The sequence below is a fragment of the Rhea pennata genome, chromosome 2 (assembly GCF_028389875.1).
Source record: "Rhea pennata isolate bPtePen1 chromosome 2, bPtePen1.pri, whole genome shotgun sequence".
Classification (NCBI taxonomy): Eukaryota; Metazoa; Chordata; class Aves; order Rheiformes; family Rheidae; genus Rhea; species Rhea pennata.
The window spans coordinates 67,807,012-68,095,369 of NC_084664.1; the positions used below are offsets into that span (position 1 = coordinate 67,807,012).

Sequence of the window (288,358 nt, forward strand, 5' to 3'; positions counted from 1 at the left end):
ATTTTACTCATGCTGTGCTTAAGCTACTCCTTATGTAGAGCAGTGCAAGGGAGATGAAAACATGGGTCGACATTGTCAGCGACTCATTGCCCACCATAAGATAAAGAAGGTGGCTGTAACTTGCCCTCTCATTGCCTCCCTACCTCCCTCCCCCACTGGGCAGAAAAGCTTAACTATGCAAGTGCTACAATAGAGCACCAAGCTCCTTGGAAGACATCCTGCCTGCTGGGTCTACTCCAGCCTGGGGGAAATAGCCTGCAGCCAATGAAGTAGAGGTTTGTATGACCTACTCCTTTGAGACTAGAAACATAGGCTAAAAATAATTTCCTCAGGGTCTTGCCATTGATTCTTAATTGGAGATGGCATAAAAATATAATCCAAGAAATATAAATATCCATGCAACACTCATGGATCCAATTCCGCATAATGCAAAGGAGAGAGAAAACAAAAGTGCTCAATAAGTGGACGCATGGATGATTACACAGATATCCAAAGTACCAATATTAAAAAAAATACAGAAGGAAGAATCTAAACTTGATTAATGTTCAGCTGCAATGCATAGTGACCACAATATATTTTTTCATACAAATCTGTGAAGAAATAAATCCTCTCAAATTCCCTAGCTGGTACATTGTTAGAGGCCACTGCTTCCTTCACTGCTTATTCAGCCTAGGAGTCAATAACATCATCATTTTTCTCAGCAGTTATGCACATACATTTCCAAAAGTTGAAAAGATATCCTGGATGCTCTGGGACACTCTGACCTTGAAAGAGAAGGCCAATGTGCACCTATTTATCAGTGATGGGCATCTTTTAAATAGAGTGAAAGAAAAACCTGCTATGTTACAACAGGGAGTTCAGATGTTGATTACCCCTCTCTGCCATGAAGTAAGACAGAGGCAAGAGGTCAGCTTGCATAAGGGCATATTGCAAGGCTGTGTGAAAGATCTGGTCCTATAGCACAGCTCCATCTAAGATCTGGCAGAAGGAGTTAGCATGACATTTACTAGTCCAATTAAGGAACTGAAAGATGGAGGAGATAGATTCCATCACTCTGTGTCAGCCTAAAGAGATAAAATAAGTATGTGAAGACAACATGAAATGAGATGCAACAGCGAACAAGGGTTGATTATCTATGAACCTTCCAGAAGGCTACATTGTGCCATGGCCTCAGGGAGAGAGGAGAGACTCCTTAGGCCATCGTGTACACTGGGTCATGTCTGCTGTGTCTTTGCTCATAAACAGAGCCAATAAGCCATTTTTTTTCCTTCAGCAGTCAAACTAGAGGAAAAATCAGGAAAGTCTGCTGGCTCAGATCAAGCTAGATTATGTTATTATAGCTTCTTTGTCAAAATGGGGAGGAAAAAAAGCTGTTCTGGACAAGACAAGACTTCAGTCATGTTCATGGATACATTTAAATATTAATGGATATGTTTACGGATGGCCAAAATGGTATTTTCATGCATTTTACATATTAACATATAAGGACATAGCATGTTCTCCTTTTCATTGTCAGTCAACTCTCTGACTGAGAGATTCATCCATTTCTCCTGCTGCTTTGGGGGACTCTTGATGTCTGAGGACAGACAAAGTGCTCGGAGGTGTATGGTGACCTTATGAGGCAGAAATCAGGAAAGCAGGTTGCTTGATTCCCTGACTTGAATAGATATGCAAGAACCAGGTACCAACCAGTTCATTATCCAGGGCATATTGTCACCATGGAAGTGAAAGGTTGGAAGCTCAACAGGAGCAGGCACTGCTAGGGATGTGAGTGTGCAGCGTGGCGTGGCAGCAGCAGGAAGCCAATCAAAGAGGCTTCACATCAGAGAAGCAAGAGGTAAGGACTCTGGCAAGGTGACTCAGATGAGATGTGATCAGCAAAACTGAGCAAGATCTGGACATCTCCCTGTTTATTAGAAAGCAAATTTCGAGTCAAACCACGCCCTCAACGACCTTGAAAATTGATGGAGCTTAGGTAAACCAGGGAATCCCTAGGACAACAGTATTTGAAGGGTGAAAACGTTAAAAAAGGGCATCACTTAGGGCAGAACAAGCAGTGTGAGTTGGATCATTACGCATATATACAACACTTAAAGTTTGCTCAGACATTTTATAGAACAAATAAAATCCCTAGTCTAAGACCCTTACAGTCTAGTCAGAAGCATGACAGAGCAAGCAACCTACTGAAACAAGGAATGAGGAAAAAGAGAAAAGAGGTTGAGGGATGTAATAGTAAGTCGTGGGTTGAAACTAAGACAGGACAAACTTAAACTGAACATTAAAATTCATATGGATCATTAGGGCTATAGAAAAGTCTGACAGGATAACTGATGAAAAATTCCATTTCCTGCACCTCAGCAAAATGCTCTCTACATCATCACCTGGGAAATGAATGAGGTGCTCTCTCCCTGGAGCTGCTCACAAACTGTTTCATGTAGGCAAAGAGACCTAGCCTGTGTCTCACCAAGGGCCGCATAGAAAAGAGGCAAACAGCACAAGACTGTACACAAACATCAGCTTTTACATCACTTCCTCCTTCCACAGAAAATTCAGATGACAACTACTATGATGTATGACTCCATTACACAGAGATATACTGATAAAACGGGGTTTCCAGGAATATGAGGAGTACTTTTTGAAGCTCCATTTCGGTTGCATGAAGAGTAGGGCTGGGAATGTATTCTGGTTTCGAGACCGAGAGAAGGGTTTGATTCATTGCTATCTTGCTTCTCATTGAATAGTTTAATACCATGAGATCTGTAAAACAGTTCTGCCTGACCACAGTATCACCACGCTGGCTTTACAGCAGTTTAAAAGACCAAACAAGACACAAAATATCAGGTCTTTATCATTCTTATTTAAGATGTATATGTGGGAAGCACCTAAAGACCAGACATTTTACAGCTCTTTTATGCCGGGAACTTCCCCTGGAGTCATTACTAATTACAGAGGAGTCAGATCACAATCAGGTCTCAGGGCAATTTTACTGATTTCTTCATTCTATTTCAGATTCCCTACATTTGCTCCTAACTGACTCAGCAACTGTGAAAATAATGACTGGAATTAATACCAAGAAAAGTTAGGTGAGAGCGAGAGAGGAAGGGAGGGAGGGAGAGAGACACTTCCCTCACATTCAACAAAGCAAAGCACCTCTGGAAGTGAAGGAACAACATTTTCACCGTTAGGTGCAGAAAGGAGATTTGCAAAAAATATTGTCTTTCAAACAGAACTTCATTATCATACTTTACAAATCATATTCCACCAATAGACACATTTCTTGAGGACTTGATGCATCATCTGCAATTTTCTTCTCTCTAGAAACTTGCACAGGATTCCAGAAACTTACATGCCAGAGCTGCCCAAGTGGTCCCTCCAGTGTAGGATGTTTTTTCCAGTGTGGCTGAGCCTGAACATACTTGCTTTGAACAGATAAGATTAACTGAACAGACAAAGTTTGCCATCTAGAGGCACAGTACAGAAATCCACTTTTTTTTCTTACTGAACCTGGTCTGGCAGTTATGCATGTGAGTGTGAGTGTGCATAAGCACACCAAGAAAGGCAAGCAAAACATTTTGGCGTTGATTGTAACTAGCTGACTTATTTAAAGTACTGAAGGGCAACACACAACACAGACCGAACCAAGAAGACTGGCAGATCTGACTTAAACTCATTCTTTTTGCCATTCAGTTTCTCTCTTCCTTTCTCATCCTGTAAATGGACTCCTGCTCCATGTCCTTCCCACCTCCCAAATATTTGACTGTGAAGACATCCTTCACCTTTTTGTGCAAAGCAAGAATGGACAGCAGAGGGATGAATAAATGGTTCCCCAGGTGTGTCTCTGCCTGTCTGGTATCTGGAGGCTGGACGAGATGCCTGTCTGAGGCCCCTTCCACTCTGACTTATCCCATCGCTCCATGGAGCCCAGTGGTTGTGTCCTCCATTCCCTATGCAGGACCTAGGGCTGGAGGAAAGCAAGGCCAGTCTGAAAACTGTGCCCCCAAAACAGCAGGGATACAGAACAAAATGTGGCAGAAAGACCAACAGTTGTACTAGACTATGTGATGGCAGGAAGCTGAGGCCTGCAATGGGTCTTGCCAGAGAGACTCGGGACTATAGAGGGGTACTGCCATCCATTTAAAATCTATAGTTACAAACTTTCTCCTGAAGGGAAATCTTACTCTCCCCACTAACAAACTAGCTCTTTTCTTTTAAAGAGAAAGAGAGATCAGCAGCTCCTCTTCTGCAGACCTTGCCAGTCCAAATGCTGACCTGGGATGTGAAAGCTTGAGGTTCAATTCCCTCACCTGCTTCGAGGGACTGAAATATCAACTTCTCCCTTTTCCAGGACATCGTCCTCCCTCTCTACAGAGAGACAGATTCTTCAGACCATGGAAAAGAGCACAGATGCCTTGTCTCATTCACTTGTAGATAAATGGTGATAATAAATTCCCACCATATGTGTATGTTTTTAAGCTCAAACAGCACAGAAAGAAAACACATAAGCTGTCCCTAGAACAGGATGAGTCCTAGACCACAGGGAGTTTATAAATCTTATCCAAGCTCTTTAACTACTAAGACCCGAAGTTGAGTAACCTATCCTCCAAAACAGGTTACTCAGTGGAAAACAGTGCTGTGATATGCTCTACTACAGCCCCAGTGCACTTCCCATGGGGTTTGCTGCTGTCTCTCATCACCACTGACATCCTGCTTGCCCTCGATGAAGAGCTGCAAGCAGGCTGAGCTGCAGGAATCAACCTTGGTGACTCCACACTTGGGTTGAAAGGGCAGAGACCAGCAAAAAAGCGCTATAGACAAAAAAACCAAAACAAAACATAACAAAAAGGTTATGCGGTTATTGTTTCAACTTGGAACATAGGAGTAGAGAGGCCTGCGCACCACAGGGTACTGGAGCTGCCCGATAAGCACAGTTGATAAAGCAGAGGTAAGATGGTGCAACTCAGCTTTGGTAAAATCCCACACTCTTTTTGCAGTTCCTGGGCAGGACGTGCAGTCACGTCAGGAGTGACAGATCAGCCATACACGGCACACTTGCTTTGTAAAGCTGATGGTTCACCCAGGGTGGAGCAGTGCACCTGGGACAGAGTGGAAGGAAGGAGTCCGTGCTGAGGAGGCACGAATGTGCTCTGCAAGCAATGCCATGGAGAATCAGGCTTCCTGACCTTCACCAAAAGCAAGCTGCCCTGTCTGTATGCAATCCAGTTGAGGCTGCTGTGCCACTCACACTTGTCAAACATGCAAAGCACCTCCCAGTTGCTTTCTCTTGCATAAGAGTGCATTAAATGACAGGACACGGGGTGGTGTTGCAATTATTCGCCTATGTGCAATGCTAGGCACAAGGTCATCATCAACACTGTTTGTCAACAGTTAGGTTCTGCCTGAAGCACAGATGCTTCAAAGAGATGAGGAGAAGAGTAAGCACCATTCTCGTTTCTCTGGGTGGAAAGTAATATCATCTTCCAGCTTTACACTGCAGGGTAAAACAGTAAATAGAGCTGCACATTAATTTCCACTACATCTGGTGGGGAGGACATGGTATAGTTAAGCAAATACCTCTGTCCTGCTTCTTTTGAAATCAAAAGGAGTTTTGCCATTTATGAAAATGAAAAATAGGAAAATATTCTCTGTGCTTTTGCCTCTTCACAGGCACATTACTATCACAGAAGTCACATCTCTGAGGAAGTCAACGAATGAGATTTTACCTCCTCACAGCAACCCATCCTGAACTGTCATCTGTCAGGCTAATTATGAACTCATCAGTTCAAAAATTCTTCTGAGTTCACTTCTAGGGATCAGTGTGGTTAATTCTCCAAAGTGTAATTTTCAGCATTGTGATAGCATACCGCAGGAACGATGTTTAACTTCTGAATTACCACTCCTTTGGGCTGGGAAGCTGGCGGCAATTAGATGAGTCCTCCCCAGTTCAGTGCTGGCCTGATATGTTACTGAGTACCTTGTTTAATCATACCTTACTTCTCTTAATGAGACTCATTTATCTTTCTTTCAAGTTTTGTACTATTTCCTGCTTTAATGAAATTTATGATGAAAGAAAGAGAAATGCTTCTAATTGATCTGCTTCAGGTGACATTATTGCTTGCAAGAGCATCAATCTGTGGTGATAAACACCTATTTGATATGAATTTTCCTTTTTATATTCCACTTTAGAAAGGTTAAGAATAGCTAAAGCTCTGCTGATACAAGATGAGCACTACAAAGCCCTCATTTGAGAAGTAACAAGTACAGGGGATCCAGCAACAGAAATTTCTCAGATTAGAGAGAAGCCCTTAGAGCTTGGTGGTGATTATAAGATTTAGTTGACCAGATGATTGGGAAAAGATTTTCATCAAGATCTGCATTTGGACATTAACCTATGTTTGTTTAAGTTGCTGAACACACTGAGATTCAGGTAGTCTGTAATAGCCTATGTGTAAAGTTGTGTCGGTTTGTGTCAGCCTATAAAAGACAAAGTTCAGCTGTTTAATGAAACAGCAAGAAAGAAGCAATTGCTTTGGTCACTTGGTTACTTGGTTAACTGAAAAGACAGGGGAAAAAAAACAGTGAAAATCATTGAATTTGCACTAAAAATGATGTGTATGGATGTTCCACTCCTTAAAAAAAAAAAAAAAAAAAAAAAAAAAAAAAAAAAAAAAAAAAGGACCATTTAGGTCCCAATCAAAGCAGTTGTTATTGCTTTTTGGCCTAGATGGAAATCAGTGACAGTCACTACGCAAAGGAAAGTGTACTTTTAGAGAACAGTTTGTGCTAGGTTGGGTCCCTGAGGACACTAACAGGCCTGAGTGGCTCTAAAAAGCCTCAGCAGGACCCTCTATGAGCTGGGCTTGCCCCCCCCCCCCATCCTGCCCTGCCCTGCCCTGCCCTGCCCTGCCCTGTGCATCAGCGGCCATGGCCTGGCATCATCTCCTGGGTGGACCCCTTGACACTGCCATAGCTGCACTGGGGTCACTGCAGCTCCCCCTTGCCCCCCACGGGGCAGCCCTGCTCCCGTTGCACCCTGGCACACTAAACTGAAAAACAGAAGACAGGTGGACCTACTGCTTCAAAGCCTGAATCATGCTATGACGAGGGATCCTTTCCGATCTCTTCATCAGTCAGGCAAGCATGTGTCAGGAGTTACGTGGTTCTCCTTGGCACTGACCTAGGACTGAGGGATTGATTTGATAAGATCTCAAGCACTCTTCTACTTCCATTTTGCTATAATTCTCTAATATATTGGGCTCAGATTCATCCTGAAATCAACTACATTTCATTGCAAATAATGGATTCTTGGGAGCCTTCCAAGTCATCTGCTGGAGGAGCCCAGATTTGTGCAGCTCTTCTATAGTTCAGCTAGCTAATATGCATGTAAGAATATCACAGTAAAGGGAAGAAAAACTCATGAATGCCTGAAATGTTGACTGACTCCTTATCCTCTATCTGGTTGTAAAACACTTGGCTGCAAGAATATCCTATCCTATTTTCAAATTCACACACTTCAGCTGCTATGCCAGGAACATTATCCTATCCCTTGTAATACTGGAAAAAAAAATGGAAATGATTTCCAGCTTTGCAGTTTCAGCAAAGATGTTTGGCTATACAGCTTCTTTCAGATAAAACCGTCTTATTGATTCTGAGTCTTCCATCACCTTGAAATTCATGTAGGTTATTTATATCTAAGCACAAAGATTTCAGAGCTAGGACTCACTACTCCCACGATAATTTGTCATGGGGACAAATAAGTATGCCAGGTGCAAAAAAGAGAAAATTAGTCTGCTCAACTGTTTAACCCTTATTTTGTTCCCAGGATTACCTGAAAACTTCTTCGATCTATTCTGCCTGATTCCCACTTTTTGCATTATGTTTGCTAAAGGGATAAACACAAAGATACAGTTGTCAACTACTGTCAACTTCATTTTACCTGCTGGCTAATGAAAAAAGCTGACTAAGTCCTTTTGGATGGAGTTACTTTACTAAATCAGGAAATAGTGGGCTGCACTGTTTTTTGGTTTTTTAACTGTTCCATTACAGAATCACAGAATGGCTGAGGTTGGAAGGGACCTCTGGAGATCATCTAGTCCAACCTCCCTGCTCAAGCAGGGTCACCCAGAGCATGTTGCACAGGATCGCGTCCAGGTGGGTTTTGAAGATCTCCAGAGAAGGAGACTCCTCAACATCTCTGGGCAACCTGGTCCAGTACTCTGTCACTCTCACAGGGAAGAAATTCCTCCTCCTATTCAGGCAGAACTTCCTGTGTTTCAGTTTGTGCCCATTCCCACTTGTCCTGTCACATGGCACTCCTGAAAAGAGTTTGTCCCCATCCCCTTGACACCCTCCCTTCAGGTACTTATTCACATTGATAAGATCCCCCCTCAGTCTTCTCTTCTCCAGGCTGAAGAGGCCCAGCTCTCGCAGCCGTTCCTCAGAGGGCAGATGCTCCAGCCCTCTGATCATCTTTGTAGCCCTGTGCTGGTCTCTCTCCAGCAGCTCCATGTACTGGGGAGACCAGAACTGGACACAGCACTCCGAGTGAGGCCTCCCCAGGGCTCAGGAGAGGGGCAGGGTCACCTCCCTCCACCTGCTGGCAACACTCTTCCTAAGGCACCCCAGGAGACCATTGGCCTTCTTGGCCACAAGGACACATTGCTGGCTCTTGGTCAATTTGTCATCCACCAGCACTCTCAGGTTCTTCTCTGCAGAGCTGCTTTCCAGCAGGTCGGTCCCCAGCCTGTACTGGTGCCTAGGGTTATTCCTCCCTAGGTGCAGGACCCTGCGCTTGCCCTTGTTGAACCTCATGAGGTTCCTCTCCTCCCAGCTCTCTGGTCTGCACAGGTCTCTCTGAATGGCAGCACAGCCCTCAGGTGTGTCAGCCACTCCTCCCAGCTTGGTGTCATCAGCAAACTTGCTGAGGAGGCACTCTGTCCCCTCATCCAGGTCATTGATGAATATGCTGAACAAGACTTGCTCCAGTACTGAGCCCTAGGGAACTCCACTAGCCACAGGCCTCCAGTTAGACTCCTCACCACTGATGATGACCCTCTGAGCTCTGCCTTTCAGCCAGTTCTCAATCCACCTCACTGTCCACTCGTCTAACCCACACTTCCTGACCTTATCTAGGATGATGTTATGGGAGACAGTGCCAAAAGCCTTCCACTGCTCTCCCCTCATCTACCCAGCCAGTCATCCCATCACAGAAGGCTATCAGATTGGTTAAGTAGGATTTCCCCTGGGTGTGGGTTCCCACGCTGACTCCTCCTGATCACCTTCTTTTCCTCTATATGCTTGGAGATGACATACAGAATGAGCTCTTCCATCACCTTTATGGAGGTGAGGCTGACTGGTCTGTAGTTTCCTGGGTCATCCTTCTAGCCCTTTCTGAAGACTGGAGCAACATTGGCTTTCTTCCAGTCCTCAGGCACCCTTCTAGTTCTCCAGGACCTTTCAAGATGATGGAGAGTGGCCTAGCAACAAAAACCACCAGCTCCCTCAGTACCCGTGGGTGCATCCCATCAGGGCCCATGAATTTGTGGACGTCAAGTGTGGTTAGAAGATCTCTAACCCTATCCTCCTCAACCAAAGGAAGTCTTCCTTTCTTCGGACTTTCTCTTTTGTCTCCAGGCTCTGGGATTCTTGAGGGCTGCCTTTAGCAGTAAAGACTGAAACAAAGAAGGCATTCAGTAACTCTGCCTTCTCTGTATCCTTCAGCACTAGGGCTCCCACCCCACTCAGCAGCGGGCACAGATTTTCCCCAGTCTTCCTCTTGCTACTGATGTATTTGAAGAAGCTCTTCTTGTTGTCCTTGGCATCCCTTGCCAGATTTAATTCTAAATGGGCTTTAGCCTTCCTCATCGCATCTCTGCATACTCTGACAACATTCTTAAAATCCTCCCAAGCAGCCTGTCCCCTCTTCCACATTCTTTGGACTTTCTTCTTCTCTTTGAGTTTGGCCACGAGCTCCTTTCTCATCCATGCTGGTCTCCTACCCCCTTTGCTGGACTTCCTTCTCCTTGGGATGCACCACTCTTGAGCTTGGAGGAAGTGATACTTGAATACTATTCAGCTCTCCTGGACCCCCCTTAACCCATGGGATTCCTCCAAGAAGGTCCCTGAAGAGGCCAAAGTCCACTCTCCTGAAGTCCAGGGTTGCAATCCAACCTGTTATCCCAATGGAGAATGCTTGAGTCAACTAATAGCCTTTTGAATATGGTGAAGATTCACCTAGACCTTCCTGAGGGAAGCAAACATGATTAACTCCAACCTTTGGAAGGACAGGAAAGGAGTTTACCCAACAGAGATCAGATTAATTCTATTACTGACTTCATTAGGCCCAAGATTTCAACCAGATTCCATCTTTACAAATAATGTATTTAACAAAACAAAACCAGAAAAACAGACTTAGCCTGGACAGGGTCAAAAAGGGAAACTGACAGCAAGTCAGTTGTAACAGGCTGCTATCCTCAATTCAGTGTAACATTTTATTTAAAACAAAGTAACTTCTAGGCTGGTTTTCAAGGAGGTTAAGTGGACATATCATAGAGATGGATCCATTCTTACAGTAAAACAGCCTTGTGATCCAGCTTGCTAGAGAAAGGGTACCTGCAGGAAATGTTCAGCCCTTCTCACTCACTCTCCACAAAGAATAATGGAGAACACTATTCAGTTATGTTGTTCAGGAGATAATTTTGTTGGGTACTCTCGTTTAGACCTTCCAGTATTCAGCAAATGAAATCTGAATTCACTCATCGTTCTTTCACTGAAAAGGAAGGTTTGAGGACTGGAGCACATGACACATGAGGAGAGACTGAGGGAGCCAGGTTTGTTCAGCTTAGAGAAGAGAAAGCTGATGGGGAATGTAGGTAAGACTGAGTCAGAGTCTTCTCAAAGGCACATAGTGAAAGGGTAAGAGGTAACAATCACAAGTCAAATTTCTGAGAGGATATAAGGAAAAATTTCTTCACTGTGAGGGTGGTCAAACACTGCTACAGGTTGTCCAGAGAGGCTGTGGAACTGCCATCCTTGGAGATCCTCAAAACTCAACAGGAGACAGCCTTGAGCAAACCTGAGGCCTGTACTAGCACACTGACCTAGGCGATCTTCAGAGGTCTTTTCAAACCTAAATTACTCTCTGATACTGACAATCTGATAACCAAGAAATTCACTAACCAGTAACTCATGAACATTAATATCACTGAAAAGTTCAAGTTCAACATGAATGGATTCATTCAAAGCCTATCATACTCATTTTTAAATCATATTAATTTGTTATTTCATTACAATGTAATTTCTGGCTGATGTCCTGAGAAAGCTACACATTTATAACCGAAAGGGAATCCCAGAGAAGTCTCCACGAGTGTAGTAGGACCGTACCTGTCTTCAATTTTATTTTTAGAGGGGAAAAAGAAGTAACTGAAAATTGGAGGGGAGATTTCACTCTTTAAGGCAGAACTTCCCATTTCCCAAGTGTGTTCATCAATTTGTAGCCCCATTTGCAGCTGTACATCTGGGCTCACAGCTAATAATCTAAGACTTATTGCTCTAAGGGCACCAGAGAGTTACAAATTCTTGTTCTACTGATGACCTCTTAAGAAAGTTCATCTCCCCCACCATTCATGATAACACATTATCTTTCTGACAGCTGCAGTTATTACTTCCAGAGGAAAATCCAGATTAAGAAAGGCTGAGTGTATATCAAAATAATGACTCAAGAGGTCAAAAATCATGGTATTTCTCAAACAGTAAGTCTTGCTACAACTGAAAAGCTTTGCAGCTTTTCTTTGCAAGATTAAAAGCCAGAAGTTTCCTCTTTCCAAGGAAAATTTTTCCCTCTTTTGGGCTCTCCCCCTCTCAATCTTGCATCCAGATATTTTTAGTCCACGATTTTAAGATCTAGCTTGTGATGTAACTATTTTAATTAGCAACTTGATGACCGTGTCCATATCCAAAACGAGTGTCTTCCTTAACGATTAGCTGACAATAACTAATATGAGTTCAGAGACTTTAAGTTAGTGCACTGCAATAACAAAAATCAGTAGGATGAAGTGTGAAATGGAGCTTCATAAGCCTAGAAATTGCTTTATTTATATTAAAGCATTTTATAAAGGCTTACACTGTTTTCCTTAGTTTCGTTATTCACTTCTTTTAACATTCTTTCAAAGCCAATTTTGATGCTCTTTGTCTATCAAGAATGCTGTAGATAGCAAAAAAGTTCCATTATTTCACTGTGTTCTGGTACTTGCTATCTGATATTGCTTTGCCTCTCAATCCCTACCTGTTCCCTGTGGCATAAAGCTCATCATCAGAGACTTCAGAAAAATAACAAGACACATATAAGAACACTTTCTAATATGGGCAGTTTCTGAGAGATATGTGTGCATATGCTAAGGGAACTGTTTTCCTGCAAGCATTCCTCTCCATTGACAACATGACTGACTGTATACAACCCCTCTAACTGCTGAATCACTCTTAATTTTCTTCTCTTTGACAAATGTCATGGTCGTTTTTCCAAATGACTGCATGTGTAATATCACTATACGGCTAACTGCCAGACTTGTAGTCTTTCAGCTCAGAAATGCTGCATATTGGTTTGGCCTTTTCAAATCTAAATTCCTCTTACAAAATGGGAATTTTAAAAAATATTTTGCCCATCAGTATTGTGGGGTTGGTGACAGGAAGAAAGTAGAAGAAATACAACAGAGGATAGAAAGGCCTTCCCAAATCAAATGTTCTTATTTGAATCAGAGTATTTTTTTAATACACTACTGATAAATATGCCAATTACAATACCCAGTGATCACATTTAAATCATGTTTGCTTTCTTAAAGACATGATTGCTGGCTTGTATTATTTCTCCACTTCAAATAAAGGAATCCACTTGCATTTTTCTTCACATTTCAGGCAAGTCTGCGATATACACAACTCTCAATCTTGTTCAACTAATTTAACCAATTGTTTCAGGTTATCTGCTCAATGAAATGTCAGAGTCTCTGTTCCTCAACACATTCTTCACTTTACACATAAATAGTTTCAAATTACCATGCAGTACCAGTGGGAAAGGCATATGAGATTGAACGAATACCAAATGAATTCATCATGCCAGTACAAAACAACAGCAAATAGCATGAGAACTTGGCGAAACATTTCCCAAATATAAAACCACACACAACTAACTAAACATGCCCTAAGCTTAGCAAGTCAAATTAGCAGTGTCTATTGGCTTTTAATCGTGTCCTGGCTGGCAGCTTCTTGCCTCTTTGTGCGTGCCCCGGGGTCCCACCAGCATATCTAACCCCTAATTTGGGGAGGCAGGATGCAGCATGGCATGCCGTGCAAGAGAGCTCGCCAGCCTATGCCTTGTGTCATATCAGTGCAATTAGAGCAAACAATTCCTAATCCAAACCCTAAAGTGGGAGGTCCCTGGTTTTTCTAGAAAAGCCAAGCTCCTATCTATTGTAGCCAACCTATCTATTGTAAATTGCTCTTTAGTTTCGGAAGGAAGAGAGAGGGTAGAGAGAGTAGAACCTTATTCTGCACTTGCATAGCTCTGAGGGCTCGCTCTGTTTGCAGAAACAGCAGCCACTTGGTTGTCAGCGTCCCCGCTGCCCATCTCATACAGAAGATGGGGCACCACATCCTGTGCTCCTCAGAAAAACTATGCATGCTCCTTTCTGAGGTGATTTGCCGAGACTAAAAATAAAATGGTTAAGACAATTTAGATTGAAACTCTCCCAAACTATGAGTGTTAGCAAGCTGTGCCCTCCTCCTCTAGCGTAGGTCTTTTTCCTAATTCACTAGACAGTTGTGGTGAATTACCGAGAAACACTGTAGCTTTTTAAAAGTGCTCACTGACAGATAAACCACCTCAGACAAGAACCTTTTCTTTTCAAGTGTTACAAATCACTGCATGGAGCTCCAAGTATTAAGCCAAACACATGAATTGTGCATTCTCGTTTCTTAAAACAGAAGAAAGAAAAACCTGTGACACAAAGCAAATTCAATTTCATTTCAGCATTGAAGGGTTTGCTAAATCAAACATTTTGAATATGGCACTAAATACAATGATTCTGAGAATAAGCCACATTCCAAAGACTTTAGCTAAATCTGTGAAATAACAAATTCCTAGTACACATCCCACTGGGAATTACATCCATTAAGGCAACCATGGGCACCTTGGGAAAAGCTGTCTTTTCCAGAACAGCCTGACTCTTCTTCATTTATAGAAACGAACACAGGGGTTCAGCAGTGCAAGGCCTTCTATTCTAGTATTTCTTTTTGTTTGTAGTTTTGCTTCGGGAAAATATAACTCACAAACTTTCAACAGCTTTATCTAATCCATCCGTTACAAGTACCAGAAAACAACAGACTTGACATTAGGTCGTAGCTAGCTTTTCAAACACAGTCTTATGAAAAACACAGCCCTATGAGAAACTAAAAGCTGATTTCACTTCTGGATTGAGGTACCAACTCTGCATTACAAACCCCAGACAAAGTACTTCAATCTTGATGGGACACTTACCTCTGAAAAACAGCAAAAAACAGGAGACAGGCTCCAAGATGAAATATACTGGTTATCTGGAATAAGCAGATGTTGACATCCAGGAAGATTTGCACTGTGCCGACAAGTTTGGGTTCTAAATCTGGAATAGACTGGCTCATAGCAGAAACTAGGATTAACATAAAAATGCACCTAATTATAGGCTATGCACGTGCCATGCAAGGCAAGTGGCTGATTGAGAACAATGTCATTTCACATTTGCCATGCTGCTGCACTAAGATCATTCCAGCAACCACCATCAACATTTTCAGCAGACTACAAAGTACTTAGCCAACATTAAGTCAAATGAGACACATCAATTACTAAGTAACTGCAAATGTGGCACAAACCTCTTCTTCTGGGTCTTCTAAATGATCTTCAAGGATGCACTGTGTCTATTCTCCCTAAGCTCCCTCCCGTCCCTGCAGAGAATCCACAATCCCAAGTGAGCCACTGACCCTTTAGGCAGAGCACCTGCATACTTCTTCTTCCACCAAAAGGGACGTAACAGACATTATGTGGAGTGAGAAGCAAAGTAAACTAGTCAACATGAAATGGGTGGAGGAGGGATGTGTATCACTACATTTCTAAAAATGTGACTGTAGGAGGTTCTGCTCTTCTTTCTCTCCCCTGTTGTCTTTTTCTTTTCACTCTGGCTTCGAGGCTGCTGTGCTTGTGCAGAATGTCAGAAACGTGGGTTCATTTTCTTTTTCTAAGCAGATTCAAATGCACATTTCCTCTAATGGCTTATTCCAAAACACAGCTAGGGTGCTCTCAACTATTCTTGTTGGAGAAGTTCCACTTTGCTTAGTGTACTGAAGCACCGAGGGCCTGAGGAAGGAAACAAGCCTCTGTAATCCCCTGGCTCCCACATTCAATGCACAAGACGAGTGCGCTGAGCTCTCATCCCTTCTCCAAGACCATGTCTGTATTTTGTCTAAGCGACTGCTTCATGATAGCTGTATAGATAATCACAGGAAAAGGGAGGTACCCACATGTTTCACCTCCACAGGATTGATCTACCTACTAGGTAATAACGTAATTTTCTTTTCCCATCCCCAGTGAATCCAAAAGGCAGCCTGAATGAGCAGCTCACAGAGCCATGCTTGGACACTGTCTCACTGTGTCTATGTCTCTCTCTGGCCCAATGAATCACAGAAAAGCACGAGAAGGGAGTGACAAGCCTTCATCTATGATTCCCATACACACCCAGTACTCCTAAGCTCCCAGTCTCACCTATTGTCTGGTGGTTTAAGCAGCGAGGTAGATGGGGTTGAATCCCTCCAGGCAAATGAGGGAAATGAACCTACTTTTCTCTGACACCCTTGGTGAGGGCTCCAACCACTAACTGTGTGGGGTAGCAGAGATGGGCCCAACATGACTACCTCTGGACATATTTTAAAGGAAACCAGTGGTTATGAGCTGACTGGCATGCTGACTAGATGGAGGCTGTCAGTGCAGTGGCTGGAAGAACACCTCACCTGTGAACCTCGACAGTGATGAGACATCCAGGCAGTACTGAGCCGCATACTCGCCACCTGAGTCCGCCAATGCCCAGAAACAGAACTTTAAGGCAGCTCATGAATTCAAGGGTCAAGAAAATAAACACCACCAGTAGACACGTCAAGCACAATATAAATTTTATTGGTCTCATTCCTAAGAGAAGTAAAAACTAGACTGAAGAAAAAATGCAGAGCATAATCTTAATAGTTTATGAACAGCAATCAAGTTCCTTATACAGTCCTTCCTATGAATTTTGACTGAAGGGTGACCTACTATTTTGCCATATTTAGAAGGATGCCATTGAAAGTAAATAAAACAAACTATGTCTGAAATATATTAGTCATATTAGAGAACACAGAGTTCTGAGGCTTCTCCTGAAAATGCTGATTTCTGCCTTTTGGCTATTATTAGAGCTTGTAATAATCATCACTTTTGCCTTGAGATTTGAGAAGGAGTTAAGTCCCATAGAAAATGGAATGTGCCTGAATAATTTATTGTAAGGAAATATAAACTTCGTTTTCAAATATCTAGAGGACTTTCTATGTATAGTATTGTGGAAATACTGTATTAAGTACTTTTCTTACCCATAGAAGGTAAACATATATATATCTGCCATTAATCCAAAGATTTAATTTTGCAGCAACAGAAAAGAGTTTGCATTCTTTTTAGAAAAAAGACAGAGACTGTCTTTTTTCTATATACTCTAAACATAGAGAATTGACTCACTTAAAGAACATTTAATCTCTCTAGGTAATATATACAGTGTCTTGAAGTGTTTATGCTCTTTTCATTCCTCCAATACCTGGGTTTGTATTATGCTAAGCTTCTCCTTTGGATTTTTTCACATTATGGAAGTGATGATCTTTCTGCAAAACCACATCATTTAAAAGTTAGTCTTCTTCCTGCAAGGTTTTCCACAGAGCATTGGTACTCCGAAGAATTTGTTGTTACCGATGGGAAGACAACATCTCAGTACTAGTGAGGACACTCCATGTACTAGAAAGGAAATACTGTCTTTTGTTGAGATGAAAGATTCTTTATGTCTTTTCCATCAATTTGAAGCATTGTGACACTTCATATCACTGTAATGCAAGAATGTTCCTTCTGGGAAATGCACAGAATATACTAATGAAAATATTCATGCATCAAGAGATTCTTTCCCTCTGTAAAATGACAAAATTATTCATGTCCTAATATTACTAGGCCACAGGAGAGAGAAAGAGTAATTGCCTGTAAGTAGCAGGTCAAAATGACCAAGCATGACATTTTTAAAGTTCAAATCCTCTCATCCTTAGTGATCGCACATTGCATTAAGGCTACTCAAAAACAGTATTTGTCAAGTCCCTGTGTACCAAAGAGACTTATTTTGTACTATAACAAGTGAAACAAAGCTTGCTGAGGTTTGATCTCAATTTCCTCTTCTAACTCCTGTGCCATTTTAAACAAATGACATACTGGTGAGGTGAAGAGGACAGAATAAAGTACCAGAGATCACCTGAAGGTCAGCATACAGCAGGTTTCTTCAAATTGGATGTGCCAGAGCTACGCTAGCTTTCTATCCAAAAAAACCAGTATCCTGCATACCAGAAAGGCAAAGACCGAAACAGTTAAGAGATTTAGATACCAGGAAACTGCTTTTCAAGGTTGCAAAAAGCCTGCTTATTATAACATCAGATAATTGACTATTAGACAGATAAAACCCATGGTTTTCAAAGCAAACATCAAGGAGCAGCACTTGGGTTCAGAAACTGAATAAACAGCTCTTAAAACTGATTCTCAGTTTACATACACATAAAACATGTCTCTCTTTCTCTCTTTCTACATGTTTTATGGCACATGGTAAGAAACAGATAATGTCTCTCCTCATTTCCATTACAAAGCTCTGTTGAGAGACTCCTAGTCTGTTGCAGCTGAAGTGAAAAACCAGTTCAAAAAAACCCCAAAAAACAAAAAAAAACAAAAAACAAAAAAAAACAAAAAAAAAAAAAAAAAAAAAGGAGAGAAAAGGAGAGAGAAAAGAAAAAAGAAAAGAATATTTTCTGAAATCTGATTCACATGCCGGGTGATGCACTTTCCCATTGCACATTACTCTGCGGCAATCGCTTTCTTTTCAGAATGACTGCCTGTTCGTCTTCAGGGTTCTACTCAAAATTCAAACAACTTGAAGACTGCTTCAGCCAGAAGCACTTTCACACAATTTGAGCCAAAATTGCCCCAAGGAAGACTTAAATCATGCTGGATGAGAGTTCTGACAGTGCTTTTAATGGGCCAAAATTTCACTTGCCAAGTGGCAGGAGAGCAACCAGCTAGATCAACAGGAGGACTTCCTGAAAGCACAGAACTGCCTTGGACCTGGCTGGATAAATGTTGGGGGTCAGAAAACACCTGGCCTCAGTGTGTTCAGTCTTGCATTACACTGACTTTCCATATGTTTTTTGCTGTGGGGTGGTTTCATTTATTTATTTATTTTCTGGAGAACTGATTTTCCAGGCTAAGTCTTGGACTTCAGACATTTGCTCTCAGATATCAGAAAGCATGGGTCTTGTTTAGGGGAGAAGAGAAATCAAAGGCCTTGTAAAAATGAAAATATCAAATGCTCAAAAACTATCAAGAAGAGCAGGGAAAAAAAAATAAAAAAGAGCGCATTTTGACCTGTTTGAGGGGGAGAAGTATCTGAACTTCTAGAGTCGAGGGGCTGTCTCAGTATTTTGGCCACTAGAGACTACTGAGGATAAACAAAGTTTTTACTGAAATGAGGTTGTATTAGTTCATAAATTACTAACTAGGAAAAAATTGCATTAATATCTACAAATAACCAAGTAAACAAGTCTGTGATTTGTTTTAAACAACCAACCCAAAACAGATGGGAATGTGGGAAACGGTATAAAAGCAGCAGCAGAGGAAGAAAAAAAAGGCCAGAACAAATGGACAAAATTACTTTACAGACAATGTGTTTTGCAAATGGCATATTGATTCTTCATTGATCTTTGCACCTTTTTGGCATCCTCACACACACCCCTTCCTAGGAAGGCGATACTGATTTCCCATTACCAGTTCTCTCTTTTCCTGTGCTTTCAGATTGTCTCTACTCCACCTTCAATTTAATTTTTGAAACACTGAAAGAACTGCTAGCCTCATGTCCTCATGTCATCCATCCTCCTTCTCCCACCCACACTGTTTCTAAAGCAAGTCCTGCATCCTCTCTCCCTTAAGTGTTTTTAACAAAACAATCTTAGTAGTGTATTGTTTTGTTTACTTTCCATCATTGAGATGTGGGTTTCTGATATCAGTGCTGGGCTTGATTTGGGAGACATCCACCCTCCAGTAAAACTTGATCAAACCTGTTGCATCCTAAAGCAATTGAGCAAAAAAGAGTTATGGTTGCTCTAACTTAATCATAAGAACAAACATGTAGACAAGGTGTAATTATCAAGGGTACTGGCATCTGGTATCATTTACAACAAACAGAAAATTAAAAGACTCAAGCCAGAAGTAAATCAGTGGAAGATTTTTCTTTCTTTCTTTTTTTTTTAATAACTGACTACTTATTTTTTCCCTAGTATTGCACGTAAGGCTCATCTCTGCTAGATAATCTATCCTGAACATTTTTCTTCACTGGATGGTGGGGGTTGAATTTCAGGATTCTCCTTCAACACTGGAAGTACGTGAGATCCGACAGATAAAATATCTGGAAAGGATGAGCACAAGGGCTGGTTCATCAGGTATATACCAAAGTTTGTCTGAAAAAAGCAAAATATTCACTGAGATGCAACTCATGCTAAAGTAATTAGATCTACAGAGGATCTCACAACCCAGATATGTTCAGAAAAAACAATATTGCTCTAAGGAAAAGGATATATGCTCAGTCTCCATGTAATTAAGAACACTTTAACTGATTAGTGCTAATAGACTGGTAAACAAGAGCCAATCCCATGCTATTCAAGAAGAATACCTTCAGAAACAGTTTTCACAAATAAAGGCTAGGCAGTGTGAGAAAGCATGTATGTTCAGATAGCGAGGAAAAGTCTTGCATCTCTAGCATAAATTATTCACTTCGTTAATAGAACTTTGCGTTGTCTAGCCTTTGTGAATTTTTAAAGATTTTTTTTCCCTTCATGTGATCTTAATTTTAAAGAACATGAGACACTCCATTTACAGCTGTGAACAGTTGGGTGGTATGTGGAAATGTCGTATTAGGAGACTGAGAACATATTTCACCCATGAGATTTTGTTTTTTCAACAGAGGGAAACTTCAGGAAGGTGGAGGAAGAAACAGCCCTGCAATCGCAGGATAGTATTTCCCCAACAATTAGAAAGCAGTTAATTAAAGAAATATGTCAAATAAGAAATAAAGGAATGCTTAACGCTATGTAGGTAATTCATTGTAGACTTCAGAACATCTTGTTTCTCAAATTGAGGAACTTGGAACCCAATGCTAATTTTCTCATCAATTTTTAAAGGTTTCAGTAAAAAAGTATTTGTTTTTGGCAGACCATATCCGAAGTGTTTGGTTACCAGTCACTCCAAGCGTAAAATAAATAAAAAAGCAAATGAAACTGATATGGTATGTCTATAAAAATCTCACTTTTAAACAAAACTCTATTCTCTTTCTCTATTTCCTGATGATATTTACTACTGTTGTTCAGACAGATGTTCTTGAAATAGAGGAGACTGCCACTACAGAAGGTTTAGAAAAATATACTAAAGGGAGCTGCAGTAAATAATAATAGCCCCCCTCCACCATTTACTAGCTGAATTTAAGGGAATATATCCGATAGTCTTAATATGAAGGTAGTACGTTTCTTTCATTCTTGCATTAATGAAATAAAAATACAGTAATGTGGTAACATAGAACATCTTTAAGTCTTTGATGGAATAGCAAGACTGAAGGCTGAGATCTACTCTCAAGCAAGAGAGACGCTGTAGAGCAGGGATCTAACAATACATTGCCCCAGCATGACTTGGGATTCTGTTCTCTTTCACTTGTAATCCTGAACACTAAAAAAAGCCAGCTCCCAAGTAGAGGTTTCTTTGCTATTTCAGCTATTTATTCATCTCACTGGCATTTCACATATATTGGGCACGTTTTGGCCTTCATCAAGCCTATCTTATTAATGACACTTTTTGGATATCTGTGATCACAATGGTGTCAACACTGGTAGACATAAGGTAGATTTTTATGGTCAATGTCCTGGTATTTAATGCTAAAGGAATGACTCCAGGATAGCACAATCCAAAATCACTAGCACAGTGACTTTGTTGGATCAACCATGATTGCAAAATGGAAAAGTTAGTAACTACTTCATTTTAAAGTATATATTATTATTATCTTGATTTTATTTTTCCTATATTTGGTGACAAACTGTGGTTTCTTTCTTTGTAGAAATGATGTGGTTATCAGCCTTGTAGTTAACGTCCTGGATTTACTTCCCATACTCTAACGCATAGATGACACTTGCCTTAATTCTATTGCTTTAAAAAATGAGGCAATTCAAAACTAACTACTGTAAAATGAATAAAATATTAGTCCATGTTATGCCATACTTCACACAGGAAGGAAATTTATTTTATAACTCATCAGTGGAAATGAACTTTTTTTATATGTGAAAAATTTTTATATATATTTGTTAGTCCATTGAGAGCTTGATTTATTTTAAAACAAGGTTAAAACAAATCTGTGCACACTGTTCACAGTGAACAATTTAATTTATTTGCTTTCTGTTGGTCTGGATAATTTAAACAGGTTTTGATTTTTAAAATATTTTAAATCATTCAAAGTTATTTAAGAAAAGGCATATGGGAATATATCTTATCTGAGCAGTCCTCAAATACTGTTTTAATACTTGCCATCAATATTTTCCTACTTTGACTGTGTATCTAAAGTCTCATAATATTATTTGGTGCTCTGAGACTGGATGACGCCTAAGGAATTTTCAAAGTGATGGTATACATACAGAAGTATTAATACCTATTTGGATGAGTCTTTTCCTGTAAGAACATTCTAATTTCTAACATCTTTCTTTTTGTGAATGTTCTTAGGATCAAACTTCCACTCATGAATAGAAGTGGATTTAAGTAAATTTCCTTTTTTTTTTTTTTTTTAATAATTACAAATACTGGCTCAGCAAATATAGATAATTACAAGAAAAGCAAAAGTTGTCCATTCCACCATGCCAATTCTGTTTCAAGAGAAAGAAAAAAAGTAGAAATTGGCCCTTCTCACATTTCACTGATAAAAAAAGATGCTTTTCAGCCACAAAGCCTGTAAAGTTATTACAATGAACTGCATAATCTCTCTCTGCTGTTACTATCCTTTTCTGACTTCAAGAGCATTTTATTCTGCATACAACCTCCTCAGAACAAATCAGGAAGTGAGCAGAGGGAGCAGGACTGTGACTTCTGTGGCTTTATCCCCTCAGTCTTCGTATCGCTTCGAAACTTCACAGGCACAAACCCAGAAAGCTTTTTGATTGTAAAAACACAAAAAGTAATTCCTGACATAACTAAGTAAAATAAACTTATTCTTGCCCAACAATGAATCACAGAATAGTCATCATGCTCACTTAAAGGAGGAGCTGTAATATGCCATCACTCTTGTATGTTGTTTCAAGCACATTTACTGAATCAATACTAATATATGACACTTGGATATCCACTGACAGGTAAGTTTCTTGGGTACAATATATCTTTTTGCAAGATAGAAACCTGAGGTGTTACATCTGACAAAGGCTGAGATGAGATGCCTTTGAGACAGACCTGCTGAACAACCTGTTAATTGCAATTGGTATGGCAAATGGCTTGCTAGAATGTGTTTGAATGATTGTGCATGCTAAAACTTACCTTTGACTAATGGGTTCTGGATTTTGCTTCTGGATGCAGCTTGCAGCTGCCTTCTATCAACAGATGAATTGGCCTGTTCTCGTCTGCTTGTTTTATTCATATAGTAATATACCCTCCCTGCCATACAAATGTTTTGGGAGATGCAGTTATTAAAGCTGAAAGATTTTTTTTTTTTTATGTAAGGATTTTCTATTAGCTCTGGATTGACCAGAACCTATTTACAAAGTGTTAAAAAATAGGAAAGTTAAAGCATTCATTTTTCACACGCTGATTTTTCATATCGAAAAGAAAGGAAACTTCTAACTTGCTGTCATAGAAAATATCTTGTTTTGTTGAAAACAGCTGAACAGAAAGGTGTTTTGTAAAGAACTGATTTTCCTTTCCCATCTACCTTGAACAAATGTATTTCCCAATTCAGTCACAAAGCATGTGATTTTATGTTATTCATAGAGCTCTATTAATTACATCAATCACTGCATGCAAGTGTTTCAGATTACTGGATGAAAAGCACTGCATAGTGTAAAACCTTGCATTACTACGAAAATGATGATGATAATGAATCAGATAAAAGAATTAATTTGCTATCCTTAATGTTTTGGTAAGCAGTCCAAAAGCATGGTATCTAATTCTGTAGGAAGAGGAGCTCTCCCAAGGTACAATGAGACCCATAAAGGAGGACCAACAGCTCTCAGGAAAAAATATAAGCCCTTTAGTGCATGAGGGCATATGCAGACATAGTGGATTTCCCTTAATGTAGTGCAATCCATGCATTTATACTGGGGCAGGCTACTAATGCAATTGCCTTTGCCATCACGATAGGAAGTCTCAGCTCATACAGGGCTTCAAATATACCTACAGCATTCCTGGAAATACGGTTATACTGCATTTGCAAAGCACAGAAGATGGGCAAAAATTCAGTGTTCTGCGCAAGTGTGTTTTGCATCAGATGGTGACGCAGGTGAATCATTGTGTGGGAAGATTTATGTTATTTGCTTAATGTAGTTACCTAGTCTTTCCTAGTCCACTGCAGTAACACAGAGAGCTCTGTCACAGAAGGAGAGCTCATTTTTCCTTCTCAGTCAAAAATTACAGAAGGAATTCTTAATGAGTGCTTCTTCTGAAAAATTCAAAGCAGGTGGTAAACAGTTTTCATAAAATATAGTTGGCTGGCTTCATTATCTTGCTTTACATTTATCCGGAAACATGCAAATTGCTTGTGTGACTAATTACAGTAGCTGGTTCTGACTTTCAGCAGCGATCCATGTATGCAAGGTCTCAGTCTTTCCACTTGGAACACCAGGTTCTCACAGCCTCCAAGGAATGCAGGAAAATATAATTTCAGAAATGAGTATCAAGCCACATTTTATACACCTTATGTTATCTAGCTCAGTACTGAAGTTCACTGGCAGTGCTTTGCTTTGGGCTACCATTTGATCAAGTTTGATACATTCCTCTTGATTGGTAGTCTTCTTGGAAAAAACAAACAAAATAGTAAATATTGACATCCATCTGTCATATTAAGCATTCAAGATTTGCTATCCAATCACATGTACAGTGTCTTTAAAGGTCTGGAAATCAAGCAACTACAGTAGCCTTTCAAAAGTATCAGTTCCCCTTGTACCTGGAAATTAGCTTAAACCTTGTTTGCTGAATTTGTTTGTTGGTTGTTATAACTGCCTTATTGATACCTGTGAATAAACATTGCTGAATTTCTTCACTGAATCAGTACCTCATAAAAAATAAAATGATGTCTAGTAGGTGACTTTTCAGCAGAAAAGCACATGCTACAGGCGTGAGTTGCCAAAGGACAAGCTCTGCAACTGAGCAGAGCCACATGAACTCAATGTTGTTTCTCTCTCCCACTATGAATTGTGAAAGGTTGGGATCGGTGTCCTCTGCCAGGCCTGCTTAACACACTGAAGACACCATAGTCCTCAGATGCTACTCACTGATAACCAGTTGGAGACCATCAACCTAGAGATGACTCGCAGAAAGGCTGGGCGATGAGGTCTTCTTAGGTTCAGGCAAAGTCAATTTGAACTCTCTTTTTTGGCCATCAGGCTAACGCAGAGCACTCGGCCTTGTAGAGAACAGAGCATGGTCACAAGATCTCTTCTGCCAGCAGTGCTGAGAGGGGAGTAATCTTTAGCTGAAGGTTGGGAAAAATCACAAAGTTGAAGGTCCAGTTCTCAGCAGCACAAACATGGTTGCACAGCCAAGGGAAAAAGAGCACTCCCCTACTCCGAATAGCAGCACTGTACTCTGCAGCGCCCTGCCTTGCCACACGTCTTATATCTGATGCCAGGTTCTCAAGAGGCTGAATTGCTCTCTTTGCCTTAATTCTGTGTGAATGAGTTGGTTCTAGGAGTGTTTGTACCAAGAAAATTTCTGCATTCCAGAGTTAATCAGAATCAAAGAAAAGCTCATCTCTGCTGCGGAAAACATGCAGAAGATGTCTTGACTCTCCTGAAAATCTGTATCCCAAGAAAGGTTTCATTGCCACTTGAGAAGGTCCCTGAATATAGACTGCTTGCCCTCTACAGAGGCTTATAAATCCAATATATCCAATGTGGGTAGAGAGAAAGCCCTCCACACACTGCACAGCATTTGGCAGCAGGGCAGCATCCCTGCCCAGAGTGCCAGAAAGCACTGCGAAGTGACCCGATGTGCCAATTGTGGCCCAGCATTATCTTAACAGTGCTCTTGTCCTCCGGATACTCAGGGTAGCCTGGAGCTCCTCTCACAAAGGCACATGGGCCGCAAACCTCTGCACGCCAGAGCCTATACGGCAACTCTGGATCACCTCAGGTCAGCAAGAAGCTGTGCCTAGACAGCTGACCCCTGCCTGCTGGCCTCTCGTAGTTGTCCTACTCTGTACCAGGCAACTGGCTCTGAATCGGAGCTGGCAGAGCCATTCACCAAGGATAACATGCACTGAAAATGTAGCTCTTTGTTTGCTTAATGAGTCACTGAGACTAATCACTTTTTTAAACAAAGAATGCATTATTTGTAACTTGTCTGTGCATTGTTTGGGTGAAAAATATCAACCTGCTTGTTATTGCTTTGCCTCTGTGTTGTGCCTAATCTTGGGTGTTATTTGGCTGCCAACCTACAAGTGAGGCTTCCAAGCTCTGACTGGAGAACTAAGTTTTACAACAGAAGCTTAATGAGCAGTAAACAATGAACTTAGAATAAGGATTTTCAACTGAATAAATACTTATAAGAAGATTTGTAAAGCTCTTGGGATGCTGAAGTGTCTAACCATCATCTGAACACTCTCAGTTCCAAGAAATAATGCAACCTTAAGAAGCAGAATGACTCCTAACAAACATCTGTATTTCAAACATATTTCCCAGTCAGTACTTTTCCTAATGGATTAGTTTCCTCTTTGACTATATTCATATCAGCTCCATGTTTCCTGCTGAGTAGTTTCTCAAGAGACCAAAACTTTCAGTAAAGTTTAATCAAGCTAACTATGCAGTTAACTACAAGCTAACTATAGTTGCAAACACTTTCTGATTTTCTGCAGATATCTCTCTGTGAATGACATCAGCACATCAGCCTGCGTTTTTCAAGACCAAGAGGTACACCTTGTAAAGTAGTAGGTACCGAATAAAAGCAAACATAATGAAAAAAAAAAAAAAGTGTTGAGCATCATATAGAAAGAAATTGTATCATATCTGGGTTGTAAGTGTATCCTCTTTTAACTGAAAGAACAAATGGCAATGATTACCACAACAACTTAATAGTGAATATTTTATCAACAGATATTTCCACAAGTGTGCAGTGAAGTCACTATATCTTTCCATAAAACTGCTCTGGAGTACCGTACTGACCTTTCTACCTCTGGCCGCAGACAGAGACTGCAGAAATTCTTTGTTTCGTTCTCCAGACTGCTGGTCAATGCAGATTATTTGACATCTGCTACATGGACCCACAACCTGAAATTTCAGTTAAAGAAAATTTACAAGTATATATCAGAACAGGACAATACAGAATAGTACAAGCTTCTGACTGCCATAATATTTGAAAAACATATCCTTCAAGTACTTTTTCAGTGTTACTTAATGCTTTAATTATGTAAGAGGACATACCTGTTGACCTAATGTAGGTAATGTTTTCAAAGGTTCCACCTGGGAAGTTCTCACTGAGTTTTTAATTCTTCCTTTTTTTCCCTTTCCTTTCCCTGAAAATCTTCCCACAAATAGAATCTGAGAAATAATAAACATTTACGTATCTATATTTGCTGCTGGCTTTACTTCATCTACTGACTGGCAGGGACACTTGCCCAAAGGAGAACTAGATGGAAAATTAAGCCAGGACTTCAGGAGGATTCTCTTGGAGTTAAACTAACAGAGTTTGGTTTACACTGCTTCAGTGCAGTTGAAATATACATAACATCCCACATTCTTGCTTATTTTCATGGCACTTCAAAAATGATCAGAATATAAAATCTGAATTTTTACAACTTTATAAGGTCAGAAGGAATAATGTTATCTTCTAGCCTATGTGCAATACAGAGCATGGTTCCCTAAAATTAATTCTTGCTTGAATTAGGGTGGTTTTTTAGGAATAAGAATTGCAATGAGTTTTTTTCTTACCTTTTACAGTATTAAAAGGAAGAAGGAAGACACATTCCCATTTCACTTAATACTGCATTCCTAACTTTTACAAAGCTCTACATTATCAAAACTAACTGTTTTTACAGTATCTCAGCTTACACGTTCTACTTTTGTAAAAATTTGTCATAAAATTCAAGGGGGAAAATAATTAAAACTTACACTGCAAATATTTTTATACGCAGACCTGAAGTGCCATTTCAGTTCTTTAAGGTACATTTAGAACTGCATATAAACTCTTCAGTGTAATCATCAAAACCACACAATTGGTTCTGCTTTTTCAGAAGATGATTTCCCAAAGCTTTAATATTTTATTAAAAGAACACAAGGTAGAGAAGGCAAAAATTTTCCCTGCTTTGCTTTGCCACAGTTCAACAGCTTCTTCTACCATTTTACTAGCATCAAGTACCACTAACATCATTTGTACTGTTACCATATCAGTATCAGAATAAGGACCTAGCAGAGCCTTGAAAAGACAAATCAAATTGCATAAGCTTTTCTGTTTTAGATTTGCATTCCTCAAATATTTCAAGGCCAGCAGCAGGAATGCGGTTTTATACTGTACTTTTACGGTACCTTCCACAAGAGGTGCCTGAGCTGAGTTCCCTAGTGTGACTCCAGCCTTCAAGAAGCTATATATCAAGGACATTATCCTTTGTGTTCCTCACCTCCTCCCTAAAGACATTTCTCCTCAATTCTCTGTCTCATAATACAGTTTATTTATCAAAGTACATGTAAAAAAAACAAAGGACAAGTCATATTTTCTATCCTTACTGAAAAAAATAGCCTTGATATTTCTTATAGTATGCTGACCTGAAAGAAGTGAGAAGGATTTCTACCACAGCTTCTTGATCTGACCTTAGCACTTGTGTTATTCATACTTTTACTATTATCCCTAAGCAAACAATGAATAAGTTACTTCTACATCCCAGGCAATGCACTTTCAAGTACATATTTCACATCAAAGGACCAGGGAAACCAGCTATAACATGTAATACACACGTGCATCACTTCCTTAGGTTTCATGCACAGCTTCTTCATGGACAATTTTGTGAAGGTTTTCCTCAAAAGAATTACTTTGTCGACAAAGGCTAACTCTATAAACATTTTGCTGAGAGCATAAAGCAGATTATAGTGTTTGAAATGATATGCAGCATAACATACAAATGAGCTCTATGAAGCTAGACCAAGGCTAGGTTGACCTAGAAACACATCTGGGATGGAGATTAAGAGAAAATGCATGTAACAGAGGGCAATATACAGTGTTGATTCACTTGTATTCATTTCCCAGCTCCTGGCAACCTGAGCAGCAATCTGAGATTGCATTTGGACTACTGTGCTTAGCAGAACTGGTATTTTCTCATGACTTATGCTGACTAAATGTTTGCTACAAACTCTGGCCCAAAACAACGATGATTCTACCCCTATCTCAATGACACTGGGAAATGCTATCAATTGTGAAATTTTTAAAAAAATAAAAGGTGGGGGAGGAGAATGCCAAAATCTCTCAATTACATTAAAGCCTGTTTGGTCACAATACTTTCTTTAAAAACATTTCATAAATTTAACCTTCATAACTGTGCCGTCTATGTAATAGATAAAGCCTTGCAAAACTGTTTTGTTTCCAGGGGTCAGAATGCTTTGTGATAGAAAAGGACAAGGAAGATGAGACCTTACCTGAAAGCGCAGAGAACCTATTGAAATCTCAGCCCATTCTTCTTCTTCAAAGGATTCTGGAGCACTGATGACAAGGTTAGCACGAAAGCGTCGGATTAGTTCCTCTATTTCCAACGGTTCTTCCAGTCTGTGTCACAGATTTCACAAAAAAAAAAGACGATAAGCTTTATTAACTAGTTTTCCAGTAAATATTTGTGCTGTTAGAATATAGTGGCTGATACGATTCAGCAAATACTTCTCCAGAATACCGGGGACCAAATTTTTATACAAAAGCTATGAAAAAGGCACAAGATATCTGAATATAGCTCGTAATACTGTAGGTAGCTTCTTCAGAGACATAACCTAGGACTGTAAAGTAGATATGAAAGCATATGGAGTTGTAATTATAAACAATGAGAAAATTTCCCTATTAGCTATCATATGTAAGGCTACTGGTAACAAACAGAAAACAAATCAAAACACATTCTGTACTTGCTGCAGTAGCAAAATGGACAACTGCAGATACTGAAGGTGAAAAAGGCCAGTAAAGACATTTTGTAAGAGAATGTATTCCTCTTATTATTATTTGCCCTTGGTATGAAGGAGATTGCATCAAATGACAGGTGTTTTGAAAAAATTTAATCTCTGTGTGGAGACATCTACATCTCCTTACAAGCACTTGAACTGCCAGGGTGTAGATTTGTGTGAGTACTGAGAACATAGATGAGGGAGCTGGAAAGGCAGACTGCATACAAATATCAGAAAGTTAGTTGAACCTTTGAATTGTTATTCTTTACTCTTCTTCTAAGGGACAATCTTTACCAGTATCACAAAAAGGACAGCCCTAAAATTTGCAAAGGAGATTCTCTCAGCATCTTTGTTAGTGAGGAAGAACATTTCATTTTGCATTTTATATTGGCTAACATGGACATGAGTAACTTTCAAGGTTCCTTCAGTTGCAGTTTAACAACTTTTATGGATGACACTACAGCAGAGAAAGAAACTCAGCTATATAGTGAAAAGAAAAGTTTCCATTCCAGGAAATATATATATATATTTTCATAAAGTAAGGACAAACAGTTTAAAATTGTTTGTGTTTTAATTAAAATGAGGGAAAGCATGCAAAATCAAAGCACAAGGAAACCTGTCCACATCAAGCAGTCTTGGCAGAAGAGATCTGTTATGTGAAGAGCTTTGTTTTGTTTAAAACAGTCTGCAGGATCTTTAGAAGACAAATGTGCACAGGGATAAACTGTGTGTGCAGATTTTCAAGCAAACCATGCAACTCTGGTTCCATCAAAGCCTTCGCTGATGACAGGAGCCTGGGGGTAGAAAGTGGAGCAGGAAGCTCCAGTGATACAAGTTTTCCCTAGAGATGCCACAGGCAATCCCATGACTGAGAAAAAATTTCTAATCATTGTAGGAGATGGGAGCCAACAGGAGAAGCTGGCTATACCAATTCTCATAAAAATGGGAGAAAAATAGCACAGTTTTAGTCATAACCAAGTTCAGTTATGCTGCTTTGCATCCTAGTTTTGCTGTGGACCATGTTGAGTCCTGACAGAACAGGTTTTGGTGCTGGGGAGAGAGCTTTGAATGCATTTTGTGATAGAAGAGTGCCTGCCACCACTGCCAGTACTAATGGGAACATCAAAAGCCCCAGTAACATCAGAACTGTGCTGGCAGTGTCCCGAATCAGCTGTTAAAAGCTGTTAAAAAAAAAAAAAAAAAAAAAAAAAAAAAAAAAAAACCTCCCAGGAATTGCATTCCTTGCCATTGCTCCTGCAGGACAGCACTGCCCACGCTCCTACTCTCTCTGCCTTCAATCTGCTCAAGCAATTTTGTAATACTGCAGAAGGATGTTGTATATTTACGCTGGATTCATTTTCTCCAGCATCCTGAGAAAGCTCTGTATTGCGAAGTAGGGGAGAGTCTTCCAACCTGTGCTGCAGAGTGGGAAGCAAGATGCTTCTCAGGCATCCTGGTAGCTGCAGTCATGTCTGGAATTTCCCTTGGGAGAAAGGAGATTACTAGCCTAGATGTATCCGAGGTGAACACTGGAAGAGCTGAGCAGCACAAGCGGGGATCATCTGCCTTTGTGTGTTTTCCCAAGTTCCCTGTCCTCTTCCATCTTCATTTGTTGTTCCCTCTGGTACATTTTTTTTTCTTTGCATTATCCCCTCAAATTCCATGTCTGAGAAGCTTCCCCACTGGGTCTCGCCACAGGAAAGCCTAGTCTGAGGAAGGGACACCTGCAACATTGTTCTCTCAAGGAGATGTAAACCAGCCTGTCAAGCCTCAAAAGAAAGCACTGTCACCAAGAAAGGTGCTGAAAACAGCTGAGAGGTGGGCTGATTTAAACCTTTTTCATCCAGGCATTTTTCTCTGGGTGGCACTGCCATGATATGTTGCAGCTGCCCGACTGTCTCCTGCTAAAGAAAGAAAACCCTCAGGCAGTGAAAGCTCTGATGCTCCGTAGTGATGCTTCATGCATTAGTGGTTTTAAAACTTGAACATCCTCCTACAGCTATATGCATATATTCCTCCTCAAAACAGCAATTTCAATGCAGAGGGAATGCCTCAAGGGTGACCAAGAAGATAACAAGAAGAGGTAGGATAGTTTGGTGAGACCAGAAAAGGGGGGATGACATCAGATCAGAGACATGCACAGGGGCTCACTGGGGTGAGCAGAGCTATGAAGGAGGCCTTAAGGAAGGATTTGCTATGGAATTTGAGTGAAGGAAGCTGGCCTCAGCTATATGCAAGAAGCAACAACTCTCCATGGTCAGTTTACGAAAATATGGTCAGTACTAGGTTCCGCATCTTTGAATTCAATGTTTTCTTTGCAGCCTGTCTTCCACTTTTGTACAAATACTGTCACATTCTATACAGAATCAACCAAAAAAAGAAAATAAACAGCAACAAAATAAATATAATTCTGAAAATAGTTTTAAAATGTATCTGCTGTGAATGCTTACCCTACATCTTAAGCTTTCTCACAGGACAGGAATCTTTCAGTAATTACTAAGATGTTATATTTTCATCTAATAGATGATTTATGCTGAGGAAACGTAATTATCCCTGTTCCTTTTATAAACAGAAGTTGGCTTACTCCTAACAGTCTCCTACCAATGGATCATTTGACAAGAATTACATTGATGTCTTCCTAAAGATGACTGCCACACAGGTTATGTTCAAGCACTTACCCTAAATTTTCAGAAGTAATATAGGCATAAGTAATTACAGCAGTTTGGTACCTATGTATTTGTTGCAGAGTGAAAAGTAAGTATCTTTAAACTTTGAAATAAAACAATTATATTGGTATTTTATGACAGGATTCTGGAACCCAAGACTGCTGAGAGACATTTGAAGACAGCAGGATCTTACCTTGCAGAAATATGGTCCTTCAAGTGCAAAATGCTTGCTACATTTATCAGGAGGTATTGTGCTTCATTCACAAGAGAGAGCGAGAGACTTGTAGCAGATGCCAGGCCTAAAAAAAATCAATCCACCATTATAAAAGTGATGGTTAAAAATGAGGAAGATAACAGTAGCAATTTCACCCCATCTTTCCTATGACCTCTTACTCATTTTCATTATAAAAGCTATTCGTTGGGCTCTAGATGCAAAGGAAAGATTCCAAGAATCCTCTCAAACTTGTAAATCATAATGACGCAATACATTTAGAAACTGTGATAGAGATGAGATTTTACCAATTTTGTAAAATAATTTACAAGAGCAATATCTATGGACTTTTCATTCTCTTTCAATTTGTTCCCTTCTATAATGAATTTCAGTATAAGAATAAATCCACTGTTAATGGATTTTTCATGATCATTTTTCAAAATGATCATTGAATTTCCAGTCAGTACCACGGTAGTGATAATAAAAAAAGCCCAGATTGGTGTATCTATATATTTTTGCCAAGTCTAACAAATGGAAGGGCAGCATAAGAACAGTTTGGGTATCTTTTGAATGTACCCATTGAAGCCTACTAGATCAGTATTACATGTCTCTTTCACCCTTTATCACTGAATTTTGCACTCAGAATGAAGTCCAAGAGCCAACGTGGTATTTTGTATTCAGTGAGGAATCACATACATTTTTAAGAACGCCAACATACCTTTTGTATTTTTCTGATGCCCATTGTTTTTTATGTCCAAACTTTGCCTTATCAAGCGACATGAACGACCAAGAAATGTAGATAACCAGCCAGCAATTTGCTCCCCGCAGTCATATGTTTTTACCCTACCACAAGAAAGGAGGGAATTAACAAAATTTGATTGCCAAAACATTAATCAGCAAAACTGAAGGCAAGTAATGAAGATGTTTATTCTGCTTCTTTCAATATGAAATATAGAATGCCTAGCATGTGATGAGTGACAAAACAGAGATGCGAAGTTGTGCAAAATTTTATTTCCCGGATGTCCTCAACTTTAGAGTACTTTTGGTCTTGAATTTAATAATTATGGGATTGAGTTTAACTTTATACATAAAATTATTAGGGAATAATGAATTATTCATCTATAATGCTTAAGACTGACTGCAATGTATAGTAATTGGTAATTCATATTATGGTATTACAATACAGTTATTCTTTGGTCTGTGTTTTTTAGAAAGATAAAGAGAAATAATCTGAGTTGAATTTATGACTTCCCCACTGTCCCACACTGCATATAATTTGTAATGAACCCATCAGGTACAATGATGTTCATTCCCTAATCTAATTCATGTTAGTACAAGCATTCCCCATTAACTCTGAAGACCCACCATGTTAGCTCTGCTAACAGAGCACAAGCAGTAGTTTTTCCTTATCTAAGCATGGTTTCCTTTACTAGCAATTTGTCTTCTAGTAGATTATGCAAGGCCAGCAATAGCTCTTTCTCCTTTACCTGGATGTAATCCCTCCTAGAAAGATCTTCAGACGACCTCGCAGTTCAGGAAGGCTATGGATCAGGTTATGGGAAATCATCGTATTTCCCATTAGATCCTCAGCCCACAATCATCGTAACTTCCATAGTCTAAAAATTAGACATTTAGTCCAAGCTAGTTTTCTGGGTTCTCCTCACAAATAATGGAAAAAGGTAAGTACTTCCCATCAGTATTAGACCTTAGGATGGGATGTCTCTCACTCAGGAAGTGTTTAACTCTCTATTGACTACTAAAGGAGACTTGACTAACATCTGCTTTGTGAAACAAGGAAACAGTTCCTCACAGCAAGGAACAGAGCCCTAACATGATGAGAGGAAGCTGCTAGGCTTTACAAAATGTTCTGTAGATTTAACTGAGTTACACAGGTGGAAAGTCAGACAAAGTGAAATCAAAGGGATTTTCTAATCCTGATGTGGGTAAGATCCTTCTTCAGCTGCTGTTCTGAATTCTGACTGTGGTGCAACTGTGCAAGTCTCTATTCAGTCTGAGATTGGACAGATGCCAGCCAGCCAGCTGCATCTGGTCAACAATGTCCTTCAGCTGAAATGAAATACGGATATCATGAGATACTGGGTCTGTGGAAAGAATCAGGGCCCAAAAAGGTGAGTTTCCATATGAGACTTTACTGTCTCAACTGAACAGTTCTTATGTCCTTGCTGTCACAGAAATAGGCAGAAGGCTGATGAGAACATGTAAATCTTCCACAGTGATAGTACAGGTGAAACAAGGTCTTTGAATTTTTTTCTCACCCAGACAGAGGTGCTAGGGGTATTTTAGTCTTCTCCTGAACCATTTATCTCTGACAGCCAGCCAGGGCTTGATACTGTATAAATCAGAATCAAAATTTGGCCCTCATTTTTTATCTGCTTACTATTTTCAGTTACAATAGCTGAGCTACAAACACACAGCATTCTTAGCATTTCATCAAAGGTCACTATGTGGTTTCTGTATTCCAAGACTCCTGAGTTTTCAAATTGCTTTTCCTTATTGTCTGAACATTTCCAAGTGAGGAACATTGTCTCTTCAAGCTCTTTTTCAAAGTCCTTCTGTTGTAGCTCAATTCTATTCATTTTATTGCTGCATTTGTTTTTGTTGAGCATTGCTTTACATCTGTCAGCATTATATTTCATTTGGCACACGTCAGGCAATATATAAAGGAGAGCTAGTTCTCTCCGATTCTACTGGCTGTCCTCTTTGAGTACCTCGCTCATCTTGCTATTATGTCAAGCTTCAGGGCTTTACGGCTGGTACTTCTAGTTAGGTAATTTACAGAATAAGAAATAAGGACAGCTAAAGGATGAATATTGATCCCAAGGAATATAATATAATACACTTACCCACAACAGACTCAGTTCACCTTGTTTTTAAATATTACTTTGCCTACTTCTACCACTGATATCCTTTCCTTCCTCTTTTTGATACTGTGGCCCATCATGGAACAGGTTGTATGCCTGCCTTTATTAGTACAGCGCTAGCCCTGAGCATTTGGTGTCTTCTACAAAATCAATAGCCATAACAACACTAGCTTCTACTTTCATCTGCCACTGGTAGATATTATATTGGAGATCCATGTCCCTCCAGTGTGAGCAGCACCTGCTGACAGACAGCCCCTGAAAAGATGAATACTAACACAAGCTGTGTCACACAGAGGACGCTTGGGGTCATTTAACTTTGTGACTGCTGTCAAATTAAACATCCTCACATAAGACCTTAAGCAAAAACTTTTGGTCCCACTGTTTATCTCAGACACTCTGCAGAAGAAATCCCAGGCCACAGACCATCTCCTGTCCCTGCTACAGTAAGGCACTTTTATGTCCCTGTTTTCTGTTTCTTGGCCTGGAGGTTCCCCTGCTGAAAATGAGGGAACCTGGCATCAGGGCTATTGGATCTTTGAGCTCCTTTGGAACCTCATCAATTTTGTCCACTCCTTCTGCCTTATTTCCTGCCTTGTTTATTTGCTAATCACAATTCACCCCATGTGGCTTGTCCCGTGTTTCCCCTTTCTTTGCCATTTCCCTCTCTTTTTCATCTTCTCAGAACTCTGAGCAGTCTCCCATGAAAGTTTCCCATTTCGTACATTAAAAATGACAGAGATAATGTCATGAAAGGTAAGTGACAATAAACAGCATAGCAACAAACTATATGCACAAAGACAAAAAAAGATAACACAGGCTATTTTACAGCAAGTCCTGTAAGAGACAGGCTAACTGTGGGGAGCCTAAGGATGAGTCAACATTACAGGAAGCAGGACAGATGGTTAAAAGAAATGACTCCTGCGTGATTTCCACTACCTGGAGAAAATACACTTCCACGGAAAAGATCCTCTTTATTATCTGAATACATGAGGGTAATATCCTAAGGTAGAAGGTTAAAACAAACAACCAACAGCAAAAAATCAAGAAGCATAAGTCTGCCCTCGTGGTGAGAATATTGTATAAATTACAGTCATAGTCTACAAATCACATTCACCAAAGCACTGAACATGTTTCAGGTAGGAAAAAAACAGAAATCACTGGTCATAAATGAAACTGTTTCAGAAACCAAGAGAAAAATCCTCCATGTTGAACAAGAACACAAGAAGAATAATTGTCCTTGGTGAATGTGATGGAGGTTTAGCTCAGCTGGTTAGAGCATGGTGCTAATAATGCCAAGGTCATGGCAAGGTCATTCCCATATGGGCCACTTGTTTCCTGGCTGAGCAGAGGGGTTGGACTAGATGATCTCCAGAGGTCCCTTCCAACCTTACTGATTCTATGATTTTCAGAGTGTATTTTAGGCAAAGAGGTCACTTGTTCATTCTTGCAACAGTGGAATAACATTTCTGCGTAGTATGCAAAACTGTCAAAAGAAGGAGAAGCTAACTCCTCCATGGCTCCATGGGAGAACGTCCAGATCTACTGCTGGTTTTTATGCTGCTGCTCTCAGGGAATCAAGTGTAGAGTTACAAGGAATTAGTGTATATAGGTTAAAAAATAAATAAATCTGTAAATGGCTCTTGTTGTTGGACTTAACAAGAGACTTGTTTGTGGAAGGAAACATTGCAGATAATGTGAAGATACTTCAGGAAAGTACTTCATACACAGACACTTAGAAAACTTAATGTGACTGGGAAGTACTTAGAAAAATTGATAAATGTTTAAGTTCAATGATAAGAATTAATTTATTTGTAATTTTCTATTTCACTGAAGCGATACATCTCCATTTGAAATTAAAATCATTTCACATACTCTGCTTCAGTCTTCCTGAGATGGTGAAGGACACTGATGAACAGTCAAAATAAAACTGAAACGGGTTGTAAATGTGGAAAGGTGTTTATAACGTCAGTAAGTTTTAAAAAATTTGAATCAGTGCAACGCAAAATGGACAAAGCTGTCAGCACCACTACTGTCAAATAAATTAACTGAAATCTAGTGTTCTGCTGAGGCCCTCACTCGGCATTTGGAAGTACTGGGGCATCTGTCCCTTTTCTCATCCTTAGAGCAAGCAAAACAAAGATCTCTCTTATCCTCCTAAATGCCAAATCACCACAGTCCCCTGTACCTCTCCCCTCACTTTAAAAAAAATCTTACTATTATTTACTGTTTTCTACCAAAGTTGTAGGCCTGCCAAATTACCTACCTAAATCTGTCTTTTCCTGGTCCACTAAACTGTGAGACATTTGTTGTTTTACACTCTCTTCCCTTTTTTTAAGGACTTCTGCCTGTGCACTTTCATCCAGTCATGTCCTGAGCAGCAGTGCAGTGATTTTCATCTTAGATTCCTCTCTGTTCTTACTCACCTGTGTGAACAGACTTTACTCTCACAGATCACAGCCTTTTTTCCAGTATTTTCTTCTAGCGATATTGATATCGGGTCCATGCCTGGATGGGCAGAGAGTAAGCCGTATGAAGAAAACCATTTACCTAGAACCACAAGGTTATGAATAAAGTGCCTAAACTTACAGCTATTCACAATCACTGCAGTCTCACAAATAGCATACGGAAGAAATGTCCTTCTTTTTTTCTCTATATATACTCTATGCCTGCAGGTGGCTCCAAATGATAATGCAAAGAGCAAAGGCTGCTGATGACCCAAACCACATTAACAAATATACAATTTCAGCTTTGAGTAACTTTATTCTTTGTGTATCTCAGGATTGGCACAAAATTACTGTCTCCGTCATGGCTGTTGCAGAAAGAATGACCTTATCGCTGTTGTGCCACTCCTGGCAAGTCAGGATACAAGCTTAATCATTGCTGAGGGGTCTTTTTTGGGAGGGGAGGAATGGTGCAAACAGAAAGATGGCCGGGGGAGGGGGGGGAGAGAAAAAATAAACACAAGCTGCTCAAGGAAAGAAATATAATGTTTCAGAAAACTACATAAGTTAAGACAAAAAGAATGAAAATCCATTAATGAGATAATTATTCCCATCTATCCATCTTAGAGTTTAGAACAAATGATGATTTCCTGATAGTTATCTATGCTATCAGTCTCCTCTATAGTTTTCTTAGCTTGAACAGAATGAGCCAAAGGGATAAAAAGGTTATTGTGGTTTACTAGAAGGAAAAAGAAAAGCTGCATAGTATTGTTTCTGTTAATTGAAAGCAATAATCTTAAATGACAAACCAAACTTCATGATGTGGCTGCAGTGAATCTCACTCTTTTTCATTATACTACTACACAAACCAGCAAAGACTATCTCCACTACTGTAGCTTTGTATCAACACATTTTGTTTTCACTTACTACTTTTTGTTTATACTATTGTAACACAAACATGAATCAAGCTCTGCTAGCTCTATGGTATGGTGAAACAGAATTGTTTTCTTCTCTTCTGAAGAGTAAGGAAATGTAGTTCAGATTCACTATATTTCAACTTTCAGCTCTTGTGCATGTAAGCTTTCAAAACACAAAGGCTTCTACTCCTTTGCAGCTAATGTTAGTGTACTGCAAAAGTGTAGATGGAGGAGGAGCAGCAGCTAGATTCACTTAGGAAAATGAAACATGTAAATAATAAATGCACTGAACTCACTTGCAACAACCTGAAAAAGAAGCCAATGCAATCATCCTACAGATTGTAACTGCTCCTACACTTGTGAGTATTTTGAAACAGGTAAACACTAGCAATATTCTTTTTGGAAAAGAGAAATGTTTCTACTCTGTGTGGGTCCTTAGCTGCTACAGCTTTTAAAAATAATTTCTAAACACAGGATGCCCACAAAATTTTTTAAGATAGAGTCTCAGGGCTTTAAAAATCCTTGATTTTACGCATGAGCAAGGGTACCACATTTTTATTGAACAGTACACATTTTACAGTGATGTTTAGGTCAGTTTAACATTGTTAATTACAATTTTATTCTATCTTAAGGCAAAAAAAAAAAAAAAAAAAAGAAGAAGAAGAATATTGCCAGTTACTAAAATGTAAAAGCTGTTATTCTCCATGGTCATTTGCTTGATAATAAAATCCACAGATGTGCTCACAGTATTAATATAAAAAAAATTCTTGTCTTTATAGCTCCTATTTTCAGTCAATGAAAAAAATTAGAGGTCTGTTATTTCAATAGACTGAAATATAAACTATTCATGTATATTCTTTCATCAGTGTATGCACATAATTCCCATTAATTTTATTGGCAGTAACACATGAATATGGAAGGGAGAATAAACTCCATAAAGTGTAATTAGTTGCTCAGTTCTGTTAGTATCTTTCAACTCCAATATTTTACAGGGACTTCACCACACTCAAAATTTTTCCCTCTGTGTAGTGACAAACTAATTCACAGCTTGCCAGACTAACACTGATTGTTAGCTAAAATGGAAATAGAGAAATTAGTCTTTTATAGGAATGCATTCTGAGCAAAATTCTGTTTGGATTATTTTTGTGTAAATCAAGAACAAGCCCAGTGGGCTGTGTGGTGGGGAGCAGAGCATGCCCCTGGATGGAGCAAGACAGTAAGATTTCTCTTGATTCTTGGTCAAGCAGTACAGCCTCGGGAAATGACGCCACTTGCCCCTGCCCTCTTTTAAATCCCTGAGAGTCTCATGACCGACTTCAGTGGAAACAAGATTGAGTCAAGATATAAGAAGTTATTTTTCTCCATAGACACTTATTTAAAATTACCCTAGTTTTCTCTAAGGAAGTTCTGCTATAGCGAGGGATCATTGTAATCTTCATATCAAAAAGAATAAGGGATGCCTGTTAATAACCACATAGCCTAAGCAAATAAAATTTGATAAAATACAGAAATGCAGTTTCTCAAAATTAAGGATCCACTTCCTCCACTAAAGTAAAAAACACACTGAGAAAACAAGCACAAGCCCTTCCTCTCCCTTTCTGATCTCTTACCCCTTTCCTCAGAAATCAGGGGGATAGCTGGAACTTCCAGGCTGCCATGCAAAGCAACTAATATTGTTGGCATGTCAGAAAATGTACCCAAGCCTTTAAGCATCTTTGGTCTTGCCTAGAGCCCTGGTTTGACTGCCCTTGCTAACCACAGGGATGGCAGGATCACACAGCTAGATCAGTCACAGGCAGTGGGACTGCCTGTCTAAGAGTTAGGCTAGGGAGATGCCCTACAAACAGAGACTAAAAGAAGAACCTGATGAGTTTGTCAATGTGGAGAGGATTCAGCAAAAGCTACTGAAGTAGTTACAGTCAAACTAAATCATACTGACAAATCCACTTAATACATATTGAAATAAAATCACTATAAACTATTTTCAGTAATGAAAAGTTTTATAGGAAGAAGAAACCTGGAGGGGGAGAGAGAACAGATTCATTAGTTTTAAAAATGGTATAAATAGAGACTCCTATAAATAGAGTCTTCTAACAGTACTGACAGCAAGATGTTCTTTAAAAATGCTGCATAATTCAGCAATGTGGAATTTGCCCCATTCAGCTTTAGGCACTTACCAGAGGCATCTAATCCAGGAGCAGGATTGCCTTAGGCTCTCTCTGTTGGGGAGAGACACCTTCAGATGGCAAAAGTGTGGTTTAGATGGGGATCATTGCCACAGTCTGCTCTCACATTGCCAAAAGTACAGCTGATTGCAGAGAAACCAGCAGAGGAAGTAGAATGGTTACAGTGTCCTCATGGGGGAGTAGAAATAAGGTGGCTTCTTGGACCGTTGCTGTCATCTGACCAGCTGGGAGCTACTGGGATTTCACATCAAGCAGAGCAAGAGGTGCAGTAAAGGTATAGCTAAAACCTTCTTCCATTTTTCCCCCACTGCTGCCTCCTTCACTCATTTCTCAAAGCCAGAAATGTCCACATCACCATGCCCAGGCCTAGGTCCACACTGGGTAAGGCCAAATGTGGTTCTGCTTGGGTCAAAGAAACAGGGCTGAAATAAACGAGATGGCAGAGAATTGAGAGTTAGATAGCTGAGTATTTTCTGCCTACCAAAGCCTTCACAACCTTTGCCTCTTCATTAATGCAATAAAATGTGCAATAAAGGCCAAGACAATGAAAACTGTTCATGGTTATAATCGCAGTGAAATCACATGCTGAAGAAAACAAAGTAACTCTACAAGGGGAGTGTGGGGGCAGGGGGGAAGGAGAGGAGGAGTTGAAGGAAACAAAATTCTCATCTGAGAAAGATGCATGCTAACATAGCTGAGGAAAACCAGTTCAGATGGGAGGCATCAAGTGGGACAGAGAAACCCGCAAAGAATAATGCTGGAAGAGCCCTGGAAGTGACCAGAGGCAGCAGGCTAAGCGCTACAAATCTGAAATACAATTAGCCAGCGACATAGGCCAGCAAAGGCTTCGAGCTGCAGGCACAGCCCTTCTGGCCCACCAAAGGGCTACTGCTCCTTGCTCTACTGCTCTCTGCTCTAGCTACAGGCACCGCATTCAGCTGCAGACACTAAATTAGCAACAAGCTATTGGCAGTCTGAAGAGAGCTGTGACAAAAGCAAGAATGATTAACATGAGACTTCCAAGGAAAGAGTCAACTAGCTGAATTAAATTGGTCTGTCATAGAATGATTTAAGTGGGAGGTATAACAACAGCTCATATATCTGAAGGGATAAAAGAAAGAATAAAAATTTAATACAAACAAATAAATCATGAGTTTAGACTGCAGGTGAGAGGAAAAAGCTCAGAATAAATGTTAGAACCACTTCCTATTGATTTATCTGTTGAGTCTTACCTACCAGTTCACATATACTCCCACCACTGTGCTATCCTATGAGCAGTATCCTTCAGAACAGTCTCTCCAAGCAAATGGGAGCCATTACCACACTCTTAAACTTTACAAAATAACACAGATTGCAAATACACTATAAAGTGAAAAATAGCAGTGCTGTTATAAAAAGAGGGCCCAGATCACCGTATTGGCTAGAATGATTGGTATACAGGTTCATCATACAAAGAATAAAATGACTTTCCACTCTTACATACTGGCAGTATCAAGACAAGCTGTAAACGCCAACCACGCTTCTGTTAGAACACGAGAGATCCGATCAATCACTTTCAGATGGGAAAAGCGATCTACAGACTCGTTCAACCACTTTTGGGTGGAAATAGTTCTTACTCTCATATGAGAGAAGTTAAGTGACTGTAAAATCTCCAATAATGACATGAAGTAAAATGTAGGATTTAAAGGTAAATTTCACCCTGGCACCAACTATGACAAGAGACTGAACTGCCACTAAATCTCAGTGACAAATGGGTGCTTTGACTGTTGTTTATGTCTGTGAAAACTTCTTCCCGACTCTCTGAAGTACGTCAGTGTGGACTTTATTGCCAGGCAAATGTACAAACGGATATGCACTTGAACAATGTGACACTAGCCAGGAAAAAAAATGACGAAAATATGCAGAAGAGTAGAATGAAACAATCCAAAGGCTCAACAGAGGTGAAGTTCTGAAAATGTGAAGGATAAACGCAGTAAGTTTAGACAAGACTTCACAATGTATCCACAAGTAAGAGGTATGAGGATAAAGGAAGTCAGATGGAAAGAAATTTAATTTCTAGGAATAATGAGTTCTGAGGCACTTCATAATTTAAATGTTTTCAGAGAAGGCTGGCTATGAAATGGTACTACAAAAATCTGGGTTGAAACGCACTCCACATTTAATTGAAATTGATCAACAATAACTTTTTAAAGAAAGAATATAGACAGAAGAGCGCGAAATGGCAGAGTTTGTGACAAATGAGCCAATACGGAAACCGTATTGTGTTTGGGATCTGAAACAAACACAAACGTGCAAGAGACTAGAGGAAGTACCTGCATGTATGTTTGACAGACCTATTCCAATTCACCAGGCAAAAGAAACCAACTGGTCAGACTTAATTTTATGAAAAATGAACAGTGCTCAGACAGCTAGAGGGGACAATAAATTTAATGTACAGAAAGGAAACTGTAGTTACAGATCCACTAGGAATACATCCATACTGGAGTTCTAATAAGGGATGAAAAATCCAACTGTAAGTTCCCATGTTGTGCTCTAGCTGCTGAAATTATGGGCATATATATTATTAATGGTTAAGACATACAGGCTGAGTAAATGTTAGACTCCAGGGAAATGATAAATACCATTCAGCCACACATAAAGTAAGCATTAGTAATGACTTTTGTGGAACACAAACCTGCTCCACTGTTCAGTGCTAACAGCACTGTTAGAAAAATAAACTGTATGTACCCTCAAGCATCAAGGGGCTTTCTGTAATGCTTTCCATAGGGACTTTTTTCTCCCAGGAGAGAATAAAGAGTTTTGATGAATCCAGAAAACCTCAAATATGAAATATTTGCATGCATATTGTACACAATACTGTAAGTATTTATCTGAGCTAGATAACATTTGGTACTTATTTTAATGAAATTAATTCCTGTTGAAGACTCTTCACTATAGTCCCACAGCTCCTGAAAAGAGATGTATCAAATAAGAAGGTCTCTGACCAGGACATACGACGTCAGCAGTAATACTCCATTATGGCTGTGGACTTCCTCCGTGATGTCAGCAGTAGAATAGTCAGTAGATTTCCACATCTATCAATCCATCATCCCTTCCTTGAGCATCCACTTTATGACTGCACATGGAGAGTTACTGTCTTCTCTCCACCTGCCTCTATAAAACATTAGGGAACTACTCAGTACTATACAGCCTAAGCTTCCTTACATGAAGTAGCAGAATTTGTCCCCTATGTTAGCAGGGATACACAATATCCCGTATTTTGGCAGGTGCACACAGCTCTACGTTTATAAAGCTGATGCCAATAATGGAGGAGAAGAAAAGGATATTATTTACTAACCTTCTGCCTGAATGACCATAATATTCTGCTTCAGATCAATGGAGGGATTTACAAGACACAACCTTGGCTCCTGCTTTTGAGTAATACAAACTCCATTCTGATTTACAACCATCCAGTTACGGTCATACAGCAAACCTTGGTTTCCTACTGGCCATTCTGCAACCTAGAAAAACATCAGGAGGAAACAGAGAATGTTAGTTACCTTAATAGGTTCATGCTAAAAAGAAAAGAGAAGGGAAAAAAACTGGTAATGTAATACTTTGAAATCAGGAAAACTTGTGCAAGCCACTGTCAGGTTTTATAATAGAAACCTTAATTGCAAATCAAAGATAAAGCTATGACTGCAAGAAGCTGATTAAACAAAATGGAGTTACCATAATTTGTTATATATTATCCTACACTTAAACATTACATTTAACAGAGTATACAAATAGAGTAAACAATCTAAGAAATACTCTGAAAATTGTTTTCAGTTTTATTCTCAGTCTTTTTTAGGGCCTCTCTCCCTAGCAATTTAGTTTTAATTTACAAAGCCTAGTACTGCAAGATACATGTATGAGTAAAGCCAAGCAAACAAATAAAAACCAAAGAATTCTTCTTCATAAAACTGGAACCACTTTACCAATACATCAACTTGAGAAAACTTCCACCATTAAGCTTTCCAGCTTAACTAGGAACATAATAGTTTTTAGACTCCCTTACAACAAAAAGTTTTGTCTTCTTTGCTACTTGTTTTTCTGTTAGTTCTAAAATGCTCTTTACATCCAGTAGCCTATACAACCACACTGTCATTGTTTTCATGTACATTTTTCTGGTGAAAAGAACATCTTTTACTGATGCTACACAGATGGTAATCTTGAAATCCAAAAAAGAAAGCAATTCTAGTAACACCTTTGGATGATATTAATAACTGCTTTCTTCTTTAGAATGATAAAATATTAACACGATTCTTTTAACAGAAACATTTTAACATACTGCTTCAACACATGTAAACTTTTTAGTCACAGTTGAATATGGAGAAAAGTTAACTACAGCTGAACTTCGATGAATCCTTGCAGAAGTTTATTAAGAAGCTTAATGCAGCTCATAAATTAACTAGGAAAAGACTTCTAGAAAAAATACTGAGAAAAAGAATGTCAAGCACTGCCTGACACTCTGAAGAAAGAGATGGCTTGAAGCACTGTAGTGATCCTAACTAGGAGACTATTTTACATTAACAAGTCAGTGACTGCAGTAGGCCCAGGCCTGTGTTGTGCTGCACATATTCCTCGGCCGCAGGATAAACTTTGCCATCTAATTGTAACAGACTGTAATCGCCCCGGCACTGGCGATTATGCCACTCATGTCCTCGTCTTTGTTTGAAAATGAAGCATCATATTCTCATGCAAACATGCTTTTTTGACATACAAATGATGAATAGACTTGTTTTCTTCTAAGAAATACCTGTAAGAGCTCTAATACCAAAAGGCTGGTGAGTCTCACCACAGATGATATCTGTGCAGCGTGCCATGCCCTGACTGAGAGGTCTGTCTGGTGCTGCATCACCTCTGGGTTTCCAGCATCAAATGGATGCTTTTGGATGCCAAAGGATGCCAAAAAGATCCTGGCAGATAATGTTGCTTAGCTCTCAGTTATAACATTCAATTCTTTGGGTTCCATTTAGGACAGCAATCTTACTCAGGAAAACATTTAAGTGTGTGCTTACCCTTCGTTGAAAGCAACTGGTTAATCAATAAAACAATCTCTCTTTAATTTGAGCTTCAGATAGTTGTTACATTGTGATAAGCATTACGGGGAAAACGCAGCTGACTAGGTAATACATATTTGGAAATAAACAATCCCTTCCATTCAAAATATCCGAATAGGTCCAAAATAAAGGCAAGTAACTCCATGCTCCACTCTGAGATGCAGCACAGAACTATAGGTCCTCAACCCAATTTTTTCCTTCCTCTGGGTATTTGCCTTTGTAACAAGAACAAAACATAAACATGTCCAGCAATGAGTCTTATTCCTTTCATGGCCTGGTACCCTGTCAAGTATCCTATTTCCTCTCCATATTTGAATCTGCAGTATCTCTTATATTGTTAGGACCTCAATAAATAAAATTTGAACAACAAAATGCCTGTGTACTCTGCCCTGGACAGAGAGTCACGATCATGCAAGAGGCTGAGTTGTTTTGATACGAAAATGATACCTGGAGATGAGCATGGAACATAGGAATTTCTGTTCTCTTTAGTACTTAGGCTTGTGATCTAAGTCCTTATCCTTATTTCTAAAAGGCTGAAGAGATTGTTGAATGATTGCAAACTGCTAAATTAAACCACTTCAAATGAATTCTGCCTGCTCTGCTGGAAGTCATTGCCTTTCACCTGAGGCATGAGTGCTTCAATTTAGCTGTCTTGGATTACATCTGTGGTGTCTGCCCAGGGCTGGCAGATATGGCACAGGCTGACCCACATCTTGACGGACCAGCAGCAGCAGGAAAGGCAGGGCACACCACGGCATCTCAAATGGCAGTAGACATCTGTGTTCAGGCAACTGAGGCAACTGATTAACTGAAGTAACCCAACTAGTGAAGCCTACTACAAATTAAAATAAAACAGGTTAGCTTACATCACTGTTAGTAACACCAACAACACAGCTTCTAACTTGATTCTCTGCAGATGTCTGACCATCTCTTACTACTGAGACAAATTAAAAGTGGGAGAACAGAAAGAAAGCAGACATACCACAATTTTATCAACAGATGCTACCACACACCTTCAATTCCTAGCATGGCAGGCAAGCTAATTGTACATGTAATTCTCGGCCTGTTGTGAGCAAGGACCACTGCACATCACAACCTGTTCATGGTATTGTCCCTTCTTCTTTAATTCACTTCTTTTTCTTGTAATGTAAAAAAAAAAAAAAAAAAAAAAAAAAAAAAAAAAAAATCCATTGCAAAAATATCTTGTTATTTCAGAATTTTACTTAAAACATTTTTGTTGCATTTTTCCATACTTCACAGTAATATCACCATGAAGGCTAATACAGTTTTGGAAAAAAATCATTGCATAGGTTTTAAATTACTCAAGTTTAAAAATGTTAGTGGTCTTATATATCATTTATCCACTGATTACTAAAAATTTGCATTGTATTTCCAAGTGAAAGGTAATTTGTCTTATATGTCAAGATGGAATTTTTATACTTTGAAGTCTACTGCAAGAATAATAAAGTTATGAATGTTTAAAGTCCTAACCTTTTTTACTGGGCTCACTGCATTATGTAATTATGCAATTATGCAAAATTCATGGACATGAGAGATGGTCATGTTTAAAAATGCATGTTTAAAACAAGTATTTATGTTGCAAAAGAAGAAAAAAGTGGTCAAGGATAAAGGTTACTCCTCTTTGCTGCTCTCTCTCTTAAGTAAATGTAGGGAAATCAAAGAAGAGCATCCAAGAAACTTCAGTTAGAATACTGAGCCCTTTTCTTCCTTTAACAAATTTATGGAGCACGGCTGAACAGGAGACGGTCGCACTGCCAGGAACACTTTATAAAGCATGCATGCTGTAGAAGCTAACCAACCTGCAGCAAGCTGAAGATCTTCATGCAAAGCTTCATCCACCCAGCTGCCAAAGCACTCTGCACTCTCTTTTTCTCTGGAGGTCAAGCACCTCCCATACTAAAGCACTTAGAAGAGTAGAGAAATCAGAGGCGCTTAGACGAGGAGGAGATTATGTGACTCTAAAGAGGAGATCAAACAGCTGTGAGTTTGTGTTCACATCCTCATCAAGTTTATCCTTCTGCTGGTAATCAAGTTATCTATCCTGCGACCCACAAGTCAGCGGGCAGACTTTGCTGGCAGAACAGCTGGGTCCTACACACATAGTTAGATGGATTTTTCCACTGCATACACTCTTTCAGACAAACACAAGTCTAGAGTCTAGAGAGGATGGGATGATCAGGATTTTAAAAGGCAAAACGATTTTCAGGATTTGAGACCATTTAATTGTGGAAAGGTTTCTCTAGTATGCTTTGCTTCAAACTTCAGGGAGGGTGGCATTGGATATTTTACCCTTTCAAAATGATGCAGTAATGACGTACACTGTGTCATGGATGGTGATTCACTCTGGCATTAGTGATGATGTAGCTTCTGGCAGTCATGGCTTTCAACTCTACTTTTAATCATCAGGAAGAGATCAAGCAACTGCATGATTTAGAATGAGATTAACTGACTTCTAAGAGACTAGGGATTGCCAAAAATATCTTTTCTGATTTCTTCCGATTTGAAAAGTAAAGAGATACAGTACTTACAAATTTCATCCTGTGCTAGAAACAAATGTGGAAAACTAATTTTAATGCTCATTACAAATGATGAGCTAGGAGTTGTCATTTTTACATCTATAGTCAGACAATGAGATTGACTGATCTTCCAAAGGCTGGTTATAAATATATGGCAGGTCTAGAACTGCCACTCAAGACTTTTGGGAACAGAAAACTGAAGAATGCCTGGTCAATCTTTGGGGATTTACTTCAATATTGAAAATCATGCAACATTCCAATATTGCTTTATCAATCCTCTTCCTACTTTCATTCGCAACAGCATCACTACCATGTCTATTGGTGTCTCATCTCTTCTGCCGATCCCGATTTCTCATCCTGGTCTCTCCCCTTTATTGGCTCCTCAGAACCCCTCCTGCAGAGGTTCGCTAAACAACTGGACAGATAAACATTGAAATCCCAGTCTTTTCTTTTGTATCTTCTTCTTTCTCCTACCACTGTCAATAATGTCACACTTTTTGAGCCACTGAAGCACAAGAGTCTGAAGATCATCTTGACCTCCTGCTTAGCTCCTGACTTCATCTCCTAGCCCATTTTCCTACACTGCACTCCTTACACATGAAAGCCCTCCTTCATCATGTTTATTACACCAGCTCCTACTGTTCCTTCATATGTAGTCATGTATCTTCTATGAATTAAGTGTAAATGCAAGAAAAACGCTGTTTCAGAAGAGGAGGAAAACCAAATGCTATTTATAATGAATTTGCAGTCCTGCCCATGCCACATACAAAATCTAATATGTATTTAATTGCATATTGCTCTTTGGCAGCAGACACTCTGACAGTGCTTAGCTTATTGAATTCTGCCGCTGCCTCACTATCAAAAAATATTGAAGCAGATTACACTAGATTTCAAAAATGATTCTAAACATGTAAAACTAAGTTTCACAATATGGTTGTGATTTTAGCATTCACATTTTTAAAGTACTTATATCACCTAATGTTAGCTGTCTAATTCAACTTGCTTAAGACCCTTCTTAATGGGAAGAGACAGAAAAAGCCAGGAATAATTCATCTTGCCTATTGTAGATGCCTATTTTACAGTAAGATGAACTAGCAGGTATCCCAGGTATCCATCACTCTCTGCTTACTAATATCTCACTTTAGAGGGATACATCTAGGTAAGTTGAACCCTGCTTTCAAGATCATTAACGTATGCTTGGCACAAGAAGTATGCATGAGAAATGGAGATTTTCCCTCCCTGTATACAATCACAGTTCTGTCTATCAGGGAGTACCAGGCCTGTGTGAATTTATCACCTAGAGTAGTTTCCTCTCCCAGAGCCTGAAGAGAAGAAATCTGGCTCAGCTTGTGGGGAAACATAAGCTGTCTCTTTCATGCTGAGGTACTTCTTACCTACTCCTGGGCACCATCACTTCAAAGACTTCCTAGCACTGACTGTTGTGGTACATATCTCATAACACCAGTCTGCATGTTAAAAATAGAACTTAACCCCAAAGTTACTGCTACAGCAGATTTCAGCAGCTTCTGTAGTGGTTTTCCATAATACAGCTGAAAATCTGCAACACTTAAATGAAGATTAAAACATTCTCACATGAAATGTGGGATTACTTTGCATTTCTAAACAATTTAATAAGGGGTGGAAGTTGTTTGTTCAGATCTCATTTGATGCTGAAGATTGTGCTTCTGAATGAAAGAACTCATAAGCAAAATCAAATTTAAATATACAGACAGTTTGTTGGACATTCAGTATTCTTTGCTTTAATTCCCCCAGTCTCTTTTTTTTCATTAAGAAAAAAGAAATCATGATCAAATTAATTGAGAAGCCATATTTTAAATGCAGGTGATTTGTCACTGGATTTGACTCCAATTTTCATATAGAGTCAAGACACTGACCTACACCAGCAAGTTTTCATAGGAAAAGTTATACCATTATTAACATTCATTAAATCACATCCCAGCAGGGTACTAACTAGAGTCACAGTCCAGTTCAATGTGTGGACCATACACCTATTTCATCATGCAATATTTGAAAAAAAAAAAAACTCATCGCTAAGGTGATGATATTATTAACTTGGCAGAAAAGCAATTTAAAATCTTCAAAGAGTGAACTTTCAAATAGTGCAGCTACACTTAAATATCATATTTCTGTTGCAAATGCATTTTTAATGATAACATTTCTTTGTAATGTAAATCAGCCTCCTCTCAATTATAACACGTTAATCAAGTTATTTCTCAATTGCTCCCTACCCATCAATGCCTACATGTCCACCACATCATTTTGTAAAAGCATACTAATTACTTGATTATATTTTAGTCAAATTTTGCAAATTCAACTATTTTTTTTTACAAGACTGCATATTACGTGCAGATTTTTCTGTTTGGGGGAGAAGAGAGACAATGTAGCACATGTACTTCCTGTAACTTTGAAAATGCTAGTTGAAAATCCTTCAAAGTCCCTTAGTATGCAGAAACTTATGTTAGAAATTTGAGGAAAGGAGCATGTCTCATCAGGAAAAATGGGTACACCCATACTGTTTCCTTATAGCTCCTGCACGTGCTATTCCTGGTTGCCAGGTCTGACGGGGGCAAGTTAAAATCAGAGTTTGCGATGAATATTTAAGAACAGTTTAAAGAGTATACCTCAAATGCAGAGCATGATTTGATTGGATACAGGTAAATGTTGGTGACAGCAATGGGTTTGCCACCTCTTCTACATATCGGTACTGCAGTTTCAGAAACAGCTGCCCTTATGCTTTCCGACTCGGTCTCAGGTGGCTGCCAACTGACAGTCTTCATTGTTGCAGATGAATTATCCCAGCGGTCTCTGTCTAAGATAGGCATTATTGGAGCCAGTTTATTTGCATTATTACAGGAAGGGTAGTCATCCTGAACTGGGGATCTAATAGACTCTGTTGACAGCTTTGTAAAGGAAGAGTGGAACGGAATCTCAGTGTCTGACTTGGAGAATCTGGTGGCTATGATGAACTTCAGAAAAGTCTGTGCATCTTCAAAAGTAGACATGTAGCCAAATGATATTCTCACAGAACCAGTGGGATGTCCATCAATCAGGTCTATATCATCTCCGCATACGTGGCCAGCCTAATTTGAAACGGAAAGAAAAACAAGAAGCTATTAGGAGAGACTTTGCTCTATTTCCCCCTTATTTTACATAGTTATCACCAGCCTGTTAGTTTTAACCTGAAGAACTGCTTTCAAAAATATACAGTAAGCTCCTGAATATAAAGAGACAATGGAGGATATACAGTAAACTTCTGAATGTAAAGACAATGGAGAGAAAATTCCCAACTGCCTTACTCAAGCTGGGAAGAAGATTGTTTTGAGATGCTTGCCCTACTCTACTCTGAGGCAAAAGAGACTGCTCAAAAACTTATGTGAAGATTCAGAAAAAGCCTCTATGCCTCCAAATGGCCTAGCAGCAGGGTCAGTCTCCAGGTACTGTTCTGCACAGTTCACTAAGATTTAAACTGGGATATTATGTTCAGACATGTGAGCAAACCACTAGACTGCTAATTTTGGGGAGGCAAGTCTCTTGATCTTCCCTGTTGGAACTGCTCCAGACTCTCTTCAGTGGTGCCAAGTGACAGGACAAGAGGCAATGCACACAATCAGAAACACAGGAAATTCCACCTGAATATGAGGAAAAACTTCTTTATTGTGAGAGTGACAGAGCACAGGACCAGTTGCCCAGGGAGGTTGTGGAGTCTCCTTCTCTGGACACAAGACTGTGCAACGGACTCTAAGTGATTCTGCTAGAGCTTTTTATTTTTCCATGTCCAGAACAACCAACCTCCATATAGATACCTCTCTATTTGACACGTGCCTTTCACTCAGCATTCTCAATAAAGTTCTCAGAGCACAAGTTTCTTCTTCACTAAGTGAGTTAGTGAATGCTACTACTCACCTGCAATGAGATAAGCTACTGACTCTCTTTGATCATCCACCTAACATTAGCTCACCAATGAACACAAGACCTAGTCCTAAGTCAGCATCCTTATTCATGTAAGTACAGCAGCTGTTTTTTCCTTAGAATTTCATTTATTTACACATTTGTGCTACATAAAACCAGAAGTGTGAATAGATTATTTACACAATGGCTTTTTTAAGCATGAAATGTCACAGTTCAGTGAACACTGCTCCCATTTATGCAAGGAGAAATAAAAAACTAAAAACTGCATCAAAGCATGAAATACAGCATTAAATATTTTGATGTAGTATATTGTAATTTTTAACCTATACAACAGAGCAGAATCAACATTTATCAAATTAGGCTGCGTTTCTTAATATACATATAACTTTTCTGTCAGGTATTGATTGACTGACCAAGAAGAGAGGTTCTTGCTGTTTAAGTAAGTAAATGAGTTTCTGCCCAATATCCTAAGGAAACTAACTCTATTTCTCCACAGACCCTTGAGGACAGAAAGTCCTCACTCACAAGCAGTTTGAAACTGCTTACAAAACATGAAAGTCTTCATTATGGAAGGAAGAATACAGTCAGCAACGTGGAAAGATGCAAAAACAAAATATATGTGCAAATAATGGGGAAAAAGATGCATTGCCTATGTAATAATGTTGTCAATAACTCATTCAGATCCTTCTCAAAGTACTAGTGAGAATGTCCCAAAACGACAACTGCTTGCCTGCACTACCTCATCAGACCCCCTTTGGCAGATAAAGTGTCTCTTAAAAGATTTAGGTTTAGGGTTTGGCCTGTTAAATGCTTAGCTTTATTCCATGTAGGGTAGATACAGACCTATAAAAACCCACCCAGTCCTTTGTAAAATCCTCTTTATATGAGAAGATCCAAAACAGTGGTGAAGCTGTTCATTTGGAATTTTTCTCCTTATCAGAAGGGAAGAGCTTTTTTCTTTTCTCTGACTATCCTGGAGAAGCTGCTCCCCCTCAAAAAGTCAAGTATCACTCATCTGTTCTTAAATGGATTATGCAAGAGTAAGCTATGGACACGGAGCTTTCCATGGCAAATGAAACCACAATTTTGCCAAGGGAGGTAATAAAGAGCTCTCTCCCTTTAAAAACTTGAGCTATCAGTCTTGCATATAAATGAATTTGCAAACTTATCCAAATGTCTCTATGAAATTGTAAGAATTATAATATCAATACAGCCGCTATCATTTTGCATCTTTTGAAGAATAGTGTTAATACAGTTTTGTTCTGTATTCATTTACTGTAATTCCTAACTCTGACAAATACACAGATATGAGGCCTCTCCCACTTCATTGTAATACATCCTGCTACACATCTTTTAATGACAATTCATGGAAAATATTAATTATCAGGATGCAGCTAGGAAACAGTCTTTAGGTTCATGTTCTAACAATCTAACCAGTAATCTTGGTAGACAAGTCATCTATGGGTATAATTTCCTACATTTACTTTGCTGTCAGTGATTCACAGCTTGTTCTTATATATTGTTTCTTGTCCAGCTTTTTAGACTATAACGCCCAACAGGACATCTATGCTACTTGAATATTATTGAGTACAATGAAGGATCCTTAAGGAACAACGTGAGTTGAACTGTCCAGGAATATCTGTTCTGTAGGAAGTCTTAATTTCATGTAATTCCAAATCAGATCAAGAAGCTCTAACTTCATATTCTTCCAATAAAATAAAAAGAAACAATATATATTGCTTTTGGACCATCAACTGATTTTTTTCAACACCTCATTTCAATGAATTGCAGTTCATTTATTTCTTTGACATGGTAAATGAATTGAAAGATCCGAGAAAACAAATCAAACTTGCCTTCATCCTGTAAGTTACAGAGACTCAAATGAACAGGCTGTAATATATCTCCTTCATCTTTTAACTATGTAGGTTTTTTTTGATACAAGGCCAGATTTTCTCTTCTCCTTCAACCCTTCCATCCACAAGCAAATTCAGAGTCTCCTGGGTCACTGAGTATAGATCTTCTCCATGGGAAACACACCATATAATCTCATTCAAAAACTAACCTGCAGGTTTCTTCGGATGTCCTCATTGCTTATACCTACATGCATCTGGCAGGCTCCCGTGTTACAGAAGCAACCTGTGCGGACATGTATGTTGTAGAGACTGGCCATCTTGTCCACCTTCACAATTCAGCAGAAGACAAAGACATAGGAGAAGAATGAAAGAGATGCATTTTAAAATTGTTCTAAAAACCACAGAATGTCTTAAAGGTACAAACCAATTTGAGGTAAGTTACATCTCTAAATTATTAACAGACTGGTTGTAGCTGTTAGCATTCCAATGAACAGTGAGGACTTTTCAGCTTTGTTATTTCAGCTAAAAGAAAAGAACAATGGAAGCAGGAATAACTGCTCTGACACGAAAGAGTGCCCTCCACCATACATACATGCACACACACATGCACAACATATAGAGGGAGAAGAGAGGACTGCAGTATCTCTTTCATTAGCTGAAGGAAACTCTGTTCACCAAGGATCTGAAACTCTATGTCTTCACTATAGAAACAAATAATAATAGAGGGTTTGGGCACATAACTGCTCAAAGAGTCAGCTCCCTGGTAAGCAATAATGCCTGACAGGGTAGGCACTAAGCTGAAATACCTCTCTGAATGTCCCACGTACAACCACCAGATTCACCAGCCACTGACCCACACTTTCACGGTGCTGTGCTTTTCTGATTATATCATTTCTTTATCTTCCATGAAATAATGCAGGGGCGTAAATGTAATAAGGGATGACTAATTAATGAATAAATTATATGAGGGTATGAAAAGTAAGTGCAGGGAGAGCAGAAGCACACATGTAGATGTGCTCCTCAGAAGGGGAAATATGTATGCACGCACTGGGAGGCTGGCACTGTAGAGAAGAGATGTGGACTGTCAGGGTTCCACAGCGCAGCTAAAAAACATGGAAGCACACTGAGGGGATCTAAAAACTTTTTATGATGATTTCAAAAAGTAACAGCAATTGAGTAGATTAACTGAGTAGGTCCAGTTTTTGCATTATTTCTTTGACAATACATCACTGAGTCTCAGTCAGGACTGGCAAAAAGGATGGTCACATGATGAGAAAGGTAGCATGAAGCTCGAAACATCCTCAGTCTGCCACAGACTTCCAGAATAACCTCACGTAAGTTTCATTAATCGCTGTGTGCTTTAGCTCCTCTGCTGCAAAATGGAGAAATTGGAGCTCTAAGGGCAAACATATTACAGACCGAGAGGACTCAGGTATTCCAACACCCTGGCCTCATAAGAGCTCGGGTTCAGCTTGACACAGAGTGACAGAATGACTCTCAGAAGGTGAATCAGGTGATACATGTTTGATAGAAATCTCAGTTTAAAGATGAAGGAACAGAAGTGTTGATCACTTCAAACCAATCACTTTCCTAACTACGTTAGGAAACTATGTAAGCATGCTTTACCTGTCAAAAGTTTCAATGTAAACACACAATCTAGTTTTTCTAGCTGGCTTAATTACTTTTGCCTTTTTTTTTAAAAAAAAAAAAAAAAAAAAAAAAAAAAACATTAAATCTCTTTGTATGGGGTACTACAGCCCAAAACAAGTAGCAAAGACTTTCTGAATAATCTCGCCTATATAATTTAGTCTATCTTCTGTCTCCTCACTTTCAAGCTTTACTGTGCAAGCCGCCATCCAGAATGAAATAATTCAACCTCAGTAGTGTTTAACTCTGCCACAAGCAGTTCAAACAACATTTAGATTTTTTTTTCATGTGTGGGCCACAAGGCATTCCACCCAAACATGTGTTACACATATAGAAAAAAAATCCTACATCATTAAAGCACACAGTTATGTCATGCTTAAATAACTGCTGCCCCATTAGTGCAGTTTTCAAAGGGAAACACAACCAAAATAATTTCACATAGCCAGAAAGATTGTTGGGGTGTTATTAACTTTGTTTTGTCAAAAGACTTCAATCTGAGAACAGTGACATTTTCTTGACTTCTTTATTTTGATGAAAAAAGTTGTCATCCTGATATAACAGTTTGTCACGGTGCTAGTGACTTGTGGGTGGAACTATCACTCTGCTAATGATGACAAGCAAAGCAAAAATCATGACAGTTATTTCACTGCTGAATTTGTTCAGTGTTTGGCTTCCTTTGCTCAATATACAAAAAGCTTTAAAATATATAATATTTTCAATATTATTTTTCAAAGAAATATTGCTGAGGCAGCTTTAATTTTCAAAGTGCATGTCGTGTAAAGACGTTTCCATGACCCAGCTTTAAAGAATTGTTAACAGTCAAATTTTTATTTTCATTTTGTCAAATATATCGTTACTGTTCTTTAATGAAGGTTCTGGACTTTCATTCTAGCCTTTCACTTCAGAAGTGAAACAAGTGACAGGACCTAGTAACCTTCTCCAGTAGTGTTTTTAATTGAGTGGTATATATTAGCTTGTACAGCAGAAAAAGATTATTGATATATATGTTAGGGGTAAGTATGAGGGTATGCACAAGTATATATACTCTTTTTATATATATATAAAAATATATGCACAGATACACACATACTCCTAAAGATTACTGATGTATAAGAATGTATGAATATTGAGGGAATAGAAAGAATCATTGTTCGAGAGAATAAAAATAATTTTGATACAAGGTTTAGTATAAACTGAGCTCTGTTATAACCAATGTGAAGCTTAAACACATATAGGTATTCTGCAGATCTTGGCACACTTTTCATTGTCAACAATGAAACTATGTAAAGAACTAGTAAACACAGTGCTGCCACTCTGTCTGTCCTTTGAATACGTATTTGACTTTCAATTGGACTTATGCTTCTAGGTCTTATTTAGTTTCGACCTGGAAATATGCCACTTTGGGAGTTAATTATCTCTCTCTGCAGAATTACCACATAGCAAAACAAATGAAACAAAACATCTGTTACAGTTATTTTGATGAAGAAAAACTTTCTTAAATAAAATATATCTTTAAAATTGCCATAAGGAGCAGTAACAGGACTTCTGGGAGACAGGAACAGGTTCATCAATGAATACACAGAAGCATGAATGGGACTAATGGTAAGGACACAGTTTTGTGTACTCAGATCATGAGCTTTGGCAGTTTCCCAGGTCTGATATTTAGAACATTGTAACTTGGCCTTTCTGAGCTTGAACATTAAACTGTAAAACACATGTAGAAATCTTACAGCATTTTTATGGATTCAGTCAGTGAGAACATGGTAGATAAGCCATCAAGACATCTTGGAGTCCCTTCTCTCCCTTAGAGTCCCTTGGCATTCGCCCCTTTTTCTGAAGCTGTTCACTGTGTAACGTGATTCTCACGTGTTCCGATTCGCTGGCCTTTGTCACCCAGCTGCACTGGCAACCTTCCTGCCTTTGCTAAGTGACTGACACTCCCAGACCTTTGCGGTGGTCAAAGTGTAAGTATTCCTCTGGCTTCTGGGTGCGCTGAAATAAGTCTGAGAAGGATGCGGTTACTGTAGGTAGATATATCCTACACGATAGTAAAAATTTACAAATAGTACATGGTTTTGCATTATTTCTAATAAGCTAAGTTTACTAAACTAAGTTTACTACCAATTAACTAAGTGAAAACTTCACTGAGAATGACAGATTCTTCATGAATCTCCACTTAAGTCATTGCCACATGATCCAATTCTCTAACTCTTATTCAAGCAAGTACTGCTTAATCGCGTAGGTTATTTCACCGAACATCACAAGAATTATTCACATGAGCAAAGGCTTCCATTTTTATGACAGATCATGAAGTGTCCTGAAAAAACAAAATCACATTAGTCAGTACTGATAGGTGCTGTCTACAAGGAACTGGAATTTGGATTTTTGATTCTACTTTCTACAATGCCCAAATTTCAAAGCAATTTGTCTGTCTGATAGATTTGTTCATTACAAGAATTTCACTGCAGACCACTGATGGCTGGTTATAAGACAGGTTCCACGACACTGCTCTCCACATCAGCTGCTAAATTAATTCACTGATTCATGGCATGGAATTGGAGAAAAAGTTAGCTAGCTCTTTTTGTCATCCAACATTTGATTGTGAAACATTGTTGCTGATGCAAATGCCTACTTAATCTTGTTTAATACAGTTAAAAAGAAAGTCAGAAGAAAAAGAATATCAGCACTTTTTTCCAAATCATTTAGAGGGGGGGGAAATGCATGTTGGCTGTGTTACTACATCATTAAACTGGTTTAACAGCATGGTTTCCTGCAAAAGAGGCATTTCTTCCCATTCCAAAGAAAGAAATTCTATATGAGCAGGTTCCCACAGCACTGATGGAGCTGACCCTCTACTGCCTATTTTGTCTCCAGATGTTTACAATGGTTCAAACGAATTGCAGAATGAATGTAAATATCTCTTTCAGTATATATCTGCTCATCACTCACTTTGACCAAAAATCCTTCGATAAGTAATGAAACATTCAATAGAGATACTGAAATTACCAAATTGAGTGTCCTGATAGTGGAAATGTTAACTTATTTGACACTTTGTATTTGATGTGGTAATTTTCTCTGCTGGTTTCAAAGACAGTCAAATAGCAATAAGATTGCATGGGAGCGAAGCAGGCAGAAAAACTCTGCATAAATCAAGATATGAGGATTGTCATTCTGCAGGAATTCTCGCTTACAAGATGCCATATAAATAACAAACTGTAAGGCCTCCACATGCAAAGGAATAACAAGAATTTTATATTTCTGAGATTCAAAACCTAATAGATACTTTGGGAACAAGGTGGTTATAAGGAAGAAATCAAACGCAGTCTTGATTCTAAATGTATGACTTTTACATTTTTTCAATTGCCTTTTACTTCTCTGTACCTGCATTGAATTCAGGTATGGGCTGACTTGGAATGTATGTAAACCTCATGAGTCCAAGATCCAACTACTGGAAAATGAACAGGCTGATGTGATGAGTAGGCTAAACACCTTGGTTTTCTCTGATTTGGCTTCTCCATGGTCACAGGTCCCTTCTACCACTGGCATTTTCTCTCATCTCTCTCTCTCTCTCTTTTTTTTTTTCTTTTTTTTTTTTTTAAAAAATGCATTCAGTGCCAGTGTAAATCTGAGTTGGTAAAAATGCATCAAGCAAAGGATAGATTCCAGGAAGAAATCAAAGTAACACAAGCTCTTTGCAGGTGCCTAACTCTGACTTAAACACAGTGTTGCCTTGTGAGCAGTAGTAAAAGGTCTGTATCTTTATATCGCATTGTGCACTCCTAGCTATTATGCAGGTGAAACGCTTTGGGTCAGATTATGACTAGGCAAACAACTGTAGGCCAGTGGTAAACAACACAGAAGATTAAGCTACAACTAATATGAAGAAGGCATACAGCATATAAAATTATTCTGCAGCTTAAAGAACATAGCACACTACTACAAGTGGAAATAATGGATAGGAAAATGAATGTGTGATAGTGGAACTCTAGAAACATAGATTTAATTCACGGCTCAGCCAAAACCTTTTCCACCTTTTCTTCTTTCTCTTAAGTGACAATTCCTTTTGCTCACATTTCATAGAATCACAGAATCAGTAAGGTTGGAAGGGACCTCTGGAGATCATCTAGTCCAACCTCCCTGCTCAAGCAGGGTCACCTAGAGCACGTTAGACAGGGTTGCATTCAGGCGGGCCTTGAAGATCTCCACAGAAGGAGACTCCACAACATCTCTGGGCAACCTGGTCCAGTGCTCCATCACTCTCACAGGGAAGAAATTCCTCCTCCTATTCAGACAGAACTTCCTGTGTTTCAATTTCTGCCCATTACCTCTTGTCCTGTCACATGGGACAACTGAAAAGAGTTTGTCCCCGTCCCCTTGACAACCTCCCTTCAGGTACTTATCCACGTTGATAAGATCCACCCCCCCTCCGCCTTCTCTTCCCCAGGCTAAACAGGCCCAGCTCTCACAGCCGTTCCTCATAGGGCAGATGCTCCAGCCCTCTGATCATCGTCGTAGCCCTATGCTGGTCTCTCTCCAGCAGCTCCATGTACTGGGGAGACCAGAACTGGACACAGCACTCCAAGTGAGGCCTCACCAGGGCTGAGTAGAGGGGCAGGATCACCTCCCTCCACCTGCTGGCAACACTCTTCCTAAGGCACTCCAGGAGACCATTGGCCTTCCTGGCCACAAGGGCACATTGCTGGCTCATGGTCAACTTGTCATCCACCAGCACTCCCAGGTCCTTCTCTGCAGAGCTGCTCTCCACAAGGTCAGCACCCAGCTTGTACTGGTGCATAGGGGTATTCCTCCCTAGGTGCAGGACCCTGCACTTGCCCTTGTTGAACCTCATGAGGTTCCTCTCTGCCCAGCTCTCCAGCCTGCCCAGGTCTCTCTGAAAGGCAGCACAGCCCTCAGGTGTGTCAGCCACTCCTCCCACCTTGGTATCATCAGCAAACTTGCTGAGGAGGCACTCTGTCCCCTCATCCAGGTCACTGATGAAGAAGTTGAACAGGATGGGACCCAGTATTGAGCCCTGGGTGACCCCACTAGCCACAGGCCTCCAACTAGACTCCTCACCACTGATGACAGCCCTCTGAGCTCGGCCTTTCAACCGGTTCTCAATCCACCTCACTGTCCACTCGTCTAACCCACACTTCCTGACTTTATCTAGGAGGATGTTATGGGAGACAGTGTCAAAAGCCTTGCTGAAGTCAAGGTACACAACGTCCACTGCTCTCCCCTCATCTACCCAGCCAGTCATTCCATCACAGAAAGCTATCAGATTGGTTAAGCCCCCTTGGTGAATCCATATTTATCCCCTGAAAATATGGATAATAAATCTTCCTTAAATATTCCCATAGGAATATTTTTGGATTAAAGTCCCAAGATGGGCTTTGAAGTTTTGAAATATTACTTCAAGTACGGGCCATACAGATTCCTATATATAATTTCTCTATGTGGCAGGCAGACGCAAGCAAGATAATAAAGAAGGTGGAGCCAAGGTCTCCTCATCTTCAAAGGATTTAGATGGTGGACTGAAACTGGACACTGCAGTCATTTGAAGACACCTGTTACACTTTTACCATGACCCAGAAAAAGAAAATCCAGCAGAGCCTGTCAAAAGTGCAGTCATCTTGCTGATACCATAGGGTTTCTTTTCACATTTCTCCCCTGTGTAATGGAGTCTGTAGTTTCGAGACACAGTCGTGCCCTGTTTCTAAAGAAAAAATATTTAGCCTCTCTCATTCATCTTAGATTCTTTCATCTGAACAACTACGAGCATCTTTTATCTCCCTTTGCAATTTCATTAGCAACACGCAAGGACGCTCCAGAGAAGCAGTCTAAGGCAACATCATTCTAGGCTTTCATGGAGTTTTCTAACCTTGACCAGCTCTGATGAGCAGTTTAATAGTAGACAATTTCAAGTGTGTGTTCTCACATGCATCTTGGTCCCCCAGCAATGAGGTATTACAAAAAGCAATTCGACCCGAACTCTGCCACTACTTCCTCTGCAAAAATAGAGCTTCATTATCTACTAACGAGGTTTGCAGTCATCACACTAAAACTCTCAAGTACAGCATCTCCTTACCAACAATCAGCAGCTTCCTACCTAGATTAATTAAATTGCCTCCTGCATTGTGAGTCCTTTGTTGTAAGGGCTGCCTTTGAATGCTCAATACCATGTAACTAATATCACATAACTAAACATAAGCAAAGATCCAAGTTGTAATGCTATTTCTTGCCAGTCTGAAGTAATAAGGTGTCTTTTTATTGGCAAGTCAGTCTGGTTTGCTGCATCATAGCTATCTCCCCACACAACAGAAGATAATACGAGTCACTGCTGTTGCTAAGGATGCCTATGAGACATCCACAGTACAACCGGAAACTAATTAGAAGCAAGGAAATTAGCAGAAGTTCAACAGGAATCTTCACAACAATCTTTTCCTCCTTGTAATTCTGTTTGCTTTCTATCCCACCGGTCCATCTACTGTCTCTGGCTTCCTGAAATCAATGGCTGAATCTACAGCTAAAATCAATAGTGAGCAATCACCCCAGTAATTTTTAGGTAGCTATTGGGAAGATGGCCAACAATCCCATTAGGCATGTTATGAACATTTTGCTTTCCCTGAGTCATCATAATTAATATAATGAGTGGGTATACTTCCAAAAGCATTAGTGTAACTAAATCAGTCTTTTGACCATCTCTGCACACACACTCTTTGCTGGTATTAGAAAGTGCTGGCTTTCTGCTTTTTCTGGCCTAGATGCAAAAAAGCTGCACAACTTCTCCAGTTGCAAAACTGAATGATCATAAAAGTAAAAAGTTAGAAGGGAACAGCTGGAAAGCAATATAAATGGACTAACGCTTGAACAACAACAACAAAGTAGATCTCTTGCTTAGTATCTTTCTAGAAACATTTATTTCACATAAATAATGTTGAAAGTACCCTTCTTCATTGTTTAGCATCAATCTACTTTCTCCCATAGGGACACAGGTATGGGTTTCTTGGCAAGTACAGATAGCTACTACCAGAATCTTTTCAGTAGTTTGACCAAACTGACCTGGTAACACCCTTCCATTTGTGTAAAACGCTGTAATTGCTTTTTTCATTGCTTTAATTAGCATGTTCTCATTGCTTTAATTGTAGATCTATATAACAGATACACAGTGCACTGGAGTTAGTCTACCACTGAAACACAGGGTACCACCTAAGATACAAACAGCAATCTTTCCAGAAATCTACCCACTCAAGATTATTACATGGTCCCTTTTATCATGTAACAATAAAAAGCAATATGAGTATCTACCTCTCTAGTTGTGTGTATACATCTCTCTCACTTTACTTCTGAGGCTCTGCCAATATTTAAATATTGCTTCTCTATTCCTCTGAGGCTAGAAAGTGGGAAAGATAGGCACTGACTCCCATAAGGTGACACAGAAAGACTGCAGCAGCAGATTTCACCAGACCATTGCCAGGCTTTGCTGGCTACTGCTCTAGGTGCAGTTAAGCAACTTATTAAAACATCACTGAGGAAAAAGAAAGCTCATGAAAGAGAACACTGTGAAACTAAAACCAAGAAGGTGTATTCAGAATTTGAAGGTGCTTCCAGGACTGGCTATACCTGTTTTATTTAGCATGAGCAATTACTTTTATGTGCATTTCCCACCCTGCCTCACACAACTTTGTACACTGTTATTTCTGTTTGCGGACCTGTTTAAATGCAAGCAAGCAGAATAATCTCTCTTTCTATTCCCTCAGTTACAGCTGTCCTATACAAAACTATTCCTAACTGCTTGTCTGACTCTTTCGTCTGCTCCTGATGGCTAGAATCTCCTTTATACTGCTTTCCTGCCAAGACTGGTCTCTCCTTCTTTGCCCAACCCATGTAATGATGGGCTTAGGAAGGGAGTGAGATCTACACTGCAGGAAATCTAAGAGAGTTGTTAGGAAACACTTTGCAGTACTGAATATAGCTATATTCTGGAATGAATTGCCTCAGGAGGCTCTGTAAAGGTTCAAATTGAGATGACCCTATCTTGGCATGCAAGAATGATGGGTAGCCTCTCAAAGTCCCTAGAGTCCTAAGATCTGTTTTTCTGCCTCTACTTTTTCTCAAGTTTAGTTTAGCTGCTAAGCTACTTAATAGAAGAATTCATTGCTACAGGATGCTTGAGATGCAGATGCATAACTGGGTTTAAAAATAAAATAAAATAAAGATTCTAACAAATTAAAGACAAGAAAATATAAAACCTCTATTTAAGAAAGCTGAGAGAAAAAAAAGGGAGGAGTCTCATTCTGGTTTTGCTCTCTTCCTATACTTTAAGCATGTGAACATAGGCAGCAAGAGGATACCACATTAGGAACGATGCCATGGTAAAAACCCTTGTAGATACTGTTTAGATACTCTGACAGAGTGATTTGGGACCACATGTTCCAGTGGAAGATCCTGATCTACACTTCAGAATGATAGAAAATAAAGACAGAAAATGAAAAAAAAAAAGTGGGTTTTCAAGTCTGTCCTCACTAACTCAAGGAAGGTGGTGAAAGTAGGAAGATGGGTAGACAGCAAGCAGATGCCATAATAAGAGCCATCATGAAACTGCATTATGGATTCATGCTGAAGGGATACATATTGGAAGTTATCTGTTGAGAAGTGTTGATAGATTTTTCTTGGGAAATGGATGAAGAGACATAGCCTAGCCTCCCCCCTCCCTTCCCTCTGTGCTGATGAGAGTGAGGCAGGACATGCTAATGTCGGTGGCTCAGAGACAAAGCCAATCATAATCCATCTGAGCAGTGTTCCCAATCTTGAGAAGCAGGGAGGCAAAACTCATCCATATGCAACATCACAGGAGAGGAGCCTTCCTTAGGCAAACCAAAACGTTTATATTCTCTATCTTTGGCAGCTCATTCCTGTTATAGCAGTTTGTCTATCACACACAAGTGTGAAATAGCAGGGCTACAGGCAAGAAGTCTAGGATTGCTACTGGACTGATGCTCACTCCCTTCCTGATACAATTAGTAGGAGGTATGGCAAGCATATACAGATACTTCATTTGCAGGTGACACAATCGTGGCACACCACCTTTGTTTAGCTTCAAACTCCAGGCAAAGGAGATAAATGTCGAGTAAAAAAGAAGAATGGGAAAGGAAGGTTCTCATACAGGGCTAAAATGTTGGTCATTTTTCAAAAGTTAGCTATGATGGTTGGTTGCTTTAAGCCAACGGCACACAGCCAAAAACATGAGGGAAAATAAAACTGTCTCAAAAGTCTAGAGAGAAAAAAAGCAAATGTCTGTTTGGAGAAGTACTGTTTTTCAGTAGGGGAAGAGGATCCTGGACGGAAAGGGGTACCTGAGTAAGAGCTCTCCACAGCATAAAATTGAACAAATGCTTCAGGTAAAATGCCCTCTGCCCATCTCTGCCTCTCATCCGTTTCCCCTCTTGCAGCTCCTAAACCAACTTTGCAAACTGAAAAGCGAGAGGATGTTAAGATGATTCAGTAACTATCTCCTATACAAAGGATGTTTAACAGGTTTCTTCTCCATTTTAGAACAAAGAGAAATACTTAAAATATTATTAACACAAAAAGCTCCTCACCACAGAGCTGGTGATTTTTTTTTCAAATCTGCAAATAGGAGAGAACAGACAACTTTACACTTCGACCTGATGTGTAAGAAATCCACTTTTTTATGTTTTTATATGTTTATGACTGTTATTACAAATCAAGATCGTTCCCTTATATATGTGACAATCAAAATAGTCTAAGACCTCTCAAGATGCACAATTCATGGAATTATATGCAAAGTTTTGATAAAATGATGGCTAAGATGTAAAATGAAGCCCAGTCATTGCTGTCAAACAGTGTTTCAGTTTTGAAGGGCTTGGGGACCTACATATTTACGACATATCCATATATACTGAAGATTGCAAATATTCACTATTAATAAAAAGCCAGTGGTGCTTCTCTGCATGAAGAATCTACATTTTCATATATTTCAGAAGCACCGGCATGCCACCTGTCCACATTTTATTAATAGCAAGAGCTGGAATGCCTTAGAATTATCCATTTAAAAAGCATATAAAGCAGCTAGCTAGCATAAAGGCCTTCTTTATGTCCTGGACCTGTCAAGTACTCATTATAGTTTCATCCCTGTTCATAACTGGGGCTTTTTGGTGCTGCAATGCAAATCAGCATATCACATAAAATGGCAGCCATGCTACTGCACAGAGCAGGCAATGTGCATGAAAAGAGAACAGGTATCTTCATAACTCATTTCAAGAAGAAATTACTACCAGTAATAGCCTAAAAGACAGTTTTACTGGAGGACATCATTTTCATCTATGGGAAGTGTTGGGAGCAGCTCAAAGAAGAAAGGTTTACAGTTCTAGTGCCCAAAGACCAGAGGTTTACTGAGATTTCAAAATTGTAGTAGCTTGATCCTAGATAAAGAAAAACATTTCATAAAAAAAACAAAGAAAAAGCCTCAGCTGGTGTTTGGAGCCTGAATGTCCCTCTTCCTTAACTATTTCATCTCCCATTTAGAGTGAAATAACTAAATCTAGTAACTAAACTGTCAGTTAAACCAATGATACATACAGTATTCAAAGCAAGTTTCTTCCATATATAACACTCTAAACCAGTGATAAATTTCAGCAGTCTCCAAGAAATGTTTAAATGAAAAAGCAGTAAAAATTCAACTTCCATAATTATTTTACTCCCACCTTATCACTTCTCAACATCCAAGTGCTCCGTATCATAGATATTGAGACAGGAGGCTGTCAAAAATGATGTCATCACTGAGAATGTAATCACAGTATAGTCTCGTTTGCATCTCTTACTATAATGAAATGCTTTCATTTGATCCTGGGTGCCACAATGAAGCGTTTACCATGGGCTGGGCCTGAGACTCTTGCAATCCTTCCTGGCACAACTGACTGATGTACGTAATGCAAGCACGCTTCTGTTTAGTGGCACAAGCTTGTTAATTCTGGTCAATTGTATTCTAATAACATCAAAAAATGGGGAATTCAGTAACAGTAGCAGCTAAGAACAATTTCCCTCCCAAATGCTACACAGATGAAAGACACGAATTTTTCCCCGCTTTCATTTTTCATTAGCAGTTTTAAGTACCATGTATTTCGCTGCATGCCTTCACATCCTAAATATCTTGGACTTAGTTCACAGTTTTGAATATCATGTAAATTATGTAAATCTTAAGGCTTAAATATAAGCTTGGTATCCTCTGAAGACACTGTCATTCCTACTTTTGAAGTTTTTCTTGCTGATTTCGTATGTTCCAAATAAACTGCTCCAAACCTCATCAAAATATTTATTCAGATTGGCCTTTTCAGGCTACTGATCACTAATGGCCAGCCACGCCGTGCTCGCCAGTGGCAATGGGTACACAACATTTGCCTGTCAGAAGGACAAACAGAACTGGCTGGATGCCTGGTTGTAAGTAATTATAGGTGGGATATCATGCATAAAAGAATAGAATATTCTGTCATTTCTCTCATTTAACATACCAGCTGAAATAAAATCATTGTTAACTGGCAGCTACGTATCCAGTAGTAAGTATGTCATCCAGAAATGTCATCCAATTTTCCCTAAGTTAAAAATTGCCCAGAATGTTTTCTTACCCAAAAGCCTTCTGAAACCGTGTTCTCTTAACTCCACTAGATTACGTTTGGAGACTAACCACTGAATGTACGTGAATGTGCAGATCATGGACATGAGCAGATTAAACCACTTCACTTCCAAATCAGTAATAGAAATATTGGATTCAGCTTTGCTTTGAATAAACCTACTTATTGTTAGACATGTACACAGTGTCTCAGATATTAAGAAGATGAGATTATACTGTCAGTATGCTGGAGCTTGCTCTATACTGTATGTATTTTCTTTGTCATCATCAAGAGGGAAGAAATATTTTTCTCCCTCATAACTACTATAGGATGTCTATGAAGGCATTTTATTCCATAAAGAAGCTAATTATATATTTCACACATATTATAGCCTTGGAAAGAATAGTGCTGCCGCTTGTTAATTTCTAGAAGTCATTAAACTGTACATTATTTTAATTAAACAGAGTACTCTAACAGGCCTTGCAGATGTGACTGGTGTACATTTTGAAAACTTTATTAGTTCTTCATTCTCAATATACTTTTGCCAGAAATGATCAGAATCTAGCGACTAGCACAGTACAGATGATACAGATCAATAAAGAAGCTTTTATATGAGCAGTCATGGCAAGAAACAACAACAATGGAGCTATAAGATTATAAAATAATTTTTTGAGGGTACAGTTGAGTTTAAAACAGTGAAATAGGCAGGAGCCATTTTTGCTGAAAAATGGTGCAAATCAGAGGTATAAACAATGGCTTTGGTTTTAATCAAAGGTCAGTCAGAAAATCAGAATGTTTTTACAGTATTTTGCCAACCCAATTGTGTGACTATCACAGCTCTTTTCAGAGCATCACAACAAATTCTCAAGACTGTTTTAAGTGGCTAATTTACTCCTATAACATGGAAGTCTTTGAAAGGCCATATGGTGAATCTTTAAGACTGTTTGGTAATACAGCACTATAGTTTTTAGGAGTCATATAGGTAGAAGAGCTTCCCCTGTTCTATACATCTACCCTTCCCATGTTTATCAGCCTGACAGATGTCTTAAAAAATTTACAAAACTCCATATGGATAGACTACTAAGAAACTGCTGCACTTCTCTCCTCACTCATGTATATACATATCTCACCCCTGTATTCTCACAAGCATTTCCCCACATTCCCCGCTGATCATCTCAGCTCTTATCTTCTCTGACACAGGAGTCCACGGCACAAGTCCGGGGAAGGCCTCTTGCAACACTACCTCCCTCCTAAATTGTGCAGAATTTCAGCTTCCACGAAGAACATAACTGTGTAACTACTGCTGACAGAGGAAGGTAGTTGCTGAGGCAGCTGCTGCCAGGTTCCTGACAGCTTTGAAAAATCAAGATCATAGAATCATAAGGTTGGAAGGGACCTCTGGAGGTCATCTAGTCCAACCCTCAGCATAGCCCATACGGGGACTGAACCCACAACCTTAGCATTACCATGCTCCAACCAACTGAGCTAAACCTGCCTTAACCTGATCATACACTTGAACTTGTCTTGAGGACTTCCTCAATAGGCACTCAATGAAAAATTAAAGAGTAAGCAAAACTAGAGCACTGTGCTTTTCTCATATCTGATAAGCAAGCGAGTAACTTTACGCTCTGTTATCTGGAATTCTGTTCGCCATGTGCATTGCCTATAGGCTGCAAAGTCAGGCATGACTATGGTCAGCTTTTCATCACACAAATTAGATACTGCAAGGTGAACTAAGTTTCCTCTTACACCTGATGGATGAAGGCGAGAGCAAGCTAGGGAGAAAGACTGGGTTTAAGGGATTTCTGAGCATGAACCTGACTTGTAGCCCTTATGCAATGCTCATGCAATAAAAATACTCCTCTGTTCGCTCAGTGCTTCCTCGGAAATATTACAAGAATGTAATCATTAGAACTGAAGAGAGAAGAAAAGTCCTCTTTCATGGATGATAGCAATTTTTTTGAGATCTGTTTTCCTTTGTATGTCAAAGCTCTAAGGCAGTCTCTCATGAGACCTGCCCTTGATTTCCCAATTTTGAATAGTCTAGAGAAGCAAGTCAACAAGATACCGAACTGCCAAGTCAATAAACTCTGTTAAAACAGTCCACTTCTAAAACATGTACGGTACTAAATCTGCAAGATACTGGGCTTTGGCTATTACTTATGCACTGCAGGCACTATTTATTGAATTCTCTTTCCACTACTTTAAAAATGGTTTATACATACATACATATATGTATACACACACACACACGAGTGCTGATGAAAAAACAAAATCAAAACATCAGAAGGGACTATTATGGACAAAATATGTCATTATAAACATGCTTAAGGCAAAAACTGAACACTCATTGAGGCAAGAGAAAAGCATACCTGAGAAAAGCCGATCACCTCTCCATTTTCATCCAGCATGTTAAAATTAATGATTGGACCCTGGACATCAGGACAGCTGAAATCTGTATCACTGTAAATACGTACTACAGGTGCCCCATTGGCATATGTTAAGGTAGACAGCACAGTGTAAGTATAGTGAGCTAATGCAAATGTATGTTGTCTTATGTTCTCCATTCCACCTACAAAAACAAAAAGGAAAAAGCAATATATGTCAGATAACTTAAAAAAAAGGAAGATTTGAGGATGTAATCAGCACAAAAATAGCAGATTTGGGTTCCTTTAAATGAATATACGCTTTGCACATGTTTCTTTGTACAAAAAGCTTCAGCAGTACTGTAACATGAGGGATTTATCTACAAATTCATCTACTAGAGAAATCTGAAGTTATGCTGAAATGGATTCACGCACACTACAACACTGATAGTTCCAGTCTATACACCTCACTAAGATGTTCTGGAGCAATTAATTTGAAAAGCAGATCTTGCTTCAAATCTGGCTCTGCAGATCCTGAGAATGAGGCATCAATCATAGCATAGCACAGAAAGCAAATTGCTGTGTCTAGGATAAAATAAAAATAATAAATTCTAAATAAAAAGATAAAATACAAGTCTCAGCCTACACAGAAATTATTAGAATATTAAAGTAATATTCTTTTAAGCCTGCTTTATTTCCTTTTTTAAAAGAAAAGGAAAGAGGATATTATGAACATCTCACTGATTACACCCATACAATCTATTTGCTCCAGAGAAGCTTTGCAAAGAAGTTTTCACAGAACTGGGTCTGGAAAAGCATAACAAAGAAATGTTATCCTTCCTTATTTTTTGCTATGCTGAATAGTTTGGAAAAGAGGACCGCACAGATTTCCTGACAGATGGAGACCTCTGCTACATCTCTGCTTTCTCAGAGGAGGCTGTGTCTCTGAGCGAGATGTGACTATCAGAATGGCTTCTCACCCTCGCACTCAGATGTATGCCACAGCATGATACATCACGGTACTGGTGAACTCGACGGTATTTTGATTCTCTGCAGGAAGCTCAAACAAAAGCTTTAGGTACAAAACCAGCCATTTCCATCACAGGAGAATGTGTCCAAGCCGAGAGGAAGAAGTAAGTTGTGATATTTACTGGACAAACTGACAGGAGGCAGTTACTGGGTATGATAATATATACAGCATGCAAATGGGAATAACATGAATTATCATAAAGTACAGTATTCTGATAAACAAGAAAAATACAAATAATCTTCAAAGTATGAACGGAAACACAGTAAAATCTCATCTTTACAGAGAATAATTAGAAGATAGCAATGTGACTGAAAAGTATTTTAAGCAACCTGGGCCTGCTTAGAGCAGATATTTGAAGGCTAAGAACATGTTTAAACTCAACCAAATCTCTACTGAAGACAGCTGGAGCTTTGGTTGAAAAACAGACTGGTTTCTGTTATGCATACTATGAGTTGCAGTATGATGAACATATATCACACAAAAAAAAAAGAATAATAATATCCTCAAAAGGCTTTTTAAGTAGAGCAGTATTATTCTGCTTGAGTTTTGACTCAATATATTCTGTAACGTCAAGTATCTTATTTGAATTACATGAACATTTTGTAACTAAAAAGATGGTTGGCATTTTCTTTTACTTTTTTTTTTTTTAAACTGTGTAACTATGAATCTTACCACACTTATTTCTGTGCGTACAGCTTTTATATCTGAATATCTCAAAATTCTTGTAGTCTGCTATAATCTCCTAGGGGCAGAAATCTTGTAATCTGCTTGTGGACATTTGTGCTTTTACTTTTGAAAGGACTGTCTTGTTTATGAATGTATAAAAAGGAAAATAATATAGCTTGCTGATGACATACAGAAGAATTACAAAACCTGTTGTTATTTCTCATTTTATATTATTTCATACTATCATTATTTCATACTTTATATTTTGTTATTTTAATTCAGTTTCTAAAATACGTGCTATCTCCTTTAGATATGCTAGGAGAGCAGACAGTACAATCATAGAAATAGGCTAGATAAAAGCTGGACATTCACATTTTTGGTGCTAAATAATAACAGCAGAGGAATAAGTTATTGAATGAAATACTAACACACACAGGACTTACGAGGAATGTCACCAGAAAATAATCAGTACAATTTCTAGAATATAGCTACAGTAAACTTGGTGAGCAACTCTAGAACATTTTGGTCTGAAAGACGATTTGTATTTTCAGAATCTTAGAGAAGAAAAGAATCACCTAGTCAGAGATGTCCTGTTCAGCAGAAGTTAGGAGGGTTGAAAAATTTTACTTCTCAGCAGTTGTCAGAGCAGCTACCTCTGCAGAACTGACTGCCTATCAGTCACTGAGATGTCTTTAATCTCCTGATTCAGAGCTCTTCCAAACTGGCAGGAACCTTTTAATAGAAGATTAAACCACTCTCCGTCTATCTTGTTGAAGAAATCTCTTACTCAAGAAATTCAGTCTCTCATTCACAGCAATCATCCTGCTATCATTTTCTACATTGTCTTTCACCATTCTTTTTTAAAGTTGCTTAATCACATTTCCTTGTTCATTAGTTACAGCTGATGACCCTTTTGATTATTTATTCTGACAAATACAAATGCAATTGCCTGCAGTTGCTCTCCCTCCCAGTGACTGAAGAGAGGAAATGGTGTTGCCAGGGTCCGTATTTTTAAATAGCAAAATAGGTTGTGATTAGGTCTGATGTCACAGAAAACTCTGTGAAACAAATACCAACAATCTGAAGTTTGTTCTGATAGGAAAAAGAAAGCATATATCCAGAAAATATTTTTGATTTGTTTTTATTTTTCTAAACTGTGTCCTGCATAAATTCTGTTCTTACCTCATCTCTCTTCCCACTAGGGAAAAGAATATAAAGAAGAAAAAATAAAAAACAACAAATCTTCAGCCTCTGACTGAATCTAAGAACAAGCATTATTGCAGATAGTCTCATATTAGGGGTGACAAGAACTAAACTTCCTGCTCGACCTAACCCACCTGAGGTAATTGAGAAGGCAATTTCTACATTGTCATCAGCTTGGTATTTGTTAGCATATTACATTTCTGCATTTTGTCTTTTGTCTATCCAGAACTCTGTTCGTATGTCCAGTTCCTTAAATGAATATTTGAAGACTCTTCCCCAGTTGCCTCCTTGGGGCTAAAGCCTTAAGCCTTTTGAAAGATGTACCTCTTGGAAAAACCTTTAGAACTTCAGCTTGAGAAGTGCTGGGAAGGACTCACGTGCCCTAATTCCCCACTATTTCATGGACATTACTGCCTATCATTGCACTGTTTCATTACAGAGAAGTACATCAAGTTCCTCCTAAAAGTTATTTTTAAAGGAAAAGTAATTTGTGTGCTCTGCATTTTGGACCACAGTGAATCTGACATGGCCGAAATGACACCTGAAAAAGTCTGCCCACAACCACTAACTGTATCTGTGTGTGTAGGAACACATCCAATGTAAAAGATGAGCATAGTACACAATTTGCACTCCTAAATTGCTTTTTTCTTCAGTGGCGCAAATGAAAGGACTTCCCTAACAAAGGGAAAAATCCCATGTTTCTGTGGATGAATATGTAACTTATTACTTTGCCCCTGTGTGTACATTCTGAGTTTATGCCAAGTCAGGTATAATTATCGCATTATTTCTTAGATGTCTCCTCCTGGGTCTCTAGCCCCTCGCAACTGCTGTCTTTTCTTAAATTTGTCCAAGTAGTGGTGGCCTGCGCTCTTTGAAGTGGCTGTGGTTTGGGTCCATGGAGGGGCTATTTTCATCTGTTTTGGAGCTGGCTGGAAAGGGTCGCAACCAGCCCAGGGCAATTTATGGCCTCTTCCCACACAGGGCATCCCTGCGGCCCCCTGCTATCAAAATTCTGCCAACCAATCCAGTTACGCCCAGCACAACACTACAGCATCCTGATGGGTTAGCACAGGCTCAGAACTACCATCTTATACTTTCTTTTGGATTCTGTTGCCGATATTGATATGGCTTCACTAAAGAAAATTCAGAGTGCTAGTGATGCTCTTCTGCATGACTCCAGAGCAGCCACCCAAAGGTGTGTTGCTGCTAGGTAGCAAAGCCAGATCAGTTCCTTCAAACTCAAAACAGATGGAAGAGAGACTCAAGACTCATGCTGTTCTTTACTTTCTTAAGTATGTACACAAAAGCAATCTATTGCTGGGTAACCCACAGATAGATTTATAACATCAGCTTTTCCACAGAAGTTGCATCTATGCCTTGTCCCATCCATAGGGAATGCATAACAGTTTAACCGCCTGGCTGAGAAGAGCAGCTTATATTACATTTATTGTGGGGCAGTAATAGTGCATTCAGAGTGTGAAAGACGTGGTTGTCACCAAGGTACTATGAATCCACAGCCTGGATTACCTAACTTCTTCTATTTGTATTTTGTGGCTTATTCTATACGCAAAACAGAGTAACATTTTATTTTACTTGTGGAGTTTTATCTAATTAGAGAAATATGAGGTATCTAAACATCTAGTAAGTCTTTACAGAAGAATGCTTTGAGTTAGTATAGTAGTTTTGCATTACATAAATGGGAAACAATTTCCTGTCCAAAACAACCACGATTTCAGTAGCTAGTTGTTTCAAGTGTTACTTTTCCCTAACAGAACCACAGACAGACAGGCATATGCCAAAATCTGTAAAAGATTTTGAATAAATAAAGATAAAACAGAGACTGAAATTGATCCTCTAGAACAAAAGCTCTAGTGCTTAAGGTTTCCAGGCTGCACTCAGGAAGCTCTGTGATCTGCATTCAAATACAGTTCTTATCTCTCTGATTATAAGGAATTAAATAGCAGAGATAAGGAAGAAGAGAGCCATAAATCAAATACACTGTTATTTTTTCTAACTTGCTGTCAAAAAACACAGGGATCGAGGTTTAAGCGGACAAATTCCCTGGTACTCCAGTCAATTCAGACCGACCTAGAACTCTGGATAGGAAAAAGATCAACATGATTTGTTATTCCTCATCATTATCTGACAGCAATGAGGCAGGGAAATGAAAAGCTGAAATCTGAGCAAACCAACAAGGATGGAGTGAAAATAAAATGTAGCCACCTTCTAATAAATCCCACTCAGAACAGGCAGCCACAGGGCCCTCTGTGTCAATGTACTAATGAAGCCCTGGAAACCATAACTCTTGTCAAAAATTCTGCCTGTTTCCTTTGCTTGCTACAAAAAGCCTATTTTAAGACTCATTTCTCAGATTGGTTCACTTTGCATTCTTTTATGTACGGAATTGAATATTTCTGATTGAATTCTGTCACTTAGTTAGGGTGATCTTCCTAGAAAATATATTTTGATGTTTAACTTTGCAATAATAACTTCATATTTCTCCTTTGCAGATCTGACAATATACTCATATTGTCAATTGACAATACATTGAACAACATATTCCAGTCGATGCTATTTTCAGCAAGTCCACTCCAAACAGACCACCATAAATACAAAAAAGAAATATTTCTATGAAGATCCGACCTCCCCCTCACCCCTAAAGAGCAATCTTTAAATGGGATAAATACAGTGTTAGAGAAGTAAATAATCAGAAGAAAATATAATCAAATTAATAAGAAATCTTGATGGTTTGTTCTGTAGTACGGGTTCTAGGCCTCAGTATTTTTCTACAACCATCAGTAAAACTATTAATTACATACATTCTTAGTGAAGTTTTTTTGAATTATGAGAACCGCTATCCTACATCAGACTAAAAGTCCATTTAGCAACCGCCTGTCTTCCACAGTAGCAAACAGCAGATGCCTAGGGAAAAAATACATGAAAAATACTACGTAACATCTAAAAAACCACAATCGATAGTTTAAAGATTAAACAAATTGAATATAAATAAAAATACATGAAATGAGCTTATGGATTGGCTAACATTGGCAACTAAACATGACTTTTGAAAAAGTACTGAGAATGTTAAGAGCTCCTAATGGAACTTAACATTAAAGCTGATTCACTGATACTTCCTTGGACTCAACAGAAAGGAGCTAATCTAATGTAACATCATTGCAATATTGTTCAAAACAGTTAACAAATCTGGTTTATTTAAGCTCAACATAAAAAAATATAACTAGCCTACCAGCAAACTCATAAAACCACCCATCACTGACACTCACAGAAAACATCTAATATGTAAATAGATCGCAAAGCCCTTAGTCACACCGACTTGCATGAACAGCCCAATCAGTTTGAACTATAAAACACAAACAACAAAAAAATCGACCTGGGGAACAAGACGTGGGACCAGTGATGACTGTTTCTGCAACCTCAGGGACTACACTTTTATACAAGAAGGGAAAATTTGTACCCTTGGATGCCTTTTAAAACATAGTATCACTTCATGCATAGATTATAGTAGGCTTTCTCCTGAAGTTATGAGGTAGTAAAAAGACTACATAGAAAGGGAAAATTTAGTCATGAGACTATGATCTTTCCTCACAAGACCAAGTGTCCAAGCCTGAAACTTTGGATGGACTCTTGCAACTTAACCAAATACTTAGGTACTTACTCTGCAAGGAAAATGGAGAGTCACTTCATATTTTCAATACCTCTAATTCCATGCAAAATTCAATGTGTAATAGAGGGACCTTATACTCCCTCAGGGCTAATTCTTTGCATAATAGCTTAAATCCTTTTATTCTCCTCCCTCTCTCACACCATCTCAATATTAGACTGTGGAAAGCATTGCTTAATCCTCTATTCAGAGTGTTATACTGAAACCAAACATGAAACACGTATTCGGTGTTTATCTTAATGAACAGAAGGCTCTTTGATGCCCCATCTCTCACTTCTTCAGAGTAGCTAATTCATGCTCTATTTTTATGCAGCGAGGGAAGTTAGAAGTCTTTGTTCTGAATAAAACGACCAGAACATTCTAAAAGAAGCAGCTCCCGATTTTCAAATATCGTAATGAGGAGTACTTTCCCTTCCTCTTAATTTCTTGGGAGTATTAAGAAAACGGATGTAGCACATGTCAGCTGGCTGGCTTACACTAGTATAACTGTTTTAATAACAGGTACAATTCCATTTCGGTTAGCCACTTGTTAGACTGAAAGCTATCTAATAATACAAATCAGCTCCAGATAAGAGAATGAAATTTACTCTTTGCTATTTTTATTGGATTTCTTCTTTGGGTGGGAGTGGTATCCTCCTTTTCTTTCATGAACCTAAGCCATGTTCTTAGCAGAGCCAATCATTTCAGATGACTTTTCAAACTATAAAATAAGCATCACAAAAGATGAGAGGAATGAAGAGACTTTCTTAAAAAGGTAGAGTGCTTTGCACACCTCATGGAAGCAGCATTCAAACCAGATCTCAAAAGTGTGGGATGACAGGACCACAAACAGGTTCCTGCAATGTAACAACAGTATCATCCCTGAAAGTGCTCATTCATGTGATAACACTTTCAGAGGAAAAATATGGCTATTTTGTCTCAGTCCAGCAGAACAACTTCTGCTTATGATTCTGTCAACCTAAGGACTAAATGCAAGGGAAGCTTGTATGTAAAGGCACATGAATTCTCTCAGGAGACATTACAAACCAAAACCAAAGTGTAATACCCAAGCCTGTTTTCTGCTCTGTTATAAAAGCGGCTTTGCTGCCTAATGGGGCCTGTTATGCACAATTCATTGAAGTCAGCATGTAAAAGCTTCACTAGAGCTTGTTTCTTGGTCTTTCCAACTCTCAACATCTAGACTGCTAATACAAGGCAAAGCATAAAACACTTTCCAGTGCTGGAGATTGAAAAAACATAAGACGGGCAACAACTCTATCATAAGACTAATTTAGCACCAACTTTTCAAGAAATCGTATTTATTTATATATTTTCATCAGCAAGAGGAAAAGCTCTCATCTCTGGCCCAGCCAGAAGCTACGATACCACCAGGTATGCAGTTAAATAAAATTATTCCCTCAGACAACTTTTCTACAAGGCCCAACTCATAGTACTGATTGAAGGTCTCATAACTTTCTAATGGCTCAGCAGTTTTTTTAGTCCTGAGCAGAGCTGCAGACCAAAGGAGATGAACAGCTTGCAGCAATATAAACTGAATATAAAGAAAAACCCAAGTGTAATTTTCATAGGAAGAATCCTCTCCCTCAACATCAAAAGAAACTTTAACAATATTCTGAAAACCCATCTGGCTTTTGTCTTTTTCTCACTAATATTACAGAATTCAATCAAAATCCTTGCTGAGATGTAAATCAATTCCATATCAAAGCTCACCAACCTCTGTATTATGTTTACATAGGAAAATACAAAGAAGACCAGTAATCATGTGCTCAAACTAAGCGCTTGATCCTTCATTCATACAGGTTTTATATTAGCAATCCCTTTAGCCTAACATTTCTGGAAATTCTGTTGGGGAGACACTTTGGTGCCCAAGGAAGCATATCAATTTACATTCCAAGTTTTCTCTGCTTGATTATATCATTTAGACACCTTGCCTCTTTTTCTCTGACAACACACTGTGGCTGCCAATGCATTAAGTAGCAGGATTTTTGCTCTTGTGCAGTCTTCTCATCTCGTTCTTTGTAAGGCTCCAAAGAGTCCATTATAGCAATACAACAAAAATCTCTAAGCTGATTACTAATTAGACCGAGAAATAATGTATATATATATAAAAAATTCCCGTAGAACTATTGCAAAGCATGAAAGGAAAAATACATTCAAATTTTCCATTCTGTGTCTGTGGACCTCAGAAATACTCAAAATTTTGTAAAATAAGCATGTAGTCTTTGTGGTCAATATAACAAGCTTTTACCTACTGAAAATTTGGATTTCCTGATGTCCTTCACTTTCTAATGGCTTGCCTGCCTTCTATTTTGCATTGTCAGACCACACCTCTGCTGGGTAATGTTATCAGAATAACAGCTAACATGGAGGAACCAAACAGTTTTCATTAAATAGAAGTAACAAAATAGTGACAACAAATTCCAAAAACAGCTTTGAAATTTCCTTGATTTGATGCCTTAATCATTAAGAAGCACATATTAATATTGCAAAGCACCAATATTCTTGGGCCTCATCCTAAACTGAACCTGTCCCAGACTTATTAAGCAGGTAAATGTTGTTTTAATAAATATCTGGGACTGACACTACAAGACAATCCTTTAGCTTAGCAACTTAAAACCTCTACAATTTTTAATCTCTTACTGTCACTTTTATTGATCCAGCCCCAAGGTCACAGCATTAACTCTGCTTTGTATCATTCATTGTTCTTTTGAGGAGCAGAAGAGTGACCCATTAACGTACTTTCCTTCATATAGCCATTTTTTCTGCTGGGATCTGTCAGGCTCAGACCTCCTGAAGTTCATTGGCTAGGTATCTGTGAAAGTGAAATGTGTGAACACTCTTAACATAGATTCTAAAAGTAAAAATTAAGAGCAAAATTGTCTACCTTGCCATAATGTTCCACATCCTCAAAAAACATTATTTAGACTATAATATCGTAGTCCCAGTCTCACTTCTCAAGAGTTCCTTTAATACAAGTGACACGCCAGTACTTATCAAAGTATGGGCATTTCTGTGGGACACTGAGCAACAACCTACGTAAGCTTGCACCAGTGCTCCTGTGAGCAGAATGTCCTGCAGCGTTGGCTGGTATAAATACACTGTTGGCAGGTTGTCATCATATTGCTCATTCCTACAAGCTTCTGAAATCCACAGCACCTAAAATACTGTGTGCTCTCCAAGTTATGGGGGTGACAACTGACAATATAGTGTGGTGGATAAAGAAATAACTGGAAAATGAGAATATTATGAACTTAGTAATTCTAGTTTTTACTTCCTTCTAAATATTGTAAATAGTGCTTTAGAAAGAATTAAACAGTCTTGGTATTATATCAGCTTCAGTGAGCTATAAATCAGTCAGAATCTGTGCTTCAGTTCAGAAGAGCTGTGTTTCAAGGCACGAGCAATTCTATGTGTACCACTTGCTGTCTCATGTTGTAAATCCGTTATCTGCAGCAACCTAAAGAACAGCCTCTTAAACAGACTTACTATGGAGTTAGAAGAAAACACTGATCCAAGCAAGGTAGCAGTAAAGGACAAACACTATTATCTGAGAGATGAGCCACTGTCAAGGAAGAGAAACAAACATAAAGCCTAGCCTTTTCCCATGGTGACCTGTTAAACCTGAGCTCAGTAGAAGTGATGGAAAAAAAGCTTGGGCTGCTGGTGTGTCAGGTGACAGACTTTGAGGTTAAGATTAAAAATAGCTTAAATAAAACCCTCTTTCCCCATTATTTCAAAATCAAAAATTTTTAACATCACCAAAGCTCTGGAAAAGATAAGTCAGATTAAGGTATCATCACAAACTTCTCTCTTCAGGTGAAAAAGAGCAGACAGGCAGAAGAAGGTCTCTCTTTTTCAGAGAGACCTGGACAGGTTGGAGAGCTGGGCGGAGAGGAACCTCATGAGGTTCAACAAGGGCAAGCGCAGGGTCCTGCACCTAGGGAGGAATAACCCTAGGCACCAGGACAAGCTGGGGGCAGACCTGCTGGAGAGCAGCTCTGCAGAGAAAGACCTGGGAGTGCTGGTGGATGACAAGTTGACCATGAGCCAGCAATGTGCCCTTGTGGTCAGGAAGGCCAATGGTCTCCTGGGGTGCCTTAGGAAGAGTGTTGCCAGCAGGTGGAGGGAGGTGATCCTGCCCCTCTCCTCAGCCCTGGGGAGGCCTCATCTCGAGTACTGCGTCCAGTTCTGGTCTCCCCAGTACAAGAGAGACATAGAGCTGCTGGAGAGAGTCCAGCGTAGGGCTACGAGGATGGTCGGGGGCTGGAGCATCTGCTCTATGAGGAACAGCTGTGAGAGCTGGGCCTCTTCAGCCTGGAGGAGAGAAGACTGAGGGGGGATCTTATCAACGTGGATAAGTACCTGAAGGGAGGTTGTCAAGGGGACGGGGACAAACTCTTCTCAGGAGTGCCATGTGACAGGACAAGTGGGAACAGGCACAAACTGAAGCACAGGAAGTTCTGCCTGACCGTGAGGGAGAATTTCTTCCCTGTGAGAGTGACGGAGCACTGGACCAGGTTGCCCAGAGAGGCTGTGGAGTCTCCTTCTGTGGAGATCTTCAAGGCCTGCCTGGATGCACCCCTATCTAACACGCTCTAGGTGACCCTGCTGAGCAGGGAGGTTGGACTAGATGATCTCCAGAGGTCCCTTCCAACCTTACTGATTCTATGATTCTAAGTTCTCTTCTCATCAATTAGGGATGAAGCTACAGCATTCTTGCGGTATCTGGGACTCCTAGATTCACTTAGCTCTTCCCTTGAGAAGCTTCAAACTTTAGTCTGTCACCATGAATTACAATAAAACAATACATTTCACTTTCCCAGTTCACTTACAGCTCTCAATTTTTGTAATGCTTTTCTTTACATCTCAGCACAATCTTACTATAGTGGTAATATGGGCTACTTCCATTCAGGCTGTCCTATGAGATCCATATGTTAAGATGATAAAGAATACTCTTAGGGTAACAAAGGGGGAAAATGGAAAATACAGTTCTTTGTGTTTTCTGGCTATTTACTATTATCTACCAAACCTTTGTTTATTTTTTGATTTGTCATCTTTCCAAACACATCTAGAATGCAGAAACAGGCCCCTGCTATTACTTGATAGATACGAATATGTAAGTAATAGACAGGGCTTTGCCAGGGAACAAAGAAATTTGTTCTTCTTGCCCCATCAAAAGTACAGTTTTGCAACTATAAATGGAAAGTCTGACTATGAAATGAGCTTTATAGTTAGAGCATTACAGAAGAATAATCTTTAAAAATGAACTGTAGCTACTACAACGAACAGACACCAAGTATTATCACTGTCAGCAAAGAAAGTTGACACAGGCTTAGCTGTATAAGCGTTAGCTACACAGAGCTGCTAAACATGAGATAGCTGCACAACATGAGATATGTAAATTCCATTATATGAAGTAAGGAATCTGGTTTATTAACTCAGCCTCTATGCAAACTCAGAACTCTCTGAAATACAAAATCTTCTTGTTAAAATGTTTTTAAAATTTTGACTTACCAAACAGGCTAATAATACAAGATCCAAATTAATAATAGCATTTATATATGGATATTTATAACTAGCGAAGACACTCCCTTAGGCAGCCTGTAATATTAACAACAGGTACTATTACTGACAGCATAGGCTGGAATACTGACACTATTAACGTTACTAGGTTATAAGTCTACGAACTTTTAGCACACTGCAGGACCTTATAATCATTCACAAAATGTGAACACAACACCTCACTGCGGTATACATGACTTTCTTTCTTTTATATTTACAAAGAAGCAAACTGACTCTTTCTCATGCAAAAAGTTATGTTTACCCCGTATATCTTCCTAAAACAAGGTATACCATGTAGTTACAAAATATTTCTGTAAGAAACATATGTTCTTCTAATGCTCTTTGTTTTTCCAACATGATGGATGCCTAACTCACTATAGGAAACACTTTGAACCTCTTCCATTCTACACAGTGAGAGAATCTTAGACAACCTTGACTAGGCTCAGTCTCTCTATCCAAGCAGTTGGGAGCCCTGTTCTGCAGACTAAACAACTCCTAAACAATCCTTTTAAAAATTATTTAGCCTATTTCGTTCATTAGGTGACTTCCCGGAATAGATTCCCTCTTCTGAATTGAACTAACCTAGAAGTGCTTTCTCAAGTTGTCCAAGCTTCTAGTGTTTTTAGAATAGCTCCTTCTGGTCTAACTAGGCCTCCAGTAGCCTACAGAAGTGGCATATAGAAGGTGAACCTACAGGAATTACACCATCGTACTGTGTTGTTCTTGAGAGATGCAAACCCCTTAATTCAAAACAGCAGCTAAAATCAGACCAATTATGACTGCAGTGATTAATCAAACTCTTCAAATATTTGACTGCAAACTCAAGAGGTAAAAGAAAAAACCTTTGATAATTAAGTGTGAATTTAAAGGCTGCATGTATGAAATGTTCACGTGTATGCATTGCATGCAGACCTACTGCATTCATTTACCTCCTTGAACACCTTCTGTCTTCTTGCATATATCAGATATGTGGGAAAGTAGTATGTAAAGGGTCTATACTGTTTCTTTTTATGAGAACACTAATAGCCTGAATTAAAACTGTAAAAGAGTAAAAATTTTACTGGGATTCAGTGGCAATCTTCCAAGGACCTCTCAAAACATTTTTAAGAGCTCAAGAACACCTTCAACATTTATTATTACGGATAGAGGTCTTGGAGGTTTTTTTACACTGGCCAACAACTTCGCCTTGTCTTTTCATCTATTTGTGAAGACCACACTGTCCAGAACATGAGGAGAGTATGTGACATAGCTGGCTACCCCTCTCTATTCTTTCCAACAGTGTTGTGTTATGTCCTGATTTTCTTCTTCTTCTTCTTCTTCTTCCTAACTATTCTCATTTCACAACCTCTACAACGTGTGAACAGTTATAGAAAACCTACATCTTTCTCTCAGTAGAGACTCTCCAGCAGCCGTATGAGTTTTCCTCTCATACGCAAACTCAAGAGAGAGGTCTCACAGGAATAGGATACCCCTCCTAAAGTTGGAGAATAAAAAACAAATATTCGTTCAAGCACTTCTTTCCTTCTCAGCCTCTGAATATACAAGAAATAAATTAATGTCCAGTTATGGTGAACCACACCATTTTTGTAAGATTAGGAGAAATGGTGGAGTTGGAACACCTCAGCCGCCTTGAACACACAACAGCAAAGGAAAAAGGCAGATGTTATAACTGGAAAGGTCAGACACGTAACAAGCTCTGACAGCCAAACCAAGGAGATATGGATATGGTACGGCTCAGTGAAGCCCGAATCAATCAATGAAAAAGAGAGAGAGAGAGAGAGAGAGAGAGAACTAAAATGATGAAGGGGGTCTTCTAGGACATCCCTCTATAAGAAAAGATAACCTTCACCCACTGTCACATGTGACAAATATTTGTCAATTTTGTCCTTAAGAACCTCCAGTAATACACAACTTCTTCAGTTTATTTCACTGCTTCCTTGTCCTCTATCCCAGAAAGTTCTTTCTAGTGAGGAACCTTGGTCCTGAAGCAATTGAAGACCACTTCTTCTGGTCCTACTGACCATGGCCACAGAAAGTAGATCATTCCCTGCCCAGGTTTTGCTGCAACATTTGATATCAGCCTTGGACTCTCATGTGTTCTCTTCTTCCTCAGGTTAAACATCAGTCATTCATTCAACATTTTCTTGCAAGTCACCCAAATCTGGTCAGAATTTTCCTTTTTAGGCCTTGACAATGTAAGTCTTCCCAAATATTACAGCACTTGCTTTTTTCTTTCTTTAACAGAGTGATGCTGTTAAGTTCAATTGGTGATCTACTGAAAAACTCTAGATCCTCCTCTAACAGAGCAGATAAGGTATGTGCTGGTAGCAATTATTTCTGATTATGATACGATTATTTCTGACTAAAGAGTGTACTTCGAAAGTTCACTTTGTTCAATGGCCAGAGACAGCAATCACAATTTCTATTCTCCTCTGCAACCTACCAAACTTTCCCTCCCAACATATTATGGACTTATACTCCCAACATATTATGGACTCTAATGTGGGGAAGTACTTCGTTTCCCACATCTTACTCAGCACTTCCCTCAATTCCACAGCTTTTACCCAAGTTCAGTGAATATCATTTATAAAGAGGTGCTTATTATTTTATCTGAAGATGTCCTGCAAGACAAGTTAAACACATCATTATACTGCTCTGCTATTTTTGCTTTTGAACTATGCTGATATTCATCTTCTCCACTGATTTTGCCTCTTGATCTACATGTGGAAGAGACAAATGCATGTGTCAAGGTGACCAAACAGTTGAACGTCAGTAGCTTGTTAGTCAGGGTAGTCAGTAACATACTCCGAGTTTGCTAAAGCAGATTCAGTTCCCCGCAGCTGTAAAGGTCTCCTGCCGCAATCAGTAAGAACATCTTCCCACATGTGCTGCTGAGACACAGATCCACCTTTTCAAAATGTTCTGAAATTGTGCCATGCTATCCGAATTTACTTTTAGTTCTTTATTTTTGTGCTTCATTTTGCAGTGGAGACAGTATTTGACTCAAAGACAGAGGCCAGATCTGCCTGTTTCTCAGAGCTGCTTGTTGAGCAGACATTTATTTAAAACTCTTCCTGTCAGAACAGAAAGATCTATTAGTATCAAAAAATGGCAAGATGCCCAGAGATAGATTTTGAGAACTTCTGCTTTCATGAACAGGAAAGACATTTTCAAAACTAATTTATGAAACAGAGCAAAATATATCTTATAGACTCTTAACACAGCCATAAAAATATATCGCTTTCGAACATCTATGATGTTATTCAATTAATGGATTGATACTGCTACTTGCAATTTATAAATTTCAATTTATAATACTTTGACCCTCTTTCCTCTACCCTTAGTCTACTCTTCTTGTTCTCATGCTTTCCCTAAGAGGAAACTATTGCTCTTAGAGATTATTAAAGAAAATCCAGAATGCTCTCTGTCAGTTAAACTGAATTATATTTTAAATAATGCACTAACTTTTACCCTTAGAGCTGAGTTGCAACTTTTCAGAATTTGGAACAACCTAAAGGCTTGTCCATTTTGTAAAATCAATGAAATTAAATATACTACAATTATAACATAAGTCATTAATTAGTCTCAGTCAGACATACATTCATGATTATTATACAGGATTCTCACTTTCACTTAATAGTAGTTAGAACAACATTCTACTTAGCAGATGCTCCAGCCCCCTGATCATCCTTTTAGCCCTACGCTGGACTCTCTCCAGCAGCTCCATGTACTGCAGAGCCCAGAACTGGACGCAGTACTTGAGATGAGGCCTCCCCAGGGCTGAGGAGATGGGCAGGATCACCTCCCTCCACCTGCTGGCAACACTCTTCCTAAGGCACCCCAGGAGACCATTGGCCTTCTTGGCCACAAGGACACATTTCTGGCTCATGGTCAACTTGTCATCCACCAGCACTCCCAGGTCCTTCTCTGCAGAGCTGCTCTCCACAAGGTCAGCACCCAGCTTGTACTGGTGCATAGGGGTATTCCTCCCTAGGTGCAGGACCCTGCGCTTGCCCTTGTTGAACCTCATGAGGTTCCTCTCCTCCCAGCTCTCCAGCCTGCCCAGGTCTCTCTGAAAGGCAGCACAGCCCTCAGGTGTGTCAGCCACCCCTCCCAGCTGAGGAGGCACTCCATCCCCTCATCCAGGTCAGTGATGAATAAGCTGAACATGACAGGACCCAGTACTGAGCCCTGGGGGATTCCACTAGCCACATGCCTCCAACTATACTCCATGCCACTGATGACACCCCTCTGAGCTCTGCCTTTCAGCCAGAATTCCTTAAAAAAAAAAAAAAAAAAAAAAAAAAAAAAAAAAGTTCTCTTAAAAAGTTTCTCTACAATAGTTAGCTAGAAAACAAAACTTTTTCAAAAATATCTGATAGTCTCAATTAGTCACAGGACTAGAAAATGGAGTTTAAGGATAATGTTAATTATCCCAAGACTTTTAAAAAAATCAGAACTACTGAGATCACTGAACCTGCACTGGTATTGAAAGCATTGGTAAAGTGTTGGTCCAACACCTCAAATTATAAATATATTTACTATAAATGTCTATCTTATGCTCTGTTAATCCAATAAACTAAGCTGAAACAAAGCAGCAAAAAAATATTCCCTATAACCATATCAACACAACTAGTATTTCAAACTACCCTCTTTTGCACCAGCTGAGAAATCAAACAGGCCTTGTTAAGCACTTAGGGAATTAGCAAACCAAATCTCTGAGATATCAAAAGAAAGAGAAAAGGCACAGACACCCCCTGCAAAATGCACAAACTTCCTACTTGTACCTAGAGGTTCTACAGTGAATGGTCTGAAATGGGCAGCTGGAGCGAGATGCATCCCCAGCACTGAGCTGGCACAGCTCGCCTAGCTGCCTGAGCACCGCCATCCCCGCTTGCCTGGAAGGAGGACCTCAGATGGTGCAGACACGGGGCTTGGGCGCTTGCTCTGCTTTGGCTTTATTCTGAGCAGCGAGTTTCTCCTCTCCCCTGCCCGGGGAGTCCACAGGCTGAAGCTATAGCTAGGTCCCTGCCTAACAGCATATTGTCTATCAAACCAGGCTTCTTAGATGTTACAGAGTGGCAAATGCAAGTTTTAAAAGCAAGACTTGGGGGGGGGGACGGGGAGGGGCGGATAGATTTTTAGTCATTTCTTATTTTCAATTAAGGAGGAAGGTGTGTGACAAAGATTAATATCTAAATGTAAGCATCAAACCTCTGTAGATTCCTTTATGAACGTCACCTAACATACAAACATCAACAAAACTTTTAAAACTTGAGAAACAGCACTGAGATCATAGAAAGGCATATTCATATTTCTCATAACATACAAAGCATTATACTTTACAAAGCAGTTTCCTATTCCCACCTCTAAACAATACAGCTTTCAAGTTGAGAATATTTGAACAGAATCTCCTCTTAATCTCACTAAGACAACTGCAGTGAATTAAATTACAGAGAATCACTACATCTTTGTACATAGGCACAAAACTCCCACTGAATGCCATGGGAATTGGACATGCTCAGAGAATAGGCCATACTCAGCTTTTTCCGCTTGACTCTGACTACAGTTACACCGCACACTTTCGACAAGCATGCAAATCTCAATGAGAACATGGCTGCTTTGCATGGTCTCTCATTTCTATCACTCACAGGTAAATCAGCTTCCCTCTTCTTCACAGAGCGCGAGCTCTGGATCTTCCTATCTCATCCACTCATTTGTGTGTGACTACATACCTGTTAAACTGTTTCTTTCAAGGGCCTTCAGTGATAAAAGAGAATTTTTTTATATGATGAATAAACATAAAAATGGAGATTTCCATTACAAAAAAAAATCCTTTTATAAGATGCTCAAAATAAAGGTGCTAAAAATTCTGCATAAAGTAAGTCAGATCGTGACAGCTCAATCTCTCAGCAGGCAAGTAGCAGAAGTGCTGTACTCCGCTGCACAACCTCATCCTGCTCATTATTGGTCATAAGAAACACCTCACCGGAAGAACAACACTGACCACCATAAAGGTGTATCCTTCTTTTTGAGAAGTCACTAGATGTTTCTCAGATAATACAACACTTTGCATGTGTAAAAGCAGTGTGCAGCATGGCATCTCTCATTCTATGAGAATGACAAATAACGAACTTTGGTGCATTTGCTGGGTCATGGGCTGGAAACTACTGTTTTTTTCCCCCAATTTAAAAAAAGACCAAAAGAAAGAATTCTATAAAAAGGAGGTCTGCAAACATACCCAATTCCAATAGACCAGAGCTGAAGGAATGCTTTTCTCATGTTGGCTAGCAGACAAAGAAATTGAGAAGCAATGATGAAAACAGAAATTAAAATATTCAAGAGGAAAAGATGAATGAGCTTTGAAACGAATATAGTAAAGCTGTCCCATTTGCCAGGGTTTTTAAAAACTCCTGAAAGCATGAGAGCTTAGTGGCTTTGAATATCCGGTTATATAGGGACCCCCCCCTTTTTTTTTAATTGGTGAGGCAGTTTGTATTTTGCAGCTAACTTTCTTCAGACAGTTTTTTTAATCCTAGGCTTTGTTCTTCTGCCTAGAAAGATTTTATTCAAATGCTGTTTTAGATGGTCTCAATTTTCCTCATCTACAAGAAAAAGAGCCTCCCCCAAATTATGCAAAAAAGATCAGATTTCGTTCACATTTTTACCACAAATATTTTGCCAATGTCTTATATTTTTCCTACACTAGATCAAGCCATTTAGCCCAATTAACTGAATAGTCTCAATAATGAAAAGTGGATTCAAGTGAAAAAAGTTTGAGGTTACCTAAACCAAAGTAAAGTACAATTTTAAATTCCAGAGAATATTTTTGTTATCTTTCAGCAGGTGACAGCTATTGCCAGGTATAAGAACTATCTTTCTTCCTCCACTCCAGCCTTCACTCTTCTTTAACTTCTTTAAGCTTTGAAATGAAGATATTCTTAATACCACAGAAAGAGGCTTTGCATATGAAACGAACGATTAAACTCACATGAGATGCATCCATTTTGGAGATGAGAAACTGCATGAAAGAAAGATATGCTATGATCTTTTCCTTCCTATTACTTTCATATTAAAACAGATGTTGTATCATTATCGGAAACAGTTTGTCTAAGGTTACTCAATTGCTCAGCACTTAGGAGCTGGCAGCCCGGCAGCGCAGGCGGGAACAGCGCATGTAATCATTACTGATGCTGGCAGCACCCACCCTTGCTAATGCAACTCGTCCTGTCCGCCAGGCCCCAGCTTGCCACAGGCAAACTTGGAGCAGTGTCTCGGGTCTGCATTTGAAGGGAGCTGTTTGATGCTAGACCGCCACTAAGTACCAAACGGTGTCATGCCTATTATACGAACGCAAGTCAACAACCACAGTTTAATTAGGCTAAAATCCTCCCAATCCAAGGCACAACATGAACGCCAAGCCGGGACTGCTGGGCAACTCTGAAGGAAAGTACCTCTCCTCATCCCACATATGAAGAGGCTGAAGAGCTGAAGTTCTGGTGCTATCATAGCCCCTAGAGAGGACTCCCCCTGTGACCACGTTGATCTTGTCTCCAGGGTACGGATGAATTACTCAGTTTCTACAACTATCATGAGGTAGCACCTCCTAAGCTCCCCTGAAAACTTGGGAGGTGCAGGGGATGTGCAAGCTCCAGAGCCTCACAGAAAACACTCTCTGCCCTGCAAACTTTTGCTTGAACTTTCTGGGGCAGCAGAAAACAATTCTGGTTAATAGAGAATCATAATATGATACTGTCTATCATTTTAAGCTAATGTGTCAAAATGTGTTTCTTTCCAATCATGTAGGTTTCATCAAAGATCTAAGAGTTTTACTGAGTCTGAGCAAAAACTTTTGACCCACAGACTAGCTCCTTTTTTCCCTTCGTGTGATCTATATAACAAAATTTTCAGTTTGAATTGTATAAACAGCTGTATTTTCTAGAAAGGCACTTAACAAATGTGCTCTGAAATGAAGATATTCTGCTTACAAAATTACTGCATCAGCACCACCCCCTTAAATTCCTTGAAAGTACAGACTTTAATAAGAGCTCATTTCTGGAAATAATTTATTAATTTTCATTAATAGTTATATTCTTGCAAGTGACTCTTTACAGAAAAATCAAATCCATTGGCCTGACTAGCAATTACTGTGAAACTCTGGCAGTTTAACAGAGATTTCTTTTTCTTTTTTTTCTTGTTTTCATATGCAGTTCTATACATCCAGGTTATAACTCTCTTCTAACTGCTAGTATATGGTTAAAAATGTAATGGAAAAGCTTTTATTTTCAATTAAATCCTTGATAGCTTTTTCAGGAAGAGCTGAACTCTAAATATTTAAGATTAGTTTCAATAACTATTTTTTACTATGCCCATAAAAAGCTTTCAGTCTCCATTTTCTTCCCCTGCTACTATTCACATATGTGCAGCACAGACAGATTCTTCTCCCAAATGGTGAGCTATTTTCATGAACCACAGAAATAATCCACTCCCAAAAATGTTTTGAAGTATTATTTTTATATTTGATGGTGAGAAGGGTGAGATCTTCATTCCAGCTGAAACTACTAGCAAAACAATTTTGGCCAAAAGAAAAAAAAAATCCAGCTCTATCACACTTTCAGAGCAGCTAGAAATGTGTAGAGGGTTTGCCAAAAGCCAGTTGTGATCTGGGTCAGCTCTTTATTCTCATCACATTTAGCAAAACATGTAGTCCCTCTGGGTTTCTATAAAAAAAAAGTCACAGACTCATTTACTGATAAAAGCAAAAGGCAAAAAGGCCTGTCTATTTATGCTACTAATTTAATTAATACTAATGTATCTGTTTCAGAAGAATAGATATATTATGAAAAACATTATTCAAAACCAAGGAAAATGAATTTATAGATCTAAGAATAGCTGAGTTAAGGTCTTCAGTAGTCTTTCTTGGGAACGTATTTTACCACAAACCACAACTGGTGCTGCTTGAAAGAGAAGCAAGACAGTTGCAAAGTTTTCCTTAGCAATTAACGTGGAATTCACCACCTGAGTACATAAGGACTTCTTAAGGACACACTAAAAGAAGGAAATAATCCGAGTAGAAGAAAACATCCCGTAACAAATCACGTGGTCCTTACAGATCTCTCACATTTCCTGGAAGAGCAACTCCAGTGCAGAGAGGTTACTTGGGCACCTTGGATCACTGTTGTTCATTCAAAGGGGAAAAAGGGGTGGGGGTTGTAGGAAAACAATTATAGCTCAGTTAAAACCAAGAAAACAAAAATCTTGTGTAGACCAAGCCTAATAAAGTTGCTTCCTTCATGGAGGAAATCCTCCTCTATAGTAGACAGAGTAACACACCTATTTGCTAGTAAAAACCCATCTCACAAAGATCTGCAGTCATAACTGGGCATAAACTACTTGAGCTCCTAGGCTATTAGCTGTAGCAAATCCTGAATAGCTACAAAATCATCATGCAGATGACTACTGTCATTTTACCTCTCTTCTTTTAGTTTCCTACACTCTAAGCTTAGTACTAAGCATAGGTCATCCAGACCTGGGATTCACCCTCACCAGCTCACCAAAACTATCCTAAGGTTTGTTATTTATATATTCATTTACTGAAATAAATAAATACTACAATATTCAAAGCACTGTGACATCTGGTATTGACAAGGCTCAATAAAGTTGTGAATATTGGACTGGACTGCCACATTACTTTGGAACAGGGCATTACATAACTGACCTGCAACACAACAATATGGTATGGAAAAATCCAGAGATTTCTGCCACTGCTGCAGTCAAGCTACACTTAAATACTAAAAAATAAAAATGATCAGAAAAAAATGCAGTAATTACAGCCACAACAAATTCTCCATATGGATAGTCTCTGGGGTCCTGGCAAGGGGGAGTTGAAGTTCAGCACTTCTCATTGCTTAAAAACACTGCCAGCCACTTCCATCCGATACCACTAATTAATCCTGGTATTCCATTCAGCAGACACTGCTTGGTGATGCCCTCCAAGGCCCTTACCAAATTTACATTTTTAATATATCACCATTAGCTGATGCACAGCCTCCACACAAAAAACTAACAACCCCTTCCAGAAAAAATCTACTGATGACAGACTGTTCATGCAGGTCTCCACAAAATTCCATACCCTTACCACAGGCAATGCAGTTGCTGTCCAATATGCATGCCCACAAACCAGTACAGACCTCTCAAATATGTCACATTTGACATTTGCTCCCATTCTTTTTCCCTAACATGCACCCTTCAGCCCCCAAAATATGCAGGATCCACACAATTAATAAAACCTGCCTATTTATATGTTTTACATCACTCTTCTCTCACCTCTCACAAAAAACTAGAGATGCCACCAAGACAGCTCAGATTAAATCCATTCCTTTAAGGATTGAGAGAAAGTAAATGAGAAAGAGCCAGAAGCTATCACTGCTCAACCAGCTCTTTCAGGGGCAAGTAAGACCAGCATCATCTTACAGAACAGTTCTGGCACATCAGCAGAGCTGACAACTTTGGATAAGGAATATACAGCAGCACTCATGCCAGAGACAGGCTCTCCTACTCCTGGGCTTTCACTGTAGAAGTATGTAGTATTATACTGCCTTTGGGGTACAAGGAAAGCAGAGATTACATTGCTCCTCTTTCATTTCCTCCTCTTGGCTTCCCAGGCTTCAGTTCCCCTTTGAAACAAATACGTAAACATGAGCTGAGGAGAAGTTTGTAAATATTGTGCCTGATTCTCTTCTCACACAAACGGAAGTCACAAACAGTAGAAAGGTAGTGAGCACTTGTCAACAGCAGGAGAATGGAAAATAGTCCCTAGGTATCTCCTTCCACCCTATTCTGAAAGGAGATACGGATGTTTTCTTTAAATCTCAAGGCATTAACACTGCTTCATAGCAATTCTGCCAGTTTCATTAATTGCACTTCTATTCCAATCATTTCATAAGCAGACTGTGCTTATAATCTGGCTATTTATCCTAATGTTTGATGTTTCTGACTCATAAATACATTACGTTTGAATGCAGAAAAGTACTTTGCATGACAAATTTGAGATTTCTGCCGGAAACATTTGACTGAAATTTATTTTTGCTATCCATAGGGAATAAGCCTCTACATTATTTGATTGTTATTCACATTTTGGTAATCGCATTATGAAGCTCTACTAAGAAACGAAATGGCAGTGTGCCTTTTTTCCTCTAAGAGCAAACTTCTCTCTTCCTCCTCCTCCCAAAAGCACAGTCCTTGAGAGAGCATTTGAAAATTAAAAAGCTAACAAAAATAAAATGATGCATCTGTTTGAATATTCATTACAACATGACATTGCTTAGTCAATGCTTGCCATTTGGATGATGTATGGTGCTTAGACAAGCTTAATGCAACAACAGGAATTTAGTCTTGTTTTCTATGGGATGGACATAGCTTTTAGTGGCAGATTCCTAACGACATTCAGCTGTCCTAACTGCATTAGTACTGTTAGGCCTTAAACCACTTTGTATCTGCTGATGTTGTAGATAAGGCCAAAGAGAAATAGTAACAGATTTTATTTCTGCATTTTATTCAGACCTATGCTGATATTCTTCATTCTCTCCAGCAGCTGCTCCACCCACAGCACTCTGCACTAGACAACACATGCCCCAGTTGTCTGCTGGCACTATCTACCCCAGTACTGTTTGCGGCCCATTGTGCGGATGTCGATATACCATTCTCTCCCAGAGACTTCCTCCTGCGGTCTCCTTGTTGGCAGAAAATTTACCACACTTCTCTTCATTTTATACAGCTATTATCAAACATCACAAGCACAAAAAAAGATGAAAATAACATTTTTTTTCAGCTACTAAATCTCAGCAATGAAATTAACCTTGTTTCATCTCACAAGTTTCAGCAATCTGTTAATTGTGTCCTCCACTTCCTTCAGATTTTATGAGCATCATATCATGGCAGATTTCCTTCTGACGTTTGCTAAAAAATCAACAGAACTGTAACTAAACAAAGCAAGCCACCTCTCCTCTTACCCTTTTTAACATCACTTTTCTAATCTGAAAACGTGAGGTACTTGCTGCCCTCTGACCACTTGGCAGTACTGCGGTATGTCCTTTGCTTTGTTATACTGGCCCCAAACTCCTGCTGATGGAATTTCTGCCAAGTAAGTGGCAGGAAGTGCTCACTCTCAGTGCTTGGAAAAAACACGAACAAAGCCACAGTGGGAATGGAAACCCAAGGGATCACACTGCCTCACACACCAAATACAGCAGCTCTGTTGAACCAGTCGGGCTTGCGCTCAGAGAGGGGAGAAGAGGCCATCAAACTGCACAAAACAGACCAGGCAAATCCAACTCACTGAGCATGAGACCTGCGCAACCAAATCCCACATAATGCTAGGCTGCACTTGGGCCTTCTTCAGCAGATCATCTCTTTTTTGCTATTCCATAACCCTCTATGCTAGGTGCAGCCTTTGGTCTGACGCTTTCATCATCTAGCTGGTGGGAGAGGTTGCTCTCCAGCCCCCTCCGATCACAACTCAAGCAGCCAGCTACCCACACTTTCTACAACTCGATACATTATACGCATGCTCAAAGCATGACTTGAGATCTTTCACATTATAATGCATAATCTTCATAGCTGTGGTTTTGACAGACCTCTCAACTGTTTTACTCTACAACATGAATGATTTCAGCTTGTTGCATTATCCGTGCACGATGGATGCACACAGCTATGTAGTTTGCTCAGCTGGTATCTCTTCAAAAGAGTAAAAAATCCCCTTAGATTTGTTTTCTATGGGATGTCCACTAGTCACATGGTGTGCGGTAATGATGGATAAGTGGCCTAATAATTTAATGACTATGATTAATAGAAACATGTCAACCTATTTAACTGGATAACTGGATAATTATTATCTTTGCATTACATTTCTCACAACTAAAATAGTGCAATCCAAACATCCACAACTACACACATCAGGAAAATGATATTTTGGAGTGTGAACTTCATTCTTTTGCTTAATAAGTGGCTGTTCCCAGCAATTTGATTGCTCAGCCCAAAAGAGCATGTCAGCTAGCTGAAGACCAGCTCATTGATCTTTTACCTGCACTGCACATTAGCCAGTTTGGTAACAGCTTGCAGCCCCCCAAATCTCTTTAATGTTCTTGTTCTTATTGAATCACGTGGCCAAGAAACAATTGGATTGTCCTTACAGTTTCTTTTCCTGCTTTTTTTCCCCCCTTTCCTTCAACAGTGGTTTAATTCCCCTTATGGTGACTTACACACTTGCTTCTAAGAATAGCAATGGCCACGTGGAACAGTAGTAACAGGAAGCAACAGATGAACATTTTATACATGGTGAATATTTCAAAATAAAACATCTGTGGAAAAACACATTATGTTTTTCCGAACAGGGTTTTAAATCTACCCAAGCACCCGCTGTTTTGATAAGCAGAGACACCATTATAAAAAAAAAAATAGGAAAAAAAAATTAAAAATACAAGACAAAATCATGGATCATGCAATATTTATTTTAAGGTTGGTTTTAGGCTGCTACACAATGCAAAATGTAACCTTAATAAATCACTGTAACCTTTGTATATCTGTAGGGCTCAAAGTAATTTATACTTCTCTTTCTACATGAGTGAGGAAAGGAGTAAAGAATCATAAACTTCAATAGCTTCCTCAAGATAATGCACCAAAGTAAGAGCTAAAGCTAGGAATACAGATTCTCCTGTTCTTAATCCGGTTTCTACTCACTGGACAAGGCACATCCTATTGTAACATCAGAGCGACAAAGCACGGTAACCCTTAGTATAACTTATTCCTATTTGAGTCTGAAATAAAAGACAACCAATTTTCTGTCATCAGTTACTGTTATGGCAGAAGCAGGATGAGGCCCCGCATGTTTGTTGATGTGTCCTTCCCTCTCTTTTGCGAGACCTCTCCCTTTGCTGCAGAAGAGCAGACCCACAGAAGCGTGATGTGTCCCCTGCCTTCTCACGGGCCTGAGGAGGTACTGAGAGGCTGCTCCGCAGCTTACTCCACTTGTGTAAAGCAGAAGGAATCTTTAATTATGCCCTACAATCAGAAGAAAGAGGGCTACAGTTTCCTAAACCTATCTCTGTCCTTTTCAGTCTAAAGCTTAGAAAAGCTTCAGTGGCAAGTGGTAACAACCACCAACTCCTCCTCCGCTTCTTCACAGGACAGGAACCCCAGCCTGTTTCCCTACGCATAACAGGGAAACTATTACAAGAACGACACAGAGTCCTGGCTTTGGCAGCAGCCATCTCCACAGCGGGAAAACGGAGAGTAGTGTGAGCTAACTCTAACTGTACCAGATTGGCCTAAATGGAAATTCACTGTTTCTTCCTTTCTTCATCTCGTTGCCCTAAACTGAAATTTTGGGCGCAATACTACCATGAGGCCAAGAGTTTCACAGTTCACTCATGCAAGTAAATACCAGTCTTGCTTTAGCCCCCTTTTAACCGAGTGTGCCCTTCTAGCCCAACTAATACACAGGGAAACCAAAAGCTCCTGACCTCACTGTGTTTCCTCTTCCCGTGTCGCTGACGCACGCAATCGGTAGCTTCGGTCTCTGCTCACAAGAGCACTTTTTTGTGCCTCTGACCATTATTGCCACTCATCTCTGAGCACCCTCCAGCTGTACCAAATTACTTTTACAAGGTAGTCAGGACTGCATTAAATATTTTGGATTATAAGAAACAATTCATTTACAGGATGACACTTGAGTTCTAGCTATACAATTCTCCAAGACAGTCCATGCAGCTTCTGTTCTCTATCCTTATCATCTTAATCTAGAATTGCAGGGGATTTTATGTCGCTGAAATATCTTTGGGTCTGACTCTTTATTCATGCCTTTTAGAAGATACTGATACGAAATTCAAGCCTCTGCTTAGCAGCTCCTGTCAGAAGCATACAGCACACTGGCAGAAGAGGCTGTAAGATGGAGGTGGTAAGCTCTTGTTGCCACCTATGACTGTAACAAGGATTATGAATCACAGCTTTCAACCACAGCATTTCATGATTTTTTTTTTCCAAATGGATGCTGAGGTTGGTGAAGTTTATGTTAGTAGTTTGGGTTGCCAACAGCCAGAACTCAGGAGCTGGTACACCAACTACAGAGTCATTAGGCATCAACTCCAGGCAAGATCTAGGGTGGATGTCTGGAAACAGAAATCACTCAGTCACTTACTCAACCATGACAAATTTGCAGACATTGGGAAATAGAGCCTAAGTGAAATCCAACTCAGTTTTGCGACTCTCTAGAAGGATATCATCTTTCCTATCTTTAGAGAAAAAGAAGAAATCCTCATCACACCAAATCAACAAAGACAGTAGTAAACAAAGAAATTACAACAACAAAGGTGATATTTGTTCTAAATGAGATCAAGTTTAAAAAACAGCTGAAATACGTCCAAAAAGATGATCACAGCTTCCAAAAACAAGATAAAAACAGAACTGACATTAATGAGAAAAAGAGGAGAATGGGAAAAATAAATGTAAGAAAGCGAGAACAGGTGCCTTGAAGTATCCTGAAAAGGCAGTAGCCTGTAGTTTTCAGTTGCCATTTGCCAACAACGTGAATGAAGTCTTTAGACATTGTGCATCGTGATGGTAAGTAGAGCTTTCATACAACGTAACTTTTGATATATTTTCAGAAAACAACTTATTCATACTTGGGCCCAAGCTCTCTGCTAATTAGGAGCTGGGTTTCATTGCTTATCATCCAGTCACAAGAAGGAAAATAAACTATTTCTGTGATTATGGAATCTGTACTGAAAACAAATCTTTCAAAACAAACATCCTCCTCTGTCCAAAACACGCTTAAACACAACATACCTGTGAGTATCCAGTCTACTATCATCTCCTCACTCATCTAGAATCAGTTTGCGCTAATTCTTCTTTATAACATATGGAAAGAAAATTATAACACTCTAGAGTATAGCTAGAATTTACAAAAAAGTTTGTATAAAAACAATAATTCTGATCCCCAGCTTGCCTTTTAATTTCTAGGACAAAGTTCTTTCATGATATGAACTCCTAGTGATGTCCATGGAGATAAAAACTAGCTGGGATGTTAGGTTTTTAGATTTAAGAAACATCATCTAAGTACTACCTATAAATGATAGCTTTTCCAAATCACAGAATGGTTGAGGTTGGAAGGGATCTCTGAAGATCATCTAGTCCAACCCAGAAGGTGTCAACTATCATAGACATACTAGTATCAGGAAACTCGTGACAGTTTATACCAGGCAAGGAGTCCCCATAGGCTTGCGCTATCCTGTAATTATTTAGGTGTAGCATGCTGCCATCTCAGAAATGTGGCATTTTCACATTAATTTTGCACTGACGCAGAATATCATGCCTGAAACATGGAATTGTGTTGCCAGATTCTCAGGAACAACTAGCTTCTAACTACTTAAAAGTTTTGGCAGTGCACCTATGTTACCAAACCCTTCAGTATAGACATGCTTACACCAGCTTTTGCCCCTCTATCTCAGTCTTGTTTTCTTAGTGAGATAACTACATATAACCAAATACATGTTCTGCCAACATTTTTCTAGCATAAACGATGTCTAACTGACACAGTCAAACTGAGAAAATTTATCTGTGGAGATCCGATCTCCCTAAATCCCTCTGACTGTGATGCTACTGATAAAATTCATTGAAATTAGGAATCTGCTCATTCAGTCCATATTTTTCAAGAGAATATCTAATTTGTTTCATGGACTGGATAACCTCAGAAGTTTTTATTACTTCTCTACAACCTTATTTATAGAGCTTAATGCAGCTTTTACTCAAATACTGTCTTATGGCAGAATTTTCCCTGCTCAGCATCATTTTTTTGTTGATACTTGTGAGAATATCATTGACATTGGCCTGTACAAAATACATTCATTTTTATGACTGCCTTAAAATCTTATGAAGCATGTAGTAGGAAGGTAGCTCAAGTTCCATCTGCTTTGGAAACTTATGTTTTAAAGGAGAAACCAGGCAGAAATTTTAGTGTCCTAGAGTTTCAATTAATAATGGCTACAAAAATAGTAATTGTTGGTTAAAAAAAATAATGAAACTGAATTTTTAGCATCAACCTGAGACAACACAGTGGTGCTCGAAGAGCATATGCAACTGTCAAGTCAAACAAGTCAATTTCAAGGTTGTATGTTGAATTCAGCATAGTGCAGCGTAACTTGTAAGCTGCTTGAATAAAATATTTACAAGTTATTTAAGTAAAAAAAGAAAAGGTGGGGGGAGAAAGGAGAGAAAGAAAAGGAAAAGAAAGGAAAGAGAAAAAGTTACAACAATATTTATCGAGCTGTCATAGAAATGCAGTATTTAGCATTAAAGCTGCACACAAGTGGAGATCCTTTGCCCAGTGACATTTTATTTCCATGGAAATTCAAATGTGAATGAAAATGGGTGCGAATTGGAAGTAACAGGGGAGAGTAGATGCCTGGGTCCTGAATTTGGTGAGGGTAGGCACATAGAGAGCAAAGTATAACAGACCTGAAAGTGCCACTACAAATGGAAATACACCTAGAGTAGAAACTCCTCTAAACTAAACTGAGAAAGTTCAGCTAAGCTGAAATTGCCCCGGGATTTGATAGCAAAGAAACAAGCCTCTTTCCCCTTCTAGGTGCACACAACAGACCAGTATGTTAAGGAATATGGCACACCAACTGCATCGCAGAAAGCTCAGTGAACATTTACTTCAGCAAACAGTGACATATTACTTGAATAAAGCTGATTTGAAAAATTCCACTGCTACAGTAGGCCTCCTATAAAAAAAGACTCATCTTTTTTTTAAAAAATGATTCAACTGTCACTTGAAAAACAAACCTTAAAAGACAGGCAGTTTTTGAGATGTACTTTACCAGTTGAAATCATGAGGAAATATGCCTAGTCCAACCAGATGGATGAGCTGCTGCTTAGTGTCTTGAATCCACAGGTGACTCAAAATCCACAGAGTGATTTTTAAACATTTTATAACCTTCTGTTGTGGTGAGGTAACAATCTGGGTTTCTTAGTTCAGCTTTACCGCTTCTATAAGCCTATATTCATCCCAAAGTATATGGATGCCTCTTAGGAGAGTATCAAAGTTTCAATCAGTGCAGGAAGAGGCAGTGCTATTTGAAGACTGATGAGGGCTTCTGCTGGCAGCTGCACCACCCCGGCATCAATGCTCAAAATGGCCTTGCTGCTTTCTCTTACTGTACTCATGCAAGACTCCACGACTGTTCACTCCATCACTGCACCTCTGTATTTAAACCACAGCTAGGACAACTACATCACAGCTGTTTAAATCATATCTAGAACAACTCTACTGAGAGCCACTAAAAACCCCAAAGGTGACAGCTGGAGCAGATGTTTATCAAAAAAGACGAACTGCAAGAATGGAGTGAACATCAGGCAAGAAACTAGTCCATGTTGGTGCTGCAACCCTTCTCATCAAACCTCCTAATTTCTTTCCATTCTGTATTGACAGAATCAAAATAAGTGCAGATAACTAGGATTATTATGGGCTTTGCAGTTAGTTCTGCTCATCTGCAATGGATTGTGAACTTCAATCCATTCTATCATTCAATCCAAACTATCCTCTTCTTCCCCTATACATACTTCCCCACTAAAAGTAGTGGAACAATTCAATAAGAAGTAACCTTAAGAACACAACAGGAAGGTTTTTTTGCCTTTATTATTTTTGCATCTGTTGATATAATACTTAAAAAATTCTTCTCAAAGAGTAGATTTAATGCTCCATTACTTCTAAGACACAAACTACTCATTTTTGTCTTGGAAGATCTTCTTTCACAAGTGAAAGAAATGCCATTGTAGATCTTGAGGAGAAGAATGCTAGTTAAAATTTTGCCAGTAGATGTCTCTGCAAAACACACTGCAAGACACTGAAGATGTTACAGACTTCAGCAAAATACAAGTGGCAGTTTACATCTTTAAACTTAAGAGTAGAGGTAAAATCAGCTGAGTCACTAGCAATTTCTGAAGACTGTTCTTACATAGTCACAATAAAAATGGGTTTTACTTAAAACTCATTGACTCCCAAGTTAATTATTCATTTTTTTCAACTGATATTATCTAAAAGAATAAGAAGAATTCATGAAAGGCTAAACTTACTCTCAAGAGTTTTAGTTTGTAAGTTAAATAAAACGTAGAGGCTTGGGGGAAAAGGTATTTTTATCATTTAAATTCTGTCTTTTGTGAAAAAAAATGTCCATTTCTACTTCAGCAGAGAATTTTCTTTACTTAATATTTTCCCTCAAATTAAAAATCAGTATGTGAAAGAATAAGCTTTAGTTTTAGGCTAAAATAGCACAGCATAATTATGCCCCTGATGGATAGCATTCAGAGATTCCAACATTTTCTTCATATCTATGTTATTTGGCAGTGGTCTTATTTGCAAAAACACAGCTTCTAAGCAGAGAAACTAATATTATTTTCTTATAATTGGCACTTGCCATTAACATACAGCATGATTTTCTGATTAATAATGAAGAAAAGATCTCAAAAGGCACAGATCAGCTGGAAAAGCATCTGCTTAAAATATACACATGTAATTAGGAGAGGACGTCAAACAGACTTGATTACATATTTCATGGGTATGTGTCAAAGAGTGTAAAGCAGTTGACTTAACCCCAGGGTGACTTCAAGAGGATTTACTTTATCTAGTGTTTGTGATTAGCACCATATAATCTGGATCTGCTGAACAAGTCGAGTTTTACACAATATGCAAATTTTCTTTTGCTTTAATTTAGCCCCTTTGGATTTAGCATAAAAATCTGTGTTGCACGAAGGGCTGAAACAGCTGGATCCAGTTAGTCAGGAAATTAAACCTGTAATAAATGAAATAAAGTAATCCTTGCTGTGGCACCCAGCATGCTTTAGAATGGAACTATGGCAACTGCTGAAGGATGTCTGAAGCACATGCACCCCGCTCCAGTGAGACTGCCTTCTGCAAATGCCAAAACACCGATTCATTCTGCAATCACGGAATGCTTCTATTTTTCCAATAAGTACATTTATTTCATCACTCTGTCAAGATTAATTTTACAGGTGTGAAATGTGTCATGTCCTTGTTAGTAACATCAAGACATAATAAAAATCAATTAGCAATACAATACAGTGTTTAAAATTTAATGTAATTAAATTAGGTACAATTTAGTTTTCCATTTCCCTCTCATTTCCAATCTGTAGCTGGTACTTTTAAAGTATCTACACAGAAACAATATTTGAGCATTTCTAATACAGGTTTTAAGAATAAAACTGCACCTAATTTTTATACTTTCCCATTTTAAAAGGCATTCCAAGAATAACAGGGACTCTGATTCTTCGCTAGATTTAGGCAGCAAAAAGTCTTTGGAAGGTCTGCACTCAAGATACACAGTCTGATTCTAAAATCTTCACTCCTGTTCTCCTTTTAAAAATATGGTCTCACAGACATTTATCCTTCAGCTGTCTGCCTTAACATAATGACAACTTTGTAGTGAACCTGGCAATTCCTTCATATGCTAACTCTATCTAACACAGAAAACAATCTTCTAGCAAGAAAGATATTAAAGACAGAAACTAGTTCTTCTCCAACAAATCCTTTTGCCACATATAGGCAATGCTGGATCAGCCTAGGAACCAGAGTATGAGTTTCACCTCTTTGTCTGCTGTTAATATTTCTATAACTGTCATTTTAGAGCAAGATCTCATACTTTCTCGATGTACGCTACGGTATTTTCTCCCACTTTATTTAAAGTGACAGATTTTGCAATGCTACCTCAGACAGAATTGGGAATAAATTCTCAATCTAGAGCAAAAAGCTAGGCCCAGTCATTCATTCAAATGTGCCTTCCAAGTATATTGCATATGCTTGGCTGCATTTTCAAACAGTTGCATGCAAATGTTTCACCTCCTTCCTCATTTTGTAATACTGATTCTTTAAATCATTTTAATCCCGTCTACAGCCATTAGCAAATACGTGCTCTGCTGAGCATGTCTTTCCTAATAAATTAACAACAGGCCCAACAACAGCTTCTTTTGATGCAGAAGAACTTACTGAGCTTTCCTTCTTATCAGCTTTAACCAGTAATTTGAAAATGAAAATGATCACAAACTTTTGAAGTCAGATGTACATATCCGCTCTTCATGTAAGTGTGCTTCCATAAAAGGGGCATTCTCACCCTGGAGGTGGTCTTTTTTTTTTTTTTTCTTTGCAAGATGGTTTTTGTGCTGGGAGAAGGTGATCCTTTTGCTCGCAGAGAAAGCTAAATCTACCTGAATAAGCTTGGATCTAAAGCATGAAATATATACTGCAAATCAGATATCACTGATGGAGTAATAAACAGATGAGACAAAATAGAAAATCCCTTGCTGAGCCTTCCAACTCCTCAGGATACTTCCAACGCACTCCCTGTTCTGCTTTATTAGCTTATTTCAACCAAGAAAACCGTACAACCTGCTCTGCACAACACAAACCCCAGATTCTAAGGAAAGGTACCGAAAAAAACCCAATACTCTCATCTCAGCTAATCTGACAGATTTCTAGTCCTAAAAGGATCACTTGCAGGAGATTCACCTAGAAGTCCAGAAATTCCCTGTCCTGCACTAAGCTAATCTCTTAACAGGCAATAAGAAGAGTCATTGCTATGCTGTAACTCATCTTGTCCTAAATTTCCAAAATAGGCAAGATGTGATCATGCTGGTGAAGTATTCTCTTTTTCTACTCATTACAATGAGAGTTTGATGGTCAAGTCAGATACAGGTGCTGCTTGCAGAAAATCAGTCCCACACAGAGACTAAACCCTAATCTGGAAACATGCTTTGTTACTAGCTCCCTGCTCCCCTAAAAATTAGTATCTCTGTGATTTACTGGAACCTAGGTAAAACTCCATGGCTGATCAGTAGATCCGGAGTTAGTCTTGAGGCAGCCATCTGATGTAAGGCAGAAAAACCATACACCTTTCTTGTATTACCCTATGTATTACCCATAAAAATGGTTTCAGTGATTCCAGCACCCTTTTCTGTGGAAATACATGGAGGCCCCCAACACAAAAATGCCTCATGCTTTGCCTGTAGTCTTTGATTTTTAAAAACCTGCAATGTATATACCCTTGTCAAAGGAGAAGTTCTCAGTAGCAGCAGACATCAAGAGCTCTGTATCTCTGGGTGAGGTAAAACCTGCCAGTGTTGTACGCTCCCACTCCCTGCCATTTCTTGCCTTGGCATGGCATAGCCAGTGCAAGAGCACAGGCAGTGCACCCCTAGTTATTAGTGGTCCTGGCTTCTTCTTTCTAGAAATATCCCAAGTATGAAAAGGCTCTGCCACAAATCTCTGGCCTGTAATTACACTACAAGCCAGAGGTCATCACTGCAGAATGTCTTGCTAACTTTCTTCTGTCTGAACACAGAACAATTAGTCCTTACCATGAGTATCTTCTGTCAGCTGCGCTGCATTTTATTTTCATCAGCTCAGCTTATAACAAAGATATTTTTCCCTCCTCTTAGTTCCTAAGAAGCATATTTTTCTCTCTAGAATTATGCCAAAAAAAAAAAAAAAAAAAAAAATTCAAGACATTTTGTGCTGTAGTACTTCTTCCAGTGTTATCTTAACAGATCTGGGGAAAGACCCTGAATTTTTTGGTCCTGCCCTAGGCCTCTTTATAATTAAGGGGATGCAATCTGTATCAATGCCAACAAATTCATATTAAAACAAAACAAAGAATACAAGCAGTTTTTATTTCCAGAAATAAATCTTATAAATAGTTTAAACTACAAAAGCAGCCCCGGCTGCTAACTCTTCGGTGAACTCACTTTTTTGTAGCTTCTGAAATCACGCTCTTGCTGCTCTGCTGTATTTTCAAGTCTATAAATGATGTCTTGTTTGCATTAGTCAAGTCACAAAGAGAAAGCTAAGCAAACCTTGACTGAAATGTAACATGCTAGCAGTAAGTAAATAGCTTCCTTTTCAGCTTGTTTTCTAAACCAAATTCATCTTGGGACTGAAATCAAAAAATCAAATCAGTCACTTGATGAGCCGTAAAAAAAAAAAAGAAAAGAAAAAGAAAAGAAAAAAGAAAAAAGAAATCTCTTCTTCCCCCCCCCCTTTTTTAAATGTCTTTAAACATGCCAGTAGTATCACTATCGAGGAATCAGAATACTTTTCAGATTTAAGCTCTTTTGCACTCACTTCATATTCAGAAGTCTACCTTTCCTTCCTGATGCCAAAATTTAAAATGCCCTCTCCTGTCTTCAGTGTATCCATAATTCCAGAAGCACAAATGTGGATGGAGTATCTTCTCCCTACTGTCAATTTGTCATTTTTTTTTTTTAATTAGAAATTCCGCCCAACAACCCATGATCACCATTCACATGCAGGTACAGAAGGGGTTAATTGTGAGCTGTGAATTAAGGGTCTAGTGCAGATAGCCCAGGTTTCTTTACACTAAGGTTCATCCTATGGCAAATGACTAGCACAGAGAAAGTAAGGCTGAAGTTTAATCAATAATTCATTCCCCTTTAAACCAATGGAAGAGTTTCTCAAAAATCTGAAGGATTTCAGAAAACTCAGTCAGTATGGAGCATTCCCTTGCTAAAAAAAAAAAAAAAAAAAAAAAAAAAAAAAAAAAAAGAAAGAAAACACATATATTACAAGCTGGAGAACATGTTTTAAAGGTCATAAGATTGAAGGAGGACATTAAGACAACAACCCCAAATCCATAAAAGTTACGGATAAAAGCAGCACAACAAGGATGAAAGCAGTAAAATGCAGAGGCATTACTAATGTTCCAAGCTTAGGTGAAATGCTCAGATGATGGCAGGAAGCAGACACAACTTTCACACTATACTGGTGAGCACAGACAAAAATCCCAGTAATACCTTCAATCTGACCAAAAAGAAAATTCTTTCCTGGCCCTAAAACAGATGATTAGTAAAATCCTAAGGGTTCAAACAAAACAGAGGAGAAACTGTACCACTAAAAGCAGGTTGCCTGAGGTCCCATCAGTAGCTGCAACCAGTCCTTGCTATCTCAGAGAAAAGTAAAAATTAAAATTGAAATAAAAAAATAACTTAAAAGTCACAAATCCCGAAGGTCAGTTAAAAATCAATATCAGCTTCACCACTTAGCATCAGCGCTGTGTTTTGCTTGGGCAGCTGTGTGGTATAATTGCCTTTATGAGAGCCAGCACCACCTCTACTCTCCAACAACAAATCAAGTATTCAGTCACTTTAAAAAGGACTTTTAATTCATCATCCTTAGGAGAGCTAGTTTGCATTTTACAATTTCTTCCAATATATATTATATTTTGCTGTAGAAGTAATTCATGTTTCCTGAATAGACACCATAATTAAACTATTCCTCCTAATAAAATTGCAAACAGTGTACCTTGGGTTCATTTGTAAAATTGACAAATACTTACTATTAAAAGTATGTACCAGCAAAGCCCAAGTTTATCTTAAAAATTATAACACACAAGACCCTTGAAAAGGGAAATTACACACACACGTCATGATGCAACTCTAGCATGAAATATGCCTTGTTATTAAATCAAAGTTGAGATAGGTCAAGGACTTCATCAGGATGACATCAGACTCAGAAACAAATCTGTTTTTTATAACAGAGCCTGACGATCAAATTGTGATTTATCTTCCATTAGCAGTCTCCTTCCCCATCTTAAAGAATTACACGGATATAACACAGCTCCAATACATCCTAAAAGAACTTGAGCAGTGCTTTTATTACACTGAACAGCAAAATTAATAACAATAACATTTTGTTTATCTTGCTTGTTTCCACTCCAAGCTATTCAAACTCTGAATGAGAACCACTTGCTGCACTGGCTGAATGCAAAGGAAGTACTCCAGGATCCGCTGAAAAGTGATACTCAAAAGCAATTCGCATCTGACAGTGCATTTTGCCACTGAAAATTCTGTGACAGTTGGAATGGAAGAAATATGAATGAAGGGGCTTAAAATAAATCTGCAGTCATTCTGGATTATGAATTGTTTCCCCAGTATGCTTTGTGGTATACATACAAATGCCAATGCTCTCTGTTTAAAAGCAATAGCATACTTTCAACAGAAACCAAGAAAGTTGCAAAACTCTGGTAGTCTCAAGGTTGTCCATGGAGAAAAGGATGGTGAGGGGAAAACGGCAATTCCAAAGCACTAAATCAGTTATTGCATTTGTCATGCTGGACACAGATACATTCACTGCCTGTAAAAATTAAAACACTAAATGTTTATGACACTACGACACTAAAGCCCTAATTGAAAAGTATAGCACAGAGATATTTATGTATGTCCACACATTGCCCATATCATAATCGGGTAAGTTTTTGTGTAGGACCAACTTGAATTTGGGGCAAAATTCAAGAATCAGATAGGAATTTAAAACTTTTGCACAATTCAGTTTCCTGTTCTACTGTGACTTGCTGAAAGTTACTCTGTTCTCTTGCAGATATAGAGAGGCAGTAATGGCATTTTGGCTTTTCAGGATGGCACTGCAGTCTCTGAAATCTTCATAGAATTAGAGACCACCAAAGCACCTGAGTTGCATCAGCAGTGCAGAAGTTTCTGAATTCAAACATATGTCAAAAACATTTCTGCAAATATTTAGTCTCTCCAGCTCAGAACAGATTTATTCTGATTTACTCTTTCAATCTATATTTTTTGCTCAATTCTCTATCTACCTTTCTATATTATAATATTATGCAAAAAATACATTTTTATAATTAAAATAATCCTTAATTTATTTTTCATTAAAAAAAGAAATTAAAATGTTGAAGTAACCTCCACATTTTTTTCTCTTAACAATTTTCAGCTTCAAAAGGCTTGCTTTCTAGCAAAAACCAAGCCTCTGAAGTAAGAGATATTAAGAAAAAGAGAGGTTATCATTACAGTTAAAACACCCTAATCAAAACACTCCACAGAAAAGCACTATAAATTTCTCTGTAAAACTAATTCAATGTAGGTGTTGTTAGGTATCAGATAACACACATTATTGCTTTGCAAACTTACTAAACTATCTACAACATCTACAGAAGTGTTTTAGCCTCCAAAAGACAGCAGTCCACAGCTCTTTTGAATGCAATAAAGTGCCATAAAAAGCCTTGTAATGATTTTATTCAAGTGCACTGGTAAGAAATATGGTGCTAATACAGTCAGATGTAGTTTTATTAATGAACAAATACAATAATTCACCACATTCCCTTCAGAGTAGCATAAATAAATCTACTTCCCTATCTGCACCAGTTAGGCCTGGGTATTGATGAATGCTAGAGAAAATAAAATTTGATGTATTTCAGATACTGAAGAAAGAAAGTTAACACCTCAAGCCTGATTTGGAACAATTAAAAAAAAATACTCTAAAAAAATAATTCACTCAAGCCCAGAATTAAAGGCAACTTTTCCACCTTTGTAACAGTTCTGTGGAGGACCCTTTCAATAGAGAGATTATTTGAAGTCACTTCAACCACCTCAGATTTCATAAAGGCTATAGACCAGAAGGCAATTTTAAAGCAATAGTAAAGACTGAAAGGTCTTAACAGACTATTTATGTTTCTTTTCTACCCTTTTATCTACTGCTATCCACTTTATTCAGGTCCAGGGCTAAGTATTCCCCTCAGTCTAGTATTAAGATATTTGTCAATTGTTTGGCTGAAATAGCTACCACAAGAAGTGGTAAGATGAGAAAACGGATGAGATGTGCAATAGAAAGGATGTTACCATAAACTGTCTCTTTATGTCAAGTACCCGCCAGTGCTCCTACGGCTTCAATCAAAGCAGTAAGCTCTCGTTATCACGGAAATCATTTGTTTAAGATTGCACATTCCTTGGAAGCATTTATATTGCAAGAATGTATACTAAAGGCTCGTTTCCTATCCATGAGGCAGAGCATCATAAAGCAAAACATCGTTAAATTTGTTTGTACTCGGACTCTTGTCAAAGTCAATGAAAACTCTGCTATTGATTTCTACACAGCAAGGCCTCAAGTGGCACAGAATCACGCAGAATGGGTGAGGCTGGAAGGGACCTCTGGAGATCATCTAGTCCAACCTCCCTGCTCAAGCAGGGTCACCTAGAGCATGTTAGACAGGGTAGCATCCAGGCAGGCCTTGAAGATCTCCAGAGAAGGAGACTCCACAACCTCTCTGGGCAACTCGGTCCAGTGCTCCGTCACTCTCACAGGGAAGCAATTCCCCCTCACGGTCAGGCATAACTTCCTGTGCTTCAATTTCTGCCCATTGCCTCTTGTCCTGTCACATGGGACAACTGAAAAGAGTTTGTCCCCTTGACACCCTCCCCTTAAGGTGTTTATAGACAGATCCTCTCTGTCTTCTCTAGGCTACAGTCCCAGCTCTCGCAGCCATTCCTCATAGGGCAGATGCTCCAGCCCTCTGATCATCTTCGTAGCCCTGTGCTGGACTCTCTCCAGTAGCTCCATGTCTCTCTTGTATTGGGGAGCCCAGAACTGGACACAGCACTCCAAGTGAGGCCTCCTCAGGGCTGAGGAGAGGGGCAGGATCACCTCCCTCCACCTGCTGGCAACACTCTTCCTAATGCACCCCAGGAGACCATTGGCCTTCTTGGCCACAAGGACACATTGCTGGCTTATGGTCAACTTGTATGTACAAAACATATGCATGTGAGTCAACGCTAACAGAATTCTCCCCACAACGTTCTTATTCTGAGAGGAAGAAGAAACTAGAGTTCTTGAAACAAATCTAACAATAAACCAGAAATTATACCAGCCTGAAAGGGACACACAGACAGCGTCTCTTTTGACTCAGACCACTTTCAGATCATGAGGCACTTTATGCCTAAATATAGGAAACTGGAGTCAATTGAAGAACCGAGGTTCAGACCTTAAATATTAACTGTGCATACACCTGACCCTGAAACCAGTAGTCCAAGCACTCTGCCAGGACACTGAGCCTCCTGAATACCCCATGGTGCGAGGGTTACCTAGCTGGTGGAATCCCTTGTCCCTTTCGTGGATATTCCTGACTCACTGCAGCCATTACCAGCAGCACGGGGGTTTGGGATGTTGAGCCAGACAACTTGCAGGGTACCCTAGAGTTAACAAGGCACATTAGTGTCACCCTTCACACACAGCTTTTGGCTTGAAGACTATGATCCAGCCCACAGTTATACTGGGAACTTCAGCACCTTTAGCTCCTTGCTAGGGGCTTCAAATATACCTGGGAGGTAGCCCCCGAAAAGAGCTCCTAAGTCAGGAGACTCCCTCTCAGTTTAACAAGTATGGGTCGCCTCTCCCAGGCTACTTGTCCTTGCCTTGGGGATGTGAAGTCACAACAGTAAATGTGTCAGGAAAATCATCTTCCTAGGGAAGTCTACTACAAAAGAGGCCTTCTCCTGGTTTGCACTGATTTCCTAAAGTTAGTGTGACTGGGGAATTTCAATTCCATAAACCACAGTCATATTTTTATATGTTCCATAGAGCTGAACAAGTGTAACAGAAATACATTATTAATACAATAATCAGAATATATCTCACAATAATCAGAATATCTCTCAATTATTAGTAAAAGCTGAAACTATTGTCTGGGGTACGTGCTGGTGCTCTACCACTTCCTAGGACACAGGAGTGGAGGGCAGAAATTCAGAAATTGCTTTCGTGGAAGACAGGACTATCATTTTGTTGTAGTCAATATGTCTCTCAATGAACAAGCAAGGTTTTTTTCCAAACACAGCTGGTTTAGGCAGCTGCAACAGTGAAGCCAACTGTCATTATAAAGCAAATGTCATATAAATATGAAGAGATATTTGGCTCATGTAAGTATTCACAAAAAAAAATCTAAATAAGACAATGCACGAATTCATTCCTTGGATTAGTTCTAAATCATGTCAGTGAAGGAAATGACCTACTGAAATGAATTCTTTACCCAGGTGATTAGGTAAAAGAGATGACCTGAGGTCATGCTCTTGGATTACTGACTAACTTCTAAACTTCTTTTTGTGACTCCTCTCTAAATCCATGCTAAAGAAGAGCTTTCCTGCAGGAGGTCAAGGATGTCCTCATGAACTCTTACTGCTTCAAGCCTCAATGGGATGTAGCTCAGCTACTTACTACTATTATTTTCCTACTGCATCTTTGTGAATGTGAAACAAACTGTAAGTGCTTGACATACGCAAGCCTTGCATGCATATTCGGGGAGAGCAGTCTGGATTTTTGTTTTTTCCAAAGCAGCTTAGAATAATCCAATACACAAGACTCAAATAAACCAGTTACACTGAAGACTCTGATCTTCACTCTGGGACAGAAAGTTAAAACTATAGCCATAAGAAATAAGATTAGACTTGTGCCTTGAGTACAAATCTGGAATATCACTGTTTAGTATTAAAGTTAGATTAACTGACCTGTGAGTCTTTCCAGAACATCAAATCCATGTTTCAGAGCAATGATATCAAGAAAAGAGACTGTGCCGTCTTCAAACCTGAAGAATGGAACAAATGAGCACAGTAAACAAATCATGCAGCTACGGTACAGACAATAAATCTATTTTTAGAGTAACTATTTTAAATTTGGTGAAACTAACTTGCAGAGCAGAAACTCTTACCTTAGGGATCCATCTTCCAGTCTTATAGTGTCCTCTGAAGTAAAAATATATACATCAAAGCTAGATATTCATATGAACCCTAGCTTGCATACAGAAAGTTACATCTTCCCCTGCACAGGCTACTTGCGAGTTTTTGGATTTGGGTAACAGTTATGTCTTGTGCCTGTATGCCATAAGATCCCAAGTAACCTGCTGCCTGTGTCAGAAGTTGTCAGGATAGGTGAGGAGACAGGTGGGAAGATTTTACACTTGCCCCACTCCATAGTGATTACAGCTAGTACAGACAAGCTAGATGACACAGACTCCCTCCAAAGGTGGTGAGGGTGATCACTAACAAGTCTCTCTCTGTGTGTTCCTGCTGGAAATAACTGACCTATAACAATATGACTACGCAAGAACAGGACAAATGTGTATCCACTAGCAGTACCTGTTTGACGAAACACCAAATAGGGCCTAAGAGAATTTCAAGGGGGCAGAAAAGTGAAGGAAAGCCATATCAGCCATCAAAACATGTTTTTCTTAGGCTCTATGTGCACCATAGTCCACCATATGCACCACCACATGCACCACCTTATGTGCAGGCATTTTAAGGAATGGCCACTCAACTTGCTTGTCAACCCAGGAAAATGCAGAATAATGCTGAGAGCTGATGAAGCCCAAACTCACAGAGGAAACAAATACAATGTGCAAACATACTGAACTCACTGCCACAGAGGGCTGAAATGGAGAGCAGAGCAAGTCCCTAAGAAGGAGCAAACTGTCTCCAAAGCTGTAACAGTTAATGACAAGTACAAACTCACCTGAAATGACCTGAAATCTAACAGCTCAAGTTTTAAATCAAATTCTGAACATACAGATGGTATTCCTTGAATCTTCCTCAGAAAGAATTGATGATTTCCACATTGACAGAGAGCTTGACAACATAGAGCACAGAGGCACTCTTGGGCAAAAGTGTTTTACATGCACACATAATAACATGAGAAAATAGAGGAGCTTTTTTGCTGGATGTATTTTTCTTAATGCATATAAAAAAGCTTCTGATGTTGCAATTAAGCATGCATTGTAAAATGGCTCAAAGGTTAAAAAATGTCAGGCTTCAAATACTTTTTCTTTAATAACATAAATCCTAACAGATTTTTATAATAACTCTCACACTTCAACAGTGATTTTTCTCACTATTTCATTTTTCTATAGTTATCAACTAATTTAAACAATACACAAGTGATACTGATCGGGAATCAGGTGAATAACATAAAAATTTAAAAAAATATTCAGTAAGGCCCACATAAAAGAATAATATAAGAGTATTGTATATACGGTTATACATTCAGCTCAGATAAAACAAGACAGAAAGAAGTAGTAAATTACTACAAACCAAAGAGGAAGAGAAAAGCAGTGGACTGCTACAAGGAAGAATGGTCCAAAAAGAGATATTTAGGTTTGCATAGTCCAACACAACACAGGCCAAAAAATCCTCATCAGGTTTTTCTGCATCTTGTCTAACCATATTGAAAGGCCAAGGCCATTTACCCTGAACCTCAGAGAGGAAAACTCCCCGGTTTTCAGTGGTAAAATTTAAAGCGGACACTAGTGATTTGAGAGAGATCTAATACCAGGAACATTTTCATATGATGTGAAATGGCAACACAGACCTGTGGACCAGCACCTGAGGGAGTAATATTGGATTCAAATACCCAGGAAAACTGGGGCTAGAGAGGACAGGGAGAAGAGAAGGCAAAAGCTTGCAGTGCTTTTGAATTAATTGTAGAAAAGCATTAAAGATTCGCATAGACTGCAAGAAATGTCACAGTAGCCCCACACAGCTGCTGAGGAGAGATTACAGAAAGGAACCACGAAGGCGAATTGATCTACCCTGGCCATTTACTGGCAACAGCTAGGAAAGCAAATAAAATACTGGGAATTAAAGACCAGAGCAGAGACACTGGCACTGAGCCCATCAAGAAGACTGCACAACCCTCAACAACCTTATCATTATTAGAATAGAAAAGCACTTACAAGAGGAACAAAGGTGGCAGCAGAGATGTTCAAAGGCAGAATCTTACCTACAGTAAAAGTGGAAATTAAAATTGGATTTTTGCTCATTAGATGTGATTATCAACTAAGCAGACAACTACAATACATCTATGGCTAAGCAATACAAGAGAAGCATGAACAATGATGCTGTTCAAAGATCTGAAAGATTTTCACTGAAATAGTCCAGAACTTAGGAATTTCTTCCTTTTCAGAAGAAAAAAAAAGGGGGGAAAAAAGAAAGGAAGAAAGAAAGCAAACAGAACTATGGGTTATTTGGTCAAACATTATGTTCCAGAATAGCACAATTAATGTAGCAGCATATATACTCTGCATTGTTTTGTCAGATCTGCATTATTTCTTCTTTCTGATCATAAGAATGTGTCTGCTGAATGCTCCACTACAAGAACGAGAAGCCATAAAAGTATTGTTAAATGATGATAAAAAATACTTGCTCAAACTTGAGCTCCTGCAAACAAAGATACGGGCAAGTCTCCTTTTATAATTTAGATATGGACTTCTGCAACATTCCTCTCTAGCATTTTCTATGTTTGTATGCACCACTCTATTTGTATATTACTTTATTTTCCATGTCTGATAAAGGCAGTGCTAATAGGCCATTATTCCTAGACTGTGCATATTTACATTTCTGCCAGTACACTCAACTCACATATATTCTCCAGATTTACTGAATACCTTAGTTTCAGTGCAGTTTCAGGTTAAGCTGCAATCTCCCCCATATTTCGAGCTTTTGAAGCTAAGCATTTGAATATCCTTTATCCTCTGAGAAATTTACAGGAATCATCTATAAATTCTGGTACTAGCAAATGAAGCCTAAACTGCTGTAGCAATTTCACTTAGTCCTAAGGCAAACTATGATGCTATGAGGGGTAGCTATTCCCCTTTTGGGACATGGGGAACTTTGTCCCAGAATATTTAACTATATTTTAGAAATGAGAGTAAACATGCTCCTTGCATCACAAAACATTTACTTCAACACTTACTTTTATGTTTGATGTAACTGATGCCTCAAATAAATTGTTTCTCCACTCAATGGCAGTTTCAGTGCTACAGTAATGAGTTTAGGATGAAGTTCATTTGAATGCTGATCCTACAGTCATTTCCTGAAGTAGTAAAGAGTCTCCACAGCTGATGATGTATAAAGGAGACTTACAAAGGATAATACTGCAGAGTACCAACTAAAGACACAACAAGCTTACCTCTCTTATCTACTTCTTATTATAATTGATTCTGCTTAATCACAGCTGGGATGAGCTCAATTGCTTAGCTAATTGTGTTTAGAAAACCTGAAAGTATTTCACATCAACCTGCTACCTGGCAAAATGGTTAAACAGCTCTTGGCATAACAAAAACAGGGCCACCTGCCTAACTCTATCAAGGAATTATGAAGTCAAGGAGCTGCTCTTCTTTTTCCAAGCCACACAAGACCTCTGCTTCTAGAAGCACAATTTTCTTCCAAGTCAGTAGGAGAAACTGTTTACAGAGAGATGCCCCTCTTCTAGGATCTTCCTAGAGATGGAAAGGGCTAGTCTTTCCTTGAATCTTAACACTTCACTCCTAAGCTTCTGCATCCAAATGTTATTTTCTAAAGCAGTCAAGGAAACTGTATTGAGGAAGGAAACTGTGACATCCTTAGGTAGTTCTAAATTCCTCCTCCTCTTAACTCAGTCACCTTTACAAGGAAATACAATGACAAAAGTCACATCCAAGACGTGATTGGAAATAAGATGCTTAAGGGCTACAAGAATAACTCATGTTTAAAGACAGGATTTAAAAATCAGTAAAAATCGATCAAACACAAAATTACTACCCCAGAACTGGATAGGCTGACTTAAGTCAGGAGTTCAGAACGTTCCTTGAGACCAGTCAGACAATGCTAAGATTGTAAAACATTTTGTGTAGTGTGAGCTATCCTACATATGAAAAGTATTCAAGGAACATCTTTTCTCAAGTTTGGGTGGGAGCAACTGCCTGTTTGCTGGAAGGCCTGACCTAGTTAGCACGCAGAAGAGTAACTCCATTGTTTTTAGTCATTCCATCTGCCCATGTAAAGTAAATCCAGAAAGAGCCAGTGAGCATGTGCAATTCCTCTGCCCAAAGCACAGCCCAGAGATTTCAAACTTTGATAAAAATTCCACCACTGATGCACAAGGTCAAATCTATTCCAGCTCGTTTGACAGCATTGCTGAGTCAATACAAAGCACAACTTAAATATAGAAGGAACTTCACTGTGAGCCAGATTCCACTCCTTTACATCAGGGTACTGCCTCCATTTAGGTCAAATAAGCAGAAGTTGTCCCTTAATTTCTAAAGCAGGTAAAAGTGAAACCAAATCCACAGAGAAAATAGATTTCTCACATAAGCTGCTTTTCTTTTCTTTTTTCTAAACACTCCTCAAGAGTAGAGCTGCCCTTTGAAGTGAGATGCTACACAAGTTCCTTTCATCTTTTCAATTCATTTATTTTCATCCAATTAAAAAGTACAACAATACAGAGAGGTTCTTCATATACATTTAAAAGTAGCTCATTCAGATCCTATTTTTCACCTCTTAGAGATATTTCATATCGCCTCCATATGAAACAACTGTCTTGGTAGAAGTTATTTTTACGTTTTATAGAAATTCAATTGTTTATTCTAAATTGACATTTGCTGGAATTACAATAGCATCATAAATTTACAGTGTAGAATTTAAGACTGTGGGAACAGACTGTTACCAGTCACATCCATGTTCTTAGGCTAGTAATTGCCATCTCTGATATTAGCAGGGAAAGGGTGCTTAATTGGTCTCACTGCTCTCCCATATCAAAACCCAAGATTTGCGAAAGGAGCTGCATTTGTTTTGCTTTTCTTCAACTTAAAACACATCATTACTGATGTATTAAACCTTTAGGGTCTCATTCTGCTCTTCAGCACATCCATCAGCTCCCACTGAGACAAAGTTATGAGACACCTTAACAGTGTCTTAACAGACCACGATCCACTTGGTCTGGCTTTGTCTCTCTGCAGACGATGAGTTTGTTCCTAGCAACTTGCCAGTTGTCCCTATTAGACACTTTCTGAACTCTGTGAAACCCAGTATGTGTCAACAGCAAGGGCCAAGTTTTACGATCACATCATGCAAGACCAAGTGTTTACATATTGGCTTTTTGATCCTCTCCTGGTAAAAGGAGGATCTGGTCCATGGACCACTAACCTCAGGTACAAGCTCCCTCCAGGGTGAATATCTCTGTATCACATAGTGGATGCCACTGAAGTAAATGAAATAAAATTAGGAGATAGCCTGTTGTAATGGACATGGATGCTGCCATTAAACTATGCTTCTCTAGTAATTCAACTTTTGTATATTGTCTGCACAGGAGTGTGCTCCAATAAGCCAAGAATGTAAATGCTTGAAGGGCAGAAATAAATTACAGATTTCTAAGACAGGCACCTACTCTCACCACTTCAGCAACTCATTTTTACTGCTGTTAGAGGCACATTACATGTTCATGAGCAATGACTGCTTCTTACACAATTAAACCAGAGTGCCTAGCCAGTGCCTGAACAACTACCATTTGTGGAGCAGAAAATTGAATGAATAAATCAATCCATTTTTATTTCTCAAATATCACTGTGTGTTTCTCCCTTATGTGCAATTCAGTGAATGTCCAATTGGTAACTTTGCTCACCATCTATAGCTAGAAAAAAATCTTCCCTTTTGTACAAAAATATTAGCAGTCTTGGATTATGTTGCTCAAATGACATTCTAGTTTTATAGGTTATCAGTTCCACAGAGATCTGTCTGACAGCTATGCATCATAATTAGTCTCCTCTGGATGCAAACTTTTAATAGAATTAGATTTCTCCTACAAATACCACTTTTACAGTTGATAGTTTACAACAAACTTCTTAAAATAAATTATTTAAACAAGAGCTGTATTTGTCAGCATTTAAATCACGTAACAAGGATTAATCCACATCTGGGGATAACATACATGCATCCTAGGTCTTACATGGACTCTCCATGTTCACAGAAGCTTAAAACCTACTCCCTTTTTCCTGTCACTAGACGACCCACTAGTCATAAAAATCCTTGTACGGCATTTGCCATCAGTCAAAAGTTCCCTCCCAACTTCACAAAGCAGGCCAATACAGTTTCTTTGCGTTGAGCAGTAAAGAAGAATGCGGAGAAAAACCTCATGAGGTTCAACAAGGGCACGTGCAAGGGTCCTGCACCTAGGGAGAAATAACCCTAGGCACCAAGACAAGCTGGGGGCGGACCTGCTGGAGAGCAGCTCTGCAGAGAAAGATCTCGGAGTGCTGGTGGATGACAAGTTGACCATGAGCCAGCAATGTGCCCTTGTGGTCAGGAAGGCAAATGGTCTCCTGGGGTGCCTTAGGAAGAGTGTTGCCAGCAGGTGGAGGGAGGTGATCCTGCCCCTCTCCTCAGCCCTGGGGAGGCCTCATCTCAAGTGCTGTGTCCAGTTCTGGGCTCCCCAATACAAGAGAGACATGGAGCAACTGCAGAGAGTCCAGCATAGGGCTACAAAGATGATCAAAGGGCTGAAGCATCTGCCCTATGAGGAATGGCTGCGAGAGCTGGGCCTCTTCAGCCTGGGGAAGAGAAGGCTGAGGGGGGATCTTATCAATGTGTACAAGTACCTTGAAGGGAGGGTGTCAAGGGGACGGGGACAAACTCTTTTCAGGAGTGCTGTGTGACAGGACAAGAGGCAATGGGCACAAACTGAACCATGGGAAGTTCTGCCTGAACGTGAGGAGGAATTTCTTCCCTGTGAGAGTGATGGAGCACTGGACCAGGTTGCCCAGAGAGGTTGTAGAGTCTCCTTCTGTGGAGACCTTCAAGGCCTGCCTTGATGCTACACGTGTCTAACACGCTCTAGGTGACCCTGCTGAGCAGAGAGGTTGGACTAGATGATCTCCAGAGGTCCCTTCCAACCTTACCAATTCTATGATTCTAAAGAAAATAAACTTTCTCTTTAAAAATTCCATTGTACAAAGGGATCTTTCCTTAAGGTACATTAAACATTAAAATAAATCCTCAGGCACATGAGACTTTATGGTTAACTGGCCTCAAAGAATAATACTTTCAAGTATCAGCTTGCGATTTACTCATTCATCTTAACTAGTAACTTATTAATGTCAACAAGAACTCCGGTAAGGTACAATTCAGTGTGAGCAAGTGCACTGCAAATAATTTCTATATCCAAGTATTTAAAATTTGATATGCATTATTCTCCCATGATTAAATATCAATAATTCAAATGTTCACACTGCTACTTCTCATGGGAAAGTAATATCCAGCAATAACGACAAATCGGGAGTAGTTTGCAAAGCGCATTTGCATTAACTGTTCACTGATCAATTATGAGTAATGAATCATTAATAAAAACTCAAAGTCCTTTCTTTGATTTTCTCCCCAGGATTAAAAAAAGGATGAAAGACATAGTAGAAATTAATTTTTCATAGGCGATAATTTGACCAGCTGTAATCATTTGTCCATATTGAGTACAAACAGATTTGTTTATTTCCTCATGAAGACTGAGGTGCAATCTCTCATTCTTAAACAGGTGCGTCTGGGGATAAAGCATAACCTTCTAATGAACTGCAAAGACAAATCAATTTAAAATTAGGCAAGCAAAAAAAAGGCTCTACTTGAACATTAATTTATTCTTAAAATCCACACGTAAAATTATTTCTGTTTAATCGGGTGCAACAGTGAGGTAGACTCAGATCAATGACATGGGATAATGCTAGTAGTAACTTATCCTTAGATAATACAGAAAAATCCCTACGAGTTCTTTCTATTGTGTGGGCTCAGCTTAAGCTTCAAAGTAGGGGCTACTGCAATGCACAAGCCTTACTTCTACCACAAATAGAAGCGAACTAACTCAGTAACTCTTCTGAGCACTTTATTTTCTCAGTTCGAGGGTGAAGAGAGTTCTCTGATCTCATCCAAGAAGCTTCTTTCTCTAACAATAAAAACTCACTCAGGACCACATTTTAAGGGGGGCTGTATACTCAACATTAGTAGAATCCACTGGGAGCTGTGAACACCCAGATTTCTGAAAATAGATCTACACTATTAAACCAGTTGTGTTAAACCACTCCATGCTGAGTCACAAATTGGGACAGATCTGCTCTTCCCTCATGGCAATCTGAATTCTAACTTAATGAATTTGAAATACAGGTACCATCAGTAAGGTATAGGCTCAACTGTGCTCCTAAAAGCAACATCCCAAAGAAAACGGAGGAGCGGGGAGTAAGGTTTCTCAATAGAAATGCAAAATTTTAATAGAAGGAATTTTTTTTGAAAAAGTAAGAAATGGGGACTTTTATCATCTTCTGCTAGCTCTGCCTGTTTTATTTTTTCTAGTTGAAAAGATAAACAGGACATGAATGATTCTTGCAAATTCTGACTTCACTGTGGCTCAAGACTGCACTGAATCTCCCTAGATGCCAGGTCTTGTTAAAAGTACTGTAGCAAACTGTCAGGTCCAAATCTGCCACTGCAAATCAAGGAAGCTCTGAATGTAGCACCAGGCCAGCTGGATCCTAAACTTCATGCCAACACAGCAGCTGTCTTTGTGGGAGAATGCACATCTTAATGTCCTTCCACTCATCATTGACTCAGTCTTTAGATAAAGAGTAAGAAATAATAACTGGAAATAATAAACTGGAATGAATATTAAGTGTATGCCATATTCAGAAGCTTTCTCGTATGTGCTGATTATTTAATAGCCGTCAGCAAGAATATAATGTTAACAGTGTTTGTTGCTGTCTTTTTCTTCTGATGTGAATGTCCACAGATGTGGAAACATCTGTAGTTAGTGGCTTATGCTAATTATAAAACCCAGTAAGTGCTAAGCAGCTAAGTTAAATTTAATCCATGATAGGTATATATACAAACAACACCTTTTACATATCCAGAAAAGTTAGCAGTTTGATGGGATCAGCATTATTAAGTTACTGCTTACTAAACTGCTTAGATTCAGAATAAGGTCTGATTAAATAGTTTGTACGTTGAGACCTCAGTGATAACAGTAAAACTGCCGAAGTAGAGTAAAAAGCAACAAATACAAGGAATACCTCACCTACGAAGGCATTTAAAGGAATCTTTCAGGCACAGAAGGTACAGCTGACAGACTTCCACGAAGAAAAAATATATCCTTTCTGCCCCACTCTTATGCTTGAAGGAAAAAAAATGGCAGTGAGATACACTACTCCAAACTAGTGTCATCGTGGCAGTCAGCTGTTTTACTGCAAACCTACAAAGCTACCTTTCCACTTCAGGACCTCAGTACTAGTATAATTCACAGCTCTCCTCTAACACCTCACTCAACAGTAGCAGTCTCACTCAACAGAGGAGGACAGACAAGCCGAAGCAGTAATAATTTTACCTAGTCTGACTAATTTGTTAGGATGGGTTTGGAATTTAGGAGATTTAAGGAGTTACAGAATTGTAAAACAGCAATGCTGAATTAGCAAGTACTTGTAATTTGTCACTGTTTTTAGAGGTCTGCAGCTGGCCCAGAATGCCAGAAGTCCTTTCCACGCAACTACCTCTCCTCTATCAATGGGAGGAAGCAATGGAGACCCCGGGAAGAACATGTCCTGCTGCTACAAGCAAAGGTAGGTGCTCTAGCTTTCATGGATGTCTTGGATCTGCATAGACAAGGAAAATAATCAGAAATAGTCCTAGAGGGTTTCAATCATGGGATTACAGCCCATGTAGGATGCTTTACACCAATATATGGCAAAAAACAGTAACGAGAAAGCACATACTGACGCAAACACAAAAATAGAGGGGATGTGTCAATGAAGAAATCAGAACTGGTCTGAGTTAAAATTTTGGGGGTGAGATATTCAAAAGAAGCAGCACTACAGGCCATGCAGCTACTGTTACAATCATCTTTGGATACTAACAGATATTTTTCTATTACTCTCATAGAAACACATACTACCTTAACTTATTGCAAATAACTCATTTAACGTAACATAACAAAAATGGCTGGGTCCAATTACTGCTTAATATCAGAGCAAACAACAAACAAAACCAGCTACAAATGAAGCTATCTGAGAATTGGGTTTTTTAAATAGTTGTACAGCACATGATGGAATCCCTGGTCAGAGAGATTAAAAGTTGACACCACACAGCTAGATAAGTAACCCCAAAGGAGGTTTTCAATGCAAAAGAGGTAAATAGAGAAATTAATGAAATGAACTAGCCAAGAGAAATGGACTAAAGACACAGATACACAGGAGGAGACCTAGAATTATTTGAAGCTGAGGTTCAAAAAATATATGGAATTTGCATCCTAGAAGATGAAAAAAGAGAGAAAATGAACTTTTAGAGAAAGCCTCCAGTAACAACCTGCACTGAGAGAGAGAGTTTAGCACTATTTATAAAAGCTGACATGAAATCAGAAAAAGTACTGCAAAGCCAAGGAAGCTACTGTTGATAATGCAGAAAACTTAGGCATAAAATGAGAATTCCCAAGAGGCAAGCTGTGTTAGACCTTAACAGAGCAAATATCGAACAGCTGTTCTTTATATAAAAATAAAAAGGAAAATATAAATAATACATCTTAATACATAAATAAGTAATGAAATTAAATCATATATAATGAAATACGGAATATACATAATAAGAGAAGGAAAACAGTTGATATTCAATGAGCAAAGAGGTAGGAGCAGAAAAAAGAGCCTGAAAAACAAATGAATGCTTGGCTTCAGTTTTTAACAAGGAGTTTAATGAAAAACATAGGTCAGGACAAGGTGATTCATGGCTGAAAGTGTGCAGAGTATGCGAAAATTGAAGTTATTGTAACTGGTGTGGAAACTAACTTCAAAGGTTTTAATGCATTTGAACACAGGGTCAGACAAACAACATCCCAGAACAGTAAGAAATTGGCACAAAAATCTCCCAAGTCCAATAACACAGGTCAGTAAACAAATTTGTCAAATCAGGAATGGAAAACAGGGAGCACAATACTTCTATTGAAGAAAGTAAAACAAAGTGAGCCAGGCAACAACACATCTGTTAGTTTGACCTCTGCATAGTGTAAAACTTGAAAACAAGTTGTGAATGAAAGGGCAATTAAATGAATAAATAAAAGCAGGTTACAAAGCCCCACGAACTGTGCCAATGGTAAATCAGGCCCAGACAGATTGCCTGCTTATTTTTCTAGGCAATATAAACCAGAAGAACTATACTTACTATTAGAACTTCAGCAAAACATTACCTCTAGTACCACCACAGGAAACTCTGGAGAACAAAGGATACTACAGTGGGTTAAGACATCATGCTGAAAGGCAAACTACCAAGCCTGAGAAAGGTTGTCTGCTTAGTTCCTCCTCAAGGACTGGTTTTGGGACAAGTAGCTCACTCGGTACTCTTAATAATGATCCTATCATAAAAGACAGCCACGGGAAGACACAACATGCTGGTGAAATGAAATCTGGACATTTGCAATAGAGTGTTACATGCAGTGAGAGCTAGGTGATTTTGAAAACTCTAAAAATGGAGACAAGATGAAATGTATAACGTTATAATGTAGAGTAAGTACAGTAAGTAAAATAATGTTATGCACTGTTATGCACTAAGGCACTACACACATTAATTTCTGCTCTAAACTGAAGGATTATCACCTGCACCAACAGATGTATTATCTCATCAGATCAGCCACCAGCATGACAGTCAGAAAAAGATCTTTGTATTTCCAGATAGAAAAATACTAACATCATTAATGAAGGTCTAATAAGACTTTCTGCAGAATACTCTCTATGATTATCAGAGAAAAGGAAGGTTCAGCTTGCAAAAGCATTTGGTTCATTTAGTATGGAAACTCAACGCTAAGCAAGATCACAATTGGTATTTCTAGAAACAGAAGAGGTGGATAATTACGAGGGAGGAAAAAGACTTATTTAAGCTATAGGACAAAACACACAGAAATGGATATAATTGACCACAAGATATTTCAGACTGCAAATCAAAAGTTTGTGTCTATCAGCACAATATGATTATAAAACAGCTTTACAGCAGGAGCAGGAGGAACAAAACAGCAACAACATATGCTCTTCCCCTCCCAACCAAACGAGGACGTCTCCCCCTAATTTGACATACAGGCTCAATATACAGAAGCTTATATAGTGGGGATGTCTTTGACAGCAAACAGGTCGATTAAGTGACCCAGAAAGTTCTTGCCCCTCGTAACGATCCAAGAAACGTAAATGCCAAAATAGCAGCTTCTCTCACTTTATGAAACTGCATAAGAAAATTACCCAAATGCAGAAGTACCTAAGTTCAGAACAGCTGAAAATCACAGCGTCATCCCTTCCGATGACTGTCTTCCGAGCGAGGCTGTCCCAGGTGACTCCCAGTTAAGGTGGCACTGCGTCACAGTGACGAACGCACAAGATCAGTTGTATAGAGTCACTGACGGCTGAGGCTAGAGCAAAGGAAATACACTTCCTAACAGCTTTTTGTTCTAATTTTGCAAGTATGTTCTGCCAGCCTGACAGCAGAATTTATTGACTCGTTCCAAACGCTTTCAGTACTGAGGGTCTCTGGTGGTAGTGGAGGGGAACAGAAAGATGACTCTATTTAGATTGATTGTCATGGAAGTAAAAGGTGATTTTGACAGATGTACAATTTTATAAAATGGTGTTAACATGATCAAAATGAACATACCCACCCCCATGAATGCTTTTCTTCATCTAAAGGTATAGAAATTCTCCCTGTCTTAAGCATAACAGACACAAAAAAGCTGTCAAGAAAGAAAATTGGATAGTGACATGTTAATAAAGAATACTCATCTAAAAACCTCAACATGTACCAAAACACTAAGTCATCTGTTCTCTCTCACTGATAAATGCATTTTCAGAATTCAGCTCTCAATGAGTGTATAATCCTTGTGGTTGGGAATATATTGAGTTTTAGAAATGCTACTGAGACTATAATGGTAAGACAAAATGGCAACATGATAGTGCGTAAGAGCAAGAAAGAATTACACATCCCACGACAGAAAAACATGCATGTCATCTGTAAAACGTTCACCTGAAAAGAATTTTCTCAGTTGATTTACCAACTTAAGACCAACAGGGGCTGAAATCACAACCCTTGCTTTTCCACTTCTTTGATGTTTCAGATACAGTACATTGATAATTCAGGGACATGCAGCCAAATAACCAAGGGTTGTAAAATAAAAAGCAGCAAAGATGTCTAGTATGGAAAGAAATATCTCACAAAACAACCACATGAGCTTGCTCCAAAAACGGCAGTGTCTCTTCTGACTTGCTAACCACTGGAGAGACCTAAGTACGGCAGAAAGTGGTTAGCTCTGCATAGAGGGAATTTACAATAATACATACAGGAATGTACAATGGGATTTGTGTACAGCTTAATGCTACATAGCTAATAAAGTACTTTGTAGAAACACAGACTTAGGGAAAGGTAGCAAACAAAGTAAAAAGAGAACTCACAATTCACTGGGTTTACATAGGTTCCAACTCAGCCCACAGGGTACCACAAAGCTGTATCACAGCGTGATTGTGCTCTGCTAGGGAAGCCAACTTAATCAGCACACAGTGGTACCACTCACCATTCGGCCTCCAGACACTCTAATTTCCCAGTAACAATAAGTAGCTTCCATTGACAGAATGGGAACTTGATCTTCCGTATCATAAAGTTCCCCTGTGGAAAATCAATGTGAATTTGGAGAGAAAAGGTAGATAGAGTCGCCGTTCACGAACACTCTGTATACGTTTCTTATGAAAATACAGGAAGCATAGTACATATATATTAAGTATATGAAGTACAATGCCTTAAATATCAGCCATCCAGGATTTTGGTAGCAAGAGGAACCTATCATTTTAAATTTAGTTCAGTACTAGTCTTCTGCATCAGAGGTAGAAGCCTGTGATTTTATATGGAAGTCTTACATGTCACTTTAAAAGGATACAACTATTAGATCACTGTAAAGTTTTGCCTTCAAAACAATTATTCTCATAATAAATTCCACATGTATTTCAGATATTTCAATCCCTTAATATATGTAAAAAGCTCCAAATAAAACCTAACAAGACTTGTCAGGTCGTTCAGTATTTTGATATATCAGCTAGGCTTTTCAAGGCTTCTTCCCTCGCCCTCCTTTCCCCATATATGTAAATGTTTGCCTTACTGGCTACAATTACTGAAAAAAATCCAGCTGAGATTAGATTTCAGTTATAATTAATGACGAATGTGTCAAAGTATTATGATGTTGTTTATCACACTGCTTGCAATGTAATTTAGTGCAATAATACTAAGACTTGCTATGTGACAGTTATTTAGCATTTAAGTCTTCTTAAGATGCTCTGCAGAATATCCTGAATGTTAACTATGGCAAGATTATTTTACACAAAAGTAGCTTCAGGCAAAACACAGCGAAAAGTTGCTAGAGCCCAGCAAAAGCTCTTAAATCGTATGTCATCTATGAGCTGAAATATAATAATTAAATAACCTAGACATGTCGTAAAGCTAATGAGAAATCCAAAGGATAAAATTAAAAATTGACATTAATAGGGCAGCTTAACCAAATAAGGAAAAAAAAATGGTTTTGTTCTTTCTCATATAAATCCCAAAGAGATATCATCCTTTTCAATTTGTATACACACGCATACAAAATGTTGAATCCTAAGATCTTGAAAAAAGAACGAGATAGTAACTGGGGGGGGGGGATCCTCAAGGTATTTTAAGGTAAGCCTTAGCTGCTCAGGTTTGGCTTTTTTCTTTTGTAGCCACTAAATCCATTTTCTTTTCACCTTACACACAGTTCTTAAGAATTTCTTGCTCTCCGGGATCCCCACTGCATTTCCTTTGCGTGCCTGTGATGCCGGCTGCAGGCCTTAGGCCTTATCCTGCGCTGCCCGTGCAGGTCTGCCCGAAGCGCTGTGCTTCACCGGAGCACAGGGCTTTCGCCAGCAACTGCACCGATCCGAATGGCAAGGGGGAGTTTTACATGTGTTGCCCGTGACAACTGAACACAGATAACTGCCTGCAGCAAGCGTTTACAACGAAAATAGGAGGCATGGAGGGAAACAACAATGAATACATTAATTATTTTTTGTAGTTAAAATGGTTAAAAGCAGTAAGTTTTAATGCAAAGGCTAGTCTAGCCAAGATGCAAGCATGGTCTAGTCCATGTGAAATCGTACAACTATATGTAAAAATAATTTCAGTTTGGGCTGTTGTTTTCAAGTTGTGACATGCTTAAAGTTTCTATTTAAATCCAAAATTATACAACAAAATCAGTTAATTCTACTTTACATTTTCATTATGCGACAGCATTCTGTGCACACATTATATGCTAATTATGGTTTATTAATGTGTTCTAATTCCATCCTCCTATACTCAGACGTGCTTTTGGGACTCAATTCTATCCTCTGAATAAAAAGTACAGCTCTCCACAGTTCTTCTGAAAACAACCCAAGTACTAATACAACCTAGAGCTCAACTGAGATATGAAATACACAATCTTTCATCGAGTTCTGCTGTTCTTACAGAAATTCTAAGACACCAGCACCCCAGTATAAACCTGTAAATAAATCTTATTAATATCTAGTTGTTATGCCTGAAATATAAAAAAAAACGATATGTGCTCTCTTTTCAGTCATGACCTATTAAAATAACTGGTAGTTTAGAGTTCTCGTAACAAGCACATTCTCTAGATTCCAGGGTATTATTTTAGCCTAGCAAACTAGCTCTTTTTAGCATATTTTGTATTATTTTCCTGGAGAAAGAATATAATTGATAATAAGCTGTCAAGAACATTTTACCTAATACAGTTTTGCATTTACTGAAGTTTTAAAAGCTGTATGTGCTATTAGATTTCAGTTCTGTAGATGATATATTTAACAGAATTTGACTAATGTTTTTGTTCAATTAGCTATCATATCATCTATTAAAATTCTGCTGTTTGAATTCATTGGGGCCATTTCAAAGGCTCCTTTGAGAAAAACAGAATACATTAGTGAGGGAAGTGGAAGATTTTCAAGAGGTAAAACATCTGATATTGGCACATCCATCACCACAGAAAGCTTGGAAAATCTTAAGCTATACGAAAAGAACTACAATTTTTTAAGATATCTTCCATCATCAGCACATTATAACAAGTTTTTGAATGGAATGAAGAAAATATTGATGCAGAGTAAAGACTGAACTTAAAGAAGCAACTGAGTCCCAGGCCTGGAGAGTTTAGATACTAATTTAAAGGCGACCCATAGTGCTTTTGAATTGTTCTAATGTAATGACATCTCTGCTAGCAGTGCGTAGCTCCATAAGCAAATTTATCAAGGACTGTAATTAAAATTTGCAACTGTTTCTCTTTCTGTTTCCCTGTGGTAGCAGGTAGTTTTAACCACAGAACGAGTTTGTGCAGGTAGACTGAGCAAGAGCCCAGTGCTGTCTTTCTTCTGTCTACAGCAACAACGTCAACCCAGAGGGGTGGTGCTTAAGGGATTTTCAACCTAGACAGACTAGCAGGTATACGTATCACTAAATAAACTACTGTGGAAGAATTCCCACTGTGGGAAGTCCCTGGGAAGTATCCGTGCCTACATGCCAATTCTCTGTCCTTCAGATCTGCCACCCTCCTTTGGTCTCAACAGCTGCCCTGGTGGCTATGGTGGCTTTGCTTGCAGTATTTCCTCCCGAAAGATTGAAGCTACTATTTCTAATTTTTAAAAAATCATAAACCAAGGTTTTGATTACTATTAAAGGAGTCATCTTGCCTCCCTTCCCTGCGTAAAGACAAATGCATGGCACGGCTTACTTTACGAACAAGCTAAATCCCCACCTACTGTCCATCGATGTGGAGAAGCATCACTAAAGTCATTTCAAATTTCTTTCCGACAAACCTGTGAGGTACACATGCTCAGTGTTTATCTGGATTAAACTGGATATTTTCCAAAGAAGTACTCACAAGCACTTGCTCAGGAACACATTCAAAACTAAGCGAGCCAAACAATTCATTTCAACCAGCTATTATGTGCTACTATGCCCAGTGAGTCAGCGCAGAGCTGCTAACGCTGGTTAAAAGGCTCTAAAATAACACCTTTTATCCTAAAATAGATATTCCCATAAAGAGACTATAATCAAATACAAGCAGTATATGTTAACCTAAATACAACTATACATTTATTATCTTCGTCCGCATGCTTTCTTAAATCACTATTAAAAACATATGTAGTGCAGCTCTTACTGATCTTTTCGCAATGCCCACATATGGCAGACAATTACTGCTGTTCTGTTTTATGAAGGTGAGCTGAAGCTTGAAAGGAAACAAGTTGGGACTCCCAGTTTGAGATATTACAGGCTCTCTTTTCAGATGCTGGGAAGAATTACTGTGCCCCACCTGATATCAAAGCTGGACTGCAGAGTTTGGCATCAGGCAGCAAATAAAGTCACTTTCCAAAACCTCTCTTTTTTTAAATAGCAAAGATACTTATCCCAAAAGCTTATGAATTAAAAAGGTTATGGAACTTCAAAAAGAAAGGTGATCCAGATTTCTCGAATCCTAGGCACTTCCTCTATTTAAAGGCTATTACTCCTCCATGAAGTCGAAAATACATTAGCAGACTACATAATGAAGAAAGAACTACAAATAATCAATGTTACTTATATATAAGACACAAAACTGCAAAGAAAGATTGTCTGAAAACAGGATTGTAACTGGAATATAACAAGAATTCCCTAACACAAGTAGAGAAAGCAAGCAAACCGAGGGTCTCCACTGAGCACAATTAACCTGACTCTTTAACACATGAGGATTCCTTTATAATAGCAAGAGACTATTGGAAGGCAATGTAAGGAAAAAAAAAAGGCACTATTTATAAACGGCAATGCTTCCACACAGACTGCACCATACCTACCCTCTGTTTTGTCAGCAAAACCACGCAACGTGTGAGTAGCACGTGACCTGGTAACAGGCTCTTGTTAGTATCAAAGGAGCATTTTCAGGTCACAGTGACAAGGAAGAGATGCTACAGAGCATTTCTTCATTCGTAAGAGCCCAAATAAGCAGCCCTTTCTTTTCAATACCGCATGCTCTCCTTCTCGTTTTATACTGGGGTGACGCATCCTTCCAAAACAAGACGGTGAAGTTACAGTTCCTGAGAACAGAAGATCCGTTTACACTTGTTCGAGACGACACAAGCTAGCGTATTTTACCTGTGACTACCTCCTCTGGTGTTTTGATACGTACTGATTAGTTCACAACTAGTATCTTTGCTAAATAAAGGCCACTGTCTTCCCTGGAGAAACAAGGTCCTGAGTCAACATTCTGAAAGACTTCATGCATTTCTGAAAATGTATCTGCCAATTTTATCTTTATTTATTTTATCTTTAGGCAATTTCTTGGTTAGCAAAAAAAAGAAAAAGAAAGAAAAGAAAAAAATCCAACAGCCATACATTTCTACATTACTACATAAACACAGATTAACTGTGCTTGCCTAGGTATAAATAATCTATACTGAAGACAGCAACATGGTTAGGAGCAGTCTCTCTAAGCCTGACAGAGCACGGAAATTCCATATCAGAAAAATAAAAGCCTTCATCTGGGAGGCTGGTACTGAAGGTGAACCAGCTAAACTGCATTATTTTCTGGTGAGAAAGCATGCTGATGAACCCTCTTCATTTAAGAAAATACGCATAAAGGATAGAAAAAAATCCATGTTTACTTCCAACAGTCAGCTAAAATTTCATTCTTCAACAATGAACACATTGTAGCAGGAGGAGGTTAGCGATAAACTAAATTGAATATAGCGTAATTATATATAATTGTAATTGCACTGGTAATTTTTTTAAATTTGAGTCTTTATCAAATGGCTGAGGAAATACTTGTAATGTAATTGTTGTACACACTGGCACAATTGTAATTCACGCTGCAAATACAGGGCATTCTCTAAAGCTTTTCTTAAGAGTCAAGTATAATCAGGGGACTGTAAAACAAAACCAAAAAAACAATGGAAAGAAAACAGAATAATGAGTCTAATATTTCACTGGGATAATCTTACAAGAAAGACCATAAAACTGTAATCTACAAAAAAAAAAAAAAAAATAAATAAAAAAAAAATAAAAAAACACCCCACAAAATTATCACTACTATTCAGTCTGGATGTCAACATTTTCTACCCAAGCAGGGTTTCTGCAAATAGAATTATTATTGACACATCTCTCATATACGCCAACAAAGTCTTACTCTCTTAGGATGCTGCCATGAGGCAATGCTAAAAGGGAAAAGACAAACTTTGAACTTTTTGGTCATAAAGAAATTCTCATTTTAAATGGTAATCAAACTGCAAGGCTGAAAATAATTCAAGGTTTTATCACTTTATTGACCATATTTTCCCTATAATCAAGGAAGTAACTGAAAGAAAAATAGTAAGACAGAATGTTGCAAAGGCAATTTGAATCTTTTTGAATCTGTCCAGACACTGAAAGAAGACTCCAACAAGGATCTGAACTTCCAAATCTAACTGTGGCTGTCTAGATATGTACATTATTAAACAAATAGAGAAAACACAATTGACAGCAACCTCACTGAATTTTAATTACCTGAGGTTGCAGAATAAAGTTCATCTTGGACTACAAGATTCTGTCTAAAAATCAATCACTAACCTAGCCACTATTCACTTACATTAGGTATTTTGAATTTTAAAATGTAGTTCTAAAATAATAATGCTAAGCTTTTTTTCCCCTCACCTCCTTCCTGTCAGAATTAGGGTTTATTCAAAGGTACATTACGAAGGAGATTATCTTACTTTCCTGTGCAGTTTAGCCTGATGTCAGGCAACGACTGTAACAAAAGTCAGATTTTCTCTCCCCTTTCCCCCCCTCCGCAAACTGAAACAGATGCTACAGATATTTTTCCCTATGGAAATTAGACAAATGGTACTGTCATTGCCTTCTTTATTTTCCCACAGATTCATAATGCATATAGTAATTATATCACCATGGGATGTCAAATCTCTTTGGTTTATCAAGCCACAAAGTCTCTGTTGTAATTGATAAGTATATGTTCTAGTACGAATGAAATTACACTGTGCTTTGTTTTAAATTTAAGAATTGAATTCATCCCCAGCAATAACACTATTGCCTAGCTATTATATGGAGACTCAGTTTTTTGTTTTCTTAATTTTCTTTTCCGCTTAAGGAGCAACGGACAAGAAGCAGAAGGCAGTGCTGGGGTGTTTAGTTTCAGTGGAGAACCAGCAAGAGCTGCCTGATTTAATGGTGTCTAAACACTGTGAGGCAAGTTTCATAAAGAGAGGTAAATAGATTTCCCAGCTGTAGCAGCTGGTCAATAAATAAGGTTGCTTCAACTTATGAACCTTGCCTCAGTTGTATTTTTAGACTATGGTGGCTACAGTAACTCCCACGTCTTCCGAGTCCCAGGGGAAGAATCAGGCCAGAGTACTTGGACCAGGCTTAAAACATGCCACTCTTCTGCTTGTAAAATGAAGGTAGTTAGGTTCAGTGTCTGTGCTTTGACTTCTTTCATATATGAAAGCTTTGACCTGCAAACTATGTCATGTATACAGGTTTTCAGTGGAAACTGAGCAGGCGCAAGAAGCAGTAATATTCTCCAATTAACTCACTGCAAAAGCAGGGTATGCTCCAAAAAAAGGAAGAGGGAAGGTCAATCAGCCATCAGTCAGCTACTATTATTAAAAAAAAAAAAAAAAAAAAAAAAAAAAAAAAAAAAAGTTAACATTCACATTACTTATTCTGTGGACAGTGTCACTCAAAGATTTTTTTGAATCACAAGGTGCCCTGAAAGAGTCAGGCAATTACAAGTTTACTAAGCTGAAATGCTGATGCTCTGTGTATTGTCTAGTTCTTCTAGTGCTTTCTAAACTTAAATTTTTAACTGTAATCAATACGCACCACAGCCCAGCCCAGAAAAAAAGGTGAAATGGAAACACAATTTCTATTTTTATTTTATGTACAGTTCAGTCTATAGACATGCTGACAGCAAAGCAGGGCAAATCAGCCAGTAAAATTAGAAACAGTCAGGAATACAGTACAGCAGTTATCATTTACCCTTCAAAGGTATGCAGGGAGCAGACACTTGCCAGGTCTTTCCCCGAGACTTCAGCCAGACACAATTCAAAGGCAAAGGTTGTAATGCAGGGTGTACAAACACAGGACCACACAGCAGCCTCAGTGGCTTTTTTGGGCAGAATCAGAACATTAATGTCACAAGACACAGGGCCCCAAAGCGCTATCATGTTGGATATTAGCTACGGACTTCCATTTTCAACAGGTTCTGAGGATTAATGAACTCTTAAGTGGTGCGTGCTGGAGCAAAAAATATTCATCATGCAGAATGTCATACCCATCCCCAGGGAGCAGATATTGTTTGGTCAATAATTCCATGAAAACAAGTCACCAATGGCGTACTCACACTCCTTTTTGCATGTATCTCTTTCCTCTTTGCAGGTGTCATCTGCATCTTGAAAATGTGTTGACAATAGAATTCGTGCACATAATCTAGTGAGAGAATCCTACTCTTCCTCCACCCCCAGTACACCCACACAAGAGCAAATTCGACAGACTTGCCAAGTATTTTCACACCTTTTCCATACGCCAGCACAGATTAAAAAGTATCTGAATGAACTACACAGAGTATTTAACTATAGTTGGACCTTCCTTATCAAATTCTTTGGATACCTGAGAAAAGAAAGTTTCAGAAATCTTAAATTAATGGATTATTAAGCCTTAACTTGGGAAAGCAGCAGAGATGAGAAAAGTTTACTTAAAAAAAGATATCCTGCTGAGAATTCTTATGAACATATTAATTTTTAACATTCTTGCAGCTATTTAAATAGCTAAAGGTAGATCTCATTGGCTGTTAAAACTGCTTCATTAGGTATAAAATGATCTCTTCAAGATTCACATTCCCCTCTTTAGCTCGTAATTTAAATAAACCAGGCTAGGATGAGAAATCTTACTTTATCTTTGACTCACAGTTCTGATTGCCAAGCATTTGTGTTCATCAGACAGGAAGGGAGATAACATTTCATGAGAACTAATTCAGTACTCCCTGCATGAGAAAAGTAAGTGTTAATTTAAATATTCTTGCTCATGGAGAACTGAAGTGAAACTTGTATTTGCCATACTTGAATCACAGTTTTACTGTAAGGTTGATTTGTCAAATAAACTAAATTCTTGAAGACACTACATAGTTAATCTTAAAGGTAGCATACCCAGTATGTTATGTGTACCATCATGCTTAGGATCTCGTAACAATGCTAATAGCTTAGAGATGTCAGTGCAAGTTTCAGAGAACACAAAATGTATACATCCTGTATCTACATTCTTATGTATACTTCATATAAATGTAGACTGCAGATCTGCTCATACTACAGACACTGAGCTTCATATATTTTACTTCATTATAAAAGGATTTATGGGAAATATTTAGAATGTCTGGTACTAACTGGCATGCTAATAGTTTAGGTTACCATTTTCTTTTAACAAGAGAAGTGTAGCACAGTTTGATTCACATTTTGTATACAAGCTGAACACATTCCAGTGTCACTCCAGCTGCAGCTAAAGTTTTATATCAATTCCACTAATGATGCTTATCTATGCTCTTCTGTGGACTTGCATAAACATACACTTTAAAGAATACAAGCAAAATAATTATGAAGGTGCTAAGCCTTCTTGAAACACAATGATGTTATTAAGACAAAATTGGCTTCATTATGTCCTATTATTTAAAACATTTTGCAGGTCAAATCTTTTATCAAGGTCTACTTAAAAGTCAGCCAAACCCCAGCACAATTAAATTTAATACTGCATCTGGCACCTCCATGCCTAAAACTTACTATATACCCACCACTCAGTAGCAGACAACAGGAAGAGTAATAGCTGCAAGAAGTTGATGTAACTGGAATTTATACCTCTGCGCAGTCAATGGTTGCAGCGATGAGCTTTTCCTTAGTTACCTGTCTATCAGTAAATCAAATATGACTCCTTAGCTTATGTATATAGTCCTTACATACATTCAAAATATATATACACAGATATTAAAAAACCTTTAGAAAATGTTGTATTTCTGCTTACTTTTGTTGATCTAATTGAATCATCATATTTGTTGAATACCATGAGTGTCATTCTTACAAAAAATTAGAGAGACTATTTTCTGCTCATCCCAAATTCTGTAGCAATCTGTCTAGGAAAATCAACTAGAAATGCCTGGATAGAGAATCAATGGGAATTCATGTATTTTTAAACCCCTTCAAATGATTAAAAGGGATTAAATTTGGCATATAGAATGTAATCAAAGGTCTCCTGTTGATTCCAACAGGAGCTGAATTGGGGCACTATTTGTGAAATATCTAATATCATCAGAAAGATGGCCATGTGTTTTCTGTTTTTAATGTAGGAATTAAAAAATGCATTCAAAAAAAGCTCATGTCTAAATAATGAGATTAAGGAATCTCTGGCTCAGTCAAACAAAATTCCTACAATAATATTCAATGTGGCTCTGCAGAACAAGATTTTCTATTACAAGAAATACTGCTTAAGATGAGTAGGTATAAAAATAACTGTGAGATAATATCTGATCTCAGATCATAAAGCAGATTTCCAAAAGACATTTTATTTGGGGCATCTACAATCTCCCAAGAACATCCAAGTAATTTAGAGGTGCATTAACACCTAATGGCAAGCAGGGTCATTTTTAGGATGCCTGTCTGATCTAGCTCTAGTATCACAAACCCAGAAATATTGGTGGAATGGCTAAATATGAAGGGACTGTTTCACATTCAGAGGTGTTGTGTCCAAAAAAGAGAGAACCATATAACTAAGTTCATACTTTTTTGCTGTATTTGGCAAAACAATACATAGCATCCTTATTTGGTCCTTATACAGACAAAGTTGTAGTATACAGCCAAACGCTAAAGTTGTAATATACAGCCAAATGCTAATATCTCATTGCATTACTGGTGCCTTCTAAATTATGCTGGCAGTCAAATCAGTATGATATCTATTTCTTTAGGGGAAAGAACAGTCTTTGCTGATGTTTAAGATATTATTTTGAAGGATTTCTTTCACACTGAGATGATTTAAAGTATAATTAGAATAGAGTAGTCAAGACAACATGGAAAAAAGCTTATCAAACCATTATCACTAAAAGATGATTAGAGATAACTTGGTGTCCACATATTAATATTCCACAGTGAAGGATTATAGACTAACATATCAAGACAACATACAGGAAAATACAGATATGCAACAAACGAGACATAAACATAACCTGACATGTACAATAACAGTGTTTAACACTGATGAGGACTTTGAAAGAGCTGTATTCATTTGTACATGGACAGTAGGAAAACTTAACAAAAACATTTGCTTCTATAAGAAGGGTTAACAGGCCTACTGTTACCTAGTGTCAATTTTTTGTTTTGCCAAGAAGACAGAACAGCCTTAATCTTCCGCTGAAAAGGTCTGTGTCATTTTTCTCACTTAAACTGATCATATATTAACATAGCTAACGAAAGACCAGTCAAGAGGCTGCTAATTTGGGCCAGTGAGTGGTAAGGACAGTTACATTCATACTAACCACTTCTTAAGGTTGATGTTATGAAGAAAACCCATGCAATTTATATAGCTGAACTTAAAAGCTGTTACAGGCTTCTTTGCATCAGCAGCAATATAAATAAAAAGCTGCTTCAGATTGCTACCTAAAAACATAACTGCAAAATGTCTGCCATAAAGTATGAAACAGGAGATGCAATCCTTTAAGCTAAGTAGTTTCCTGGCTTTAACTCTAAAACTTTTTATCATAAAATTCACCCAAAATAAAGCTATTACAATCATTTGACACAGTTATTAAGCCATAGCAGATGTTATTTGATAATATAAATGTCTAGATGTGAAAAAAGTAGATTATAATAATGCTAAAGAATCCGTCTGAATTTTTTAACTGAACATGAACAGGCTGAAATGTGACAGCCAAGTGTTTAATCAGATTTGAGTATTTCCTGTTTCAGTAAACACTGTTAAAATGCGAAAGTCATGGAAGATTCTAAAGCTTTTTTTCTCAAGTGCATCAATATTTTCCTTTTTCTTCTGAATTAAATCTATTTGAGGAGCCCATAGATGGGTTTCCAAGAACAAAACTGCCAGATGCACCCTTGCATACATTTGATTAGTAAAGAGACGGAAAAAACATAAAATCTGCGTCTATACTTGTAATCTTCAAATACTTTCCTGAATGGTATCATCTAAGCCTTTAAACTTCTCTGTCTTTATACAGTTTATACTTCCCACTGGGAAGCTGGTGACTACTAAACTTTTAAAAATCTAGCATCTTCATAGCTTAGTTATATATAAAATATAAAATAATATGGATACCATGTAAGAAGCTTCTCCGAGTCATTAAATAATAAGACAGTTTTGTGAATCTTCTATTAACAAACAATCCTTAATGGACATTTCAGCTCGCTCTCTTGTATTCAAGAGAATTTAGACTGACTTACTAGGCTGCAAAAATATATCCTCTTAAATGATGAGCCTTGTCTCTGAAGCTACTGAACAAATCTGATCTCCAAAACACCTTTCAGAAAATGTGTTAGAAGCATGATTCAGAGTGGAAAGAAGTCACTGAACTCTAAAAATTTCCAGTGAAGGTGAAGATCTTGGAAATGCATTATGGTTGCCACATAGATGTATGAGCATGTCTCAGTCTCCTTTTGGGAAGAGTTTATGATTTGCTCATTGCTGTTCTGAGGTCCATGCACAACTGGCTGAAACCACTGATTTTTAGCACCATTAGCCCTGAAGGGTTAACATCAGCTCATGGCACTGTAATGCATTAGTAGGTCATGGTTAAAGAGATGCTTCCTTATCTTTGATCAGGCATTTCCTGATTCAATCTTAGTATCAGTTTCTCTGTTAGAAGGGGGATACTTCTTCATTATATCATGATTATCTGCATTTTAAAGGAAAAAACTTAGAGAATGCAACTGTGTCCCTATCCCAATTTGGGCTAGATTTGGTTGTATTTAGCCAACAGTTTTAACTATCAGCCACTCCACCCTGACTTCCCACCTCTCCTCCTAAAAAAATAACAAAAACTCAAACTCAAATCCACACGTATAACAGAGGGACAGGACTAGTTGTGAAGCAAGAAAACAAACATTCCTGAAAATATGGTTTCCAGAAGAAGCCACAAAGAAATACAGTATTGCAATTAGTATAAACTTACTCTACCTAAAGTACAAGCTGAAGTCCCCTTTTAATGCTCAGACAGGTTTCTGTACTAGGTAGGGACTTAAACATATGCTTAAGTGCTTTTCTGAATTGGAGAATATCAATCAATATTCCATTCTAGCCACTTTCGTTGCACTGCATTGCTCAGTTTTAAAAGACTTTCCCTCCAAATCAATACTCTTTTGTAACTCTAAAAGTTGTTGGCTCTCACCTCTCCTACAGAGGGCCATTTATGAGTGATCCCTACACCCCTCGTCTCTGCTCTTGTTTCTGTCTGCATATGTTCTAGTTAGATTCCCGGGGGCCAAACGTCCAGTTTGGCAAGCCAGCACGCACGCACGCACGCACGCACACACACACACACACACACACTCTTCAGTAGCAATCAATTTATTAGTCATACTTACAAACCAACCGACCCGATGGTAATCTCGAGAAGGACCACTCCACTGCTTATCCCGATCATCTGCATGATGAGAGAGAGAGTCGGCAGGCACAGTCTTTTCGGGTGTCCCCGAGGAGGCAACGTGCTCCTCTGTTGTGTAGCAGCCTCTCTCTCCTTCAGAAAAATTCCGGTATTTGTGGTTATTCTCGGTAGGCGGGAGCCCCGGCACATGGGGCCAACAAGTGCAGGGAGTCTAGCCCAGCTCCGTCCTGGCTGCGTAACCAGGCTATGATATGATATGAAGGGCTTCTGACCTTCCTGTTGACTGCTTCTCACAGTTATTCTGTGGCTGGAAGTCACAGAATCTATATGTAACCTACTGCTGTTCTTTCTCACAGATTTCCAAGGTCTTGTTAGTTACTTATTTGTATTCCGCTTAACACTGCGGTATTGTTCTAGACACCAAAAAGTTACAACAGGGACCGTTCTCACCAAGTATCAGGTAGTATGGATACAAAAGTTACAACATGGACCATTCCCACCAGGTATCACCTAGTACGGATATGGCATATTCTCTGATTTCTTTTTGATTTATCCAGCACAAATATGCAGGTTCCCTGTAAAATTCAGCCCCGAGCAGGGAGCCAGTAAGAGGCAGCGCAGCAGAGCTGGGCTGGATTTTATGATGAAATAGGCTCTAAGGGGAAAACAACAAACCATTAAAACTGCATCGTCTGAAAATGCAGGAACTTGCATAAACTTCTGAGGACAAATCAGCCTCTGTCCCTGCCTGGCTCCTGCCCAGCCTGCCCAGCCCAGCTAGAAAACCTGTGCTGCAGGGTCAGCATCTCTGGAGGGGCACACATGGCCTCAACAGGGCATCAGGCTTGTAAAGCCGCGGACGCAAACGGGCTGGTACCCTCTTCCTGGAGAGGAGCTGCCGCAGCCCCAGCTCCTGCCACCCTGCTGGTGTGACTCCGCTGTGGCAGAGCTACATGTCCCATGCAGGACCATGCCCACAGCTGTCACCTGCTGCTGCCCGTGCTCGGGGCCTTCCACGTGCTCTAGGCCCTGCCCTGTACGCTGCCAGTAAAGCGATACCAAAGGAACCGCTACAGTTTCGGCAGCCAACTCAGAACAGATTCAGCATCACTGTCAAAATATTTAACGCACACACACACACCAAAGGATTCGGAGCACATAAAAACTATGTTAAAATAATGTTAAATATCTAAATTGACCCCCTGATACTAGTTACAGCTCTTCAGGATGTCTTTCTAAACTCATGCTTTTGTCTGTAAAGCTTCAGGAGTCAAATGAAGAGCATTATACCAATTATATACTATACCGTGGAGTATTTACAAAAATTCCCGTTCCTGAGAACTGCCTGAGGTAAAAAGACAGAGAATGTAGCTTTAATTCCTTTGCTTTGAAGTAAATCAATCCCTTAACATTACATGAACAGGACTTGTGTGTTATAAATACTGTTTGGGTCAAAAAGGCAGACTCACCCTTTTATATGCTAATATCAAGATATTCTAAGTACATAGTACAAATAGAAAAGTCAGGGGAAAAGAAGTGAATTTTTCTTCATATATCAAACAGGTTAATCAACAAATGTAGCACCTCTAAAGAACATTAAAAATACTGTACAATAGATTTATCACTAGAAAACAAAAGCCATAACATCTCAACCCTTGAGGAGGAAAGTTTAGAAAGCTTCTTAAAGACTTAAGACAAAGGTTTGATTTCAAATTTCAGTGAAGCTGTAACACAACCACTCACTAGCTACTGTGGCTGCAAAGACACATCCCAGCTGAGGCAGAACTTCTATTGTATTTGATCAAAGGGAAAAATCAAATTTTGGTATGTAACAGGATTCCTTTCTTTCTTGCTATCATCTCAAAACATTTTCTATTTGAAGCACAGTCCATCTGATAATGAGATCTAGATTTATTTCTTCTATTTAAAAATAAATCTGTTGCAGCTCCCTAGCAATTTGTAAGGTTTATTTTACAGCTCATTAATTTGGTGCCAGTCTTGTACTGGAATGGAGATATTTAATGATACAGATTGATGCTTGGTGTACTTTACAGGAACAGTATGTTAGGCACATGACTGCCACTGGCTGGCTTTCAGTAAGACTTTGGCACCTAAAGAGAAAATGTACTTAATTTAGTTCAACTTATTTCGAAGTAAGAGAATCCACCATACACTTTGAAAAGCAAATGTTCTTTGGATCTATGGCTTTTATTAATTTCATTTTGCTGAACATTGCTAAAAAGCTTATGAGGCCCACCAAAAAACAAGGAAACAATCCCTCTCTGCCCCCTCTTTCCCTATACAGTCCTGTATGCATTTCCATACTTGTGCTAAGTGGCAGTCTGATGCTGACGTGTGACTGAATGTACTATGTTCCTAAAAGGCAGTGCAAATTGCCCTGGAGCTGTGCTGTATTCACAACCTGGACTGGTTTCATTAAAAGCAAATTAGGCATCTGTAGATTATAACTGCAGGCTGCAACAGACCCAAATCTTTAGACATCAGCCAGTGTGATGCTTACCTTTTCTGCTTCTTCCTCAAATTGACAGCTCTGAGCCCTATTTATTATTCACTTCGGGATGGGATTTCCCAGTTGTTCTGTAGGGAACTCTGGAGACAAAACCACAACTCAAATGTTATTCCTCTCTGGAACAGAAGAGCGCTTACTCTGGGGAGCTGCCGCCTTCTGTGGTTCGGGACTCCATACAACGTGGGAGTGTGCACTTCAGAAGCAGGTTAGAGGGTGATTCATTCTTTCCAGAATCTCTGCTGTAAGAGCCCAGTAGTTAAAGCCCGCTTTGTACTTTGAGAGGTGTCTGTGTGACCCTCTTGGGAAGCAGCGAGACATTCGCCTGGGGTCTTTTATAACCTGGAAGAGCCTAACCACCAAGTTCCTCCAGCGGCATTGTTAAAAAGAAACAATTCACTAGCTGCTCAGTCAAAAGCTTTAAAAAATGCTGTCTTCAAAACTGGTAGAAGTTTTCAAGGCAAGAGGTTGAAAATATAAATAAGGACGCTCGAAATGTAAGCACTGTGCAAATGCATGCGTAGGGCTAACTAAAGGAAGCCATTATTGCCAATTTTATTCTCTCTCAAAAAAGTCTTACCTACATTGCTGCTTCTCTTTGGGAAGACTGCCCACAAATTTTGGTTCATAAACATATTTTTAAGCGTTTGTTTGCACTCTACAAGCATTTTAGTAAGGCACTGCTTGCAGTTTATCCCAGATTCAGCAATTTAGGATGAATCCTATGGTGAATCAAGACTAAAAGCAATCCCCAGAGGGTTATGTTCATCTCACTATTCTGTGTTTTCAGTGGGTAGGTGCTTACTCTGACTATGTTGAGTTTTCAGACAATAAAACATCTCCATTATTGAAAGTAATAACAACTGAGTATTAGAATGCATGCTGACACCTAAAAATCATCCACAATGATGGTGGGATTTAAAAAGAAATTATTTTTATTTTGTATCAAATGCCCCAAAAGCTGGCTGGCTCTAATGATACCTGGTAGAAAAGTATACAATAAGTCAACCACCACCATGGATGTGCTAAGATATAAAAAGACAAACTGCGTGAAGTCTTCCTGCAGCTATTTACACTTCATGCAGAGAAGAGAAAGAGTAACAGGTCACTTGAACCTTGCTACATTTACTCAGAAAACAGATACCCATTTTCCATTTTTGTATTTTTTCCACACTTTTTGTTTTAAAGTGAATGTGGTACTTGTCAATGTTGACTGAATGATCGCCTTGAAAATTAGAGTACTTTATCTGTCCTTCAAAGAGGGACAAAAGCTGAGCATGGCTCCTACAAGGTTCCACTCAAAAACCACTCAAATACTCAGACCCCATCATCTCTGTGGGACAGAATGAATGGAGCAGAAGAGGGAGGGAGGCGAGAAAGCTCATTCTCCCATCACCTATTCAGGCTTGATGCCTCTATCAATGGCTCTATTAAGTTTGTCAGGTACAGAAGCAGTCTCATAATGCAAATGCAAAGTGAAAGCCCCTATCACTTCCCTGGTATATTGTCTGAAACTTACCACTTCTGCTTAAAAGGATGTTTGGTCAAGAATTCTGTAGATTTGGAAATTGCCCCTGTAATGGTCCCATCTGGATATCTTTACATTTCAAATATCACAAAGCAGTGGAAGTGACATATCAACAAAATGCTTTGAATAAAAAGTATTCGTCAACAGCCGACATTTAACGTCACACATTAGGGTTAGCCCATTAAAGTAATCACGGACAGATTGCCCTTCACTCCACAGCTATGTAGAGCCTTAACGGTGGAGTCAGTGGGCATATGCTAGATGCCAAGGCTAGCACCCGCACAGCTACTGGTCTCCTGCATGCAGTTCAGGCCTTAGCTGATTTCTCAACTTCATTATGAAGCATTTCTGTGGAATAAACCAGCATCTGTCACTGTATGGATGCTCTAATTCTTGCTTTTTGTGCTGACAGCATGCAGTAAAGCTAAAGAGAAAACTTAACTTCAGCCAGAAAGGCCAACCTTTTGCCAAGGTATTCTGGAGCTGCTGCATAGCCACATCCAGCCTAAGGATTTTGTCTCCAGTTCCAAGAAGGTACAGCTTTTCTTGGGATCTTAGTGATAGTTCTCATCCATAGCTTTTTGCCTCCATTTCCCGCTCCTTCCTTCCTTGCCCCTCACAGCACACATGCAACTAGCATGCAACTGAGGACTTAAACCATGTCACTGTACCACATACCTGCACTGGCATGTGCAGAACTGTCCTGGTAAGACAGTTCTTCTCTGCAGGCCATGGGTGTGCCCAGTATGATGACATTTTCCTTAGAATTTGGGGAATCTTACCTTTTATCTTCAGATCAAATATTACAGCCACTGAATAATGTCAAAATTAAAAGCTTGCAGCATCAAAAAAAAAAAAAAAAAAAAAGAAACCTTTGCTCTGGCTTTGGTTAAACACCCTGCACTCCAGACTACAAAAGTCTAGGCACTGCTTTGGGGCAGTCAAATTTTTCAAGCAGCAAAGGCAAGAACCGCTAAAACTGGGCAGGGACAAAGTTATGCTATCTAGATTTTCAAAGCCTTTGAAAATATGTTTGGGCATTAAAAACACACAAACAGCTAACACACTGGATATTCCAGATTAATAGACTAAGGTGTAGATATCCAATTTACAAACAACAGCTTCTTTTCTTTTAGTCATAAATTCCAGACTGATCAGATTCTGAATAGCACTCCCAGATACAAAAGAAAAACAGGGCAGATGATGAATATTTTATTGCTGAATTCTTGCTATACATAATCATATTATTTTATTATCTCGTGCTGCACAGAAAAAACATGGGAAATGAGGCTAGATTTGTGAACGATAATAATTTGTCAAGCTGCTTGATACAAGGATGAAAATATAATAAACATGTTTTTAAAAGTAGAGATAGGAAGACTGGCTACCACCATGAAATGGGAAAATTTGGAAGTGATTTAAGCATATTAAAGAAACCTAAAAGAGTCTGTGATAGCATAATTTATATAGCAAGAGCAACAAAATAAAGTACAAGGCACACCAGCAAACGCTGCATCCATTAAGACAAAAGGTAACAATTTTGACAGTCCTGGGAAGGAAAAATGAATAAACCACCTCATTACACATCTCCACCTTGACTTAGAGAAAGTCATTTCCTTAGTATGCTGCACTCTGATTATGCATGGACAGGGAATGCTTCCGGTAATGGCTTTCAGATACACATATTCTAATCCAGTTTTCCAATGGCATTTGTTAGAGTTCAAGTTTCCTCATGAATTATCACACAGAATAAAACACATTTCATTATACTCAAATCCAATGTTAATTCAAAACTGCAAAAACAATTTTTAAGGACTTTTAAGAAACCAACCTTTTGAAATAACAAAGACACACCTTGCGAGAGAACACAGCTGGAGCTCAGTGGAACTGCACAGAATCAACCACAGAAGCATGGAGGTTGCAAGGGACCCCTGGAAGTCTCCAGTTCCACCTCCTGCCCAAAGCAGGCCAGGCTGGAGCAGATGGCCTAGGGTCTTGGCCTGTTGCATTTGCACACCTCTGAGAACAGAGGCCCCATATTACAATTTGGCAGGGATAAACCTGGCTAGAGCTACTGCTTAGAAAAGAACTAGCAACCAAGCTGTTTTAGTCACTAGTAAAGAAATGGAAACATGGCCCAGAAATTTTGTCATCGTATTAACTTTGGCAATGATGGTCTGGTATTTCACTTGACATGTGGTAGTTCTGCTTCTAGTTGCTTTATCTGTGTACATTTTAGGACCAGAAGAACACTTTAAAACAAAGCAAAACCTCATAACCTCTGAAAGGTTATAATATTAAAAAAAAAATCTGGATGAAGTAGCTGAAGGAAGAAACTAATTATCCTCATTCCTGACCTATCTTTGAAAACTTCAAGCCTTTCCAAGTGGACTTCAAGCCTCCACAGTTCACTAGGGAATACACACAGTATCAGTAATGCTCTAAAGATGTTCTTTTTAATATTGGGTTTTCAAATAATCACCAAAGGATTTGGAAAAAAATGTAAATATTTATTCATGTACAACAATCAAACTCTTAGTGACACTTTGGTGTGTAACAGGAGCCAGTATCACATCCAGCTGTCAGACTTGGCTATTTGAGTTTTGTTCCCTCATACTGAGATTAGGCATTCTGCATTGAACCTGAGGAACTGAATCAGACAAATTCCCCCGTTTATAAGTCTGTAGTGGAAATAAGTAAAAGCAGGCCCCTCTTCTGAACCAGGAACACCAAAGCCCTTGAAAGCAGTGGAATCCTCAAATACCTGAGGGACTTGTAATTAGCCAGCCTCTGAAAACCCTCAAAAAAGATACCAGAGATAGAACTCTCCTCAGTTTTCCCACATATCTTTCCCCTTTAATTAATGGAGGTATAAAAGGAGAATTGAGAACTAATATGCATTTCAGATGTTTTTATCTGCTATGCAACCTCAGGAGTCGTGTGTCAATTACCTCTGCAAGAGCTCCTCAAAAGTTAGAACCAAGAGGTCAAATTAAAGTAAGATTTTTCCTTGGCTTGCAGGTGATACGAGGGCACTGTAAGAACCTGTCATTTCTGTGCCCTTTCATGCTGACTTTCAGTAATTCTGGTGTACTTCAAAGCCTTGTTGGTTTGAAAACCAGAAATAGAACTCAGAACAAGAATGTTTTGATGTTGGTTTTACTTCTAAATTAAAAGATTAACTAGACATTCCCCAAACAGATTTCTGTTTCAGAAATAATACATGTCCTTCTACTATAAGAGAGACAGGCTATGGTTCCACTGCTTTTATCACTCCAGAACTCAAACCACATGGCAGCACCAAGAACATAAAACTACAAGAGGCACACACACATGAAGCATCATTATGTGTCATAACATACAGGGAAAGGACAGGTATTTAAATTACAGGACACTCAGGCCTTTGTGCTGCTGAATATACATCAACTATGCTAGTTACAGCCATAAACAAATGCAAGTCATGACTGACTTGATTTACTATTTCCTCTTGTCATCTCCAGTCACCCCCAAGGACTACCATTTAATATTAAATAGTGAATTTAAGCTTTCCCCCTGCACACATGCTGGACGTCAGACAGGAAGTGCCTTTAGTGCCTTTGTATAAGCTTTGCTGGCATGAGGGAGAGAGAGTGATCAAGCACTGCTAAGAGTGGCATTTCAACGTATTAAGGACGTGGGGAAACTTATTCATGGCCTTGCATTTCGTTATGTACTGTGTGATCTCTTTTAGGTACCCTCTATCTTCTTTTAGAGAGCTTCACTACCACTATTTGTCCTTTGTAATTTATCTTACTGTATGTAAGCTGACAAAGCTTCTGTTGAGAGCAAAGCACACCACCTTTCCAGAGGAATACACGGACTTTATTTTCCAATTTCACTAAGGGTCATCCCAGTGTATGATCAGCCCTGGCCTAGCTGCAAGTGCAGAGTTTCAAAAACAAATGAGGTTTCCAATGAGGTAGCTTAAATGTAAATATAAAAATGTATGGACTGACCTTCACGTCACTGGATGAACTCTTATATTTTTATCAATTGTGACAAACCATATCAGGCAAGGAAGTAGCTCTCTCATACGATGTTTTTTAAATAGGAAAAAAAGAAAGTTATGAAGAAAACAGTTATATGTGAAATACCTCCCCTATCGCATAAACAAACACGTGTCACAGCCCAGTGCATGCACCAACACAAAGACATTTGTCTAAAGGAAACAGCATCAGCAAAAACCCCATTTGTTTGGTTAAACAAGGTCTTACCTTTCTGCTACAGATTTTCGTGGGAAGTAAACATCCTCTCCTACAAGGTAGGCAGCTGCAGTTCCACCTCCAAAATAGGTTTTCCTCAAGAAGGGGGCAATCCGGTTGTTTACCAGTAACGCTCCTAACCCAGTAGGGAATCCAAAGATTTTATAGAATGAGATGGGAATGAAGTCAGCTTGGTGAACTCTTAAGTCTAACGGAGAAGTGCTTACGTAAGAAGCTGCATCTAGTAGAACAAACCACTTCCCTGGTATTTTGATGGGGCAGAGTTTTCCAGATTTTATGTCCTGTATCCATGAAAGGGGATATTTGATACCAGAAAAATTGCTCTGAGCTGGATAAGAGAAAAGATGAGGTGTCGTGCAGCTTTTGTCTTCAGGTGCTAACCTGTTTTTCTCTGATAACAACATTTCCTTTGGTTTTACTGGAACAGATAAAACATTCATTGAGGCAGTTATCCCCCTCATACCCACAACAGACGTGTGGCTGTCAGTTAGGTAACAAAATCGACTGCTGGGCTGCTTTGTACCTTCAGGTATCCAAGGGAATGCTTCTGCTACCAGTTTAAGTGCAGCTGTGCATCCAGAAGTGAAAATGATAGTGTAATCTTCAGCAGTAGTGTGGAAATGTTGCAATACTCTATGGGGGAAAAGAAGAAAAAAAGAAAAGAAATCAGAGATCTAGTTATTTTCTGAGTTTTCCAATTATTTTATTGCCAGATAATGTCTCAGCATCATTTTTTCTACTCTGTCACCTCACTTAGATGCAAGTAGACAGGTTTGGTCAAATACCATTCCCAAACAGCACAATAAACTTGAACAGATACAACCAGAATTATTTTGCACACCACAGAATCTTTTCAATGCTGCAGTGCACGTGGCTGAGAAAGAAGACAGAAGGTAGGTCTGCCTGATTCTGAACACAGCAGCCAGTGTGACCTCTCTACGGGATCAGAATTAAGCCTGCATATGATTAGAACAAACACTGGCCTTAAGAGAGGCCAGTTTCACCTGAAAACTTTTAATAAAAAAAAAGTAAAGGAGTCCCCTGTACAGATGTAAGCACCTGTAGTCATCTGGACAGGAAGGGTATCTATCTAACTACACATATAGCTGAACTTTGCATATGGTATCTGGCAGTTCAGTTTAAAAGAGACTAATACGTCTGGTCTCTCCTATTTTTGACCTGGAACACATAGTGTATTACTTTCGCTGTTCTAACATGTAATTCTAATGCCTCTCTAATTTTTATATTATTTGGGCTAGAGCATCTTTTGGTTAAAAACAGATTCTGTCCAAATACTAGGCATCTTAATTGTCAGAGGATTTTGCAGGGAATACTACAGCATACAGCTTTGTTCCTTGGTTATCCTATTGATAACAGAAACAGAACACAGCAAGGAGCAATAGATTATCCACAAAAGGCTGTAACCTCTGTAGCTCAGAAAGATACCCTAAATCACAAGCAACCTAATGGCCTCCAATAAATCACAGTGAGAAAACTTACGCAAGCTGATCTCCTGAGACATGTGTACACTGCACAGTCACCGCTGCCTAGACAGCACTCAAGTTTGCTCTGAATTACGTTTTGTGAACCATCATCTACTGCACCTTTTGGTACCCACGTTATCCTGGATACCTATTACAGTTTTGCAGTGCAGAAGACAGACTTTCATCAGGTCTTTTCAGAGGGTGAGATACAACTTCAGTTTAGCTACCTGTTTTATACAATCTTGATGAACTTTTTCTGAGTGAACTTATAAAACTTCTACTAACATTAATGGCAAATGTACACAAACACCTAAGAGACACTCTTGTGTGCATGAGGCAGAGCAAACAAAACTAAACCAGAGTATAAATGTTGCTGCTCAGAGAGAGGTCTTGTCAGGCTCCAAAAAACATTAAATGTAACAGGGTTTCTCAGGGCATCTATCCCACTGCAGAGTATTTCTGTGAAACATATAATATATCAGTGCTTTCTACGTAGCAGTCACTCTAACTTGTATAATCTCAAGATGCAGTCCAGCATTTTGAGAATCTTTGAACTCTGGCCCAATGAGTACCATTAGAAGTCTGCATGTTTTATGTAACAGGGGATTCCCTTACTAGGACAGGCAGAAGTCAAAAAGATAGCTACATTTAAATTTAAGTTGTACATAAAGTTATATGAAAAATGCAAGTTAAAATTTTCTGAATGCTAGAATGGTAAAGAGAAATGCCTTAAAGTTATAGATGTCCCTGTCTGAACACAAATCCTACAGACATACTATGTTAGAGCTGGATGCCATGGGGTGCAGTACTCTATGTTACACAGGATAGAAACAATTGCAATGACTTTGTCATTAGGACTAAAACCAATCAACAAAGATGCATTGAAATGATAATGATGACACTGTTTTCTGTTGTAGGAAGCTCTTGCTCTACTGGGAAGTATGAGATGCAGCAGATGGATTCATAAACCCAGGTTAGACCTTGCACTTGGGTTTCTACCAAACATCAATTTTTTGAAATACGATGCAATTGTTAGGTAATTTTTGTCTTCTGGATATCACTAAAGACTAACAGGATTTAAAAAGGACATCAGCAGTCCACAGATTTAAGCCTTGTATGTTTCAAGAAATTCATTTGAAAAAATTCAGAAGGATCTTTCTCAAATGGATCTGCCAGGTAATCACTTCTGCAAGCATTCACAGCTTTTGAAAATGTTTTTAAAGATTGTTTTCAGAGAAACCAGCCTTTTCCATTAGGTTTTAGGATAAAGATGGGGAGAATAACAGTGGTCTAGTATATGGTAGTGCACTGACAGTTTGCTGCATTCATCAGCAGGTCCTGCCCTCTCTGCTCACTGAAAGCAACCACTCTCTCCTTCACCTGCAATCAGTTGTGCAGGTTTTCTCCCACCACAAGCATTACATTACATACATTGAAGCAGGGGTGTGTCTGTCTGTCTGTCTGGTACAGCAGACCTGAAGGGAGGACGCTGAAACCCTGAATCCCCAAAGTAGCTTCTGACGCAGGTAAACTAGCTGTATGATTACTAATGGGAGTCATGCCTCAAATTTCACGCATGACATCACTCTGCATTAGTTCTCCTTTCCTTTCATTCACCCGGATATAGAAAAGGTGGAAAACATGGCAGGCAAGACTCCTAACTTGATTATTCCTCAAGGAGAGCGCAAGATGTATACCAAGTCCCCTACAGACTATTATTTCTAAGGGAAAGGAAAGGGCAGGTAGTTCAGTAAGGAGGATAAGTCTTTGTAACTATGGACATAATTTTACATGTATTATCTGATGTGGGTTTTTTGTATGTGCTAAATTTGAAATCTTTACACTGATATCAACAAATTACAAAAAAGTTGTACAATTCCAAGAAAAAACATTAACAAAAAAACCCCAAACTTTTTAGCTGCTTGTGTCTGTGAGCACTAAAAAAAGTTACAAATACATATGTACGTGCACACAAAAAACTTTTTTGAGTTAAAAATCCATGTGACAGCAGCAAATTCTTAATATGAAAAATAAGAATATTCTTGTTCTTTTCGTAATACCAAGATGACAAGAGCAGCAATGAAAAGCACACTGAAAACTCCCATCCAGTCTGCTCCCTTCTATTTTCTAAGCTTTCACTGTTCTCCTCCCCAGTCAGCCTCCTCGTGCCATAGGCTGAGTGGGAGGTGAGACAGACCTAGGCAAAATGCCAAATTTTACTCAGGAATAACAACCTGCACTTCTCCACAGGAACAGTACTTACATACCCCAGCACTTAATTTGACCAAGGAGACTTAAAATGACAAAAGCTGGGATGTAGTAATGGTGGATCAGAACTTAATAACGCTGTGCTCTTCCCTAACCATGAAAAACAGAACCAGCGAGTATTTTCACAAAGCATTTGATTATTTTCTATTGTTAGTTTCACAGCTTTATGAAAGAAAAAATATTGTTTGTGTTTTTTTGACTCATAAATAACAACATTATATAAATAATTCACCAATGAGAGAGATAAAGCTCACTCACATCAGACCTTGGAAAGAAAAATATTTTAAATATATTTAGTTTTTAATCATTTAATTTATAAATAGCTGAACAATTTTTGAAATGAATAACATTGATGTATTTATCTATTCAGTTCAGTACTAAAAACTGACTTTCATATGAACAAACCAAGCTCTAGCTTAAAATTTTCAAAAGTGTCTTCGTGAATTACACTTATAAGTTTCCTAAAGCTGGAGAAACAACCAAGGTAGATTTCTAAATGACTTGATGGGAAGTAGGTGCTTTTGTAAATCTCAGTAGGCACCTATTTGCATATCGGGTCCCTAAATGCTTCAGAAAATTACTCCGACTCCAGTGCTTGTAAAAGAGTAGAATTTTCAAAGTCAGACTAGTATTTTGGCTGAAGTATGTCTAACTTTAGGAAAGGAAAATAAATAAATAAAGTAAAAGCAATTGAGTTAAAGGGATTTCATCCTCCACAATGACTCCTCATGTACGCAGCAGAAGAGCTACAAGCATCTCAGAATAAGGTTTATAAAATGAATGTCACAGATCCCTGAAGTGGAGCAGTGCTGCCATGACAAAATCAGGATACTTAGGGACGAAACACTGCAATACTTCTAAATGACTTCTGCAGCTCACAGTACTACATCCTCGGTTTTGACATTAATATTGGGAAGCACTGGCTATTACATACAGAATCCCTAACGCTTTATGTCTTAGCGTAAGATGTATCTTACTACAGTGAAATGCAGCTCACCCTTATTAAACTCCTGGAAGATTTACAGCCATATATAAGGTGTTGCCGGCAGCAGGACTAAAGACTTGCCGCAGAAAACTCCGTTTCCACTTTTCAAAGAAACCTTTGGAAGAAGTGACTAACTGAATATTTGTTTCATTAAACATACTGATAGGGCAGTGCCATCAGGGGAGAGATGACAGAACGGTTAAAAAAATGTTGACCCTGTAGCTGGCTTCTGGGTGGGCAGCAGCAGGGATGCCAGAGGGAGCAGCACGCTCAGCATCTGCAGCACTTCAAAGACACCAGGCAGCTCAGGTTCGCCTGCCTTGACCCTCTCCTCCCCTCTTGCCTCCCTAAGCACACATAGATCAAAACATGACGTGGTCAACAAAGCACGGCCAAGAAACCAGCCCAGTGAGAACCCACTAGAAACCTGCTCACTCGACAACACTTTCCCGTACACAGGTGTATTTCAAGACCTCTCTGTTAGCTGGTGTTTAACCTTTTTAAATAGCTAGAATGAGAGTTTCATATTTTTATCTCTAACAATTGAGCCAAAATGCCTTGTTGTACTAAAATAAAAACTGGTAGGTAGAGTCAATTAACTCTCAACCAAGCTTGCTATCTTTTTTTATACATTTAATAAACACATAATTAATAATAAATTTTATATATTTTTAAGATATATATATATATATAAATAAAAATATCTTTAAAATATGTGTGTATACATATATGTAGATGTATACACATACATATATATATGTATACACACATATCCACATACACATATATATATATACAGAAATATATGTGTATGCATAGGTAAGTCAGATAGTTTGAGGAATTAGCTATATTTTCTTAATTCAACTCATCTAACTCAACCACCTGAATTAGGAGCTAAATTAGAATTAGACGTTTCAAATTGCCACCGAGGGTTCTGCAGAGAGCCAACGCTACCAGCTCATGGGGCTGTTCTAAGTACACAGTGCCACCAACAGCCCCAAGTTTGCAGATTTGCAGAAAGGGATGTCTGCCACAGCTGCAGGCTGCTTGTGATCACCCTCATGCTCCTACTCACCACTGCGTCTTCTTCCATGGCTCACAGCAGCAGAGCTACCATAAAAGTACCGACATCCATACCACACCATTCCCCTAACAGTCTCCTAGCATTGAGTTAATTTTTTCCCCACACTGCTAGATTTTAAATACTTTCAAAATATGCTTTCAAAATATGCTTCAAATAACTTCCTCTATGCTCTTCAAATTTATCATTCTCCAAACACTGTAAAAGCTCAATAGCAACTGGGATTGGTGGATTTGGTTTCTTCTGTGTTCAGATCATTCCAACTGATGCAATCATTTTAGCTTCTAGTTGGCAAGATATCAAAAGATGTCCAGGAAGATTAGAATTTTCATGTTTTGTATTTGTCTTCATATTTTTATTTAGCCTGTGTATATGCATACATGTATGTTGTGCTTACAATGATTTTGCTAGCTAGTAGCTGATACTGTCTAAAAAAGATCACATTTAAGTACTACAATTGTAACAAGAGATTCAGTTTTGAAGACAGTTATCTGTTTAACAGTACAAGTTTAAATAGTACTTTATACCAGCTTTATAAAGGCTCCTTCTGCAGGTGGACATTTACATATAAAAATATTTCTTATAAAATTCTTCCATTGTCACAACACCAAGGAATACAAACCCAGTTTGGGCTTGTTTTGAGGGATGCTTAGCTTGAGCCGCTCTGATTTCACTGCACTGCTGTTTTCTGCTCTACAGAGAATCTGAAGAGATGTGACATACAGCTGAGGAAAAAATTTTGTCTGAATGGCAACAAAAAACATCCAACAATGACTTCTGGGTCCAAAAACCCAAAATCTTACTTTGATTTAGAAGTAAAATTTTGTTTAAAAAATATTAGAGGATAACACTTCTCATAACTGGCTTTATAACATCCTCCTCATCACACACAGAGATGTGAATGTAGCATTGACAGTTCCTGCATCTGTATTTCTGGACAAGAGCATTTTAACCTTCCTTATTTATTAATCAAAGGTCTATTCCAGGAACAAAAGCAGTCAGTTGAATAATTTCCATCAACTTCAATGAGGGGATAGAATTGGATCCCAAGGTAAACTGCTGAGGTTGTTTGTTACCAACACCAGGGCCTGGTGCATGACAGCCTGCTTTGAGGCTTAACACCACATTCTTCTGTGTATGTTCTTCCATCTACTCATATGAGGAGAAGAGGAACAGAAGATGTGGGTACCCTCATTTTAGGCATAATAGAAAGATACTATGAACAAAAACACACTGCTTAACACACACTCCAAACCTTCCTTAGCTGCTCTCACTGCCAGCAGTAAGAAGTGACAGCATATCTTAACTAGTAAGAACTGTATCTCTAAGGGAAGTGTTCTGGTTAACCAAGCTAAAGAGAGAAGCTCTACAGGTAGGAAATGTCTTATATCTTATTTTGTAAAGATAAGCTTTATTCAATGCAGTATGTCACACATATTACATTCTCACTGTTAATTCCCAATCCAAACAGAAAAGCAAGCTGAAATCTATGAATATTTTTAAGAATCAAATGTATTTACACACAAAACAAACCTACCAAGCCTGCCTTCTTCCAGCAAAATATTAATTTAATGATAAAAGCCCGTGTAAAGATTTTTTTTTCCTTCCCTTTAAGCAGTATTTTCAACACAAATCTAAGCTATGTCATCTCCACTACCTGCACAGCTAACTTCACAGAGCTCCACTGAATTCAGGGATTTGCCAATGGATCAATAACTGCATAAGGAAGAGTACAGGGATAAATAATCCTGTGTAGCTCTCTCTAAAAGTTATTTCTAAAAAAATTTTTTTTCATTCTCCATTTTCATTTCTTTTCCTGTACTTACAAAGCACCAATTTAAAACTTTCAGGTGTGCTAAATGTGAAATAGGAACACATTACTCTATTTATCCTCACTGGTTATATCCACAGAAACTCATTTTCTGACCAATTTCTGACCAAAGACACTCATTCTGATTCTAGTTTCTTCCCATTTCCACTGCACAAGAGTGATTAGGATCTCACACAATTACACTAATGCTCTTATGGTACCACAGAATTAGCTTCCTGATTTACAAAATAACTCTTCAGCTGAAATGTATCTGATAAGCTCCATTTGTCATAGGCAGGTAGTAGAAAAATCCCTCCCTTTCTACTTGAAAGCATTATTTTATTTAGATGTCCGCCATCCGAATTAAAGCATTATAATCCATTACACTTATTTCCTAAGGCATTGACTGATCTACAGGAGATACACTGTGAAAAACGCCAAGTTTGCTTACAAATCACAGTTGGTCTTGACCAAGCAAATGCTCTCTCCACTTCTGTAAAGTTGGCAGAGTAGCAGAATGGCTGGACTACAGCTTGCACTAAATCTTTAGAACAACAATTGCTCTTTAGAGGCTAGAAAATGTCTTCCTGTGGGAAAAGCTGCTTTGACGAACAAAGGCTACGTGAAGTGCACATCATGACTAAAAGTTGTTGACTTTCATGATACAGCGCACATCCAGAAGGTATTAAGTGCCGTCCCGGGCATACCGACAGAGCAAATTCAGCTTCTGGATGGTATTATAGCCCTACATACGACTAGAATAGCAAAATAGTAGGAAAAAAATCTGGAAAACTATAAAACACCATTCTGCAGGCTAACTGTTGGTACAGTTTGTTCTAACACACAATATTACTCCTCTTACTGACAGAAGCCTGTAACTCCTAAAACTTTCCAGACATGGCACAAACCTCTGGGTAATTGTTTCCTTTGAAATTAAATAGTTGTTCTTCTGTGGTAGAGACGAAAGATCAATAGCTAGATGATTTCAAAACCACTTCATGAATATTTTTTGCGAATAAAATCAGCCAGATCAATTTGTTCTGGTGCTTGAACAACTGCCAAAGATTTGTGAAAATGCTTGTTAATCCCAATATTTTCATTAACTAGGACACACACGACTCTGCAAAATTATCCCAGAAGCTCTTTTAAATGAAAATTCACCACCTGCTATTCAAGTCATCCAGACAGGAAATCACAAAAATAGTGCCTAATGTAGGCAACAAGTTACAGAGGACTAGTCATAAACAGCAAAGAAGCTCATGAACAAATCCTTCCAAACTGCATTTGCGCAAACTAATGGCCAAATAGAAAACTACTAATGAATCTGAATCAGTTTGTAAATCATGCATGTATTAAAATACAAATCATTTTTGCAGCAAATTTTAACAGTAACCATGAGGATACAAATTTAAACCAGCACTAGGAAGATTTTGTACGTGGACTAACGTATCGATTGCCTCAACAAACAATGCTGTCTAAGGCAGCTTTAGCTTGAGAAGTTTTTATCACAGTATTTTCCACATAAGATACCCTGACAAACTAACATCACTGTATTTTGCCTTTCCAAACTCCTCTTACCTAGTAGATATCATAAATTTCCAATTTAAGCATTCCCTGAGCACAGACAAAGCATTTATCAATACTTGAGTTCCTCACTGCTGAGGAACACTCAACGCAGTGCAATTCCAGCCAGAGGTATCAGTTTTACTGGCAGCCTGTGTCAGACTTCAAATCCTATTCACCGGATACAGAGGCAAATTAAAGGGCATCAAGGTGAACTCATTTCATCTTCCTTAATATGTCTACACCATGGACATCTGATCACATCACCTTCTGGAGTCACTCAGAAGTCACAGGCAGCGTAGCAGACAGTTCATCTAACCTATGTTAGAAGTCTAGTTCAGGCTGAGATATCTTGCCCTTGCTATGTCTAATTCCCTCCATTGCCTGCTAACGGCATCTAAACGTCTAGTACATTGCAGACAGATGTATTTTTTCAGCTTAACCCCACCTTCCATGTCTCTGGAGCACAATTATCTCTATTTCTAAATCTTAATCTCCAACCTTCCTACATGTTCTGAGCTCCTGCCAGAAAAACTAATTCCTCGGTGTTTCAGTATCTAGCTAATTCTGCTACTGCTAGCAAGTATCACTGGCGTGGGGCCTGCATACTTACCCTATGGGTATCTGTTGGTAACTGGTCAAAAGTTACTTTTTTTTGATTCCAGGAAAGCAGAGCATTATACTGTTTTCCAAAAGAATAATGAGCACAAACTTGTGAAATGTCTTTTAGAAAAAAAAGTTAAAAAGAAAAAATCTGCACTGTGTGTTCAGTGTTCAGATGGTCTTCCAAGTCCTTATATAGCTTAATCTCTTAAGTAACCCCATATGAGAAATTAAATATTCTTTAAGGTTTTAGAAAGGACATTATAAACCACTTTTTTTAAGTAACATACATTTGCTTCCAATCTTTTTTAACATTTTTCTTTATTTACTTTTTATTGATTGGAATTTGTTTTGAGACCAGTGATGGACTTCAAACTATACCCTTCTATGATTTTCTCTCCAGTTGTGTGAGTTTTTTGGTGTTTTTTTTTTTTCTGAAGTGATTTTGCACCCAGTTAAAAAACTGCAGCAAAGCATTTTCAGGACACGGAGGGACTGTAGATTTTAGCAGGATTATATTTTTTGAAATATGTCAAGTACTCCAAATACTATGACCCTAGTCAATCTGTTTTTTTCTGTTGGTGCCAGAGAACATAAGTGTGGCAACTGGTAATTATCTATGACCCATCCACAAAACAGATTTGCCATCAAAAACTACAGGATCACATATTTGCAAATTGCTGGGCATTTTCAACCATAAACTGCAAGTAACTGAATATAGCTATAAAAGCATAGCCCAAAATTTTTCATACTACCCAGCAAAATCTGGGCTTATTCTATAATGCAGGAATCACACACATACATACATTCATTACTTATTTAATCTTCCAATTCCTCACATTTTTACCCTGGGGTGGTGTTGCCTGGCCTAAGGTAGGTTTGAGAAGCAGTAGCAAAGCAGCTGTGTAAATGAGCCTGTGCAATTCTTGTGCACTGGAGCGGGGGTCTCTATGCAGGCTTCATGCAAGCCCTCTCCTGAGGTGTCCTGGGGATCAAAGCACAGGAGATGTAACAAGGTCTGCTGTTCCCAAATGCTCCCTTGCGGCTAGAAGTCTCTCTTCTTTCACCATCTGCCTTCTGGAGGATTAAGGGCTTACACACCTGTCACATCCAGACTCGATCACTGTTACTTTAGTTGCAGACAAATGGATACGCCAGAGACTGCTGCTTGTTAAGAGTATAGCTGCCTGCCTCCTCAGCAGAACGAGCCGCTTAACACACATCTTCCCAATGCTTGCACCCCTCTGACAGTTTCCAACCCAGGTTAATAGCTCTCAGACTAATCTTTGATCCTAACCTTGAAAAACATCAATCCCAAGTGAAGATCAGCTATATCACTAGCCACATACGTATGTCGTGTGTCACATATATATGTTGTGTGTCACATTTCTGATTCTTTAATATTATCCTGTTCCTTTGGGAAAATTCACTTTGCAAAACACAAGGTGAGAGTACACAGTCAAAGACTAAACACTTTCATGTCAAAATGAGCCAACTACACAGAAGGGGCTTATAGCAGTGATGAAGTACTCAGATGCCATATGTCCAGAGGAGCAGAAATGGACCGTTTCCAGCTCAATCTTTTAGGTCCTCCTCTTTACCACATTTTCAGTATGACTGATGGGCAAGCTATTAAAATTATTATTCCCCTAGTCAAATCTTTCTTATTCAAGGAAAAAAAGATGAAGAGAAAATTTCTTGCAATTCATAAAATGCCTGTACAGTGAGATCACACTGACTTCAGAAACGTCTAGGCCCAGAACCACAAAGGTACTCAGGTGCTTAAACAGGAATGAAATGGCTTTGCAGGCCTCAGTTACTATGGGGACAGCGACTGCAGCAAACACTTGCACATAAACAGGTCTTATTTCATCAAGGGTTGCTTTTCAAGTACTACGCTTTTGTCTGGGAACGGTTTTAGATGAAGATGTTCATCTGAAACCACCTCAGTCTGCTTTCAAAATACACAGAGCTATCACAAATCTATTCATGTATTTCAACAGAGTTGAAATATTCCAAGGCATAGGTATCCCGGGCAAAGTAAGCCAAATTTGCAATGTCCGTTTGTATTTCCTCTTGCTCAGGTGAAAAGCCACAAGAGTAAAGCCTGAAAGACTGCCGGCCACTGATTGTTTGCCATTGGTTTTCCGTGGGGAATGATGGCCCATGATAGCAGCCTAGCACCAATTTGGCTTTTAAGAAGAATGATGAAGCATTTCACAAAAAAGCTAAAATAGCTCCTATCAGCACCCAGGGCAGAGAAAATAATACAAAGAGCAGAACCAGTACTCAACGGCACAAGAACTCGTGAAACCTGTAGGAGCCTCACAGTTTGGTGCAACAGCGGACTATCCGATCACTTGCAAGTTTGAAATAACCCAATACCACGAATGTTAGTGAACCCATCTTGGTGGCTTTAGTCGCAAAAATACTCAAGAGTGACAGGCTTTTCTACTTGTCTGTTGCAGAGCTGTTCAAAGGATTTAAGGTGTCAGCGTGCAGCACGTTCACACCAAGACACATGCACAGTTTGGTTGAAACTGTCTCAAGATTTCCCAGAAATTATGAATGGATGTTTGCTCACACAGGAAACATCATTTCTGTCTGTCAAGCTGCACTTCATTCACTTTAAATCCTGACAGCTATGCTTCCAGTGCTCCTAGCAGTTGAGGAAGAAACTATTCTACATATGATGGGTGCAACTAGGCATAAATGACTGCTAAAGGATATTTTTGGCTTATCTTAAAACAAAATCTGGTTGTAGTCTATGAAAAACACATTAGCAAACAAGGAACAACAGTAGCATTGTAAGGAAGCTACAAGCTATATTTCAAATAATGAAATTCATGAAAACAGCTTAGAGGGCAATTAAAACAAATAGGATGATGAAAGCTGTGTATAAATGCCATTTCTTTACTAATTGAAAAAAATATATAGTAATCAAGTTCAAGAACTGGCCACTGCAAATGTGAAAGGGGACAAAGAGAAATATTCTGTAACTTGTAGTCCTTCTCATATTGTTGGAGTATCATTCTGTTTGAAGCAAAATGGATATGGGAGTCATAGACTCAGACTAAGGATTGCTGTTTAAAGTATCCCATTAGTTAATTATGATATAAATTAAAATCCTTATTAATTAGAAAGTTCACTTCACAGGATATATGTTAATCAACCTTTTCTTCTTGCAATTTGCAAGCACAGTTGTACCGCCTGGCAGTAAAAAATCTCATGCAATCAAATGTAACCAAAAGAATACTAACGGCTGTAGTTTCCTACAACCCTTCTGCAATCCATCCTCATCTTAGGAGCTGCCAGCCAGAAAACCTAGCAATTGCCTTGCATTTCTCCTATTCTAACTCCTAGTACTTTCCCAGGAGGCCAGGAAATACAGGTGTCAGAAGAGCAGTCCATATGGGGGAAGAAACAACTACGTACCACTCGGGGAAACAACTTCTGTAAAGTAGATTCATCACTGGTGTGAACCACTGCAGCTTCACTAAAGCTAATTACAACAGCTAAGGAGCAATATTTACAAGCTCATTCCTGATTTCCGAAGTATGCCACCCCACATAGAAAAGCAGTAAGAAACCTCAGGTCAGCAAAGATTCTCTAAATGCGCAACGGATGCCATGCAACACACAAGATGACATGTCCTACTCTGCCAGAACAGAAGGCTCAGCATCTTGTGAGAAGACTCAGGCCATACCTTCAAAATAGCAATAAAGCTAACTTTTTAAGTTCAAGAATTTTTACAGAATACATCATGTTTCATAAAAGGTACAAAAGTTCCCAAAATAACAAAAGAAACAGAACAGAAAAACCTCCTCATGTTTGACTTCCTAAGAGGATTACTTTGAATGGGATGATTAATAGTTAAAAATATCTGGCAAATTTGACTTTTGACTTCTAGCACCAAGATCCTCAAAAAAAAAAAAAAAAGTGAAAGTAAAGTAACATGTTTCAGCTGACATCTGAAATCTGTATTGTAGCCTTTCAGCGCTGGAGTTGACACCCACATGTCTCTAGCTAGCAAAAGCAGAGAAACTCATTTTTCTTATTTACATGTACATAGATACAGTCAAATCCAGACTTGTATAACTTCACAAAACTGTCTAATAGAGCTATTAAGATTTTTCTTTTATTAGTTTTAAGATTTTTAAACTTCTTTTTTTGGTTGAGGGAAGGGGTTAATTATTCTTCTTATTACTGGTATATCTGCACACACTACACCGGAATTAATATTCATGGTAACAGTATTGATTCAACTTCTAACAGCATACATGTGGGGGGGTTCATGTTTTGGTACACACAGCTGCATAAAAGGGAGCTCTCTATCCATGATCAACTCTACTTACAAAGAAAAATATGCTCTAGAATTTATTGCTGCTGGGATCCAAAGGTCTTGAAAGCATATTCAAGCTAAAAGAAAAGACTAGGCACATTCGTGCATTACCTTGTACAGTGATGAAACTCTTTGGGGAAAAATGTAATTGGGAGAATAAATCTTGCACTAAACATAGATTTAACCTATAACCCTCTTACTTTAGTGAATCTAAGCATTCTACAAATTCATCAAAATTGGAAAGCTCTATTAGTGGCTGGGAAAAAATTACATTCCATAAAAACTAAAAATTGCAACAACCTCCTCTGAGTTACCCTGCAGCCTCACATTACAATAAGGTAGTTGTGGTGGAAGTGATCTCTTCTCAGATTAGACTGGCTGTGAGCAGTAAGATCTGATCAGAGCTTTAGAGAGCTGCCAAAGTTGCTTCCTGGAGCCCTGGACTCAAATTCCAGCAGGATCAGGTCAGACTTCAAAGCCATGAAATGGAAGAACAGAATTCCAAGATGTTTAGTTTACAAAGGACTTTCAGATAAAATCTACTGCCTTCTCTGCTGTGTGTGTTTTAAAACTATTTGTATTATGATTTCAACATGATTTCCAAAGATTCGTCACCCTTCCAATATTTGGATATTAATTTTGGTAACATCTAATATCACTGAGAGCAGAATGAAAAGTGTAGAATATATCTGATTAAAATTTATTCACAGTTCTAAACACATGCATGATGTTCAGGTCTGTGTCCTTTGTACACTGCTTTCTGCAAAGAGCCCAGCAAATCTGCCATGAGTTTGAATGATTACAGCATAGCCAATACTGAACTTGCAATCACGCACTAGAAAACTGATTTTAAGGATTATGTTCTAAAAGCTAAAGGCAGAAGCTTATCATATACCCTGTGGCCTACCAAAAGGTTGAACTTTTGAATTGCAAAATCTCAAAATAAATTGCTGGCAAGCATTTTATGCAACAAGTATGACAGGAGAAATTACTTGGTGAGTGGTAAACTATACAAAAGAACAGTCTAATTCTTTTCACATTCTTTGGAGGCAATTTCCAAAACTAAAGCAATAAAATTACTAACACCATATAAATAATTATGTGCTTTTCCCCGCTCACTGTCACCTCATTAGGATTTTGTCCAGAACTTGTCACCAAAAAGCAAGGATTTCAACTTCTTTACTGCAGAAGCCATATTTAAAAAACCAATCAAGCCCAGAGGAATGTGTGGAAGTCAGTTGTCCTGCATCTTTTTAGCTATTACAATTTCAGATTTCATTAAGTGTTTGCTCAGTGTGACAGGGCAGCATTAGTGCTGTGGTATATAATTTCATACCTTTTTTTTTTTTAATCATCTGTCTAGATTATCTGGCTGCAACTCAGTACTGGGAGCCCCTAGAAGAAAGGTGGCTGCAAAAATTACCAAGAGATGCTATCTAAGAAAGTTAGTCTACTTTAGTTGAGGTTTAACGGCAACTAAATCTGACTGGTGTAAGGTGTTTTATGTTTCTATTGCTTATTCGCATTAAAGGTCTATTGGGCTTTTCATCACACAAGATTTTTAAACAAGTTTTTGAAATGCGCAAGAATTGCATATGTATTTTTAAACTTACTTTCATTCTTTCTATCATCTTGCCTTTTGCAACTCTGCCCTTCTCTTGCATAACTTTTTTACAGAAACATAAAAATAAAGGTATTGCAACAGCCTACCGCACAAAGTCTTTAAGAAAGCATATACCTTTACTTAGCCCAAGCAATTAGGCAAACTCTGGCCCTGTTGAAGTTGGGCTGCCATCATCCAGGCTGTCACTCAGACGCGTAGCTTTGGTCCAATAAGCCAGTGGTCATCACACTACTACACCGCTATTGTTGCTACAAGTCTGTGCAGCTCACACTGGCCTTGGCCACTTTCTGTTCGTTCAACTCACACTACTGATTACAGGGCTGCTATCAGGCTTATCAGCAAAAGGTGAGAATTGGGAATCACCATTCAGCATCTGTTTTACAGTATTATTTAGCTCACTGTTCCTATAGAAAGACTACTGAGACTTCAGTTCATTATGGTTACATGCCTGGAGTAGAGGCAAGATCAACTCTATTTTTTACCACCAGTATTTTCTATTCTAAGAGAATCTAGCAATATTTTTGTTAATCCTTTCATTGCTGCCAGCCAAAACCAAAATGGTTATCTTTTCTACAAACTAGTTCCCCCTCAGCACAGAGCAGGACTGATATTTATGTGGCAGACATCCTTGTTTCAGGGAATTACCCTTCCCAGGGAGTTCACTACATGTTTAGAGAAGTGTTATCCAATTTCTGCACGCTACCAAGTGCTAATTCTGAAACATTCACTCCTACTTAAACCACCACCACTATTTTCAGTGTACTCTTCATACATAGATGGCTAGATGTCCACTTTTAGCAAAGTGTCACACTGCTTATAATAAACCAGACCTCAAAACTCAATCAAAGAATATAAAAGATATGTAACTCCGTTTATATTTACAGATAAGGGATTGTTTCAAATCTAGAACGCATTACTAATACCCAACCTTTGTACAGCTCTCTGAATATAACTCTGCAGAGAGAAAGCAAAAACACGGCTGATTACAAAGCAGATTCTGCTGCAGTGTGTTCCCTGACCAGTTTCTCTTATGACAGATGTTGGGTAGGTTCTTCAATTCTCTTCATATTGTTACTGACTGATTTGTTTCTTTTCTTGAAACAGGAATGCTACTGCTTCCCCCACTTCTCTCTCCCCCGCCTCCCTCCCATTTGTAGCTATTTCAGAAACTCCTGCAGCAACAGCTATCACTTCAAGTCCTGTCTCTTTTTCACTGGAAGCAGCAGATGTACCCATAACACTTCAGTGAAGTTACAAAGGGAGCGTTGACATGAGATATGTGTACTACAAGATCACTGCAGATTTATTGGGTGCTTAGGCCTCAGGTCTGGAGTGTATTTAATCATGTCTTCAACTCTCTATGCTTAAGCATGCCCATTGCTTTCAACTTGTCCAAAATCACATACCTACCTAAATAACTTCTTGAACTGCAACCTTAGATGGTAAACTCCTCACATTCATTTGTCACTCATTTTCCCTCAACCCCACAAATTATTCAAATTTCTCAAACGTCAAAACAATTTTATAAACGATGCAGTACTTCTATATTCACTTTTTTTGCTTTGTTTGACCACAAGTCAAGCAGCAAAAAGAAAGCAGACTATTACTCCTCTTGCTGCCAGCAGGCTGCCAATTAAGGAGGAGATGAAGAGCAGAATTGTAACGTATTTTTCGTATAGCTCTTTTTGTTTGTTTCTTTGCACATACATCCTGCTGTTGAGGTCTCTGTATCTAAGAAATACAGATAAAAACACTAGAGAGAAGAGAAGCTACTAAGATCTCATGCCCTGCACATTTCATTAAACATAACTTTCAAGGATAATCTCTGTCAAAATCTTGCCACTTACCAATTTCTCGAAATCATCTAAAAGGTGCAACTTTTTATAAAACTATAAACTGTTTCCAGTGGCTTAACACTTCATCTAAATTATTATTGTCATATTAACAAATAACGAAAGAGTTCAAAAACAAAAAAATAAAGCTCAAAATCTCATTTATTCTAACCACCGGCTGATAGCATGAAGGCACAATGTTTTAATTGTTGCTGTTGTTTAATTATTTGCATTTTTGTGACATACAAGAGTCTCTGCTCTTTGCTTACCCACAGGATCCTGCTGTGAGAGATGCTGTATGTGCAGAGTACAAACTAAATTCTCCAAAGAACTTAGGGATAAATCTGACCTCCTTCTGATTCCCAGGACATGCTGCATATCCTGCAGAGTCAAGGTTTACAGTAGAGCTTTAAACAGTAGTTTATTACCAAGCAGGGTGAAGTAAAATGAAGGAGAAATTTGGTAGATTCGGTGTAGACTTCTCCCAAATATTCACTTTATTCTGGTTTGATTAGATATTTTTCACGCATGCACACACAAAATCCTTTTGGTTAGACAGAGATATGTATAATACCAGAATATTTGTAATGCTTTACATGATTTGAAATCACTATGTAGAAGAATGGACAGCAGCAACTAGAGCTTCTTCTGTCCGCTCCCTAGCCAAAACTAATTGACCAACAATTTAAGACAAAGAAACAAATTACATTTGTAGTATCTACCGTATGCAGACTGTAAAACTTAACATGAATACACAGAGATCATTCTGCAGCCTTATCTTTCAGTAAGGTTTAAGCTTATTGTTATTCTTGGATACTGCTCAGCAGCTTTACTGGGGAAGAGAAAAAAAAATCAAAAACAGATCTGCCACAACGTTGCACTCCTTTATGATAACTAGAGGTGCTATTAATTCACTTTGAAGGAGAAACCAGAGAGGTTTGCTTTTAATTCATGACATGGAGCTGGTGCAAATGATGTTTATTTATTTTGTACAATAAATCGATTAGTGTTTTTACCTAATATTTTGAGCAATGACTGAAAAATCAAGGAATTTAACTTTTTTTTTTTCACTGTGGTTCCTCTTTCTCCTATGTGCTTTCACATAATACTTGCTAACTGATGCTCAAAAACCCAGGTTAGAAAAACACAGGCATTGCAGTGCACTCACATACACTTTGTTGCTCTTGTACATCCACTGTTATCCGCAAGTGTCAAGGTAAGCTGCCTGTATAAATAAAAGTTGGCAAGTTTTACTACACTATTCGTCTCAGGTTTTGCCCCAGTCATATTATTAGTATTGATTGTTTTATTTCATTTGAACCGTTTCTTTTAATTAGGTCTCAAAAAAAAATCACTACTTTTTGAATCCCTCTGAGCTTTTCTGAAGGAGTAAATTAAATTTACATGACTTTATATAATGTTTTCAAGACCTGTTTCTATCTGTCCACAAGGGCAAAGTTTCCACCATAACACATCTTCCTTAACATGCTAGCCTCTGCCTTTGACATGATTCCTTCATCCCATTCTCAACTATTCTGATTTCTACTGCAAGAAACAGTTTCCTCCTTGGGCACTTTGACCAAAGCATTCTCCCTTGAGTGACCGTCCAGTCTCCACTGTACTAAAGAGGGTATTTTGTTCTCAAGGCTCATTGGGACCTTGATACTTCTCATCCACAGCCAAGGTTTTGACCTTCGACTCCAGACCACAAACCTTATCAGTTTTTGGTGCACTTTCAAATGGTTGTTTCCCATTTGTGCTCTGGGAAAAGCTTGCAGCAAATATCCTTTAAAGGAATATCTATTTATGGCTATTTTGATTACAATTTCTCCTTATTGTGTTCCAACCCCACATCCTTCCCAGAATAAATGCTCTTTTGATGAGTAGGACATTGACACTGTTCATGTTGATCAATCTTGTTTACTACATTCTGTATGTTCTCTCACATGTCTGTGACCACCTGTGGTTCCAGGTCTCACACAAATAGTAAATCCTTTGGGAAGCAGACTACCTTCCCAGACACTACTTAAAGCACCAAGCACCACAGTATGCATGAGACACTATCACAACTCAGATAAAAACAGAAGCATAGTAACTTATACCCCTTATGTTCAAATGCAATCCAAAATGCAAACACTGCAAAGAATTTGGATGCCTGATTTGGTAGCTGCTCTGAAATTTAGGCTCACGCAAAATGCATCTAGAACCAATTGATGTTAATAACAGCTCAGCTCAGTAACTGTTTTTTATTGATAACTGATTATATTTTAAATTGATTTTAACTGATAATTTTTGTTGAAGTGATTCACCCATGAGATTATGTAGAGATGGTGTGAGAATGCAGATCTCGTCACTTCAAATTACTAGATAAAACTTGCTTCTGTCAACACTAGAATCAAATGTTTCGTGATCAGCATGATGCTAGAGGTACTTACTAGTACCTACAAAAGAAAATAAAGCCTTTTTTTTATGTGACAGATACTCAAAGATCCATTTTTTTAACCATGAAACTTAGCTACATCCTCTACTCCTTGCTCTCAGTATCAGAAATCAAGAGAGTACACTAATGAGAACAGCCACAAACTACTAAGATAAACTCTTATAAAACAATTCAACATTAATAAAACAGAAGTAACTGACCAAAATATCTCACTCACATGTACACCTGCATACAAATGTTCAATAAAGGAGCTTTATTTTGAAATTATAGCATAGTGGTTTCAAGTGATGTATTATTTTCCTTGGAAGTAACATACTGTACTGCTAAAGTAAGATATCCACAGGGAAAAAGAAGCTTACTAATGATAAATTATTGTAATCTAAAAGGAACCTGTTTAAGAATATAGAATACTACAATAAAAGTTTTTCTCTGATAAGAGAAAAATGCCATCAGATGAAGCATTCTGCAGTACACAAAAAAGCCATCCCTTCCAAGAAGCCTCTGAAACCCTAAGCTATTATTTCTAAATAAAAAATGTAATTAAAAACCAAAACACTTTAAATGCAATCTAAGCTGGATTAATTAGCAATGAATCAGCCTCATGCTAAAAATAGCAGGTGTCACTGTCACTGTCAGGGATTAGCAGATACCACACCTGGGGTACAAAAAAAAAAAAAAAAAAAAAAAATATACAATGGACCAAATTCCACACCCTTTACACATTCCAGAGTCAGATAAATCTCATAGAAAAGTGCTTCTAACTGAGGACAGGATAATTTTGCCAAATATAAATAGTTAACCACCTATTATCACTGGAGCCTCGATCAGCTCTGCAAAGTTTTAGTAATCAAGTAATACTCCTTTTCAGTGAAAGAAAGAAATCTACAAAAGGGAAATATGAGCCGGCAGCATGGCCTGGAAGCCAGGAAGGTGAGCAGTATCCTGGGCTGCATTAACAGAAGCACAGCCAGTAGACTGAGGGGAGTTATTATCCCTCTCTACTCAGTAATCTTTAGACACTAGGAGTACTATGTCCAACCTGGAACAAGAGGGATAATGATCAAATGCATCTAGTTCAGTGGAAGGTCACCAAGATGGAGCACTTGCCCTGCAAGAAGAGGTGGTTTGGCCTGCAGAAGCGAAGGCTTTGGGGGATACCCAAGAGTAGCTTTCAGTATCTACAAGGTGGGCTTTGAGCAGACAGAGTCAGGCTCTTTACAACAGTGCACGATAAGAGGATGAAGGGCAATGGACATCAACTAAAACAAGACAGCGTCCCACTAGACAGGAGGGAAACACTTTTTTCACAATAAGGACAACAAAGAAATGAAATAGATTGCCCAGAAGGACTGTACATTCCTCAGAGGTCTTCAACTGTGAATAGTTTTCAAGGACTGGATAAAGCCTTTAAGCAACCTGGTCTCATTTCATGGTTGACTCTGCTTTGAGTTGGAGATTGGACTATAGACCTCTTGAAATCCCTTCTAACTGGAATTAGCCTGTGATCCTATGACTCTCAGCAAAGCATAAAACTTTCTTATTACCTATTGCTTCCTTTCTCCTCGATACATATCCCGTTCTTTTTGTCATATACCAAATACTTCCTCTCTCTTCCTTCTTTTTAAGGTCCTCTTGTGCTTATGGGTGATTGACTTGTTTGACTATTTTCTTTTATATTTTACAAGAAACAAGAAGAAAAGCAAAAATGTCCCCCAAAGTAGGCTCTGGCATACTCTTTGTAAGTATGAAAATGAGTTTGATACCCACTACAAAACAAGAAAAATAAAAATGGTTATGTCTTAAATAATTAAGAACCTGAAATCTGGCTACTAACTCCAAATAAATGTGCCAATATTATTTTTCAAAGCTGATGGTGCAAGTATGTAAGACAATAATTTAAATATTTAGAAAAACATTGGTCAGATTCTTGACATCCACTCTTACGTATGTCTGTTAGCTGATACAAAAAATGTGCAATAATGCAGAGCAAAAGAACAGATGACTACCTGTAATTCATACTAGCATATTGAGCAATGAACTGTGTGTGTGTTGAGGGGCAAGTATTTGCAGACAAAGAGCTGGGCTGATTTAGACAAGCTTGAGGTCCATGATACTGCGACTGTGATTTCGTTTAACACAGTTAAACTATGCCTAAAAATATTTAGGTTATAAAAACACTAGTCAGAAAATAACAAAAATATGCTTTCTTTGTTGCGTTTGTATAGCTCAAAATTAAAGCCCACTTTAAAAAAATACATACTCTGGACAGCAGCTAAACATGTGCCTAGCTTTAAATCGGTACTAGTGTCCCACTGAAGCATTGGCTTGACTTTTTTAGCTGATGCTTATGTATTATCCCAGAGAGCAACAGATGAAAAAAATTATTTTCTACAGCAGAGGCTTGACACTCTTTACCAGAAGAGCAGCTTACTCAGGCTAACAGCAGCCCATTAAAATCTGAGCATACTGGTGTGGGTCTTACTGGCATCTACCACCAGAGCTGTCTGCAAGTCCCAGAGAAGAAAAAAAGAACACAGCCAAAAAGCCAACAGGTCTAGTTTCACAATGCCTTCTGGATCAAAGCATTTAAAATCACCATGCATTTTCTTTCCACCTTGTTCCTTTCTGCTGGTTTTGGCTCTCTCTGTCAAGTACTAACTCCAAGAAAAAGAGTTTAGGATGTGGGCTTTTGTGGTCTGAGGTTCCTGGAAGGTGAGCGTATCTTTCTTGGTCAGTCTGCCTTTTAGAGGAAGTCATTGTTTTGAACTAATGTAACAACAAAGAAAACCTGGATCAATTTGATTTTGTGCAAGAGCTATTTAATGTATTTTTTCCTTCAGTTTCCCAAATTTCATTGCATCACTTTCATGTCTGATTTATGCTTACAAAAATTTGGATCCAGGTATCAAATCACCGTTATTTTGCTTCCATAAGATGAGGACTTCCAGTAGTGAATGAATTGCTAAATACAAACTATTACAGGTGCAACAGATGCTAGCCAGACTAGCTTGTCACATTTTTTTAGTTTGTGGACAGATCAAAAGCTCCAATCTTAACCACTCTCTGTTACACAATTCTTATGCTTTTTAACCATTTTTCAAGAGGAAAAAAAAAAGATATTTTTACTGCACTTTGCATAGCTTTTCCATGAACAACTTATCAATAGGCATGGTTGAATGAATTGGCTTGTTGCTGCTCAAACACCACCAAGAATGCACTTGACCGATTTTACCTTCTAATACCACTGAAAAATCTCCTGGCTAGTAATACTAATGCAAAAGTAGAAAACCCACATGCATCATTCAAGAGACATTAAGTCACAGTTTTGATAGTTAATTGATTAGAGAAATGGTCCACGTATGCAACAACAGCAAAAACAACAAAAAACCTCCATATCATTTTCTCCTCCTGAAGGAGGAGGAGTCCTAAAAAAACACTAAGACTAACATAACTAAAGAGCAACAAAAATAAAATAGCAAGCAATATTAAGAAAAGCATAACGAGATGGGATATGAAAAGATTTTTGAGGAGAAAGTCTAGCGCAAGCAATGCACACAATTCACCTCCAATCAGCTCTAGCTGATAGGTTGGTCTCTTCTATACACAATTCAGATACTCTAGAGCTCTTTGTTAAATGCCAAGTTCTACCAAATTAGGTTTTTTTTTTTCCTTATAAGTTATTACAGGATAGAACTTAGAGGAGCTAATCTGCTGAACTGTGCAGAACAACAAACAACATTAAATTCTAAGAAAATTCATACTCAAAATATTAAAGAAAAAGCATTTCGATCAAGGAATCTACTTTTTGTCCACGGAATTAAAACTTGCAGGATCTCAAACACCTGCTGAAGCATTTAAATGTGTTTAAACATACACATCGTCAGATTTATCAACTTCATCCAAGTGCAGGATGACTACAGATGCAGATTACATGGGTCCAGTCCTCAGATATAGCAAGTCAAGCACAGTTCGTCTGCTGGAAGCAGCCACTGACATCAAATGAGGATGTTGCTTTGACTCATATGGGTGAGCAGGAGGCAGAGGGGTTCTGAGAGGGCTTTGGGAGCTGAATTGCTGGGAGTTATAAAAGCACCGGATCTCACAAAGGGATTCAGCACAGAGCAGCAAAATCTTACTTAGCAACATTTTCTGCATAGTAAACACCAAAGGCCCTCGTTTAAACAAGTATCGTTAACTGAAAGGTGGTGTTAACAATAATATGTTTTGGATAGTAATAAGTAGAGTTTAAAATTATGAAACCCTATTCCACATCTTTTATTGTAGTCCACCTATAATAATCACTTCTACTTATGCATGTCTAACTAATTGGTAGTCCTATTCAGAAATGTCAGCAAGAAATATGATTACTTGAGCAGAAGTATATTCATGTAACATTGACTCAACAGTTAATTAATGTAGCAAATAACCTCTGCATTTTCATTATAATCATGTAATCACTCTAACTGTATTGGTTATACCAACAGTCAATTTTATTACACAGATATATCTCTGTTTTGATTATGTTGTTAAAACATAACTATATGGCTGTCTGTTGCACATACCGGAATATTCAACAGTAATATCATGTTGTTCCATCTGCTCAGGTTATGATATTCACTTGGTTTTGCTTTAAAATATATCCTTGGAATTATCACAAGCATTAGCCAATAAAGGAAGAGAACTAGACATATTGATGGAAGGCACTGTAATGCAGTACCTCAGCATGCTCATGCATAATACAGATAGTCATTTATTTCCCTCAAGAAATAATAAAAAGGTCCATAAAGAAGCTAAGTTTTGCTATTGAGCCTGCAGAACCAATCTTAGTGCAAGTTTTTGTAGCAAAAAGGGTCATGCAAAAGTTTCATCAATAGCCAAACTGGGCAAACCATTAAGCAGAGTCTTAGAGATGACTGCTTTACCATGTAGCAGGACTGGAGTACAGGTAACCTACTCTAAGAGAAGAAGCTATTGACCTTCTTATTTATGGTACAGACCAGCACTGAGAGCTACTACATTGCCAGGTAAACCTATTTTGCTTGTTCAGAACATTAGGGCTACCTAAAATAACGACAAAAACATCTCCACTCCTCAAAGTTGCTCACAACTGTCAGCATCTACCCATTACCCACTCCCTATGCAGTAGCTACCATTCCTCTGCTACTCACGTGTAGTAGCACCCACACTTCCTACCAGAAAATGAGAACCACATTTTCAGCTCTCCCAGTCTCCCAAAGCAATGCAGCCATGGGAGGAAATAGTCTTTGTGAGGGTGAACATACTTTCCACATCATAGGACTGCTACCATCTCTGTGGTACCATCTGAAACTCTAGCTTTAGAAGCATCAGTAAGATGATTAGGAATTAAACAACCTAAGACACACAAATTTTTCAGCTTACAATAAGTCTTTCTAAAACAAGCAACAGTGAAATACTGTTAAATTTGTCACTACAAGTAAACTGCATGGCCAGGACACATTTTTTTCTTGAAGTGCATTTACCAAGTGTTCCTGATTTTGCTTACTACAGGCGTTTTGCAAGTAATTGCTGAATAATTTATGTAAACAGATTTCTGTCAATGGTAAAAATCCTCTTTACCATTTTATAAACTCTTTGACTATTCATTATGAAGTTCAGGCATCTGAGCCACTGTAGTAAGGTTTCTGCCCCTAAACTTGCCAGTAACAAGTAAACTTGTCAGTAACTTCTCTAAAAAAGAAGTCGGATACCTAAGCAAAAAATAATCAGAGTCTATGACCTTGTCTGTGGATATTTTGCCTTTTTTTACATAGGGTGAACATCATTTGTACAAAGAGAAGAATGCAATACAATTCCTCTATTGGAAAATGCCTAGCTATTAAATATGTGGTGAAAATACATTTATGTCGGTTCACTTCCAATGGAGCATTGGCAGGGTCTCCCAGGCTTTCTTTGCTCCTTGTCAGAAAGACCAAGGTCCTAGAAACTACCCTCAGAACCTCATCTCCTTAGTTCAATTTCATTTTCAAGATGCTGAAACAAACGCATGAGCTTTTAGTATTTTTAAGCACTACATTAGCTTTTATTTTATTTCTTTTTATTTCTTCTTTTTCTTTTTTTTTTTTTTTTTTTTTGCTTTTGGACAATGCAGCTAATCCCCTAGTGTTCAGATTTATTGCAGGCAGCATTCCTACTGTCAGTGAACAAAGAAACGCAGGCAAGTACACAGATGCAAAAGAAAGATGGAAACACTATACCATGTTCATCAACACCCTTTCTGTGGCACTACAGTTCTTTCTGGCCAGTATGGATTTCGAGGCTATTCAGAAATAATTCTCCCTAATGCTTCCCCCATGGTCTTCATGCTTCTGAGGGGAAGACACTTTCTTCTGCTGGGCAAATAGAGGCAGTCACTTACAGTCAACTTTCATTCACAGCAATGACTCTAAAAAGAGAGCAAAAGGAAGGAGACAGCAAGGGATGGGAAGAACTCTTCTTGTGATTAAATGATATCACCACACATGGACTGAAAAGATTCAGGATATTCAGCACAGACAGAGAGTCAATATTCATTCAGTACGAGACACGATAGCTCAGGATGACTGAACTGTCAGATTATTATGGAAATCTTGTCACACATGAAAGGCGAGCCATCCTAGTCATCGTAACTCACTTCCAAATCCACTGCTGGGTGTTGCATGGTTGTAACACTTATCAAGAATTTGCGAGATGCAAGTGCCAAGACACTAGATTCTTCTACCTCTTCTCAAAGGTATACAGTGGAAGACTAAGAGAAAACATAGTGGCAGCAACAAAAATTCTGATCTGACATAAGGAAAAAAAGCCTTCACCATGAGGGTGGTTAGCACTGGGAACAGGTTGCCTAGAAAGGATGTGGAATCTCCATCCTTGCAGATACTCAGAATTTAACTGGACACAGCTCTGAGCAATCTGATCTAACTTTGAACCTAGTCTGGCTTTGAGACCTGATGGCCTCCAGAGGTTCCTTCCAACTTGAATTACTCTATTACTCCCTACTTTAAGAGAGAAACAATGAAAAATCATTATGAAATGTTGTGTGGAGAAGGAATATTGCTGCTGCTGCACAGAAAAGCAACTGAAACCAGACACACTTCTGTGAGGTAGAGGAGAAGAGGCAGAAGGCCATATGAAAAAGAGGGATCCCGTAGCTTTTTTAAAAAGGTGCAAAGTGAGAAAAAAACCAAACAGATGCTTGAAAGCAAACAAGTTACAAAACCTTTGGGGCTACAACAACAGAATCTCTGCCAACTGATGACCTCTAACTGAAGAGCTCGGAGGACTTAAGCGCCAGACTCACGGAGGAGGCCTACATAACAGCAGTTCCTTCCACACTAAGGGCTTTAAAAGTCAACAGGGTCAGTTTAAAATTGATCCATTGTAATTTTATAGGCAGTCAGTGAAAAGAGTGCTGGGTGAATGTAATGCAATCACAGCTGTTCAGTCCCGTGAGCAGCATGAGACTGCATTCTGCAATAGCTATAAGCAGCAGGCAACCTCTTGGTTGGAAGCCCTACTAAGAGAAAATTGCCACTGTGGATCCTCATGCTGCAGTTGATGTTGATGGGAATTTTTACTCTATAAAAGATTGCAGGATCACAGCCTACATTAAAACAGCATAAAGAAACACATTTTAACTTCAGATGCATATGACTCCCAGTGGCTTCTAACATACAGGAGCTCTGCGTCAAAGGGCAAATTTGTTTCCCAGTGTACTGCCGCATTACCTACTTGCTGCTATAAAGAGGAGGAAACAAAAAAACAAAAAAGATGTATGCAGCCATGGTTGTATCTCTAACTCAGTAATAACCTTGTATTCTGATAATCTACTTCTTAAAAAAAAATTGGAAACAATGTATTTGGCACACAGAAACTGTCTAATGTGTGGGGAGCATGCTTTTGAAAACCCCTCTGCCAGCCAAAGTTCAATCTGATATTCCATGTTAAACGGGTTTATCCAGCTCCCCTGCAAATCAGTGCAAAGCTTGACCTTAGGCAGGAACTGCATTCAGTAAGGTAACCTGTGCAAACCAAACTTGTGAACAATCATATAACCTGCTAAGTACATGTTAAATTTATTTAAATTAAATTTAAATCTAGCTTGTACTATACAAGTATGTAGATATATCTCTAATGAATATGTCAACTATAAACCAATTTAGTGAGTATTCTAGAGAGTAAACCACTCCACTTCTTGTATTCTTGCTTGCAACATCACTAAGGAAAAAACTAACAATGCTGGGCCCATGCAACACTCCCTTTAAAGGAGATTCAATTAAATGCTGCAATACCGGCTATACTGAAACTTCCCTTGATTCCTCTAGTCTTCTGATTAATGGGAACATTTTCTCTCTTCCTATATAGAAACTTGAGATTAGTTGTTTTCAATATCAAATAAGGTGACAGTTCTTGTCACACTTACATTGCTCTGACATTGGGAGTGGAAGGAAAAAGAAGAGATTTTGCTGTTCATTAGATTTTTCGCCCCCCCCCCCCCAGCGTCTGTTCCATCATTATCATTGAAGGAAAACATCTGTTACCTGACCAGTTCTCCTTCCTTCTTTAGATCCTGTTTCCCTCTGGAATATTCTTCCTTTTGCTGCACTTGCATTTTAAATGCCCTTTATTCCCTCTCTCCTTTGGGTATGTTCAGTTCTTACACTACACAGACTTCTTTTTCAAATTGTCTAGTGAAATATGAGATAAGGGGTAAGGAAGTCTCTTCTTAGGGACTACAGCTATAATTTTTTTCTAGTCAGTTGAAGGATTTTTATTGGCATCTAGAGATTTCATGTGAAGCTACCACCAGTTAAATGCACACACTGTACACAAGTTCTATACCTTTTGTGTGCAAGAACACCTCATCCAGCCTCCTTTGCCTAGGCACGTATTTAAAGATTCTTTTTCTATTTTTAACTCAATTTTTTTAAAAACAGCAATAAACAAGGAATTTGAAAAAGATCAAAATGAAAGACTATTATTTACATTCAAAATATAAGGAGGATATATATGTGAACAAGCACATTTGAAAACTGAAAACATCTGGGATAGAAAATCAAAAAAACCCAACACTAACAATGATTTTCATTCTTATGACAGATTTTAATTCTAACCTAGAGCTGTATAAAGTTCTTTAAATGTTATTAAAAAGTAGTTCAAAACCATTAGTAAATCGTATTAATTATATTTTGCCACCAGCACTGATAGTTATCCTAGTCAAATCTAAAGGTTCAGTAGTCCCTCTTCAAAGCTGTAAGGCTCTTACATTGTGTAATCAATTTGACTTGCTTGTAGATAATTAAATTCTAGCAAATGACAAAAACCAGACAAGATGCATCGATTTCAAATAGATAAAACCTCAGAAGATGTGTTCTTTAAGTGCTCAATATGTAGAAATCTCTTAGAACTTCAACAATGTTTTGCAGCTTGAAAATTAAGGTAAATGTTAAGAGGAGGTCAAGGAGGATGTATGCGTATAATTCCCTCTCTCTTTGCGAAAGGGTTGCACTCCTATAAGTATGTCTAAGGCAACATCTATTAAAGAAGTAGGAATGGTGGCACTGATTTCTGTCCAAGCACCATATCCAGAAAAACACTGCAGTCCATAGCATTGACTTCAGAGGACTTGTATTAAACCTCGAATTAATAAAGGCTCTAAATTTCCATTTGGATCATGGTGAAAAGTGAGCAACTTGCCTTGACATACACTGTAGGTGTGGAAGAATCAATTGCCTCAAAATGAAAATGCTACCTACCAATCCAAACTCCTGCTCCCAGCTCAAAAACTGAGGAAAACTTTCCAAATTCTAAGATTCCCATTGTTGAAAATGAGGCTTCAGTGTTCCACCAAAATGGAGATATATCCGTTGCTTGCACTAACAAATGACTACTTTACTGTAAATGGATAAGCAGCCATGCATACAAATAAAACATCATTTCACTGATATAAGCAAGCTACAAAATCAGTTCTTCATATCTCAAAGGTACTTTGATCTTCTGCTTTTTGCTTAGACAATGAATTGCACATACACTGGTTGTGACTGAATGTGGATTTCAAAATTACTATTCCCAAATGAAGAACTAAAGATTCTTATGAGACGGAAATTCTCTGTCATCCTGAGCAAAGATGTCTGTATCATCTTTGAAAGATGGTTTTAACTCCAACTGAAGTAATAGAAGTGATCCTAAGGTGTTAAAAGACATGAATTACTTACAGCTCCTGATGCAACAGGAAAATAAAAATTGCTCTATTGAGATTTTCCCCTCCTCTAAGTTAAATGTTACATCAGCTGGGAGCTACAAACCGTATCTCATGTAAGTAGACCTCACTGGAAAAGAGGAAGATTTTCAGGAATAAGGACCCTTCTCATCTGAAAAGATGAAAACTTTTGAGTGCTCTTATTTTTCTGCCTAAAGAGGGTGAAATTGAACTGAAATTCGTAGGACTGAAATTTAGAAAGGATTTATTCCCCTTTCCTAGCCACTGTCCCCTTTTATCTTGACTGATTCCATTAAGTCCCCAAAAGACCAAAAGTCTTTCAGCAATTTTGTCAGAAATAAACAAGAGAAAATCCTACTGCTCATAGCTGGTTAAGAGGAAAACTATTTCCTAAAAATGGATTGTGCTAATCTGCCATCTTTCACATGACAGAAAGAGCTATGGTGCTCCTAGGGTCTTAAATAATGATTTGAAGGCATCTTGAGACAAGATGACATTTTTCTACTGTTTTATTTCTTCTCTATTAAAAGTAAATCAGATTGAGCCGCAAGTCTCAGAAATGTACATCAAGTCAGAAAAGAGAAAGTTGTCATGGTCTCTAAAGCATTAAGAAAATTCAGTGATCACCAATTTCTTTTTCCTTTGTCAATGGCCATCTGCAGATCCCCATACTAAATCTAAAAGCCTTTCTAGACTTTCAGAATACATTAAGCTTCAGCAACAAATACAGAGCGTCTTTTCTGCCGAAAAAGATTTTTTTTTCTTACTGATGTGAAAACACCATTAACACATTTTAGAGAAGTAACTTTGCAGATTGTGATATATTTTCACATACACTTCATTTTGTAATTAGAAGAAAGAAATCAGAAAAAAGAGATTACTAAAAACAGTATCTTTTACTGGGAGAGGGTAAGGGGGAGGGGGGCATACATGGCTTAAGTAAGTGATCTGAGGCTTTGACCTTTTCAGTAAGCTTACAAACATGCTCATCACTTCCCACTGTTTCAAAACCAATACAGTATTTGTATTCATTTGGGTTAGGGCAGCCTAACTTAAAGTAAGTATTATCTCGCTCCATAAGCATTTTGATCGATTTCAGTGAGAACTATGGGTAAAAGCAAACAACACACAGCATACGTCAGAGTCTCCAAGTGTGTCAACATCTTAGAAATCAGTTTTTATAAAACGTGTGTGTTCTGTGGGAATATCTTCTCCACTGTTGATAAAAGTTTTAGTCTCTCTTATAGTCTATAAATGCAACTTTCTTTGCTTTTATTTAACTGGAGACACTGAAAATGAACAAAAAAAATTCAGGCTATACTTTTTACCTGCATCCTTTGTTTGTGGTGTACGCATCTGCCAGTTTACCCCAACTGGCTGAGTAACTATCTTTCAGCCCTTTTGACTAACATCCTCTTGTGTCTATGTGCTGGCAGCAGAGGTCCTGCATGTCAGTTATCTTCATGTATCTCAAACTTTTTTGAGATACATTTGCATTCCAAATTTCCTCTTCCGTAAGAGGAAAATCTGCTCTTCCTCTCTGGGCTCCTGGCCTTTTTATACATAAATTAAGATGTGAAAATACTGTAAAATGCTAAGTCAAATGCCTATTAGAAGCCTACTTTGTGAAGAGTTATCTCCAACAACTAAAATCAGAAAACTATCTCAAGCAAAGATGATGTTTTCCATGCAATCATGTTGATTTGTATTAATAATGTTGCTATCCATAATTTTTGAAGGATTGCATCTTTCATGTATCTCTCAGCACAGATGTTAACTGGTAAAGTTACTTGGGCTGCCTAATTCCTTCCTAGCAGAATGAAAACTTTTGAACTGTACAAAGCCTGAGAGCACTAACACACACATTTGAAGGCCTCCATTAAGTTACATAAATGTCAGAATCACAGTGTACATATTTTCCTGCTCAATACGTTATTAGGTTCACTTTTTCTTTTTGCCTCTGCAAGCCATCTGTGTGTTGAAAAAAATTGTTTCAAATGTGTGTAATTTAAAACCCATCATTTTTCACAATGTGTGCAATCAGATTTAAATTATTTAAAAATCATCAGTGCAAGCTGCCTCACTTAACCCTTGAGGGGAAAGAACATGGAGAAAGAAAAAAGTATACACAGGCAGTGGACTAAAATGGATTGAAGTCAAGGTATAAAAGATTATAAAGTAACTTTCCTCAAAACAGTGTGGCTACACTTCATTGCCAAAATCAAAGCACCTAGGTTAAAGGCACAATGTAAATTATCTCAGAAATTAGTTCTTTGCAGTGTGGTTGTCAATTATTAATTTCTATTGCAAGTCACAGCCCAAAGTTTTCACAGGCAGCTCCCACAATTCCCACAGGCAATTGTACATCCTTTCCTTCTATATGACAGGAAGAAAAGAACAGAAAGAACAGAAAGAGGGTCACACTAGACTTTCCTCCCCCCCTTAGCAGCTATAAAACAAATACAGCACATTTCAGGGGCACAAGTAACAAGACTGATCCTCCCAGTCAGCATCACTGTAAACTGGGGTAACTCTTTACAGCCAGCGAACTTGCGTAGATACAGGAGAGTAGTGACAAGTTCCCATCCTCTTTTGTGACTGAAAAGAAACCAAAATTTCACAGATCAGTGCTGGGAGAGCAACTAATATACTTGGCCTATCTTGTCCATACCCAACGGCACATAGATATAAACCCAGTTATTTAAAAGGGTGAATTAAACTAAGGTAAAAGCATGTCTAAACTCAGCCAGAGTTTACTGACTTAAAGGACGAAGCGAGAGGACAAAGGTCCAAGAGTCAGAATGGTCAGAAACTAGGAACTCCAAAAACAGTAGTTATTTCCCTGAGTTTTATGGATGCCTCATTTTGTCACCACTCTATTTTAACCCCTACAAGCAAGTATTCTGGAAGGATATGAAGACAAAAGCATTAGCAATTGTGGACATCCCCGTGGACATCCCCATCCCCTCTACCCCACCCCCAAGACTTCAGGCAGGAACAACAGAAATATCAATACAGAGTTTAAACTGAATAGAACACATTATGTTTGGCAATGATTTATCTAAATCACACTTTCCAAAGACTTACAGCACAATTTTGAATACATACCCTAGGTCTTGTTAACTGCACTTGTTTATAAACCTTGCAGAATTTTAGTAGCCAATTATTAAAACGAGTCTATACTACTTGCAAAAACACAAGACATACGTTCTAAGAAAAGGCGATGTTGTGCTGTACCCTTTGTCTTGAACTGTCCAAAGACAACAAGATACACTCAGTCTATAACACTGATCACAATAAAGTTTGGCTGTATATGTTTCCAATCTTTTTCCTAAAATTATTTGTTCCAATATATTATTTTTCCATTCATATAATGACAGAAAGTATCTTTTCACTAAGCCTCAGAACACAGAGGTAACTCAGTGAGATATTATCTTCATATTTTACATACAGAGAAACAGATTCCAAAAAGTTAAAAGAGCTGCATACCATCACATAACTGGGCTTGTTAACAAGAAGTCTAATTCTGACCCTAGGACTAGCTCTCCAGCACCTAATATAACCAATGTTTCAAGCTTGCCAATCAGCATCTCACAGCAGACTTTTATTACCTGCAATATTACAAAAAGTTACATACACTGAGATCTACAAAAACTGCACATTTTTAAGATTCACTAGCAATAAAAATTATAATCAATGGAGTATTTTATGCTGCATTTAAGGGAAGGCTTAATACAATTCTCCCCAAATGTCTCAACAAGACTTGAAGAAATAGACTTGAAGAAATAGAGTACTCAGAAGTTTCAAATAGCAAACTATAAAAAGCAAGGGTGCTTCAGTAAGGAAATCTCACTTAAGAACATAACAAGTCAGTATTTTAATAGCACATCACAGTAGTTAATTAGGTTTTAAGATTTTAGCCTAACAGAATTAAATTTCAAGAACTTACTGAAGTGTATGCATGCTGAATTAAAATATGCTGAATTTCATTTGTACTGCTGAATTGACTGTATTACCTATAGCACCACACTTCTGTTTTGTGACTTGCCTTCAGACATACTCTAAAACTATTGTTTGAATACTCTGACTTGCAGATGACCATCAGTACTCACAGAGCACACCAAAGGCTGGATGCAGGTACAGAGTAGATGGAGGAACTGTAGAGCTGCTTTGCTTTTATCACATTTAACAATCAGCAGAACATATTACATACAAGGGTGTTAATGAGAAGATCACAGCCCCTTCCCTCTCCTGTCGTTACTGTTCACTAAAGCATTCCCATGTTGCAATGTTTTTAAGATGCATTAAAAGTACTAATGATTCATCTAATGCATTAGGGGTTGTCTCATGATTGAGTATAACTCTGTGAGTGGAAACAGTAAAGTTTAGATGAGGGAAGTTTGTTTTCACATTCATGAATACGACTAACACTAAGGCAGAATACTGGACAACTGTTTAATTCCTTGCAACATTTCCTGTCCTACATTTCACCACCATAGTTCAAACTTCTTCACACTCACTTGCCTAAAATTTTTGTTTTAATAAGTTTTCTTATGTGAGAAAAAAAAACATATATTCTCTCTGTAAGCTCCCTGCCTAGACTTCACAGAAAATAAACTTTACTGTCTCCTTTTTAAATAAACCAAAGTACAGGCAGAAAAAATGATTCATTACATATCTCAAACTCTTGCTTCTGGCAAGAAGACTATCCTGTGCTAATGAAAGATTCAGCTGAAGCTTTTCCTGTTTTATTAACATGGGTCCAGCTGTAGCCATATGAATCCTGTTTAAAACCCTAGCACAGATAAGGTTCTCTTTCCCATTTCTCACAGCAACTTGCTTAGAGTTGCAGTGAGGAAAGAATTTATGAAGATAAGAATAAGGGAGAAGACAGACCTCAGCTCTCCTCTTGGTTTAATTTTGAGCCCTACAGTCCAGCTTAGCACTGTTGAGGGCTCCAGCACAAGTTTTACCATTTCATGGTTTATGCAGCTATAGATCAATAGCAAGACAACAACCCTTAGCCTCATCTTAGAATACCATTAAAAAGTCTTTTAGTATATTCCCTCAAGGAAAGAATACATTTTAATGTATCTTAAATTCTCTCCACAATTGTAACACGTGGAAAAGCTCTACATCTGCAGTGAACTATGTATTAAATAACTCTGTATCCAATTGTTTTCACAATATAGTCTGATTATATAAAACAAGATTATGCTAATACATACTCAAATATTTTATTTCCTCAATGATTTTGATTTGTTCACAAAATTTGTAAATTCAAAAGAAGTTAAAAAATAGACTGGTAAAACACATAGGATGCTGCTATCATCACTTGGTCTCCCCTAAAGGCACTACTGCACAGACAGAAAGAATGCACAGACTTCTGCATTACAAGAACTCTTCTCACTTTCACTTTTTCAGCAGAAATGGATGGTAACGTTATATTTTTCTAGCTACTTAAAATCTCAGCTCTACACGAGGTATCGTATTGTCACTTAACAAATTGTTACTTCACACCCTCTGCAAAAGCTAGTTTTAAGCAGATTTGTGAAGTGCAACAAAATTCTAGTTTTTGGTGTTTTTGATGAGAAAAAATGCTTCTCCCCCCTCTTCTAAGTTGGAATCTAAATTACATATTGGGCCAATCTTGTCATTTGTAAAGGGCACTGTATGTCTCCAGTCACTTATACCATAGTAGTTTACACTGACTCAGGGATCTTGAACTTACTGCCCCATGGGTGGGTGGGGGGAATACAGCCACACCGAACAGCACTGCTTTATCCCCTTTTCTCCTCCATGAAAAAATACTGACCCTAAATCAACCAAAGTCTTACATTTTTCATTGGCTGAAGAAAAATCACTTACCTTTGGCCTCTGACCAGAAGCAACTATGCTGAGACGACTGCCTCTGACCAACACAGGCTTCATGCTGAAGACACCATGATACATTCCTACTTTTCTCAGACATAGACTGCTTTGCATAACTCACTACTACACTCAGGTTTTTATAAAATGGTAATATGACTATTTCTGCCACTTTTAGAAATATAGTGGTAATAATAGCTGCCAATAGTGATCTTGGTTTAATCATTTTTGCCTGCCATCAGAAAAAAAAATTCCTTTCACATCATCATCTTTCTCCCCACTATCCTGCTTTCATGTTGAAGCTCTGCATAATTAAAAAGTCACCAGATTCTGTACTAGACATTAAAGAAAATGTATATTCTCTGCAATAAATTAGTTATTAATTAATAAGCATTAGAATGCATCCAATAAATGATCTTTTTTAGATTCTGGGAGTGGATTCAGTTCACCTAACTTCAGTTAGGTAACCAGCTGAATTGGTTACACACCAATCGTCATTCCACATACCTAAAATTTGCTAACTAAACAGAGTAGCTAGGAAATTAATAGTACCAAAATGATGTAATCACCAAACTTTAAGTCTTTTAGCAGTTTGTTTCCAAGCATGTTGGATCATCACACACAAAAACCTGAATTTCCCAACCTCCTCATTTGATAAAAATGAACTCCGTTTCAGCACACACCCCAGCATTTAATTGTTATCAATGGAATTTGATTTTTTAAATGTTCTGATGCAAAAACACAAGCTTTTATATTAATTTCTTTCGAGTTTCAGGTAGCTGTCAGTAAGTAAGCATATGTACACTGGGAACTCACAAAGACACACACACACACAAAAATCAACAAGTAACAGAAAGGTTTGCTGCTAGATCATGCACAGTAGAGCCAGAGAGGTTCAGAGATGATTTCTTTTCATCTGTCATACCACTGTGCAAGGTCAAATTCTGTCTGGGGAGACAGTAGAAAACACTTCGACTTTCATGACTGAAAAATTATGACCTTTGTGTTCTCTTTTAAGATCTCAAAAAACAAAGTTAAACCACTTCCACTGATCCAAACAATGTTTCTTTTCAAGTATTAAGTTTTTCAAGATTGAGAGGAAGAAGTCAAATACGGGCCAGGATATTCAGTTCCCCACGCCCCCAGAAGCAAAGGCATCTGAGGCTTTACTCACCTCGCAATTCTACTTCCTTCAGGAAGTGCATGGCTTGAAGGTACAAACTAAATCTTCACTCTAGCACTTAAAATATAAGTGATATGAATACAGGGTGATCAAAGCATTTTAATTTGCACAACTATTTAGTAATAACATCAGCTGAAATGATTGCTGATTAGAAGTACCAAATAAATAAGAACATTGTATGAATTCCTTGGTAATTTCTATGCATATCTTTATATGGACATACAGACATACATGTATATATATGTGTGTATATACATACATCTACACACACACCTCTCCACACACAAGAAGCAAGTGTAGCTTTCAGGAAGGCAATCCTAAAACGTGAGATTTCCACTGCTATTGCTGCCCAAGTGATGGAGTGAACAGGTAAAATTGGTAACTGTGAGAAAATACCAACAATACCAACAGCCATAGTAGTGAGAAGGGTGGGAAAGAGACAGGAACTACAAGGGAGGGAGGATAAGGAAGATACCCTCTTCCCCTTGATCACCGGAAACTTCCTCCAACCATCCCAGCTGGATACAGAAAAAAATGAACAAAAGGTTGGAGGGGTGGGAGGGAGAAACAGTCCAAATATCATTGTACAGCAACTGTGTTGCTGACTAAAGAGAATTATTTTTGTGTATACACAAATGTTGTACAAGGCAAAACCACAGCAATTCATTTACTGAGGGGGATTCAGGAGATTTGCAGCTTTACCTCATAAATTCACTTCTTGAGTGATCTTGGAGTAAGTGATTCCATTTTCCTGTACCACAGTTGCCTGTCTGCAAACTATGGGGAAAAAACAGTATTTCCCCTCCTCTATGACTGCCTCCCTTAAAAATGTTGAGTGCTAGGGGAATGTGAAGGTATTTGATTCAAGGCAGAGATTTTGGTGATGGTGGTTTTCTGTCACTGAAACCCAAGCCGTAACAATGCCAAATCTCTATGAGATTCAGCAGCAAATAGGCAACAATTCCTGGAGAATCAGAAGGTCTCCTCCCACCTGCTACCTTTCAAATTCTGTAAGTAAAAAGAAGAAGCAGCATTTACTTGCTTTTGACGGCTTTTGTCTTCCTGCTACTCTGCAAAATCCTCTTTGACAAATAAGGATTCTCCATCTCCATCATCACAATGCCCTCTTGAGGGCTTGTGGCTCCAAGAAAACCTCCTAAGAAGAATTGTCTGACTTCAGGAAGCATCAGACAGTAGTAAGCTTCCAGTCATTAACAGTTCAGTAATGTTCCACATTGCCAACTTCTCCCTGTCTTCTTCATTTCTCAAATCAACTCAAATACTGTACAGGAACAAAAAAGTAAAAAAAAAATGAGATGATGTATATAGCACGTATCCATTTGTCGTGTGGTGTTACTTACTTTCTTGTTTAGGATAATAAGCTATTTTCATTTTCAAGGAAGATTAATTATTATAATTTATAATACCTCTTCTCCTTCAGCTCTCTTGTATAAGGAAACCCTTTCTGGGTTCATGGAGCTTGTGAAAGATTGAGAGAACAGAAGAAAAGATATAGGTACATATTTAATACTAACAACACATCCCCAAGTGGTCTGGGAGATAATTCAATGCATAATACCTACAAAGATTTCAGTGCAACACTTAAATGAAAAGAGCCCACCCCTCCTCTCGCAGCGTGCCCAAGCTACAGTGAGCGCATATAGAAATACTGTCTGAAAACTGAATAAAGGTGATCAAAAGAAATTAGAGGTCACTTCTACAGCAGTTGAGGCTCTCCAGGTTTGTACATGCAGAATACAGACTACAAAAACAGAAGTGAGCTTTTCTCATCAAGAATGTAGACAATTCATAATTTAAATATGCAAATTTGTAGCTATTATCAACTAAAGTAAGTAGCAGAATTGCTACAGTCCAATCATTTGTATTCAACGTTGCAAGACATTTGCACTGTGCAATCAATTTAAGATGTTTATATATAATTAAATTCAAAATTAGCAACAAAAATGCAGACAAATTTTTATTGATTCTTAGTGCATAAAAACCCAGATGCAGTATCAATGTAAGTATCCATTATTAAAGCCACTATTATATACAGTTACGTTTTGGGGTTCCAGTATTTTACTGGCACAATAGAGCGTATCTGCTCTGGAGCATATCTGCCTGGAAGGAGATCAACTCTAGTAAATTAGACACAAAGCAGACTAACCCTAACATTCCAACAGACACAGAGGAAGTCTTCCAGGAGGTGTAATCTGTCTTTCTAAGACAACTTTCCAGGTAATTTTTCCTGGTCTTCAACCAAACCTAATGCTAAGCAGGAAAGGGTTCAGGGAGAATAAGCTTTCTTGAACTTCCTACTGTTTGTGATTTTGTTTTACTTGTTTGACACAAGATAAAACCAAACACTTTAAGAGAGGCAAAAGGAAACCCCAGAATAGTTGAAACTCCACGACAGAATGAAACCACAGTCTTTCATATGCAGGAGACTGACGTTTAACTCCCTTCTCTGCAAGGCTCAGGCCATGAAGCTCATGTAAACGCCCGTAACACACACTAGGAAAATCAGTGAGAGAGACGCAGAGAGAAAGCATGCATCTATCCTCTTCCCCACTCTGAAGTTGTTTTACATCTCTATATAACTAATATTCATTAGATCAAACCAGGATTTTAGGGATCAGTTCTCTTGATCAACAGTTAGTGCCACTAGAGAAAATGGCACTCCAGGCTAGTGCCTGGAGAAAAAATGAAGGTTCAAGCCTGATCAGGTAGAAAGAACTACTCAGGAAAACATTTTGTGTAACTTTTACTAGAGGCACACACATAGGTGCTACTTCATGTTCTTCTGCGTCAGGTATTCTCTTCCCTCTTCTTATCTTATCTCAGATTCCTATCAGTAACTTCTCTATCCTGTTGGCGCAATCTCATAGGGGATTTATAAAGTTACACGAAACTGTCAAGTTTAGCTCTTTTGTCTGTTTATTGAAAAGCAACCTCTGCTATCACACAACCTCTGGTAATATCCTTACCTTAAACACTTCAGGTTGCTGCCAAATTTCAAGTCAGTGTGATTAGTGAGAAGATGTCTCAGAGATACTAAACTGGCACAGTGAAAATCCATTACTGGGGCAATCAGTTGCAAAGAGACCCAAATCAGTACCTTTGGTGGGGCTAAAAGCAGGTAGGCTCCTGTTCTGATGCATACTATCCATCAACAGCCAGTCCATACACATGTACCAATCAGGCAAGCAAAACGCCCATTCAGACCTACCAACAGGCACGTGCACAGCTCTCAACTAGCTTTTTGCCTTTTTGCTGAGGCCTGATGTTACAGGACGTGGGCAAAGTCGGGATTTCTACCCAAAGAGACAAGGAGAGAATGTAGATTACTGCAACCTTCTGCCATTCAAGTTTCTTTTCTTCTAATGCCTCGTGGAATAATACATTTCAAATAGCATCCAATACTCTTCACTTGCACTGTCAATCCAGAAGCTTTAAAAAACAAAATGGGAGATACTGCAAGACTTCCAACTGTATTGCAAGATTTAGCAATATTTATAGCTACCACATCAAGTTTGCTCTTGGGAATAGAAATCCCAGCTGTAAGCTTTAACACCCACAACCTCACAGTTTTTATTTCACAGTCAATGTAAGGAGTTTTCCTCTTGTTGAACAGACAGATGCCAAGTCCTTTTGCACAGGCATGAGATACAGGCTCAGCTGCAGGCATGGAGTGGTTGCAGAGGCAAAGATGTAGGAATCTTAAGTTCTGCTGTATGGTTTGGGTTTGTTTGATTATTATTACTTGGCTGGCAGTTTATTCAATGTTTGTAGGGTATTTTTGAAAACTCTGCTGTCAATACACCATTCTGAAGTCCACAGCATCCCTTTTAAATGCTTTCAAGGCAGGCATCCGTCTAGGAACTAGGGGTTATTGCTTTTCCAGCAGCTTTGCAGAAGCAGCAGGGCTGATTTCAAGATCTATTTTACATATGTCGTATCATAGGACATAAGTGAGTTCATATGGTAGTTTTTAAACAGGAAATAGATCTCAAAGTGATGCAGCTGGCAGTGAAATCAGTGGGCTCAGAAGTTAGAGTATTGACACAAAAATTAGGCCAGCCTACATAGTAAGAAAAAATATACTTTAGATATAAAACAAACAAGAAAAACTCTAAGACTGCAGAAAACATAGTGACAAATAGTCATATTTATTTTTCTCGTAAAGCGTAACTCTCCCCTGGAAAAGTAGTAACATGAGATCAGTCTTATCTCATGTAACAAAGTTGAAGAGAGAAAACAGCCAGAAAATCAAAAAGTCCTAAAACCTGGAGCTTAGCAGCAAAAAATTATGAAAATGTCTGTAAAACTTCTCAACTAAAATTTCCTCTCAAACTTGGTTTTCTTTTTTCTTTTTCCTCCTTTACACAACAAGCCTCCAGTAAAAGCTAATAAGCACTCTGCATTTCTATTAAGTTAGCGGATAAATCTGCAAGCAAATCCTTAGAGCAGAGTGGGTATGAAAAAGTGAAGAAATATCTATCCAAAAAATGTAGTAAATATGTGATTAAATTTACTAGATCCATATTTCCAGTTCATTACCTATTTTAGCCCAGAACAAACTTTTATTGAAACCCAGAACACAGGATACAGACCCATTAATTAATTTTACTTCTCAATCAAGAGTTCTTGTGTCCTGACTTGCATTTCTTCCTCTGTCTTTAGTTTTACTCGAGATAACTCAGCTGTCTGCTTTGGTAGTCATTTTTATCAGCAGCCCGGGTTTACACTATCCACTGCAGGTAGCTTATGTAATTTATGCTTTTAATTTTTCCACAAAGCACCTAGTACAATGGTGAGAGGCTCCATTTAAAATTACTCGTGTAAATAAGCAGATATGATACCATTAGCATATAACAGATTGTGCTTATCAAACTAAAAACACTCCGGGTTCAGAAAGGTCAGTAGCAGTAGTTTGACCACTAATGCAACAGAAAAACGGGTATTCATTGTGTAATAGATCTAACAGACCCTAAAACGTTGTGTAACACAATAATAATATTCTCACTATTTGCTAGGAGGAATTTAAGATTCTCATTTTCTTCTTCGCATTGTATCAGTAGCTTTTCCTGGGCAACACACTTCCTTATGCTAGACCCAAAAGTGACATACAGCCAAATACTATCTACCACAATTCCCACAGATACCATTACCTGTGGGAATGTGAGAATTATCTGCCCGGAAGTAAAACGCATCTGAAAGTTGTTCTCTATGAAGTAATACCCAGAATCCTGGGCTTTCCCGTTTCAGTTGCACAAGGCAATGCAAGCACAACCAAGTAAGAACACGGTTAGTTTTCCACAGACTGGATTTAAGCATCCAGTTAAACTCAAGAGCGTTGATGGAAGAGCACATTTCAGGGCACTGCTTGCCATCTTCACACACACCCATTTTCACAGGCAGGATACCAGACTGGCTGCAACCTCTGGCATGCGTACAGCCATTATTATGAGCTCTGCTCAGGCCAGTTGTAGTGGTTTTGACCATCTTCAGTTCCCTATCCTGATATCTGCCAGAAGCTACCATCTTTGCCACACCTGATGGCAGAGAGCATACGTGCCTGCCCTGGCTGCTTCAATGTCAAAACCAATATCTTAACCAAAAACTACTGTCCTCAGCAGTTACTGCCTGCTGGCTCTGATTTCAAGGCTGAATCTCTGGAAAACCATGGAAGCAAGCAGCTAGAGAGAAAAACAGCACACAACCGAAGTTGCTAGAGTGTGATATATATTCCAGCTCCCATAAAGCCTGTCACCAAATGCTTTCCTACATCAGGATGTCCAAAATACAAATCTGCTGACTTCTGTTCACCAAATTCTATTTTGCTGGGGTTTCTTTTCTTGTCAGAAGGTGGCTCCAAACTGTATATGATGTAGACTTTCTCATCGGGGCAATTTCTTTCACTGTGGTTACAAAAACAAGTTCAACAACATTTGTATTTTGCTACAATTGAACCTTCCCATGGAGCTGCCATCCACAAATTTTAGAATATAATTACTGAAGTAAAAAGCATATTGTAAGTTATCAAGTTCACACATGCTCTCTTCTTTCAGTAACCTACACGTGCTTCAGAGCAATTACTTCTGAATATGTTTAAATTAAAGTCCTTGTTTCACACACTGTATATAACCAAACTTTTTATTAAACACTGCCAAGCAATCTGTCTCATTTAAGAATGGGCTGCTAGAAGAGGTGAAGGTCCATTATGTTGTTAATTACATAACTCTGATTTCTTGAAAATTTATGCTAAACACAGTTTCCCCAAATGCCTGTATTACCTAATTCTACCGCAATGGCTATTGCATTGGTCAGGTGGATGACATCAGATCAATACAGCCAGGCCAGCAAAAATTTCCCATGTAGAGCGAGCATCAAAAAAGCATTTCATTTCCATTTGAGTTTGATACAGAGAATTTCACTGTACAGGTATGAAACACAATTCTGCTAATGTAGAAAGGTAAGTACACCCTAAAGGCAGAGTGCATCTACTACAGAAATGGCTATAGTGAGCTGAGAGCTCAAATTCATTGCAAGTAAACCTCAATTACACTTAAAAATCAAAGTCAAGCAAGTGACATTGAAAGTGTTATGTGCCACTGTTTTTAAATTACTTATAATGGATGTCAAAAGAATACTTTAGGCTGTGAAAAATATATCTGAGGTGGCTCCAAAACATATAAGCCACATAAATTTTTTTCAAGAAGATTGTCACCTCTCTGCTAAGATTCTGAAATGGTTTTTATGCAGGTTTTTGTATGCAAAAACCACCATCAAAATATTTTAAGATCCTAAACTCAAGAAATATTAACACTCTCTTTGCTTATTAGCTAATCAACCACAGGCCTTACTATGTATCATATATACCTATGAAATAAAATTATTTCTCATTTTTTAAACTGCTTTAGATCCATCTTTGTTCTAGTTTATAGTGATCTGCATCATCACATAGCAATGAAATTAGAGAGAGTGGGAGAAGATGAAAAAATTATTTCTCTCAAAAGATACATAAAGTATCACAACCATGTTGACATCTCTTTTTGTTTTGTTCGTATTCTATTAGCCAAGTACACCTCTTTGCATCACTCAGAACGAAGTAATTAGCACTAGTATATGTAACTTTATTACTACACACAATAAATTATCTGTTAGCAGGATCTCTCTCCTTTAAGCCTTAAGGCCTGTCCGTAGGAACATCTTCAGCTGTCTGGCTTTTCAGCCTCTTACCAAAGCCGTATAGGTTAACTATAAACAGGGCTCCTTCCCAGCAAAGACTTTCAGGCAGTCCCTTCCCACTTTGGAAAGCCTATGAGAGCTCTTAATTGTCAAGCATGCCTTCCTCTTGTACAGCAACATCTTTCACTTCCCTTCCCAGGGGACAACCACAACCAAAACTCCTCATCACAAACACCAGAATGCTCATGCATTCACTCTTACGTTAATACTTGAAATTGCAGCTCTGACCTTCTTGGACTACAAATCAGGAAGAAGGCTAACTTTGCTCTTTCCTTTTAAGCAACAGGAAAAACACCAGAAGAAATCAAAAGAGTCTCAGTTTACACAAGAAAACAATATGAGCATTTTGATAAGTATAAACAGCCTTGAAATATATCAGAACCATCTTTGAAATTACAATAGCTGTTCAGGGTCTGAGACTTCAGATTAAGAGAATTAAATTTTGAAAACTCAGTGGAGTGTATACTTATTTAATTAAAAGCAGGCAGAATTTCATTTATGCTTCATTGTTAAGAATACCACCTATAATATCACATTTTGGCACTGCAGCTAAACTCTAATTTATACTAAAAGCATACTTCATCAAGCTCATTTTGGAGTTCATTACAAATGCTAAATGCCAGCACTATTTGCTATAGCAATCCCATTCCATTTAGATGTTTAAACAGGTGAACGTGGTCAAACTTGTGGAGGTATTTGTTCTACGCTCTTTCATATGGAGCCTTTCACATTTGACCTATACTGTGAACTAAACTGTGTACCCTTGATTTAAATTTCCAAAGATATGGCTAAAGGTGTTGAGAAGCTACAGAAGTTTCTTGCTTGCATAGTTGTTTCTTAAGTTTATTAGGTTAGCTTATTTTCTTCTCATGAATGAAGGAGCATGCCATACTCATTACTGAACTATATCACAAGTAGCAAGAAGCAGCACTTTAGCAACTGGTTTCTCACTGGCCAGCGCACACCACGTTCTGACACTGCATACGGCCCACACTGCACCTCTAAGGCTGGTCCATGGTAAACCTTCCTCCCACTCAAAGGACAAATAGGAAGACTTGAAGAGAAGCAACGGCATCCCATTTCCTGAGACAGCCAAACAAGACAGACAGCCGGACACTGCTACTGGGAAATCAGAGGTCTCCTGTCTCTCTGAGCAGCTGTGACAGTCAAGTAGGAGGGAGGAGATGCATCACTTGCAAACCTGCAAAGTTTGTCCTGCAGTCATAAAGAATACACACACACACAGAGAAATTATCCACTTGTGACATACTACTTACATTGGAGGAACACCACAAAGTAGTGTTAGAAGCGTTAAGTTTTAATCCAGGCTCACTTGTGGCCTTGATACATTGCCTCAGCCATACCACTTCAGATGTCAATACAGTTTCTTGCTTCAGTTAGAAAGGATGGTAATACCCAGTAGACTAAAAGACAGACTGCAATGAAAGCAACTGTAAGGACATGCTTATGAGGTTGCAGATAAAAATCAAGTGATCAAAACTACCCATAGCTATGTTTTCCAGGAGAGGAAACATTTCCCATGTTTTTAAAAAACATATCTTATAATGTATATATGATATTAATGGAGCCCACGTTAAGTATTTTGGCAAAATTAAAAATTATATATATATGTGGTCTACTGTTTAGCCTTTGGAGCACCAGACAGGCTTTTCATTAAGCTTGTACAGGGAATTTTATATTTGGAGTATACCAGTGTAGGACTAAGGAATTTCTAACCCCGGTTAGCAGAGCGGCTTCTTATCTAACCAGCTTCTTAGATTCTAGCTTTCACATTCTCACAGCTCTTTTAATTTTTCTACAAAATTATAAGCATCTTTGGACAAGCTCTCACTGGCAGGCAGGTCTTGTTCTTCTGCTATTGTAAGGAACTTGCCATGGAAAGCAATTAAATTGGAGATTTAGCATAGGACAAAGTAATTATACATCCAGCAGATATGAAAGATGGACAAGCCACAAGAGGGTCAGCCTTCTGAAATATGTCTTACTGAGGAACCACAGACAGGACAGTAGCACCAGAAGGGAATCAATGGGTCAGTGAAATGCTGAAATAATGGTCACAGTTTAATCAGATAGCAAAACTCCTCCCCTGGAATTTGTATTCAGGGAATTAAGAGGAATAAAGTATTACATAGCGTTCTGTGGGGGAAAGCAGTTTGCTATCTACAAGCATATGATTTTTTATTTTAGCAGGTTAAAATTAACTAGGATTGCACCTGTCCTGCAGACTGCCTCCTTTTTAGCACAGAAAACTTCAGTGTAATATTTCAGAGATCAGTTTTAGTATTTTTAATCATTTTTGGCCTTTTGCTTTTTGTCGTCCTACAGGACAACACTTTTCAAACATGGCTTATTCCCAAGTCAGGAAAAAAAAAGAACAGTCTGTCAACAGCGACAGGTTTTCCAAACAAACAGATGATACGTATTTCTAAAATCTCCTTTATTGTATGACAGGTATTGGGCAGGAAAAAAAAATGTAATGAAATGCTAAACACTTAAAAAGGTAAAGAAAGTCAAACAGAAAAAAAGGCAGTAAGAAAATGGCTGAGAAAAGCCTGGGTTCTGAAATGCTCTTTTGAACACTATTGACTGTGAACATGGTATTCATTACAAGCCTAGGAAGTCTTCATCAAATAACAAAATATACACTTCCTACTCCTCTGAACAGCCTCATCCATACAAAAGCTTGCAATAAACTCTAAAGCATTAACAACATGTTCTGGAGCTGGCACTCAGTAATAATAATAATGATGAAATTTTCTTATACTTTGACATATATTAAGTATACTAATAAAACCTAGTGTACAGTGGTATGACAGATGAAAAGAAATCATCTCTGAATCACAAAAATTTTGCTTCATTTATCTTTCATATTCCTGTATCTTAAGATGGCTCATACTATTCCTTAAAGGCATCCTTTCAAGGGTGCTATTCAAGGGGACTATCTTTGATTACAAGCTTCGTATCAGAAACAGAAACTGTAAAACGGGTAAGAAACTTGAATCAATGACATAAGCAGACATAAAATCAAGAGTAAAGAAAGTTACAAGCAACTCATCAATAACATTAGCATATATTACAAAGGTTTGCATGGGTTTTGGCATTCTTTTGGTGTATATTTTCAAACTACCAATGAAAGTCAGTGCATTTAACTTCAAACAACTAGATGCTCAAAGTGATCAAATTAATCAATTTTCTCCCCTTCAAGTCAATCTGGTTTCCCATACAAAATGCATCTGTAAAAAAAACTCACTTTTTTATTATTATTTTTGTTCCAATCACATCAATAACAATCACTTTATGGATCACATTATTATCACTGTCAACCTAGCATGAAATTCCAGAAAAACAACAACTTGAATCAACTTCCAACAAATGATGATGAGTGATGACAAAACACAACCGCTAAAAGAGATGGGATATCAGCAAGACAGAAAGCCGCATAGGGCTGGTAACTAGAAAAAGTGTAGTTAGACTTGTAGACTCTAAAAATGGGTACTGTAAATAATCTGCCCATTAGAAAAAGATCACTATAGGCAAAGCAAATGTATTTGATCTCTGTAAGAGGACCAAATCAGCTACAGAGAGCCTGGAGCAATATGTAAAAGCTAATGGCATTAATTGAGATGAGGAAAATGCTAGAGTTCTACTTATTGTAACAGGAACAGAAGATTATCTCAATTCCCAGACAACTAAAAAAAAAAAAAAAAAGCAATGAAAACATGGAAATTGCTGCTGTCACCCACCCTCAAAGTTACAACTACCTGCAGATCATTAAAGAATAATGTAAGTTCCTGAATACGTGGCTAAATTCAGAAAGTTAAAAATGCACCTGTAGTTTAGAAAAATACATACATTAAAAGCATAAATGATACACTGCGAACTGGCTATCATCTGTAGAAAGAAAAAAAAAAAATGAAGCAACACAAACAGCTATTGACCTATGCAGAGCTTACAGTAAAACTATTTCAGGGGAGATCAGTGTATGAAGTGTGAGAAAATCAAGACAGGATCAAGAAGTATATGAAACAAAACTAGAAACAAAAAGCTGAGAAAATGTAACAGTAAGTTGAGTCAGAATTTTCATGCTTTTAGACAGAAAAAGTACGCAATGCAAGTAACAGTTGGTTTAGGACTCAATCTGTAAGTCAAAACTGCAGCAAGCTGGGGCTCAGGTAACAGATCTGAAGATTTGTGCAAAAAGCATTGCCTTTCAATAGAAGTGACTCCACAAACTGGAGAGAGTCATCGAGACAGATGCCACCAGGGAGGCCCTCGAGAATGCTGTAGCATCTCTTCAACTGCTTAATTATAACAACAGATGAAATATTTAGATTCTTTTACAAGTGAAATGAAGATTTAAAATGGAGCTCAATATTGGGTTTCTAATTTTGCAGAAAGTTTATTAGAGACTACGTTATAAGGTGCAGTTATAAGAAATCTTTGTGCTTCTAAAAACCTGGATAGAATAGTCCTTCCTGGGCTTATGATGTTAAAGGTAATAAAAATAGCATAGGTTAAACTTTTCTGTTATGAAGCTATTGGTTATGCACTCAGAGGATCACTGAATGAGATTTAGACAGAGGAATTAAGTATGAGAAAAAATACTGGCAGAATTTTGGATAATACATCATTTAAAATAGTATTCAAGATTTTTTGACTCATTTGAAGCAAATAGAGCACCTCCTCAATGCTGTGTAACTTATATCGAGAAACAGAAGTGTCCTGACTTCAAAATAAAGTTATCGAACGTGAGTGGACAGAGGGAACGTAAAAAAATATATACTTTTGTCCTAAGTATCAGGTCTTCCAAAAGTCCTAGGCTAGTAATAAAGGTGTTATATTCCCCAGGAGCTCAGAGGCATTAGAGCTGTTACGGTCCCAAATTGTTAGATTGGATTACACTACTATTCACTGAACACCTAAAGGAACAAGTGCTACCAACAGAGTTTCAGAACAGTATCTCGCTATCCTGCTTCTTAGGAAGAAACTGCAAATACAGAACAGGGGAATACTGCAAGTATTGTACCTTCTAAGGAGAAACAATAAAAAGCTGTCAGATAAACTCTGAAAGAGACTAGAAGTTGAAGACAAGTAAAAAAATGGAATTTGCATACCAGGAAATGTCTGTTCCAACAATGTATTTTATCCTAATTGGAATATCTTATTTAATGGCTAAGATTCCCTTTAAAACACTTCCCAGAAGTCACAGAAGCCACCAGAAATCTGCCTAAAGAGCAGACTGAATATATAGCTAGGCTTTGCACATCTATAGAACATGAATAAACACGATGGGTTGATCTAAGTAAGCCTCTACCATTCCTCCATATTCTGAATGCTGTTTGGAGAGCAATAGCATAAGATGAGTTTTAAACTTACTCTTCATTGCTACCTTACTTAAGCGACACTCTAAAAGTAGATTACTGAGGTTTTTTTCTGAATGGAGAAGAGAAAAAAAATTAAAGGTCACACTGACCCTTTCTCAGACATACGTGCAAACAATCCTTCGAACCCCTGTACAATCCAAGCTCAGGATTGTTCAGGGTTAGCTAAGAAGCATTTCACCCCAAGCGTTCATATGCTAGTAATCTTGACCTCCATATTTTAACTTGTTTTACTGAAATATTTGTTTCTTTCAATAAATGAAGCATTCAGGATTTGGCATTCTTTGCAACAGGGATTACTTGAAGAGCATCACCGTGAAGGTACAGATTTTATTTACCACAATTGTTTCATATAAACTACCAAGACCCTAAAGCTATCAGAAGAATGAAAGATGACATTAACAAATTAATTTCTGAACTTCAGCTTATCAAGTTAACAGTTAATAAATTTAGCAAGATAGAGATGAAAGTCCAAGACCAGACCTACAAAAAAAAAAAAAAAAAGCAATTTCATTGGTCCTGAAACTGCAAATATATCCAAGCAATAAAAATCTTTCAGATAAACTCTTTGAGTTGGTCTGCTAATTCACACCAAAATTATAGTACCTGTTAGGCTATCCACAAGCTTTTTTCTACCTTGCATAGGATTACAAAGAACAGATCTGCCAGAAGTAATGAGTTAAGTCCTAGAAGCAACTGTTCTAAAATGGAGTTCTTCGCCATCGTTTCATGTTTACTATCCATACTATTAGTGTTTTCCTTTTAGTACTATGGAGAAAAAAAATACGTTCACAGTTGCATAAAAGGCTAGGTGACGTCAAGGAACAAGAAAACAAAAAAGTATCCGTACTGAAAGCACTGTTCTATTGTTACTCAATGCATAACAATGTGTGGAGTCAGGATGTTGCTCAGGTGACAGCCCAATATGCACACGCTGGGACTGTTTCACTGCATGCTATATACAGTCACGCCAGTGAGCATTCTTTCCATTTACTTGACTTTGCCAATCATGGTATTTCAGACTTGCCCTGGCAGCTGAAGAGCTGGACGAGAAAAAGCAGCATTTGCAGATAGTGTTATAAAACCACCATGCAAAAGGGTCGAAAACCATTTGGGTTTTGAAAAAAGGTTTAAAGTTGATAGGCACTATTAAGGAGGACACAATGCAGTGCCCAGATGTCACTCATCCATGCAGTCTCCAGTTAATGACCTTTACAAAGGACAAATCAATACTAAGTAGATACTCCATCTACTATTTCTTACTGTGCATGAAAGGTCAAGCAATTTTCACGTATGTATCAGTTTTATCATTACTGTTTTCAGACACAAAACCACTTACACCTAGGAGTGCCATGAATGAAGAAAAAATTCTCATCTTGCATATCATATTTTAAAACGTGGTAATTAACAAAAAAAAAAAAAAAGAGGGGGAGTTGGAACTGAGTTATTTCATAAGCAAGATACAATGCCCATAGAAGGAATATAAAGCTTTACTTTGTGATCATGAAACAATCGCTAAAAGTACACTGCAGATGAAATTACAAAAAGCATTTATAAGACTGCTTTTTTAGCAAAATCCAATACCATCCGATTGTGTATTTTACTGCAAAAGCAAATATTTTTAAAAATACTAAGTCATTTGCATTAATTTTATGCCTGTGATACCCTTTTCTTCTGCATGTGCAGGCCACAGAGATTATTCTTCTATTATAGTTTCTTTAGACAGTATATTTTGAGAGAGGCCTTTATAGAAAGTATGTGTTTTGGTTCTGTATTTAAACCTGATCCCATTTAGCTCAATGACAAAATCCTTTTAGCTCCAGTGAGAAAATTCTGTAATACACATTTTGCAAGTCCTGGAAATGCTAAGAAATTTCTCAGTTGAAATTTCATGATTTCTTTTTTACATTTGAATTTCCAAAGCACACTCAAGCTCAGTATTTCGTGGTAGCTTAAGTTCAGGCATGAATAATGGTATTCTATTAAATGCAACAATACTTTAAGTGAAAAAGGCACGGTGATATATATATTTTAAAAACATCATGAACATAAAACAACAGCAAAATGGCAATCTGACTCGGGTTAGAGATAGTAACAGGGATGCTGCTGCAGTATCTGCTACTACAAGTACAAGATCTACAAGGTCACTGCTTAAAATATTCAGACAGCAAGTATTTTTAAATGCTTGCATATGGGAAAAAAGGTTATTTAATACTTACTCTGATAAATTTCTGAGTTGTATTATCTCTTCAGCATTGTAAGTAGATATTGCATTAATGTTCTTTAGCTGTATGGAAGTGGAACAATTGCATTTCCAAATATCCATAAGCAAAGGCACAGAGAATCTATAATCTTTTGATGTATCTATTTAATACATTTAGGGAAGGTTCATTATAGTTCTTGCTTCCTCTTCTCAGTGACATTCATGATTAATATAGAGATGCACACAATGTTAAAAACCTCTCAGCAGTTCAAGTGAAGAGAAGCACTCTTTTTAAGGATAGTTATTTTTACTCTTAATGTACTTGGGTTGGTCAAGAGGTAAACCATTTTGATTACTGTTATTTTCTAAGTCACAGCAAACATCGATTCACTCAAACATCTAGTTACTTACACTACTTCAATGCAAATCTACATTCTAAGAACAGTTTCTGTCTGTTAAGTAAATATCAAGGCGATACCAAATCATGTAGCTTTCTATTGTGGAACAATGTACACAGTCAGATTAGGAAAGCCTATTCTGATGCTTTTATAATCAGTATTGACAAATTTATGCCATAAATTAAGTTTGTGTTTATTTTTCATTACTTGCCTGCATCATCTCATCAGAAAAAAGTCAAATTAATTTTTTTTTTTTTTTTTAAGTTCAGAGTGTCATGGAGCCCTTCACTGAAAAAAACAATACATCTGGCTGTGGACAAGCTTCAAGAACAGAACTAAAAGCAAGCAAGTCTTTTCAAGATTTCTGAAACTACTTGCTGAGTTATTCCTTCACTGAGGAAATCTAAGGCTGTGATGTAGGACAGAGCAGTCTGTTTCCCTGTCTTGTCATATTGCTTCTTTTGATTAGCTGCAGTGGCATGCAAGTATAGATTTTTTAATATACTTTTATTGCCTTCTAGATAACCAAATTACTGAGAGAGTTTTTTGGACATTTTCTTCCTGAACTTTTATGACTATGCCTTTTTGATGATAGTACATTTTAAATTTTATTGGGGAATAACAACTGAATTTCTACCAGACTAGTAGTCAGTTGACAAATTCTATTAGGTGAAATATTAAGCATGTTTATTTGGAGGTAGAGAGTTCCAGGTTTAGTGTTTTGTGTTTTTTCTTTTTAATTTTTGTTTGTTTCGAGAAAAAAACAAAAGAAAACAAACACTGGTATGCTTGCTGGCTTCTCCCCTGCTGCTCTTACATAAGTCTCATGCTTTTTTAAACCAAGTTCCAAAAGGAAGCAAACTGAAGAGGTCAGCTCTTCTAAAGAAATCTGTATGTTACACAGTGAAGGTCTATCTTCTTGCTCTATAACAATGGAGAACAGAGTACCACAGTAATTATTCCAGAAAAAACTACAAAGAATACTTTCTTCCGTGCCTTCACGGAGAAAAAAATGATTGAACAGGAAGCACTGAAATACAGTAAATGAGAACCAGAATTCTAACATTACAAGTAAGCACAGAGCTATGCTCACAGGACTGTACAGGGCTGCAGGTATTGCTGCATACGGTTTTGCTCTAAGCCTCTGATTTTGAGAGAAAGTCATTCCTTACAGGTAGTCTCATTCATTTCATTTGGCCCTACATCCAATAGGTTGCCAACCTGTTCAGGACTGTGGAAGAGGCAAAGTATTTTTCAGAAAGTTAAACAAAAACAAAAAAGCAGGTTTTTAGCCTGCAGCATGCTTCATCTGGAATTTGAGCAGGTTTCTTCTTTTTTTCTTTTCTTTTTTTTTTACATCCATATAAAAATGCTGCCAGAGAAAAGTCAGCAAAAAGATGTACAGTGGATTTTCTTCATTACAGCTTTGAACATTACAATGCTATAGTACCACTGCTATTGATCTGAATTCTGTGATGTGTTTTGGAACACATCTCCAGATTCAGAAAATCTCTGGTTTTAAGGATGATACAACAAAGAGGAACCTATGACATTTCTCCCTTTGGGCAAATAGCGCCATTAAAAGTATGCCAATAAACTCCGATCAAAGCAAACATGTTCTTCAATACAGATATATTTTATAGAATAGCAAGAGTTACCTTAAAAGAATTAAAACCAGTAACAAAATACCCAACTTGTGTATTTTCCCACTTGATGCAAGCTAATGTCAAAAGAGTACACTTTAGGCATAACTCATCCTGAACATCTGGGGGGACACTTCATTTGGAGATTCAGTTCACTTTCCTGCCCATGATCAGAAGCCCCAACACTCAATTGTAACTTGTATTTTCCTTTTTGCTCTTAAAAATGACACTAAACCTACTTTAATAGGTATTTCATTACTCCTACAGAAGTACCTGCTATAAAAAAAAACAAACATTCCCATAAGCCTTTTACAAATTCCTGCAAGCCATTAGTCCCTATTTAATATTTCAGTTGAATTTTAACCACGTCCTTGCACTTACTTCCCTCTTACTATCTTGCCATACCATCTCAGTAATAATCATGACCATTTTTCCTTTGAGATTTCAACTACTATATCTTAATTAAAATTGTAGACTAATGTTACCGCACTAATTTAACTAGAGGAATTTGAGAATTGGAGCAACTGAGAAAAAAAGATTTAGTTGTCTCTAACTCTCTCCAACGTTTAATTGCCCTCATGTATTTTAAAAGCAAGGTGCATTCTTTAGATGCAGCAGGTGACACACAGAAAATGACATCACACCAAGTCATCAAAACAGCACAAGGCTAATCAAAATAAAAAACAGGAAGTGCGTCATACAACATCTGAAAGAAAGATCATTCTACCTGTATCGGACATGCTCAATTGTGTCATATGTCAGCTTGCTGCTGATATTCTGACTATGAGGGTTGCCTAGGAGACAATAGAGATATAAAGTTAATCATTAATCACACTTTTTCTATTAATTTTTTCTTTTATCAAAGTACTACACCAAGTCAGCCTGAAAAGATGACAAGGAAAGATTTAATGCATACTTCACAGCAATGCCCTGAAGCTTCTTAGAGCAGTTAGTCAAGAGAAGGGGCATATAACAGAAGAAAGCAATTACGACAGACCTTGAAACTTCAGCTAGATCCATTATTAATACTCATGCAGTTCACTTAAATGGAAAATACAACTGCATATGCCATTCCATTAGCAAAAACTCCAGATAGAAGGTACATTAGTAAATATATTCACACATTAGCTAAAAAGCTATTTAGAAGACAGTATATGGAGGCAACAGACATTCACGATTGGACACTGAGATTAACTCCCCCCCTCCTCCTTCGTTTTTAAAAAAAATAAAGGTCTGAAATTCTGGAAGGTTGTGAAAATACAAATTTTATTGCCAAGTTAGTAGGCACTTTGGCAACGTTCAACAAATATATATGTATCAACAATTAACATAGTACCGAAGAAGGGCATAAATTAATGTCGATGAGGAAAAGATGACAACTGTGTCCACACAGGCACAGCACTCTTCCCTGTAAGTGTTTCAAAACATGCCTAAACATTTTGAAAGAGAAGAAAAATAATCCTACATTGATACAGTTTTTTCAGTAAGATATATTATTAGCTATTCTCTTTTTAATATTTCAAAATCACCTGCTTGAAAGTTCTCAAGTGAAGGTGCTAAAACGAATAATAAATTTAGAATTCAAATCCCAAATTTAATACTTGACTCTTCATGTTTGATGTCAAAACATGACTCCTCATGCTTGATGTTGGATTTCTGTAATTCCCAATTCAAATATTCTCAATTTAGAGGTGAAGATCTCTTACATTCCTTTCTCTCATTTACACACGCACATGAAACAGCTATATTGCAGTTCTTCAGGTCAAAAAATCACCAAGAAAATAAAAAAAAGTCAAACTCCCTCTTCATTCATATCTATGTCCCTTAAATACACTCTTTCTATAAAATAGTTACTGCCCTTGGGGTAGCAGAGGTACAAGTGAAAGAAGAGACTAGTCTACACTAGAGATCTTATCATTTTAGATGAAAGCAGTATAAAACATACAATTTGCTCTCCCATAGCATTATAGGTATTGTGCAAATCTACTTCAAACTGGCAGCACAACTACTTCCATTCATGAACAATCGACAGACTCACACATTTCTTTTTTTTCCACCACAGATAGTACTCTATATATAAAAGGTTAAGCCTAGTATTATTTGAAATAACTAAGATCAGAATACATACATTTGGCTTTACAAAGTCTGTAGTGACAGAACATTAATTGTTCTGACAATGCACTTGGAAAGGAAATTTTGAATGTAATCAAATCAATGTATCCTGTTAAAACAGCCATAAGAGCAAAAAATCCTATCCCCATAAAGAACAACTTTGAATTCTACCATGGAACTAAATCCATGTACTAAATCCTGTCCTTGGCAGCACTGAGAGACAAAGGAGTGGAAAACGACACAAAGGTAGGTGGAATGAAAACTACACACAACTCGCAGGCAGCTCACCCAAGTGATAAGCACAAGTGTGCTGTTGTTTGTCCCAGAGTTCTAGCAAACATTGTTTTCTTTTGTGTGCTGGTATCCAGTTCCAAAGTGAGGAATCATATTGCTCACAGTCCCATGGAGCACCAGCAAGAGAAAACTAGCAAAAAGGACTCATAGTCCACAGACTTCAACCCACAGTAATAAATTTTGATCAGTTCAGAGGACTATTCACAGCATATACAAATAATACTTTGCAGTATCTTTTTTTTCCTCATTAATGAGGATCAAAGACTCTTCTAAAGTAACCTATGTCTTACAATAAAAGTATTTCTTGAACTATAAATGCTGCTGTCTTTGTATAAAAGGTAGTCAGGTTATGACTTTCAGATAGATAATAATGACCTAAAGGTGAAGCTGAAGTGTCCACATCCACAGCTACAGTAACTTAAGTCTCCATCCAGATACTGCCTAATTCTGGAGGCATCTCTGCTCCTGTCCTTAGGTTCAGATTGCTTTGGCACTATACTTTCTCTTTTTTCTGAGTGTTCACCAAAGCCTAACAGTCAAAGGTAGAGTACCTATTCCTTTTGGGCTAAGCTTTCCTCTAAATAAAATGCTTATATGGGGCCAAAGCTGGGGCCGTGAAGCCTAGTTTTATACATCTGACAACATCCATTGCATGCTTCTCCTGTTCTTGTACTCTTTCCCAGTATTTTTTGCCAACCTCTGGCAATTTGCAGGTTGGGATCCTCCTTATCCTTAGCCAGAAACTTCATCCTCATTTCTGTGCTTAATATCACTCCCTAAACTCCCCTCACAAAAAGGAAAGGCAATCACTACTTGGGAGAAGGAGTCATAAAGATAGCAGTCACCTTTCAGTGACAGCCTTATAATTAGACTACTTTACCTAACAGCAGAAGAGGGCACGATTCACAGAGCCAAGGAGGAAACTAAACACCGGATTTTGACAGTATTCACATGCAGAGGAGTTCTGGATTGTGGTTCATATATAAAAAAACCACTTTTGTTTTTTGTATAAAAAAATCTCACTGAACAAACCATGTTTAGTTTATTTAAGGTGTATCTACAATGGCAGGCATGGGAAAAATTCACAAACATTCAGGGACAAGGTGTACTAGCACGTAATCATTTTCAGTCAGTGCTGCCTCTGGACCAGAGCTGGCAGCAGTGTGATAGCAGGCAGGGGAGCTCCTGTGTGTCTGTCCACACAGGTCCACACAGACCTGTCCTTGGCCACAAAAGAGCAAAGCTAGGGTGGAATTCAAGAGACTGACTTCTTTGTAAGGGCACTGGTCTTCTAACTATAGTAATATCAAAAACCCCACAGAAGTACTCTTCCAACAAGTCAGGTGGCCCAGCTTCAATCTATTTAGATGGAAACTTGAGAAGAATGCTGAGAAAGTTGTGTGGTGCTTACCATAAACATTGTCTCTGAGGTCATCGGTGAAAGCTTTAAGCAGACTCTCCGGGAAAAGTGCTGAGCCCGCATGGTCAAGGTAGGTAATCCCTAAAAGAAAAAAAAAATGATTAATTTTTTTAACAGTGAATTACAACCTCTCCCATGGACTACATTTCCCATAGCAAAGTACACCACACAAAAAATCCTTTCCCCTAAACTCCCTAGGTGTGACATTTCTCTCTCCGGCTACAAAGTCTACATGGGTCTCAAAAATACTTCTCAAATACATTCTAATATTCAGGCAATATTCACCAAAACAATAATTTCCTCCCACCAGCAGGGGGAAAAAAAGGAGATACAATACAAGGCTAACATTTTGACCACATCTTCATTATTTTTAATTACAGATAAAATATTTTAAGAAGTCCTTCCTTTCATATTTAGAGTAACTTTTTTTTTTTTTTTTTTTTTTTTTTTGGTAAGGGAGAAATCATTTTGTCCTATCTGTGGACACTGACAACACTAAACAAGACAGCACTTTGATCCACAGCTTCCTGCCATTCCTAAGCACCACTTATTATGAGCACTGCTATTATGACAGTCATTATTATTATTATTTGTTATGATTATAGCAACAATAATACTGTTGCCTCCTCACTGATAGAGGAAACAACTCTCCTGAAAACTGACAAAGCCTAACTAACACTTGAAACCCAAAGATAGGACTAGTTTAAGTTTTAATGTATTTAAGTATTTCTTGCCACTCTGCTGCACTTAACATTAAATTCATTTTTAAAATCCCCTTTATATTATTAAGTTATTACAAAACTTTTATTTAAAAGCTTATTGGAAACGAAGGCTTCTTCGTGTTTGGCCATTTCAGATTTCTTAATCTGCAGCAATTATTCTTCCATTTCTCCAGTGTGTCTCATGCCCCTTATTAGTTTTTTCATTTCACTTACCTTAAGTATTTCAACCTATTTCAAATTTTAATAATGACGAATATGATTAAGATTAGAATTTAATAAGTATTTTAAAGGCCTTCCCTTTCCACAGGGATTTAAAACTGAGTTAAGCTTTAAACGAAAAGCCTTGACACTTGGAAATATATATAATTATATATTCCGTTGCTGTAGCAGTGATTCAGTGGGTAAAGATGTGACACAGAGCTAATGATAAAACCAATCTAGCCACCTATACCTTCTATTATTTTCATAAGAAGAGAAGCACTCTCCTGCTTTAAGATTTCCCTAGTTACAGTGTCTAACGAAGGTAGATTTTTAACAATGATTTGAAGTTAATTAAGAAAAGTGTTTTGAGGAGCTTTGATGGGAGAGGCAGAGAAAAAAATAGTTATATTTATTAGACATGTATTTCACTTAAATTCACTTTTTCATCTAGTAAAGTTTCTCTCAAATCTGTAGCAGTAAAAACAATCATACAGGGGACAAAATGAAAACGTGTAACTTGGGCTATGAAACCTGTTTGTTTCACAACCAGTCTACATGGAAAGTACCAGCATGCGAACTTGATTTCAAAGAAGTGCTAATACTTAGCGATAAAAAAAAACATTTTTACTGTAAGCAGAAGTAGCCTCATGTCTATGCACATCTGTTGTTTTGAATGTGCAACATACACTATAAAATAAGAAGTTGTAATACAGAAAACGGGCAGAGAAGACACTTTTATGCTGCTTCTTCCAAGAAAGGAAAAGAAAGCAGTTCCATTTAAAAACTCCTCAGATGTTGTGATATGAAATATCCACTTGCCCTTTTAAAAATAATTCATGGTCTCAAAGAAGAGAGTTAGATTGGCTTCACTAAAATATATATATATATATATATATATAGCTATTTTAAACCATGAAACAAATTCTGCACCACCCCAAAAGGCAGCAGCGCCATACAGAACCGCGGGGCAGGGCCCAGCCTCACCGGAAACGCAGCCATCTCAGGACACGACATGAGCCGGGGGGGGGAGGGAGCGACCACCAAATGGCGGCGGCGCCGCCCAATGGCCGCGTGCGACCTACTCCGGGAAGCCAGGCGGCCCCCTGCCCTCTGCCAGGGCCTTTGCACACCCAGCCTCCCAATTTCTAGATCCTTCCACGTATAAGGAACCTGAGAGGATCAAAGAGGTAACATAACTAGATAGCGCACACAAAAAAATCAGGCAAACTACCAAGGCCTTGTCAAAAAGCAAGCCTCTGATGCTTTCAGTCCACACTGAAACTTAGATGAGACAATGTGAGCAAAAAGGTTTCTATACAAAGTCCCATGAAGTGATTTTTCAAATTTGATTCACTAGGTTACTAAACACAGAGCATGATGTCCTGTTTGTATTAAATGAAGGTTTTTTAAAAAATAAATAATCTCAAGCCCCTCCTACTAGTATTTGAAGACCTGTCCCTGTTATATTTTGAAAATGTTAAGAGGATACTTCAGTGAACAAGAAAAAAAAAATTTTTTTTAATCTTTAAGCCTCTGTTTAATTCAAAACAGAACAGAATTTAATACTTTATGGATAGAAAAAGTAAATAGCCTCTGATATAACTTGAGACTGCATTGAAACAAGTATCTTTATTACTTTCGCACCTTCATGCTAATTCTTTCCTTGCCATCTTATTTCAATGAAAATGCGTATTTTTAGACAAAAAGTTATTGCATATGCACAACACTGGCAAACTAAAGAATGTTAATCATTTTTGTTGTGTTTTTCTCATAGTTTAATATAATATTTGCTATTTTAACTTTACTGAACACACTCATTAACTAAAGAGATTTGGCAGTGTATATAGAACTACATAGTTCCCTCCACTTCACTATGGTATTTAGCATATAGTCTGTCAGTACTATGAAATTATGCTTACGGCAATCATATTTATGGAAAATAGCAGGAAAAAAGAAATAAATTTAATACGATCAAGAGAAAATTAAAAGTACCATATCTATTAGGAACTCTTTTCTTTTACTTGGGGAAAATATAAAACTAACTTTTGGTTTAATACTATTATGTTTGGAATATGTAACTGACTTCACAAATGTAACAATATACCACGTGTATTTGATAAAATAACAGATCAGAAGAAGGTTTTTTGTAAGGCTATGAAAAGCCACTCAACATGTAGACACTAATTATATAAAGTTATTCAGCCCAAATTCATAAGCTATAATGCTCAGCTTTTAATGTTTTTTCAAAATAATTCAATGTATGTAATTCTTTGGAAACAAATCTAGACCAGTCTTTCCTGCTCCTCCCTCAGTTTTCTGTCCTCCTCATGTACTATAATTCATGTCCCTGTTATCTTACTTGATTCTTAGTAAAACTTTAGGCATAGACATACACATTTAGCCTTGGTGGCAGGCAACCATTCAGTTTAACTGAACAGTCTACCCGGGACTATGTATACTCTGGACTGTCTACCAAACACACAAAACAAACAAAACCCACCAACAAACAGGCCCTCGAACAACCCAAATTAATCTTTTAGAGCCAAAACATTTCCTTTTGACAAATGTACATTTAAAAAAAGGTACAAAGAGGTTCCCTCTTTATTAAATCTTAAGCTCTTTAATAATTATTAAGCTCAGTGTACAGCTACCAACCAGAGGGCATTCTAACAGGTGAAGGAAAACACAACACAGAAGCTGCTCCCCACAGTGGCCTGCTATCATGTAGAAAATAAGGTTCCCCCTGCCCCCTCCCTTTATCTCACCAGTAAACCCATGCCTGGTCATCTAGTTTATATCTGGCTAAATTATTACTATTCTGGTCTTAGGTGATCTGCTCTTTTAGTCCCTGAAATCATTCCTAGTGCCATACATTTCTGAGCTTTTACTAACATTTTCCATAATAATCAATTTACCTATGTTACATAAGGCTGGCGTGTTTCCACCTCCTTAACCTCTTCCACTCCTGTGATTCTACTGTAGTTACCAAAACAAACTGATCTGTTATGACTCCAAAAATATTTCTAGCAGCTCAGGCAGTTCAACATTCTGCACTCCGATTATAGCGTGCCAGTTACATTGCTAAAGATTACATAAAAAAGTATGAAATATACAGTTACAAGGCAATAACTGTACAGAATCATGAATTTTGATTGGTTGATACAATTAAAATTTCAGTAAGATTATATACTCAATATTACTTGGAAAGCAGATACAGCCAATGCCCTGGGGAAACAATATATTCATAAGTACAGTAACAGTAACAGCAACCAGTATGAAACATTATATGAAAACAAGTTGAAGGCAAAATAAAGCATTATCTGCCAAAAGATAAATATGAGAAATTTTCATAAATCAGAGCTAAAAACATGAGAAAAAAAATGGAACACACTATGACCAAAAACGAATAAAATATGAAGGAAAGGGCTCTGACAGAGGTTTTAGGCAAACATGACACCATTTGGACGCAGTGAACTCTTATCAGGGAGTATTATATCATATACCTCAGCTTCTTTTAGTCATTTAAGTTGGGGACTCTTTAGGACAGTTCCCTCTACCCATTGACTACATAGGAACATAGGCTCTGCCAAGTTGCTCCTAAACTAAATGTCAAAAGTAGCTTAAAGTGCGGAGCACATATAACCTTTCTAAAAGTACCTGAAATCTCACAATGATACACTGCATGATATGCCCACAAAAGATTCTAGTTCTGCAAAACCACTTAAGAAACTGATTAAAAAAAAAAAAAAAAAAAAAAAAGACTACAAATACAGCTTGAGATTTGCTAGGTATTCTCTGGAATAAGCTTTCATTGAATACTGTAAATCATTTGTTATCTGTACTCTCAGTTCCTTTTCGGTATTGACTTAGACAAAAAATACCAAAAGCAGAATCTGTTCTCTGAACAACAATAACATGCTTTTTACCTAACATGCTTTTTACCTAAATATCTGCTGCCTTGCTAGACAGAATAATGTTTTGTTCCCCTGCCTAGGGCCAAGAGCTCATCAAAAGAACACAAAAGTATAGTGTTTGATGGACAAGGCCATAGACACCAAAAGCCTGAGTAGCTATCATGCAGTTAAATGCGACACTGTTCCTCAGCATGATCTGACTTAATTGCTACAGGCCTGGTCAAGTAACTCAGCAGTCAGCCTGCTGCCATGGGGCTGGTTCTACTTTCCACTGGGAGTCTACTAAGTTTGTCAATTCCAGAGATCACAGCTTGACCTGACTGCCAAATGCTGATTCAGGCTAGACTGCAAGCAACCTGGATAATGGTATCAATATTTAAAGGACTGCTAATAAGTCACCCAGTTCTGTGGGAAGCTAATGTTTAATTAATATATTTTAGTGTTTAATTTGACAGATTGATTACAGAAGGTACAAAACAAAATCTGCAATTACATTTATCCATAATAACTTCCCATTATTTTTCTCTACTTCCTGTTGGCTTGCATTGTTTATACACATTGCATTATTATCTACAGCAAAGCATTTCGAATACTAAAATAATCTACAGTCAATATCATACACAATGTTAATTTGCTGTATTCTTCAGCAGGGGCCATACAGATTCCACAAAAAATATTTAGGTGGCTAAAGGCCTACTTATATAAGTACCAAATCTATTTTATGTACACCATAGTTTAGAATATTCCACTACTTTCAGCCTACAGCTTGCTGGGATTGAGGTCTATTGCAAGCACTAAATAAAGCAAGGATTTCACTTTTTTAAAAAAGTCATATCCAGCCCTACAAAATGTATCTTCCACAGCTAAATAAAATATTACATGCCATCAAATTTCATCATTTGCCAGCTTCGGTACTGAGTGAGACTACAGTAAATGCATCAATCAGCACCTACCTTTGTCCATTTGGCCTACCTGTACTGCACAGCTTTTTTTCAATGTTCACTTGGTACTCACTAGGGCCTGATTAAATATTGACTGCAGTCAGTGATAGTATTTCCACAGACACCTTTAATGGGTTCTGTTTCAGATTCTAGTTGAAACCTTACTGTAAGTATGTATCAGAGGTACCTCCGCTATGTGGGAATAACAGAGTGCAGCCTATCATCTCATAAATCTTTGGATGAAATATAAATCAGTGTTTCATATTTACGTAAGTCTTTAAAGAACTGTACCTCATCCAAACCAAAACTAGTTTCCACACCTTCCACAGTAAAGCTAATGCCATCATTTAGTCTCAACTTTTTGTCTCTCCAATAATTGCTGAAATGAAAGAACAGCTGGAAGAGTACATATTTCCCATTCTTCTTTTACTAGAAAATGCTTTTGTTAGTGTTGCTAAAATTTTTGCAGAAACATTAACCTTTATTTAGAAAAGAAGCATGCAGAACTTCTACTGGAGATGAAAACATGATGGTAAAAAGTAATGCTTAAGAAGTCTTAACAATAATCATTTGTGGTCATTAGTGAAACACACTAATACTCTCCTTCTTTGCTTTTCTTCCCATTAGTGGTATAAGACATCCACAGGCTTATAGCAACATGTCAAGGTAATGTTTGAAAGTGACTTTTCTAGTCAGTTCTCTTTCTTGTTCTGTGACCTGAATCAACTGGATCCATACAAAACCTAGGACAAACTAGTAGCTCCAAATACTCCCATCAAAATACATCAAATGAAATATGTAGTGACATATTGAAGCCCTTTTAGATTATTCTGGTGGTTTCTAAAAACATTAGGAAAAGATAAACTAAGTTCAAAACAACAGAAAAATAAAGAGCAACCCTTTTCCCCTCCTCAACTCATCTCCTCACACAGAAGTACTCTACCTAATACACTATAGGGGTCTGCAAGCCAGAACCTTGCATTGAACAAGCAACTATGGCAAATTAAGCCCCTGCAAAAGAACAAGTTCAAGCAAACAGTGACAGAAAGCAAAAATCAGTTTATTGGTCATCATGACTTCACAACTGTTCAGGCCCTACAGAACTATTTTTCAGCAGTCATCTCTTCTTGGTGACAAGAGAATTTTTGTAACACATTCTTTGACAAATGCAACAGTACCTCCCTCTGATGGCTTTTCCAACAAAGATAAAAGAGGTTGCTACTGCAAACCAGTAATAAAATTATTCTCCTTGTGGAAGTTCTTTAAATGTGGTTTTCCACTGAAAATTACAGCACTTGTGCAAAGGGTTGACTTATACTAGTCACCAAATAGTCTGTTACAGGAACAGATAGCAAAGATCAATTTCAGGACCATAAGCATAAGGCAGACAAGCTTCCCTTAAGCATCAGTAACAGCTGTCTTTGAGAGACAAACACACAGAACTAAATAACCATGTTACTGAAGGGAACCCTGTCTAAATGCAAAAACTATGAAATGAAGAAAGTGAGGACCATCAGCTAGAATGCTGCTCTCGTAAGACAAGAGGTTTGGAAGGATTATCCTAGCCCACAATGAACAGTCCTTTGCTACAACTGGTAACCACACTCATCAACCAAGCTAATTCTACCTGAAAAATATATAGGTTATTAGTCTGCCTTGCTCAAGTCAGAAAGCTGCTTCAGAACCTCATCCTCCTGATGTTAAGAAACTCTGTCTAGTCTCTAGACACTGCTTCCTCATTGCCAATGTATTTCCAGACTTCCCATGTCAACATGTTTCTGCTTCAATAGCCATTTTCACCCACTCCATTTCAATAGCTGTTCCCCCTCTGATAAGCCAGTAGCACCTCTCCACCCATTCTGGCTAAACAAGTCATCTCTTATTTCTAACACATGAGAAACCTGACAATCCATTCCAGTTCTAGTGGCACCTCTTCCAGCTGGAAGCACCTTCTTTAGGAGGACAGGGGCCCTTGAATGGCCCAGAACGATATACAGTATTCCAGGAAAAGATCTCAGAATTCTGGATAGTCAGAGTAATTCGTCCCTAACTTTACTGGAAAAAATTCTCATAACACTAATACACTCATTTCTTGCCTTACACTTCAGCTTACACTCTTCATTTTTACTCTTTACTTAGCTTACACTCCTAATTGTTATAGTAGTCAGAAAAAACAGCACTATTAAAGCAGGGAGGGGGGCATGCTTGAAAAGACCAGGTATAATGTCCAGCCAAGATCTCCCATATCAGCTTTACACCTGTAACCAGTCACCATTTTAAACCGAGACAACAAGCATGAGACTGCAACATTTTTTCATAGTTTACTTTCTACAGGGTAAAAATACAAGTATAGAGTTTTCTGTCTTGCTTCTGAGTGACTACTTATATTTAATATAACATATACTGGGAATTTCATTTAAATAATACATAGACCTATTGATAGTTCATTTGGGAGATTAGAAATACATAAATATATACAATATACACTAGAAAAGCTTGTACATAGTTTATGGGTTAAACTATGGGTATTGGGTTAATCCAAATTTTTTCCATCATAAAATCGTTTGGCACTGATATTCCATAGAGTAAGCCAATTCAACTTCTACTTTGTAGTTATTTGATCCAAGTTGCTACCTCAAGCAAAGCTTCTTCCCTTATTCAAATGTAAATGAACCAATCTGAACAATAAGATTATGCTCAATTACTGAAATTCACAGGCTGCATTAGGTATACAGGTCTCAGTAACACAGTTCATTAAATATACCCATTTTTATTTGGGGATTTTTTCTGAAAATAATTATTTTCCAAAATCTTGCTCCATTGATCAGTTTTCTAATAACTACACAAATAATGTAGTATTTCAGTACAACAAAGCATCACTAATTGGAAAACAACATTTTCCTACTCAAAAAAATAAAGATCTAACAGACACAAAAAGGCTTTTTGTCAATAATTTAACAGGAATGCAACTATACATTCGTTTTGTTAATATTTTTATATTTAGCCTAAACTACTTTCTGTAGCTTATTTCCCATTAATTATGTCTCCAAGCAGAGAGTCAAGTTCTTCTGCAATCATTCCCGGCATCATTCCCAGGAATGAAAAAAGTACAATTATTGGAAAAAAATATGTTGCAGTAAAACAGTTTTTAATATTGAAATAACACGTCTGTAGAGATTTGTTAACTAGTTCTGAGAAAAGTAGCAAAATACCAACTTCCTAATAACTAAGCCTAGACACAGCAGTACGTAACAGAAGTGCTACCCAACACAGGCCTGCTTTGAATATGAATAGCAGCCAACAGCTTCTATATCTTCTGTTTTCTAACTGCATTAGTTAGTTCTAAGTTCAGCACATTATAACGTACTAAAGTAAAAATCATGTAAATTGTTGACACAACCACATACTTTATGACTCTCTATTTAAATGATTATTATCACCTGACAGCTTTTGGAGGTTTGGTCATTACTTCAAATCTAACTTTGGACAGGAAAGCTCCATCACCATCATACAGCTATAGAAGAAAAATTTTGTGGCTCTTCTAAAGACACGATCTTTCACTGGTACAAACATTAACATTTCTTGTACTGCCACTGTCCAAAAGAGCAAAAGATAGGAGTAAAAATAAGCTTTCTCAATAGTGAGGGTAGGGTAGTATGCAGGGGCTGTCACGAATGGCCTGAATGTAAATATGCTGTTTATTTTTCAAACCACACCTCCTGAAGCTTGCAATTTATTGGCAGAATCAGATTCATTATTGCTCTCTGACGCGCTAAGAACTGCAATGGAACGAAAAATCTTTTCCAAAGTCCAGTGACTAAAAGAGGATTCAACTGAAGTCTGTTTGTGTTTCCAAGTGTATCACAATGAATAACTAAAGCAAAACTTTGCCCTGAGGTCACAGAGACCTTCCCTCTGAAGAACACAAGCAGACTCCATACAAATATGACCCAATTTGCTAGGGTATGCTTCAGAGCCTTTGAGGTAATTACATGGCTCTGCTGGAGTCTGTGCAAGTTAAATCATTAACAAACATGCTAAAATCAGCACTTCCTAAACATACCACACTGATTACCTTTTTTTGGTTCCAGGCCAACTCAAAGATCTGCAGAGAACCTTAAAAGAACTTTGAACGAAGAAAGATCTTCCTTACTTGAATGCAAAGCCAAGCTACTCATATTGCTATCCTCTCTTACAGCATCTACAGTCTCTGGAGCATGCATGCACTCTCTAGAAGCCCAGGTATCAATTAAAGAAGTTCTGAGTTTAATGTAAGATCAACACTTTCAATAGTCCACTAACAAAAAAAGAAAGTAGGATATGCTGAGCAGTGAGCCAGAATCTCAAATTGCATATATCAGCCTACTGGTGCTAATTACATCAAATGAGAAACAGCTCCAGAATGGAGCTAATATAATATAATATAATTCCTCTCAGTTAAAGAGTTTCTTTCAGTACTAATGACATTAGAAATGAAAGAGAATTATACTTTCATCATAAATTATTCAAACAGCTAGAGTAAATACAAATACCCTCGTTAACACTATCCTAGCATGAAAAAACAAATTTTCTACAGTTTCCCTAATCTCTGAACTTTGAGCTTAAAGTTGTAGCTCTACCACAAAATTAGCTATTGCTTTTTGATTCAAGGCAGTGGGGAAAATATTACGCGCTTAAAAATCAGGTCTTCACCCATAAAATGCATACTATTGCCTTATTTGAATGAATGACAAGATCAGACACAATGTTCACACAACACATTGTACTCAGTTTATGATACAAGTTTCTTGAAAATAGTATCTAGATAAAAACCACGCTATGCATACTCTGCTTCCCCAACTGTTGGATCCTGAATCTGGCTATTAATTTCATATGTGAAATTTCCATCACTATCAGAAATGCAACCAAGTTGTAAACAGTTGAGTGGATCACACAAAGTCTCACAACAAGGATTCCCGGTCTGTATCATGCTAAAGCCTGGTCATTCATTATAGGACTCTTCAACTGATGTTGTACAAAATGACAGAGAGAGCTAAACACACATAGGACTAACATGGAAAAAACATGCCAGATGGCAAATAAAGAGCTGTGAAAGTTAAGAAATTCAGAAATTAATTCTGTAACATGAAGCAAGGATCAAGAGGAATTTTGAGCAAGCTGAACACTATTCATGACAACGAATGATTAAATTAATAAGGAACAGTATTATCATAAATGGAAGAGTAACAGTAATTTGCTAATATCTCTGAACTAATTTCTGTGTGGTTAATTTTCAAATACTTCCTCAGACTTACTAGTGTAAGAACTATATAACTAGAAGTAACATGACAGAGTAATATTGAGTTTCAGTAATGAGCTCTTATATTATCCTGGTAACTTCTACTTTTGTTGAATTTGTGCTTTCAGTCATGATCTCCCAAAGCATATACTCCAAAGCATGTTTAAGGCAACAATGGTACCCACTTCATATCACTTGCATTTTAAAGCTGCTTATTTGCCATTAAGATAAAACTCATCTGTAATTCCTGTTTATTTTTAGCAGAAATGTCTGACTTTCAACAAAAGCATCAGTCAGAAGATGTTTAGATGATTTTTTTACATATTAAAAACATCAGTAGGGGTTTCCAATGAAGTAAATAAAGGCCAAGGTATCAGTTAAGATTTTGGAAAATGTAAAGTGAAAAATTAAACTATAAGCAAAGAACTACAAAATTAAATTCTTTAAATAACTGCATACATTTTCAAGTGAGTAGTATTTTAGGGAGCTCTCATTTCTGTGTCCTTAGTTACAGTTATCTCAAGGAGGACCTAATTATCAGAGAGTGCTGAGCTCCTTTACAAATCAAGTTTACTAAGATGTCTCAAGGTGCCCCACCTCCTTTCAAAATATGGTACCCAGAATTCAAACATTTAAGTGGGTATGTGTGGAATTTCAGTCAAAATAGTCTGGCATAATGCAGATCTAAACAGTGGGGGGGGTTGTGGTTTTTTGTGGGTTTTTTTTTTTTTTTTTTTTTTTTTTTTTGGACAGCAGATCTGACAATAACAACTCAATACATCTGAGTGCATACAGCAATTGCTTCTAAAGGTTTCATTCCAATCTCTTTAGTTCCCAGAACTACCCTTCAGATCTGTACAACTACCACCTGAGGAGGAATTATCCCTGTTACAAGATGCAGGCATCCCCACATGCAATTTACAGCTTTCCAATAATCAACCTAGAAAGAATTTAGGTAATTATCTATATAGAACATCATACAGTTTCCAGAAAAGTTGTTAGCTAGCTCTTTTGAGGAACTTTGCTTACAGATAGATGAGAAACTTCTTCAAGATTTTGAATAAGTGTATCACTTCATCTCTGTAGGCTCTCAGTTTACCAGCCACTGTGCTCATTTGAGATAAAAAGATCCTTGTGTGATCAGTCATTGCACAGTGTACATGGATTTTCCTTCTACAAGAGCAGACTTTGGGCTTCCCTTCTCTAATATCTGCTGATCTTTTTACAAGAAAAGCATCAAGTGTAAACTTTTCCCCATGTTCATCCCATTCTCCTCCTCCCAGTTTTCTTCCCCCCAACTTGGAACAGTTTAATTTCTTTCTGCTAAGAAAGATGACCGTTAGGCACTTAATGTTCTTGCCATTAGAGCCTGCCTGTGCCTCATGATTAAGCTATTAACAGTGCTTGCAACAATCCTACTCCACTTTGAAAAGTACTGAATCAAATAAACTGCACATTACATTGTACTGGTGCTGCAGGAAAACACGAGAATTCCCCACAGGTGAAACATGAGCACAGACCCTTATTCCCTGGCAAAGACAACATCTTTTCATCTTCAGAGGTTTTAACTTACATTTGATGTTCTAAAAATTCAGTTGCATTATTTCTCCTTATGAAAGGAAACATGGACCTTATAAAGCAGCATTGTCTTGTTCGCCCATGGCACAATCTTATCTTAAATTTTCCTTAGTATTGTCTTACAGAGCTCCAAGCACTATCAATGGTCATAAAATGCCCTGATGTTCGAAAACATAACCAAGTTACCCATCCTAGAAGACCCTAGTGGCTCTTCCAAATACAAAAGAGCAAGTCTTTCCACAGATACACTTTCTTGTATTTCTCACTTACACCCAGTAAGTCTGGGGGGAAAAAAAAAAAAAAAAAAAAAAAAAAAAAAAAAAAAAAGAATTTCACTCTTTATTATTTTTAATAGTAATTTTAATCAAAAACAGCAACAAAGAAAAATTCAGGAGCGACAAACATACTGTAATCCTTCCTCTTACCAAGCCACAGTCACTCTGAGATTAGTCATTCACCTACTTGTTTTTGTTGCGTATCAGAGAAATACTTTATTTAGTCAGCTCTGTGCAAAAAAACCACCCTGATTACTTCAAAGTCCCTGTAAAACACTTCAGAAGGTTCTTCTTTCTACTGGATGATGACCTTACCTGTCAGTTATATTCCTCAATAACAAGATTACCGTGAGAAAGACCCAGGAGAAAAGAGTATGTTTTTCTTGCTACAGGTCCTGAGAGTTGATTGAAACTCAACCCTTTGCAGATTAGAATGAACATAAATCTCACTGCCTTCAGACAGACATGTTGAACTCTCTGCTTTGATTTAGTTTTACCACAGACAGAATAAAACACACAGGAAAGAAAGGCAGGCAACAGGAGAGATTTCTGCTTAATGATAATGTTAATTACTGAATTAACCTCTGATTAACAAACAAACAGTATGATGGGCCTAGAATATAGGTGAATATAAGTTTTACTGCTGCTTTTAAGCTATCTGCTTGCACGTGTTCTGAGCTCGCCCACTGCACCGACGCATATTGGCACAGGAGGGAAGTGGTATCACCTACTGCAGGACTAGGCCCCCAGGCTGTGGCTGGCTTCTGCCCAGACTCAAATTCAGCTGCTACCGTCCTTTTGAACAATTACACCACTTCTAAATATCCTCCCCGGTAAAAATGGGGACAGGGATACAACCTCCTTTGACGCACTCTTAAGATCTGCTGATGAAGAGAACACTTGAAAGGCTAGAGATTTGTACCATTTTATTTCGTATTCCCCACACTTGCATCTGTTTGTGAACAGTGTAATAAGGTCTTTTCTCTGAGCACTCTGTATTAGCTTCCAGATTACTTTAATGTTCAGTTATATTGACATAATGCTTTTATTACTGAGAAATACTACAGCATTGCACTGAGATATTAGTCAAGATGCTAGAGTCTGTTACAGATGTTTGCTCTTATGCTTTGAATTTAAACATACTTTTATTCCTAGTTAGTACTGATGTGAGCGCACAGAAGAGAAAATAAAAACTTTATATATATATATATATATATAATTTTAAGTTAACAAAGCTGGACTGCTTTTGCTCTACCTGTTTTTCCTTTCTGGAGGAAGCAATGTGGGGTTGAGCCTCGGGAGGTGCTGCAATTTTTGCCTAGTTCTGTGCGTCTATACACATTAAGAGATCATGCTCTTAATACACAACATTACAAGACTTTGCAATCAGGGGATGGTGACGTTGAACACGAAGCAATACCACTTAATCATTTATTAAAAAGAAAAAGTACTTGAAAAATCTACAAGAAATAAGCAAGCTTTCAAAATTTGACATGTGTAGGTTACTAACTTCTGCTAAGGCCTAAACTTGGTCTTCATCAGGTCAGTGAGAGATGCTCGGTGATGTCAACCAAATGAAAGTTAAGACCATCAGTCAAGCCTTTCAGCATTTTTTTTCCTTCTTGTCCCTTCCATTTAGGCAGAAACAACTGGGTTTGATAGCAAATACTTCTTGTTTATACGACCTTCTCCGCTAGATTTCAATTTTATCTTATACCATATTCCTCCTGCAGACTGGGAACCCCAACTAAACTATATCCAGAGGGCCACACTAGACTGCACTGCTGTTTTCTCCTTTGTCATTCCACAAGAGATATATAGATCTATCAAGTAGATTCAATGAACAAAACACTTCCCATGAGTCATCTTTATCATGAGCCCAAACAGTATGGTTTCTCCTCTGGACTCAGCTATTTCTGTTCCCAAATTGCAGGGAGTGAAAAAAATAATCTATAGCATGGACAAAAAGATGAGGCTTATTGACTATAAAGACCACAAGTCATGTATACAGATTATAAATGTGTGTGTGTATGTAAATATATATAATCAACTGTCCTAATGGAAAAGAGGAAAGCTCTCTTCTGATTTCCACTCTCTCTTCTCCAAAAGTTCTTTTTAAATAGATTATATCATTTTTTCATTCAATAAATTCCTATAGTATATAAACAGCCCATGTAACAATTCAGATCATTCTTAAAGATGCAGTAAGTACTATAAAGGAGGCATTTGAATAGGTTAGAACAAGCAGGTTTTCTCCCTAATTTCTTAATAATCATTTATTTTAAGTAGTTTTACATGTAACATTAAAATACAAAATACAAAAACTGATGCAGGTTATTGTAAGTTAACTGCAATTTGATCCATTCAGTGTGTAATCACATTTATAGCACTAGAATATAAGGACACAAAAGCAGAGGTGATTGATACTACATACTGGATGTGCCCATAGATCTCTAGCTTTAAGATTTGAAGATTTGATCAGACACTTTTGGAAATAAGACAGCTGTCATGAGATTGGTTAGCACTGTGTTTCTCCCACTTCAGCAGCTCTCAGGTTTAGAAGGCATTGCAGCGCAATCCCCATGACACTTTACAAGCACACCTATACTTTTCTGTACTTGTGGAGATAGAAGAAAAAACTGATTAAGGTTCTGATGGTAACAGCTATTTAATCTCCCAGAAGTTGTCACGCTCAGTGAGGCGAAGCTAGGAGCATCGACCAATTGCTTTCAAACAAGTGTTCCACACTGCTAATACTTCAAGATATCTGCAAATTTAAAGGAATAGGGGGTGTTCCTAAAAAAAAAAAAAAAAAAAAAAAAAAAAAAAAAGAGGTGGCCTGAGTTTCCATTCATTTAAGAAGCTGGCTTTGTCTTTCTTCAGAGCTAAGCATAATATAAACATTCCAGTGAAAGCAAAGATTTTTAAACTCAGCATTTCAGGGAGGAAAAAAGTTTTCTCCTAACCCTTGAAAAATATCAGATGGAAAGGAAACTCAGGAAAACAGCATATTGTTTGTAACAGACTATGATTTATACTTATTCGGTTTATGAGGTATTCCACACCATGTTATTACTGGCTTCAAAGGACAATCAAGCTTGCTAAACTTTAATCAAAATAGGGAGAAGCAGATCACCCTGTCCTTGAGAAAATACTTGGCTGGACAAGATCCACATTTTGGGTAAGTTGTTATCTAAAAATTATGAGTGATGTTTGTTTGATTTTAATGCAACCTACATCTCAAGGAGGGTTCCCACAATGCCTCAGAAAGGCTTGGTCTTTGTCTTCCATTCAAAAATCTTTTCTAGTGGGTCAGACTTCAGGTGGGTGCTTTGCAAGGGACACAGAGGCCCACAAGCAAGCTCGCATCGTGGGTCGTTTCCTGGGGAAAGTGGGGAGCTCAGTCTATGAGCTCCACAGCACAACTGCTTGCTCCTGCTCAAGTGACACAATTCATGTACATGATTCCTTCTTCCTGGTTATTCCCTCTTGGAAAGCCAGCCAGAGCACAGTCCCAGGTGTGCCTCAGCAAGTCATGGAAGTATGCCAGCTCTTGTCGAAACAGCCACAGTGGTGCAGACCAGGACACAGTCCTGGCTGCACGGCTCTGCACTGCAGAGACACTTTCTGTGCTCTGCAGATGACCTTCCCTGAACAACGTAGAGCAGCTTCTAATAAGACCACTGTGATGTTCTCCCTTGCTCCCAGAAGCCTGGTTTCTTTGCATGCTGTAGTTCACAGCCCAAAGATCAATTCAAATTCTTTTTTCCAATTGAAAAACCTAAAGGCCTCTAAAAGTACAAGAGGAAAGGTTTAAAACTAAACTTGACAACAAGTTACAGAATTGGCTACTGAAACAACTCTTTGGGGCATGAAAAAATCCCTTAATTTTTAATCCTTAAATATTTGCCTCATTTGCATTTTTTCCCATTCTAATGAATATTTGCACATGTCTACCCCCCTTCTTTCAGCTAAGTTTTGGGGTTTTTTTTTTAGGGGAGAGTGTTTCTTTCTTTTTTTTTTTTTTTTTTTTATAGACACTGGAGAGGCTTTAAAGAATGCACTGAACTGTGAATCACCATTCATGGTCAATCATTCTCAAGGAAAATATTTCATAGTATCAAATCTTAAATTGTTGTTATGGTGCTTTTGAAGGAATGTATTTCCTTTATCTTGGAGTTATACTGCTTTGTTCACTAGGGAACCACTCCAATGCAGGCTAATCCCTTCAACACTGTAAAGCCATTAGAAAGGTGTGAATATATCAACAGCTGCTATTCTAATTAATGAAAAGCAAATTTTCCACGTAACTCCAAAAACAGAACCTTTATCCATGGTTTACTTTGCTGGAAAAAAAAAAATTATTAACTTTCCGGTGGTTAGAAAAGTTATTTTTTTACTTTGAGCCTGAAGGACAATGCTCTTGGTATGACTTTTTAGTCAAATTCCATTTTAAAGGGTTTCACCAGAGCATGAATTTGCAATAGTTTCATTGCAATCAGTGATTAATTTCCCTAACAATACATTTATAACTGTGCTTTCAACATTATGTACATCAGGGAAAATGTTCAAGATTAAAAAGAACTCTCAGAAAGACTCCAGCTTTATGAGTTAAGATGGCTTTTGTAACCACTCAATATGCACAGCAAGTGATCATTCCACTGTAACTGTCAGTTTTTCCTCCCTTTTGTCTATATTGCTGCTCTTGATGAGTTTGGTGAAATATTAAGGCAGATCACTGAACAAACATTAATTAGACAAGCCTTAAAACACAGGACTTAATTTTATCCCTGGAAAAAGCTGATATGGGCCTACAACTTGGTCAAACCACAAATAGCTGTAAGCGATAGAACGGAGAACAATTTGTGAAGTCCCATTCAACATGGGGCTGCACTGTCCCAGGAAACATGGAAAGTCAACTGTAGTCCAGTTCAAAGGTGTTGCTCTTTTTGTTTCCTTATTTTATCTTCAAAACAGACATTTACAGCCATTCCTAAAAGCATATTCTTGCCTTTCTTAAAGTCTGACGCCCTGTATAATTCTGTTATAGGCTAGCAAAAGCTAATTTTGTGCAATCTTTTATTCCTACCTGTTCATCACATAGGAGATCTTGCTAGTTTACTATTACATACTGGCTTTTACTCCATTCTATCATGAAAAGGCAACATGCGTTAAGCAAGATGTCCATCACAACTGAGTCCAGACAGGGTACTTAAAAAGGCTTCCATTCTACCAATTATACACTCCTAAATTGATTAAATGTGCAAGTAAAACCAATTTATATTTTCCAAGTATGTGATGAGTGTAAGAGAACACTCAGAAAAGTTGCATATTGCCACACATCTGCTGAGTAACATTTTCCTTTGTGGCAATCCTAATCATTTGTGTTAAGAGAAATTATAGGCAAATATCCAAATAATAAAAACTGACTCCTAGTTACAGGCCTCTCCTTAATAACATCCTTAGGAAACGAATGGCAGCACCATACTGTCAGTGCATATTAGGCAGCAGTAATACACACACCTTTTTTTTTTTTTTTTTTTTTTTTAAAGAGAAAGGTAATTTAAACACGTATCCATCACCAATACTATCAGATCCAAATCACTGAATTATGACAACTTTAATGTACAGTGTTATGGCAAGAACACAGGAGCATGGAAAAACTTAGGCTTCAATTTCTTCCTCAGGAAGAAATTACAAGACAAACTTTCTCAAGATTATGCAACTTTACGTGACCTCATAATGTTTTCAAAGGGGTACAAACAGTGATATTTGGTGTTTAATAGTGCAGTAATTAAATTAATTCACACAACATTAATTTAATTAATGAATACTTGTTCAAATGTGCTTCTGTCACCTTTCCAAATTTTAAATTAGGACATTATTTTTGTATTGCCAAAAGACATGAGCTTAGTTGTGCAATCCTCCTCCTCCAGTTAACCATGTCACCAAAAGGTCACATCGTTGGCTCTCTCTGTTCCTTAAGGAGGCCATAAATGACAAAAACATTGTCTAACCATGATCCTGATTTTCCTTTAAAAGCATTCTAGATCATGTTGCTCTAGGGACTAATCTGAATGAACACTGAAACCACATCTTCTAACTTCTTTCAAAAGCCATATTCCCTTGGCTGCTACAAGAAGGGAGGAGTGAATCAGTATGATCCTGACAGCAGGGGTGGGGGGAAAGAATAGCTTATGGAGAAGGATTTCTCTGCCAAAGACCCAATTTTACATCTGTATTTCACATACCAGGAAAAAAAAAAAAAAAAAAAGGCAACTGAACTCTTCCATGCATGGCTCTTACAGCAGCTGCTCAGGGTCACAGCCCCAAACAGGTACATCCACAGGACACTGCTCTTCCATGGCACAACTGAAGGCAAAAGCACAAAGAGGATCATTACAATCTGTTTGGATTGCCAAGAACACCCAAGAGCATATAGACTTCCTTCACTAGCAATGAAACTAATGAAGTCCAACCTCCCACTGCTTTGCAGCCTATCTTTATGCCTCTCTGACCTAGTCTACCCCATTTCTCCATAATTCTTGACACCTTTTCCCCACAGTTCTCAACACAATCTCTTGCTTAATACCTCTACAAAACACATCTCCTAACAAATGTGACAGGAACCAGATAGTTTGTGACTAGATCCAAATTCTTTGTGTACAGATCAGTATGCAGAGTAATCTTATCAGCATTGTTAGCATAGGAAGAAAAAAATATACACACACACACAAACACACATATCCCAACTTCAAGCTGACATGTTCCTAAGCAATTTTTTTGAGGTCACTTTTAGTCTCTAACTTCAGTGAAGTATAAAAAAAAGACAAGAAAAACACACCTTACATGTATTTTAGTGTTGGATAAAAGAAAATACCTGCCTTGAATGTTTAATTGGCTTTTGCCAAGACAATTTATTACAAAAACCCAAGACATTTGAGAGCTCTGTATGCCACTTCCTAAATATCTTCAAGTCAAGCTTCCCACTAGCCTCCTGCTCTGCAAATATATTGTTGTTTATCTATTTATCAGCTTCTCATATCAGTGTTTTTTACTATGCAGCACTTCTCACAGTAGGGTTTTCCTGAGTTTAATGACAAAGTCCTTTCACATCCAAGTTCCTCCGCAGCATTTCTCTGCTACAACATATGTAATGAATCAAGTTGAACAACAAAAATTGACCTCTCATCTCTCTGTCTTTTTGTCCTTAGACTGAGAGTACCCTTGAATGCATTCTGGAATTCACCTCAGATAGGGGAGTTGCTCCCATAATACGTAATGGAAATCTCAGAATTTCTGGATTTTGATCTTACAGAGTAAATCAGTGTAAGCTCAGGGGGGACAGAAACAGATTACATTTGCCTGAAAACTTAAGATACTTTTTTTGATGAATAATCTTTAACCTCCTCTTTAAAAAAAGAGAGCAAAATCACATTACCATAGAATGGAAATACACCAAAATATGCTCCAAAATAATCAATACACATCTTACTTATGGTAGCATCATAACAATGGAGGAAGACAAGAGACTATAAGAGGAAGCAAGGATAGTAGAAAGAAGAATTCAACAGTAACGTGGGATTTTGAAGGACCAGGATTTTGGTGCGTTTCCAACTTTTCAGCTAAGAGATAAGAAAACATCTGCTTTTCTAAATAAAACATCTCCCTGTTTCAGTACTTTCACATACTAATATACATCTTCTACAGATGTTTCTTTTAGAGATAATGTATCTTTTAATTAAAAGTGCAATTATTTTTTAATGTATGCCTGATACCCTGCAGCATCCATGGTGCTACATAAAATATCCTTCCAAATCTGAATTTTTTAATCTCTATATATAGCTTTAAATGTCTAATGTCTATGTAGGTTTATTTCCTTTTGTAAAGGATCTAAACCCAACTGAAGAACTATGTATTTCTACAGTACACTTGAAAACTCTGAGTTCATGTCAGCTGTATCCGATTTATAGAGTTTGGTAGATTATTTGCTTTTTTTCCTTCAGATAATTATATTCTAGACAGAATTTGGAGTTTTAAAAGCCTAGTACTACATGTCACATGCAATTATAAAGCCAGTGTAATGGTGCAGTGAATATCCTTCTATGAATATTACAGCACCAAATCTGAAATTAAAACTGAATTGTACATATTACTCTGAGTAATTCAGTTCAAGAAATGGAAGACACGTGTATCTTTGAAGGTATTTTTCCCTGTCAAGTAACTAAAAATTCCTTCAATGCCAAAATACTGACTACTATTTACTAAGAGTTATGTCCATCACAAAGCGGAAAAGATCACCCAGCAACAGGTAATCAAGTCAAGGATCAGTTCTGCACAAAGCAGACCACTGATAGCTTTTTGAATCCTGATATGCAAGATAAGAAATTTCCCAACAATATATATTATCCTAATATATATATCCTAATATATATATTATCTATTGCTTCTATATAACTGGAGAGAGAAAAACATCTGAAACTAAAATAGTTGAAGTTAGAACTTTCTGTACTAAACACCCTTTATACTCCACATGTGGTACCTCTGATATCAATTCTTCTGCTAATGGCATAGTAGATAACTACTGCTATATCAAAACCAACAGGAAGCATGAAGACTTTATCTGAACACATGTATTTGTGTTTTCAACACAATTATGTAGTTGTCCAATTACACTACCATAATCACAGCTTCTATGTAGGATGCTTTCTCCTACTAAATCCACTAAATCCATCTTCCTTGGATATCTTCTGGTGTTTCAGTAGCACATGAAGAGCCAGAGATCTCCCCAGCCACTGAGAAGGGAACAACAAACCTTGTGCGGAGGTAGGAAGGAGCTCTCAGCTCTTCAGTAGCAGGTATCACAGTTACTTCTACTCTCCTTCTTTAACTAGCCAGTTCTGAAGTATTTTCAAAGTGATAATGTGATAAAAAACACTATATGCCTAAATATATATCCTCTATAATTTTTCTTTCCTTCTGAATCCTAAGCTTTGAAAGCTAGCTTTACAGAGAACCTCTAAGAAATTTTTCCCACAGAATGTGTTCTATAAAGAAGTGTTACTTTTTCTTCCTTATAAAGCATATGGCTTATATAAATTACAAGACAGCACAAAAGGATATAAAGGCTTTGCTAGTGTGCATTGGAGATGACTGCTATAGCTCACTCCTAATTTATCACCTATACCAAGCATAACAATTCCAAATTCACGCTGCTGAAACTGTGCATCTTCACTACATTATATCACTGCTTGAACTGAGCTTGGCCATTTGCAATCTAGTCAAAGTCAGGGATCTTGCATATTTGCACTCCAACTAATGCAGCCCAAATGAAATTTGCTTTTTCTCCTCCTTGGCCAGAAAGAGAGCATCATGGAAGAAGTTGATCCAACCCTGTCACAGCCAGACGCCTGCAGGTCCCTTGAGTGGCAGCTTGGAGAATCCTCCCAGACTCTACCAAGGAATGAGAAGTTTGTCAGATATCTAAGCGTGCGACTGACTAATAACTCCTACAATGGGAGAAGGCTCAGAGGGGGGGCGCCTTATGCAGCCACACCGAAAGATGCGTATCCTTAATCCTTGCTGCTGCACAGAGAACTGACTATCTCAACACAAGGAGAGCTGGAGGGTGATCTTTGTTTTAGGTGAGTAGCCACAGCTGTTCACTGGACCAGGTGTACATGTTTCTTTCTGTGTTCATCAGAAGAATATGAGTGTCTCCCTGAGATTAGCCCGACCAGCATGGGAGAGGGATAAAGGTGGCTCAGCCCAACACAGAGTATAAAACCTCAACAACTAACAAAGGAATTTCAAAGATAGCAATGGGCTTGAGCTGGCTTCAACCCATGTATTCCTTCCCAGTGACTGGAGGTGCCTAGTGTCGCGATGGTGAGCATAGCATAGCAACTGGTAATGGCAATCACGTTGGTATTGTGATTTCAGTATATTGCTGTATCACTGTGCTAAATCAGAAATTCCACGCAGCATCAAATGTATCTTCAAAGTAAACTCTTATATTAAACATTGCACTCTCCGCGTGTGTGGAGTATCTAAAAGAATCTGGTCAGAGTACTGGACTCTGACATAGTGCCAGAGGGAATCAACCTACGTCCTCTCTATTGCCCTGTCCTGAGCCTGGGGTACATCTTTTTACTACCTTATATGTATAGTACTTGGCAAAGTCAGTCCACTGACACAAGTCTCCAGGTTGTAAGGCAAACAAATAGAATTAGCAAAACAGAGTTCAGATGTCATCAGTATTTCACAGAACGCTTGCTTTTCATTTTTTTTCTTTTTTTCAAAGGGGATTGAAGACTCCTAAGCATGACTTACGAGGACCATACATGCAGGTAACTACTATTTATTGACAAAAGGGCCTAGTTAAAATTTTCATTGGAAGTCTATGGATTTTTTATGCTTTTTCATTTAAACATCAAAATAAGAGGTTTAGCAATGTTTTTCCTCTATTCAAGATGAGCTAGAGATGAAGTCCCTTAGCGAGACTCTCCAGCACAATTAGCAACTCTTTCAGCTACCCAGATACTCCCAGTGGGACAACAAATGCAGCCTCATCTTTTCCCCTATTTTAACTATTTTGGGGCAGAAGAGGCAAGCATGGATTAACATTCGTTTGCTGATCTCAGCAAACAAGTGAAATCATTTTACCTTTCAAGGAGGTAGTGTCTTTTCCCAGGACTGTCACTGCGTGGCAAGAGGTGGGTGGCTGGGCTCCTTGGAACTCACAATTAAGTACTGCATGGGATCATAAATTGCCACATGCTTTGCTTCTGCAAAAGCTCAGCACAGAGCTTAAGAAACAATGAGTCAAAATAAACAAATCCCCAAAACCAGTTTTTAAACCACATGTTGAAACTTGACTAGTGCTAATTCATGCTCCAAGAAATTAAAAACAGAAGTTATTACTGAACAGCCACAGTCACTTAGTCTTCACCAAGAAATTAATAGATTAAAAAGGCCAGATTCATCCACAGGTAAAAATTATGAACAATCAGCAAATCAGCAGGAACTAACATAAACACATAAACACAAGTAGAAGTGGAAGACAGCTCCCAAATCAAATAACCAAATGCTTTTTATTAAAAAAAAAAAAAAAAAAAAAAAAAAAAAAAACACTCTGTAGGTATAAAAAATGAATAGAAGAAAATAGTGATCAGGAGGCTACAAAATTATTCCTAAGAATTAAAAAATAAACAAACAATCCAAAACAAGCCCAAACACTAGCATAGTGGAATTTCTGGTTTGGCAAGGCAACCAGATTACCATACCAGTAAAGAAACTGAGGTCACACCTACATTTGCGATCAGTAAGTGAAAGCAACTTTTCAGACTCAGTACACTCATCTTCAGAAATTTCATAAAACATCCACATTAGCTGTCTACAAAGTTACTCTGCACTGACACACTAGAATGCATTTCCTGCTTCTCAGATTCAGCCAAAACACTGGATTATCCAAAAGCTGTGACAAAACAGATATGCTTTTCTGGTCTCAGAGGACAGAGTTGACACTGCTTCTCCAATGGCCTTTGCTAGCAGATCCACTGAGAACTAACTCCAATGGACTGAGAACTACTGAAGCCATTCTCCTTCTTAGAGGCAAAGTTTCACTGCAAATAATCACTCATAATATGAAAAAAATATTTTTGTTTTAGGTCAGATTAAATACCCAACTATTTCTTAACTGAACAGCAGAGTAAGTTCATGTACAGGTGACCAGTTCATGGGACATTACTTGAATATCAAGGAAATGAAGGCCAATTCTATTACTCAAAGCTTAGGGTTTCTTTTGTTTTTTAAAAAGGCAAGGTGCATTATTAGTAGTATTTTTATACAATCACACATATTACAAACTCATGATAATATACGATCTGGCACACGATTACTGCTGAATGTATTTTTATTGATTTGACATCAAATGTGTGACAGCACACTTCATCTCAAATGAAGACCATCATCAGATACTCAGTAGCCCTTCAAGAATATATGATCACTAATACGCACTCATTTTTATTTGAGGTATCCTTTGCTTGCCACTCTTGGGAAATTTCCACTGAAATGAACTCAGTTATTTAATCTAAGAGGAAAATACAGGAACACTACCAAAACTGGAAAGGTATTTGGGGATTAAATGCTGCATTGCAAATCACCTATCAACTCTTTCTTTTATAAAAGCATGATATAAACTGAAGCTGATATTTTCTCTGCTATGATAAAAATCACAGAAACATATTCATTCCCATTACTTAACAACAGAACCTATAAACTCCCACTGATTTCTTTACCCGTTTCTGAAGAGTAATTTACAATCCTACATTGGAGATAAGAGAATGCTGTTCACAAGATTAAAGTCAAGGTCACATACTGTGACTCCGCTACTGCCTGTAAAACAGGGATCAGTTTCACGGACTCCACGTATATTTTTAGAAGGAACTGCTGAAGCCATCAGCTATCAGCCCTTCAATTACAAAAGCAAAGATAAACTCTGGCTTAAAAGGGAAAATTTAGCACATCTATATCAACACTGGCAGATTCCTGCTGATTCAGGGAAGTATAGTAATTCTTATCCTTTTACAGCATCTGAAAGGGAAATCCTCAACACACTTCTAACAAGCCTAACTTTTCTTCTGCTGGAGCCAAGAGTGAAACTCCCACAGATGTTGACAGGACCACAGTCAGACATCTTTGTTGAAATCCTGGATTTATACTATGGCCAGCAGCTGATGTTCTCTACACACACACATATATTATACATTCTTCTCAACGACACATGCAAAACTGTTCATACGAAAGCTCAAACCTATGGCATAGCACCATATGATGCAGAAATGTTCTCCTCCTTTCTCAGAGGGCACAATTTGCACAGAGGTTCCTACTGGATACCACCAAGTACCAGCAACCAACAAGAACTGAATACATTGACTGTCAAAAAATATTATCATCACAAACTGCTTTTAAGAAAACAATACTTCCAAAACAAAACATTAGGCTCATTTCATGAATATCTGTAGATGGATTCTAAATATTCTGCTCACATGGAAAGTGAACAGCAAAATGCTGATTTTTATGCCTCTTTAACGATGGAAAGATCTTTACAGTATGTCCCAAGCAAACGGATTGGGCATGACACCACTAAAACATCACACCACCTAAAAATAGAGCTCACTGTCTCTTTTGTCTAGTGTAACAATTTAGAGAACACTTTACTATAAAGGATTAAACTGTAACATCTTTGTGTAGTAAGGAGACACCCAGCAGAGATAAAGCCCACGAATAAGCTACAGGTTACTTTGAGAATCAGTGTTTCACGATCAGGACTTATCCATACAGCTGACCTGAGGTGACCAAAGGAGCAAATCTCCTACTTCACCCTCCAACCTGGATGTTGTAGGAGGTGAAATTGCTTAAGTAGATGAACACTTGGAAGTGCCAATAATTTCTTGTATGCCACTCAGATGGGGCCCCTTTACCCACTGCTGCTGCTGCTATCCTGGACATCAACCACCTTTCCTTTACCATATTTCAGGAAAGCAGAGACCTAAAGCTTCAAAATCCCTTATGGAACGTCCACACCAGCCCTTGGAAACCTTCAGACAGCAGGGATACAGCTACACCACTAAATAAGGGAGGGCCGACCACAGGGCTGATCATCCACACTGCACCGTTGTCAGCCCCACATTTATACCCCACATTTGTTTTCCTTTCTGGAAGTACTCCAAATTATATATCACCCATGGCTCACTGTAATAAGTTGCATGACTGAAGTGTAATTCAGTAGCCTCCAATAGCCAAAGCTTTTTCTAATGGAGGTAAACTGCTAATGCTCTGCCTCGCAGTGACCTCCACTTGGGAGCCCACACAGACGGAATCCATGAGACATGCTCTATCTCCGCATTGGTGAGCCACCCAAGAAACATGCCCAACTTACAAGAGTTTGGATAAGATTTTTGTTTACATGTCTAAACAATAAAAACACTATTTTTTTCAGAATCTTGGTTTCCATTTATCATGATCAACTCCTTGTTATCAAACTTTCACTGATGCAACTAGCATGACTGATATCAGCGTTCAAAATCAAGTTCTAGGATCTCAACACCAAAAGAAAAACTCCTCAGAAACCTGCCTGGAGTCAGGCTTCCACAGTGCTTTTTTTCTTGAGGCATAACCTGATTTCATGTTTATCGGGAACACCTGCATGAGAGAAAAGCCGCTCTTAGAGCCCACCGCAAAAATTCAAAGAAATGACGAAAGGGGCTAATAACTTGCGTGAAACTCTCCGTGCAGAAGTTGCCCAGTGACCCAGCAGCAGACACCGCAGATCCACACGGTCGCAACTATCTTTATCCTCCTCCCACCACCACCACCACCCCTCCAGGCCGAACCGCTCAAGTTATTCTGGAGGTTGCGGCCGGGGACGCGCCCCAGGCCCGCCGCCGCCTCCCCGGCCCCGGCCCCGGCCCCGGCCCGGCCGCGCCGCCGCGATACCTCGGAGCCGCGGGAACTCGCGCTCCCGGAGGCGGCGCAGCCCGCCGGAGCCGCCGCCGTAGCCGTAGCTGTAGCCGGCGGGACACACGGCCTGGAAGGCCGGGAAAGCCAGCAGCTTCCCCCACGGCTCCTCGGCCATGCCGCGCGAATTAAATAATAATAATAATAATAATAAAGAAAAGAAAGGAGGAAAAACTTTTTGCCCGACGGCGCAGCGCCGCCCGCAGCACCGCGGGGCCCCGCGCCCGGCCCGGCCGAGCCGCTTCCGGCAGGACGAGCGCGGCGGCAGTGGCGCCCTGCGCGGAGCCGGCCCGCACCTGCCGCCCCGGGCGGGGGGGGAGGAGGAGGAGGAGGAGGAGGAGGAGGAAGGTGGCGGGGGGGAGGACACCCCTCGCCAGCAGCCCAGCGAGTGCCGCCGGCCGAGGTGAGCGAAGAGCTGCAGCCGCCCGCATGGAAGCTTCTGGCTCGCAGCACACACAGGCACAAAACTGTCGTCCGTGGAGGTGACTTCTCTTCGTTTTTCCACTCCTCTCTGCGGGGAGCTAAATGACCCCCAATCCAATAATAAAACCCGGCTTGTTGCACCCCGTTTCGGATTTCACAGGCTCCTTCCTCAGGTGTTTTTGAAATCTTAGCAGCTGGCCATCCATGGAGCGTCAAACGGCTGAGAAGAAAATTCAGCCCAAACTGAACTATAAAGATTTTCATTCATAAAGAGATACTGAGTAAAATCCATGTAAGAAAATAGTAATAATTTTAAAAGCCTGGCATGTCAATACACTTAGTGCTCTGTGTATTTTGCCCACTTTAAGAACATCGCCCTGGCTGTGAGGCACTGAGGAACATTTCTGACTCCGCACGTTCGTGGTTGCAGCAGGTATTTAGCACTGCGTCCCCCGTTCCCCAACTTAGTCCCAGTCTGCAGGACTGGCCTTGATACCACCGACTCTGTATCTCACATTTTACTTGTACTTTTCTTCAGATGCTAAAAACAAAAGCAAAGCAAGGATATCCTCAAACCAGCTATATCATCCACTATTCACTTGGATGTGACATGTCAATGTAACACAAACATGTTCCCATTTAAAATAATAGCCTGCAACAACTAACACATACTACACGAAAATTTTAAATGTCATAAATTATACACTTACTTTTGCTCTGAGGCCCAAGCATTAGGCAAATTGCTTCCTGCCATGCTTGACTGTGCTAGCATAGGCGGGAGAGCGGGAGCTGGATGGAAAGGGCACGAATCCGTGTGAAACCAGGCTGTATTTGACCTGCTGTTTGCAGAAGGCTGAATTTTAAAATACATTCAGAACAATAATTAAGACTTTTTTCATTTCTTTTGGTGGAGCCAAATGTAGGAGGAAAAGAAAAAGAGGAAAGGGTAAATTCAGTAATCCAAATATGACTTTTTCACTGTAATGAACAATTTAATTTAAAAAAAAAAAAAAAGAGCGTATTCAGGAAATGGCAGGAGTTGCACATGCTTGAAAATACTCTTAGGAGCAAGGGGCATGTTTTGAGTTTTTCCACATGGAAAATGTGGGTTTACAACTATTAAAAATCCAAATTACTTTCTGAAACTACTTCAGCAATGGTTCCACACTGCCTGCACATCCCGATAAATTATGCCAGCATATTCACCTGTAAGTTTGCATCCCAGTGATAAAATCCCATAAAAGCCACTTGGGACGTAGCCTGCTCCTCCCTGAGACGAAGAACTAAGTACATATACCATAACTTTGTCATAAGCTTTACCTAAAAGGAGCTGATACTAAATTACAGCTGTTTCAATGCAATGCTCAACCAGTGCTCTGGTCTTGGGTGTAAACGTAGCACGCTCAGGATTGTCAAAGTGCCTGGCTGGAAACGGGGATCTCAGAAGGGTTTCGTGCGGGCCACAGGGAGGAGAGCTGGGCCTCCTCTCGCACGCACTTCTGAGAGATGCACTCAGCAGACATGGCACGTACCCAAAACACCTCTTCTGGCCTAGCTAAGGATCCCACCAAACCTCTTAACCATACCTTGCTCATATTCTTCCAGATGAACAAGAATCTTCTGTAGGGAGAAAAAAAAAAAAAAAAAAAGAACAGTTTATCATCAAGTGGAGGAATCTTTTTAGCTGATCCTTAGACACATTGCTTTTTGGTTTTGGGGAATACTAAATACCTTTATTTTAATAGTTTATGCACTGCAATTTAGCAATGGCCCTATGCCATCGCTATGACTGATTGCAAATGTATGTTGAAAACACCTGCCACAGATTTTTCCTTCATATTTCTAGTTTTTTGTTATCAATTTCCTAAGTTATTTATGCTGATTGCTGTGTATGGTTCCATCACCATTTTCATGCATTGTTCATTTCAAATTGTTGTTTTCATTTCCTTATTGAACCAACACTGGTTTTCCCCCTACAAATATCCTTTTTCTTGATTGCAGAATGCAGCTTTTTGATTATATAATAAATTCATTTTAAGGGACTAATTTCTATTCACATTTTTCTATTAAAAATATTTCCTCACAATTTCCATCATACTTTTTCCCCGCCCTCAGCTTTGGAAGATTAGCCCATTGAAAAGACGCATGTAGGAATGGCACTAATTGTGAATGTTCTCGGTTTGCGCAATGCATGTTCAATGTAGTCTGGTCAGGATTATTGATTTCTGGGGAACTACCAGTTTCCAGTACAGGGTTTTATTCCTCTTAATCCATCATAAAGACCAGAATAAACCTTCCAAACTAAGAAGAGGTATTAAACTCACTCTGTGTCCATTTAGAAATTTTTCTGTTTGAAAATCAATGTAACTTGTAAAAATTCTAATTTGATTCAACTGCAGGCTGCATTTCTGAGGTGAAAGCTAGAGACTGCATGGAATTTCCCCATGAAACCATGATTTTTTTGATTTGCACAGGGCAGATTCATGGTTATAGGGTAACATTTCCTCCTCTCTGGCTATCAAATGAGACCAGGGGATCAGTCCATGTAAGCATATTAATTAAGCTACATACTTTGGTAAGCAAATATTGCCTAGAGTGTCATGTTCACCAAGCTGTAAAATGACAAAAGGCTGTAATCCAAAGGACCACTGTGCACATGTAGTGGACATGCAAAGTACATGTGTATTCCCCTCCTCTGCCTCCACTCCTGCATTTTTTTCAAGTTCTTTCCTTAATGAAGGCTCAGTAGCAGAAATAGAGCAATTTAACTTGCTCTTTCCAAGTTTTAGCAGAGTGCATTAATGCCTCTGGGTAGTCTTGTTAGTAAGTTTCTTACTTCGTAAATGTTAACGTGTGATACTGCCATTCCCTGGAAAATGTTACAGAACAAGCAAAAGGAGGTTTTTTTAATCCTTTCTGTGCACTGTGACAATGCCTTCCCCCTGCTCCCCAGCAACTGTTCAAGCGTCATAAAAAGCAAAGAGAAATAGCCTCCGAACAAACGTTTTGCCACCAATTCAGATTCCAAAAACTATATGCTTCTCTCTCTATAAAGGGGTTGCACTGTCCTGTTGCAGCTTTACAGAAAAACAGTGAGACTGCAGTAGTCGTTGACTCTTTAGGAGCTATTTCAGGCTGCAAATAATAAACTGTCACCATAATGCAGCCAGCTGATGGCAGGGTGTGGAGAACATGGGAGGCATCCAGCGGGGGGATGAGACACAACGGACACAAGCTCATCCAAGGGAAGTTCCGGCTCGAAGAAAGTAGAAGTAATTTTCTGAGAGAGTGGTCAAACCCTGGAGCAGGTTGCCCAGAGAGGCTGTAGAGTTTCCATCCTCAGAGATTCAAAACCCACCTGGACACAGCCCTGAGCCGCCTGCTCCACTGGGACGTGCTTTGCACAGGAAGTTGGTTTGGAGACCCCCACGGGTCCTTCCAACATTTGCCACTCTATAATAGTAATCAGTAATTTCAGTAATCAACCAAGTATTTCCAAGTAATTAACATTTGACCATTAGAATCAGCTCCCAGATAATCTGGCAAACAAGAAAAGGCTGTCTGGGAGCAGGACCATGGATTACATAAGCTTTCTCTGACCCCTCCAAGCCCTTTTCTGTTTTTGCATTTTTTAAATGTCCTACCTGTATACAAACCAACTGAACAGCGCTGTATACTGTATCCATGCAGGGCCTCCACTAACTGCAAATATTCAGCAAATGCAACCTCACCTTCCTGGTAAAATAGGAAAGTAAGACCCCCACCTCTCTGGCTTACTAGACCAAGCAACGGATCCTTCATACCACCGAAATAATTTAAGAAACCCAGTGTCATGGAATAACTGAGGTAGGAAGACCTTGCTGGCAAGGCTAGTGCAACATAGCCAGACCAGTGCTGCAGAAAGCCAGCAGCTCATGCTCTGTCTCTGCCACTGGTTTACTGTGTGAACAGAAGAGATTAGCCCTTCCATATAGCAGCCTTAGGCATAAATTAACAAAAACTTCAAATTGGAGCTCATAGCCACGATGGGTCATTATGTTAAATGCGTAAGCGGTTTGGAATTATGTAACATGAAGCATACATAATATTAAGAGCCAACATAACATAGTATAAATGAACACTGCAACAAAGATACTGGAATGGAGAGATTTTGCCCTTGGGAAGATTTCTTTTTAACCAGCACAGAACGCCAGATTCTGCTTTATTCCTCCACTAACACCAAATGCGCTAGTGGAAATGAGTGCTGCAGCCATTTAATGATTGCACAGAGCTCAGCACAGCCACGGCCTTTGTGGTTATATTTTAAAACAGACATTACAAGCTTATTACAGCCCAGTTCACACTTGCAACATATTTGATGTGACATTCTTATCCATTCATTATACACAAAAATTTTCAGCCTGCTGGGGTTTTTTTGTGTCCTGAAACAATCAAATAAAGATTATTTTGCCCATTTTGCCCATTATGGAGACATCCCAATGCATGTACACACTGCTCAGTCTCTGATGTTAACTGATTAAACTGAAAAATGGATGATGTCAGAAACCAGTACTGTAGTTTACTGATTGTAAACAGTTATTTATTGACTATAAGGAAACCTGATTTATCTAATCCATCACATATTTATAATTAGCTACAAGAAATCCATTTTCTCTATTGCCCTTTGAGTCTACCAGGTATAAAAAGCTGATAGAACATATAGGGCAGAAGCTGAGATTGCAGCTTCTGGTTTATTCCTGTGCTGTAGCAGGTTAAAAGAGGGGGGGGGGGGGTATGTAGTTAATTGCAAATTGTACACAAGGAAAAAACCCTAGTTATTGTTTCAGGGACATCTGATGTTCTCATGTGCGTATGGATTATTGGCCATAGTAGTAGCAATGGTCATCCTTCTCCTCAGGATTTGGGCCAATCATTATGGAATACTTAGATCACTAGTCGGTGGCAGTCTTCCATTCATAACAAAAAATATAATCCTTTACATATAAAAGCCTCCTTAGCAACTAGACTCCAGCCACAGAAGCAACGAAAAGGAAAACACGGTGCTGGTGGCAGAGGTGATGGATTCAAAGCACAGGAAGTGTTTCAGCAATCAAAGGACTAAGCACTGCTCCCAAGCAAGTCGGCGGGAATATTGACATTGGCTTCAGTGGGATGTGGAATTTGCTCCTAAATAACTTATTAGCAGAAGAGATATATTACTTCATTCTCCCTTCTCCCACGGGGGGCACGATTTCCAAGCAAACCCAGATCAGCCAGGAGAGCAGGAAGGAGGTCTGGGCAGAAACACTGCTCTGACCAAACCAGCTACACACCAGCCTTGCAGCCCTGGGGGGACCAGGTTGCCTGCCCCATGCCCTCTCTGCCCTCCTCACTTACCCATTTGCTTTGTAGCTTCATGCTGCATGTGCTACTATCTCCCCCACCACCACCCTGCTCATCTATTTTCAGCATACCTTCCCTTTTACTTATCTTCAAGTTTGGCTAATCCTCTCCTGTCAACGGCAGATGCACGTGCATCAAAAAAAAAAAAAAAAAAACCCACAACTATCGCAGGATTGGAAAAGGACCCCTCTGCTGGCATGGTCTGGCCTATTTCCACGCTCCTTTTCTACTATTACTGAATGCATTTGTTCATCAATTCAGTCAGCCCCTGTCCCAAGCCAACTCTCATCACCGCGTACTGGAGGGTAGGTCATAGGTAGTGAGCACCTGACAGCATCTAACAGGTTTAGGCCATAAGCCCCAAGCTTTAGGAGTATTTAATTCCTGCAAGTGTTGCTATAAAACTTTACGTTCAAAAGGTTTAACAGTTATTAAAATACGATTTATTGCAACTACATGGCAAAGCTTTGCGTCACTAACTAGAAGCCAGAAGTTCAAAGGAAGACTTGATCGCATAAGCCTTCGCTTTCAAGAGGCCAATTGTATTGCAAATATGAGGAGCAGCCGTTCGACAAACGGTCCGTCACCCGGCTCTCATTAAGCTGCTCCGAGCTGGCAGCCTAACGGCTAAAGTAGATTTCAGTGGAAAAATGTCTGTTTGCATCCGTTGCCATCCTGAGAGTGCAGCACTGGCTGCAGATGTGAGGTAATTACAGAAGTAGTAAGCACAAAACCAAAAGTTGCTTTAAGCAGAGGGACCAAACCCAACATGTTTGAAGACCCTCACCCCCGTAAAGAGATTGGAACTGAACACAGTTTGGGATGCAGGTTTTACCACATGTCCACCTGTCCCGACGTGGTAGTTTTATCCTGAAAAACTAGCTGCAAATCAGCACTGTGCACAGAGAGAAACAAACAGGGATGAACCAGCAAAAGCTATTTTTTAAAATACAGGTTTCATATCAGAGCTTATCCACCATGATTATCATTTTTAAATGAAGGCAGCATGCTAATGTTTTCTAGTTTTAATATAATGTACCCAGAAAATATAAACACTTTCCATCTCTGACAGCATGTTCGGGCTACGAGTGTCACAAAGATATTTCACACTGAATTATTAATGTGGATTGAAGAATCATAATCTTGCCAGTTGAGGCTTAGTGATACTGACTTTGAGTGGCAAACAGCTTTCTACAGTTACAAAATCCAAAATATTTCATACACACGAAAAAACACATAGAAGATTTCTGTAAAGCATGATAGATACAACACATCCAGGTACTGGTATGGTTGTTTATAACCATGGAGCTTACAATTTAGAGCTATGTTGTTACATGCTGCTAAAAACCACTCCCAGTACTTAAATTTTAACAGACTGGCAGCTTTGTCAAAAAATAAATTCTCTAATTCTTTGGAATAGCTTTGCAAACTTAAATATGTGCCTAAATATGCAATCTTGTTTCTTAAACTGCTTGCCATTCTTTTCCAGCTTGCTTATTTTGAATAATTCAAAATCTTTTGTGCAAGCTAAAAGCAATGTGAAACAACTATCTGATGAGCTTCTGTCATCAGTTGGTCTTCCTTATCTTCGATACAAGGAAGATCATTCCTCCGAATTATTTTTTATTATTTTTAAGCTACTCACTGTGTCTTTGTTAGATGATATATTTGACATCTCTCTACAAACAGAGTTAAAATATGTTCACTGCTGTTGGCTTTAATTTTGCCAGTTCTAGCAGCACACTGCGGTATTGCGAAAAGTGATTTTTATGAGACATTTTCCTCATAGAAAATCTTCCACATGGAAACATATGTTTTGAACACAAGAGATTTCATATTGAAGACATCTTGACCTGAACTCTGAAGTGTAACTGGGCAAAGGAGAAAACCAAGATCACGTTTGTTAGCTTAAAATCATCCTGTTTTTATTTAGTTTTGACATTCCTCCCTGTGCTTGTGGAGAAGTGGAGTCCCCCAGGGCTCAGTACTGGGTCCCATCCTGTTCAACTTCTTCATCAATGACCTGGATGAGGGGACAGAGTGCCTCCTCAGCAAGTTTGCTGATGACACCAAGCTGGGAGGAGTGGCTGACACACCTGAGGGCTGTGCTGCCATTCAGAGAGACCTGTGCAGACCAGAGAGCTGGGAGGAGAGGAACCTCATGAGGTTCAACAAGGGCAAGCGCAGGGTCCTGCACCTAGGGAGGAATAACCCTAGGCACCAGTACAAGCTGGGGGCTGACCTTCTGGAGAGCAGCTCTGCAGAGAAGGACCTGGGAGTGCTGGTGGATGACAAGCTGACCATGAGTCAGCAATGTGCCCTTGTGGCCAGGAAGGCCAGTGGTCTCCTGGGGTGCCTTAGGAAGAGTGCTGCCAGCAGGTGGAGGGAGGGGATCCTGCCCCTCTACTCAGCCCTGGGGAGGCCTCATCTCAAGTGCTGTGTCCAGTTCTGTTCCCCTCAGTACAAGAGAGACATGGAGCTACTGGAGAGAGTCCAGCATAGGGCTACGAAGAGCACCTGCCCTATGAGGAAAGGCTGCGAGAGCTGGGCCTTTTCAGCCTGGGGAAGAGAAGACTGAGGGGGGATCTTATCAATGTGTATAAGTACCTGAAGAGAGGGTGTCAAGGGGACGGCGACAAACTTTTTCTCAGTTGCCCCGTGTGACAGGACAAGAGGCAATGGGCAGAAATTGAACTACGGGACATTCTGCCTGAACGTGAGGGGCAATTTCTTCACCGTGAGAGTGACGGAGCACTGGACCAAGTTGCCCAGAGAGGTTGTGGAGATCTTCAAGGCCCGCCTGGATGCAACCCTGTCTAACATGCTCTAGGTGACCCTGCTGAATGGGGAAGTTGGACTAGATGATCTCCAGAGGTCCCTTCCAACCTTACTGATTCTATGATTCTAAGGTAGACAATTTACTAGAATAAAAATACTTGTTCTGTCTATGCAGAGACTTTGACATCAGATCTGTTAATTTTTTTCCCCCAAAATGCTGGAAATGAATTTTAAGAAGAGATTACCTCTGATTTGGCACTAGAAGCTTTAATGAAATGATTACTGCTGCTATTTTTAATTTGGGCCTTTCCCAAAGTGATTTCTGCTAGACTGCAACGCAGTTTCAAAAATAAAAACAAACACTAACTTTTTTCTTTTTTTTCACCCTTTGATGGAATTTCAACTATCTAAAATTCTTCTGTACTTGGTTCAGAAAAGCACTGCAGCTGTCACTCGTGGCTTTAGAAATATCAGTTATCAGTAACTTCATGTATGGCACTACGTATGCCATCAGCAAGAATTGCTAAGTCAGACATGATACACTGACCAGGGACCAGGATTTCATGGCCCTAGAAACAATCTACTAGGTAAAAGAAAAATTGTGAGAAAGAAAAAACATAATTCAACATGTACCTGCAATTCTGCAGCACAGCGAAACAAACCGCACCAGAGGAGGAGAGGCACCTGTGCTTACCAAAGGAATTATAAGAACAGAAAAAGGAAGAGCCTCAGTTTGAAATACTTGAATATCTGCGTTTCCTATGAATTTCACATTTAACCATTGGAGCACCTCTGAAAACGCAGACTTCCATGACTCATGTTTTGTAAATGCATTTAGAAAAGCACATGGGAGTTTCAAGTTTCTAAATATACTTGAAGTCTTAAGCACACTTCCATTTAAATTGAGAAATCCTTTAGTAGGCTTTGATAGGAAACCCACTTGTTTGCCCTCCTGTTTTGTGCTGGGGAGATGTGCGAAAGCCTGTGAAGATGGGTGGTATAAATGCTGCTCTCTGCTCTGATTTTCCGTCAAGTGTGCTGTTTAATCCCAGTGGCCTAGACCTGCACACAGGTTTGTATAATTGTTGGAAAGGAGAGGCAGCAGACTCACTGGTAAGGCTTCAGATAACTCATTTACTGTTGGCCTAAAGGCTCAGCTGATGCAGATATTTCAAAATTAGGCAGCACGGCACCTCAGGGTGCTGCCACATAGAAGCACTTTCAAGTAATCATGGTACCCCTTAGCTATCATAAGATGTCATAGAATGGTAAGGTTGGAAGGGACCTCTGGAGGTCATCTAGTCCAACCCTCAGCGTAGCCCCGTATGGGGATTGAACCCTTGACCTTGGCATTAGCTGCACAATGCTCTAACCAACTGAGCTAAACCATCTCCAAATATCTCCATAGGTTCTCTCCTGTAGCTCGGGGGGGGGGGGTTAAGGATGGAGGCACAGAAATCAGCTCATCAGGAAGCTCATAGGAACAAATCATGGACAAAGTTGGGACATTAAAGCCTATAGGCAACTGAACTCTGCTCAGATCATCTGCGTCCCTGCAGTCTGGCTGGAAGGAAGTCCAGTCCTCCATTTGGGATGGTGAACAAGGGCACCTGCAAGCAAGACCCTGAAAGTTACCACTCCTAGGGCTAGAGCAGTGGGTCCAAATCCCTAAAAAAACAGGGACTCGAGATCATACTGCACAGGACTGCTGCAAACACCAAGTCCCCTGGGTCTCCTGCAGAGCCTCACTTAGTCCTCCCCTCTTGTGCTTATCATCTCATGACAGATTACATATTACAAAAAAATATTTAATCTTAGTGCCCTGAATTAAGCCTGATGAATCTGGCTCGAGAGCATTTTTCATCCTGAACCTTTTCCCCCAAGCTATATTCGCTATAGAACACAGTTTTCGCTTTGCACATTATTTCTCTCTGGATAGAAAAGGACTATAACAATTCACACCAAAAGAGCTGAGTCCCAGTCTCACGGACTGAACTTTCTTGGACTTTATCTAATGACTTCAGAGTTTGATTCAAGTTTGTGGTTTGTGAGAGTCAAGAGCTACTTGCCTAGCCAAAGAAAAGCTTAATCACCTCACGGTGAATCCAAGACCAAAATATTTAACAGAAATGAGATTAAAGTATTGCACAATAAAGCTTTTGTGCCAATTTATAAGTTAGCGTTTAGAATCAGCTGTACTGCAGCACCCCTCCACATGCTCTGATATTTCAAGCTATACTCTTTAAAAGTTTTCATTTAAATTTTTTATGCTTCACTCTATAAAAAATTAAAAGAGAGGGAGTTTTCCTGCAATTAAGTACTCCTCTCTGTGCTTTTAGAAGGGGCTGCAGTTTTCTCAATGCTGGGAGGTAGCATGCTGAAATTGCAGCTGCTACTTGGCAAAGCGGATACACACACGTGACCCTGCCAGGGCGTCTCTCGTCCTGCCTCCCTGAGCATGGGAGCGTCCCTTTGCCGCGACTGGCTGCCCGACAGGAGCCCTCAGTCGGGTATTTGGCTTACCGAAATACCCTGACAGAGCCCTGCAGACAGTCAGGCGTTATTTATAGCACGCGACGAAGACTCAGGGGACTTGTGAAAAGAAAGTGAAAGAGAAAAACAATTTCTGGCTTCCCTCAAATTCACAGAAAATATTAGTAATAGCACAAGGAAACATTAGAAGAAAATTTTGCATGCAAGTGAAAGGCCAGGGAGAAATACAAGGAAAGGTCCCTTTTCAACAGCAGCGAGACATTTACCTGCCAACTGTCATCTAAGGGAAAGGAATTAATGTCAGTCACTGATAGGCCAGTCTGAGAAATTTGTTACACGGATATTGCCCAGAAAAAAAATGTTGCCTTTACAAGGCCCTTTTAGACAGTAGCAAATGAAGAAATAGAAAGAAAGGGAAACTTCGTAAATAAGACAAAGGGGGAAAATAAGTCAACCTCAAAAGTTATGACATGAACATAACGAATATAAATGAAAGCCTGTTATCCACAGCAGCAACCCGTTCCTCCTGGGATTTCGCTCTGAGTGATGTTACGGAGACTATTGCAGATACTCTGTAGCTAGTCAAAAGCGCTGATTGCTAAACCTCTCCATGCCAGCAGTCGGAGAAGGTTTACTGCAGGGGTCTGGCTGCAGCCCTCAAAAAAGTCTTACAGTGACAGTAAGCAAAGCCCACTGTTTCTGAGGATCAGTAAGGCTCGAATTTGGAATGAGAATTTGCTGTCACGTTGAAAAAAATGTTGCCATGCAGCTTCACATCAAATTTTCCAGCAGCCCAGCCATCAGAAGCCGCTCCATACATGTCCTACAAGCTCTTCAGGCAGGCGGCTACAGCTGGGTACGGGCATAAAAGCTGAGATCCTTCACGTGACAATGCACAGCCAAGGCATGCTTCCCTTCTAGATAGCTGTTCTTATTTATTACAACAAGCTACTTTTTTATATTAAAACTGTAAAAAAGTTAAACAACAAAAATATCATTAGTCCATGCTCCATTTTTTTGCTTGGCATTAGTTTGCAGCAGAGGATGGAGCACCATGCCGACGTTTCAGGAGCTGTACTCGCAAAGTAAACCATTTATTTGCAATAGGGCCTTCTCTAAAATTTTGATTGTGGATATGTACCCAAACCAAAATTGAAAAGAGAATGTGCAAAGTCACTTCATTTATTTATGCAATACGTATGATTAGAGGCTTGGGTCTAATTAGGTCAAAATTACAAAAAGTCTATTTGAAACAAGATCTTGCTTTTGATAACAACACACGAGCTTCCAAGCATATAGCACAACAAAAAGTTACAAAAGCAACTACTTTTTTCTTTTTTAAAAACTGTATCTCATCAAGAATGTTAATCAACACTTCCAAACTGCCGCAAACTGCACTGGTGTGTATTGTTTACTTATATAGGGGTCTTAAAGACAACCCTAAGGATCCCAATTCTTTCCTCTTTCCTGGCCTGCACTAAGATGACTGAGACTGTACACAGGATTCAAGGAAGGATTCAATGGCAAAATTCACATTCGAGGACACGACAGGCTGTTTGTCACAGGAGACGCACGCATATTTCTGTCAGGCTCTTCATCATAAAATACGGAAAGCTTAGCAGATACGGGCTTTGTTCTATTTTTGCAAATTTCCATTTACACTAGGAAGGGTAAAAAAAATAATTAATCTTCGACAAAGGGATGAGTAAACTCTACGCAATGCGGAATCAAGAGTTATCTAAGGATCTGGAATTCCTGCACATCAGTTTGCTCATTGAGAAGCTCAGGTGCGTACGAGCACAGGATTCCTATTCTTCTTCACACAGGGCAGTAAGAAAAAGTTTTTAAAAGTATCTGTTTCAAGGATCAGAGAGAGCTTCATGGCAGAAGTAAATGAAGCCCACCTCTCTATTTGCTTCCCTCACCTTTTGGTGGAGGGAAAAGGACAGTTGCACTTATCTCAGGCATACAGAAGGGAATCTCTTTCATGCTGTAAGAGCTTGAAAAGTGAAATTCTTGAAATATACATTTCTGCAAACAACACATTGAAAAATAAAAAATCTCCAACCCTATCGTTGCAGGTTGTACAGACCCTGCCAGGCCTCAGGCTGCTAAAAAGCCCTTTTTAAAAATATTGTTTGACATCTGTGAGCACTGTATAATAAAGCAATTAATAAGAATAATACTTTGGCTTATGTAGTGCTTTTCAACTGAAGCTATCAAAATACTTCACAAAGCTTAAAATTCAGAAGGGATTTAAAACCTCAGTACTGCGTTGCATGAGCCAGCCTTAAGATGAGGGGAAAAGAGCAATAGGAGGAAATTCCAAATTATTTCAAAATCTCCTTTTTTGATGTTCTTGCACATTTCTGCAAAGCATATGTTACTGGTTTTTGTTAAAGACCAAACACTCCTTCGCTCCAATAGGATAATGATTTTTGTGCCTACCCTCTGTTTTGAGCACAGGAAAGCCAAGAGGTTGGGCTGAGATATCACTATATCAAATCAAATCATCTTTGAGCTGATCAGAGCAAGGGATTCAGGCAACATAACAAACATTGATCTACAGCATAAATTTCCCCTTTCCCAGGCCTGTGCTTTGAGCAGCAGATCACACTGTCTCCTTAAAGTCTAACACCATTCAGCAATTTCACAGCTGTGCTGTGTTATACTTGATCTGAGGTTACTCTAGCACAGAAAGAATACCTCAGCACCAAAGATCTATATTATTCTTTTTTATGACAGTCTTTCCTAAAACAAGTGGTATTGCTTATCTGTATTGCTGTATATTAAAACAAGTTCCATTCTTAAAATCAAAAAAAAGATGAGATAAAGCGATAAACTTGGTGGGTTTGTATTTCATATGGTCCCATTTTTGATTCAGAAAGACTTTCATTATTAAATTACTGATGCTAATTCCTGCACTGCAAAACAAGTGAAAGTTTAAATTAAGGGTGTTTGCCACATTTTGTTCTATTAATACTTGAATCCATTTGAATACCACAAGAGCTCTAGCTTATCACAGTGTTTGTCATGACTGTCGTGCCGCTCCCTCGCAGAAGAATGAAAAAGAGTGGTCTTTGGCTTGCACATACACACTGCCCATCACTGAAAGCCTTCCCAGTCCTGACGCAGGTGATGACCATGGAAGGGCTCAGGGAGCAGCGCAAGGGCCACGGGGGGGATGCAGAGGAGCTGCTGGCAGATTGCTGTTAGAGCTCGATCCCTTTAATGCACATCTCTGCCTAGTTTTCCAAGCTACATGCTTCAGCCAGGCTAAAGCTACCAATTCAGGATATTTTGCAGAAAATTTGAATGTTCTGACCAAACTCCTCTCATAGGTCCATGGCCTCTCTAAAGGCTCTACCAGGACTTTGTAAGTCCAGACATCTATGAGCTAAAAACATTAGTACAATAGTGCTACTATATATGAAAACTACAATAAATACCATACTGTAGTAGTAGGGTCTCACTTTAATGAGGGCAAATCCACTCCCCTTTCTTAGTTGAACAGCAAAGCCTTATACGAAAAGCTAAGTGTCAAAACTATTCACACAAACACAGTAATATCTACTGCTGAGTAAGCTGCTTAACTCTGGTTTTAAACAGATTGGGGAACCAACTCTTCAGCAGAATCTGGCCAGCTCTTTTCCTGTCTTTTCAATACTTTACTCATTTTTATTTTATATTACAGTTCCAGCCACACTGATCCGATCTTGTTCCTGAATTCCTCTCACCCCAACCTGCGAGCCAAAGGCCCACGGTCTTCGGAAGGTACTAACCACACGCACAGAAACGTGCTGCCGACTTGCGGGTCCTTTAGCTTATTAGGCAGACGAACAGATTAGGACAAGAACCGCAAAATTGCTCTCAGTGAGCTATCACATCCAGCAGAAGACCTAGCCCTTACTCAGCAAGGCCTCTGTGGCCTGAGCAGAAAACAGAAATCAGGTCCGGAACAGCAGAATTCCAAAAATGCAAAGCCTCTCTAACATTTATTTTACTATGCGCTAATTTATTAAGATTGACAAAATCAGCTTTCTACTGCAAAATGCCTTGTGCCAGGAAAATTACTCTGTGCCCATCATATCTCCTCTGTATTGGGCTCCCGACTAAGGCTGTCACTGCTGCCATGCTGCAGCATTTTAATCACTCCATTCTCTGTGCTGCTGACCCACAACACCCAGACTAGCTGGCTGTCACCCACGTGCCTGCTGCACAGCTGAAGCCGTGGTATTCCACGTGTGCTAGGACCCAGGTTTCTCCAATGATATTAAAATTAACATCATTTTATCAAAACTTTGGGAAAAGTCATCAAAAGTCAGTGTGGGCCCACTTTTATCTGCCAGCAAGAAAGCTGGATGAAACAATTAGGCCCATAGACCTAAATTCAGCACAGTATGGGTAAAACCACATATCCTACATAGATAGCCTTAAGAGGAGATTTAATCCTAGAGAAGGGACAAAGCAGTCACGTTTCTTAGGTGAACATGATTCATATTTGTAAATTCAACTTGTCCCAGAAACCATGACAAATATTTGGCATTGAGAGATAAGTATTTGAGGAGACACGAGCTTGTCTTCCCAGGATGAAGATCCCTCCCACGACTGCACGGTGAGAGTAACTGCTGTGCTTTGGGTGCTAGGCTGCTGGGAGAACATGATCACAGTACGGCAAGAAGAGCTTACTGTTGCAAGGCATAAAAGTCTAATCCTAAATTTTCTGCAAGTCTTTAAGACAGATATTAAAGTACTAACACAGGCAGCAAGAACTTGTAATCCCACTGAGTTCAATTACTTCTGAACGTACCCAGGACTTTTGAACACTAAGCTATTTACTTGTCTGTATTTACATACAGACACACACACACACACACACATTTCCATACCTTGGTTTAGGCAAGCAAACTTGAGAACACAAGGTTAATCTTTCCACAGGCTCACCCTAAAACACTACTGTAATGCCCTTAAAAGGAATGATCTTTTTCACTTCCGTTTTTCATGGAGCTGATCTGGGTTTTAGACACCAATAACCAGATAAGACAGAGAAGACACATTTTAGGATTTCAGAGCATGAAAGCTGGATGGGAACACTGCACACATTTGTACAGTGCCAACATGGATGGTGATTAATTTCAAATTCAGGCTTGAGGCTGAGAAATGAGGTGACTATTAGCAGTTTACCATCCCTTCCCAGCTTCCAGTGTATCTTTCCTCAGTGGATTTTAGCCTACTGATAAATCCCCAGAACTAATCACGTACTTAGAGCAACACACTATCATTCTTTCCAAAGGTTGTTAAGTATTTTTTGAGTGCTAACACAATAAATGTCACAACTACATTGCAAGAGGAATTGGACATTACGACTGTGCAACACATTCAAAGTCCCCAGGGAACTTTTTAGCAGCCCTAGGCATTCAGCCAATTGTCGTTTATCTTTTATATTGTAAATGAAGAGGTTGTAAGGCCAAAAGTAACTGGCCGAGATCCCCCAGCCAGACTGTATAATTCAGCGCCTGAATTAATTCCTCTTCTAACTAGAGGGCATCTTTTGGGGGGAAAACCTCCATACACAATCTTCATATGCAAACTTCTAGTTATGGGCAATCTGCAATAACCTTTAGGAAATTGTTCCAGTCCTTAGTTATTTCATGGTTTAAACACTTGCATTTTATTGCACCTTGTAGAATGACCTGATTGATTGACTGAAAACCAGTCAGCATTAGCGTAATAGGATATATTCAAATAATATTACTATTTTCAAAACTGCACACACATGCATTAGAGTCTGAATTTAACAGATGATATTTCTCTTGTTTGAAGAAGTCTCCTGGCTTCCAAAGCACAATTTGCTACTAAAAAATTGTAAGCACAATGCTCTGCTGAATGATGATGAGATCTTATTCAAGTAAACTTTCAATATAGTTTAGTGACACTTAAATGCTATAAGTCAAGACCTATAGCCTTAATGCTTATGAAAACCGGACATGAGCAATCAGAATCCTTTGAAAATTTCATCATTCCATCTCACTCAGCATTCATCTTCCAACTTTCTTTAGACACTACAAATATTTCCCAGAAGTTTTGTAGATAGAAAACAGTATAAAATATTGACTGCTTCATTAATATTTATGATTCCAGATAAAGTGTGACAGTTTTCCAAACTAAGTCCAAAATTAGCTTGAACTAGGCAATGGGGATATTAGCAAAAAATGCTAATATGAATCCTTTGACACCTACCTGTCAGTAAAGCACGGTTGTGAACCTCCTGGCCTTGTCTGAAGAGAGGCATAGTATCTGGGAACAAAAAACATTGCAGCCTGTTTAAAACCAATAATCCTTTTGCACTGCTATACAAAGTCTTTCTTTTTGCTAGTTACTTCCGGTCCTCAGTCAAGGGAAAATCCACCCTAGCAGCGTCCAACCTCCTTTTCCTGAGCCTTCCAGACCTGGAGGATTTCGCTTTTATTACAAACACCTCGCAGTGCCTGGTAGCACAGGTCCACAGTAACTAACTTTAATCAAAACATATCTACAGCAACTGAGCTTCTCTTTGGATCTCTGTTTTTGAGGGCCAGGTTTATGTTAAAACAGAAAGTCAGTTAAATAGAAGAAACTTCCTTACTTCGAGGACAGCTCAGGTTTATAGCGCTCTTTAAAAGGCATCCACAATCCATTTTTATTAAATTCCTGCTCTTGGAGTATGACTTTCTAAGATCCTAATCTTTCTTCATCCTCTTTTGAATCCTTTGCAAAGGTAAGGCAGGTCCCTAAGGTGGGGGGTGGGGGGGGAGGGCAAGGAAAACTCCAGTGCTGATACGAGATCAAGTTCCATAATTTTGATGGAACAAGCACTCACCGCACTCAGCGGATATAAAGAAAATGAAAACATTTACAGCACGCTACATCTTTCAGCTGATTAAACAATTTCCAGGAAAATTTCCTAATAGAAGATGCCAAGTCAATGAAATACAAGTGTGTGTCATCTAATCATATTATAAAATGCTGACAAGAAGTTATCACAGCATCTAGATACAATTGTGATGGTTTGTTTTTAACCACGCACAAAGGTCAAACATTTACTTGCAAGAAGACATTTCACTGTGGACTCTATCATTTTAAATTTCTAAATTTGGAAAGAAATGTGGTTTAGAGAAATCTTGTTATTTCCTAAAGAATAGACATTCTGGTCTTTGGCTAGCTCTGTTTACTATATCTCCATAAATACATAGGAGACTTTTTGGTTTGCATATCATCCCTGCTTGCTCCTTTCTTTCTTCAATTCTTCATAATCCTACTGGGCTCTTTTTCAAGAACAGTCATTCTTTTTTTTTTTTTTTTTTAACCGTATCAGGCCCTAAGGTTTTCCTGCATAGCCTCAAGGTCTCTGACTGTGCTTTCCATGACAGTTATGCAATCGTTTGCCTTTGATATGTTCAATTAATGGTTCTTAACAAACAACTCTATTGACAAAGTACAAGGAAAAGGAAAAAACAAAAAAGACAAAACCCAAAGCTTTTCTCAGCGGTGGTACCTCTGCAGGACAACCAGGAATAAAGCGCCAAAAAAGTATATTTGTGTCACTCAGATTAGCAGACAGGAGTCTGAATGTGCACTGCAAGAGATGGTGAGAAAAGCTGCCATTTTAACGTAGGTTCATTTCTGAAAAGCACTGTACTTTAGGAGAAATAACTAGAATTTTCTTTCTAGAAAACTAAATGACTGTCTTTAGGCTCATGAATGTTATTCTTATATTAACAGATTGCAATTTTTAAAGACTAGATAGAAATACAGCGAAAAACTGGAAACATGAAAAAAATATTCTTTTTTTATGAAAAGCATTTCTGTTCATATTAAATACTGCAGACAAAAGCATTTCTTGAGTTAGTAGTTTCTGTTTCTGAAGAGCATAATCAATATAATAAAATATTTAGGGCTATTAAGTTTGAGACTTGTATCTTTTATTGGATGTCCTGTACGTTACTGAGAAAGAAAGATGTTAAATTTGGCATCCATATCCTACCTGATAAACAAATTTGACCTCTGTCTCAATATCATTAGATGAGGAGAAATGGTCTGATTCAGCATTCTGGTAGAACCAGAATCAAGAAGGTAAACTGAGTTTCTTATCCCTCAGACATCTCTTCTGCTTACTAACTTGCCCTATCCTATGCCTTGCCTGTTTGTGTTGTTTAAAATAAGCAAGAATTGCTTCATTTCATTGACAGCATCATCCCAGCAATCGTGGAGAACATCTGGACAGGTGTCTGAAAACAAGCAAACTAAAGGAGTTTAACTAGAGTAATTTTAATCAATACTGTTTCAGATATAAGCTATCTTAACACAGGATTTGAAGACTAGGAAAAATAACAGAACTGAATGATACTCACCTGTATGCAAAATTGTTTCAGCTATTTTTTAAAGCTGAATAGCATGCAATAAGAACTCTGATACCATGGACATATGACTTTCCTATGCTAAAGACAAAAACAATAAACAAACAGTATTTTAACTGTCTCTGTGTCAACCACAGACTGTAAATTGGCCAGACCACACCAAGCTCAAAGGACAAAAATCAATTACTTGATGCCCAGTTAAAAAGCAAGAGTATACCAGGGGTAGGTGGTAAGGCCCATTTTGTCCAGCATCTTCAGCAGCAGCTTTGATAACGAGACAGAGCGCACCCTCAGCAGACCCACAGGAAGGCTGACAGAGCTTCAATCCAGAAAGACTTCGAGGAATTTGCAGACTGAGCCCAGAGGCACCTCAGGAAGCTCAAAGTTCTGCACCCAGGGTGCAATGACCCAAAGTGTCAGAGCCTGGCTTAGTAGCAGCCACACTAAAAAGGGCCTGGATGTTACAGCAGACACTAGGTTAAAAATGAGCCAGTTCTGTGCTATCAATACAGCAGATTGCTACCAGGCTGTACCAGGTGCAGTGTAGCCAGCAGGGCGAAGGAAGTTATTTCTCTCTCTCATGTCCTTGCTGTTGAGACTGCACCTGCAATATTGCATCTAGTTTTGGGCATCCCAGTTCGAGAAGGATGCTGAGAAACTGAAGAGGGCCCAGTTGCTTGCTATCAAGATGGCTGGGTCCTAGAGCACACAGCCTGTGAGGAGTAGTTAAGGCAGACAGGCTTAGTCCGATGAAGAGGAGACTAAAGGGGTAATTTAATGATAATCTACAACTACATGAAGGGTAATTAGAAGTAAATGGAATGAACCTCTTCTTAGCAATGGCAGCTGGTATAAAACAAGGGGCAATGGCAAAAAACTGCAGCTCGAATGGTTCAGACTGGACAGTAGGAAAAATTTCTTTGCTAAGGGAGTAATGCGGCACTAGAAAAAGTCACTTTAGGTGATAAAGGCAATCTTTGGAGGTTTTTATAACTTAACTACATCAAACCACTGCTAAGATTTCCAGTGTTGGAGATAGTCATGCATTAAATGGGAGGTTGGAGTAGACAACCTCCAGACATCCCTGTTAACCAGTACCTCTGTGATTCCACGATCAGTTGCTGATGTCTGTCCGCAGCTCTCAATCAAGGGCACAGAGTAGGCTTAAACTAGTTTTCCTCTCTCTTTTCCAGTTGAAAGAATTGTCATAAGAGACAACTGTTCTTTCATCTCTCAAGACAGATCTAATTTTTCCAGCACTAACACCAGCCTACTCTGGAAGCATACGAGGCAACAGTAATGGAGCTACATAAGACCTCAAAGCAATCCCCAAAAGGCTCCCAGTGAATAAAACAACAATGCATCTACTTCTGCCATCCTCATTAACATGCTCTAGATCTAGTGACTTCTCCCTGATTTTAACAGGACAGTTCATCATACATCTCAGGTAATATGAAGGTCTTAATATAATGTCTCTATTCCTACATTTAGCAGGAATACATGATGCTTTTCACATACATAACATTTAAATGTCATAATAAAGACTACTTTAGAAACACATGTGTTAGAATAGACCTTTTGAGAGAAGCCTCAGTTTTGCGCAGCTTTAATTTCTGCATCCCCCTGCATCAGTCACAAAATCCCCCCAAATTTAATTCCAAGTTTTATGGAAATAGTCTCTGATGTGCTATCCTAGGATGTGCACCCAGCACAGTTTAGTTTGTACAGGAAAAAGTAAGGTGCATAAAGAAAAAGACTGCCAGAAACTATTTCTTACAGAGAAAAGCCTTGTAGTATTATGGGCACCCAAATGCTCCATGCCCTTATTCATCAAGGCATTTATGGAAAAAAAAAATGTTCTGGAAAAAATTTTGTTTCTTCAAATGCTTCAAACTTTTTTTTTTTTTTTTTTTTTTTTTTTTTTGGCACTTGCTTATGTGACAAGATTCCATACTAAAAAAGCAGAGGTGGACTAAAGCAAGCTAAAGAGTAATTTTTACCTCAAAATATAAATTAAAGTTTTCCTTTCTTTTTGATGAGATTGCCATTCAAGGGAATAATTTGAACGTATCAACACAGATGTCTCAGTTGGTCCAACCTTAAATATTTTTGGTTGATGAAAATTTAAGATATGACTTTAGTTACCAATACAGGACAAGAACATCTTTCATTTTGAAAGTTATCTTCAGATGGGAAGACCATGTTCTGCTACACTATAGTTTAAAATTGCAAACTAATGCCACATATGCCATCATGAAGATGGCAACTATAATTTTTACTGTAATTTCCAAGTACTAGAAAATAAATGTAATAGCTTTATCATAAGTATTTTCACTTGATTCTTCTGTGATCATTTATTTTTCATAGATTCTTTTTATATTTCTCTAGTTAGGAGATTGAATATAGAGTGTCAGAAATGCAAAGAACTCTTTTCTTCCTATTTTGTGAGCTGACCTTCCTCCCTTGAGGTTAGAAATGACAGCCTTATGCCGTATCATCAGTGTGTGAGGTGCAGAGCAGCCTGTCACCTGGTGCGTACAAGTTTTTACCAAACAGTTTTCAAAATCAAGAGAGAAAACTCAGCTAGTCACCATGTTTAAACCAGGAAATGCCTCTCTCTGAAATAAATTCAAAATAAGAACAAGTAAACCTTAGTTTTATGACGAATTTAGAGGACAACTTCCATTAAAATAAAGCTTATTTTTTATGAAAAAAAATTAACATATGGAACCAGACATTTCAGCCAGTACAGATCACCAATGATTGAAAGTTTGGAGTACTCATATTCCCCTGTTTCCTATTCTTCTTGGCAAAATAATATTATTGAAGACATCCATGTTCTTCAAGCAAAGGTAGCAAGAGAGGGGAAACTGGGACCTCCAAGTCTGCTGATATGGCAATCTGTTTTTTAATTTATTTTAACTCCACTCACTCACATGAAAGCGGAAATAGATTTTCCAGTAAAAATGCCGGCCCTGTTTTCTAGGGATAGGACAAAGTCAAAGAAATACCCCTGAAGCATCTGTTTGCCCTCCAGAACATCTCTTGGTCCGCTACAATACAGATCAGATGGAGCCATGGTGTCTGCTGATTTTCAGCGTCTGCTCGGGCTGGGGAACATCAGAACCTAGCAGGGAGTTCGTGCTGTTGCCTTGCAGAAGCAGAGGGAATATTTGATCCAATGTTATTTCAGTTCTGCAACTACCTTGCACTAAGCCTGGTATGTCTATGATAAAGCTATTTTAATCCGTTGTTTATTCCTTTGTTTCTTGTTTTATTTTTAGCTATATAAAAGAAAAATGTTTGCACTAATAAAGACCAGCTGCTATGGTATTACTTACTCGTTAGTACAATATTTCAAATGCCTGTTGTATTCCTTTATCTACAATTGCAATACCCTTTGCATCTTCAGTTACTGCAGCACCAACCTATAATTATGACCAGTTCAAGCAATATTATAGATTTTTTAAAAAGTAAGTACCTTTTCTTCTTTTCCTCATCTACTAATCAGAGGAATGTGAATTTTCTATACACAGACACAATCATGGTGTTTGGGAGCTTTTTTTCCCTCCCTTTGAATACTGCAGCCACACTTCCCCTCTTCCCTCTCTCCCTCCCCCCACCGCCCCAATATTTTGCCAGCTGTGACAATTTATGGGTCACTGATTTGGAAATAAGGATTAAAAACAATCTTTTTAAAAAGGAAAAAAAGAAAACATAGACACATACCAATAGGTATTGAAACACCTGACCTCACTCGTCCTGAAGGCAACCCTGACTCCATTGCAGCTTCTGCACCTCACTTCTCATTCCTCCCCAGCTGACCAGCAGTCTGGTTGTTTGTAACAAACACATCACATGAAGTTGCCTGTCCTAGGCTCCAAGAAGGTTAGATAAAGGAGAACTCTATTTCTCTCTATTGCTTACTACCAGCCAAACCTTTCCTTCTCTTTCCCAAAATCACTACTATATTTAAGGATTTGGTCATTCTCCATGGCACAGAAGGGCACAGAACTGCTAGAAAGTATATCTCTGTTTATGTAGGAAAACAAGAGGGGCTGTCCAGAAGCAGTCATGAATCTGATCCATACAAATATTTAAAAATGGCAAGAGACATCAGAGGAAAGACCAAGAGCCTTGGTCTTGAAGATGGAGAAAGTAGTTAAACCCTAATAAAAATGGCCTGAAGTACAGAAATTGTGCAGAGTATTTTGTTCCCAGAGCAACCGTTCTGTGGATCAAAATCCAGTAGAAAACAACTTCTGGGCAGAGGGATTTAAGACAATAGTTCAATGCCAAGCATTGGCAGTACTAGCACTATTTAAGAGCTGTCGGGACCCTGCATTAAATAAGATTGCACCTTTTTCATCACAGGATGATTTTCATTTCATTAAAGTTGGGAAAATGCACGGCTGATTAGGAAAAATGGTGAATTGCCACAAAAAGTAGCATACTGAAGTCCAGTTGGGAGCAGCACAACCAGTTCTGTCAATACAGAGAACTTGGCCCCAAGCACCGTGGGGACAGCTGCCTTGACAAGTGCACGCTTTAGGCACCACAGAGTACCGCTTCGAGTTGCTCTTAGCAGTATTCATCCTGTTTCTACGAGGAAATGCATCATGTCCCTGAATATATTAGCACCTCCTGCTCATGGGCATCATGCAACCCCTTCACACAGCACATAGACAAAACCATGGCCAAAGCCTCCTGGGCTCTTGCTGTTCCACTCAGAAGAGCCTTTTATCGAACCATGAAAGTATTAGCCCGTTCTTGAGGTGCTATCTCCCCATTTCTTTAACCAGAGATTGCATTTGTTATATCCAGCTGAACATGAGAGTAGGCTTTTGCCATTCAAGAGGAGCCATCACTGTGATCAGGAGGGAAAGACAAAAAGCTTCAGGCTTCTCTCAGCATGTGGGAAAAAAGTAACTCATTGAACAATGAAGTTGTTCAATCTCCTACATATTTGGTTCCTGAGATAAGAATCTCTGGCACATAAAAAGGTGCAAGATTTAGCACAGGTTTTTCCTGTGACTAGTCCTGCTTCCCTGTGGTGTTACAGATTAACGTTACAGAGTATATGTTCTGCTTTTCCTTCACCAAAGACTCTGACAAAGCCATCTGCCTGGCCACCTCTTTTTATGAAGCTGGTAGGTGCTAAATCTTTGAGACAAATACCCTCCAATAAATTTGATTGAAATAGGCCAATAAGTTTAACAGTTTTTGTGGATAGACATTGTGGAGACATTGTAATCAGTTAATCTTTTTACGTAGATGAGGAGTTTACTGGCAAAAAGGAAAGTCTCCACTATAGCTAGCATTCCTAATCATCCTCCTTGAAGATGGAGCTGCCAAGCAGAACCAGCAGAGATGCAGCTTGACCAACCTGCTTGTTCCAGCTAAAGGTATCCCTCCATCTCCCAGGCCTGCCTCCTGTGCCAACTTCACCTTGTATTCTTCTTTCTCCATTCAAATGCAGCATGTTGCCATGGTATATCCAGCACTGTATGTTTGAATGCCATTGACACAGGAAGTCTCAGGGTGTACCAAGTGTCTTTGAGCTTGGAAGCAATCTACAAGAGATACAGAATCCTTGGTCAAGTCTCTATTGGTGTCCACCAACATGGAGGTCTGAAGAGAAACATAACCTCCCTGATAACAGCTTGCTTTTCCTCTGTTCGTAACTTCCCCAGGGTTTCCTCTCCTCTTGGCGAGGGCTTCAAGAACTGTACAGCTTATCCTCTCCTCCTTCACTCTGCTTTCATCGTCAAGTATAATAAGACTTGGACAAAAAAATATAAAAATACCTGGGTGTATAAAACTAGTTAGTGAAGTGCTGGTATATATTGTCTGCTGGAGTAAGTAGGTATAGCTCTATTTTCTCTGTTAGAGCTACATTCATTTGCATGATCTGCAGATCTATCTGCAGGCTTTGGAGAGTGAAAGAGATTCTTTCTCAGTTAGATTAAGAGAAGAAAAACTCGCAGCCAGCTGAGTGAACCTCCTCTCTTCTCCTCAGTAGATCTCTTATCTCAACACTAAACGGACACCTCATGCCATCCTTTGACAAAAGGTTATTTGGGACTCTGCTATAATATCTATTCTACTGTTGAATCACATTCACTACATCAGAGTTAGAAAAGTGAGGCGAAGTCAAGAAGGAAACAGCGAAGGACAAAGCCCTTGAGTTGTGCACTTCAGACTACATTCAATTAGTTTAGTCCAGTCTGCCTGCAGATTTCAAGGGAAATCTGGCTTTGTGAAAAGTGTTGAAGCAAATTGTTCGTCAACAAGGTAAGTACTCCTGTATTCATACAAATGCTTCTTGGGTAAGCAACATTTACTGGGATGGCTTATTTCTTTATTATCATCATCTGTATGTCCATAAACCCAAAATGGTATCATAAAAGGACTTTAATGCTGATGGAAACACACTTAGATTTCAAGATTATGCAGCAAAGTTCCCAGAAACATGGAATATACTTTGTCATTGAATAGAGGTAGCTACTTTTGAAACAGTGAAATAAATAGGAAGGCCCTACTGTAGATTGCAGTTATGAAGCAATAGGGTAAAGCTGAGATAGTGCCCTTAACTAAAGGGCAATACACTGCTCTACATAAATGGGAATTTTTCATAGGCAATTGAATAAAAAAAAATATTTAGGGACAGGGATAAAAAAAGAGAGAGCTAAATTTAATTTAGGGACATGGATAGGTATGATAAAAATGTATGTCGGCAGAAGGAATAAGCTGAAGCATCTCTCTAGGGAAAGGTTAATATTGTTAAGATGAATATCCTGAGCTGCTGTATATTTTTTGCTCCTTAACAGTATACATATCACATGGTTTCCGGTAAGGTGATGCTGTTGGTTTACACTCAAAGCTTAGTTTCTTTGAAAGAGTTTCCAAAATCTAGCATTACCAAAAGTGTTTGTGTTCCATCTAAGAAAATGAATAGGAATTACTTCACTTGGATGAAAACAATTCCTTAAAATGTTTGCAATCCAGAGAGTACAGCACCATGACAATATAAGAGCTATAGGTAAAATAACCAGAAAACATTAAGTAAAAGTAAAATAAGAGTTTTGCATTCTCTTCACTGAGTGAGGCATCCAGCCATGAAAAATAACTTACAAGTCCAAAAGGTAACTAATACTACTGGTGAAAAGCAGTATTAGAATTTACTGATTTTTTTCCTTGAGTAAATTTTAAGAATACAAGAGAACTTCTCCATTTTACACACAGCTAGTCTGAGTATCCCCTGCAGCACAGTGTAAAAGCCTTTCCAAGACTCCTAACTGGGAGGCAAGGGGGAGGTACACCTCTTCATTAAAAAGAGGGAGACAACAGGTTTGCATAGAAGCCTGACAAATAGGTTGACTTATGACTTTCAAAGGTGCCCAGCTCCCCCACTTGCTAAGTGCTTTCCCATTCGGGCTTTCAGTGAATTCCCCAACTCTCCCATCTGGCCTTGCTGGGTGCTGCTAACCAGGCAGAGTCTCCAGCACAGCCCTCCCAGAGCAATTTGCTAGCTTTCTGGGTAAACATGGGTTTTTCTTCTTTTCATGATGCTTGGTGCTGGGATAGATAGAAGAGTTATTCCTTAGACTCAACCAAAAAGCCTTACTCTAACCAGGTTCTCTGGGTCCGGCTCTGAAGTTACACAGATCTTCAGCTTTCCCCAATGTGTTTCTAGTGACCAGGGCTTCAGCTCAATAAATCCATTCTGAACTCAGCAGGTATTAGGACAGTGCCTAAGGATAAATCTGAGCTTTGCTTTGTTGACCATGGAAATGCAATGTCTTCTCTGATGGGTTAGAAATACATAGAAAAAGTCTAGTTCTGATCTGTCATACTAGATTCAATGGATCTACATGGCTATATTTGGGGTAAATTATTCTCAATTTACACTTATGTAAAAACTTCCTTCTTATTTGGAATCTAATAAAGAAATGTGGGCTAAGTTCGTTCCCCTATTTTGACAGCTGTATCAGCCTATTGGAAACAGGAGATTTAGATGGCCAAATAGAGTAAACACCCTCACCACGAATTCATCTCTTCGATGTTCAGTTTGCCATTCCCCATCATTTGTAATCTTAGAGCGAATACAGACAAGTAAAAGTTCGGTATCACCTACCTTCTCAAAGTTTGAAGGAGTTCAAAGTTCAAATTCTGTCTTGATTTGTATTTTCAGTCTTATCTTTGCTTACCTCATAATAAGCAAGAACAAGGTTTTTTGAACATGCAAATAGAGGTTTTTCCTCTATACCTAAAATATTGTCTCTATCCTCCTTCCCCAAAGAAATAAACTGCCATCCCTCATCTCCTGATATTTTAAAATAATAGGGTTATAGACTGTAGTCTGACTTTAATATAAGTCAGATATTTTTATCCCTCTTTGGTAATAAATTTTTTGGTAATGGATTCCCCCTCCCCCCCTTCAGTATCTCCAGAATTGAGTGAATCAGACAGCGAACATAATCATGATCACCTGAAGGCATTACTGCCTCACTGAAGGAATAGTTTCTGTAAGCTTCTAAAGAAAGATCATACTTAAAGTGTGTGTATAATGCCCTGAAGAGGTTATGTAAATGTGCTCATATAGTAGAGGACTTCCAAATGCTCAGGGAAAGCTGGGCAGAGAGGAACCTCATGAAGTTCAACAAGGGCAAGTGCAGGGTCCTGCACCTAGGGAGGAATAACCCTAGGCACCAGGACAAGCTGGGGGCTGACCTGCTGGAGAGCAGCTCTGCAGAGAAAGACAAGTTGACCATGAGCCAGCAATGTGCCCTTGTGGCCAAGAAGGCCAGTGGTCTCCTGGAGTGCCATAGGAAGAGTGTTGCCAGCAGTTGGAGGGAGGTGATCCTGCCCCTCTCCTCAGCCCTGGGGAGGCCTCATCTCGACTACTGTGTCCAGGATGATCAGAGGGCTGGAGCATCTGCCCTCTGAGGAACGGCTTCGAGAGCTGGGCCTCTTCAGCCTGGGGAAGAGAAGACTGAGGGGGGATCTTATCAGTGTGGATAAGTACCTGAAGGGAGGGTGTCAAGGGGACGGAGACAGACTCTTTTCCGTTGTCCTATGTGACAGGAGAAGAGGCAATGGGCAGAAATTGAACTACGGGACATTCTGCCTGAACGTGAGGGGGAATTTCTTCCCTGTGAGAGTGACGGAGCACTGGACCAAGTTGCCCAGGGAGGTTGTGGAGTCTCCTTCTCTGGAGATCTTCCAGGCCCGCCTGGATGCAACCCTGTCTAACATGCTCTAGGTGACCCTGCTGAATGGGGAAGTTGGACTAGATGATCTCCAGAGGTCCCTTCCAACCTTACTGATTCTGTGATTCTGTGAAAACTTACACACTCTTGCACAGACCACCTGAATTATCACATGAACTGCGTGAACTCCATATTATTCAAATAGCCACAAGATAAAATGGAGTTTACTTGCCTTGCCTCTGCTACCGTGGCTATGCAGATTTCTCTTGCCCTCAAGAGTGGAACAGGAAATAAAAAAGGGGCAACTACAGACTTCTGCCAGTTGTCCCATCAGTCAAAACTTTATGAGAGTGTAATTCCTGTATCTTAGATTTCGGTGAGACAAGTTCAGAACAAATCTGCTGACTGCACATTTGTACCAGTGTTAAAGAAGGCAGGCAGACCTTGTATTCACAAAGCCACTGTGCAGAGGTAATCAGATCTTTACAAAGCTCTTAATTCCCTGCTGAAGTAAAGCAGTAATTTCATCGAAGGCTAAGGAAAATAAAAGGGTGCCTCGTCTCAGATCTCTCTTTCAGATAAATATGATAAAGTTCTCATGTAATTGCTTAGACACCTGAATTAAACATACAAATTGTAAGATTTCCTGGTTTATTTGTGATTGGTAATCTATTATAAATATGCTTATTTATTCATATGTGTGTCACTAATAACTGTACTTGCCTGTGGGAGAAAAAAGCATACTTGGGTTTAGTTATTCTTATTTATACTAATATATGCAGATTTAAACAGTTTTTGTGGAATCTGAAGATAAATTACATCATGTCCTCCAGATGCTTGAAATAACTTACTTTGCCTGTCCTGCAGCATCGCTGTTTGTTTATCATTACAAAGTTCACAAGGTAATTGCCTCATTAGATGTTCATCTAATTTCACAGAGAAATGACAATCCCAGCTACTGAGGTCATGGCCCATCAAAAATTATACTACCTCTAATTTTATATCTGATCTCTGGTAGAGATCTTAATTTGCTTTTCTCAGTTCTCATATATCGACTAAATTGCTGAATTCCATTAAAATCTCCACCAGCTGCCCAAGATTTAAGATTGAACTATTGAATTGAGACTTATTGAATTATGAAGACATTATTGCCAATGTGAGCCAGTAAAATAATAATTAAAATATACAAGATTAATATGCCTTTTAGTTTCCTTTATGTCATTTGAATTCACACTGAATATGTGGCTTTGTACATATATAATATAAAATATCCTCCTGCAGTTAGCATTTCTAAAACACATCCTTGTAGATTTTTCCCTCCTTTTCACAGTTCACTTGCACCAACCTTAACTGTAGGAGCTTTGAGAAATAAAGGTGATATTATTGAAATCATCATGTTAGTATTTTTCAAGATATATTTTCCTGTATAATGCTTCAAATTGAACCTGCCAATATACCATTCTAATGTACATACTGAAAATCACTTTCCCTAAAAAGAGGCATTTAACGTTGTATTTAACTTTCTAGTCTAATCTCTTAATTCTGTGTCCATGTCCCTTGTACAGAGAATATACCAGATATTCTGGTGATGGCCACTATTGGATTGAAGGTTTCCATTTTTGACACTGCTACATGTGTTTCTGTTGTTGGAAGAGGGAAAGAGTCTGCACAAGTACACAAAAACAGTGTTCAATAAATTGCATGGTATCACATTATGGAAAAAAATATAACTGGCAGAATTCATCATGGTAACTACTGCCTTGGTCAAGCAGGTGATTGGGAAATTTGGCTTCTTCACATCCCCTTTTACTGGTGGTCCCAGCCTCCCTGTGGTGGCTGTTGTTGTCAGAAGATCCCACCTGAAGAGATCTCTCTCACAGATGTGTTATTTTACTCTACCATGTCACATTGCTAAATGTTACACTTTTCTACCCCTCCTCTATCCACAAAATTCCTGTTTCTGACTGTGATCGCGTCTCCCCCACCACAGGGCTCCCAGCAAGGACCTGTCTGAAAGGACTAAAGATCAGCATAAGTGAGAGGCAATGTTAGTTGCTGCATCTCTTTCACTACTTGCAAAGTCTTCTAAAGTTGGAGGCAAATGCTTTGCAGCTAGATCTGTGGTCCCAGGACCCATGAACCAGAGCCTCACCACTTTATAAGAGTAAATCAAAGCAAGCCTCTAAAATATCATATCCTTTCTGAAGAGGAGGTCCCCAAGGTGACATGCAGCCTTACCACTGCTTACTGGAAGGCAAAAATATTCTCTAAATGAAAGATGTAATAGAGGAAACAGATCTTCTAAATATGCCCAGAAAGACTGATTCTTTGCTGGAGAAAAGATTTAACTTCTCATTCCTGTTTCTCTTATATGGCAGAAATGCACTCAAAGTCAAGGGGTTTTGCAGCATTCCTCAGCAAAAAAAGACTTAAATGAAAATAAGACAAAGATGGTCACCAGCACGTTCCACAGTGTCACAAAATGGGTGGGCATGGAAGTCTAAAGATGATTAATCATAGGACTGAAAGACTGGCTTTTCATAAGCTGTTTTGGATATCCTCAGTCCATCATCAGCTTGATATTGTGCAGTAAAATGGAAAATCAGGCATCAGAGTCAACACAGAAAGGAACATAAAAGAGACAATAGTACATCTGTAGAGGGCAGAAAATAATATAGAAAGGCACATGGATGGCTACTGAAATAGTATGCAGTACAATCACATCAAAGGGACACTGTGATCATAGGGTGAACTTACTATGATTTCAAATAGGATAAAGCCTTTAGCATAACACTAATAAGCTTTGTGCAAAGAACAAGTATATTCCCTTTCTCCCATAGTTTAGACCAGATCTAACAGAAGATAAATCAAGCTTTAATGGAATTATGGGGAAAGCATTTGCATTCCACAAAGCAGAATACATCTAGAGAGTTCATCTGTAAGTTATACAAAATTTGCAGCTTTTCCTCTCAGGTTCGTTCTTCAACTATGCATCACGGCTCATTAAAGTAAAACAAAATCAAATTCCACCAGCTATTTGTGCTTCACCTTCATAACAAGAAAAAGGAGATTCTCAGCAAAATGGAAGTTCCCTTCATACATGTTTGAAGGTGCACCATATGTTCAATGTGGGCAATGTGTTCAAGTACCAAGTTGTTTTTATTTTAGACTTATCTTTCATAAACACTGTCTTCCAGGGAGTCTAACAAGAGACTCATTTCATAAGAGTATTTAATTAAAATTGTGTGAATTTATATTCACTGGGAATGCAATTCTTTTTTGTTCCAAACTGTTTATGAGCAAGTACTCATTTCTATTAACATATTCATTAATGGAAGGTATTTGTCAAAGAGTTTGGACAAACTATTTTTAGTGTCAGGCTGTTTCATTTTAACTGCTTGTGTTTTATGGTTCATAATTAGTTCTAAGTAACAGGACAATATTTATGCTTCCTGATTAGATGTATGAAACTTCTTAAACAAGGGAGTACAAAACGATAAATAGCAAATACTGAATTAATGAATAACAAACACTTCTAGTAAAAACTATTTCATGAATAATCACCTATATGAAGGAGTCATGAATCATTCAGAACTTGAATATTTTCAAGAGTATCTAGCAGTTGTTACAAACAACAAATAACACAGCCCCAAAATAGCAGCAGGGTGAAGAAGGCCTATTTATTCACAACAGTATTGATGAACCTGCATTTCCTTCATCCTGTATTTATTGTACCACAAGTATATTCCTCCCCACTGCTACACAAATTTTTGAAATAGCTTCTTTACTTATACTTTGGCCTCAGACAAACACAAATATAAACACAATATTAAGCTTAGTTAAAACCCAATTATTCAGAAGCTACTTTAGTTAAATGAATGATATGGTACAGGCCCTTCCAGCAATGTGCACTTTCTATACTGAAATAATCCAGTTGTCACATGCTACCTAGGTAGCCTGCTATTAAGAATTTAAATAGCCTGCTATTTTACTTCAAGGAACCTGCCTAACAGACTGATGAAAAGTTTTGATTGTACTGGAAACTTGAGGAAGCAGGTATGTAACTCATGTCTGTTGTCTCCTCTTTATTTTCCTTTATCTTCCACTTCACAACATTCGGTCATTCTTTTGCTTTCACAGTTTAATTCTATAAGAAGAGACAGAAGCTACATGTGCTTATAGGGACTTACTAGCTATTTCTCCAAATTTTTCCTTCTTGAAACAATATAACAGGTTTTTCTGGCTTAAAATTGTGTTTTTGTTTTGGAATCAGTGATCAGAAGGATATATAAAAATATAAAGGAAACCTGTACCAAGTTAGTGAAAAGATCCATCTAGCCTAGCACCTGCCCCTGACCATAACCTAATAGCTCCTGCCCAAGAAAGGATGTAGTTATAGAGACCCATGTAGTGACACTTCCCTAGAATACTCTCCTGACTTCTGATGCTACATGCTTCAAGGAATTCCTGAAACAGAGATGAAGCCTTGAATATTTAATAATCCTCAATGAATGTTTCTTCCATTTGTATGCCCATTTTTTTTAACTTTGAAAACTTTAAGGGACCATAACATCCTACAGCAAGGCACTCCACAGACACTGTGCGAGAGGGCAGTTCCTTCTGTTGGTTTTGAACTAGGTCCATGCTAGTTTAATTAGATGCCCTGTAGCCCTTGCATACACAAAACTTATTCTTGTAATAAGAAATGTGAGCTAACCTTTGTATACTGTATCAGATCTCAAAGCCAACGAGAGTATCACCACCTCTTTGATAACAAAGGCCAAAAGTACAAGAGTAGACTGGGCAGAGATGACAACAGGGATACAGCAGAAATGCTGCTTGGTGCTCTAACACGAAGACTGTGACTACTGCTTTTCAATATTAGCTGTACTTAGACCTAAGGACAGTCTCCCTACCACTATTTCGCTCCTCAAAGCACACAAAATTCTAAACACTATTAAAATAGCAGCATTTATTTAAGTGCCCAGGAAGAAGCAGCAGAATCCACACAGGATCATTTTGGGTGCCTTGCAGATGGGAAAGCGCTGCAAAGGCATAGCATTTTCGTTAGAGAGAAGAGAGCAGAGATGCTGGTGTCTGTTTACTCATGGGCATGGATCCATCTGTCAAATCTCTGGGCAGTGAAGCTGATGGAAACCAGAGCCTGTACTGACATTATGAGTTAAAACATCAACTGTGAAGTAGCCCAGATTCTGAAAAGACTTCACTGGCACTGTTCAACTGGGTAAAGGTAACATGTATCCAATGCTCTCATCTGTCAGACAGAGCCTTAATGTAAGTGAAACCTTCAGGGCTGGGTCAGCTTATCCTTTTGCATTTGGAAACTACTAGACACGTTCTGACAACATAAAGTAGTAATTAAGGAAATTCATCCACCGATCTGGCTAGAAACTTTCCAAGGACATGTTTTCCAAAATCAGCCAAGCACTAGTTTTTGAAATGAATGTCCCACCAAAAGAGAGCCAGCTGCACACTCAAGATGCTGTCAATGGCCAGAGCAAAAGAATGAGAGCAAACAAAAAAAAAATGCTTCACACAAAAGCCAGAAACCTTATAATTAGGCCATGTGAAAGAACCAGGCATTGAGCTCAATTCTGAATTAAAAAGTAGATTTGAACCAACATATTGCCTGCTCTGGGAATAAGATCTTTGTTGCTGGCTATTGATTTCAGAAGATGCACAGAAGGACAGCAAGTGGGCCAGCCTTAAGACAATCGATAACCAGCATGTGCACCTTCACATATAAAGTCAAAGAGTAAATACTTTCTTTATTCTTATGAAAAAAAAATCCTTTTTGTTTTTAACCAATTAACAGTTAAACATGCTTTAAAGTATGCTATTCAAGGAAAATATTTCTTAATAAACATGAGTCATGCCTGTCTTTGTATTGTATAGTAAATAAAACAGTTCCCACCGTTTGCACATTCTCTGATATTGCTGAAAAATTGTCAGGGGGATGGAGATCCTATTGAGCATCATTATATCCCCTGGATGATCTATCTCCTGCTTAATTCCTCCAGCATCCCACTGCTGGAAATGTTATTGCTCTGATTAGGCCTGCTTACATGTTAGCTATTTTCTGCAGATCCTAAGCAGAACATGTTTTGGAAACCTACGATTAAAGCTATTTCCTTTGCTTAGATATTGATACTACTTCTGATACAGGGCCTGCCAGAATACTAAATTATTCCCACCAGAATAAATCTAAAGGAAATGGATATTTTATCCAAAGCTTACCACAGAAAATTACAAATACATAAAAATCCATCTTTGCAGCTTACACTACATGAACAGTATGGCATCCTAATTCTATACAGTTATAAGTTATATGGAATTGGTTTTTATGTAGATTGCATTTTATGTCATTAACTACTATCGTATAAACATCATTGGAATTTTGAAAGATTGTTTTAATAAAATAAGTATATAATACTCTGTTGCTTTCTTTGTACTCAGAAATCACTATCATTTTGATTTTATACAGGAGTGCAGCTATCGTCACCACATTATTAAGCCTGGGCCCGATTCTGCTCCTTGCTTGGCCCTGAAAACAATCCCTCAGGTCTGGCTACTGTTCATAAAAATAGGATTTTGCACTTGGGCAAATATCACTAAGGTCAAAAGCAAAGAATTACTAGACTTTGTATTATAGTGTCTGAAGTTAAAAGACATCTTAGTGCCAAGTCAATGCTTCTGTTCTTTGGAGCAGGTAGAACCAGGCAAATCAGTTACCTAAATTCTGCAGTCAGTTCTGTGCCAAGTCACATGAGCAAGGTTTATCCCAGTAACTGGAAGCTGGAACATCCTCCTCTCTGTGTGCAGGAAACTAACTGTTTTGTAGCAAGTTTCATACATGTTTTGTTTTAAACAAATCCCCGAAGTCTCATAAATCCAGATTCACTACGTTCATAAGCCTACAGACCTCTCAATTTGTACACTAATTATCTTTTGTTATTGTTATTATCAGTTTATTCTTGCTACGACTGTTTTTGTATTGCTTGAAATTGATGCTAATATTCCCTGACATACAGCCTGATATATATTAAGAAAGCAGAAAATGAAATGACAGAACTAATTAAAAATCCATCTGTTCTGCTAATTTAGAGGTGTGCCAAACAGTTCAAATGAGACTTGGTCAGCAGCAAATCACATCCATCTGTATCATTTGCTTTGCAGCAAGTCCTGGGTAACGTTATTTCCTCAGAAACACTCCCACTATTCAGTTCAGAGACCGTGAGCTGAGCAGGGAAAGCACGGAAAACACAGTTATTACTCTTGAACAGAAATACTACACATAAAAACGTAACATGAGCCTACAAAATGAAAAGAAAAAAAGAGACATACCAAACTGCTCTATATCATGTTGACTCACTCCATTAATTGTAACGACTATGTCTCTAAGACACAGAACAATTGCGTCAGTATTGCCTGTAGAGATATTGCAGCTCCATCCAGCAAAAATTTCACCCTTAATGTCAATGGTCTATGCTTTTCTCTCCTGTAAGCCCATCAAAGTTAATAGAGTTGTACCAGGAATACATTTGGTCCCATCCGATTATGGCGCACTGAACATGTTATCTTGTAGCTTGGCTGCTGTGTTCTTGTTTTACATGCAAAAAGCATTCAACTGGCAAGTCAGAGGTTTTTTTCTTTCAGAAGAATGGAAAGTAAGTATGTCTCAGTCTGGTAAGCAGTGGGCTGTCATGTGGCAGCATATATTATCATAGATTAGGTATATTTCTTCAGTACCAAAGAAACTTTGCCAGAATAAGAAAAGCATCTATATCTAAAACAAGCTACTCAGCATTGTTGTCTTGCTGTTTCTTCAGTCAGTCCCTTTTGAATATGTCCCACTTGAATTTGTGCTCCAAACTCTAGGGAAGTCAGTGTGTGCACACTTGCATGCCGAGAGGGGCTCCTTCAGCTTCTCACTTCAACTTTTGAAATCTGCCACCAGCAGACAACTCCAAAGAATTTAAAACAGGCAGCTTTAAAGGGAGGTGGACAGTAGCCACTTGCTCTAGCATGAAACTCCAACAGCAAAACAAAGGACAAACGAAACAGCAGTTTCTTGGTCATAAACCAGGTGTTCCTTACCAGCAAAATTTTTGCCTGTTACCTTTGCTCTGCACCATTTCAGGTCAGTATTTTTATTCCTCTTCTCCAACTTTATTTTTTAAACAGAGCACTCCTCTTGCACACCTGGAATCCGAAGGGTGGATGAGCAAGTGGAAAGCTGCTGCAAGCTGCCATATACTCTGAGAAGGGAAGGACACCAGAACCAGAGATCTCAGGGCACCAGTTTCCACCTACCACCACAGGCTTAGAGTCAATAATGGGGCAGTTTCCACATTTCCTCCCTAAGCCCACACACTATGAAAGACCTTCATGAATGTGCATCCTTTGCCACCTCTTTTTTCATTGCTACAATGAGGAGAACAAGCAACATGTCAGAGAAGCAGTGGGGAAGGAAGAGGCAGACAACAGAGCTGGCCACATTGGTGTGGACAGACAACCCAGGAGGAGGAAGCTCCACCTGAATATAAGGAAAAACTTCTTTCCCGTGAGGGTGACAGAGCACTGGAGCAGCTTGCCTAGACAGATTGTGGAATCTCCTTCTCTGGAGATATGCAAAACCCACCTGGATATGATCCTGTCCAATGTGCTCTAGGTGACCCTGCTTGAGCAGAAGGGTTGGACTAGATGATCTCCAGAGGTCCCTTCCAACCTCAACCATTCTGTGATTCTGCATGCCCACAACCTAGAAGAAAGAAATCATAGCCTGGCAAAAAGAGCTGACGACTTCAAAACTGGTGATGTAGCAATGACAGTGAACACACCAAGAGAAAAGTGAGCAGGGGATGAGCAAAAAAGGCTGGATGAGCTAAGATGGAAGGTAGGATAACCAATAATCAGTATACTGGCTGCTTTCCCACAACAATAGCACTGTTGCCATTTCTCATCACTTATGGAAAAGATTTGCATGATGACAAACTTGTAGTGTCTATGTTCCCTGGGGAAAATTAGCATCTTATTATGGTTTGTGTTAATATTTAGTTTATTTCCCAGTCAAGTATTTGCTGTTTTTGAAAATATATGGGATAAATTACCTCCAGTCAAATCAACAGTATGGCAGTTGAAGTGTCCTGTTGCTTTCAGACAGCTTGCTTGACAACAATCTATGTAATAGGAATTTAATACACAGGGGTTTTTAGAGTTGTGAAGTTGAAGCGCTGTGCTCATAACCACTCCAGTTTACAGATATCTTGACCTCACAGTGTTGGGCAGAGTCTATGTCTGACTGAATTGGAATTGAACTTTTCCCTTACATAAAGGTCACATCCACATTCACTGCTCCATTCGCTGAGCCAGTGGTCCAGCCCACAGCAATTTCCAGTTACCAAAGGGTTTAGACCTCTTCTACAGCATTGGCTGAGGGTATTTCTTGCATCTACAGCCAGGTCAAGGCTACCCACACCCATCTGATCTGATCTCAAATAACGCTTGCAAGTGCTTGCAAGCTAAGAACGCTGAACTCAGACCTCCAGAACCCCCTTGGAGAAGCCCCAAGAGTAAGGAAGCTGCAGCCATCGCTATTTTAGCCCAGACAGTCATGGCAGGCTTGTAAATGGTTGTAAACCCATTCTGATTCACAGCACTTCACAGAACAGAGCGTACACAGGGGACAGTTAGGCCAGTCAAGCAAAGAACTGAGCTTGGGGTTTATTTAGCGTATTATTTCATTTTCATTATCAGCATCTTTGAAATACTCAGGAAAAATTATTACCCCTAAAATGCTAGAAAGTACTTTGCAAACAAGGTACAGGGGCAGAAACTATACATATCTTTCTGCTTTATAAATTGCTGACATTGCTTCACATTTCTACGTTCCACAATGGACTGAAATCCAAGTTCCTCATTTTGTCCCTCGGTATACTGCACAGTATAAAAATCTTGATGTTACTGTTATTAAGTGCCAGATCCAATATAATATTTACTCTGAGGCATATTTATAGCAGCAAATATTTTTTTTCTGTTCACTTATGCAACGTTTTACCTAATGAGCTAAAACTTACTGATTCATTTTATTCTACTGAATGAAAACTCTCAGACACAAGCAAATTCATCTTGCTAAAAGGGTAAGCCTAGTAACCAAGATTCACTCAGGTGAATCTACTAAAGGTTATGTGCATAGCAGTGTAATTTACCATTCTGTAAATGGATATATGGCCAAAGTAAGTTACCTGTAGGAAAGACTGCAAAGGTGAGGCAGGAATAACAGTGCTGCATGATTTATCTTACTCCTTATGTTTCTTTCTTAGTGCATACACTCTTGACCATAGCACATTACGTACTGAATTATAACCACCCATATGATCATTTCCTGTTTTAAAATTCTCTCTTCAACTTGCGGGGAAAAAAAGAGAGAGAGGGAGAAGAAAAGCATAGTGAAAAATTAAAAAGGACACAGAGGGATTAAAAATATTGAAGACCCAGAGAAAATGCCTATCAGTTGTATTACCAGGAAGAAACTTAAGACATGGCTTCACAGCAAAATTTTAGTCCCTTCACAGCGGAAGAAAAGTTAACAAGGCAGTTTTTAATCAAGTAAGGCCAATACCTGGAAGATGAACCTTAACAACTTTCTTAGAAGATAGCAATACTAGAAGATCAATCAATATTAGAAGAGTCCTCCTTAAAAATTGATCAACTAATACCACAAATTTCAAAGACAGTTTCCCCTATAACAGGCTCCAAGCAGGGACAAAGCAAATGCAGTAAACAAAGCAACATGCCTGCTTTCAAACACAGGTTATGGGGCTCAATACACCAAAGTAACTAAACAACATATAATACTCGGCGGTATCACCAGGTCAGACTGCAAGGCCTCCCTGCTGCCACAGTGCACAGTCAATACTTGCAATACTGTAACCCCTTCACAAAAGTGTGCCCTGCAGTACAGCAAAAAACAAAACAAAACAAAACAAACAAAAAAAACCCTGTGACCTACTGTTTCCATACCAGAGTGCTGCCCAATCATTCCTGACATTTCATGAAGTCGCAAAGCAGCAGAAGCCTTATACAGATTTTTACAGGCAGAAATAGTCACAGAGTTGATACTTTGAGTAGCTTGCCCAAAGTCACAGACATCAAAACAAAGAATTTGCAAGAAAGTTTCTTGACCCCAGTGTGGAGAAGTCAAACAAACCTAAGACCATAATGTCCCTATTATAACACACAAACACTACAGGAACATTGGGCATGAGCAAATCACTTCTTCAGGACCCACTTGCTGAGGTCTTCCCTCTTGGTGAATTTCTGCACAGATGATTTAAGTGGAAGCCGGCACACTTCTGGGCAGAATCTGCCTGTGATAATTGGGTGGGGGGGTTCTGTAAGAAAGATAATAGATGGAAAATTAAGAGCTTGAGAACACAGTCCAGATTCATAAGGGGTGGAAGCTGAATACAAAAAGTTACAATTTAGACAATTTGAGGTCTAAAGTAAAGTTTAGAATCACTCCAAGAAGACACTCACCACTGAGGAGACTTATTCAGCGCATAACAGTACAGAAAAGAAAAAAGTACCATCTTGTCCAACAGTGACAAAACTGGATAGTTCCTTTACCATGCTAAAGAGATTGATAGCAAGCTCCACAGCCTTTGCAATGTTTGCAAAGTTTGTTTCTTTGCAAAGGCCCTTACCAAACACACCCAACTGTAACGTTTTCATTATTCTACATTTCATATCCAAGAACTGGCATGGTGCAAGGAGAAGACTAACAAAACATAGATCTCGTTTCCAGCTTAGATAAGCTTGTGTTAAGTTGGAACAAGACAATCAAAACAAATGTTGGTCCTTGGTGTCTAAGCTAGCCCCTAGATATATTCCTTTGATTTCAAGGTTAGACTTAAATCCAAATCAAAATTGTTATTTTTTCCTAAGAAACTTTTTGAAGAAAAACTTCTGTGAAGCTTAAAGTTCATAGATAGGAGCCTCAGATGGTGTTTCCTTAAAGTATTCTGAGGTCCTCAATAAATCAATACCAGGGCAGTGTAACATATTACACTTAGCTCCTATTCCAGGAATATTTAAGCTTGCATTCATTTTACACAGTATTTAAATATATAGCCCCTTATGTTCTCATTCTTAAATATTCAATCCAACTGAGTATTCATAGTTAATTGATCATAGAATCATAGAATCAGTAAGGTTGGAAGGGACCTCTGGAGATCATCTAGTCCAACCTCCCTGCTCAGCAGGGTCACCTAGAGCATGTTAGACAGGATTGCATCCAGGCGGGCCTGGAAGGTCTCCAAGAAGGAGACTCCACAACCTCCCTGGGCAACTTGGTCTAGTGCTCCGTCACTCTCACAGGGAAGAAATTCCCCCTCACGTTCAAGTGGAACTCCCTGTGCATTAACTTCTGCCCATTGCCTCTTCTCCTGTCACATGGGACAACAGAAAAGAGTTTGTCCCCGTCCCCTTGACACCCTCCCTTCAGGTACTTATACACATTGATAAGATCCCCCCTCAGCCTTCTCTTCCCCAGGCTGAAGAGGCCCAGCTCTCGCAGCCATTCCTAAGAGGGCAGGTGCTCCAACCCTCTGATCATCCTGGACACAGTAGTCGAGATGAGGCCTCCCCAGGGCTGAGTAGAGGGGCAGGGTCACCTCCCTCCACCTGCTGACCACACTCTTCCTATGGCACCCCAGGAGACCATTGGCCTTCTTGGCCACAAGGACACATTGCTGGCTCATGGTCAACTTGTCGTCCACCAGCAGGTCTTTCTCTGCAGAGCTGTTCTGCAGAAGGTCAGCCCCCAGCTTGTACTGGTGCCGAGAGTTATTCCTCTCCAGGTGCAGGACCCTGCACTTGCCCTTGTTGAACCTCATGAGGTTCCTCTCCTACCAGCTCTCCAGCCTGTCCAGGTCTCTCTGAATGGCAGAACAGCCCTCAGGTGTGTCAGCCACTCCTCCCACCTTGGTGTCATCAGCAAACTTGCTGAGGAGGCACTCTGTCCCTTCATCCAGGTCATTGATGAAGAAGTTGAACAGGATGGGACCCAGTACTGAGCCCTGGGGGATGCCACTAGCCACAGGCCTCCAACTAGACTCCACGCCACTGGTGACAACCCTCTGAGCTCTGCCTTTCAGTCAGTTCTCAATCCACCTCACTGTCCTCTCATCTAGCCCACACTTCCTGAGCTTATCTAGGAGGATGTTATGGGAGACAGTGTCAAAAACCTTGCTGAAGTCAAGGTATGCAGCATCCACTGCTCTCCCCTCATCTACCCAGCCAGTCATTCCATCAGAGAAGGCTGTCAGATTGGTTAAGCAGGATTTCCCCTGGGTGATTCCATGCTGGCTACTCCTGATCACCTTCCTCCATATGCTTGGAGATGACATCCAGAATGAGCTGTTCCATCACCTTTCCAGGGATGGAGGTGAGGCTGATGGGCCTAGAGTGGCCTGGGTCCTCCTTCTTGCCCTTTTTGAAGACTGGCATGACATTGGCTTTCTTCCAGTCCTCAGGCACCCTTCCAGTTCTCCAGGACTTTTCAAAGATGATGGACAGAGGCCTGGCAACAACATCTGCCAGCTCCCTCAGGACCTGTGGGTGCACCCCATCAGGGCCCATGGATTTGTGGATGTCTAGCCTGCCCAGAAGCTCTCTAATCCTACCCTCCTCAACCAAAGGAAAGTCTTCCCTTCTCCAGACTTTCTCTCTCGTCTCCAGGCTCCGGGATTCTTGAGGGCTGCCCTTAACAGTGAAGACTGAAGCAAACAAGGCATTCAGTAATTCTGCCTTCTCTGTATTCCTTGTCACCAGGGCCCCTGCCCCACTCAGTAGGGGGCGCACATTTTCCCTAGTCCTTCTCTTGCTGCTGATGTATTTGAAGAAGCCCTTCCTGTTGTCCTTAACATCCCTTGCAAAACTCAATTCCAAATGGGCCTTAGCCTTCCTCGTCGCATCTCTACATACTCTGACTGCATTCCTATAATTCTCCCAGGCAGCCTGTCCCCTCTTCCACATTCTGTGGACTTTCTTCTTCTGTCTGAATTTGGCCAAGAGCTCCTTGCTCACCCATGCAGGTCTCCTGCCCCTTTTGCTGCACTTCTTACTCACAGGGATGCACCACTCTTGAGCTTGAAGGAAGTGATGTTTGAATACTAACCAGATCTCCCAGACTCCCCTTCCTTATAGGGCTTTAACCAATGAGATTCCTCCAAGCAGGTCTCTGAAGAGCCCAAAGTCTGCTCTCCTGAAGTCAAAGGCTGCAATCCTGTTTGTTGCCTTACTTCCTTCCTGCAGGATCCTGAACTCCACCATCTCATGGTCACTACAGCCAAGGCTGCCCCCAATCTTCACATCTCTAACCACTCCCTCTCTGTTGGTAAGGACAAGGTCCAGCAGGACACCCTTCCTCATAGGCTCCTCCACCATTTGTGACAAGAAGTTAACATTGATGCGTTGCAGGAACCTCCCGGACTGTTTGTGCCTTGCTGTGTAGTCCCTCCAGCAGATGTCAGGGTGGTTGAAGTCCCCCATGAGAACCAGAGCCTGTGATCATGAGGCTACCTCCAGCTGCCTGTAGAAGGCCTCATCGACTTCCTCTTCCTGGTGAGGTGGCCTGTAGTAGACACCCACAACAGTGTCCCCCATGTTAGCCTGCCTTTTGATCTTCACCCATAAGCTCTCCACTGCCTCCTCCTCCACCCCTAAATCATTTTAACAGTACCGTATTTAGTTCAGATAAATTAGAAATATCAAATTGCAGCCAGGGTTGATTTATACAGTTGAATTCTTAACCATGTTCAAGCTCTATTACAGCCACAGAATAGCCTGTCTTCCTTTTTCATTACTGCGAAAATACACATCTTATTTCTGTCTTACTGCAGTTTTTTTTTTTTTAAGGGCAGATCTTCAACCAAGGGATCCCAATTTTTTTTAGACCAATGGACTCCTGCCTACCCTCATGTCCCACGAGCCACAATGTAGCCTCATCATCCAAATTTTAATTAAAAAAAATTGTGTGTGATTTCACAAGGCAGTTAATAGGGCCTACAGACTCAGTTAGGGAGTTAGTGCTATGAATAAGATCCATAATGTTAGCATTCTTCACAACTTCAGGATGTCTGTTCCTCAAAGAAGGAGAGGACAGATTTTTCAGTATAGCATAGCCGTCCTTGCTTTGATAGTGCTTTCTTACACTAGTCCTTTGTGTTTTTTCCCTTGTCAATCTCAATACTAATTACACTTATTTTTTTTCTCCTGACAAATACTTAAACAGCAAACAAGTGCACAGCATTGGTTTCCAACCAAAAAAGTTGCCCAGGCAAAACTTCTGCAGTACTCTTCCAGTGTCTCCCCCTACCTTCCCCTCATCCCTTCTGCAGAATATGATACACTTTAATATCAAAGAGTGATTTCCCCCCCCCACCCTTGAAGAGGAGATGAATGTGTTTTCCCACTTAGCTAATTACATGATATATGAGGCAGAAAGCCTTGCAAGAGGTAGCACAGCATGGGAGTGCAGATGAATAATAATTAGGCTCATACGTTTCAGAAATTAAGATTTTTATTAGAAGACTTATTTGAAAATTTTAGTGCTGCATGTAAGTGTAGCTAACTTTTTTAAAATCAATAAATGAAGTCCTGCTTACAGTATGGAGGCTTCAACTAACTCAGATTCAAAGACTTCCCCTGACTTCAAAAGCAGTTGACTCAAGTCCTAGAAAAAGGATTTGTAGAAGTGATTAGTGTCAGGGCTTTGTTTTAGAAATAAGTTGTAACTAACCACAGAAATTATTTCATTATAAAGGCTTAATACACATCAGTGAATAAGAATTTCTCTCAGTTGTTGTAAGAAACCCAGTGCTGTAGGGAAAAAGGACAGTCCTATCGTGTTGTTACAACCCACCCTTTCCTCATTACTGGTAAGGTTGTGCTGTCTTTCAGCTTTCCTCATTACTGGTAAGGTTGTGCTGTCTTTCAGCAAATACAACAACATAAGAGAACAGCACTTAATGTTACCAAAGTGCAAGTCTCCAGTGCCATACCTAAAGTAAAGTAATAAAAAGATTAACCAGACTTCATGAAACTGTCTTTTCCAGCAGGGCATACAACAGCATATCCATAGCTTCATTTAGCCTTAAAGAATAAAGGCTGCTGTCCAAGTTAAGTCCCTAAAAATATATCCCCTCTTTTCCTGCAGCCCAGGTTACCTATGAATTATGAAGCTATTTGTATCAAAGCTGGTCGGATGAGCCAGATGCTGAAGAAGCTCTTGGTCTAGCTGTGAGATCCAAGCTGTTCTCCCAGCTTGACACTGCTCTCTAATGCTCTAAATGACTTGCTTCCTCTAACTGTAGAGAAATATTCATCAGTTATGAACAATATCCTCATCATACCCATTTCAGGCACATCTTCACTGCACCTCTTACCTCCCCACTCTCCTCCAATTTTGCATAGATCTAATGCAAGGCTCATTACTGAGTTAATCCCCTTATCCTGTAACCAGGTCCATGCCCACAGGGAAGCATATAGGTCTCCATAAAGATTGAAAGGTTCACCAGCAATGAGTAGACTTATGGTGAGGGTCGCTAATATTACTTCTTGTTTTAAAGCCAAGCCCACCTTTTATCACTGAAAAAAAGGTTTCTCAGCAGCGTCCTAACTAAAATACATGGAGAAGTACAGAAGATTAAGAAACTGGCTAGGGGCAGGGAGGAGACAAAAAAAACCTCAGACATCTGAGCAACCAGGAGAGAGTTTGTGATTATGAAAAGATTACAAGTTATGATTTGTGGTTACAATCAGTAAAAACCTAGAATATCAGTATGGACTTACTCAACCTGCAATTCAGAGAAGAGGGGAAATCCCTCAGGTGTTGTATCCCAGCCCAAACTAAGCTTAGTAGGTCACATACCAATACTGGTACAACAGTGGCTCAGAATTTACCCAGAGCTCTTTGAAGACCACAGTGAGGCCTAGTTAGCAAGAGCTACAGCATTAGGAACACGCACTTCGGTGTGCCAGCATGGGCACAATGCACCTTCAGCAGTGATACAGGTACAGCACAGGTACAGCAGGTAGCAGCCTTTGGAAGAAGTGCAACTTTAGCAATGACTTATCTGCAGTGCAAGGATTTCCAAGTATTTTATTTTATTTAAGACTAGCCCTAAATAAATGTAAAGAAGCATGGAAGGAAAAAAAAGAACAGCACAAATGATAGGTAAATGTTTAAGTGATTACACTCAAGTCCAGACTCACTCTTTCTCAAATTCTGTTCATATGTCAGCCTGAAATTTCCATTCAGCTCCTGCAGATCCAGAAGTTGCAGCGGGGGGGAAGCAACCAGAGATAGGGTTGAGCCATACACCTGGTAACACCCGGAAACGTAAGGGAAAACGCCTGCACTTGACCTGGGAAATTCAGGTGATGCCTACAGCTTTGAACATGCTTTTGTTGTAAATTTTATTAGCACAGTAGTTCTCAAATGTATTTATTTGTAATAAGATCTCCATAAACAGCATAACATGACAAATACGCTGACATACATGAGGTTTTTTAGCTTTGCTCCTTCAAAAAAAGGTATTTAACTCTGTTAGGATTCAAGGGTTTCTCCATACCTGTTTGCAATAGGTTAATTATTGATTTCAACTTTTTAAAGTTTAACAGAGCTTTAATAACTTTCATACTGATCCACTATACTTAACCATTATTGGTTTTATGGGGGTTCTGTTACAGACATAGAAGGCAGGTGTCCTACTCAATACCTGTATAGACTATTTTCAAATAACTTACTGGAGGGGGGAGGGAAAGGAAAAGAGGGGGAAAATCTGTAGAACATGGATATTTATTTACTAGTCTATGTCTTGCCTGCTTATGCAACTGACCAAGTCTATTTTAAAAACAACTCAAATCATTGAAATTCAGGAGGAGTCTGCTAGCATTAACTGCTTAAGGTTGCACTAAACACACTGAGCAATGCAAACATCAATAATGTCTTAGTTCATTCCCGGTCTCATTTTCTCCAAAGACTGATATATGCATTTGCACTGCGTTGTGGATCCTTTGTATGAAGAGATCTGAGTTCACTAAGAAGAATTAGAAAAATGTTGTTATGCATTGCAGGAGCTCTGCCAATAAGAGAAAAGGGAAGATTTGCTCACTGTATAAATATCTTCATGACATGAGGAAAGGAAATTTTAAAAAGCAGATTCAGTTCCAAAGTATTTTTTCTTCCCCATTTTCAGGAAAGGATACCTCATTTCTCTGCTGTTTTTCATGGAAATTTTTCTCCTTTGTTACAAAGATGAGGGAGAAGAAAACATCCTTTTTTCTTATTCAGGACCACACTAGTATTGTCAAAGATATTTCTTATGGTTTATTTCAGCCAATGAAAGTGTGGCCTGCCAGTTTCACACCAAGCTTATCACAGCTGGTACAAATCATTCCTGTCCATCACAGCTGCAATAAACCTCAGTCATCCCCTGAAATCTAGGGAGAGTGCTTTAATCATTTCACTGACTTCTGCTGGTATTCTGGCCTTGCAGAACTATTAAGAGAAGGAAAAGTTTTGCAACTAGGTCAGCTGCATTGTCAGCATAATAAATCAATTTTTTAAAAACCTAGGTTTATTCTACTTTGCAGTTTTGGAAGTGATGATAATGATGCATACTTACTTCAAACTTCTGTATATAAAAAAAGCATCTCTTCCCTATTTTTCTTAATTATTCCATTTCCTTTTGCCAGATCCTACATATTCAGAGTTCCACATTGCAAATCCCTGTCAACTGCTTCATGATTGGAAGCCTCCTTTTTAACAGATGTACTAGTAAGGTTTATTATAGCAAATGCCAGGCATTCCAATATTCAAGCCTGCCTAATTTTCATAGTAAGAAAATGGACAAACCAAGAGCTTTCAACTCTAGTAGCTCTCACATACCTTCACAAAATTAAGACACTTAAACCAATCAGATTTCTCCTGTTATTCCTCTGTGGTTTATGTATATTTTATAGTGTGTATTCTGCAGCTGGCTTTCTTGTTTATCTTACATTCTTTTACATTAATTTAATCAAAAACTGAAGTGAACAAAATGAGTAAAATGTGAGAATGGAGTTTTTAAATCAAAGAAAAGTCAACCATATTGCACAGAGCAGAGAAAAAAAATCAAGACGTCAGAATAACAGAACCACCATCATTCAAAGCTCAGAATCAATAATTTTTTTTTTTTAAAAAAAAATGACTTGCATCTTTAAAAGCTCAGAAAGATTACTCTTTCTTGTACTACCTTCTGAGGAGTTCAGAATGAGTGTAGGTTTCTGACCTGTGGACAATGTCCCCCAGAAGTGGAAACTGCTTGTCCAAGAAAGATTATAGTGTACTGTGGCAGATACAGGAGGCAATAAGACATCACTATGTTCAACTTCTGTTAGTGTCGGTCACTAGTTATTACTGCAGCACAAGCTAGGGGTTCCCACGATAATGTTTCTTTCATGGTTTGATTTTCACAATTAAAATATTCATGTTGGTAAGCATATGAAGGGGAATTTTTAATTAATATTCCTAAGTGAATTAGCAAGAGAGAAATAAAAGCAGCAAGCAATGCCTTCTGGTCACCAAAGGAAAGCTAAATGTGATAGAGCAGGACAATACAAAAAAAAGTGACAGACTTCTTTAGCTAGTAGGGTTCCTCTGAGAAAGTAGACTCACACTTGAATTTAGAAGAACCCTGTTAGAGGTGATGAAAGGATGTGAACTGGTTGTTTGGTAACAAAAAATTTGAGCATTACAAATACGGCAGACTGATAATACGCCTTTCTCAAAGGGGAAGCTTCCAAAGCTCATGATACTTGTGATTGTAGAGAGTTTTACAAAAATAACGCCTCATGCTGTGGTGCATATCAAGGTCAGAAATTAGTGGAGATGTGGGACACATCACAGAAGTTAGATCTGAGGAAAGGGTCCAGAGATAAATTTTTATTAAAGGCTCTGACATACATCCAATTCTACACGCAAAGCTTTCTAGGTAAGGACAATCACAGTGCCACAATAAGTGAATAAAATCAAAAAAAGAGGTTTAACTGATACATGAATAATGCATGGAGAAGTTTTAAAGGGAGTTAGTCTCAGCCCAGCCTACAAAAGAGAACCAGGCTACAGGCAAAAGAAAGTGCCTGTCAGGAACAGAAGAGAGCATTTGAAAGCTCATTGACAAGCTTTTGCAAATGAATTATTCAATTAACTATCTTCCTCTCTTTTGCCCTGCTCCTACAGTTAGATGAATAACTTGTGAATACACCTTAACAGATGTGTGTTTCTTGATCTTTTTAGGTAAAACATGCATGACAATATGCTCATTCCCCTCCTTTCTAACCCCTCCACTCATTCCAATTCCACTGTAGAAAACATCACTACTGATTCCAAGAATTAGAACTGTTTACTCCAAACAGAGACAAGATCAGGCATATTTTCTCTTGCAGCCCAAGTTTTAAAGGATTTTGAAGACAGCCAGTTGGTAGATTAGGCATATAAATTTGATGACCTTTGGTCTATTTCAGGAAACAATGACACAGAGCAACTCTCTAGATTATTTACTGGAATGCTCGTCTCCTAACAAGGACATCAGTGTGCTTCTAATTGTGCTAGGTTCAGTGAAAAGGAAATTCCAAGCTGGTTCAAGTGAGAACACAGCTGGCGTCTGCTCTGCATTTAGCACACTGCTCTTCTTCAGCACTAATGCAGACCCACACATTTCCCTCACTTGACTTCAAGCTCTCCGAAAGCTGGGCTAGCCTCACCCCCTTCCACCACATGTTGCACTGGTCTGGGCAATTCAGGGCACAGGACAGGACCACGCTACTGAGGTACAACACTGAGGGCTGGAAGCTGAACTTGAGGGAGCCCTGCTGGCAGCCACCACCAACTCCTGCAGCCCATCACCATTGCCACCACCTACCCTGTGGGTCCTGATAGCACCCTCCTCAATCCACTATCCACAGGGCAGAGAAGGCGAAGCATAGAGCTACACATCAGATATGTTCTTTTAAGTAGCTAAGTACAACTCAAAAATCTACATCATCTCCTGAACAGGGAAAATTTTTTTTTTATTGACAATTGTTTATACCCTACTCCCTTTCTCCAAATAAGCCAGGTAAAGTTTTAGATTTTTTTTTCCCCCAAGAAAACCTACAGGAATCTACAGAAAAAAGACAGACATGAATATTGCCTGAAAATCCCTGACACACTGAGAGAAGCTCTTGGGACAGAGAACAACTCATATGGTGCCTCCTAAACAAACTGAGTCATCATCTCTCTAGACACAGGAACCTAATTCCGCCTACATGATTTGATCTTGGAATTCAGAAAAATAATTGGAAAAGGAAAGACTTTAGAGAGTCTATAAGCCTAACAAAGTTTGAGAGATGTCAAGAGAAATTTCCATTTTCTCAAGAGAGGAAGGAGATAACACATCACACATTGTGGGAGTCTGTGTTTCCACATGGTTGGCATTATGAAGCATCACACCAACTTCTCACTTTACTTACAAAGGTGCATTTGCAGGTATACAGCATATGCTTTACCAGCTAACAACACTGTGTCCTAAATATGTCGATCTTGCTTGCAGCATTAAACTCTGTGGCACAGTCAATACAGTATCATTCAACACTAAAAGAGAAGCAGACAGCTGGAGGGTTGACAGGGCTAAGCACATGTTGTAGAAAAACAAAAATAAGATTCAAAGTATTCATTTGCAAGCCAAAAATGCTTCCTTCAGCATGAAGGATTTACCCCTTGATTCAGTTTAAAGGAGGGTTAATTCTTTGCATTACCTCTGGAGGCTTGTTTTTAAACATCTCTACTTACAGCTGAGATGCTAAGTACCTGACTAGATGAATCCACATTCATTCTCACTCATCACAACCCTACTACACATCATCCTTCCTGTTCTTTCTCTACTTCTCCTCCCACCTTCAGTCAAAATGCCAACATGATTCAGCTGAAAGGGGGCTTTAGGACATTAAAGTTCTTTCATACTTAACAGAGATTATTCTCCCTCTATCTGTAGATACATTTGACTAGACCTAGCACCAGAACATGTTGTTGGACTCAGTTTTAAACTTAACTAAAATAGAAAACTAGACAGAGAGCTTGTTTTCCATAATGGGATGGAGGGATGACAGCACAATGTTCTATATGATGTAGGATAAATATAGCCTTTCATTTTAACTCTGCCCAGGCCAGATTTCTGCCTTTTCAGGAAGACATACACAGAGTTAAAACTTAGAGCTATCATGAATCTCTACTAACTAACTAACAGTTCCCAGTCAGTTTAAATGACAGCACATCCCACATGGTTTGGATTGGTTATTTAGTAAACAAACTTTCAATGCACAGAGGTAACATTTTTATATAAAATATCTGGAATATTATGAATAACTTAAGCAAAGGTTATTAAGCAATTTCTCTGCTGGTGTGCTTCATGAAAGGTTCTCAATTTTGAGGTTGTCACATATATTTGAATATAGGCATCCAACAAGACATTTTTACCTGTATGTTTTGCTAACATAACAGCACATTCCCCTCTGCTCCTCTTTCAAAGGTTATATTTCATTCTCGGTAGCATGGCCATAATACACAGTATGTGTCACTTAGAGTAAGCAGACTCAGAGGACTTGAACTCATGTATAAAGAGAGAACTACCCTTTCCATGCAAGTCCAGAGAAGTCAAGTCACAACATATAAGGAACAAAAATAATTAGGAAAGAATTATTACCTCCTTTAAAGGGACAGAATCCCAGTTTAAGTAAGCCTACCATTACCAGATTCTGACTTCCATTGCCTCTAATCCCAAAACAGTCCTGTTATCTCCAGTGGTGTCCAACATGCCCTCAATTGCTTGGTTTACCTACCTCTGTGCAGAGTGCTGAATCACACAGCAGTAAACCAAGCTCCATCCAGACAGGTAGCTGCTGTACTAAGCAAAGCCAGAGCAGCACTCACTTCCATCCACATCACACACCTACTAATACTGAACCCACAGGACTGATGGGGTTGGGGGAGAGCAACACCAGTATTTACAACCTTCTCCCAGGCATCTGCATTGGATTATCGCTCTGGGGTGGTCAGGTGTGATCTGTCAAGTAGATGGTCTGCAATAGAACCTCATTAAGCTGGTGCAGGAGCAATATCAGGCATATCCATCAACTGCTGAGCTCTATTTTTGGGTGTTCCAAGAGCTTCTTTTTTAGCTGAATTACACTGGTCTCTGCATGCCTATAGAGAGAATATTCCAACTTTGTTCAGCCTCATAAAGTGAAATATTAAAGTTTATGCAAAATAGAGCTTGAGGTTTACATTAAGACAAAAACTCAAGACAAGTTATGTATGATGGTTATTGATGATGAGAACAGCAAAAAGCCTTTTGGAAGAACTGAGGTTATCCTATTACAAGACAAGTATCATTTAGTCCTCCTTAATCGACATTAAATAGATTGGGGTCTCTCATCTGACCTTGGATTTCTGCAAAGACAGCAATTACGCAGTCTCTCTTGATGGTTTGTTCATTGTCTAATTTTGCTTTGTACTGGAAAGTTTTCCCTAATATCAAAGTTAGATTTTCCTTCTCCACCTGAAGCCTCCGGCTTCTTACCTAGATTATTCAGCCATGATGGTAACATGCTCAGTGTACATATTACATCTCCTCCAATCATCTTTTTTCTTGACCAGACATGCCCAGCTCTGACTTGTTCTTCATGTGTTCTTATTTTCTACACCATTTACTAATGCTTTGCTATCACTAAATTTTCTGTTTGTCTGTCTTTCAAAAAATGTGGCATCCCTAATCAAATGAGGAACTCGGCATGAGGGCAACGAGTTATTGTGAAAGTGACAGTGTGGCATATCATGCCTGCTTTTCGCACAATGTTGACATACTAGTCTCATGTTTCTGATCCATCACTATCCTCACTCCTCAAACATCTCTTCACTGCCCATCTTAGGGAAGATCAAAACTCAAAATGTATCAGATGTGCATTGTAGATAGAGCTGTCAGAGCAACTGGTTGTCAGGTTTCAATTCTAGAGAGAGCACAGAATTGCTGTCTTATAAATGAACTGGAAGAAGGATGGAAAAAATGATGGTTCACCAAGAACCAGGAAGGTGTGGGAGCTCTGTCAGTGTGAGGTTATTTAGGAAAGAAATAGGAAAGAAAACTGAAGAAGAATGGGAAGAGCCAAATGAAAAGAGTATGTTTAAGTAAACCTGATAAAAATTCAAATTTAATTTGGAAAATAAGAAACAATTTGTATGGGCTTATTAGATTGAATTGATTAATTATGTCTTCTCCAGAACTTCCACCCAAATATGGCAACATCCCCAGGCACCTATGTTCTATTTACATATGTAAAGATAGTTCTTCTGGAGTTCACTGTACAGGTGCTTCCAAAACAAACCTAAAAAATGGCATGACAGACCTTCATGCTTATTTGCTCTCAAATTATTTATTTTAGGTTCTCATATTACTGCTATTAAGTTCCAGTCCTGAAAACTTAGATTCTGAGAGTTCTAAACAACAAAATTAAGGTTATGCAGAACAATCTGAGAAGTCTGTTATATCCACAGAGCCTCATTGTCTTCAAATTATGTTCTCAGTCACACAGAGCAAAATTTACAGCTGCAGCTAAGTAAATAAGTCTTTTGATGATGTGCAGTGGAGCAGAATTTAGTCCTACCAGAACACTACGACAATAAAGCAATAAATTTTTTTGTTTGCTTCTAGTGAAGTTAGCAGACACTTTAATGCAAAGATATGTTCTCAGATCAAGGGAAGAGGAGTGACCATTTTAGGCTCCCATTTTTCAAAAAAAGAACACACCTTAACATTTTACTTAATCTTACAATTTTTAGCCTGTATCTCAAATTACTTAACAAAACTGCTATGGTTAAATCTTTCTCCCCAATTATTTAAACTCCACTTTGATCTACATTCTTTCTGAATTCTGCCTTCATTTCATTCTCCAACTTTATATTTCAGCAAGTTGGTGCTGATACTTAGACATGGGGTATTTTTCTAAATATTTTCTCTTCCACTTCAATACTTTAATGTTTATGTTTAATGTTTATGTTTGATGAGAATGTTTAATTTTGCTGCAAGAAATTCTTACATCTTCTCACAAAAGGTTCTAACAGTTATACTTATGTGATTGTGCTTTTAAGTAACTACAGTCATATTCTGCTCTAATATGGAATCAAATGTGCCAAATTTGCAGATCATACTGCTTCTCTTATCTCAAAACTCACTATGTAATACATCTGGAAGCAAAGTCTTTCTTCTGATCAATGACAGAAATTTTAGCTCCTAGGCCCCGCTGTCTTTCCAAGCATCATTTCTTCCCTCAGAGGCAACACCACCAATCTGGGGATTGCCAGTAGCTGCCTTGCATAAGAGACAGTCATTTAGATGTCTTTAGATAAGTAAAGTGATGGGAACAGACTGTCTGTGTAACTGTGCAAGGCTCCACAACCTTGCACGGCATGGAGTTATGTGGGTCACTAAGAAAAGAATTAGCAAAAGCAGCTTTTTTGGAATTAAAGTTTATTGGAAACATTCTTCCATAAAATTCATGAGAGCCTCCACACACAAGGGATAGATTTAAACCTATGTTTTTATTTTTTTCTTGTTATGAATCATTTCTCATGACCATCTAATGTGCTGAAGGGAACTATTGTCTCATATAGTCCTTTACTGTGGCTAAAGGCTTCAGTTTAACTATCTAAAATATCCCTACTGAGCTTCCATGCCAGCTTTTGGACGTAACATTGGTGCTTTACTGATATCTACTAGAATTACTTAGCAAATAAACAGATTTTTAAGATACCACTCAGTATCCCATTTCACCTTGTCAGTAATCATTCAAACTTCACAGCTTGTGCATTTGTTACAGAGACAGTTGCAGCATGTCACCGAGGCATTAACCCCAGAGTTGGCTGTGCTGTCTCTCTGCGGACAGCGTATAAGGATGGCCTTCAGAAATGACTGAGCCTGTAAAGGATCTGAAACTCACAGGATTCGGCGAGAAAGTTTCCATCCTTCATCCAGCAAGAATCAGGCAACAAGTCCAGACTGGATTACTGCAAAAACTCTCAGTGGCTTTTTGGAAGGAGGATGTATTTCCACAAAATTTTGTAAAATAGAAACAGGCTCCCAGCATGTTATTGGCCTGTACTTACGGTTTTCATGCTCCTGAGAGAAGAATTTGGGAGGTATAAAAGAGGAAAGTAATTTTTGTCCCCCATTGAAAGTCTTTTGGGGGAAACAGCTGAGACCACGCTTGGAAGGTTAGGGGCTGATCGTGCCCATGCTATTCTCTGTGAAAGTCTTTCAAACAGCCTTCAGCGGGCCAAGTTTGGGGCCATAAATCAAAATAATATTGAAGCATGGGACTGTAAGTGGTGTGGACACTATTGGTAAACTGTTCAGTGGGGCTTTGATGGAAACTTGCTACCAATATTTAACTCTCTCACTGTCCTTTGCATCCTGCTGCCCTTCTATTATCGTGAGCAAAGGACATATTCTGTATAGACTACTAAAATAGTCATAGTAATTTAGATGAAAATACAATGTTAGGTCTACAAGCAGTTGGTAGTCAGGGTGAGTCATTTACTACATATTTCCCTCCCCACTATGAATATAAAATAAATGCTTTGTATTGAAGTACTTGGCATCTACAGACTTGCTATTTACTCTAGTGGGCTCTGCCTTGCACTTGCAACTGTTACACGTTGTTCTCTTTATGGTTTTCACATTATATTTGCCTTTTCTAAAGGCTGTTTGTTTTCAGACTTGCAGTTGTGGGTGCTCCTTTCCTCCTTCAAATATTATGGTCAGGACTTTTAGGACATCTTTAGGGAACAGGCCCCCAATATAATGAATAAGCACAATTCCTTTTCTCACTCCTTAAGCACCCTTGAAATTCTCACTCTGCACTCATGCAATGTCAGGACTAAAAGGTTAAAATAGATACACTCTCAGGCAATAATCTTGCAGGTATTTATGTACACAAGTTAAATTAAGCGTGTGCAGAAGCATTTGCAGGATGTGGATTTAAATGGAGATTTTATTTTTAAAAAGACCTTTATGTAGGCAGTGAAATGTCATTTTGAAGGAACATTTTAATACGCTGCCGTGTCTGAGTTTCCTAGATATTTAGCAATTGAAAAAGCCAAACTTTTTTGCTCCAGTATAGCTTTGGATTAGCAGGCAGGTCCTGAACATACAAAGTATTTTATATACTGTGAACGGTTTCCTCTGTATTAATCTGGCATGTAAGGCTTTCATTTCCTAC

General features: G+C 38.8%; 1 protein-coding gene across 1 annotated transcript; it reads right to left on the minus strand.

The window, feature by feature from the left end:
* Window positions 1-18,056: 18,056 nt before the first annotated feature.
* MOCOS (molybdenum cofactor sulfurase) lies at window positions 18,057-232,414 on the minus strand. Its single transcript, XM_062567949.1, has 15 exons — window positions 232,276-232,414; window positions 204,859-204,948; window positions 201,769-201,835; window positions 146,816-147,457; window positions 111,564-111,640; window positions 70,045-70,244; window positions 54,605-54,721; window positions 51,255-51,713; window positions 44,329-44,491; window positions 37,871-37,952; window positions 33,284-33,408; window positions 32,548-32,653; window positions 29,182-29,308; window positions 26,722-26,826; window positions 18,057-19,785 (listed from the first exon to the last, which is right to left on the minus strand). The coding sequence occupies exons 1-15, from the start codon at window positions 232,412-232,414 to the stop codon at window positions 19,639-19,641; spliced, it is 2,646 nt and encodes an 881-aa protein (XP_062423933.1). The 3' UTR covers window positions 18,057-19,638.
* Window positions 232,415-288,358: the final 55,944 nt, after the last annotated feature.

What these genes read in the sequence shown, in the direction of transcription:
- MOCOS (XM_062567949.1), bottom strand. Translation starts at nt 232,414, where the DNA reads ATGGCCGAGGAGCCGTGGGGGAAGCTGCTGGCTTTCCCGGCCTTCCAG. An exon ending in ATTGAGCATGTCCGATACAG is followed by an intron (nt 147,458 to 201,768) that starts GTAGAATGATCT and finishes TTTCCCCCATAG; the next exon opens with AGTATTGCAACATTTCCACA. An exon ending in AATCATGCTCTGCATTTGAG is followed by an intron (nt 44,492 to 51,254) that starts GTATACTCTTTA and finishes ATGTTTTTCTAG; the next exon opens with GTTGCAGAATGGCCAGTAGG.